This window comes from Mesoplodon mirus, assembly GCF_964341445.2.
Source record: "Mesoplodon mirus genome assembly, chromosome: 5".
Lineage (NCBI taxonomy): Eukaryota > Metazoa > Chordata > Mammalia > Artiodactyla > Ziphiidae > Mesoplodon > Mesoplodon mirus.
Window position 1 is genome coordinate 125,237,863 of NC_138980.1, and position 288,358 is coordinate 125,526,220.

The 288,358-nt window shown below is 40.9% G+C and overlaps 5 protein-coding genes across 15 annotated transcripts; 3 read left to right on the forward strand and 2 right to left on the reverse strand.

Annotated features, from left to right (window-relative positions):
* The first annotated feature begins 20,688 nt into the window (after nucleotides 1-20,688).
* FAM169A (family with sequence similarity 169 member A) lies at nucleotides 20,689-83,579 on the forward strand. 6 transcript variants are annotated; one of them, XM_082624103.1, is made up of 13 exons: nucleotides 20,689-20,843; nucleotides 40,850-40,984; nucleotides 42,261-42,360; nucleotides 42,674-42,759; nucleotides 44,862-45,033; nucleotides 63,267-63,446; nucleotides 67,953-68,081; nucleotides 68,599-68,711; nucleotides 71,155-71,194; nucleotides 71,733-71,883; nucleotides 75,666-75,822; nucleotides 79,735-79,938; nucleotides 81,321-83,579. In XM_082624103.1, the coding sequence occupies exons 2-13, from the start codon at nucleotides 40,853-40,855 to the stop codon at nucleotides 81,867-81,869; spliced, it is 2,013 nt and encodes a 670-aa protein (XP_082480229.1). In that variant the 5' UTR covers nucleotides 20,689-20,843; nucleotides 40,850-40,852; the 3' UTR covers nucleotides 81,870-83,579. The 6 variants fall into 6 exon arrangements, with proteins under 6 accessions (XP_082480229.1, XP_082480233.1, XP_082480230.1 ...); XM_082624107.1 differs by lacking the exon at nucleotides 20,689-20,843 and adding an exon at nucleotides 21,233-21,341; XM_082624104.1 differs by lacking the exon at nucleotides 20,689-20,843 and adding an exon at nucleotides 21,519-21,573.
* A 2,700-nt stretch (nucleotides 83,580-86,279) lies between these two features.
* Nucleotides 86,280-93,869, reverse strand: NSA2 (NSA2 ribosome biogenesis factor). The gene is made up of 6 exons (XM_082624138.1): nucleotides 93,734-93,869; nucleotides 91,958-92,145; nucleotides 91,717-91,867; nucleotides 89,733-89,912; nucleotides 87,726-87,918; nucleotides 86,280-86,518 (listed from the first exon to the last, which is right to left on the reverse strand). The coding sequence occupies exons 1-6, from the start codon at nucleotides 93,734-93,736 to the stop codon at nucleotides 86,451-86,453; spliced, it is 783 nt and encodes a 260-aa protein (XP_082480264.1). The 5' UTR covers nucleotides 93,737-93,869; the 3' UTR covers nucleotides 86,280-86,450.
* Nucleotides 93,870-93,990: 121 nt separating this feature from the next.
* On the forward strand, nucleotides 93,991-140,192 carry GFM2 (GTP dependent ribosome recycling factor mitochondrial 2). 3 transcript variants are annotated; one of them, XM_082624123.1, is made up of 21 exons: nucleotides 93,991-94,155; nucleotides 100,776-100,859; nucleotides 102,082-102,166; nucleotides 104,195-104,252; nucleotides 104,711-104,808; nucleotides 108,445-108,570; nucleotides 109,312-109,400; nucleotides 114,402-114,490; nucleotides 116,004-116,064; nucleotides 116,339-116,518; nucleotides 118,304-118,384; nucleotides 119,702-119,850; nucleotides 121,294-121,434; nucleotides 121,518-121,617; nucleotides 122,344-122,533; nucleotides 124,430-124,506; nucleotides 125,571-125,709; nucleotides 133,196-133,375; nucleotides 135,001-135,116; nucleotides 139,236-139,418; nucleotides 139,843-140,192. In XM_082624123.1, exons 2-21 carry the CDS (start codon nucleotides 100,800-100,802, stop codon nucleotides 139,969-139,971), a joined length of 2,331 nt encoding a protein of 776 aa, XP_082480249.1. In that variant the 5' UTR covers nucleotides 93,991-94,155; nucleotides 100,776-100,799; the 3' UTR covers nucleotides 139,972-140,192. The 3 variants fall into 3 exon arrangements, with proteins under 3 accessions (XP_082480249.1, XP_082480250.1, XP_082480251.1); XM_082624124.1 differs by lacking the exon at nucleotides 121,294-121,434; XM_082624125.1 differs by lacking the exons at nucleotides 139,236-139,418; nucleotides 139,843-140,192 and adding an exon at nucleotides 135,405-135,867.
* On the reverse strand, nucleotides 122,264-182,175 carry HEXB (hexosaminidase subunit beta). Of its 3 annotated transcripts, none has more exons than XM_082624135.1 (14): nucleotides 181,823-182,175; nucleotides 178,211-178,356; nucleotides 172,846-172,911; nucleotides 167,609-167,655; nucleotides 167,223-167,333; nucleotides 149,256-149,357; nucleotides 146,672-146,801; nucleotides 145,110-145,290; nucleotides 144,330-144,416; nucleotides 143,016-143,088; nucleotides 142,055-142,229; nucleotides 141,085-141,175; nucleotides 140,828-140,932; nucleotides 122,264-122,389 (listed from the first exon to the last, which is right to left on the reverse strand). In XM_082624135.1, the coding sequence occupies exons 1-14, from the start codon at nucleotides 182,071-182,073 to the stop codon at nucleotides 122,386-122,388; spliced, it is 1,569 nt and encodes a 522-aa protein (XP_082480261.1). In that variant the 5' UTR covers nucleotides 182,074-182,175; the 3' UTR covers nucleotides 122,264-122,385. The 3 variants fall into 3 exon arrangements, with proteins under 3 accessions (XP_082480261.1, XP_082480260.1, XP_082480259.1); XM_082624134.1 differs by lacking the exon at nucleotides 122,264-122,389 and adding an exon at nucleotides 136,692-137,805; XM_082624133.1 differs by lacking the exon at nucleotides 122,264-122,389 and adding an exon at nucleotides 140,290-140,461.
* Nucleotides 182,176-216,265: 34,090 nt separating this feature from the next.
* Nucleotides 216,266-226,860, forward strand: ENC1 (ectodermal-neural cortex 1). Of its 2 annotated transcripts, none has more exons than XM_082624128.1 (3): nucleotides 216,266-216,660; nucleotides 220,894-222,708; nucleotides 226,694-226,860. In XM_082624128.1, exon 2 carries the CDS (start codon nucleotides 220,907-220,909, stop codon nucleotides 222,674-222,676), a length of 1,770 nt encoding a protein of 589 aa, XP_082480254.1. In that variant the 5' UTR covers nucleotides 216,266-216,660; nucleotides 220,894-220,906; the 3' UTR covers nucleotides 222,677-222,708; nucleotides 226,694-226,860. The 2 variants fall into 2 exon arrangements, with proteins under 2 accessions (XP_082480254.1, XP_082480253.1); XM_082624127.1 differs by having other exon boundaries at nucleotides 216,266-216,551.
* Nucleotides 226,861-288,358: the final 61,498 nt, after the last annotated feature.

The following is a 288,358-nucleotide window of genomic DNA, read 5'->3' on the forward strand; positions in this document are numbered from 1 at the left end:
ATTTTGCAAGCCAACAGCATACAGGATAATGTCTCTTAATAAGTCAGTAAAGTAATAACATACTCCAGGAACTCCCCTGGAGGTCCAGGGGGTAAGACATGGCCTTCCAATGCAGGGGGTGCGGGTTTGATCCCTGGTTGGGGAGCTAAGATCCCACATGCCTTGTGGCCAAAAAACCAAAACATAAAACAGAAGCAATATTGTAACAAATTCAATAAAGACTTTAAAAATGGTCCACATCAAAAAAGAAAGAAAGAAAGAAAGAAAAAAGATAAGAAATAACATACTCCAAACAAATGATAGATCAAAGATACTATTGTTCCAGGCAAGGGAGATAAAAGAAATAAAGTCCAAATTTAGTTCAAGATATACCTTTATACAAGTTGGTTCTCAGGAGAGGCAGCCTAGCCAACAGTGAGCTGACATCCAGCTGCCAGCAAAACAAAAGTGAAAAGTCCCCTGTTGCTAGAACACATTGCTAGGGAACCATGGCACTGGTGTTGGCAGGCAAGATGATCTTCTTCTTTGGGCCACTGCATGGCTTTTGCCACTGTGGATAAAACAGTTACCTTTACCATGGCAGGAGCTAATGCCCTAAGATCTTCAAAGGCTATTTAGATCAGCAAAGGGTGGCCTTACCCATACCTAACACTCTTGGATAATCCTCACATACTATAGGTATTTTTAGCCTAAATGTCCCCTCATAATAGTTGCTTCTTCATATGTTCTTATTAATCAGCCTCCAGTGGGTCTCCTCAGCAGCTGAGTTACTGAGTGCTTATCAGCAGCCCCAGATGTGGATGATGACATCCTGACATATGATTTCACTTTGATATCAAAATAACAACTTCACTCTTAACAACAATTTCATTTTTGTCATAAACATGTGGATTTGAAATCATATCAAACCACTACACAATAAGATAGAAATGCCAAACTTGAAATGACTGATGTCCATCAACAGGAGAAGGGGCAAATACATCATGGCATTTTTATCCAATGGAATAGTACACAGAAATCAGACAGAAGAAGCTACTTCTACACTCAACAACATGGATGAGTCTCACACACATAATGCTGAGCAAAAAAGTCAGACAAAAAAAGTTCATACTACATTATTCCATTTACATGAATTTCAAAAACAGGCATCTATGACGTCAGGTGTCAGAATGATGGTTACCTCTGGGGAGAGGTATTGACTGGGAGGGGGAATGGGGGAGCCTGCTGACATGTTGGAAACGTTCCCTGTCTTGATTTGGGTGGTAGTTATCTAGGTGCCCACATATTAAAAATTCATTGAGGGCTTCCCTGTTGGTGCAGTGGTTGACAGTCTGCCTGCCGATGCGGGGGACACGGGTTCGTTCCCCGGTCCGGGAAGATCCCACATGCCGCGGAGCGGCTGGGCCCGTGAGCCATGGCCGCTGAGCCTGCGCGTCCGGAGCGCGTCTGTGCTCCGCAACGGGAGAGGCCACAACAGTGAGAGGCTCGCATACAAAAAAAAAAAAAAAAAATTCATTGAACTGTACGATTAACATTAGAGAACTTACGCCCTTTCCTATAAATGTGATGCCTTAGTTCAAACTTAAATATCAAAAGTTTAAATCCCTTCACTTTGTCTCATCTCAGTTTCTCTGTTGTGTGAATAATCTCACCCTCTGCAGAGTTTTAATAAAGGTGATACCCATGATACTTATTCAAAATGCAGATTCTTTGGTACCATTCTAGATGTCCTGGATTGGAATGTTTAGAGAGAAGAGACTCAGGATTCTGCATTTTAACCCTGAAGCTGGGGAGCACAGGGAGCCTGCACACTGAAGGCCTAGTTCCAGCCTAGCCCACACCCTGGTGCTAATCAGTTCCACTGTAGCATTTTCAAACTAAGGCCAAGCTGAAACATTGAGAGACACTGTGCATTGTTTAGCCTTGATGTGGGGGAAGCAGAAGACTGTCCCTCTTCTAATCCTTGGCAGGACATGCCTTTCATAGCCGGATATGCCTTTGTTTGGATTGAAAGTTCATTTCTTTTTGCTCCTTTCCAATATATAAAAGAAATCAAGAGTTTTGCCTGATCTTTTTTTTTCCTAGTCATCCTAGTTCAGAGTTTCATGGGGTTTTGTTTGTATGTTTTATTGATTGATTTTTGGTTTTGAAGTTGGGGTAAAGGAGTCTTTGCTTTATGCTTTCTTGATTACAACATGTATTGCTTCCACATGCAAATTTTTACTTTGAAAGCATTTTTTTTTTATTTTTTGCTTTATAACAAATTTAATCAGTTATACATATACATATGTTCCCATATCCCCTCCCTTTTGCGTCTCCCTCCCACCCTCCCTATCCCACCCCTCCAGGCAGTCACAAAGCACCGAGCTGATCTCCCTGTGCTATGCGGCTGCTTCCCACTAGCTATCTACCTTACGTTTGGTAGTGTATATATGTCCATGCCGCTCTTTCACTTTGTCACAGCTTACCCTTCCCCCTCCCCATATCCTCAAGTCCATTCTCTAGTAGGTCTGTGTCTTTATTCCTGTCTTACCCCTATGTTCTTCATGACATTTTTTTTTCTTAAATTCCATATATATGTGTCAGCATACAGTATTTGTCTTTCTCTTTCTGACTTACTTCACTCTGTATGACAGACTCTAGGTCCATCCACCTCATTACAAATAGCTCAATTTCATTTCTTTTTATGGCTGAGTAATATTCCATTGTATATATATGCCACATCTTCTTTACCCATTCATCCGATGATGGACACTTAGGTTGTTTCCATCTCCGGGCTATTGTAAATAGGGCTGCTATGAACATTTTGGTACATGTCTCTTTTTGAATTATGGTTTTCTCAGGGTATATGCCCAGTAGTGGGATTGCTGGGTCATATGGTAGTTCTATTTGTAGTTTTTTAAGGAACCTCCATACCGTTCTCCATAGCGGCTGTACCAATTCACATTCCCACCAGCAGTGCAAGAGTGTTCCCTTTTCTCCACACCCTCTCCAGCATTTATTGTTTCTAGATTTCTTGATGATGGCCATTCTGACTGGTGTGAGATGATATCTCATTGTAGTTTTGATTTGCATTTCTCTAATGAGTAAAGATGTTGAGCATCCTTTCATGTGTTTGTTGGCAGTCTGTATATCTTCTGTGGAGAAATGTCTATTTAGATCTTCTGCCCATTTTTGGATTGGGTTGTTTGTTTTCTTGTTATTGAGCTGCATGAGCTGCTTATAAATTTTGGAGATTAATCCTTTGTCAGTTGCTTCATTTGCAAATATTTTCTCCCATTCTGAGGGTTGTCTTTTGGTCTTGTTTATGGTTTCCTTTGCTGTGCAAAAGCTTTTAAGTTTCATTAGGTCCCATGTGTTTATTTTTGTCTTTATTTCCATTTCTCTAGGAGGTGGGTCAAAAAGGATCTTGCTGTGATTTATGTCATAGAGTGTTCTGCCTATGTTTTCCTCTAAGAGTTTGATAGTGTCTGGCCTTACATTTAGGTCTTTAATCCATTTTGAGCTTATTTTTGTGTATGGTGTTAGGGAGTGATCTAATCTCATACTTTTACATGTCCCTATCCAGTTTTCCCAGCACCACTTATTGAAGAGACTGTCCTTTCTCCACTGTACATTCCTGCCTCCTTTATCAAAGATAAGGTGACCATATGTCTGTGGGTTTATCTCTGGGCTTTCTATCCTGTTCCATTGATCTATCTTTCTGTTTTTGTGCCAGTACCATACTGTCTTGATTACTGTAGCTTTGTAGTATAGTCTGAAGTCAGGGAGCCTGATTCCTCCAGCTCCATTTTTTGTTCTCAAGATTGCTTTGGCTATTCGGGGTCTTTTGTGTTTCCATACAAATTGTGAAATTTTTTGTTCTAGTTCTGTGAAAAATGCCAGTGGTAGTTTGATAGGGATTGCATTGAATCTGTAGATTGCTTTGGGTAGTAGAGTCATTTTCACAATGTTGATTCTTCCAATCCAAGAACATGGTACATCTCTCCATCTATTTGTATCATCTTTAATTTCTTTCATCAGTGTCTTATAATTTTCTGCATACAGGTCTTTTGTCTTCTTAGGTAGGTTTATTCCTAGATATTTTATTCTTTTTGTTGCAGTGGTAAATGGGAGTGTTTCCTTGATTTCACTTTCAGATTTTTCATCATTAGTATATAGGAATGCCAGAGATTTCTGTGCATTAATTTTGTATCCTGCTACTTTACCAAATTCATTGATTAGCTCTAGTAGTTTTCTGGTAGCATCTTTAGGATTCTCTATGTATAGTATCATGTCATCTGCAAACAGTGACAGCTTTACTTCTTCTTTTTCAATTTGGATTCCTTTTCTTTCCTTTTCTTCTCTGATTGCTGTGGCTAAAACTTCCAAAACTATGTTGAATAAGAGTGGTGATGGGGCTTCCCTGGTGGCGCAGTGGTTGAGAGTCCGCCTGCCGATGCAGGGGACACGGGTTCGTGCCCCGATCCCGGAAGATCCCACATGCCGCGGAGCGGCTGGGCCCGCGAGCCATGGCCGCGGAGCCTGTGTGTCCGGAGCCTGTGCTCCGCAACGGGAGAGGCCACAGCAGTGAGAGGCCCGCGTACAGCAAAAAAAAAAAAAAAAAAAAAAAAAAGAGTGGTGAGAGTGGGCAACCTTGTCTTGTTCTTCATCTTAGTGGAAATGGTTTCAGTTTTTCACCATTGAGGACGATGCTGGCTGTGGGTTTGTCATATATGGCCTTTATTATGTTGAGGAAAGTTCCCTCTATGCCTACTTTCTGCAGGGTTTTTATCCTAAATGGGTGTTGAATTTTGTCGAAAGCTTTCTCTGCATCTATTGAGATGATCATATGGTTTTTCTCCTTCAATTTGTTAATATGGTGTATCACGTTGATTGATTTGCGTATATTGAAGAATCCTTGCATTCCTGGAATAAACCCCACTTGATCATGGTGTATGATCCTTTTAATGTGCTGTTGGACTCTGTTTGCTAGTATTTTGTTGAGGATTTTTGCATCTATGTTCATCAGTGATATTGGCCTGTAGTTTTCTTTCTTTGTGACATCCTTGTCTGGTTTTGGTATCAAGGTGATGGTGGCCTCGTAGAATGAGTTTGGGAGTGTTCCTCCCTCTGCTATATTTTGAAAGAGTTTGAGAAGGATAGGTGTTAGCTCTTCTCTAAATGCTTGATAGAATTTGCCTGTGAAGCCATCTGGTCCTGGGCTTTTGTTTGTTGGAAGATTTTTTATCACAGTTTCAATTTCAGTGCTTGTGATTGGTCTGTTCATATTTTCTATTTCTTCCTGATTCAGTCTTGGCAGGTTGTGCATTTCTAAGAATTTGTCCATTTCTTCCAGGTTGTCCATTTTATTGGCATAGAGTTGCTTGTAGTAATCTCTCATGATCTTTTGTATTTCTGCAGTGTCAGTTGTTACTTCTCCTTTTTCATTTCTAATTCTATTGATTTGAGTCTTCTCCCTTTTTTTCTTGATGAGTCTGGCTAATGGTTTATCAATTTTGTTTATCTTCTCAAAGAACCAGCTTTTAGTTTTATTGATCTTTGCTATCGTTTCCTTCATTTCTTTGTCATTTATTTCTGATCTTATTTTTATGATTTCTTTCCTTCTGCTAACTTTGGGATGTTTTTGTTCTTCTTTCTCTAATTGCTTTAGGTGCAAGGTTAGGTTGTTTATTCGAGATGTTTCCTGTTTCTTAAGGTGGGATTGTATTGCTATAAACTTCCCTCTTAAAACTGCTTTTGCTGCATCCCATAGGTTTTGGGTCGTCGTGTCTCCATTGTCATTTGTTTCTAGGTATTTTTAAATTTCCTCTTTGATTTCTTCAGTGATCACTTCGTTATTAAGTAGTGTATTGTTTAGCCTCCATGTGTTTGTATTTCTTTGAAAGCATTTTTAGTTCCAGCATTACTTGTAGGACAGAATTTAGCTGTTGAGCAAATTCCTCGTTCTGGTAATTAAGCTGACATGAAAAAAGCCAATTGGTAATATTGCTGCCTTCTGCTCTGCAATATTTTAAAAAATCAGTAAATGAAGCTGGCAGCGGTGTTAGCGAAAAAAAAACTTGGGTCCGCTTGCCCACGTGTAGTAAAGCCAATCCACTGACACTGGGTTGTGGTGAGGGAATGTGCAGCATTTATTGTAAGGCACCATATAAGGAGTTCGGACAGCTAAATACTCAAGAAGGCTGAACTCCCCAGTGGGTTTCAGGAAAGCATTTTTAAAGGCAAGGGGAGGGAGGTCGGTCCCATGGTGTGTGGTCAGCTTCTGCACAATCCTCTGATTGGTTGATGGTGAGGTAAAGTAAAAGGCGATAAATTGTTGCACATATTTCCTGGTTCCAGAGGGGATGTGTTAATTTCTTCCAACTGGTGGGGGTTTTAGCACCTGTAAAACATCTTGGGAAATGTGCATAAGATACTATTATCTAGGTACTTCAGAGAGGAGCTAAAGCAGAGGACATGGGGGAGGAGGTCTGTCCTGGGAAGGCCCTATAGGGTCTTGCTTGGTTACAATGGGGCTGGGGGGTATTGGAGAGGTGGGGAGGAGGGTGAATGGCAGGGTGGGATTGTAATGCCTCTCCATCTTTAGTAAACACAAGTGTAGGTACTTTATACATTTTCGTTAGTAGAGTGTTTGCACAACAGTGTACTCAGATTGTGGAATGTTCCACCAAAACCCAAAATAATGTGCTGTAATTCATTTTCATTTAAAATGAGTTATGTCTTTCTCAAAACGGATTAAAGACCTAAATGTAAGGCCAGACACTATAAAACTCTTAGAGGAAAACATAGGCAGAACACTCTATGACATAAATCACAACAAGATCCTTTTTGACCCACCTCCTAGAGAAATGGAAATAAAAACAAAAATAAACAAATGGGACCTAATGAAACTTAAAAGCTTTTGCACAGCAAAGCAAACCATAAACAAGAAGAAAAGACAACCCTCAGAATGGGAGAAAATATTTGCAAATGAAGCAACTGACAAAGGATTAAACTCCAAAATTTATAAGCAGCTCATACAGCTCAATATCAAAAAAACAAACCACCCAATACAAAAATGGGCAGAAGACCTCAATAGACATTTCTCCAAAGAAGATATACAGATTGCCAACAAACACATGAAAGGATGCTCAACATCACTAATCATTAGAGAAATGCAAATCAAAACTACAGTGAGGTATCACCTCACACTGGTCAGAATGGCCATCATCAAAAAATCTACAAACAATAAATGCTGGAGAGGGTGTGGAGAAAAGGGAACCCTCCTATACTGTTGATGGGAATGTAAATTGATACAACCACTATGGAGAGCAGTATGGAGTTTCCTTAAAAAATTAAAAATAGGGCTTCCCTGGTGGCTCAGTGGTTGAGAGTCTGCCTGCCGATGCAGGGGACACGGGTTTGTGCCCCGGTCCAGGAAGATCCCACATGCCGCAGAGCGGCTGGGCCCGTGAGCCTTGGCCGCTGAGCCTGCGCGTCCAGAGCCTGTGCTCCGCAACGGGAGAGGCCACAACACTGAGAGGCCCACATACCGCAAAAAAATAAAAATAAAAAAAATAAAAAATAAAAAATAGAAGTACCATATGATCCAGCTACCGGAGAGATACCCTGAGAAAACCATAATTCAAAAAAGAGTCATGTACCACAATGTTCATTGAAGCTCTTTTTACAATAGCCAGGACATGGAAGCAACCTAAGTGTCCATTGACAGAAGAATGTATAAGGAAGATGTGGCACATATATACAATGGAATATTACTCAGCTGTAAAAAGAAACGAAATTGAGTTATTTGTAGTGAGGTGGATGGACCTAGAGTCTGTCATACAGAGTGAAGTAAGTCAGAAAGAGAAAAACAAATATCATATCTTAACACATATATATGGAATCTAAAAAAATAAAAATAAAATGGTTCTGAAGAACCTTAGGGCAGGACAGGAATAAATCGCAGACATAGAGAATGGACTTGAGGACATGGGGAGTGGGAAGGGTAAGCTGGGACAAAGTGAGAGAGTGGCATGGACATATATACACTACCAAACGTAAAATAGATAGCTAGTGGGAAGCAGCTGCATGGCACAGGGAGATCAGCTCGGTGCTTTGTGACCACCTAGAGGGGTGGGATAGGGAGGGTGTGAGGGAGACACAAGAGGGAAGAGATATGGGGATATATGTATATGTATAGCTGATTCACTTTGTTTTAAAGCAGAAACTAACACATCATTGTAAAGCAATTATACTCCAACAAAGATGTTAAAAAAAAAAAAATATATATATATATATATATATATATATGTTTAATGAAAGGTACTTAGTGATTATTCACTAATTTTATGTCCATCGTTTAATCCATGGAGCATACATAGGTATACAGATTATGGAAAATTTCATGGACATCTTCGACATAATTATCAAGTCGCTTCTTTTGTATATTTTTACACATTATAGTTTTAGTAAAAATATCTAATTTAAAGGTCAAAACAATATAAAATTTTCATTTTTATATGTGCTCCTTATATCTTTGTATGAAGTGGGCTTTCAGTTACAGCATCCAGAAACTATAATACAACATAGGTATTAACTTATTCAATAAATAAATCCTAGTTCATTTCCACAAACAAAAACAAATAAACAAAAAATAAAATGAGTTATGTCTTTTTATAAGGTCCCATAAAGGGTGATCCCAAATTATCTTTTTTTTTTTTTTTTTGGCTGCACTGTGCAGCTTGTGGGATCTTAGTTCCTGGACCAGGGATTCAGGGATTGAACCCAGGCCCCCGGCAGTGAGAGCATGCAGTCCTAACCACTGGACTGCCAGGGAATTCCCAATCCCAAATTATCTGAGATCTGCTTTCCAGTATCAAAGATCCTTCACCTAATACAGTTAGGATCACCTTAGTGTAGAGGAACACTTTGTTTGGTTAAAAAAAGGTTAATTATTTCCAGAATAGACAAATTAGAAAAAGACACCCCAGAAAACCTAAATAGACATTTCTCCAAAGAAGACATACAGATGGTCAACAAACACATGAAAAGATGCTCAACATTGCTAACCATTAGAGAAATGCAAATCAAAACTACAATGAGGTATCACCTCACATGGGTCAGAATGGCCATCATCAAAAAATCTACAAACAATAATGCTGGAGTGGGTGTGGAGTAAAGGGAACCCTCTTGCACTGTTTGTGGGAATGTAAATTGATACAGCCACTATGGAGAACCGTATGGAGGTTCCTTAAAAAACTAAAAATAGAACTACCATACGACCCAGCAATCCCACTACTGAGCATATACCGAGAGAAAACTCTTGATTTGAAAAGATATGTACACCCCAATGTTCATAGCAGCACTATTTACAATAGCCAGGACATGGAAGCAACCTAAATGTCCATCACCAGAGGAATGGATAAAGAAGATGTGGTACATATATGCAATGGAATATTACTCAGCCCTAAAAAGGAATGAAATTGGGCCATTTGTAGAGACGTGGATGGACCTAGAGTCTGTCATACAGATGAAGTAAGTCAGAAAGAGAAAAAGAAATATAGTATATTAACGCATATATGTGGAATCTAGAAAAATGGTATAGATGACCTTAATTGCCAAGCAGAAATAGAGACACAGAAGTAGAGAACAAATGTATGGAAACCAAGGGGGAAAGGGGTGGGGTGGGAGGAATTGGGAGATTGGGATTGACACATATACGCTACTGATACTATGTATAAAACAGACAACTGACAGTGATTTGGGCTGCAGGTAGCAGTAAGTGTCAGCTTGCAGCCATCTGCAGGGAGCAGTAGCTGCAAGCAAGATCTTAGTTCCCGGGCCGGGAGTTGTAACCACTGGACCACAGGGGCCAGCAGCTAGGGCCTGGATCCCTAGTTCTTGCCCACCTTGTCAAAAAAGAATTCAGGCAAGGAGGCAGAAGGAAAAGAGAAAAGTAGAAAAGTTTATTGGGAAAGCAAAGTACCTGTGGAAAGACCCACGGGCGAACTCAGGGAGAGAGAGTCCCCAGAGTCGCCCTTCTGGGGAGTTTAAATCCTTTATAAGGGGGCAGTCTTCTGGGTCTTTGTCTTCTTTTTGACCAGTCGTATTGTTTTGAACCCATGGCTAATTTGCCTCTGGACCCTCTCCTGGGTGTGCACACACCCTCGGTTAAGATGGATCCCACTGCAAAAGCCTCTGGGAGGAGTTAGTAGGACTTACTGTGGTCTGGCATCTCCTGCCTTTTTGACCCCGTGAAGGCTTTTGCACATGTGTAGTGCCTCCCTTGCTCCAAGGATGGGAAATGGGTGAACTCTTGATCTTTTAACAGGGTTTAGTCCCACTCTATCCCTGCCATAAAAATGCCCAATGTCCGGTTATTTACCCTATTCCTGTTGCTGGTTTTTATATCAAGGTACAGAAATATAGACAGGAGTCCGGTCATAAATATGTAGTCCTGGAGCCCATTTGTCTCCTGCTTCAGGAAATGTAAACAGGGGGCTGGTAATGAGCCTGGAGCTCATCTTCTTCTCACCGCAGGAGGTGTGAACAGGAGGCCAGTTGTAAATGCCTAGCCTGGAGCCCATCTATCTCCTGCCTCAGTGGGAACACACTGTATAGCACAGGGAACTCTGCTTAATGCACTGTAGTGTCCTAAATGGGGGGGGATATATGTACATGTATGGCTGATTCACTTTGCTGTGAAGTAGAAGCTAATACAATATTGTAAAGCAACTATACTCCAATAAAAATTAATTAAAAAAAAAAGAGAAAAGAAAAAGGCGCCCCATCCTCTGGCTGATGGAGTTAGGGCACTTGGTATGGCACACAGAGCCCAGGTAGGATTTCAGCCTTTTCTCGTGCCCTCTGGCGTGTGGCCTTGCGCCAGGTCTAGCATGTATAAAGACCATGGAGCAAGGACACTATAGTGTGTATTCTCAGGGTCCCTCTTCAGCTAGGAATCGACTCTGCTGGGGAGTGGGCAAGGATTAAAGTACAGGACTCATTTACTACGAGACTGATGGAGCAGGGGCCTTTACCCAGTTGTGTAGGAAGAGGACCTACACAGCCTCTCCGTGATCTGTCACCTCCTTTTTTTTTTTTTGTCCCCTCTTTTTGATCTTGGACACGTTGGTCCTGAAAACTGCAAAAACTCTGGGTATGAGTAACTCCATCCAAACCCTCGTCCTAAGAGACTTGACCAAACTCTAGCCAGCTTCTAGCAGCCTAAGGCCCTGGCATGACCCACCGTCCACCCCCCCTTAAGTTCCTGTCTGGAAAAGCTCTCAGCTGACAAAAGAATTACTGTTTGTTCCAGCCAACACCGGACCATAGGCCCTTGACCTCCCATTCTCAGAGCATTTATTGAAAAAACTTACAGTTGTAAATTCTTCTTCTGTCCCTTTGAGATATATGTGAGTCTCCTACAACCCAAGAATGTCTTTTTCAAAGACCTGAAAGCCATTTCTTTGAAGCTTAATCATCAGGATGATAGGGCCTCTGCCTCCCAGTCTCTGGGGGACACCAGATGCCTAACTTGGATGAATTCCACATAGCAGACACAGAAGGCCTAATCACATTCACATTCACGTTAACCAACCCCCTTACCAGCTTTTTGTAACTTTTCCCTTTTCTAATTTTGCTTGCCCCTCCCTCCCTGCTTTGCTCCCCCCTCCCTAATCCCCAATTCTCCTTTTAAAATGCCCCTTCACTTCTGCGCAAATCAGAATTGAGTTCAGCTCTTTCCCCTGCGGCAGTAGTTACTGAATAAAATCTGTCTTTATCCCCTTTAACTAGTGTGTGGCTTTGTTTGTCTTTGATGGTTCTACCAATTCTTATCCTGCTCCTTTCTATAAAAGTAATTTAACTTGCCGTCCCTTAATGTTCTAGCACACATATTTTTCCATGTTGATATCTAGTTTCTATAAATATAATATTTAATCACTGCATGTTATGGGTTACGTACCACACATTTCTTAACCAAAACCCCACTAAATTTGTTCTTATTATAAAAAGACTATATGTTTATCATGAAAAAATAATATTAAAAAATATAAATTACCTATTCAGTAATGCCACTACCCAGTTTTTCCCCTTTTGAATTCATTTTCCAACTTTTGGTGTTAACGTTTCAACATATATCCTTATGGTTTATACATTCTCTGAATATATCTGTATAATTGAGCATAGTTTTAAAAGCAAAAGTGGTATCATACTCTTTAGACAGTTGTCTTTGCTACTCAACATTTTCCTATTGTCCATAAATATTGTTCAGAAAGGCGGTGTAAAGACTACAGCGCGTTCCACTGTATGGGGGTACCAACACTTTCAGTAACAACTCTTTGGTGGGCTTTCCCACCACCAGTATTTTCTTGTTACAAACAATATCGAAATCATCTTGTTTGCAACTCTTTGTGCTCACCCTTAACTAGTTCCTTTGGATAAATTCTGAAGGGAGCGTTTAACTCCACTGATGACTCAACTCCTTTCTTTGGGCCTCAATACCCCACATTCACCCTTTCCTCTCTGGCTACGTCTCTGCTTCCCATGTAGGACCTTCTTCTGGTCTCTGTTAGGTTCTGCCTGTGCCTGTGCTTTTTCCTCCCAGTCTCCCACAGTAAGCTCACTCATCCCATGGCTCCTCCAACCTCCATCCCTATGCAATGACTCCCCATCTATACCTTCAGTCTAGATGTCTCCCCTGTTGGGGCCCAGGGCAGGCCGCCTCAATAATCAAGAAGGCTCAGTGGCATATTGATTATTTTGAATGAAAGTTACCTAAGGGAATTCCCTGGCAGTCTAGGGGTTGGGACTCCACGCTTTCACTGCCAGGGGCCCGGGTTCAATCTCTCCCTGGCTGGGGAGCAAGCTGCGAGGCACAGCCAAAAAAAAAAAAAAAAAATTAAAAAATAACCAATGCAGTAGAGACACTTTGACCCTCCTCTCTGTCTCCCTGAAAGGAGGAAATAAATCTCCCATGTGAAAGGTGCCTTCCCTGTGCCAGGAGGTAGAAAGATATCCTTATCACCAGAGGTAGGGAATTCGGGGCTGAGAAGCCTGTATAAATAAACCTTGTTCCTCCTTTACTAATTTACTATCCAAGCCCAAACTTTGCTTAAATTCCTTACTAATTAAGCATCCAAACTTAAGGTTCTTTGTCCTGTCAAATCCTCACAAATTTATTGTTTCTTTGTGTGAAAAAATATAAAAGCTACCCGCCTTTGGTCACTTTCTGAGCATCATTTTATGATCTCCTATGTGCATGAAATTTAATTGGTTTTTCTCTTGTTCATCTGTCTTGTATATTAGTACAGCCACTGTTACTGATCCAGACATGGGTCCGCTTGCCTGTGCCCAGTAAAGCCAGTCTACTGACACTGAAACTCTGCAGGGCCCTCCCAGGTACAAAAGACTTTCCATGTACTGTACCGTGGCCCGTGGCCCGTGGCCCGCTTCTTATTTACAGGATAAAGGCTTCAGCCTCCTAGACCTCCCTGAGCTCCAAAGAGCAGATTCAAACAGTTGCTAATCAGGGAAGTAAGGAAATGCAGAAACAAAGGAGTAACAATCAAGAAACTATAGTGCAGGATCCTGGTGCCTCCTCAAGGAATATAGGTAACAATATCTTTGAGTTTTCTGCAGGAACTAAGGCCTCCACCCAGGTGGAGGATGGTAACTTCAGGCTGAGCACAAGAGTCCTGCCTGGGGCACCGCCCCTTTACCTCAACCACCAACCAATTAGAAGAAAGTCACACACCCTCCTCACCCCAAATTTTGCCTGTAAAAACTTTTCCCAAAAGTTATCGAGGAGCTCGGGGTTTTGAGCACAAGCCACTCATTCTCCTTTCTTGGCCCTGCAATAAACCTTTCTCTGCTCCAAACTCCCCAATTTTGGTTTGTTTGGCCTCACTGTGCATGGGGCACATGAACTTGTGTCCAGTAACAACACTGGGTTGTGGTAAAGGAAAGTTCAGCATTTATTGCAGGGTGCCAAGCAAAAAGTCCAGGGCAGCTAGTGCTCAAAATACCCAACCTCCCTGATGGGTTTCAGGGAGGCATTTTTATTTTTTTATTCTTTATTTTTTAAAATCAATTATTTATTTATTTTTGGCTGCATTGGGTTTTCGTCGCTGAGCGTGGGCTTTTCTCTAGTTGTGGAGAGTGGGGTCTACTCTTTGTTGCGGTGAGCGGTCTTCTCATTGCAGTGGCTTCTCTTGTGAAGCACGGGCTTTAGGCATGCGGGCTCAGTAGTTGTAGCTCGCAGGCTCTAGAGCACAGGCTCAGTTAGTTGTGGTGCACATGCTTAGTTGCTCCACGGTATGTGGAATCTTCCCGGACCAGGGCTTGAACCTGTGTCCCCTGCATTGGCAGGTGGATTCTTAACCACTGTACCACCAGGGAAGTCCAGGGAGGCATTTTTAAAGGCAAGATATGGAGGGGAGTTGCAGGGTATGTGATCAGCTCATGAACAGTTCTCTGATTGGTGGATGATGAGTTAACCGGCTGATGTCACAGGGGTTAACATTATCAATCCTCAGGCTCCAGTAGGTCGGGTCATCAAATAGTCAACTTCTTCCATTTGGTGGGGGTTTTAGAATCTCAGTAAAACAACTGAGGAAATGTGCATCAGGTACTGTTATCTAGGTACTTCAGGGGGAACTAAAGCAGAGGGAATGGAGGGCGCAGTCTGTTCTGGGAAGACCCCATAGGATCCTGCTTTGTTATACCACAAGAACTCAAGAGGGGTAGAGAGGGAAATTGCCCCCCTGTCCCCGACAACCCTGAGCTCCAGTTCCTAAAGGTCCGTTTCAGATGTTCCCACTTGAATGTCTCACAGCACAGAAAACTCAACAGAGCCAAAATGGAATTCATGATTTTACCTCCTAAATTCTCCTTCTCTAGTGATGCCTATTTTAGTAAGCAGCACCAACATCTACCCTGGTTGAAGCCAGAAGCCTGGTGGTCTTGCTTCTCTTCTCTATTACTTTGCACATTTTGCCAAGACCTCTTGATTCCGCTTCCCACCTTTGAGCTTTAGAATTCATTTACTTCTCTTCATCCTCACTGGGACCTCTAGACCAGACTGCCCTCTCTCACCCAGATTAATTAATCAGCTCCATAACTGGTTCCCTGCTTCAGTCATGTTTTCTTCAATTCATTTTCCCCATTGCAGCCTGAGAAAATTTGCTAACATGTGTCACTCTGAAACGTAAACTTTTTAAACAGCTCTCCCTTGCCTTTGGGAGGGAGTCCATACTGACCATGGCTGACCAGGGCTTTTTAGAGGAATAACTGGTCCTGCCTGTTTCTCTGGTCTCGTTTCTTGACACCCTGCACTCTGCTAAAAGCACTAGTTGTCTTCTCAGTTCTGCCAGCAAACCATTGTTCTGCAGGCACATCCACATTTCTTGTTGGCTCTGCCTGTCCCATTTGTCACTTTGTCCCATCACAGGGTCTATACAGCACAGTGCCTGGCATAACAGACTTTTCAAAAGACACATGTTCAGTTAATAAATATATAATATTGGGTGAGAGGGTGTTAATATAAATATTTTCTAGAAGCTTGGATATATACTAATGGAGAAGCAGTATGGTTAAGTCTAAAGTCTAGTATAATTCAGGACAACGGTCAAATCCCTGCTCTACCACCGTGGGTCAATTTCTTCACCTCCCTAAACCTCAGTTTCCTCATCCTTGAAATAAGGATATAGTATCTACCTGAAATAGTGTGAGGATTAAACAAGACAACTTAAGTAAAACATTTAGTACAATGTTTGGTACATAAGTGTTTAATAAACGTAACCCAGCAACAGTGATAACGGTGACCATGATACTTTGCCTCCAGATGGGCGGGGTCCATTTGCATGCCAACCTATTATAGAGTGAGTAGCTGTTTCAATAAGCTTTGTGGTTGCTATGAGTGATGAAAAATAATACCTCTTATTGCCTGCAATAAGATAGGCAAACTTTTTTGTATATCTTTGATTAATAGTAATATACCTCTTTAGACATTCATGGTATTATTTATACATTTTGGCTTTAAAAAAATGCTTTAGTGACATCTTCATGCACATAACTTTTTTTTTCACTGTTTTGAAATTTTTACTTATTTTCTTGTCATTGATTCAACAGCCACTTTAGGAAATAGACTCAATAAAAAACATTAGATTGTAGTTAATTTTTTCTTCTTTTTCAAAGTTTCCTTAAGTATTAAGGGGAACATTCACACTTTCATCACTTTTGATACGTATTGTCAGGTGGCTTTCTATGAAGTATAGACTACTTATACTCATTTTAGGATTCCTCTTGATGCCTTGATTCTTCTACTTGTTTTTAATTAAAAATGAAAAACATAATTATACTTTTCTGTATATTCCTTATACACTTGGCATGGCGATTACTCTGGCCAGTAACTTGTTTCTAGACTACTACAGCCACTTCTTATCCTTCCTCACAGTGATATTCGAGACTTACTGAGGTCATGTGTGCAATGTTTAAAATCAAATGCACTAAATGATCAAGTATAAGATATTCTTTTCATGGTCAGGGAGTAGTGTGTTTTCTTCATCAAACACCAGGTAGGTAAGTCACAGAGAGCACTGATTTCTGCAAAATGCAGTTTCTTAAGACAGCAGCAAAATGATAGAAGAGCATCTATAAAGTATAGTATACATATTATAGAAGAGTGTTCTTTTTTCCTAGCCATAGCAAGGAGACAGTGTTTAACTTTGAATTTTAGTGAGGACTGCATTTGTTGGCAAGTGACCAAGAAGACTGGGGGTAGGCAGTCTGGAATTGGTGTGGTAGCTCTATCACGTCATGATTGTTCCATGTTACTATATCTTGACTCTGGCATAGTTAATACATGGGTTTCATTCTCATGGTCAGCTCATGGTTACAAGACAGCTGCTCTGATCCTAGAGGTCAGGCCTTCATCCAGGCAGGAAGGAGAAAAAAGCACAAATGGCAAAAGGCAAAGGGATAGCTCAGCGTGTCTTTTATCAGGAAAAAAAAAAAAAAGCTTTCTTGGAAAGCCATACCAAATAATCTTCTGCTTACATTTCATTGACCAAAATGATCATAAGCTGCCAGAGGAGTCTGGGAAGGAAAATAGTTTGGGTTGGACACATTGCCACCCTGAACAAAATTGGGTCTGTCAGAGAGAAGGGGAAAATGGATATTAACTAGGCATCTTGCTATATATGGATGTAAATATGTAACTTTTCTTTAGTAATATGAAAAATACCACATCTTCTTTCTCTTAAGCTGAGCCTAAACTTACCAAATACTCTGTGCTTAAACTTGTATCTCATATTAGATCAAACCAAACCGGAAAAACAAATGTAACTGGTCTTCTCAAACCTGTTATTTCTCTTGTTCTTCAGGTTCTTTTTTCTTCTTTTTCTCAGTGCATAGTACCATTCAGGAATTTGAAATCCTCAGATAGCAGTAGTGTTTGACAAAGAAAACCCCAACAAAATACTGCTTTTAATAATTAAAGCATTCCTGTGACATACTTTATATACCTGAGGAAAAAATAAAGCATTCTTCTAGGGTGAGTAGGAAAGATTACCTTCTCGCTTCCCATTTTCCATGGCTGACACTATTAGCTAACTAGTTAACTAACTGGCTAATATTTTAGATCTAGAAGTCCCTTGGCTACCTCAGTCATGAAAACCTTTTCATTGTAATTTTATGAATTTAAAACATGTGTATTGTATACATTGGACCCTAATGCTACCCATCTAAGTCTAATGGAGGGTCAAAGATGGTGATGAATCTTTTCTCAGGAAATGTGTTTCTTCCATTCACTAAATAAATGTGTAAGTAAAACTTATAACTGTTCTCTGGAACCTGAAAAAAAAAAAAAAAACTTGGAGAGCAATTAACCTTAAAAGTTTGTGGGTTTTTTTGTTGTTTTGTTGTTTTCTGCTTTTCAAAAACTAACAGATAATATAATTTTGCTTAATATATATGTGAGGAAGTCTTAAAGTTTTCTTTCTAACTAAGGGTTTAATTCCCTCTTCATGTCCAGGAAAATACTACTGGATCTAAGAAATCATTTAAACATGAAGGCACTGGTATTTGGTATGTTTTAGGGCTTCAAAAGGGAAATTCAATCATATGGCATAAGATTTTGTGTCCATGAAAGGTGGTAGAGAACACTGGTTGAGTGTGCTCTTGAGCCAGATTGCCAGGATTATTAGCTGTGTGACCCTGAGCAAATTACTTAGCTTCTCTGTGTGCCTCAATTTCCTTGTAGGTAAACCAGGGATAACATTGGTATGTACCTCGAAGGATGTTTATTAGAATTAAATGAGTTAATTTCCACAAAGAAGTTAGTAGAGTGCTTTGCAATTTGTTAACAATCAAAAACATTAGCCATTATTTTAGCCATTAGGAATTTCTCTTTTCCAGTACAGTTTAAGGGCTCTTTTCTGGGTCATTTGTATCAGCAATCTCCAAAGTCCAGTGTTGTAACAAGTCTCTCTTAACATGGTTTCATTCCACTTTTGACATATACTAACAATGCAGTAAGAACTCAACATGTTTCTTTCCGCTTATAACTTAACAAAATAATAATTAAAGCAAGCATATGCAACAACAAAAATCAAAGCAATAATCCTTTTACTTGCTATAAAACTTTTTAGACAAAAGCGTCAAAGCATATTTCAGATTATTTGGTAGTGATTTACAGCATGTATTAATCTGATAAAGACTTGTTTTTTTAATTCTTTGCGCACTAAAAGCACATGGATCTTCAGAATATGGGTAAACACAGAAGCAAGATTTCATGTATCTCAGCCAAAGAGGAACGTAAACGGTGATTTTTTTTTTCTTAAAACACTCAAAGCCTTATCATGTTGCAGGTAAAGAGAACGAAGCCAGAGCTTCCTCACAGGACACTCCTCATAGGTAGGAGACAGCACTTCTTTAGCAGGTCTCTGCAGTAAAGATCCTTGCTGCAGGAAGAGAGCTGGGTTTAGCTGCTTGAATGAGGGGCCACTGGACCCTCTCTTTTATGGGGTTAGGTGAGTGTGGCTTTGATTCCTAACAGAGTGGCCAGACATTTGAAAGACAGGCTTTCCAGGCACAAGTAGCCACTGACTACAATAACAGCTAAAAGCCAATCACACTCACGCATTTCAAACATAAAAAGTTGCATTGGCTAGCTTTACTCTATGGCCCAAGGCTTCAACACCTGTAGTGTGGTAGCCAAAAGAACATCTTCCCAAGTGGCAATTGTTTGGAATTGCCCTGGGGACTCCGACTTACATACAGCCCTACAAATATAAATTCCAGAGTTATATAACTTCATTCATTCAAGATTTGCTGTGGATAAAATACATGCATCCCACTGTTCATTGCAGCACTATTTACAATAGCAAGGATGTGGAAGCAACCTAAGTGTCCATCAACAGATGAATGAATAAAGAAGATGTGGTACATATATACAATGGAATATTATTCAGCCATAAAAGGAACGAAATTGGGTCATTTGTAGAGACGTGGATGAATCTAGAGACTGTCATACAGAGTGAAGTAAGTCAGAAAGAGAAAAACAAATATCGCATATTAACGCATATATGTGGAAACTAGAAAAATGGTACAGATGAACCGGTTTGCAGGGCAGAAATTGAGACACAGATGTAGAGAACAAACGTATGGACACTAAGTGGGGAAAGCCGCAGCGGGTGGGGATGGTGGTGTGATGAATTGGGAGATTGGGATTGACATGTATACACTGATGTGTATAAAATGGATGACTAGTAAGAACCTGTTGTATAAAAAAATAAATAAAATAAAATTCAAAAATTAAAAAAAAACCCAACTATTCAAAATTCCTGCTCAATTAAATCTAGTTCATTGTTAAGGTCCACAAAAAATGGTAACTACTTTATGTATAACATTTAAGATTTCTGCTAATTAAATATTACAAATTAAAAAAACATTACAGATGTGAGGTTGATTCTTACGAGCAACTGAAGGTAGAAAAGTCTATTTGATGAAAAAAATCTGAGCCAAATATCTCTGCATCAACAAGTATTCTTTGAAGTATTTATTGATCTCATTGATCGTTAGTAACTTCATGAAAGGTCGGTACTATGATTGCTAAATATTTCTGGGGAATTAAAGAAGCAATTTCAAAGGCACTGGATGAGCTAAAAACAGTGCCACGGCTCTTGAATGATGAGTTTATTTTCCAGAGTTTATGGCTAATAGGAAGTCTTAAAATTACTCAAATGCAATACTATTCCTCAGTACATTTATTAAACATATTTAAACCATGGCATGCATTACTTTAAAGAAATCTACCAGGCTTTAAATACTTGAGAGTTTATCTTTCTTCCGTGGGAGTGTAATTAGCAAAAGGGCCCTGGGCGCTAAGGCAAGGGAAATGAATTGGAAGAGGAAGCGGAGGAAAGGAGGGTGGAGCACGGTCCTTCTGGGTTAGGGATAGTTTTGCGTGTGTTAGTTTCTGAAAGAGAAAGGCTCAACGCAGGAATCTGGTGGTTCCTTGTAATCTCAAGATGGAAGTCTGGGCACTTGGGCTTGTCCAAATTGTGAAGGGGCCTCTCGACTTCCTTTCGCCTTCCATCCTCCAGTGTGGCAGTGGGTTTCGGAGGGAGGTGGCTGGCGGAGGCCTCTGGACCTCGTCCGCACTCTCCGTATCCCTGTCCGAGGCCGGCAGGCCTCGCCCACCCTGGGTAAATTCCCGGAGGTCCCGCCCCTCGCTAGAAGAGAACTCCTTGGGGCGTGCAAACGGGATCCTGCGAATGTTGACATTAAAGGAATACGCAAATTCAGCGTCGTGGTCCCCGCAGCTTACCCGCACCTATTTTTATACCTAAGCCAAGGTCACTCTTTAATACCCGGCCATTGCCTGAGCTGGGGCGTCGCGCTCTGACTAGCTACGGTGGCGGGAGCGGGGAGAGGGGGCGCGGGTGGCGGGGCGGCGGCCGCGTGGCGCCCTCCGGCCGGCCGAGCCCGCACCTGCCCGGCGCCCGCCTAACCAGCGAGCCCGGCGGGAGGCAGGGCGGCGTCCCGGGCGTTGAGGAGGGGCCGCGCGGCGCGGGCGGGCGGGGGGATTCGCGGTGGGCGCGGACGCCGCGCGGCTGCTAAGGCTGGAGGCGCTGCGGCGCGAGTGCGTCACGCTGGCGGAGGGCACGGTGGGCTGCGGCCGACACGCCGACCAGGAGCCGGGCGTCCCGGGCGAGGGGCAGGCGGCTGTACCGGCCCCGGCAGCCGCGAGCGGCGCGGCCCGGGCCCGGCCGGAGGTCGCCAGCGAGCCGCCGCCGGCTTCATTCATTCCCGCGGCTCCGCCTCCTTTCCCGGGCTCCGGCGGCGCGTCCGAGGTGAGTGCGCGGCCCGTCCCGGGCGGGGGCCGCGGGCCCAGGCCGAGGCTGCCCGGTCCGGCCTCGCGCCCCGCCGGCCCCGGCCCCGCACCCCCGCGCGCGGACCACGAGCTGCGGGCTGCCCCGAGAACTCGGGCGCGGCGCAGGCCCACGCCGGTCACCCGGGCGCGGGGCGCGCGTCTAGCTGTGTGCGATTGGCCTGCTCCCCCGAGGGGCGTGTGGCGCGCCCCAGGTGCGTCGGCCTCCGCGCCAGCGCCACCATTTTGTGTGAGGGAATGCCTCCTTCTCCTTCCTTCGCCCGCCGCGGCCCGCTCCCCAGCTGCTGCTTGCTGTGCCCCCTCTACTCCCCTCCCGTCCCACCTCTCCCACCTGGAGCCTGTCCGCCCGGTCGGTCGCCTCAGCGTGGGGGAAGCGGACCTGGTGGCTGGTGGGGCGGAAGCATTTGGACTCGGGTTTAGCCACGGATGCTCTGCCGGCCTCTCTTACCTTTAACCACTTTTGGAATAGGTATTGTATAGATTCCGTTCTAGAATGTAGGTCATTACAATTTTGTTCTAATTCATAGCTGCCCATTATGCAATTTTTCGAGGCCTGTGCCCTAGGAAATCAGTGGGTGAAGCTTTGGTTTGTTTAAGGCTCAGGGATCTGGATTACATTTACTCCCATTATCGCCCTTTGGGAGAGGAGGTGAAGTATCTCCCTGGCTTTTCAGCTTCTGGAAAGTGGTATGAGTGTCTTACCTGGAGTAGATTCTAAAATAACCACTACCCCTTCCTCCTTTGGGATATCGTTTCAAAACCTGAATGAAAACGCTCTCGTGTGAGGATTTTGAGGGGGGTAGGGACAGGTTGCTAAAAGACTACCCAAAGGAAAAGTTGTGATTTAGAACTGTTACACCTTCCGTCGTTTTCACGGTTCCAGAGAATTTGGTAATTCTTGTTTTAACTTGTCTCCTTGCAAATATACGTACGTACCTAGTAGATTATACTCCGGTCATCTGTATTTTATCACTGCATCACAGACAGGGATTAAAGTCTGGAATGGTGGCAGTTGCATAATACACACATTTGGGCCCTGGAGGGAATTCACTAAAATGGATCCGGGTTTGATGTGCCTTGTATCGTCTGCTTACATTTATGTATGTATGTACAAAAGATGTATAGGTTATTTTTGCAAACTGTATTGCTTTTCTCCTTCAAGAGGAACGATTTTTAGTGACTAACATGGACAAGATTAAGTTTTTGGTATGTGGATGAGACTAAGTTTTTGGTTTTTAAAAACCTTTGCTTGTTTGTTGTTGTTTGGTTTTTCTGGTGGGGGGAGCCCAGGGAATGTGGTGGTGAGAGGAACCTGGGAAAAGTCCATTTGTGATAAGACTTCCAGTACAAATAAAGGTAAACTATCACAGCCTTTCACGGAAAGCTTGTAGCTGTCACAGTGAACTCCTCTCTTTGAATTTATGATGAGGATTGGCTTAGGGAACTTAGCTTATATGAGTAGCAACATTGGTCTGCTGCTTGAGTGATTATAACCTAAGATGCTTTACCTGTGGATTTTAGGTTCTAACAAGTTCCAAATGAGACTGACCTTTGAAATAGTATTCGAATCATTACAGCTGGTATCATTTCTCTAATAAAGATACAATATGCGTCAAACAAAAGGCTTAACTTTGATTTGGAGAAAACAAAATATTTTATAGTTAGATGCTTTTGAGAGTCATCCTTTTTATTAAATTACTCTAAACTTTTTTCTGATTAGTTGAAGACTCTTTCACTTAGTATCTCTGCAAACACATGATTCCATATCATGTACCATCCCTAGCAGAAGTGTCATGCCACTCCTTAATGACATGTTCTGTGGGAAGAATTATGGATGTGAAAGGGACCTTGGACGTCAAGAGATGAGCTGAGAGATGTCTTGTTTCAGAGAACTTAAGGAAGTAAAGATTGCCTGCTAAGGGTTGCCTGTGCCCTGACTGGACCTGTACTAGTTTCCAAGAGATTGAGATTGTTCCTGCCGGCAAGTTCAGCACATAGTCAAACACAATCCCTATATCTTTACACTGATTCTCTTAATACACGTGTCAGGGAGGTTCACTGAATTGGTACTATTGTATTTAATTAACCTGAGTTTGGAAGTGATCTTGGTGTGCTTTTTTATCTTTAATGTGGCTTGAGATTTTGAGCATTATTATACCAATGGTTGAGAAATTGAAAAGAGAAAGAAAAACCTCTAACATTTTTCTGCTTATCTCCTACCTAACTAACCCTTTTTAAGCCTTCTGTGTGTGTTAGGTTCAGTCATATGCCTAAGATTTACTTTTTAGAGTTAATTAGAATACAAAAGGATTGAGTATTCGGGCAGGTTTTCAAAAAATATCAAGGATTCTGTAGAAAGGATCATTGGTTGAGTAGGAAGTTAAACAAAACTTTCATGTTTATTCCCATTTCTAAGATTTTATGATTCTAAATTGAAAAACAGAATTGCACGATTATTGTGTTTACAGTGATTTTCTTTTCACACACCATTAAGCTTCTGATCCTTTGTATGTTTAACCCTGAAATTTACTAAATTTGGCATGCTTCATTGGTAGTAGGGGTATTTCACAATTCTTTAGTACAACAACAACAAAATTACTCAAGGTTGTATTTATTAAGGAAGAGGTGTGATGACTTAAAGATAATCTGGGAACAGCTGATAATTATTAGACTCACTGAATTTTAGAGCTGGTATATGAAACCTTAAGGTTTATCTGCTCTGTGGGAGGGATCTACTCATCTAGTCCAACCTATTTTTGGGGCCAGAACGTTTGTGACTCGCACATACTTTAAAAAAAAAAGCATGATTTTAGTTACCAGCTGCTCCAATGAGATGTTAGTTTTAGCTTACACCAAAGGTAGCTTTCATGTATTCAGCAAACACTGAGTGTCTTATGTTATGGACCACAAAACCAAATAGACCCCACCCTCATGGTGTTTATAGTTTAGTGAAGTATTGTGGATTAAAATGTTAAAAATTCCTTAAACTCTAAATGCACAAAGATTTTTGCAAATATGTATAGGGAACAAATCAACTTAGTAAATTGTATTCTTTAAGAAAGTGCCAAACTGCATGTTGGGGGACCCCTGCATTTATGGATTGTGCAGAGGAGAGAGAGTGTTCAGTTGCTGAAAGAAACTGAGGGAAAGAAGCTAAAAAATAGAATTGAGAGAGAGTGTTGTCCAAGGAAGGAGGGAAACTTTTAAGTGGCAGAAAATAGTCAGTTGGGTCTGGTCTGTCATAAGGACAAGAGGGGTGAGAATGAAAATAATCCCTTGAATTTGGGAATTGAGAGGTTATTGGAGGCCTTAAGAGAAGTAATATAAGTATAGCGATAAGGGGAGATGCCAATTTAAGAATGAATAGCTGTGGAGAAAAAAATCAATGAGCTTGACTCTTTGTTGTACAATGATTGATAAAGTAATAAATTACTGATAAGGAACTTCTTAGTCTGAAGTCTTTTTTTTTTTTTTTTACTTTTTGGCCACATGGCAAGGCATGTAGAATCTTAGTTCCCCCACCAGGGATCAATCCTGAGCCCCCTGCAGTGGAAGCACGGAGTCTTAACCGCTGGACCACCAGGGAAGTCCCTCTAAAGTCTTATACGTATTAACAATGCTTTCAGGTTTAGATCAGCCAGCCCCTGACATATCAGATGAAGTTATTCTGATTCTTACGTTAACAGTAGTTATTATTCAGAGGCAGTATAATTACACAATTTAAACCAAATAGACATAAGTTTGAACCCTGGCTTTATAAAAGAGTAGTTATAACAGAGCTTATCTCAAAATGTTGACAGAGGTAAATGTGATAATGTTCCTAAAGGTGAGCTACAACTAATGTTATCAATGAGATTAGGATAGGTTTTTTGTGTGTGTGTGTATCTAGTTCAGTGTTGCTAATCTTTTTCTCCCTTTTATTATCTTCTCCCCACATCTCGCCATGTACAGCACTTTTTTGAGGTACATTTCAAAGCACTGATTTACTTTTTCATTTTTAAAATTGTGATTTCTCTACCACTTGTCAGAGCTTTTGCTTTACCTGAGATAAAGTATAACCAAAATGAGTTGAGATGGTAGAATTCCAGTTAAAACCAAGAAAATCTTTGGTTTTCATTATTTTGTGTATTATGTAGGGGAAATATGTGTTTTTTGAAAAATTGAAAGTAATTCATGTAGTCCCCTTTATAGCTTTTGTGGATCCCAGACTAAGAATCTGTTTTCTATTAATTACTTAATCCATATGAATGGAAAATAGAGCTATATTTAGCAAAAAACAACCACATGTTGGAAGTCTTGATATTTAGCTTTGTATGTTAATGCATATCTAAAAGTCCTTGAAATTAATTTCAAGGCTGAGGAGATTTCTTGATAAAATTTTCTAAACTGTGAAAAAAAATTGAAGTGATTCTGAGTAAATTTTGTTTGGAGAATACTAACTTTTTGTATCTGAGTAGCTTCTCAGAATGGCGACAACAACAACAAAAAGCATAGTTTTATTTTATAAAATGATTTACATGATTTTACAATTTCATACACAAATAACCACTCAACTGCAGTCTAGAAGATGTTCTTGTGCCTTTATTTACAACAGGGTAAAGAGATGTTACTCCAACCAGCGTTGGAATGTATCAGCTGTCACTAACAGTACTCTTTGATCAGCTAATTGGTTGGTCTGTGTTTTCATGCGGCGTGATACATTTGTGGGTAGAATTTATTGTTGGGAAGGCCCGTTTCTTTGACTCTTTAGAGATATGTTGAAAAAGTCTTAAGTTTTCATCTGTGTATTGACTCTTCAAATATTTGAAGGGAACTTTCTTGCCTCCCTTCCAAGACTTCCCCAGCAAGACGTGCCCTCACTGATTTCTCCCAATTCCTGTTCCTCATCTACTGTACCGTGGATTCCAGATCCTTTGCCATCCTGGTTGTTTTCCACTGGAGGCATTCCAGTTTTTCAGTGTGGTTTTCTTAAAATGTGGATGTTCATCGTCTGATGCATGAAGAGGGCAGGGATTCTTTTCCATCTCTGCATCTGGACAGTCAGAACCCTAATAATGATGCCCTATTCTGGGGTCATTTTGCTTTAACTTAAAAAAAAAAAAAACTTGCTCATAATTCATATTGAGTCTAGTACCAACTGAATCTCAAGCAATGGATAATAAAAAAAACTGTAATTTCAGTTTTTTCCCTTAGCTCTATTTTGTAGTAATTTGTTAAAGAAATATTTGGTAAGCATTTTACTTTGTCAGCTTTTAAGTTTTCCTTTTATTTTAGAACAGTTGGCTTTCTATTTATTATGTAGTAAACATTTAAAAATTCTGATGAAGATGGATCATAGTGATTAGAACAAGTATCTAAAGTCTGAAGAGAGGATACTGCAAGACTTAAAAAAAATCTAACACTTAAAGAGTGACTGAACAATATGCTTGATATATTCTATGATAATTGTATGATTAGATACTATGGGTTATACTGACCTTTTGTCTTGATCTGGGAACCTGGTTAAATCCAGGTTCTGGAGAGAGATTGCCTAGGTTTAGAGACTGACTCTCCCGCTTACTAGCTGTGTGAACTTGGGCAACTTACTTAACCTTTTCACACCTGAGGCTCCTCGTTGGAAGAATGTATGAATACCTGCCTCATAGGGTCATTTTGAGGAATAAGTGATATAATACGTGTAGAGTGTTGAACATAATGCCTCGTGCAAGGTAAGCAAGCAATGAATGATCTTTCATCATCAGAAAACATTTTGAATTATAAAAACTGGTTATAAATGAATTTGATGATATTACCCCTTTGTAAATTATTTCCTATCTATCTTCGTTATCTAAGTAATCAAACATAGACACCTAAGTTACTAGTTAGAAAGGACATCAGAAATCATTTGATTCATCCCTACTTTATATGTTTGGAAAAATGGATTATGCTTCTCTGGAGTTCTGAGCCTGGTAGAATAGACAAAGAAAAGTAAATCACACTCTCATGTGATAAGTATGTTAAAAGAAGTATGCACAAGGAACTTACGAGAAACTCATGAGTTTCTCAACTTGTGTGCTTTCATTTCTACCTATTAATCCATCCTACACACAGCTGCTAGATAAATTGTCTTAAAGCATAGCCTTGGATGTCTCTCTTTTGCTCAGGATCTTTAAATTGCCTCCTTCTGTGTGCCAGATAAAGTCCAAACTCTTTAGTCTGGTATTCTTGGCCTGTTATGTTCTATCCTCAATTTATTTTCCTAGTGTACCTACCACTACTTCTTTTTATATACCTTAACTCTGTTGGTGAATCCAACTACTTGTCATTCTCAGCATGCTTTCTGGCTTCCATTTAGCATTCCCATCTTCTTAGAGGGTCTTCCTTTCTTATTTTCTTTTTAATTAATTTTTATTGGAGTATAGTTGCATTACTAGAGGGTCTTCACTTCTATCTCTGCCTGTTGAGAGACTATCTCTTGCTCTTCCTTTAGCAGCAGAACTTCACGTGTTTCATCTGTGGCAGCTCTTGCTCCTAGCACCAGTGTGTGGTTTATTTATACAAGCCTTTGTTCAGTCATTCATTTATGTAGTAAATATGTATTGAAGCCAGAGAGGAAGGCTACTACTATCTCTTTTTTTCCCCAGGACTGCTGCCAGTGAAAGGTAAGAAAACAATTTCACTTGACCTGGGTAAGCATACACACCTGAGTTTGCACGAGGATTGCAAGAGCAGGTGTATGGGACCATGAGTCTTACGTGCAGAGTTGGAGAAGCCTGGAAGGGAGAGCGGAATGGTTAGCCTGTGGGTTGGAGGCTGCTGCTTTTCCAAGTTGGGGTGATACTCTGCAGATAGCAGCAGCCCTTGGTTACATTTATTTGTTGTGCAGTGAAAATACTAGGGGATGGGGTGGGGTGGTTTTTGGTGGTGGTGATTGTGACTCAGCAGAATATTTCATAAATCATATGCCCAAATTAAGCACCAAGTTTTGTTTTGTTTTTGCTTTTTGTTCTGAGTATTTCCTTTAAAATGAAAATATCCATCTTCGTGGTTCTGGATGAGACAAACCTGTGATATTTTATGTGAAAGGTATCTACAACAATATGCATGTTGTTTGGACTCCTGTTTTTAAAAATTGCCTGTGTCCTTGAGGTTTCCTACCAAACCCCTGTTAACTTTAAGCACCATAAAATCAGACCTGTTACATGGTAAAGAAACCAAGTTTAAAAAAATAATAAATTTAGATTGTCTGATGTTGAAATGAAGGACAAAACTTTATGGTGTATTCATTTAAGTAGTTCTTATTTTGCCCTTCCTGATGTTTGTAGACCGCTGGGTTCAGTAAGCTGTTCAGTAAGCTGGGTCATGAAGGGCTAGAGTAGCCGACATGTTCTAGAGGCGCGTGTATTCTGCAGTACTATATGTAGTCAGTCAAGTGGAAGCTTCAGTTATAAGCAAATTTTTTTTTATTTTGTATAACTTAAAAAAAATTTTTTTAACATCTTTATTGGAGTATAATTGCTTTACAATGGTGTGTTAGTTTCTGCGTTATAACAAAGTGAATCAGCTGTACATATACATATATCCCCATATCTCCTCCCTCTTGCGTCTCCCTCCCATCCTCCCTATCCCACCCCTCTGGGTGGTCACAAAGCACGGAACTGATCTCCCTGTGCTATGTGGCTGCTTCCCACTAGCTATCTGTTTTACATTTGGTAGTGTATATATGTCCACGACACTCTCTCACTTTGTCCCAGCTTACCCTTCCCCCTCCCCGTGTCCTCAAGTCCATTCTCTACATCTGCATCTTTATTCCTGTCCTGCCCCTAGGTTCATCAGAACCTTTTTTTTTTTAGATTCCATATTATGTGTTAGCATATGGTATTTGTTTTTCTCTTTCTGACTTCACTCTGTATGACAGTCTCTAGGTCCCTCCACCTCACAACAAATAACTCAGTTTTGTTTCTTTTTATGGCTGAGTAATATTCCATTGTATATATGTGTGCCACATCTTTTTATCCATTCATATGTTGATGGACACTTAGGTTGCTTCCATGTCCTGGTTATTGTAGAGCCGCAGTGAACATTGTGGTACATGACCCTCTTTGAATTATGGTTTTCTCAGGGTATGTGCCCAGTGGTGGAAACACCACTTATTAATTTATTGTTAGGCTTTTGCATATGTATCTGAGGAGTGTAAGTAGCTCTCTATATCTTGCTGTAAGTGTATATCTAGTTAGAAAAGGATTTAGCATCCATTCCTGGGTGTGGTCATTTAGTATTTGTGTTCTGACTCATTTTGCTTAGGAGTCTCATTTCAGCCCTATGAGCCCTGTTTTGCCTCCCCAAGGTAGAACCCCCATATCATATTCTGTCTCGCTTGGAGGTTGGATGCAGGCATGTAACCTAAATTTTGTCAATCGGATGCATCCAAGAGAGGCTGCACTACAAAAGCGATTGAGGAAGAGACTCTATATGGAATCTTCTTTCTTCCCCGCATGTCTCTTCCCTTGGGTCCCTCCTTCCTCCTTCATCAAGAATAACTACTGTTAACAATAGCAATATAATGTATGCCTTTCCACATCATCTTCTGTGTAAACATGTAAGTATATACCAATATTTTTCATAAATTAGTTTTAAAAGTACATGCAATAGGCTTTTTAAAAAGAAATTAAGAGTTGAGCATTTTTGGTGTTTGTCCTGTTTTATGAATTGTCCATGCCACTTGCTTGTTTATTTGCATCTTAGTTTAAAAACCATTGTATTTGTATTAAGCAACCTAACTCTTGCGGGTCATATTGGTTATATAACGTTTGTCTCTGAATTTTTTGTTTTTATATGTAAAAATTTTAATATGTATTCAAAGTTATTAGTTTTACCCTTGCAATTTATTCCTTCCTCAGAGTCCCTTTTTCTCTCTCTGTTCAAGTAATTTGCCTATGGTCACACAGCTAGTAATCCTGGCAGTTTGGCTCAAGAACACACTCCCTTAACTAGTATTCTACATATTCCTCCTTTCATGTGTACAAAATTCTATGACATATGACTGGATTTTTCTTTTGTAAGCCCTAAAACATACCAGATACCCAATACCTTCATCTTTAAATGATTTCTTAGATCTAGGACCATTTCTGGATATGGAGAGGAATTAAACCTTTAGAAAGAAAACTGGTAAGATTTCTCTTGATATGTATAAGCAATCTTATACCATCTTAGGGTCCTAAGGCGCTGTGCTTTCAGATATAGCGTGGTAACTAAAAGGATAGGCCTCATAGCTAGACTGCCTGGGTTTAAATTCTAGCTTTGCCACTTACTATAGTGTGCCTTGAACAAGTTACTCTGCTGCTATGTGTTTTAATTTCCTCATCTGACAAATAAGATAATTAAATTATCCACTTCATGGGTTTGGGATAAAAACTCTATCAGGGATACATGTGAAATGTTTCAAATAGAACCAGGTGTGTAGTCCACTGTTGGCTTCAAAAGATGATTTTGTTTTCTACTTGAAATAAAAAGAGGTAACAGGTATGAACTGCATTTAACTTCCTGCCCCATTACCCATAAACTTATAGGTAGTCTTTACCTATATGTAATCAAATCTTTTTCCTCTCTCAGAAGATAGAAAAGGATTTCTGAGCAGTGTTGAGCCCACCTGAGAGTTGATAGTTGTAGCAGTCTGTTCAGTGGTTTCATTTTTGTCATACTTAAAAACTGAGCTCTAAGAGCAGAGAAGGATTAACCTAGGAACTAGGGTCTTGTGTGGGTAGGAGGGATAGAAGGATAAAAGGTGAGTTGGGGAGAGAGTTCAGTTGAGCTGATGTAGTACATAGGCTAGGTTCGTTAGGGAAGGTTATGATGTTCGAAAGAGACAAGGGAAGAATCAAGAGGAGAATCATAATAAGGTCCAGAAACAGGCCTTCTGTGTAAAAGGTTGAGAGCTTTGCGGATTATGTTGCTGGGACACCTAAGCTATTTTCGGTGTTGGGGGAACAGTGAGGAGAGGTAGGATCATGCCTTGGACTGGTTGAGATAATTATTTTTTCTCTAAGAACTCTTTCAGCTCTAAAATTTCCGTAATTTTTTGGATCTTCTCCTCCTCCTAAAGCCCCCAGATAATAGCAATAATCTATAAGAATCTTGAAATTATTTAGGAACTAGTGTTAAAAAAATATATTTCCCTGTTTTAAGAGTATAGTTGATATCCAGTAATTAACCTTAAATAGGGAAAAAAATCACAATAATAGGAATATGTTTTTTAACTCTTATATTTTCTTTCTTGTTAAGAGCATTCATTCTTGCAAATAGATACTTTTTCAGGAAAAAGGGATGAAATTATTAAAAGATGGGTGTAAAATAGCTGGTGGGCATCTTAGAGTTCTTATGTAAGAGGTATAAGCATTAATTTTTTTTTACAGGTTATCCAGGATTAATGAGCATGCCATTTGCTTAATTTATAAATTAATTTGGACACTTTTTACACTTCATTGTCCATTCTGCGTAAATTTTTTGATGAGTTAGTTCGCTCAAGGCGACATTAAGCTTTCTCATTCATGTAGAATCTAGTTAGGCCTTTTGGTTCATCTCATGGGCAGAGCATAAAGTACTTGACAGAATTTGATCTGACAGCTTTACAGTTATGTAACATAGAACAGAAGCTTAAAAACAACAAAAAGGAGAGAGAAGTGACTGATTTTTTTCACAGCAACCTATATTTCTCTCCAGAACCTTATTACCCTTCTCTTGCCTCCCTGAACTAGCGGAACCAGCTTAAGGCTAGTAGTTTACACAGTCTTAAGTAACCACTATTTTTTAAAATAAACAGTTAGAAACATTTAGAGGTGAAAGGTCCTTAGGATTATCCTGTCCAGTTGCATCACATTACCAATGAGAATACAGAAGCCTAAAGACGGTAAGAAACTCGCCTAGGGTCACAGAGCTGGTTAGCACAGCTGACCCGGGAATCAAGGTCACAGGATTCCAATGCGAGTACTTTTTCTGGTGTAATATGTGAATAGAATATTTAATAACAAGGTAATTATTGTGATATTTTGCAAAAGGGAGTTTCTTGTAACCATGACAAAGACTATGATATTTGATTTTGCATATTGAGTACAAATAATTATATTGGAATGTATATTTGATTGTCTGGATTCATATTCTTCTAGCTCCACTATGGTATGACGTTGATCAAATCTTAATCTCTAAAGCTCCATTTCTTTATCTGTAGAATGGGGCTGATAGAAGTGCCTCATTACGTATTACATGCCACAGTCCCTTTAAAGTATGGTGTGTGGTCATTTCTCAGTAAATGTTACCTGCTATTACCGATTTATAATAATTTCTAGTTCTTTCATCTTCTTTAAATACTAATTGGTGATTGTTTAGCCAATAAAATTTAGTACTGAGAATGACCAGTAATAAACGTAACAGATTTAAGGACAGATTTGAAAACACAAAAATATTTTAGAGGAGGTGTGTGTCTGGGCTTTTGGAATTGGGGAAACATTTTCTCATTTTTTTCATATTAAAAACTGATGCCGTAGTTTTTAAACTATATTCAGAAATCACAACTTAAAAAAAATAAATTTATTTATTTTATTTACTTATTTTTGGCTGCATTGGGTCTTTGCTGCTGCACACGGGCTCTCTCTAGTTGTGGTGAGCAGGGGCTACTCTTCGTTGCAGTGCATGGGCTTCTCACTGTGGTGGCTTCTCTTGTTGCGGAGCACGGGCTCTAGGTGCGTGGGCTCAGTAGTTGTGGCTCGCAGGCTCTAGGGCGCAGACTCAGTAGTAGTGGTGCACGGGCTTAGTTGCTCCGCGGCATGTGGGATCTTCCCGGACCGGGGCTCAAACCCGTGTCCCCTGCATTGGCAGGTGAATTCTTAACCACTGTGCCACCAGGGAAACCCCAGAAATCACAACTTTTAAGTTTGTTGGGAGATGTCCTGGAGGTGAGACGAGAGAGAAGAGAGTGAAATAATTCCTTCTATAGTGAAGAAGAAATACATTCATTTTAAACTAGCTTTGCTGCCACAAAAATGATGGATTTAAGGATTTGTTTAGTTATGCTTCCAAATCTCAAAAAAAAAGATTTAAAAAAAGTCCTTTAGATCAACAATATTAAAATCAAGTCAGATGTATCTGGAAATTGCCAGATTTCTAGTGCTCCAAGTCTAAAGTTTTTCACTATAAAATGTGCTCTTAAAGGGCCTTGAATGTGATGCAGTACCCAGTATTTAACTCCGTCTGTAGGATGGGCTTGGGTGTCAGATCCATGTCTGGATCTCAGGTTTGCCACCCGCTCTCCATGTGACTTTGGGGAAATGATTAACCTCTCCAAGGTGGTTTACTTTTCTATAAAATAAGAATATTAGTCGGGTCCACCACATATCTTTGCTACAAGGCTTGAATGAGAGTGAATGGCATTCTTCTAGCACAGTTCTGACACATTCTGGCACTTAATAAAAGTTAGTTGTTAAAAATCACAACCTCTAACTAAGTGAAGTTTTTTCCCTCCAGTAACGCTCTTTATGTAAATTTCAGAGTATTTAAATGATTGGATTTCAGGAAAATAGGATTGTTTCATTTTGTGTTTGTATATATAATTTTTAAAAACATTTTATTTATTATTTTTAGCTGTGTTGGGTCTTCGTTTCTGTGTGAGGGCTTTCTCCAGTTGCAGTGAGCGGGGGCTACTCCTCATCGCGGTGCGCTGGCCTCTCACTGTCGCGGCCTCTCCCGTTGCAGAGCACACGCTCCAGACGTGCAGGCTCAGCAGTTGTGGCTCACGGGCTTAGTTGCTCTGTGGCATGTGGGATCCTCCCAGACCAGGGCTCGAACCCGCGTCTCCTGCATTGGCAGGCAGCCACCAGGGAAGCCCTGTATAATCTTTAATAATAAAAATTAGCCCAGAAGAGATTATTTTTCTATTTAAAAACCTCAATCTAAAAAGGTTTAAGAATGAAGGATAATGACTTTCTCTTTTTACACTTGAGTTTAGTCATGTTATACTTGCCTTTGATCTGTAGCAGTGTCTTCTTTTTTAATTTTTATTTATTATTTATTTATTTATATTTTTGGCTGCGATGGGTCTTTGTTGTTGCGTGCAGGCTTTCTCTAGTGGCGAGTGGGGGCTACTCTTCCTTGTGGTGCACGGGCTTCTCACTGCGGTGGATTCTCTTGTTGCGGAGCACGGGCTCTAGGTGCGCGGGCTTCAGTAATTGTGGCACATGGGCTCAGTAGTTGTGGCTTGCAGGCTCTAGAGCACAGGCTCAGTAGTTGTGGCGCACAGGCTTAGTTGCTCTGTGGCATGTGGGATCTTCCTGGGCCAGGACTCAAACCCACGTCCCCTGCATTGGCAGGCGGATTCTTAACCACTCCACCACCAGGGAAGTCCCTAAGAAAGTTAATTTAGTAATAGATTAAAAAAAAAATCCCTGATAAACTTGCTATTCTGCCAGTCTCTTCCTTGTGGGTCCATTTTGTATTCTTTGTCTAGAATACTGTATTTTTATTTTTATTTTTTGTGTGGTACACGGGCCCCCCACTGCCGTGGCCTCCCCCCATCGCGGAGCACAGGCTCCGGACGCGCAGGCTCAGCGGCCATGGCTCACGGGCCCAGCCGCTCCGCGGCATGTGGAATCCTCCCGGACCGGGGCACGAACCCCCGTCCCCTGCATCGGCAGGCGGACTCTAAACCACCGCGCCACCAGGGAAGCCCTACTGTATTATTTTTATGTGATTGTAATCAACTATGCTTTTGTAGATCAAGTTTTTGGCAGCAATCTTCAAATATTAATTTACATTTTATCCTTTAAATCGTGATTACTCTTAGCAAGTGAAAATTTTAAATGTTTCATTCATACCTTGTTTTGGTAGCTAATATTCTAGAGTCTTTTGAGTTGGTTTGAGAGGAATACTTTTTTTGGTGGGGGGGCCGCGGCATGCGGGATATTAGTCCCCTGCCCCCCCCACAGGGATTGAACCTGCGCCTCCTGCAGTGGTAGCCCACTGGACCGCCAGGGAAGTCCCAGGAATGCTTTTATACTAATACTTTTTGAGCTTCTATAGTATATTAAATGTTTTTTGAATGTTTTACCTGGATACAAAGCTGGGAGCTTGTCTACAAAAGAGCAAAAACAGTTACATTCTTTTAACTAGCGTCCTCATTATGCTTCTTTCACCCACTACTGACCATTTGTTTCATGTTTAGTTTTGTCTGAATTTTAATCTTCACTACAATTGTTAGATCTGACTATAGAACACAATGTTGTATTTCCTTAGTTTGCTTTTGCATATTGACTTTGATAGAGTTATAGAGATTTGCCACACTAACAAATAAGCGTCCTTCAATGCAGAGCTATTGTTTTACTTTATGATCCTTTTCTAAGTATAACCTCTTTTTTAGATAAGCTCCTGATGGTTCTCTCTTGAAATTCAGTCCTTTTTTTCCTCCTTTTTGTAAGTTGGCTGGAAGTTCGGTGGTATTGCTTTTCATAAATCGTTCACAAATTTTTCTTGCTTTCTCCTTTTATTTAGACATTTACATTTACTAACAGATGGGCTGAATTTATGTGTTCTATTTCTAGGTTTTGATTTTTAAAAATTAAAAATCAATGTAATTAAAAAATACATATTTGTATGTATATAAATTTATATGTACAAATCAGGGCCCCAGTCATATGTATATCAAGTTTTAAAGTTCTTAGCACCAAGATTTCAGATTACGGCAAAAAAGTAACTTCCTCTCATTATCATATCTTCGAAATTCATAAAAATATGTTTAACTATGTATATCTGTTACAGTATATGTCTGTCCTGTCTTTTTTGTGTTTATCTCATATTTCCATTAGATTTTCAGTTTCCTGTCTACTAATACTTTTGTTGTGTTAAAATAGATTTGATGAAGGTCACCTTCGAGAAAAGTAACTTTTATTTTTTCAATTTATTTTCTCCTGCCTTTCCATTTATAAATTTTTTTTAAAATTAAAATTGAGGTTTTTGACAGATATTCGGCTGTGCAGTTTTTATTGTGGGTAAATACAAAGCAGGTAACTTTTAAGACAGTATAATCTTTACCAGCTTTATTTATACCTCCTTTAAGAACTAGATCAGTAGTTGACATAGCTCATAAGTTGGGTTTTTTTTTTAACTTTTTCTCATGGAAATTTTCAAGAATACACAAATCAGGATGCTCTCCACAATGCATTTGATCAATATGTCTCTTTAGTTTCAATTTACATTAGTTTCCACTTTTTTCTTGAAACTCTATTCTGTATATATATTGAAGAAACTGAGTTATTCTAAATTTGGCCGGCTGCATACTTTATTTATTTATTTATTTATTTATTTATTTATTTATTTATTTATTCTTTTTGCGGTATGCGGGCCTCTCACTGTCGTGGCCTCTCCCGTTGCGGAGCACAGGCTCCGGACGCGCAGGCCCAGCGGCCATGGCTCACGGGCCCAGCCGCTCCGCGGCATATGGGATCCTCCCAGACCGGGGCACGAACCCGTATCCCCTGCATCGGCAGGCGGACTCTCAACCACTGCGCCACCAGGGAGGCCCCCCGGCTGCATACTTTAAACAGCATTTCACATGTTTGTCTAATGGCTTAGGTAGATTTGGATCCAATTTTCTTGTTGCATTACATCAAACTACATACAATATCTGCTTGTCTTTTAGTAAGATTGATAAGTCTGGGTATGCAGGCCTGTCACAGAGGAGTGCATTTAAAGAAAACATAAATCAACAAAGCATTATTAAATATTTTATACCTTGGAAAAAAAACAGAAGTGAGTGCGTATATCTACCGAAATATTCCTGCAGCAATGCTCATGGCAGCCCAAATGCCCATCAGCAGTAGATTGGTAAATAAACTGTATATGTGTATTGTGGAATACTACATAGCAATAAAAGGGAACAAATTAAATGATAGATGCAGCACCACTTATGTTTCTCACAGAAATAATGTTGAGTGAAAAGAGTTGATGCAATAGAGAGCATACTAGATGATTTCAGATATAAGAAGTTAAAAAATGGGCAAAATTAATTTCTCATTTAAACATATTGTAAGGCCAGTGAAACAATGCTACCTATTAAAAAGTGCTTCTTTCTCCGATTGATTGAAATAGCTCTGTAATCATATACGCAATTTCTATAGGCATTAGGGTGTATTTATCTTTCTCCATTGGTCTGTCTATTTATATGCCTGTATCACATAGAAGTTTTATATATGCTTGTATCATATAAGGTTTTTTTGGGGGTTTTTTGGTTTTTTTTTTTTGCAGTACGCGGGCCTCTCACTGTTGTGGCCTCTCCCGTTGCGGAGCACAGGCTCTGGATGTGCAGGCTCAGCGGCCATGGCTCACGGGCCTAGCCGCTCCGTGGCATGTGGGATCTTCTTGGGCCGGGGCACAAACCCGTGTCCCCTGCATTGGCAGGCGGACTCTCAACCACTGCGCCACCAGGGAAGCCCCATAGAAGTTTTATAACATGCTTTAGTATCTTAGAGGGTTTGAACTTTTCTCCAGTCATTGCTCTGCCTTTTTAGGATTTTTCTAGCTATTCTTATTTATTCTTTCAAATTCACTTTATAATCAACTTGTCTTGCTTCAGGAAACAATAATCCTGAAGATGTTTTCATTAGGATTGCATTAAATTAACAGATTATTTTAGAGGAAACTGCTACCTTAATGATGCAGAATCTTCCTTTTCAAGAACGTGGTTTGTCTTCCCTATTGTTCACTTTGCTTCCTTCAGGCATGCTGTTTTATAGTTTTCCTTATATAAGTTTTATATTGTTTATTAAATTTAAGTCTATTTTTATCTTTGCCATTGTTAATGGGGTTGTCTTTTCTATTTTTACTTCATTTTTTTCCATTTATTATTTCTCCTTACTGATTATTATTATATATATGAGGGCTTGATTTCTGTATGTAATTTTATATCCTACCATTTTACTACATTTTCTTATTGTTTGGAATAATTTTTCCATTGATTCTTTTGGGTTTTTCAATTAAATTTATTATTTGCGAAGTAAGGTTGAGATAGTCTCCCCTCGCCCCAAGCCATGCACATCCCCAATTGTTATACCTCTAATTGCTTTCTCTCGTCTAATTGCATTGGCAAGTACCTATTTAATGTTATTTATTAGTTAAGTCCTTATTTTTCTTGACTTTAGTGAAAAAGTCTATAGAGTTTTCCCCATTAAGGTGCTGGCTTTTTTTTTTTTTAACAGCTGTATACATGAGAGATACAGTTTACATGCTGTAACATTTACCGATAACAGCTGTACAGTTCTGTGGGGTTTTTTTAGTAAATTTATAGGGTTGTGCAGCCATCACTATATGTAGTTGTAAACATTTCTGTCATTCTGAAAAGTTCCCTTGTGTCCTTTTACAGTGACTTTTATGTTGGGAGGTATATGAGGATATATTTGTATGTATGTGTGTTTATATCCTATACCTTATAAATATTTATTTTTATAATTTAAGGAATTATTCATTTTTTTAATTGAAGTATAGTGGATTTACAATATTAGTTTCAGGTGTACAACATAGTGATTCAATGTTTTATAGATTATATGCTATTTAAAGTTATAAAATAATGGTTATATTTCCCTGTGCTGAACAATATATCCTTGTAGCTTATTTTATACATAGTAGTTTGTACTTCTTAATCCCCTACCCTTGTCTTGCCCCTCTCTGTTTCTCTCTCCCCACTGGTAACGAACAGTTTGTTCTCTATATCTGTGAGTTTGTTTTGTTATGTTCATTTATTTGTTTTATTTTTTAGATTCCATATAAAAGTAATAACATACAGTGTTTGTCTGACTTCTTTCACTAAGCATAATACCTTCGAGGTCTATCCATGTTGTTCTTTTTCTTTTATTCTTTTTTTTTTTTTTTGCGGTACGCGGGCCTCTCACTGTTGTGGCCTCTCCCGTTGCGGAGCACAGGCTCCGGACATGCAGGCTCAGCAGCCATGGCTCATGGGCCCAGCCGCTCTGTGGCATGTGGGATCTTCCCACACCGGGGCACAAACCTGTGTCCCCTGCATCGGCAGGCAGACTCTCAACCACTGCACCACCAGGGAAGCCCTCTTTTATTCTTTAAAAGAAAAAATTTCATTCTTTTTTTAATGGCTGAGTAGTATTCCATGGTATATATATTAACACATCTTCTTTATCCATTCATTTGTTGATGGACACTTAGTTTACTTCTGTATCTTAGCTATTGTAAATAGTGCTGCTATGAACAGTGGGGTGCATGAATCTTTTTGAATTACTGTTTTTGTTTTCTTTGGATATATACCCAGGAGTGGAATTGCTGGATCATATGTTACTCCTATTTTTACTTTTTAATTAAAAAAAAATTTTTTTTTTGGCTGTGCCGCAAGGCGTGTGGGATCCTAGTTCCCCGACCAGGGATTGAACCCAGGTCCACAGCAGTGAAAGTGCCAAGTCCTAACCAGTGGACCACTAGGAAATTGCCTATTTTTCGTTTTTTGAGAAACTTCCATACTTTTTTCCACATTGGCTGCACCAATTTACATTCCCACCAACAGTGTTCAAGGGTTCCCTTTTTTCCACACCCTCTCCAACATTTGTTATTTGTGGTTTTTGTTGATGATAACCATTCTGACATGTGAGGTAATACCTCATTGTGGTTTTGACTTGCATTTCTCTGATGATTAACGATGTGGAGCATCTTTTCATGTGCCTGTTGGCCATCTGTATGTCTTCTTTGGAAAAATGACTATTCAGGTCTTCCGCCCATGTTTTAATTGGTTGTTTTTTTTTTGATATTGAGTTGTATGAGCTGTTTATATATTTTGGATATTAACCCCTTATCAGTCATATCATTTGCAAATATTTTCTTGCATTCAGTAGGTTGTCTTTGAATTTTGTTGATGGTTTCCTTTGCAGTGAAAAAACTTTTCAGTTTAATTAGGTCCCATTTGTTTATTTTTGCTTTTGTTTCCTTTGCCCTAGTAGACAGATCCAAGAAAATATTTCTACAGTTTATGTCAAAGAGTATTCTGTCTATGTTTTCTTCTAGGACTTTTATGGTTTGCGGTTTTACATTTAGGTCTTTAATCCATTTGGAGTTTATTTTTGTAAATGGTGTGAGAAAAATGTTCTAATTTCATTCTTTTACATATAGTTGTTCGGTTTTCCCAGCACTACTTACTGAAGAGACTGTCTTTTGTCCATTGTATATTCTTGTCTCCTTTGTCATAGACTAATTGACCATTGGTGCATGGGCATTAATTCTTATTTCATTGCTTGTTTTTAATACAAGTGAGTGTTTAAGTTTTCTTTCTGACATATATTTAGATTAGCAGGCTTACGTTGTAGTCTGTCTTGGCATAGTGAAAAAGAAGTCTCCTTACAACAAAATGCTGCGCTATTACAATAAAAAGTTTTTTCTCAGTACAGGAAGATAGCCTTTCATGTTCTGAAACATTTTGTCCCATGTTGTTTGTTAAAGAGGATGGCATTCCCTGTGGATATGCTGGATAATTGCAGTCATGAGGAAATGGAAAATTCTGCTGAAGATTACATGTCAGATCTCAGGTGTGGGGACCCTGAAAATCCTGAATGTTTTTCTCTTCTCAATATTACGGTAAGGCATCCTGCAGTGATTTATCAATCTTTTCAGTTGAGTTTATACATGAAATCAGTATCCTTTTATTATCTTTTAAAGTGTTAACTAATCACTTTTGAAAATTTTATCAGAAGACTTTTCAGTAAAATGCATAAATATTGATTAGTTAGTACAGCAGCATGATCAAGTTTTAAAAGGACTAACTTTACAGGCAGTTGCTTATTATTTGTATTGTGCCTTTAAAATTATATGTAAGTAGTTTACTAGTTTTGCTGAGATTGATTACCATATTTGAGCTAACCCAATTAAGTCTACTTTAGATTTGGAAATTGTTGTTTTAGAAATTTTTTTAATAAAAAAAATCAGCAAAACACTACATTACACATTTTTGTGTCACAAATCTTCCTTTTCCCAAAATATTAAAATAAAATTTCTAATTAGTAAACTGAGATATATTTTCATAGATCATTAGACATGAAATTATTAGAATTCTAGTGTGAATTTGATGATAGGCAAATAATTCTCTAACCTCTTTAGGCCTCAGGGTTTTCTTCTGGAAGATGATGTTTATTTAAAGAATTCTTTTTTTTTTTTTTGCGATACACGGGCCTCTCACTGTTGTGGCCTCTCCTGTTGCGGAGCACAGGCTCCAGACGCGCAGGCCCAGCGGCCATGGCTCACGGGCGCAGCCGCTCCGCGGCATGTGGGATCCTCCCAGACCGGGGCACGAACCCATGTCCCCTGCATCGGCAGGCGGACTCTCAACCACTGAGCCACCAGGGAAGCCCAAGAATTCTTTAAAGTTTCTTCCAACATCAATATTTTGTAATTTTCTGAATGGCAATATTGTGTGTAAGTAGGGAATTAACATTGGATTAATGAAAGCAGAAAAAATTTAAAGTATTGCATATATCTCACTGGAAAAATGAATTTACCCTAGTGGTTTTTACTAGAAAATGGAATTCTTTCCTCCTCAAGTGGTCTAAATAACAGATGATAAAGTTTAACAACTTTATGGATCATATCATGCTTTTGTTTTTATTCATATGCATAGCTAGAGCGCAGTAATATTTATTGAAATAGACTTTCATTTTTCCCCCAAGTTAATAAAATTCCTGCAAAAGCGAAGTCTATCTGATTTGCTCTTTTTTTTTTAAGACTAGAAATATCTCCTATGAAATGAAATTATATAATTAGCGTTAACATACGTTTGAAATTTTGGTAGAAGCATGGTGTTTTTGTCTGATGTTTTCTTACCGACTCTTCACTAATCTTTAATAAATTGTCATTTCAGATTCCTATTAGCCTGTCAAATGTAGGCTTTGTACCTCTTTATGGTGGAGATCAGACCCAGAAAGTTCTTGCTCTTTTTGCACCCGAGGACTCACTCACAGGTCTCTGTTTTGTTTAATATTTGTAAATTGAGGAATTTGTTTTTCAAGCAATTAGAAATTTATTGAAAGATAGCTACATGAAGGAATTTTTAAAAAGAAACTTATTTCAAACTGTAAATTCAAGAAAATAAAATCCTTAGTTGCTTATAATTAAATGTTTAGTGAGTGAAATACAATAAAAATGGTATAAATGGGGCTGCCACACTGTATTGTAAACTATGGGTATATTTAAGGGTATCCTTGAAAACCTTACCAAATAGTAATATCATGTACTTTAAGACTTAAATGTTAACAATCATTTATTTTCTTTTAGCTGTGGCACTTTACCTTGCCGATCAGTGGTGGGCTATTGATGATATTGTGAAAACATCTGTCCCTTCTAGAGAGGGACTTAAGCAGGTAACAAGATCCTGGAATTTTAAAAGTGTTTAGGAGGCCATTTCACAATATGTTTCCCATAAACAGTGATAGTTTTTGAAGTTATTGAGCTTTTCTCCATTTTAGTATACCAGGTTATATTAAACCCTTAGAGTTCCATTGTTAACGGTGAAACTGGCACTTAGATTGGGCTTCCTTGATTTTATGTGAAAGTGTCTGAGAATTGGGGGAGGAGAAATGAGTACCTGTGGTTTAGTTAAGCTGTAGTTACCCATATCAACTTTAGCTTCTGATTTTTCTTTTTGGGTGGGAAAAAGCTTATTACCTCTGTGTGGTTGCTTAAGTTCTCTGTCTCTAGGAGAGAATGACCAGTAAACTTGCTTATCAGTAGGGCCATTTTGAGTGGTCTATTCAGTGTTCCAAACAGTGTAGTGGAAGGGAGGTCCTCAGCAGCATGCTGTAAAACTGGGTCCTTTATTCTGTCTTAGTCACCATTTTATCAGTTACTTAGAAGAAGACATAGTTGGCATACTTACCAGTTCTGCATGCCACAGTGCTGAATGGGAGAACTAATCCATAAAGGCAGAATTAAGAAACAAAGAGAAAGATCTAACATGATGAAAATAAATTAGTGAGAAAGGTAAAGTAGTATCTATGGGTTCAAAAATTTAACTGTACTGTATACCATGAAGACCATACTAAAACAGCAGCACATATGAAAAAGATTGGACTTCAGTTAATTAGAAGTAAAATCAAGGAAAGCAAAAAAGCTAATAAAAACCTTAAGTTTATACAGAAAAGCCCCATTATCTTATCAATATCTTTGATGTTTATACCTGTAATATCTGCATGCCCAACATGAAGAGAAAAAAAAATGTTAGGGATCTGAAGCAATTTGAAGGGAGAAGACTGAAATGGCAAGAGTACCCCAAATCATTTTAGATTCGTCTTTTCCTCTGTTTAGCTTTGATAGGAAACTTAAGAGAATATCATGGCTGTCTTCAAATATTTGTAGACTATGTGATCCAGAATATCAAAGTATAGTCTTTGGGAAAGAGATTTCAGCTCAGTATCAGAAAGAACTTCATTCTGGTCAGAGCTGTTCAAGGAAGGCATGGGGTACCCTGTAAGCTGGAGAGCTTTGTCATTTCATGTGATGTTTGGTATTGGAAGTTCCTTACCGGGGAGGTTTTTGAGAGTAGTGTGTGTATGCCTAATGCTTTTTCTCTCCTCTCGCCTAATTAGAGGACATTCTTGTTTTTCTTTAGGGAGACTTGGGATGGGGTGGGGGGGATAGATTTCATGGATAGACTCTTGTTTTTAGCAGTGACAGATGTCTATGGGGAAAACCCCACTGTTCAATGTCAGGCAATTGGTGAAGGTGTCCCTGGGACCGTGCAGCCCTGCCTGTAGGAGGTGAGGTTCTGTTTCCATTCTGTGATTGCCGCAAGTTTTGTTTTCATCAGACTGCCCTGGTGCCCCTGTCATTGCCCATCTGGTCTGGCAGAGGGGTATGTGTGTATGTGTGTAGGGGGAGACAGGTATTCCTATAGTTAGACAACAAAGACATGACTGTTAAATGACCATTTTACCTAGAAAAGATGAGAGAGATTCCTTTCCCAAGAGCATAATTATGGCTTTGCTCATCAAATGAGATAATCATTGTTTTTAAAGTCTTCAGGGCGTAACACTAAGCTTTTTTCACTTTCTTTTCCTTCTTTCTTTTTTTTTTTTAATGTGTAGGCTGGAATGGGGTGAAAAGAAGCATTAGAAATGGTGGGGGGCAGCAATTAGAGTTGGGGAGACCTGGGATCTGGGCAGCTGGAAGCAGAAAGAGAGCACTGACGGCTAACGTGGAGATGCTGGGGATTGGTATATTGGAAACCTGTTTTAGAATTTTGCTGAGAGGCATTATTTCATGCATAATCTGTGTCCATAGAAATGGATTGTTATTGGTATGAATGACTGGTCTCATCTTTGTGATAATAAAATGGTTTACAAATCATTCTGAATGTATTCAAAGTGCTTTGAATGTCAGTACAAGGTATGGAAGCAGGGAGCAAGGTAAATTGCATCTCCGAGTTGATGCTAACTGTTGTGCCTGGTGTCTCATCTCTTTGTAGGTGAGAACTCTTGGGGAGAGAGTGGTTCTGTATGTTCTGAATCGAATTATTTATAGAAAGCAGGAAATGGAGAGAAATGAGATCCCATTCCTGTGTCATAGCAGTACTGATTATGCTAAGATTCTGTGGAAGAAAGGAGAGGCCATTGGGTTTTATTCAGTTAAGCCTACAGGTGAGTCTTTAAAAGTTATTTAAAATATATATTATGTAAACCCACTTTTTGGACCCCAACTGTATCAATGTCCCTTTTAAATTAGTATCTAGAGTATGAATTGAGATGATTTTACTCAGTATTTCTTGGGAGTACTTTGAATCTATATAAGTGAGGATTGTTAGGAAAGTCTTTTGAAAAAAAAAAGTAAACCTTTGACAGAGTGGAAAATTTCTCCACGTATGTGGACAGAGAGTTGTATGTTGAGCCTCAGATTTGTCTTCTTTCCCTCCCATTTCCTTCCCTTTATTTAAAGGTCCTTGTTTTACTTTGATTCCTGCTGCTATCACTATTACTGGCTCGTTTTAAATCCCCTGTCTACCTGTGGACCAAATGCGTAGCCTTTTTCTTCTAGTATAGCTGATTCAGCCTGATATAGTAAAGCAGCTAAAGCAAAGTACTTTAATATATTTAGAGAATCCAAACAGCTTTGAAATAGTCAATCTTGTAAAGTTTGGATTTCTGATCCTAAGACCCAACTATACCCTTTTCCTGAAAGACTAGTGCAGCTTCATCTTGCTTTACCTGTTTTCCTGTTCATTCAGTTCCCTAGAGCTACTGGAGTCAGAAAAATCAAACCTGCTTACTCCATGTACACATATACCCCACACCTTACAACCACTACACAACAAAGGCAGCCTTGTTTTGTACCTTGGCCAAAAGACCTTTCACAGAGAATACTCACATTATTTTCCTGTCTTTTTTATATTTCACACTTGCCAAATTTAGCTCTTGTGGTCAGATGCAGTCTAAAGATAATACCAAATTTCCTGCTAATTTGAAGGACAGTTGTGACTAATACCTTAATTGTATAATTAGTACACATTTATGATGAGAACATCAGTCATGATGAGTATGATGAGTACATATAGTCAGTAAAAGGAAGGTCACTTTTTCTCAATAAAAAAACCTGTGATCTATAGTTTTAAATGTTTTTGCTGTTTAGTAAATACTTCAACTCTCCCTTAATATGCTGTTTTATTCTTGTATAAATTTGAAGTAGAACCAATAATTTACGCAGCTCCAGAAAGATATCATCATACAGAGGTAGAATAATAATGTTTGTTAAATGGAAGCTTAGTGCTGCATTGCATAAAAGGCATCACTTTATCGTTTTTAAAATGTTTTCATAAGTTTGGGGCTGGAATATGGTTTAATTACTTTATACAAGTAATTCCTATGGAATTGGAGGCTTTTTGCTGCTCACGCTGGCTGCAGCGGGATTTCCTACTTGAAACTAGCTCATAGACATTTGAAGTACATAAGAGTTATGCTTTCTCATTTAGAGCATCTGTAGATGAAAGACATACAGTTAAGAAAGGGCATAGCATTCCCCCCTCAGTATTTCTGATCAATATTTGATTCCAGGCATTGGCTCCTCTTTGTTTTCTGTGTTTTTGGGGCTCCTCCACTCCTTTGGGACCCGGCTTCTATTTTTACTTTTTCTGGTAGTCAACTCAGTTTTATATGCTGGAGCTTCCAAGTACTACTTGTCTACCCCTTTTAGCACCTTCCATACTTCTCTACTAATTGCCTTACTTCCTTACTATTTATTTCAGTGTTTTCCTGCTTTAAGTTCTGGCTCTCATCTGCCAGAGAACAGTGGAATTAGATGTGCTTATGCTAGCCTTTGGATCAGTAACCATCTAATTCAGTCTGGAAGTGTTTTTTCTACAAAGGAAACCCAAACATAAAATAATTTGAAAAATATTGTCCAAAACAAATACCGAAACACTTTGTGATAGAAGTATTCCTAATGTACATATCAGGAAAAAAACTGTACCAGTAGCAAAAAGATAAAATCTTTATTAAATACATTTGTAGTTGAATAAAAGCCTTATGATATCACTTATTATTTATGATTTTTAAAAATAAAATAGCAAATCAGTATATAGGGATATTAGTTGGAACATAAAAATAGCCTTGATATATAAGAGGGGACTTTGTTTATGAGGTCAAATCCTATTACAGTATAATGAAATTCAAGAAAGTATAAATTTTTTTTTTGCCTGAAATAAAGAGATTACTATGAAGGATGTATAGTTTGTTTCTTGGGTTAGGTAGATGTCAGATCACTAAAAATAGTTTTTAACAGTAGGTCATTGTGTAATATCTGATACATAACTCTAAAGGGAACTTGCAGAATTGAGTAACATCACTATAATAAGATTTTCTGGTCCCTTCTATGGTTATTAAGCATTTTAATCTATAAAAATAAAAAATAGGAACAGGATTAATGCTGAACCTTGTCACATTCTGGTAGTAAGTAATATTTGTTCATGGACTCATAAACTGAAAAAAAAAAAGGTAAGCTCCATGTATTTCGTTGAGATGTATTTTCAATAAAACTTTATTTTTTGTTGAATAATTAGTTTTCCCAATGTATAATAGTTTTCCAAATGTATAATATACTTGTGTTTTGATCCATCATATACTAATATTAATTATAATGATAACTCAGAATTTCTTTTGAATTGATACTTAGAATCTTATGGTCACAAGAAACTTAAAAATGTATATTTTTATATACAGATATGTTTTTGCAGAGAAGAATGATTAGATAATCAATATATAATCCAAATATAAAAATATATTACATTAGGGTAATAGTCTAGTATAAATATAATAGAAATAGAAGGTCAGGGGTGGGGAAGGAACAATGTAAGCTTTTTGAGTGTTAAGAGTGGTTAGTTCAATAGTAGAGGAACAGTTTGTTCAATGGATGATGACAGTTATCAAATCAAATTGATAATAGTTTTTAGGGTCCATTTGATACATTTAAAATAGTAGTGATACAGTTTTTTTTCTTTAATCGATATTGTTTAATTGAAAAGGGAAACATAGTAAATTTACATAGCAAATCCTGGCAGACACCGTGTTAACTAATAGATCATGGTTAACATCACCAGCAATGAGACACATCACCATCAGAGACCCCAATTTATGATGTAGTGAGAAGGACATAACGTCATTTCTGAGGTATTTTTGCCCAAAATGCATAACCTCAATTTTATCATGAGAAAACATTAGACAAAGCCAAATTGAAGGTTATTTTACAAAATAACTGATCAGTAACCTCCAAAAGTATCAAGATCATGAAAGACAGGGAAGGGTGGAGGAATTATCAAAGATCAGAGTTGGGACATTAAACTAAATACCATATGGAATCTTTGATTGGATTCTGAAACAGAAAAATTAGTAGAAAAACTGGCAGAATTTGAATAAGGCCTGTAGTTTAGCTAATAGTATTTTATCAATGTTGATTTTCTGGTTTTGATAATAGTACTCTGGCTATGTAAGATGTTAACATTAGGGGAATCTGGGTGAAGGGTATGTGGGAACTCTTTGTATATTTTTGCAACTTTTCTGTAAGTCTGAAGTTATCTTTATGATAAATAGTTGTTAAAAAGTTAATGTTATGTTAGAAATTACATTCTTTGTAATTATTGAAACTTAAGATGGAAATTTTAGATGTTACCAAAATGTGTGAATACATGCCATCTATTTCAATATTATTTAATGGTTACGTGAGCAAAAAAGTTCCCTTTGAGGAATTTGACTGGGCCAAGAGAAAAAATATTCTAAAAATACCAGTATAAATGGTTCCCCTGGGAAAGGTCCCAGTCATTGTCAGCAATCCCCACCTTGCACACTGATCAACTTTTTAATGTCTCGTTCTTTTTTTTTTTTAATATTCATTTATTTATTTGGCTGAGTCAGGTCTTAGTTGCAGCACATGGGATCTTTGTTGCAGCACGTGGGATCTTTTGTTGCGGTGCACGGGCTTCTCTAGTTGCAGCATGCAGGCTCTCTAGTTGTGGCGTGCAGGCTTAGTAGTTGCACACAGGCTCTCTACTTGTGGTGCGTGGTCTCAGTAGTTGTGGCTTGCGGGCTCAGTTGCGGCTTGTGGGCTCAGTAGTTGTGGTGCACGGGCTCTCTAGTTGTGCACAGGCTCAGCAGTTGTGGTGCATGGGCTCAGTAGTTGCGGCACTTGGGCTGTCTAGTATGGTGCGCAGGCTCAGTAGTTGCAGCACATGGGCTCTCTAGTTGTGGTGCGTGGGCTCAGTAGTTGTGGTGTGCGGACTTAGTTGCCCTGTAGTATGTGGGATCTTAGCTCCCCAACTGGGGATCGAACCCGTATCGCCTGCATTGGAAGGCAGATTCTTAACCACTGGACCATCAGGGAAGTCTCTAATGTCTCATTCTTAACTATGAACAAATAGCTTAGTTAGGAAAAGTCACTGATATGAAAGATGGAGATCAAAACCAAAAAAGAATAAAAGCAATTTGGAAGAGACAGACAATGCAAAAACAAACAAAACAATTCAATATTTGTGGAACGTATGAGTAGTTAGTACATTCATAAATGGGAACAAGATATATTAAAAGAATGTCCATAGAGCTCTTGGAAATTAAAAACGCAGTATAAGGGAGATAAAGTTGATGTTGATTAGAAAGGAAAGCAACCATAACAACAACAAACCCTAAATGATGGAAAATAGGAAAGAAAAGATAAAATTAGAGGAACAGTCTGCATAATAGATGTTTCAGAAGGAGAGAACAGAGAAACTGGAGGGGAAGAAATCACCAATGAAGTAGTTCAAGAAAAGTCTCAGAATTATAGAACATGTATTTCCAAGTTAAAAAGGCCCATTGAACATCCATCGCAATGAATGAATTAAAATAGGCCCATGCTGAGGTAGATTATTGCAAAATTTCAGAACATCTGGGATAGAGAAAAGATTCTGTAAGCCTCTACAGAGTGAGAGGGGGAATTTATACAAAGGATCAAGAATCATAATGATTAGATTTCTCAAAAGCAGCACTGCACTGAACACTAGAAGTGGAACAATGCCTTTAAGATACTGGGAGAAAGTGATTTCCAATATAATTCTGTGCCCAAATTATGAATGAAGTATGAGAGTAACAGAAGGAAATTTCTACATGGTTAATTTTTAAAAAAAAATTTTTTTTTTTTTTTTACCTTTCATGCATCATTTTTCAGGAAGCTAACAGAATTTATGCTCTACTAAAATAAGGAAGTAAATCAGGAAAGAATGATACCAGATCAGGAAACTAAGGAGAGAAATATCCCCACATCACAGCTATTTGATAGTTCTGAGGCTGCTCTGTCCAGATTGGCAGCCACTAGCTTTATGTGACTATTTAAATGAAAATTAATTAAAATGAAATAAAGTTTAAAATTCAGTTTCACAGTCATACTAGCCACTGTGTAAGTAAGTGTTCAGTAGCCTCATGTGGCTAGTGGCTACCACATTGAACAGAGAGATATAGAACATTTCCATCATTGCAGAAAGTTCTTTTGGACAGCACTTTTCTAGAGATTGACTAATCTAGATTGTGGTAAGTCAGAAAGCTCTGGGTCATTGATCCAAGAATATGGAGGGCTTCCCTGGTGGCACAGTGGTTGAGAGTCTGCCTGCCGATGCAGGGGACACGGGTTCGTGCCCTGGTCCAGGAAGATCCTACATACCGCGGAGTGGCTAGGCCCGTGAGCCATGGCCGCTGAGCTTGCGTGTCCGGAGCCTGTGCTCCGCAATGGGAGAGGCCACAACAGTGAGAGGCCCACGTACCGCAAAAAAAAAAAAAAAAAAAAAAAAGAATATGGAATACCTGATGTGTTTGCACTTATCAAGATAAGTGTTACAGTTGTGGGAGACTTTGGGGGGTAAGTTAGAGGTAAATACTAAATAATGAGTGATCAACCATTATTAAGGCAAATCAAAAAGCAGTGCAGGAAAAAAAAAAGCAGTGCAGGAAAAGGAAAACAATCATGATATACTACATGGCTCAGTTATCAAAAGTGTGTGTGTGTGTGTGTGTGTATAATGTAAATGCTGAAAATTGACCTAGCCAAAATTATAAATTACTGTATTGGGGTAATAGGGCAGGGCATGTATAGGCAGTATGGTGATGGTGTATTGGGAGTAGGGTATGTGCATGTATATAAAAGCTAAATTCTCATCTTCCATACTGGGAAGCCAGTTGATTATGCCTAAAATGGAAAAAGCAAGTAGTACGTTACTTAGAGATAATGGGGGTAAATACCGAAAAAGACCCAAGTGTGTGTTTCTGGGGGATGGAAAGTGTGTTTGTATGTGTGGATCAGGGAAGCAGTCACAGGACGGTTTTTTTCCCAACAAATCTTAGAGGACTGTTGTACGCGAACAATGTACATGTAAAACTTTGATTAAAAGTAAGAAGTGAACATGATCAGAGAAGGAACTATTCCCAGAGTCTAATCAGTGTCTACCACAAAACTAGATGAAGCTTATAAATCCTTACAGGGCCTATGATGATCAGGACCCCCTGGTAAAAGGGCTGTGCTAACTAGAAAACTGCTAAGGAAAAAAATCTCATACAGGTATGAAAAATAAGACAAAACCACTTGTTAAATCAGTGGAAGTTCTGTTAACTGTTTGTCCTATGTCAAGAAATACAAAAGATATAAATGTGTATAAATCAGATGTCACATTTTAGTGTAGACAAGCTGAGAAAAAAAACAAAATGGAGGACACTATCATTAGGTGCTATTTTGGAAATACTATTTGGCCTCAACTGTGAATCACCTTGATCCAGTTTGAAGACTCATGTTTTGGAAAAGCGCAAGAACCATATGGGAGAAGCAGAATCTAATCAACAACTACTTTAAAATCAGTTTGTTGATTCACTTCTAAAGGGAATTATGATCAATACCAGGAGACATAGTTTTGGTTTTTGTAATTTCCACTTAAAATAATTTATAGTGGAAGCATTCTTTCCTCTCTTCATTTGCTAGTTAGCTTTCCTTATGACTTTCCAACCTTTTTACTGAGAGCTATAGCTGTGATCTTACCTCCTCTTTTGGGCAGGTCACTCTCTTTCTGTTGACTGAAATTCAGATATCTGGCCCTTCTGTTTTAAGATTATTTAAGGAATAACAAAACTGTGATATAAAATGATAAGTATTGATAATACATATAGCTAAAGGCAAAACATAGTGGAAGTTTGTGTTTGAGAAGGGTTGAGGTTATATTTTAGGGCTTTGAGACTGTCTAGGCTTAATCCTTTTCTTAAGGTGGTGAGCAGAGGCATGGGGGAGTCCCACTGTACTCTGTGGCTGCCTGAAATGCATCATTGGGAAACGAGGTGGGTACTTTGTTTTCAGGTCAAGTTTTAGCCATCTTAAAAAGTATATACTTCCCAATAGGGTTTCTGTTTATTGGGGAGGTAGGGCTGATTCCATTCTCAGTAGAGACACAAAGATGTTTGGTCATGGGGTGAGCCTTCAAAGCACCAAAAAATCTAGTGGATGAGACAGAAAACTAGTTACCTAATCAAAATTCAGTTTGGTAAGTACTGTATCTGAGGTATCAACAGTAGTAGTCGTGGAAGAATGGAGCAGTTAATTTTGCCTGGAGGAAGGTGTCACTGAGAAAGAGATATTTAAAAGTGGCTTTGAAGGATAAGTAGGATGTCAGTAGGCAGAGAAGGGGAAAGAAAAGGAAAATTCTTAGTAAACAGATGAATGGAATATAAATGTGAAAGAAGGAACAGAATCATGAAAGTTCAAAGTGTATTTATAATACCACCTTGAGCAAGCTGGTGGGACTAAAAGGATTGTAGGGTGGGGAGAGGTGAAGATGGAGGTCCCCTTGTGAAGGTTCTTAAATGCCATACTAAACATTGGAACTTCATTTTATTGGCATGAAGTGATCAAAGAATTTTATTTAGGGGCGTCATGGTTAAATAGGGAGTTAATTTTTGTAGCACTTGGTGATGGATAAAGAAATTGTGTTCTGAAGTCAGGGACTTCGATTAAAAGAGCTATTTCAGTCATCCAGGTAAAGGAAGGACCAATGCTAGGAAAGAGGCAATAGGGATAAAGAAGGAAACAGATTTGAGGGAGATTTCTGGATGGACAGAGTGAGGTGACTGCAGTGCGTGTGTGTGGGAAGGGGAGGGGAGGAACCAGTGATGAAGCTTGAGGGTTTTGACTCGGGTGCCTAGGTGGGAAGCTGTTAACTAAAATTGGGAATATACGAGGAGTGGATTTGGTAATACTTGAGTTCAGTTTTGATATGTAAAGTTCAGGGTTCCTATGGGACATATAAGTAGAGATACATAGTTAGAAATGTAAGGTGGGCCACATGGGGGAGATGTGGATATTTGTGTGGGCCACAGAAGTTAGTGTAATCTTAAAATGTGAATGAGATCAGTCAAAACTATTGTATAACGTGAGTATGTGTATTTGTGAATATAGGTGTTAGGCTATAAGTTACTGAAAATAGCCTGAGATAAGCAAACATAACTGTGAAAGGAGTCTGCCAGCAAAAGGTACTATCTGCTGAGATGCAAAGTTGATTTCCTGAAAGTTGAAAAGGAAATGTTAATCTACTGGGAGATAAGAGAAAGCAGAAAGTTAGCTGAGGCTGCTAGCTGTCTACCAAATATTTGTGCTTCCTCTTCTGTATTCTTGTCATTAGCCAGCAACTGTCCATTCAGGGATTATGTTTTTCAGTTGCTTTCACAAGTAGGTGGGGCTGTGTGACTAATTCTCCCCATGGTAATGAGAGAAATGATATGTATGACATCAGAGCAGAGTGGTTAAGATGCATTCCTTTTCCTCATCTGTCTGCTAAATGCAAAAGATTCTGAAGAGCTAGGGGATGGAGAAGCCACAAGATAGAAGGAACGTGAGTTCCTGTGTTACTGTGAGGGCCCCAGTGAACCGTGCTTCCAGTATCTATGTCCTTGTGTAGCCTGCTTGAATCTGTTGGCCCTGTGACTTGCTTTAACCAGTAGACTGCAGCACAAGTGACACTCTCCTAAACCTTAAGAAGCCTGGTAGTTTCCCTTTGGTACTCTTAGAGACTAGTCACCATGTAAGAAACACACCTACCTCAAGACTGCCATGTGGTGAGGAAGCTCAAGCAACTACATTGAACTGAGGTGCCCAGCTGGCAAGGCCAGCTGCAATTCCAGTCAGCAGCCGGCTAGCTACTGCTGTGGGAGTGAAGCCATTTGGACCTTTAGCTGTGCCAGTGGCCCATCTGATACCATATGAGAGTTGTGATAAATAATGAAATAATAAATTTTGTTTTAAGCCAGTACATTTTGGGCTGGTTTGTTAGGCAACAATAGGGAACTGAAAAAGTTCTTGGATGATTGTGAGTCAGAAAGCCGTCCACTACCCAGCAACAACTATGTGTGGGACTGTTACTTAAACAAAAATGAAACTTTTTAATGTTAAGCTTTCCAGATTTGGTTTGTTATAACAGCTAACGTTACGTTAACCAATTTATAAAGCATGAAGACTGTAATGAGAGTACTTGCCTAGTGGTGTATGACAAGATCTCTCCTATAAAGATAATCACATTATTTGTTTAGAATTCACTTTATGTTGTGTTCTGTGGAGACAGTCACACATTGATGGCTTTATGAAGGTTTTATGAAGGTCAGGAAAGACACATTCCTGGTTGGACAAAGAAGAAATGGTAATTCCATGAAAAGAGAGAGTCATTCAGTTGCGGCAGAATAGCTGTTCTTGAATGTGATGCATAGATCCTGAATGGTACTGTTGAAATTTATTCATTTATTCAAAAGTTATTTTTTGTGCCATATTGATAGGGAAGGAGAGGGAAAGGGGAGGAGGGTGAATAGGAAAAAGAGCAAGAGGGAGAAATTGAGAGATAGTAATACAATTTTTGTAAGTAAACTGTCATCACAGAACCTACATTTGAGAGGAGGAGATAGCAATGAATAGACAAATAGGCGATATGCTCTCAGGTCTGTGAAGAAAAAGTAGATTAAAAGAATAGAGAGTGTGTGTTGGGGGGTACTATCTTAAATAGAGCGGTCGGGGAAGCACCTCTGAAGGAAGTGAGGGAATGATGAGATATGTGAAGTTTCAAGAGAAAAGGTATTCAGGCAAAGAACTGAAAGGCAAAGGCCATGAGGCAGAAGAAAGTTCAGGGTGTTTCAGAAAGAACAAGAAGGCCAGTGTGGCCAGAGTAGAGGGAGTGAGTGATATGGGGATGGAGAGAGACCGGCACATATCCTGACACATCCAGTAAGCCAAGGAAAGAGTCTAAATTTCACTCTGTGGGTTCACTCTGTGGGTGATAGGAATCCGGCGGAGGATTTTAAGCATGGGCGTGACACAGTCTGATTGGCCTTTTAAAAAAGGTAGCTCTGTTGTGTAGAAAACCAGAAAGAGAGGTGGCAGGGTTAGGAGCTATGCTTGTTAAGAGGCTATTATTGCAGAAAACCCTGGTGAGAGGTGATGGTGGCTCGGGCAAGGAAGAAGGGGGTAGAAGTCATCATAATGGAGATAAATTATGAAGTTATTGCTGCAGTGTTTCTGATGGATTGTACATGGCCTATGAAGGAAGAGTCAAGGATGAGATCTCATGGTTTGCTCTGAGCCACTGGTAGAATGATGATGAGATTTACTGAAAAATTAGTAAACAGGAGGAGAAGCAGGTTTGGGGAGTATATGAAAAATCTAATTATAAATGGTTTATTGGAGTCACATGTATAAATTATGTTGTTTATTTACATTTTTACAGCTTTATTAAGGTTTATTTATATAGCATACAGTTCACAGATGTAAAGTATACAATTCAATTTTTTTTAGTATAGTCACAGAATTGTACAACTTTCACCATAACCAATTTTCGATCACTTTCATCACCACAAAAAAAACCCTGCCCCGTACTCGTTAACAGTCACTCTCCATTCCCTCCCCACCCTTGGTACCTGGCCCTAGGTGACCACTAATCTGCTTATAGATTTCTGTCCCTGTAGATTTGCCTTTTCTGGACATTTCATGTAAATGAAATCATACAATCAGAATAGTTTTTTGCATCTGACTTCTTTAGCATACTGTTTTCAGGTTTCATCCATTCTTGAATCAGCACTTCATTCCTTTTTATGGCCAAATAATATTCCCTTGTATGGATATTCTAATATTGTCTTTTATCATTTGATGGACTTTTGAGTTGTTTTTATGACTTTGCCATTATGAATAATGCTGCTATGAAGATTTGTGTACAGGTTTTTATTTCTCGTGGTTATATACCTAAGAGTGGAATTCCAGGTTCATATGGTAACTCTAAATTTAGCCTTTTGAGGAACTGTCAGACTGTTTTCTAAAGCAACCGCATCGTTTTACATTCCCACCAGCGATGTACCAGGACTGCAGTTTCTCCACATCCTTGCCGATACTTTTTTAAAATGCTTTCAGAGAATATTTAATGACATGGGAAAATAGACTATTTAAGAAAAAGTAAACATGATATAAAGCAATGATTCTTTTTGTTCAGCAAAAATATATAGATGCACAGAAAATAGTGAAAAAATAAACATTTCATTTAAGCGTTGCATTGTGAGCCAACACTTATTTTTATCTATGTTTTTGACTATAGCCAACCTGGTAGGTGTGAAGTGGCATGGCATTGTCATTTTGATTTGCATTTCCTAAATGGCTAAGGATGTTGAGCATCTTTTCATGTGCAAATTTGCTGTTTATATGTCTTCTTTGGGATGTCTATTCAAATCCTTTGCCCATTTTTAAATCGAGTTGGCCTTTTTTTAAAAAATCTTACCCCCCCCAGCTTTATTGTGGTATATGTGACATACAAAAACTTGACCATATTTAAAGTTTCCAATTTGTTGTATTTTTACTTATTTATACAGCTGTGATACTATCACCACAATCAAGATAATGAACATATCTGTTACCCCCAGAAGTTTCTTTGTGCCTATTTGTAACCATCCTTCCTTCCCCCGTTTGACCCCAAGCAAACAGTTATCTGCTGTCTATTATTATATATTAGCCTGCTTTTTCTGGAATTTTATAAAATGGAATCATACAGTATATACAGTTTTTTTTAGTGTGGGTTCTTTCAGAATAGTTATTTTGAGATCCATCCTACTATAATTCATATATCATCAAATTCACCCTGAAGTGATTCTTAGTATACTCACAGAGTTGTACAACCATCACTACTGTCTAATTTGAGAACATTTTCATCACCTCAGGAATTTCTGTACCCATTAGCTATCACTCCTCATTTCCTTTACCCTGAAATTCCTGGAAACCACTAATCTCCTTTCTGTCTAGATTATTTATCTTAAAAAATATTTTGTAATCTTTATTGTGGTAGGAACACTTAACGTAAGATCTACTCTCAACAGATTTTTTTTTTTTTTCTGAGTATGCGGGCCTCTCACTGTTGTGGCCTCTCCCATTGCGGAGCACAGGCTCCGTGGCCATGGCTCACGGGCCCAGCCGCTCCGCGGCATGTGGGATCTTCCTGAACCGGGGCATGAACCCGTGTCCCCTGCATCGGCAGGTGGACTCTCAACCACTGCGCCACCAGGGAAGCCCTCAACAGATTTTTAACTGTAGATTACAACACTGTTGACTATAGGTGTAATGTTATACAGCAGGTCTCTAGAACTTGCCTTACTGAAGCTTTAAACCCATTGATTATCAGCTCCGCAATTCCCCCTCACCCTGCCCTTGGCAACCGTTGTTCTGCTCTCTGCTTCTGTGAGTTTGACTATTTTAAATGTCTCATATAATTGGAATCATGCAGTATTTGTCCTGTGACTGACTTATTGCACTTAGCATAATGTCTTCAAGGTTGATCCATGTTGTATATTGCAGGATTTACTTTTTTTTTTTTGAGGCTGAATATTATTCTGTTGTACACACACACACACACATATATATATATATATATATATATATATATATATATACCATATTTTTTTTAATCCATCATCCATCAGTGGACATTTAGGTTGTTACCACATCTTGGCTATTGTGAATAGTTCTTCAGTGAACACTGGATTGTTAATATCTCTTTGAGATCCTGATTTCAATTATTTTGGATATATACCCAGAAGTGGGCTGGATCATGTGGTAGTTCTATTTTTAATATTTTGAGGAACCTCTATACTGTTTTTCATAGTGACTGCACCATTTTGCATTCCCATTAACAGTATACAAGGGTTCCAGTTTTCCGTATCTTTGTCAGCATTTGTTGTCTTTGTTGGTTTTGTTTTTTTGATAATAGCAATCCTGACAGGTATGAGGTGATACCTCATTTGATTTGCCATTTCCCTGATGATTAGTGACATTGAACTTTTTTTTTTTTTTTTTTTTTTTTGTGGTACGCAGGCCTTTCACTCTTGTGGTCTCTCCCGTTGCGAAGCACAGGTTCTGGGCGCGCAGGCTCAGCGGCCATGGCTCATGGGCCTAGCCGCTCCGTGGCATGTGGGATCTTCCCGGACCAGGACACGAACCCGTGTCCCTAGCATCGGCAGGCGGACTCTCAACCACTGTGCCACCAGGGAAACCCAACCCATTTTTATTTTTTTTTTATTATTATTATTTTTTTGCGGTACGCGGGCCTCTCACTGTTGTGGCCTCTCCCGTTGTGGAGCACAGGCTCCAGACGCGCAGGCTCAGCGGCCATGGCTCACGGGCCCAGCTGCTCCGCGGCATGTGGGATCTTCCCGGACCGGGGCACGAACCCATGTCCCCTGCATCGGCAGGCGGACTCTCAACCACTGCGCCACCAGGGAAGCCCCAACCCATTTTTAAATTGGGTTTTATTTGTGTCTTTGTTACTGAGTTGTAAGCATTTTCATACATTCTAGATACAAGTCCCTTATCAGATACATAAGTTGAAAGTATTTTCTCTCATTTTTTGGGTTGTCTTTTTCCTTTCTTGATGGTATCCTTCGGAACACTAGTTTTGATAAAAGCCAATTATCTTCTTTTTATCATGTGTCTGTCACTTTTGCTTTTGGTGGTGTAGCGCTTTTGGTGTTGTAGCTAAGAAGGCGTTTCCTACCCCAAGGTGGTGAAGATTTACTTCTGTGTTTTCTTCTAAGATTTTATAGTTTTAGCACTTAAAGTTATGTTTATGATCCATTTGCAGTTAATTTCTGTATATGGTCTGAGGAAAGGGGGAGGGGTCCAACATCATTTTTTTGCATATAGGGATATCCAGTTGTCCCAGCACCATTCATTTAAAAAGACTATTCTGTTCCCATAGAAATGCCTTGGGACTCCTGTTGAAAATCAGTTGACCATAAATAAGAGGTTTTGTTTCTGGAACTTCTATTCTGTTTGTCTCTGTTTATTCTTGTGCCAATATCACACTGGCTTGATTCCTGTATGTAGCTTTGTAAGTTTTAAAATGGGAAGTGTGAGTCTTCCAACTTTGTTCTTCTTTGTTAAGATTGTTTTGGCTGTTTGTGGTTCTTTTGCGTTTCCATATGATTTTTAGGATTACTTTGTCAATTTCTGCAAAAAATCCAGCTGGGATTTTGAACCTGTAGGTCCGTTTGGGGAGTATTGACATCTTAACAATGTTGTCTTCTGAACCATGAACATGGGATGTCTTTCCATTTATTTAAGTGTTCTTTTTTTTTTTTAATTTTATTTGTTTTTGGCTGCGTTGGGTCTTTGTTGCTGTGCCTGAGGTTTCTCTAGTTGGCGGTGAGTGGGGGCTACTCTTCTTTGCGGTGCACGGGCTCTAGGCGCATGGGCTTCAGTAGTTGTGGCACACAGGCTCTAGAGCGCAGGCTTCAGTAGTTGTGGCGCACAGGCTTAGTTGCTCTGCGGCATGTGGGATCTTCCCGGACCAGGGCTCGAACCCGTGTCCCTTGAATTGGCAGGTGGATTCTTAACCACTGTGCCACCAGGGAAGCCCTATTTAAGTGTTCTTTAATTTCTTTTAAATGTTTGTAGTTTTCAGTATACAAGTTTTGTACTTTTGTTAAATTTATTCCTAAGAATTTTATTATTTGTTGATGCTATTGTAAGTGGAATTGTTTTCTTAATTTCATTTTCAGATTGTTCATTGCTGGTGTATATAAATACAATTGATTTTTCTTTTTCGGCTGTCCTGCGTGGCATGTGGGTTCCTAGTTCCCTGACAAGGGTTCGAACCTGTGCCCCCTGCAGTGGAAGTCTTAACCACTGGACTGCCAGGGAGGTCCCCAACTGATTTTTGTATATTGATCTTATATCCTGTGACCTTGCCGAACTTGAAAAAAAATCAGTTTTGATAATTTTTTAGTGGATTTCTGGGACTTCGCTGGTGATCCAGTGGTTAAGACTTCGTGCTCCCAATGCAGTGGGCCTAGGTTTGATCCCTGGTCAGGGAACTAGATCCTGTATGCCTCAACTAAAAGATCCTGCACTTGGCAACAAAGATCCCATGTGCCAACTAAGACCCAGTGCAGCCAAATAAATAAATAAATATTTTTTAAAAAAATAATAATTTTTTAGTGGTTTTCTTAAGATGAAAATCTTAAGGTCTGTATACAAGATCATGTCATCTGTGAATGTGGTTTTACTTCTTTCTTTCCAATCTGGGTGCCTCTAATTTCCCTTTCTTGCCTGATTGCCCTGGCTAGAACCTCCTTACCATGTTGAGTAGAAGTGGTGAGGATAAACATTTTTATCTTGTTCCTGATCTTAGGGAGAAACATCCAGTCTTTCACCATTAAGTGTGATGTTTGTTAGCCATAGATCCCTTATCAGGTTGAGGGTGTTGAGTATTTTTATCATGAATGTACTGAATTTTGCTTTGTCTTTGGAGATGATCATGTGTTTTTTGTTGTATTTACATTTATATGAGCTCTTCCATTCATCTTGTAGTAAGTCTCATGTATTACAGAAATAAAAGTTTAGTGGTGGGCTTCCCTGGTGGCGCAGTGGTTGAGAGTCCGCCTGCCAATGCAGGGGACACGGGTTCATGCCCCGGTCTGGGAAGATCCCACATACCGCGGAGCGGCTGGGCCCGTGAGCCATGGCCGTTGAGCCTGCGCGTCCGGAGCCTGTGCTCCGCAATGGGAGAGGCCACAACAGTGAGAGGCCCACGTACAGCAAAAAAAAAAAAAAAAAAAAAAAAAAAGTTTAGTGGTCATGAGCATTTGGATAAATGGTAGAAGGCTTTAGAGTAGGTGAGATTACCCAGAGAGAACATGTAGAAAAAGAAGGTGGCCAAAGATGGTACTCTGAGGAACATAAATATTCAAGCTGCCATATGCAATGCTAAATTTAATTTTATTTCAATTAGTAGATTTATTTTAATGAAAACTTCATCTAAGGAGGTTGTGGTTTTTACTAAGTAATTGTGCTATTGTCTGCAGCTGTTGATGTGTCTGAAGAAACTCTGGTAACAGGGCAGAGGTTTTCTGCCCTTTATTTGATTGCTTTTGTATCAGGGTAGAACCTGATACAAATACAGAAATAAGTATTGAGGTGTAGGCAAAAGAGAATTAGCATGATTTTTTGAAATGAATATGTACATGGTGAGTAAATGGTAGAACTTTAAACTTTGTGAACATTATTAGTTCCATAAATTGACCATTTGAACACTATTAGATGCTGGACTTTACCTTTTCTCTGCTTAAAGGAATGTTTGTGTGAAAACAGAAAAAAAAATTAATTTGTGGGAAATTTACTTCATATAATTGGTATTCTGAGGCACGCACGATAGTAAGTAGCAACAGATCCTCAGATGGTATTGAGAACTAGATAGTGCTTTCTCTTCTCATTTTTGCTTTGTCCTTTGAATTACTGCTACTTATAAAGTAATGTCTCCTTTGATTTCATTATCACTTCTAGCAGTTACTATGAGAAAACCCTGATTTTAAGGCATTAAAAACTGATAATGGTCACAGTAGCTTGTTGGTGAGACTACCTGTTAGATTCTTTAAAAATTTATTTAGGCTTTATTGAATATAATTGATAATTTGAAGTTGTATATGTTTAATATGTGCAATTTGATGATCTGATGTACATTGTGAAATATTCACCAAAATCAAGATAATTAATATATTTATGGTTACCATTTTCTTTCTTTTTTTTTTCTTGAGGTGCTAATGCTTAAGATCTACCTTTTTAGTAAATTTAAAGTATATAATACAATATTGTTAACTAAATCACTATATAAGACATTTTGACCCTTAGCAGTATCCAAACTGAATGTCAGCCGTGAAGATCTAAGTACGTAGCAATGTGCGTTAACTATTCTGAATTTAAATTAGTTGATAGTCTTAGAGTCTATTGCAAAAAGTTATTGGAGTTCTCCAATTTAATCATATGTAATTCATTATTTGGTTGAACTAAAAAAAGCCTTGTTACACTGACCAACTCATCAAATGATATGATTGGTAAAAGTTAATTTGTGAGGTGTTTGTTACCTGAAATTTTGTTTCTTTCTTGAACTACGTTATTATAATTATCCAAAATCATGTGAATAATGTAACTGAGAATAATAGATTGTTTTACTTGAGGCACAAAAAAGTAGAATGTTGACTGATAGCTAACTATGAATTAATATTAAAATTAATAGAAAGTGGGCCGCCCCACCATGATGCCCTCAACTTATAAACTATCTTAAGATACATTACAGGAGCTTACACATCTATTTGGAGGGTCAAAACCCAAATCAGAGTTCTTAAAAGACAAATCAGAATAGCTGTGTAATGTAACAAGGAGAGACATTTAATTACTACTACAAACATTTCTCCTGTTAAACCTTAAACGTACAAGATATTTTAAAATGTATATTCACAGCAGAAAGATTGCTGACTTAGCCATTTCTAAAACAGATGTTTCCATTTAGTCCTAATCCATAGTCCTTAAAAATTTGGAGAACTAATTCACTTCTTTGCCATCATTAAATAGATACAAATGAGACTGTAATCACTAGGCAAAAAGTAAAGGGAAAAGATGAATATTCACATAATAAGGTTGGAATTAGATACTTCATGTATTATAATATAAACTATATACAATCACCAAATACTCTTTAAATTTGAAAATTTAATAGTTGATGAGTTTTAAAGCTGTGCAAGTCTATGGACAGTGATATATATTCTAGTATATAGTTCATCAAATGGTAATAGTTGTTTATCTTGTATGAGATACTGTTGACAAACGTAAAATAAATAGCTCTTCTCATCATCTTGTATACATTATGATATGTAATAGCTGGAAAGCATTTTATATTATAAAACTTGTGTGTGTCTTTAACATTTTTCTTCATGTAAGAAAAACTAACCAATTTTAGATTTAACTCATGTTCTCTAAATGTATATACATATATGGCCTTTTAAATGTGAAAAATTGTTGGATTTCTGTTTTATGACTGCAGGAAGCATATGTGCCTCGTTTCTTACCCAAAGCTACCAACTGCCAGTTCTTGATACAATGTTCGTAAGAAAGAAATATAGAGGCAAAGACTTTGGGCTTCATATGCTGGAGGACTTTGTTGATTCCTTTACAGAAGATGCACTTGGCTTGCGGTATCCACTGACCTCTCTCATGTACACAGGTAATTGGATTAAATTTTTAGGAAGTTAAACTTGTCTCAGTGTCACTTCTGACTTGTTTCTGCAGGATATTTTAAATGTGCATGTATCAATATTAAGTAAATTATATTCCTTGGCTCTCTAGGGCTTAATTTTGCAAATGTGCCCTTACCTCCACATAAATGGCATTTTGGGGGTGTGGTAACTTTTTTAAAAAGTTGAAATATAATTCACATACCATAAAATTTACCCTCTTAAAGTGTACAATTCAGTGGTTCTTTATTATATTCACAGTATGCAACCATAACTACTGTCTAATTCCAGGACATTCTCATCACGCCAAAAAGAAAACCTGTACCAATTAGCAGCCACTCTTCTATTCCCCCATTCCTTTATCCCCTAGCAATCAACCACTAATCTATTTTCTGTGTTTATGGATTTACCTGTTCTGGACATTTCATATGAATGGAATTGTATGATATAATTCTATTGTAAGCCCTTTGTGTCTAGCTTCTTTCATTTTGCATAAATGTTTTCAAGGTTCATCCATGTTGTAGCATGAATCAGTGCTTCATTTTTTTCTTTTAATGGCTGAAGAATATTCCCTTGTGTGGATATGCCACATTTTGTTTATCCACCATCGGTTGATGGACTTGAGGATTGTTTCCACTTTTTAGATATTACGAATAGTTGTTACTTTGAACATTTGTGTAGTTTTTGTGTGGACATTACTCTGGTGTGTATACCTAGGTGTGGATGAAGTTGGTCATAACCTTTTGAGGAACTGCCAAACTGTTTCCCAAAGCAACTGCACCATTTTACGTTCTCATAAACATTGTATGAGAGTTGCAGTTTCTCCATATCCTCGCCAACACTCATTATTATTTGTCTTTTTTATTAGAGCCATCTCAGTGGATGTGGAGTGGCATCTCATTGTAGTTTTGATTTGCATTTGATGTTGAGCATCTTTTCATGTGCTTATTGGTCATTTATGTCTCTCCTTTGGAAAAATGTCTATTTAGATCCTTTAACCATTCTTTCTTTGGGTTATTTGTCTGTGGTGGCTTTTTAAATTAAAAAAAAAGAAATTTCAGATATACAAAAAAATATAAAGAATAAGGTATCAAATACTCATGTATCATCCAGCATGTACCATCCATGAGAAGCGGATCATTGCCAATATAAGTTGAACTTCTGTCCTATCCAATTAGCTTACTCCCTTCCCTGAAATAAGCACTATCCTCAATTTGGCATTTATTTTCCCCATGCATTTCTTAGACTTTTAATACATATGTATACATCCTCTAACAATGTCATATTGTTTTACATATTTAAAAAGTTTAGGGGATTCCCTGGCAGTCCAGTAGTTAGGACTTTGTGCTTTCACTGCCAAGGGCCCGGGGTTCAATCCCTGGTTGGGGAACTAAGATCACACAAGCTGTGCAGTGCAGCAAAAAAAAATAAAAAACTTTATATAAATAATATGTACTGTATGAATTCTTCTGTAGTTTGCTTTTTCTATTCATCTTTATCATGAGATTCATTCCTGTGGATTTATGTAGCTCTATTCTTTTTTAATGCTGTTTAGTATTTCATTGTGTGGATATATTGTGTTGTGGTGTTTTAAAAGCAATTAGTGGATTTATATTTGCATTTGTGTAAAGTCCTTAGCACTATTCTTTTCTTAATGAAGTAATATTTAACCTGGAAAGTAATTTATTAGAAAACTTTTATAAAATATAATTTACCATTGATTTTAACCTAACATCAGATATTTATTTCCACTGAAAAAATATTTTTGTTCTAAGTTTCTTTCCCCCATTTTAATACCAAAAATCCATAAAACAAGAGCCAAGTGTTGCATGTCCATCTTGAATCACAATTTCTCTCTAGACCCATACATGAGAATGGAATGAACCCTGTATACCCTTGGATAATATGAAAATGGATTTTCCCCTTGAAGTCTAATTATTGGTTTACTAAATTTGGGGAGGAATGCAAACACATCTACTGCAGGCAGACTCTCTTATTACCCTTTTTTAGGATTCTCATGATAAATAAATTGAATACCAAATGAATTATAGGTGCTTATGTATTATGTAAGGCATCCTCTGCTATTTTAGTTATTTTAATTCAGGCAAAGGACTAGATGTGGCTTGTTGGTTTTCTCCAGCTTTTCCCTTCCTAATAAGTATAGGAACTACAACCAGAAAACATGAGAAATATTGTCAAATATGTGGGGGAAAAGTGAGCAAATGGTATCCTTGTGTCTACATATCCAGTGTCCAGATTAACAAATGTTAAGATTTTGCCACATTTGTTTTCATTTATTTTTTGGGAGACCTGAACAAAACGTAGGTACAGTTGATGTTCTCTTTGGACCCCTCCCTAATCCCATTCCCCTTTCTTCTTTCCTCCCCAGAGATAATTGTGTTCCTCAAGTTGGTGTATATCCTTCCTGCCCATGTTTTCACACATAAGTCTATGTCTATAAACACTATAAAGCATTATTTCTTGTGCTTTTTTATTTTAAGAAATTTAAAGTTTTTAAAAATAATAATTTTAGATTTATTTTGTATATATTCTTATTTAAACAGTTACTTTAGACTTTCACACGTCCCAAAATATAATTTAAATAGCATTGAAGTTCCCCTCATTTGCCCTATTAGAGGTGTTGCCTGGAAACTGGGTTCGCCTCTTGGTGGTTGTTGAGCCAGAAGACATACCAAGCCAAAGAGTGGGAGAACTTACCACTTGCAGTAAGTAAGGAGAACACCGGGGATCTTTCCCAGAGCAGTGTCTCCTCAACAGTTTTTGGTCATAAAATATACATAACATAATATTTATCACTTTAACCATTTGTAGGGGTACAATTCAGCGGCATTAACCACATTCCCAATACTGTGTCCCCATCATCACTGTCTATACCCAAAACTTTTTCATCATCCCCAGTCTAAACTCTGTCCCCTTCAAACAATAATCCCCCTTCTCCTCTCCCCTCATTCTCTAACTTCTTTTCTGCTGTCTGTCATGAATTTGCTTATTCTAGGTACCTCACATAAGTGGATTCATACAATATTTGCCCTTCTGTGCCTTATTTCACATAGCATAATGTTTAAGTTCCATCCTTTTTGTAGCATATATCAAAATTTCATTCCTTCTTATGGCTGAGTAGATTTTTATTGTGTGAATATGTGACATTTCGTTTATCCATTTATCTATTGATGGATGCTTGGGTTGTTTCTACTTTTCCATGTTTCTATGAATAATGGTGCTGTGGACATGGGTGTGCAGATATCTGAGTCCCTGCTTCCAGTTCTTTTGGATATAAACCTAAGAGTGGAATTGCTGGGTTATAATTCTATGTTTAACTTTTTGAAGAATTGTCAAACCATTTTCCACAGAGGCTGTATCACTTTTTAAATTATTTTATTATTTTTTAAATTAATTTTTATTGGAGTATAGTTGATTTACAATGTTGTGTTCATTTCTGCTGTACAGCAAAGTGAGTCAGTTATACATATACCCACTCTTTTTTAGATTGTTTTCCCCATTTAGGTCATTACAGAGTACTGAGTAGAGTTCCCTGTGCTATACAGTATGTTCTTATTATCTATTTTATATATAGTAGTGTACACTACCCAGTCTCCCAGTTTATCTGACCCCCCACCCCTTTCCCCCTTGGTAACCATAAGTTTGTTATCTACATCTGAGACTCTATTTCTGTTCTGTAAATAAGTTCATTTGTACCCTTTTTTAGATTCCACATATAAGCGGTATCATATGATGTCTTTCTCTGTCTTACTTCACTCAGTATAACAGTCTCTAGGTCCATCCATGTCACTGCAAATGGCATTATTTTGTTTTTTTTAGATGCTGCATCATTTTGTTTAATGTGTTTTTAAACTTATAAAATGGCATCCTTTTGTAGGTAATATTGACTTGTTTTTTTACTGGCTGTTTTTTTAGATTTATCAACGTTGATTATATGTAGCTGTAGTTTATTGGTTGTAGTTGCTGTATATTATTTTATTGTATACATAATTTATTCATATATCCCCTAATGATGGGCACCGAGGTTGTACTCCCTAAAACAGTCCTGTAATGATCATTATAGATGCCATCTTCTGCACGTGTATAAGTCATTACAGTATATACCTAGAAGTAGAATTGGATCATAAAATATTTTTCTTCAACTTGCCTAAGCACTTTAAAATTGTTTTCACACCAGCAGTGTGGGAGTTTCCATTTCCCTTATTTTTCTGATGCTTGTTATTATCTGATGGGTGTGAAAATGGAATCTTGCTGTTTCATCTTATATTTCCTTCACAACTGGTGAGGTTTATCGTCTTTATCTTTGTTTATTCATAAATGAGACTGCTGTATAATTTTCTTGAGTTTCCTTGGTGTTTTTGGTATCAAAGTTATGCTAGCCCCATTAAGTGACTTGGGCAGCTTACTTTCCATCTTCTGTTTGCCCAAACACTTGATTTTGGGGATTTCTAGAAAACTTTCAATGTGTTTTTCAGCTTGCAACCAGTACTTTGAAAAATATCCAGGAGACCATGAACTGCTTTGGGAAGTTGAAGGTGTTGGACACTGGTACCAGAGAATACCAATCACCAGAGCATTACAAAGAGAAGCGTTTAAAATTACGGGTAAGAATGTTTTCAATTTGAACACAAGTCCAGCTTAAAAAAGCAGTGCCTAATGATGGTTGTGTCTTATAGTCCAGAGTAGTGGTGTATTGTAATGTGATCTCTCTAGTAGCAGACCTCCTTGTCTAAACTTTGAATTTTTGTTATATGTAAACATTTGAGTCACTAATAGTCAGAGGACCTAGAGTAGTCCAGTAGAATGTAGCCCAGTAGTCCAGTAGGAATTGGTGGGTAAGAAATAAACACAGTTTACTCAAACAGCATAGAATAGGCATCAGTGGATCAAAGGTGTAGTACCCAGTTTCATGCATCTCCCCTTGAAGTCACTAAATACAGATAACTGTTTAAGACTCTTTACAATTGCAAGGCTTCATCATAAGATATTGGTGAAGGGGATATCCCACACTTGGATTTTCAACACCCTTCTTTAGGGCTTTGTAAAAATCAGTACAAAGAGTGTTACAATTAAAAGCAGATACTAACTGGTTTACAATTTAAAAAATTCTTTTACACACAGCAGTTTCTCAAAATGAAGCTAAAAGACCTGTGTCTGGAGAATACGGTCTTGCATCTGTTCCAGACTGTGAAGCAGGAGCTGAAGACAGTCTGTCTAGTGAGATGCAGCTAACTGTAGGTACACTGTTGTTTGCTGTAGGAAATAATAATTTTGCTGTTTTTTAAAAAGAGGTTCAGCTAATACTAATATTTAACTTTTTTAATGTTATTGTTCATTCAACAGACTTATGTAACTTCTGTTGTGTTAGTTACTTGGCATTTTCTGTTAGTTGGTTTCTAAGATTTAATTTTCTTTGAAAAATAATTGGGAATACAGAAAATAATATAGAAGAAAATAAAAATCTATAATTCCATTACCTAGATGTAGCAACTAACATTTTTGTATATGTACTTAATATATATTATGAAACATGTATCTGCATATGTTTCATTTTTGTTTTTATTCTTTTATGCTGCTTCTAACTGCTTTTCTCCATTAACATAATATTGTAAGCATTTTCTATGTCATTACTGTTTTAAATCGTTGTTAAATAGTACACTATTCTATTATATATAAATATCAGCATTTGTTTCCTTAACATTTATACTTAAGTTTTTTATATTTATAAGTGACCCAACCATGAATGCATTTATACATGAATCTTTGTGCAAATGTAATTATTTCCTTGCACAGATAAATTTCTAGAAGTGGAATTAGTAGTAGGTCAAAGGTTATGAAGTTATTTTGGGAAGTCTTGAGGCTATATGTGTTAGGTCTTTGTAGAATGTAATATACTTTGCAAATACTAGGTAACCTGAAAGTAGAAGGGCAGGTCCCATTACTGAATTCCAGAGGACTTACCAGGTACTTTTCTAGAAACTACTTGATATTATTTAAAATACAGGTTCATTGATGGGATCCTAGAGGTCTATTTTTATGCAGTGTTTTGTTGTGGTGGCATTTAATACAGTCATATTTGTTTTGTACACGGGTATCTAAATGTATTTTTAGTGAGTGTTGAATATGTCTATGTAAATGCATGTACATTTCAGAGACACAGTGCTTTGGGGAATTATTTGTGCCCTTTTTTTTTTTGCGGTATGCGGGCCTCTCACTGTTGTGGCCTCTCCCGTTGCGGAGCACAGGCTCCGGATGCGCAGGCTCAGCAGCCATGGCTCACGGGCCTAGCCGCTCCGTGGCATGTGGGGTCCTCCCGGACCGGGGCACGAACCCGTGTCCCCTGCATCGGCAGGCGGACTCTCAACGACTGCGCCACCAGGGAAGCCGTATTTGTGCCTCTTTTCTCCTGTCTTAGTTAGCATGAGCGTTGACTATTTGAGTAAAAGTTTTTTAAAACATTTTTAAGGATAATATAAATAATATTGATACAGTAACTATATATAAGGAGTTCAGTTTTTTTGTTTTTTTTTCTACTTTGGAATTTCAGACTTCAGAATAAGCCCCAGTTCTATTACACTGCATTCCAAATTCCTCAGATATATTCAAATTCATTTTAGTCCTGGTCAGATATCATAAGACTAGGGAAAGTAGAAAAATCTACTCTTCTCATACATGTGGTGAGAGCAATGATCTACTTTTATATTAAGCCATATCATTTAAAATGTGTTATTTTAATGAGAACATATTAAAATTTCACCATAAGGTTGGCAATATAAATTAGACTTTTTTCATTTTAGAAATTCATATTCCTTATATTACTTTAATATTTTAATTAATTCAAGGAAAATATTTCTCATATTAAACTATTTTATCTTTTTTTAATCAGTAACCACATGGGGAAGTGGTTTTGTTTGTTTATTTTAAGTACATAATTTTTTTTTAGCTTTATTGAGGTATAATTGACAAAAATTGTACATATATAAGGTGTACATCTTCATGATAAAGATGATAAATGCTTGAATTAAAGCATTGGTAGTACAAAAGAGGGGGCAGTTTTGAGAGATTCTTCAGAGTCAAAATTGACAGGCTTTGTGGTTGATTGAATGAGGGACAAGAAGAAGGCATTACTGCCTCACAGGAGTTTGGTTGGAATGGCATACTGAATTGTTATTGCCATTAACCAAGATAGAGGATAATACTGGGAAAATATAAGATTTCAGTTTGGGACAGGTTGGATGTGAAATTGGTGGAGTATCCGCTGCAGAGAGATTTCACTGGAAATAGAGCTTTGAAAATCGGGAAAAAATTTGGGGAGATTAAATTGTATATTTGGATTCATCAGCAAATAGCTCTTGAAGTAAAGGTGGTAGATACAGTTACATAGAAGGAGGATGTGGACTGAGAAGAGAAGGGAGCCAAGAACAGAACATTCAGAAACCCCGTGTACATCACTATAGCATATTAGATGGCTTCCGAAGTTCTTAAGCTCTTAATAAACTGAAGCTGTAATATAGCTTTTTTACTTCCTAAGTGAGTTTCTTAGTTGATGAATAGTGAGTACAAAAGGTGCTCTTTGAAAAACTTTTTAAAAGATTTTCTTTGTAACTGTATGAAGTAGATCCATAGGGAGAAGAAAGGATCTAAAACTTGTGGTTTTAATCTGTATCTCTGTTTTAGATTGATTCTCTAAAAGATGCCTTTGCAAGTACTTCTGAAGGTAAGAAATTCAGCTGGTCTATTAGTAAGTGTTTGAGACAGTTAGAATTAAGTGTGTGTGTCTGTGTCTGTGTGTGTGTGTCCCTTAGAGCAAAGTGAAGACTTCTCCAGCCCTAAAATCTAGATCTGGGTTCTTTTACCACTGATTTTGCTGTGTGAACAGTTATGTACGCTATTTTGCCCTTTTTGTTTTCATTTCCTTACCTGTAAAATAGGGACAGTAATGTCTACCTTGTTTATTTCCCAAGATTATTGGAAGAGAGTCTAACTGAAAATGCAGAAACACTTTGCAAAAAGCTCAAGGTAACACAGAAATGTGAGGAATGAATACTGACAAGGTTATTTCGTAATTTAGAAAAAGACACTGACATGGTTTCTTAACCTGAAGTGACGGAGAGGAAGTGTGTAATGTTGGGGATTTAGGTAAACTAGCGTAGTTTTTGCATTTCTGTGTTTTTTTTTTTCATTTCTGTGTATTTTAATAGGTAATCCTTTGAATACATAATCAATCAATTATAGTTTTGCCATTTTTTCCTCAGGTCACGGTAAAACACCTGTTTCCACTCGTACTCGAAGTAGTCATCTAAAGCGGCCAAAGATTGGAAAACGGTTTCAGGATTCTGAATTTAGTAGTTCTCAAGGGGAAGAAGAAAAGACTCCCCAGACTTCACCTACAGCTTCAGTGAACAAGTGAAGTATTGTTTATTTTACTCTCATTATTTTGTTTATTCTTATTTTCATATTTTTAGTATTTAGTTTTTAAGGTGAAGTTTATTATATTGTTTGTGTAGTAAATGACCTTGGTGTAGAACTTTGTATTTGAGTTCTTCCACAAAATTATTGATTACACTTGGTAAGTGTCCCTTTGACAGTGGTATAGGGAGAAGTTGCTAGTAAGAGAGTGGAATAAACTCATGATTTAGTCTCTTGTGTGAAAATCCAGGAGAATATTTTAGTGATTATATTATCCCAAATGAGTCATTATTGTCAACTTTGCATTTGACAGTAGCTATGGTTTTTAGACATGCTGAGGTTTAGTCAATTTTAAAAACCCTCAATTTTACTTTATAACTAATTCATTTTACTGGGTTATAGAATATAACCAATTAGTGATAGCCATAAATGGTATTGTCAACTCCTCCAGAAACTTAATAGCCAGCTGAATCAACAGAACACTTGGATCAAAACCTTATTCTCTATCTTCCTTTGAATCTTAAAGAAAGCAAGATTTTCAGTGTTATAGTTAAATTAGGCTTTTGCTCTGATAGTCCTGCTAACTGTTCCTGAGTCAACCATTCATAGTGTTGCCATTTTAGTTGTGAAATTATTCTACTCAGGTAGAGAATTCTGTAGCTCTGCTAATTTCATTATGTATGTAACTTTAAATTTGGATAATTATGTAAATGTTATATTTTAATGAAAAATTCATCACTTTAAAGTCAAATTTAAGTAAATATTTAATTTGTGAAAAGAGTAATGAGTTTAGATAATTATAGTTTTTTTCACTGAGCAACATTTTGTTGTAATACCCTTTCTAGAAGGGAATGTAACAGTAAATTTTAAATTGAACACCTCAGAATTATTGTGGAATTTTTTTTGCTTTTTATAAAATAGTAACAGTGAGACTAACTGCTTAAGTGCTCAGACGCTATGAAGAACAAAACTTCATCTTTGCCCTTGAAGAATCTATTAGTTTCTAATGCACATATCTGTACCTGTGACACAGGTTAAGAGCACTGCAAGGTGGATTGTGATATAATAATAGAAGTGCAAAGTGCTGTGGATGCAAAGGAGGGTGTGATTGATTCTAATTGAGGGGATAGAGAAATTTGACATTTGCTAGGGCTTCAGAGATAAGTAGAAACTCAACAAGCAGAGTTGGGAAAGAAGACTTTCTTTTCTAGTTCGAGGGTCTACAAACCATGGTCTATAGGCCAAATCTGGCCCACCACCTATTGTTGGAAATAAAATTTTATTGTAACACATCTGTGCTTATTAGTTCACATTTTTATTATGGTTGCTTTTGCTTTACCCTGGTGGAGTTCAGTAGTTGTTCAGAGACCATATGGCTCACAAAACCTAAAGGAAAAGTTTGCTGACCCCTGGTATACACCAGGGCTGTTCAAAGAACCTGTCATGGTGGACACGTTCTTTGTCTGCCCTTCCCTGTCCAGCATGGCAGCCACTACTCAGTTTGCTCATCACCGAGCACTTGAAGTATGGCTGGTGCAACTGAGGAGCTGAGTTTTTAATTTCACTCAGTTTTAATTACTGTAAATAATGACAAGTGTCTCGTGGCTACTGTATTGCACTGTGCAGTTCTAGACTGCAGGAGTAACATGAGCAAAGGCACAAAGCTAGGAGGAGTGTTCAGCAGTTCAGTCACATCTTCAGGCTCCACTTCTCATTCTGATTCTCTTGCTATTTCTACCACATCTTCAGTGACCTCCTCCACTGAAGTCTTGAACCCCTCAAAGTCATCTATGAGGGTTTGAATCAGCTTCTTCCAAACTCCTGGTAATGTTGATATTTGACCTCTTCCCATGAATCATGAATGTTCATAGTGGCATCTAGAATGGTTAATCTTTTTCAGAAGGTTTTCAATTGACTTTGCCCAGATCCATCAGAGGAATCTCTGTCTGTGGCAACTATTGCCTTATGAACTGTAATTCTTTTTTTTTTTTGCGGTACACGGGCCTCTCACTGTTGTGGCCTCTCCCGTTGCAGAGCACAGGCTCCGGACACGCAGGCTCAGCAGCCATGGCTCACGGGCCCAGCCGCTCTGCAGCATGTGGGATCTTCCTGGACCGGGGCACGAACCCGTGTCCCCTGCATCGGCAGGTGGACTCTCAACCACTGCGCCACCAGGGAAGCCCCATTCTGCCCATTTTTTGATTGGGTTGTTTGTTTTTTTTAATATTGAGCTTCATGAGCTGTTTATATATTTTGGATGTCCTTTGAAAGTTTAAGCAAGGAATTGGCTTCTCTTCTCTAGCTCTGAAAGTCCTAGATGACATCTTGTTCCAGTAGGGTTTTTTGTCTGCATTGAAAATCTGTTGTTTAGTGTAGCTACCTTCATTCATTATCTTAGCTATATCTTCTGGATAAGTTGATACAGCTTCTACATCAGCACTAGCTACTTCACCTGGCACTGTTATGGAGAGAGCTTCTTTCCTTAAACCTCATGAACCAACCTCTGCTAGTTTCAGACTCTTTTTCTGTAGCATCCTTACCTCTTTCAGCCTTCAAAAAATTGAAGAGAGTTAGGGCCTTGTTCAAGATTAGGCTTTGGCTTAAGGGAATGTTGTGGCTGGTTTGATCTTCTAGCCAGACCACTAAAACTTTTTCTCCATATCGGCAATAAGGCTGTTTTGCTTTCTTATCACTGGTGTGTTCACTTAGAGTAGCTCCATTAATTTTTTTCAAGAACTTTTGCTTTGTATTCACAGCTTGGCTAACTATTTGGCACAAGAGACATAGCTTTCTACCTATCTCAGCTTTCAACGTGCCTTTCTCACTAAGTTTAATCATCTCTAGCTTTTGATTTAAAGTGAGAGATGTGTGGCTCTTCCTTTCATTTGAACACTTAGAGCCATTGCAGGGTTATTAATTGGCCTAATTTCAATATTGTTGTGTCTCAGGGAATAGGGAGGCCCAAAGAGAGGGAGAGAGATGGGGAATGGCCAATCAGTTGCAATAGTCAGAACACACAACATTTATCAGTTAAGTTTGCTATCTTAAGAGTGGACATAGGTATATGTATAACCAACTCACTTTTCTGTACAGCAGAAACTAACGCTACATTGTAAGTAAACTATACTCCAATAAAAAAATTCATTACAAAAAAAGTTTGTCATCTTATATGAGTGTGGCACCTGGAAACAATTAAAATTGTAACATCAACCATCACTAATCACAGATCACTGTAACAAATATAATAATAACAAAAAAAGTTCAAAGTATTGTGGGAGTTACCAAAACGTGACACAGACATGAAGTGAGCAAATACTGTTGGAAAAATGGCTTCAATCGACTTGCTTAGCACAGGATTGCCACAAACCTTCAATTAGCAAAAACATAGTATCTTCAAAATGCAGTAAAACAAAGTGCAATAAAATGAGGGATGCCCATAATTATGCCAGTGCTGGGACAAAAGTTGTAAACTGGACTGTCCCAGGTAAGCTGAGATGTATGCTCATTCTAGGAGAATAAGATCCAATCAATATAGATAGAGTAAAAGAAAGGTCTAGTTTACATAATTGAAAAGATGGTGATAGAACTGGAGAACAAGGTAGGAAAGAGAACAAACCTGTAAGAAGATGAAGAGGTTGGTTTGGGATCTGTAAAATTTGAAGTTGTTGTCTGAACAACACTTAGTTGATTCTCTAAAGTGTTACTTTATTAACGGATTCCTGAAATTTTATATTCATCTTTAATAAAACATGTAAGAATATTTTTCTTTGGTTTTGTAGATTGGAGTCTACTGCACGAACATCAGAGAGCTCAGAAGAATTCTTGGAAGAAGAACCTGAACAGAGTGTGATTGAATTTGAGGATGAAAGTAGTGATAAAAATGTTCGACCAGCACCAGAAACCCAGCCGGGCCTGGAAAAGCAAGAAGGTGAAAAGGTAGGAGATTCACTTATTAAATAAAATGAATGGAAGTAAAATTTAACTTTCTTAGTCATATATTGTTAGAAAAGCATAACATGTATTTTAGACTCTTAGTAGAAATTGTATTTAATGTTAAAAAGCATATATGTCGGGACTTTCCTGGTGGCGCAGTGGTTAAGAATCCGCCTGCCAATGCAGGGAACACGGGTTCGAGCCCTGGTCCAGGAATATCCCACATGCCGCGGAGCAGCTAAGCCCGTGCACCCACACTACTGAGCCTGTGCTCTAGAGCCCGTGAGCCACAACTACAGAGCCCATGTGCCGCAACTACTGAAGCCCGTGAGCCTAGAGCCCATGCTCTGCAACAAGAGAAGCCATTGCAATGAGAAGCCTGCTCATAGCAATGAAGAGTAGCCCCTGCTTGCTGCAACTAGAGAAAGCCTGCGTGCAGCAACAAAGGCCCAACACAGCCAAAATAAATTTAAAAAAATATATATATATATATATGTCTAAAGCAAGGTCAGGTAGTAGAGGATAAAGTTACAAGTATTTTATATTTCAAACTGAGTTTATAAAGTTTTACATATTGCAAAGATAAAATAGAGGATGTTTAGTTAGTAATGTCCCTCAGTGTATTTAAAGTACAAATTAATTTGTAGAATTAAACATACTTAAGAAGTGACACAAATGATGTGACTGTAAGAGGTCTACCTTATAAAAACAGTTAGAATGCCTTAATGTCCAACAAGCCCTAAATTGCACCCCTATTTTGGTTAGAAGGATAGAATTCGTTGTCCAGAAAAAACATATGTATTTGACTACAGTTGATTTACAAATTCCTAGTAAAATAACTAAATTCATTTTTTTTTACCACTGGAAAACAAGGAGGAAAATCCTTTGTGACTGAGTAAAAAACTCTTTATCTGGCTTCATTTCTTTTTTCATCTTTTCTATTTCCTATCCTTCTTTTTCTTTAATATCTTCAGTCTTTTCCTCTCTTACAGATTCCTTATTTCTTCTTTCAAACATACTTAGGTTCTTTTTTTTTTTTTTTGCGGTACACGGGCCTGTCACTGCTGTGGCCTCTCCTGCTGCGGAGCACAGGCTCCGGACGTGCAGGCCCCGCGGCCATGGCTCACGGGCCCAGCCGCTCCGCGCCATGTGGAATCCTCCCAGACCAGGGCACGAACCTGCGTCCCCTGCATCGGCAGGCAGACTCTCAACCACTGTGCCACTAGGGAAGCCCCCATACTTAAGTTTCTTTAAAAATCTTTTACCTGTTTGTCAAGTCCAGCCAGGAGCTAAGCAAGTGAAACTGCATTACTGATTTTATTTCCTTAACTTGCTCCAATTTAGCTCCTGTTTCCTCTACTTCATGAAATTGTATTTTTAAATGGCATTTTTTTCTCTTCTTGTAAAAATTAGGGAAGCAAACACATTTTTTTTTTTTTTTTTTTTTTTTTTGCGGTACGCGGGCCTCTCACTGTTGTGGCCTCTCCCATTGTGGAGCACAGGCTCTGGACGCGCAGGCTCAGTGGCCATGGCTCACGGGCCCAGCCGCTCCGCGGCATGTGGGATCTTCCCGGACCGGGGCACGAACCCGTGTCCCCTGCATCGGCAGGCGGACTCTCAACCACTGCACCACCAGGGAAGCCCGACATATTTTAAAAAGGGATTTATATGCTTCTAGATGTCTACGGGAATGTATATTTTTGTGGTTGTTTTTTTTAAAAAACTTAAGATTATACTGTACATACTTCATGTAACCTGTTTCTTTTGTCCAATAATACATGTGAGTACCTACTCTTGTAGGTCACCAGTGACACTTTCACTCAATTCTGGTGGCTTTCCTTACCTAGGTTGACTACTCTCTCTTCCTCCAGATCCTCTAGTCCCCTGGCTTGTTGTGTTCTGGTTTCTTGGTGTTCTTCTCTGAAGTTTTGTTTGGTTTTATTTATTTGCTTTTTGACTCTTCTGCTTCCTGTTTTTTCCCCTGTATTTGTGGACATTCTAGAAGACTCAGTTCTTGACTTTCTGCCCTTTTGTTCATGTTTCTCATTTGAAAATACATCTAGTCTAATGGCTGAATGGTCATCTCTGTGGGGGTGACCAGTAACTCCAGACTTTTAGTATTGATCCAGACTTCAGTATTACTTGCCTTCTGAATATATCTGTTTAGACAGATGTCTTTTATCATCTTAAATTTTAACATCTCTGTTCTTTCCTATCACTTCTCTATTGAGCCTTTTTTCCTATTTCTTATTTTTCATTCTGTTCCCAAACCTAGAACTTGAAGGACTGAGTTTTTCTCTTCTGTTGCTTCTCACTTGTAGTTACTCACCAAAATTCTGTTTTTTTATAAAAACGTTTGCTATATCTTTCTCATTTTCTTCCTTTTAACATTTCTCATACTGTAGTTGGCCCTTTTGTGAGTTTTATTATAATTACCTTCTGTGTGCAGTTTATTCTTTTTTTTTCGGTACGCGGGCCTCTCACTGTTGTGGCCTCTCCCGTTGTGGAGCACAGGCTCCGTGGCCATGGCTCACGGGCCTAGCCGCTCCGCAGCATGTGGGATCTTCCCGGAGCGGGGCACGAACCCGTGTTCCCTGCATCGGCAGGCGGACTCTCAACCACTGCGCCACCAGGGAAGCCCAGCAGTTTATTCTTTATACTCTCTGGCCAGATTAATTTTTCTAAGTCTCTGATTTCAGTATCCCTTAGGAAAACATTCATTATATGATTTCAGGGGTTCTATATAATCCAGCCAAGTCTATTTCTTAAAATTTGAGTGCATCAGTGTTCTAATTTTTATTTTATTTTTAATTAATTTATTTTAAATTTATTTATTTTATTTTTGGCTGCATTGGGTCTTTGTTGCTGTTAGTGGACTTTCTCTAGTTGCGATGAGCAGGGGCTACTCTTCGTTGTGGTGCATGGGCTTCTCATTACAGCGGCTTCTCTTGCTGCGGAGCATGGGCTCTAAGCATGCGGGCTCAGTAGTTGTGGCACACAGGCTCAGGAGTTGTGGCTTGTGGGCTCTAGAGCGCAGTCTCAGAGTTGTGGCACATGGGCCTAGCCGCTCAGCAGCATGTGGGATCCTCCTGGACCAGGGCTCAAACCCATGTCCCTTGCATTGGCAGGCGGATTCTTCACCCCTGTGCCACCAGGGAAGCCCAGTGTTCTAATTTTTAAAATGATAATTAAATAAAATAATCTCTAATTATTAGAATGTCATTAGGATTCATTAGAAATATTAGCTGTCAATGAAAGTCTTGTAAATTGATAAACCTTGCAGGAGGTGTTTCAGAAATTGGAGACTTAGTGTTATCAAATCGCTTTTCCATATTTTAATGTGATTGAAGGAGCAGCATTGTTCAAAGATGACCCTTTGTTGACTGGAGAATGAGCTCACTAAGACTGAGGGCTCTCTCCCCCCAGCAAGAAGCTGTACCCAAACTCAGCTTCCCACAAGACTGCTAGTGCTTCCTCCCCCTGGCATGCTAAACTGTGACTTCCCGGGGGCCCCAAGGATTCCGAGTGCTGAACAGCTGATGTTCTGTAAGGAGATGGCACCAAATCTAGACTTTCTCTGGTGGCTTTTTACTGAAAAGGTTCTTCCTGTCACTGCCCTATATGGAGGAAGAGCAAGAAGGAGGCAGGGTCTCTTCACTGAATCTCAGACCCACACTGGGTCCATAGAGCATCCTGGTCATGTCTTTTCTCCATGAGAACAGAGGGAAATTGGGGTACTTATGGATTCTTTTCTCTTACTGACTCTGCTGTTCCTTAACCTGTGTCCTATAACGTGGTAGAATGTATCTTGAGTCCTGGTGCATGACAGGGTGACTGAGAATGGACCCACCTTGTATGACAAGTAAATTAATCTGTAATTTTGTCCTGACTTTTTTTTTGCCCTCGATGGTGTAGGAATCTGAATCAGAGCCTATGAATGGTGAGATAATGGATGATACTCTTAAGACTTCACTTATAACAGAAGAGGAGGACTCCACTAGCGAAGTTTTAGGTGAAGAATTAAAATTGCAGTCTTTTAATTCCAGTGAAGACTCTACGAACCTTGTTCCACTGGTGGTAGAATCTTCAAAATCTCCTGAGGCTGTTGCACAGGATAAGGTAATGGAGAAATATCCTAATTTTTTATAGTTATAGCGTCCAGTGTTGGTGACTTGGCTAGGGCAGTGCGGGATATATATCTTCCTCTACTTTAACATGTACAGTCCTTCAGGAAAAATAAATTTTACTACATTGGGTGTTTTAAGAAGATGCAATCAGTAATGTTTTTTTAAATTCAAATCTTTGTAACTTCATTCGTCTGACTTATGGTAACAAAATGAGTTTCACTTTGTAGATTTAGGAAATGCTTAGAAAAATGGGTAAAGCATTATTTACCAAATATTTGAATACCTATTACTTACATAGTCTGTGACCAGTACTTTCATTTTAATTTGTTTTAATTAGGGAGACAGATTAGATTAGTGGGGAAAACTTGATGGAATATTTTAAAAGAAATTTAATTATTTATTTTTATTGAAATATAGTTGATGTACAATATTAGTTTCATGTGTACTACCTAGTGATTTGATTTTGCATACATTATGAAATGATCACCACTGTAAGTCCAGTAACCATCTGTTCCCCATATAAAGTTATTACAATATTGTTGACCATATTCCTTATGCTATATATTACATCCCCGTGGTTTATTTTGTAACTGGAAGTTTGTACGTCTTAATCCCCTACCTCTTTCAGTCCCCTCACTCCCTCCCTTCTGGCAACCACCCATTTGTTCTTTTTATCTGAGTCTGTTTTCATTTTGTTTTGTTTTTTAGATTCCACATATAAATGAGATCATATGGTTTTTGTCTTTCTCTGACTTATTTCACTAAGCATAATCCCCTCTAAGTTCATCCATGTTGTTGCAAATGGCAAGATTTCATTCTTTTTTTATGACTGAGTAATATTCCATTGTATATATAGGTGCCACGTCAAAAAGGAAATTTAATTTCTACTTTTGAATATTCCAATTTAAGGGTAAAAAAGTCTTGTATAGCATTATTTTATTAGTGTCTCACATAATTACATGAATAAAATTTTCACTGCCCTCACCTTTCACCTAATAGTCAAACTCAGTGGGGTAGCACAGTGTCAAGTCCCAGGATTCTTGGTTCTGGCTCCAGTAACACCAGGAAACTAAAAACTGAGTTGATTCATGGTTTTGAAGAATCTTGACATAAAGTTTGTGCCTTAAGTGCTTTTTGAGGTAAAATCATTACTTTTATTGCATCTTTAAAGCAAGAACTTAATAAATCCAAATTATCATGTAAGCCAGTTTCGAAGAAATAGAGCTGTATTCAGAACATGTGCACATGATTAACAAAAGTAGTGAGTACTGAATTCTTTAAAATGTGGTTCAGGCTCATTGCATATTAGTGTCTGAGAATAATTTATGTAAGAACAATATTGCAAAAGTTGTTCACCGGGTTTTTTGTTTTTAGACTTCACATGTAACTGACTCAGAAATGTTGCTAGATGAAGGCCCATCTGATGACAAGGGGCACACTGAAGAGAGGCTGCCTCTAGTTTCAAGAAAGAAAGCACATTTCGGGAGTTCAGACAATGTGGCCACTCTCCCAAATGAAGAACGGTCCGACAGTGGTTTTCCAAACTCCGTGATAACTGAATTTTCTGAAGAATCGATTCCTGAAAATGTATCACCCAACACTACTGCCTCATTGGAAGACCAGGGTGAGGAGGGGGTAGCTGAGCCCCAGGAAACATCTCCAGCTCTTCCTCAGAGCTCTTTAATAGAGGTTGAACTTGAAGATGTGCCATTTTCACAGAATGCAGGACAGAAGAACCAGTCAGAGGAGCAGTCTGAAGCATCTTCTGAGCAACTGGATCAGTTGACACAATCAACAGAGAAGACTGTGGATAGCAGCTCAGAGGAGATAGAAGTGGAAGTGCCTGTGGTCGACAGGCGGAATTTAAGAAGAAAGGCCAAAGGGCACAAAGGACCTGCGAAGAAGAAAGCCAAGCTGACCTGAATGAGGAAGAAATGCGGATGATAAATCCTCTTCTTTGTAACATAATTGTTGTTTTTAAAATATGGCAGTTAATAAATAGCATGGGGCACAGGACAAAAACTCCAAATTTTCAATTTGAACTTATTTATGATGCCGCTTTTCCCTCACCCGTAGGACCTAGGATTCACAGTTCTTTTAAATTTTTTCAGGCTATTTTGTGTAAGTACAATTTTTTTTATTTTTATTAACCATGTTTCGATTTTGGGAAACCAGATCCTACTATATTTTCTTTAGCAGTTGGGGATATCTGACCATTAATATTTCAGAAAATATAAAGTAAAAATGTGAAAGTAGTAGGGCTTCCATCAGTTGTAAGGATCACAGAAATCTTTTATACTAAGGGTTTTAATAGTAATCTTGGTGAAGGTTCTAGGAGTTTTACCTTAAATTTCAAAACTAATCACCATTTTTTAAAATGTAGGCATGCTTAAACAAAAATGTCAGTAAATTAGGATAAATGCAACTTCAACTAAATGAGAGCACAAATTTGGAAATTTATGGTCAAAGGTTTATGAAGGTGGTATTTTGGCCTCTTAGTTCTTAGTTGTAGGTGCAATTTCTTCCTTTGACTTCAATGTCTGTGGAAAGGCACAAACAAAATGTTTCCAGTTCACTCTTGATAACATCTGATATTAACAGTACTGCTAGGGATTTAACCCTGGCCTGTAGGCACTTGTATAATTATTTAAAATTTCATTTGAATCTGGGGACTGTACTTTTGTCCTCACCCAGTTAACATGTATACTTTAGAAATGTGAGAACCCTTCCTAAGGCTTCACCTTAATCCTGCCACCGTCTTTATTCTAGAATCTTCATTATATTCCCCTCACTTTCATCCACTTCCCTGAGTGATTCCTGTCAAAAGATCTTCTTGCCTGCCTGCCAGCTTATGCCCTTGGCTTCCATTTTTGGTAGGTTTGGAACTGCGCCCCACAATCTTAGACCTAGATGGCAGGAATAAGCTGCCCTAGGAGCCATAGTTACAAGAGCTTAAATCACATTGGAGGCTTCATTTGTCCCTTTTGGCTTGCTCACTTTTGATTTATTCCGTGCAGACAGGTTACAATCTAGCCTGTGTGTACACTGTGGTTGCCTTTGCCTGGGTAAACTAAAAACAACATCCTCAATTGTTTATTTTTGTATAATAATTTATTTAAAAATGAACAAAATGGTTATTCTTAGAATCCAAAGAGAATCTTAAAACAGTCCTACTCTTTGGAAGTATTATGTGTACTCAAATTTTCATGTAAGTTTGAGAATGCTTTGAGGCCATTTAGATTGTTTTTAAAACTGCTTGGTCCTTACATGAAAAAAAATGTTATGACTTTGTGTCATTATTTGAGGTGCTAAGGATTGATGCTGAAGGTTTATTCAGTCTACAGTCAGGTGATACTAAATTTTATTTTGGGATGTTGGCATTTTAGGAAGATTTAAAGTTGAGGTAAAAACCTTTAGCAGACAAAATAGCAAACCCTCCTTATTCCTATAAAACTTTGAATACTTGTATCCTCTACTATTTTCTTTAATTATTGGTCAGTTAGGCCAGATTATTCCATTCTAAATGAAAATTAAGCACTTTGGCCATTTGTTTTCCCAACAAATGCTAATCAAGTGAAAGAATAAGTATGACTAATATTAGTGTATCTATCGAATGTTTATGCTGTTTTATACATTTTGTGAGAAATTTTTGTTATTAGTAAATTCTTTAACCTTTCCATTTTTAATTTCTTAAAAATAGATTTAAAAACCTAACACTTACTTTTTTACTTGGATTCTTCATTGTTCTCTTTAAAATACTTTCTTTAAAAAGGTGTAGTTTAAGACTGAGCTCACTGACAACTCTTGATGTGTGAATATAGTTGCTGAGGTTTACAAAAAAGAAATGTTTATTCATATATGACCACTAAGGACTCGCAGTATAAATTTAAACTTGTTTGGTTTAAACAGTAGGTGCATTCTAAGCAGTTTCAAAACCTTCTGTTCAGCCACAATTTTTGTCCGTATTATCTCTGACAGAATATGTTATTTTGGAGTTTATAGTTGGTAGAGGAAAAAAAGTTAGGTCACATGAAAAAAACCTAACTTTCATGTTCAGTAACAATGAGTTCTATGCTCAGTGAGTGTAGAATTTATAACAAAATTTATCCTCAATAAGGAATCTAAATAAAACTTAATCACATTACTTGTACTTTTTGCAAAAGGCATTAGAAAAACTCTGAGAATGACAGAGGACTGAAATCTGATTTCAACCAGGTAGTCTAGTTGTTAAGTGTCCAGTCACATTCTATAGTCCTTTATGAACTTTTTTCTGTTTAAAAGTCTTATTTGTGGAGAAGGGAGTTCAGTTTGTGTAAATACATATATATTTCCTTGTGTAATATAAAGCAGACAGTTATTAGCAAAATTTTAGTTTTACTTTCAAGTTTATTCAATTGCTAGACATCACAGAAATATATTTAAGAATTTATTATAAAGTTCCTCTACAACTTTTAACAGTGAGAGGGTCTATTATGATTTTTTATAAAATCAAATAGCATGACAGAATGTCAGTCTTCTACTACTTAAAATGTGTCTCTATTCATGGTGTTTCCATTCAGTGCAGAAAATTATCATGGCAAGGATAAAAACTACTAGTGATTAATGGTTCACTTTTAGCTGACCACCAGAACACCACCTAAAATGGTTTCAGTGACTTTAGAAAAATGTCTTGAAGGTTTATGATTGCATCGAATTGAGCCTTTACCTGGTATCTAAATATCTGCTCTTACATTCTGATTTACCCTTAGGGATTACCTTCTAAGGTTTGGTCACACCAGCAAACTGAAACAGATTTTAATGTAAATAAAGAATTTATACTAACATTACTCATCTGTGTAACAGTATTTTAGAAATTTCTGCTTGTATGTCCACTAGTAGCAATACTGTGTTTGAAGTGTTAACCCAGTCTTTCATGGGTGTGATTAGTTACAAATGTTTATGCTTCTGTTTGAATACTAAGTATCAAGCTTTATTTGTACAGATAGTTTAACTTGCTTATTTTTGGTTGTGAAAAATAAGCAAACCTCAGTTCTGTACCCAGTGCTTACCTTCAGTAGATTTTTTTTCTTTCACCCTCCAAAACTTGTCATTCACACATTCCCCATTTCTATTAGCGGCAAAATCATTTGTTAAAATCTAATTGTAAGGAAGGTTCTGCTTCTGTTATCCTGAAGTAATTGTATCATACTGGATAGTAATTCCCAAGGAACTAGCCTTTCTTTTCCTTAGTGTCTGTGTGTTCTAAAACTTCTACTGTGTTTATACAATTTAGAAAAGATGTTACATTATTCAGAATAGCAAGACTTATTCAAGTACTTACGTTTGTTTTCTTGTTAGTTTCTTTTTTCTATTTTTTTTTAACAGTAGTAATTAAACCTATATTTTGTGATTGTTTCCTGGTCTGTGTTTTGAAATTCCTTCCCTTTTCCCTAAGTTCATTGGTGAAGATGTGTTTAGATACTGAATTTGTTTAGATACTGATTTCATTTAAGGCACAATTAATCACATTGGTTGTACTTTCAAGACAGACTTAAAAAAATAAACAGAATTGAAAACAATGTGATTATAATTAATATAATATATAGACACCCTAAAGCTCAGTCACAAACATAACTCAAATCACAAATGTGCTTTTGACTAAAACATGACCTTTTTAATATTATCTAAGTAACTGCAAATAAATTTCTCTTTAAGGGCATCAGTGCAGCCTTTTTCTTTTTAAAACTATTTTACCTGGAATTACTTAAATTTTTACCACTCTAAAAATATAAATACACTACCCTAAGTTTAGAATACAGGAAATGCTAAAAGTATAAATATTTTGGTTGGTATTTTTTTCATGTATCTTGAGTAGAAAATACAGTTCCAAGTATATGGCATTATATATGATGAGTGAGGGGAGAAATGTTTAAAATACTAATTCCCTGACTTACTATAGGAATAAGTTAAGGATTAATTAGAGGTAAAAAGTTTTATCTAAGTTCTTTTGAACTTTATAGTGTAGTATGCCTTCTCATATAAAGTATTTTCATTAAAATGCTGTGTTAATGCTACATTTCTTAGGATTAATAATCTACAGTGAGGAGGAGGAGACCTCAGGTAAGGTCTTAGATGTGACAAAAAGTTTCGTGGCCCATTCCTCACAGTTAAGTGTGCACAAACCTTTGATAAAATGTGTTTTCGACTGCACTGGCTTTTCTAATAATGACGGATCTACACTGCTTCGTACCACTTATTAATGCAGACACTGATGAAGTAGGATATTTCTATAATTGATTTTTTAATCATGCAATTTTATGAACATCTAAACGCTAAACAGACGCAAAAGCCCAATTTGTAAAACTAGGCCATTTTAATCTTTTTTAAACAATAGAATAAATAGTTTTCTCGATGACTGCAGACATGTAAGGCTGATTGGTAGTATTCAGAAATATCAGAGTAATGGTTTCCTGATTGGTGTGTAGTCTTCAATAATTATAAGGAGCTATTTGTATGTATCTGCTGTCAAACCAGTAAGACTGCATTTATGCATCCGTCATTTTCAGGATTGTTGGTAACCTGGGCATATTTTCCTAAGGAAAACAAAACAAAAAGGAGGGATGTTAGCTAATAAAAATTACCTTTGAAGAATACATATAATCTTTGCCCAAATTATTTACAATTACCACTTTTAAGAAAGAAAAAATGGACGACAGTGGTATAAATGAGATTTTATAAAATGAAATCACTCAAGACCAAGCTTGAGTTCTTCATACAATTTTTATATAAATATTGTTTTTATAAATGGTGGCTAGCTCCATTCTGTTACTATGTTATATTAACAAGCCTTTATGGATTGACCTGAGCATTGCTCCTTTTCCACAGAATCCTTACTGGAAAAAGCATCAAGTATTAACTAAGTTTCAAATCAATTTAACCTATTTTAAAACCGAGGTCAAGGGACTTACCTGATGGCGCAGTGGTTGAGATTCGCCTACCAATGCAGGGGACACGGGTTTGAGCCCTGGTCCAGGAAGATCCCACATGCCGCAGAGCAACTAAGCCTGTGCGCCACAACTGCTGATCCCGCGTGCCCCAACTACCGAAGCCCACACGCCTGGAGCCCGTGCTCCGCAACAGGAGAAGCCACCACAGTGAGTAGCCCCGGCTAACCACAACTAGAGAAAGCCCGCCCACAGCATCAAAGACCCAACGCAGCCCAAAAATAAATAAATTTATTTTTTAAAAAAACTAACAACCGAGGTCAACTAACATGAAGTATGTGCCAATGACTCATTGAAGATTCAATCAAGAAACTATACAGTTTCAAACAATGTTTCAAAGAACATTAAAGTTTAGAAATATCTGGGTACTGAAAGCAGAAAACTAAGAAAATGAAGAAAAGAATTTAAAATTGTTGCATGACATATTTCAGGTTTTAATTATTACTGAAATAGTGTGGCTACAATGTTTGCTGTCTGCCTCCCTTCCCCCATTTGTGGTCAATTTATTTTCTTCCAATATTTTTCAGTTACAATTTCCCATCTGCTTTTCTCATATCTTTTTAAATAAAAAGCATCAAAAAAATATCTAGCGATGTAGTAAACCTTATGTAACTGAAACCAGTAAACTAAAGAAGAACTGCATTCATAACTCTCTACAGTGTTCTTCCTAAAGATTTAAATCTGATTCACATAAAGTTTAACTGCATTAAAATTTGCTCTGCACTTTATGTCAACTTAAAGACTTCTTTCTATCTTAGGATAACATTAGCAGACCCATATTCAAAACTGTACTTACCCCAAATGACCTTGCCTCCTTGTGTCACTAGGCCCAACTCGCTCACGTTCACCTCAATAACAGTACCTTTGGTAATAACACCCAAAGTTGTATATAGTGGGGATGAGGGATTCTTCTTCACACCAAGTATTGGCAGGCAGAAGGTGGCTTTCAGTTCAGGATGTGTTACGTGGGCCTTCTTAAAACGTAATCCCTAGTAAGTCAAACACAAGAATGTTGAGTCGAAAATGTTAGTGATGAATATTGATCCTTCTTGCTTATCTTTTCCAATTGTCTCCCCACCCCGCCCCAAAAGGATTGAACGTCTAATCTTAAGGCATCGAAGAAAATACTTAGAATTAATTCTACAAGACTAAAAACCTGATAGGTAACAAGAAAAGTATGTGGGGGAAAAACCCAAACACATACTTCTGAAAAGTTTTCACCACGGAACAGCTACCTAGCGTCATATTCAGATTTTCTCCTGTCCAGTTATCTATACTTCCTGAGGACTTGCTACATGCCAGGCACTATGCTAGAGCTCACAAACAGCACCATTTAAACATGATAGCCTTACAACTCTCCCTATTTTTTTTTAAACGATAAAAACAAGGATCAGCAGGTTAAATAACTTGTTCCCAGGCTACATAGTGTGAGGATGGAATCAAACTTAAGTATCTTGATTCCAAGTCTGTATACTTCAGCCACCTTCCATGATGAAAGATTGTCAGCTTTCTTTGAGTTGATGGTTACTACTGGTCAAAAACTGGAGAGAGCCCAGAGAGATCTCTGTTACAGAGACCAGGTTCACCTAGTCACCTAGATACGGTCTTCTGGGGTGAAGGCACTTTAGAAGCCACAACACTTTGCAATCTCTTAAATTTGATTTTTCCCTGTATGGGGAGAAGGGGGCAAATGACAGTAAATCAAATTCTTAGTAACAGACTCATTAGTCAAGCTTACATAACATTCAGAATGCCATATGATTAATTCACAATAAGAAATGTACCTGCCAAACTACAGAAAGCCTAGAACCGCTTGACTAGTATATTCTCTCCCTGTAGGACTTGTTAAGATTACCAAAATATATTTAGAAGATTATGAATATACAATCAAAATAAGGGGAGTCCATGATGGAATCCAGGGATGGGTGAACATTTTCTGTAAATAACCATATAGTGAAGCTCTTATTTTAGACTTTGCAGGCCACATGGTCTCTGTTACAAATACTGTACTCAAACTCTGTAGAAAAAAATAGCCATAGACAATATGTAAATGAACAGGCACAGCTGTGTTCCAGTAGAACTTTTTTTTTTTTAAATAGAAGCAGGCTGTTTGACAACATTTTAATTCATTGAAAATTATTCAGGTTGACAGCTAGAGTAACACTGCCAACTTTCCCCTCTTTGTTTTTGTAAGCAGGCTGGTATCCAGTGGGCAGATTAATTCATTCTGTTTAAAGGGATTCTGCAGAAATATATCTTCAATTGTATTTGGGGAGGTGGAGAGGAGACTGGTTTTGGCCATCACTGCTGGCAACAGAAATTAAAGTCCCATTTTAATATTCTCTTTTGTCAATGACTGCATACTAAGTATTTTCAAAAGCATTAAGATACTTCCCTTACTAAACTGGAATTAACTCTTGAAAAAAACAATTGTACTCATTTTCTAACTGTTCTCAAAGACAAGCGTCAGGCACACAGTAGATCACTTGCTCAATGAGTAAAATGACTGGAAAATGAAGATTCTAATATGTCATATTTAAAAGTCAAGATTCACTGACAATCCCTGTAATGAAAATTCTTTTTCATCTCAAATCTCCTATGAAGCTGAAGACAAGATTCTTGACAGTAGTGGAAGAGTGCTAACCAATTCCATCAATAACTTAAAATAACAAAAATAGCCTAAAAACATCTTTCAACCTGTTCTTTTCTATCAGTTTTAGGAATTTCAGGAAACTGTCAAGTACTTTATCCAGTTTAACATAGGAACTGATATTTAAGCCACTGCACTCTAGCAGGGTCTTACCATTGGCCTAATGAATCTTTCATATTTAGGTGGTTTTCGAGTAAAGCCATCTCCAACAAAGCAAACTTTAGTAACCATCCTCTTCCAGGCTTTCTTCTTTCTCTTTCCCGTTCGAATAACTTTTAATACTTCTGTTTCTCCCTGGGCACGAACTTTGGGCAGAGGGACTTCCCATTTTCCCTAAAACAGACCACAGTTAAAATTTATATTGTTAGTAAAAGACAATGAGAATAAAAAGTCAAATATTTTTTAGTTGTACAAAGTAGTAGATTCACTTTTTTGTTTAACCAACAACATTTTGGCTCAATTTTTTTCTAGAGATCTGCACTGTCTCCTCACAAGCCTGAAATTAATTGGAACTAGTTAAGTTTACTACTAAATAGTTAATAGGGTAAAACTGGAAGACTGTCTCCACCTTTTTCTTGTTTTTAACATCTTTATTGGAGTATAATTGCTCTACAATGGTGCATTAGCTTCTGCTATATAACAAAGTGAATCAGCCATAGGTATATACACATATCCCCATATCCCCCCCCTGTTGCGTCTCCCTCCCTACCCTACCCCTCTAGGTGGTCACAAAGCACTGAGCTGATCTCCCTGTGCTATGCGGCTGCTTCCTACCAGCCAGCCATTCTACGTTTGGTAGCGTATATATGTCCATGCCACTCTCTCACTTCATCCCAGCTTACCCTTCCCCCATCCTGTGTCCTCAAGTCCACTCTCCACGTCTGCATCTTTATTCCTGTCCTGTCCCTAGGTTCTTCAGAACCATTTTTTTTTTAGATTGCATATATATGTGTTAGCATACGGTATTTGTTTTTCTCCTTCTGACTTACTTCACTCTGTATGACAGTCTCTATGTCCATCCACCTCACTACAAATAACTCAATTTCATTTCTTTTTATGGCTGAGTAATATTCCATTGTATATATGTGCCACATCTTCTTTATCCATTCATCGGTCGATGGACACTTAGGTTGCTTCCATGTCCTGACTATTGTAAACTGTCTCCACCTCTTAACATATCTTTATATTTCTACCTTGAATGGATTTTTAGATTACTAGTAAGACGAAATCATCACCCCATATTTTGTACCTCCCTAGAATGCAGATTCTATGAAAAAATGGAAGCAGTGCAAGGCAGCAGAAAGAATTCTGGACCTATCACTAAGGGCACAGGTTCTAGAAGCAACTCTACCATTTCACAGATAAGCTCCTGTGAAGAGTGATTTACAACCTCCTAGGTTCCAGTCTCTTCATCTGTAAAATGAAGAGGGGTTAAGTAGATAATCTCTAAAGTTTCTTTTGGTGCTAAAGTTCTACCATTCTAATTTTGATACTTACATATCAAAAAATAAGCAATAAGATTTAAAAAATCCAATCTGGAGACTAAGTTCTTTAAATGCAGACACTGCATATTCTGCTGATACCCAGATTTCTGTCAATCTATCCACAGGTGTTTAAAAATAGTATCTATGTCTTTTTCTCTGCTTTTAGCAGAATTTAACTTAATTTGACACCAAGTGCAACCCAGAAGTATTTATTTTTTTTAATTGCTCAATTTTTATCTAAGTCAAATCACTTAGGATGCTTTCCACTATTCTACTTTTTAACCAGTTTTGGCACTGCAGGGCAGCAAAAACAAGAAGCAGTTGTATCCTTCTCCACAACAGCACAACATTAGGAGTTGTCAAGTATAAGAAGCTGTTTTAAATAATTTTTTAAAACTAAAGACGCATGGCATTCTAAAAAAAAATTTTAAATCCTGTTGAATGTTCTCATGGTGAGAAAGCACATTTTTTATTACTTAAACATTTTATATAAAGTGAAATTTACAAAGACTTCAACATCTAAATAATGGGAATAGTTGGACTTCATTTTTCCATTTAACTGAAGAAACAAAACTAAGAACCTCAAATATGTATTTAAGTAATTCTCCTGAACAACGGCAACAAAAATAAAGACTTCAATTTTTATTGCTTACCGCTTTCTCTTTTCGTTTTTGTTTGATCATATTGGAAAGTACTTTAGCTCGAGACTGTCCCTCTCTGTCCAGTAGATATGCAGGTACTGCTCCTTGCGGAGTCTTTTCATCATTCTTCTGTTTGGTGTTTCTTTTTTCATGCATCTTAATACTACCAAAAATGAAAAAGATTCAGGATTATTGGTTTTAATAATTATTACTCAAAAGACTAACTTGGTACAACAAATAAATGATCACTTACGTCTTTTTCATTTGTATTTTCTCAGCATGGCGCTGTTTATGGTAGAGCTTAGCTTTCAGACCAATCATTTTTTTTGCCTTCTTTGAACGTTCATGAGCCTCTCGACCTTCCTTCTTTCTCTTTTTCTCATGGTAATCCAAACGATATCCATAGCGCTTACGGTGTAACTCGATGTATTCATTTTGTGGCTATAACGATGCAAGAAGTGTTACTTTAATTTAAAAAAAATCACTGACAGAATTATTCTAAAATGCTTTCTTTTGAGTAGCATATAAAGTATAGAAGGTCCTAGGTCATCCACTGCTCACTTGATTAAATAACTCTTGCACTATTAAGCCTAATCACATGATGTAAGTTAAATAAATTTTGATCCTGAATGATATGAGGCATCAGGATTTACATCTGTGATAAACTCAGTGAAAGTTACTGTTCATTGAAGAGAACTGTCCAAAATCCACTGGACCACAAAAGGGACGATCTGATTCTAGGATCTCTCTCTTCTGAACATCGATAATCTGGTCTTTCAATATCATCATCATACTTTTTAAAAATTTAACATTTTACTCAGTTTTATTGAAGTATAATTTACATACATACAATGAAATGTGCCCTTCTTAGGTGTAAATATAGTTGTAAGTTTTGACAAGCTACACAGCTCTGTAACCACAATCAAAATTGAGAATATTTCCAACACCCCAGAAAGTTCCCCTTTGAAGTCAATCCTCTTTTTCCATCTCCAATCTGGTATCTATTGTTCTACTTTTGCCTTTCCCAGAATGAAATGTAAATGGAATCTACAGTATGTAGCCTTTTGCATTTAGCTTCTTTCACTTAGCATAAGGCTTCTGAGATTCTCCTATGTTGTTGCACGTATCCATACTTCATTTCTTTTGACAAGTAGTAATTTTATGGATATACCACCGTTTGTTTATTCGTTTACCAGTTGATGGATATTTGGGTTGTTTCCAGTTCTTAGTGAATAAACATTTGCATATAAGTCTTTGTGTGGACATATGCCCAACTGTTTTCAAGGTGGCTATACTATTTTGCGTTTCATGAGCAATGTATGGGATTCCCTTTTGCTTTTTAAGTGCCTGTTTTATCTTACACGCCAGTATTGTTTTATTTTAAACACTCGGCCCCAGTCTATTTGTACTTTAAGACTACAAAAATAAAACAACGGTGTAAAGCCAACTCCAGCACGAAGAATAACGCTATGTAACAATCAACAAGGTACTAGGTATCATGTGTGGTGTTTTCAACTGCTATCACATACACCTGGCAGCAACCATGAAAAAGGTATGTGGAATGCCACTTTGCAGAGAAACAGAGATTAGACATGTAGTAGAAAGACAAAGGGTCTGGCAGTCAGATCTGGGCTATAAGCCCGGCTCTGCAATTCATTAGCTGCTTGGCCGGTGGCAGGGCATACCTTCGGTTTCCTCGGCAGAGATGAGGACTGATGCGGGATTAAAGCCTACGGTATGGAGTTACCACTAGGCTCTGGCACTGACAGTCACACAACTTTGGGCGAAGCCAGGAATCCAACAGAGTGAAACCTGTCTGGCTCCAAAAGCCTGTGCTCGGGCAAATACCCCACTCTATGGCCCAAGACTGAAGTTGTTTTCACTCCTCGAAGCGCACCCCACTCTCATTCCCTCAACTGCACCTCACTTCCGCCTACCACCCCTCACCGCTAACCCCAGCGCCCCTGGGCCCCCAGGCCCCGCCACCTCTGACGCCCTAAGTGGCGAGCTCCCGAGGCGACCTCCTCACCATGGTGACGGCCGCCGAGCCACCGGGTGCAGCCGCCGGGGCGTGAAGAAGCTCTCAATTTTCCGGTCTTAGAGACCCACGAGCCGACTCCGCGCCGCCAGCGACAGGAAAGGGACGCTTGTAACTCGACCGACTCCAGAGAAACCGCCACACAGCCGTTCCGAGCCTCCGTTCTCCACTTTCAGCTAGAAGGACAGACGTTGCCGGCCGGCGGCTTTTGAGTGGGGCACCGCCGGAAGTGGTGAAAAGCGGCGTCGCCGGAGGCAGAGGGAAGAAAACGTAAGTTCTGCTCACGGGTAGGGCGTTCTCCGAGGTAGGGCGTCGCGACGTGAGGCCTTTGCACTGTAGGGTGCAGCCCGCACCTCGGCTCTCACCAGCCCGGCGGAGAAAAAGCCGGCCTCCGGAATGCGACCAAGTGCCAGGTGGGTACGGGGCCGCGCCGTGTGACTCCCGCGTGCCTAGGCCCACGATGGCCACTGGCGACCTTCCAGGATGCTACAGCCAGGCAAGCACGAGGACTGCAGGGCCTCCCGCCCCCTCACCTCGGTGTCCGCCCACGTGTGGGCCTTTCTCTCTCGCCTTTGGCGAGAGCGACTGGTCTTGGTTCCTGTCACCGTGTGTTACGTGTGCACGATTGAGAAGGATGCAGAGGAATGAAAACTTACTGTAGAGGAAAGTAAATTACTGGGCCTTCATAGCTGTCAGAAAAGAAAGACAACGTCCTGTTTTTCCGGACTAATTCCTGAAACTCCTGAGGCCTTTTGGTGCCCAGGACGGTGCCGAGTGGATTTGCATCTAGTGGTCCTCTAGTGGTACTGAGGAAAGCTGTTGGTTTTACATTCTAATGTACGGTCGTTGAAGTTCCCTTAATTACCCTCACGGTCTGGAACGTCATTGTTATTCGTCTCCCTAAGTCTTAGAGCTTGGATTTGAGGCAGTTGTTTTTTAAGGCTTCATCTTCTAATGGGACTTACTTCCTTTAAAACCGGAACTAATTCTAACTAGCGTTTGTATATTTTCAAGTACAGTAAATTATGGGATACACTTCCCCCTGGTATTGCCTTCCTCACCTGATTCAGGTCACTGTTTTATTGAGACCTTCATGAGCTCCTTTTTTATAGTTACTACTGCCCCAGTTCCCCTTCCCTGCTTAATTCTTCTCTGTAGCACCTGTCACCATAGCAGATGCTATGTATTTTATTTATTTATTTTGTTTATTGTTTGTATCCACTGATTAGGATAGGGACAGGATGAGGGAAGGGATTGTTGGATTGTTTTTTGTTCACTACTTTTAACCCCATTACTTAGAAGGTAGTGGTAGACACAATAAATTCTTGTTGATGATTGAATTTACTTCTCATGTGGATCCTGTGATGTGATAGATGAAAAGACAGGCTCATATTTGAAGTGACTTGTCAGAGATCACAGAAGACTTGGGGCTCCAGCAAGTCCTCTGACTGTAAAGCCTAGTCTGGCGTTTTCCACCACAAGTAAAGGGCCCACTTGACATTTCTGGTATAATTAAATGTTTATGGAGAGTTTTAAAAAGACTTTATTGATGTGTTATAATTATGACAGGCAGACAAATGCATATTGTAGATGAACGTTCATAGTGGATTCTTCAAAACCTGAATATACCTGTATAAGCAGCACCCAAATCAAGAAATTACCTGCACCTGAGAAGCCCTCCTCGTGCCTTTTTCTAGTAACTGTCATTCCCAAGGGTACACACTGTCCTGACTTCTAACAGAATGGATTAGTTTTGCCTGTTTTAAGCTTGACATAATTGGAATCATATAGTATGAACTTTTTTGTGTTGGTTTCTTTTGCTTAACATTGTGAGATTTACCCTGTTTCCTGTCAGTTTGTAGAATTTAATAGGTTTGTTTACATTGTGAACTCATGTTTTTTCATTTACAACTCTCAAAGCCATAATGCCCTTTTCCCTTCTGAATCAGAAATAGAAAATAAATGTTTTAGAGGTTAAGCAATAGTCACATTTTGATTTGTGTGAAATAGACGAGGCAAAGTCATTGCTATGTTGGTTATCATTTGTTCTTTCAGCTGTGATTGTGGGATAAAAATGGCCTAAACTGATCAATGTCAGCAAAAAGGTCTCTTAAAAAATTTCTTCCTATGTGACTGGCAGTAGCCAAGTTGGGTATCATCACTACTTTAGTGCATCTACAAGTATATACTAGATACTCAGTCTTTGCATTTTGGCAGTCAGAATCATAAAAATGTATTCCTTTGATCTGTATGAAACTTTGACAGTATTTATTGGTATAGTTTAGAAGAATAAGCCAGGAGATGTGAGAGCTGCTTTATAAATTGCATGGTGTTAAAAAATTAAGCTTATTTGTGTTAAAGAGGAAGAACAGGTACAGTAGTAAGAGCCATGCAGAAAGTATTATGAATGAAATGTTTGTTATTGTGATATGCAGGATTGTTAAACCTAATGTTTTTCTTGAGGATAGGGATCATGTGTTACTCATTTTCATGTTTCCAATAATCAACTCCTTGTGTTGCTCCAATGAATGTTAGATGAACAGGGAATTGGAAGGGGCTTTTTCAGTCCAGTTGACCTCAATTTAAGAGTATCTTTACTGAGCATTTGTTTTTAGCAAGTAAAAGTTGATTTGCGGGCTTCCTTGGTGGCGCAGTGGTTGAGAGTCCGCCTGCCAATGCAGGGGACACGGGTTTGTGCCCCGGTCTCGGAGGATCCCACGTGCCGCGGAGCGGCTGGGCCCGTGAGCCATGGCCGCTGGGCCTGCGCGTCCGGAGCCTGTGCTTTGCAACGGGAGAGGCCACAGCGGTGAGAGGCCCGCGTGCCACCAAAAAAAAAAAAAAAAAAAAGTTGATTTGCCAAGCTTTTTCCTTGAATGAAGTTAAAGGCTAGGACTAATTTCTAAAATTTAGATAAATAGCTTGTTTTAGAACTTGTGACATAAATTCTGTAGTGAAAATGAATGTTTACATAGATAGCTTGAGATGATCTATTCAATATAAAGAGAAAAAGAGCAAAGATGACATTAGGGATTGACATTAATCAATAATGAACATATTGGCTTAATTCATATTTGATACTTTTTTAAGAAACAGTGAATATGACACAAATCTAAATTGAAGTTTCTAATTTAGGAAAAATTACTAAGTACGGTAACAAATACCATATGCAAACAGACTATTTTAACCTGATGCTTTAGAATCTCTTTTCCTACATTACTTTATCCTCAGCAACATCATCTTCATTTGTGCTTTTATGCTAATGTATGTTGTGATTGTACTTTAGTGTCCCGTGATTCCTGTTTTTGTGTATTAAGCCTTACAGGCGTGATAGTCTACTGATTTTTTTTAAATAGTCCATGGATTCTTTTATTTGTTGTGTAACTTGTTGATAAGGTAGAATGGGTATTTACCTGTTTTTTCTCATTACTTGCCATTTTTATACCATCAGGTGTCACAGTTTTTAGTGAGTACTTATGTTACCAAACCAGGCTTGGGTCCACTTGCCTGAGCGCAATAAAGCCAGTCTACTGACACCAGGTTGTGGTGAAGGAAACTGCAGTGCTTATTGCAGGGCACCAAGCAAGGAGCCTAGTGCTTAAAAGACCCAAACTCCCCAAAGGCTTTCAGGGAAAGGTTTTAAAGATAGGGAGAGGGAGGGGGATTGTGGGGTGTGTGATCATCTCATGGACACTCTTCTGACTGGTTGGTGGTGAGATAGTCGGGAGTCAACATCATCAACCTTTTGGTTCCAACGGTTCTGGGGTCTACATGCTTGCGGGCAGCATATAGTTAACTTCTTCCACCTGGTGGGGGTTTCAGTATCTGCAAAATAACTCAAAGGACATGGCTTAGAATATTATCTGTAGCCCTTTAGGAGGAACTAAAGGTCCTTGACTTTGTTTAATGGCTAAACTATTATTATTTTGTCTTGTTTGACTGTTTTATTTCTGCACTTTCTCACTTCTCTTATTAAATTTATTCTTTGGAACTTGGGGAAGCCCTAGGAGACTAAAGTTTTTCTACAGACAAGAGGCAAACAGAGGACATGGGAGAGGAGTCTGTTCTGGGACGGGCCCATAGGGCCCTGCTTGGTTATGCTTATGTGTTGTCCAAGGCCTAAGGAGGTCTGGGCCTTGTAGAATAACTCACTTGATAGTACCAGTAGGAAACCATTTTTGTTGAAAATCATTGAGCCATGGGGAAGAAGAAAATCAGTGGCGGGCCCTAAATGACTTTATAGGTCAAAAGGATGTTTGAGGAATTGTGCTAGGCTGCTGGTAGAAAATCCCACCTTTTGGGGAGCTCCCAGTAGTGGTGATAATGTGGAAATACCATATTTGTCATGAGTAAATATAAGTTCCAAGTGTTATGAAAACACAGACAAGGTAGTATTAAAACTTTGTAGGAGATTAGGAAAAGCTTCCAAGTTGGGGCTTGAATACTGAATAGAAATTTGCCAGGTGTGTGGCTTTGGGAATTTGAGGACTGCTTTCAGACAGTGGCACCATTACATGCAAAGGTGTTAGAGTGCAGTGTTTTAGAGGAATTTTGGCTAGAGCTCCTGGAATAGAGTAGGGAGTAGGAGAGCACAAGGCTGTGAAGGTAGTTAGGGACAGAATTTGTTGTATTAAGAACTTTTACAGGTTTTTAAGTAGGGAATTGACAAGATGAGGTTGTTTACTTGAAAGGTATGTGTTAAGAATGGATTCAAGCAGTGTTTCCCACTTAAGTGATCTGAGTACTACTTTTTTAAGACTGACAACTGAATTACCTGAGCTATTAATTACTTAATATTTTTCCTTAAATTCACATTTTTATGTAAATAATTTCATCATAAGCAACACTACAAGATCACAGATTTTGTTGGCTATTGTTTCTAACATTTGTTTAGTTTTTGTTTTTCGTTTTTTTACTTATAACGTAAAATAATCATGGGCAGTCACCTAAGAAACACAGTGCTGGAATAAGTTTAAAAAATTTTTGGTCTAGGGCTTCCCTGGTGGTGCAGTGGTTGAGAGTCCGCCTGCCGATGCAGGGGACACGGGTTCGTGCCCCAGTCCGGGAAGATCCCACATGCCGTGGAGCGGCTGGGCCCGTGAGCCATGGCCGCTGGGCCTGCGCATCCGGAGCCTGTGCTCCGCAACGGGAGAGGCCACAACAGTGAGGGGCCGGCGTACTGCCAAAAAAAAAATTGTTTTGGTCTGTAGGAACCCTTCACACTCTTAAAAACGAGTCAGAATGAGCAGTTTTGTTTGTATGGGTTGTAATTGATATTCAAATACCAGAAATGAAAACAAATCTTTAAAATGTTTTAATAATTCATTAAAAATAATAAACCATTAAATATCAATGTAATAATATACTTTTATGAAAAATATCTATATTTTCAAAAACAAAAATGATTTTGTTTGAAGAGTGTTTTATATTGCTTTATAATTTTGCAAGTCTTTTTAATGCCTGGCTTAACAGAAAACAGTTTACATCTGCTTCTGTATTTATTATGTTACTGTATATATATTTGTAAAATGTTTGGTTGAAGTGTCTGAAGAATATCTAGCAGCATACATATATGTGGTTGGGAAAAGGAGGAGTATTTTAATAGTCTTTTCAGAAAATTGTGGACCGTCTTAGATGTTATACCAGGTTTTGACAAGTGATGGTTTCTCAAAGGTTAGTTGCAGTGTGGGATCAAACCATATTAGTGAGCTTTTTGTATTCTGTTATGGTAGAATCCATTGTTCTGTTTTAGAATGGATCTAACATGCATGATTTTGCAAACATTCTGAACTTTGGCATTGGAAATGAAGAAGGGGGAATGGATTCAAGATATATTTAGGAAATAAAATCAAAAGGACTTGGTGACTTCCTAAATAAGGGTAGTGTTGTCTTAAGATACAGAAAGGAGCAGATTTAGGAGGAATAATAATAAGTTTTGACATGCCTTCTTACATAACATGGTGCACAGTGGTTTAACCTTTTCTGTTTACTTGTTGCCCACCCCCCTGTCTCATATACCTCCATGCATTTCTCATAGCTTTGAGAGTGTCCTTGATGCATCGTGAATATTTAGTAAACGTTTTTAAACTAAAGATGCTTAGTTTCCGTGATTATAGAAGAAGAGGATTTACTTCTGTATATTTTTTACATGGTAGAAATACATATTTACATATTTATGGTAAATCAATATACAAATATGGTAAATCAATATATTAGGAAAATCAATATACAAATAAACCAAAAACTTATACTATCAGTGAGAAATTACCAAGTTAACATGTAGATGCTTACCTTTCTATACTTAATTCTGTTTTTTATTTTTACATAAAAGTGCTTTTTGGTTGGTATGATATATTTTTGTAATTTCAGTGTATCTTTTTCTACAGTATCTTCATATCTTTCTTTTTTCTTTTTTTTTTTTAAGATTTTTTTGATGTGGACCTTTTTTTTTTTTCTTTTCTGGCGGTACGTGGTCTTTCCCGTTGTGGAGCACAGGCTCCGGACGCGCAGGCTCAGGGGCCTAGCCGCTTCGCGGCATGTGGGATCTTCCCGGACCGGGGCACAAACCCGTGTCCCCTGCATCGGCAGGTGGACTCTCAACCACTGTGCCACCAGGGAAGCCCTGATGTGGGCCATTTTTAAAGTCTTTATTGAATTTGTTAAGATGTTGCTTCTGTTTTATGTTTGGTTTTTTGGCCTCCAGACATGTGGGATCTTAGCTCCCCCAACCAGGGATTGAACCTGCACCCCCTGCATTGGAAGGCGAAGTCTTAACCACTGGATCGCCAGGGAAGTCCCTCTTCATATCCTTCTTGAAGAGTTAAAGGATATTGAAAAAATAAGGGACCATATTCTCATGTTTAGTTTGAGCTTTCATTTTCTGAATTACGCATTTTCTTTTTGATAGCTACAAATATTATTCCTACTTTTTAAAAGTAATACATTTTTACCTAATATATTACATTTGCCTTACTTACATATGTCTTACATGTAATACATAAATTTAGTTTTGTAATTTTGTATATTTCTTTTTCAGAGAATAACAGTTTAGAGGTCCAAGATGTCCAATCTGAGGATATTTGCAGTGAATCGTAAGAAAATATCCAGCTTGCACATTAACGTAAGTTTTTCTTGTAAAATTAAATGTACTTCAACAACTTCAGTTACTTGACTTCCCCAAAGGTCTAGTGTATCTCATAGACTAGTATATCAACAGTTTCTTAACAGGAGGTATGGGGGAACCTGTAATCAACAAGAAGTATGCCTTACCATTAGCCTATAAATTCATTTTGCTACTTTAAAATCACCTGTGCAGCATTTTGAGACTATCTGTATTCCATTTTTGAGGTCATTAGCAGCCCAAGGAGTTGCACAGTTTTTCTTCAGCGTTTTCATTTCTGATGCTTTCAGACTGTACACCCTGTGACAGGTGATGCTGTCTTACCCTGGCCATTATGAAGTAGAAATTTAAATAGTTTGAGTCTCTTCTCTACTTTTAATATATTTGCTTAGAATAATAGTGTTTTATTGCCAGAAACTTGGTAACTAATGTAGAAATAATACAGAAGGCCCAGGTATGCATTCTGTGACATCATGAAAGGCAGATTGTGGCAGCCCAAAATCACTACATACACTAACTACAATTCCAAATATATTGACAGCCATTAAATGTGTATTTAGCGGTCCAGGGATAAATCGATGGAGAACATTCAACCTCTATGTGGGAATATTAGGAGAAGATACCTGGGGAGCTTTTAAAAATGCTATAGTTCCTCCAACTTCCCTTCCTTTTTAAAAGCTCTCCAGGTGATTCTGATATGTAGCCGCTGTTATAAATCTAGGTGAAAACACCTAATGGTTTCAGAGTTCATGACTCCCACCAGCTCTTAATAGGCTTAAAGGAGAACCAAGGGGTATCCAGGGTTAGCAACCTTATTTAACCTTTCTGGCTCTCTGGAAACTTTAGGGTCGTTCTCAAACTGCAGCTATCAGAATCACCTGGAGGGCTTGTTAAAACACATTGTTGGACGCTATCCCTAGAGTTTCTGATTCTCTTCTCTGGAGTGGGTCCTGAGAACTTGTCTTTCAAATAAGATCCCTGTGATGCTAATGCTGCACGTCTAGGAGAGCCATCATCTAAGGTCAGCTCAAGAGAGCAAGCAGTATTAATTTTATCCTTATTTTGTATTGTAGTGTAATTTTGTGTTGTCACTTTTTAAAAGAATTGGAGTTAATAAATTGAGACTACTATATGGAGATTCAAAGCATAATTATGATGTTAAAACTACAGTAGTAAGTTATGCTCAAATAAAATTAACGTTGTTTCTTTTTCTCCTCACTAGAATATGTGTTCCTCGAAAATAAGAACAAGTCTAAAAAGATTAAGGCTACATGTGCTTCTTGGAAGAAATTACAGTTCCCTACCAGGTACAAATGTTAGATTCTTCTTATTTTACTTAAACTGCTTGCTTGCTTTCTCCCTTTTCTCTCTGTCTCTCTCTCTCTCTCTCTCTCTGTCTCTCATTTGCAAGCTTCTCCCTTATTAGGGGTCTCCAACCATTTTGGAAACAGTGGCTCCCTTTTACTTCTTGGCTCTTTCCTTGAGATGATTAGGAGTTGGAGTATTCTGATAGATGCTAGGAGGTAGTACCAGTAGACTTATGTTCCTCATCTGCTGTCCATCCTCATGAGCTGAGCAAAGGGAAGGGTCGGCTCAGAGGTTTAGCAGGTGAGTCTGCTTGTAGGGTGCTCTTGCTGTAAAATGTTGATTTTCCTAGTTCATTTCTGGTTTTTATACAAAAGTATTTTCTGTTAATAGAGGTTTAACAGGATAATTTATTTTGAGGGTTCTTAAGAGTAGTTTGGTTTAATATTTATCTGGGATAGATTAGGTTAGGTAATATGGCTATTAAAAGCCTGAAGGCTGAGGAACTGGCTACAGTTGCCCCTTGAACACAGATTTGAACTTCGATATAAGTTCAACCATGTAAGAGTCCACTTATATTTTTTCACTAAATGGGTACTGCAGTACTACGTGATCCACGGTTGCTTGAATCTGCCCGTGTGGAACTGAGGATACAGAGGAACGATGTATGCACAGGGCAGGCTGTGAAGTTATACTTGGATTTTTGACTGCACAGGTGTTGGCACTTCTAACCTTCGGATTGTTCAAAGGTCAATTGTGCTGTAATTCTGAATGTGCTTCTTGTGTTTGAAGTAAGCAAGCATGTGGGAGACTTAGTGAAACTACAGTTGACCCTTGAACAATGAGGGGGTTACAGGTGCTGACCCCTCAAACAGTTGAAAATCTCATATAACTGCAGTCAGCCCACCGCATCTGCAGTTCCATGTGCAGATTCAACCAGCTGCAAATCGTGTACTGTAGCATGCATGTATTGAAAAAGATCCTTGGATAAGTGGGCCCACACACTTCACACCTGTGTTGTTCAAGGGTCACCTGTAGCTTCATTCTGTAGCTGTTCTCATTACCATCTTTGTCATGTGAGAATAATGGAGTAAAAATACCAGTTGTCTGTGTGACTTGTAAAGGCATGTGAATTTAATGTTCTGCATTATTGGTGTATATCTGGGTTTCTATATTTTGCCTGTACAAATTTATCTATAGCAGTACAGATTATCTTTCAGTCTTCAAACTGCCATCAGGTTTTCAAAATGTAACAGAAGTCATCATAATTTATTATAGAAATTTGGGAGAACTGGTTTAAATAGCAGGAAGGTATAAATTAAATTTATAAATGTAACTTAATTGTTTCTTTAGTATTAATAGAATAAACGGTAAGCATGGATTAAGTCATTATGGACTTTTTTTTTCCAGAAGTACTGTTAGTTTTTACAAGTTGGCCTTTTACAAGTATTAGATTATTGTAGCTTCTATTCAGTGATACCTCCCAGGCTGTCTTTATAGGTATCATGTCCTTGGAATTGCTGAGGGAAGGTAGGTCTCAAGCTGTACAAAAACTCATTCTCAGCTGATATGAGTATCACTCTTTGCTCTTCAAGCCTTGACAATGTAGGTTTACAGGACTGTGCTTTTTTTTTTTTTTTTTTTGATTCAAGATCTACTAGTGCCTGAAGATGATTGTTCTGAACATTAATTGTACTTTTAAAATTCTATTTATTATAGACTTCTATTATAGAATTGTAGCAGGTGGCAGAGATTGGGGTAAATCTATATTTTTCTAAGGATATAGTCTAGAAATTGATGTTTAAAAATTTTATCTTGTTTTATTGTCATCCACAGGTTTTTTTTAGAGATGGCAAGAAAATAAATTTTAGGTAAATGAGTGTTATATTTAGCTTGAATTTTACTTTAATTGGATTTACTTTAATAGTAATTTTACTATTTGCTTAAAATTCTTTTAATTCCTTTCATTTATAAATTAAAGGAAATTTTCTTTAAATTTAACAGTTCAATTTTAACACTCTTTCCATTAGGTTTAATAGGAAATGATATCAAGTCCCTTCATTCCATCATCAATCCTCCTATTGCTAAGTAAGTACTGTCATTGATATTGTCTTTTCCATAGGCTGCCATGAAAAGTTACAGGTTTTTCACACAGGCTTAATTCAGCATTTAGTGAATGCTCTAATTTCTGTAACTTCCTGCCCTAGCTAATTAACTATAAATAGATATTGGTATGTATCTTAAAAGCTATTTTCTTGTCTCAATTCAATGCTAAAAAATTTTAATGTAGCAACAGCACACTTTTCATAGAAATAAATATAAGATAGTCACAAAATTGTAGTTAGCTCTTCTGTTACTTAGCTGTTTTGTCAGAGTAATGTGATAGTGATATGTTTTCCATTTTTCTAGTTTTTACACCATTATATAAATTGTTGAAATACCAACCAGCTTTGAAATTTGTGCAGCATAGATATTTTGGTTTTACAATTTTAGTAATGTCCACCTTATAATACACGTCTTTTTTTAATTTTTCCCCTTTTAAACAGAATCCGTAATATTGGAATTATGGCTCATATTGATGCAGGAAAAACTACCACCACAGAAAGAATATTGTATTATTCTGGATACACAAGATCACTGGGAGGTTAGAATGGATTCCTCCTCTCACCCTGCCCCCCCCATTAGAAAAAGCATCAATGGAAAATATTTTGATTAAGAAGTCAACCTAGAGACCTTGAGTATGGCATGGAGGCACTGCTGTCTAAACCACAGCATAAAGTTAAGGTAGTTACAGTACTCACCAAAGGGTCTTTTTAGGTTCAATTAAACAATCAGACTCACAAGACTATCTTGGGCTATGGTTGGCACTGGTCTACTCAGAAGGCTGTGAGACAGGAAACATAGCTTACCAGCAGACCAGCAATAGATGTTTCTTTCTATAGAAGTTCTTAGAGCAGTCCATATAGCTATGTGGGAACTGTCTTCTTTGGCCACCCAAAAGCGATAGCTTAGTTGCAAGGTAACAAGATTCACAGGAGCCACCCTAGCTTAGAAGACTCATGCCCCGTAGGAACGAGCATCTCTTGTTACAGCTCCATGGGTCATCTTCCTGGTTTCCCACAAGGGGCATGCCATACCCCACTCAGGGAAGCCTAAAGCTATGTATCTTCAGTAGGTATTTATAATTCATTATTAATTCTTCCCAGGTCAGATGTAGTTTACCAGTCAGAAATTATTTTTTCTATAAGTGTGTTGCCTAGCAATGCAGTTGGCATACTTGTTTTCTGGGCTGTAGGAGAAGAGAGACAGAAAGTTAAACAGAAGTCAAATTCCCATGCAGAACAAGAAAGAATTTCATTAATCCTTAACCCCCAGTAATAGTATAATTTACCTAAGTTTTGAATTTACTTTTTTATTATAGTGTGGTTCTTCTTTTTTTAAATTTTATTTATTTTATTATTTATTTGGTTGTGCTGGGTCTTAGTTGCGGTAGGCGGGCTCTTTAGTTGAAGCTTGAGGGCTCCTTAGTTGCGGCTCACCGGCTCCTTTAGTTGTGGCATGCAAACTCTTAGTTGCAGCATGCATGTGGGATCTAGTTCCCTGACCAGGGTTTGAACCCGGGCCCCCTGCATTGGGAGCATGGAGTCTTAACCACTGCACCACCAGGGAAGTCCCAAAACTGTGGTTCTTGACCAGGCCTGCACATTTAATGCCCATGTATCTTTTAAAGATTTTGTTTTGTTTTGTTTTGTTTTGTTTTTAAATAACAGTGCCCTAGCTCCACTTTGAAAATTAAGATTCAGCATGTCTGGGTATGGCCTGGATGTCTGTATTTTTGCATCACGTATTTTGAAACTTGTATTTGACTCACATACACTTATGATTGTTATATTTCTCTGATGAATCAACCCTTTATTCATTATGAAGTGCCTTTCTTTATCTCTGGTGAAACAGTTTGTTTTGAAATGTGACATGGAGGTCATCAGGTCCATAATACCAGAAGTAGAAATTACTGTCTTTTTCAAAAGCTCCACAGTGATTTTGAAATGCACTCTATTGAGACCCATTTCTCTAGACCCTTGGAATTGGCTGAGACTTAATATTTATAGAGGAGAAAACCACTCACGATTAGAATCTTCATGATGATAGTTTCCTAAATGTATACGCACATGAATTTCTCATAGAATTTATTGCTGTGTAAATGGGGAAATAACAGACAGCAAAACACTGAACATTGTTAGGCTTCCTCTTTTGTATCACGAATCTGATTAGAATCCTTCCCTCAAATCCCCTGAGTGTATCCTTGAGTCGAGGGTCCAGATGAGGTGGACGCAGGCAATTTTCAAGTAAACAGTTATTTTTTAATTGTGGTAAAAAAACACATAACATAAAATTTACCATCTTAACTGTCCCTAAGTGTACAGTTCAATAGTGTTGAGTATATTCACATTGTTTGCAACTATTCTATAGAACTTTTTCATCTTGCAAAGCCCAAACTATATGCCCATCGAACAACAATTCCCCATTGCCCCCTCTGCCCAGCCCCTGGAAACCACCCTTATACTTTCTTTTCCTATGAATCTGACTAGTCTAGGAATATATATATATATTAGATACATATATACACACACACACACACACACACACACACACACACACACATATAAACTAGATATGTTTTGAGGTTCTTTTTCTGGTTCAGGCCAGAGGCCTAGAAACTATCCAAATTGTGGCAGAATTTGTTGATTCAAGGTTGACTTTATTAGCCATATGTGTAATCATAAAGAAATAATAGGACTTCCCTGGTGGCACAGTGGTTGGGAATCTGCCTGCCAATGCAGGGAACACGGGTTCGAGCCCTGGTCCGGGAAGATCCCACATGCCGCAGGGAACTATGCCTTTATGCTGCAACAACTGAGCCTGTGCTCTAGAGCCCGCAAGCCACAACTACTGAGCCCGCATGACCAGAGCCCATTCTCCACAACAAAGAGAAGCCACTGCAGTGAGAAGCCCGTGCACCACAACGAAGAGTAGCCCCCGCTCACCGCAACTAGAGAAAGCCCGTGCGCAGCTACGAAGACCCAACAGAGCCAATAAATAAATAAATAATTTATATTTTAAAATAATAGTAATAGGAAATAAAGTTCTTTATCTTTGTGCAAATTTTTATTTTTTGAGTGTCTTAGAAACTTACTGCCTTATGTAGAACCTGTGGTTAGTTATTTGGTCTTTGTCTTCTTAATGATGCTTGTTTTCTCGGTTAGTTATATTGTGAATAACTGGCAATACTGCTACAATTCTTTAACATTGATATTTGGAGTTGCTGACAGATACATTTTTCTTGCTATTTTACCCTCTGTTGGTGCATTTGTCTGTGTATGTATATTTATACACGTATACACACAAAAAAATGATATGGAGTAACTAGTTAGCATTTTAGAGGTTTAATGCTGACATAAGCAGTGGTAGTATAAGGCCATGATAACTTGAATTTTGATTGGTAAATATCAGCTCTTTGTCATTTCTTTTACTGAATAAGAGTAAGAGTAAAATGCATAATTCAAGAATTTTACTGCAGAATAATTTGAGTGACCTTTTTGGTAGTCAGGATAAATTTTATCCATGACTTTATACTATAGAAGACTTTATATTTGTATAAATAAATCCTAAAAGGAAAATTTAGTAATGAGAAAAGTTTGTAAAAGATGATTTAACTTTGGAGGAATTTTTTCTCTACCTTATTCCATGTAGCTACCATTTACTGAGCTAGGTACTTTATATATATAGTCTCATTTCATTCTTATAACAATCCAGCAAGGTTGGCTTTATTAGCCATATTTTAAAAACTAGGTTAAGTAACTTGCTCAAGATCGTAGAGAAGTGATAAAGTTGGGATTTAAATTTGGTCTGTCTGCTCTGACGGCATTACTCTGCCTCCTGTCAAGGGATCAGGTGTGAGGAACGTCAGATAAGGACAGGATAATGAAAGCTAAACTAGGAAAAAAATGGAAGAAGTATATGGTTCAGTAAAATTAAAATATTAAAAGAGTTTAATCTTAGTTATTACAGAAAAATTATTTTTATGGAAAAATTACTCATCTGCTGAAAAATCTTTTTCTAGAATGATGATTTATTTAGAGAATGATTACAGGCTCTAAATATTAAACCAAATATTTTATGAACAGTTTTTCTTAAAGCAAATTAAACTATGTCAGGTAGATATCAAAGACCTATAAAATATACTTTTAAGCCTAACTATGTCATTTTTTTTCCTGGTTAGATGTTGATGATGGAGACACGGTGACAGATTTCATGGCTCAAGAGCGAGAACGAGGCATAACTATTCAATCAGCTGCTGTTACATTCGATTGGAAGGGGTATAGAATCAATCTGATTGATACACCAGGTATAGTGCTGTTTCAGCAATGCAGAGGTGCTGCATTATTTTGAGGCTTTTCTGTTTGTGTATGTGTGGGGTTTTTTTAATTGTGGTAAAAAATATATATATATCATAAAATTTACTGTCTTAACCATTTTTAAGTGTACTGTTCAGTAGTGTTAAGTATGTTCACATTATTGTGAAATAGATCTCCAGAACTTTTTCATTTTGTTGAACTGAAACTCTACACCCATAAAATGACTTTTCTTCTTTGTCCTCTCCCCTAAATCCTGGTAACCACCATTCTACTTTGTAGATCTATGAGACTGACTACTTTAGATACCTCTTATAAGTAGAGTCGTACTCTATTTGTCCTTTTGTGACTGGCTTATTTCACTTAGCAAAATTTTTCAGGGTTCATCCATGTTGTAGCCTGTGACAGGATTTCCTTCCTTTTTAAGGCTGCATAGTATTCCATTGCCCATAAGTAACACATTTTGTATATATACAAAATTTTACACACACACACACACACACACACACACACCCCATTCATCCATTGATGGATATTTGGGTTGCTTCTGCCTCTTGGCTATTGTGAATAGTGCTGTTCTGAACATGGGGGCGTAAATATCTCTTTGAGATTATCCTTTCATTTATTCTGGGTATGTACCCAAACTGGGATTGCTAGATCACATGGTGGTGGTGGTGGTGATGGTGGTGATGGTTTAAAGATTTTAGGTGTTACATTTCTCATCCTTTTCTTAGGTCATGTGGACTTTACCTTGGAAGTTGAGCGCTGCCTAAGAGTGTTAGATGGTGCAGTGGCTGTGTTTGATGCCTCTGCTGGTGTAGAGGTAAAAAATATTGTCAAAGTAAAGTGAAGATAGAACAGCATGATTTTTTTTAAAAAGTAGAATGCATCAGATTGATTTAACTATAACCCTTTATTTGGTAAGCTTATATAAATCCAATTATGGTTAAAGGAATTTGGAATTTAATATTGAGATGTGATTTATATATGATCTCATATACTTCATAGTAAAAGGGAAGGTAAAGTTTGCTTTTCTGTAGGAAATATGAAAGTTTTGAGAACTCTGAAGAGTCTGAGATTCTTACTTTAAAGCTAACAAGTTCGTCTGCCATAGTTTTATGGATTCTGGCAGAAGACACAAGGTTTCTGAGTCAGGGATGAAGGACTTTATTAATCACCAAAATAGCAATATCCAGAGTATCAGCATTTCCTTGTGTTGGTTCCTCAAGCCCTAATTCCCATAGGGTGACAAAGGGAAGTCAGGTGACAGCTGCAGTGGAACCCTGTGCTTAGAGAATGCAAGTATTTTATAATGGGCAGTAAACATGCCTGCTTCTTGTAAGCCAACCTACCTTTTGCTCTGAAGGGAGATACAATATCTTTCTAAACTGTTCGCTATACAAACATTTTTGAAAAGATAGTCCAGAATAAAGGCAGTCAGTGCCTCTCCTGACAAAACATGCAGAAATGTGAGTGACCCATGAAGGATTTTCTCCCAAAACTTAATATAAAACTCCTTGAATAAATCCTGCAAGTGGGTTTATAATAAAATTGTTGCTACTGGGGTCAGTTATGCTCTCTTTAGCTGGTACTCCATTTGTTTTATAATCTCAAGATTGGCTTTATCTTGAATATAGAACCCACATTAGTTCTTCTAATCTTAAAATTACTAAAAACGATACCTTAATTAAGGGATCAAAATCAATATCCCCCCAAATTTGACAGATTGATACCATGGGCCTCCTGATATGATGTACTAAGAAGGATACAACATTACCTATGTTGTATTCCTGGCAAAAATGTTTGGCCCACATCATGAGAAAACAAACAAATCTAAATTGAAAGACATTGTGCAAAACAACTGGCCAAGACTTTTCAGAAATTCAAAAAAAATGTTTTAACATAAGGAAAATGAACAATTGGGGTTGGGGGGAAGCTGTGGAATTGTTCTAGATTAAAGGATTCTAAAGAGACAAGAAAACTAAATGTAATATATCCTCTTTGGCTGAATCCTAGATCAAAAAGAAAAAGTTACGGGGCCTCCCTGGTGGCGCAGTGGTTGAGAGTCCGCCTGCCGATGCAGGGGATACGGGTTCGTGCCCCGGTCTGGGAGGATCCCATATGCCGCGGAGCGGCTGGGCCCGTGAGCCATGGCCGCTGAGCCTGTGCGTCTGGAGCCTGTGCTCCGCAACGGGAGAGGCCACAACAGTGAGAGGCCCGCGTACAGCAAAAAAAAAAAAAAGAAAAAGAAAAAGTTACAAAGGACATCACTGGGAAAATCAGAAATTTGAATATGTAATATATAAAAGTATTGTGTCAACTTAAATTTTCCTGAATGTGGTCTTTGTAATTGATTATGTAGGAAAATGTCCTTATTCTTAGGAAATGCATGCTGAAGTATTTAGGATTAAAGTCTCATGGTGTCTGCAACTTGCTCTCATGGTTCAGCTCCCATCCACCCACACATACACACATGGTGTTAGTTTGGGTACTTTGATCAGTAGATGCCAAGATGGGATTAGATGTATAGGAGATTTATCAGGGGGGAAATGCCTGCGAAGAATAAGGGAGAAAAGAGGGAAGTGGGGGAGGGCGTTCAGACCACAGGGCAGGCTGACACCTGTGAAGGAGAGGGGGAAGGATGGGGGGTTAGGCAGGAAGAGTCTCAGGCTATAGTACAGTTCCAAAAGGGTTTGGCTACGCTCATGGGGAGTCCCCAAGCTAATGTTACCTGTTAGAGGAGCCCATGTCTTGTGGGAATAGGCCTCCATTAGTCCTCTGCTGAGCTCAGTCATTAGCTGGAAATAGCCCCCAAGAAGGTGCGCCTTGAGAATACGTGGTGGTAGATCTAGAAGGGTAACAGTTGGAACCATCAGTTAATCATGCTCTTTATAGTAGTTCCAAGTGGCACATTTTCCCAGCCACCAGACACATAATGTTTTATATATAGAGAAAAAAGGCAAGTGTAACATGTTAATATTTGGTGAATCTAGGTGAAGAGTACGTGGATACTTAATTGTACTAGTTCGAGGGGAAATAATACAGTTATTGAAAGCCCCACCTGAGGACCCCTGACAGACAGTTATATTTGCTGGATATAAAGCCTGACACTGATGTCTGAGGTTGATTATACACCTATTATTTCTATTTCTTTGAGTCATTTCATTTCCTAATGGTTGCATCCTTCCTGTCATTATAACTTCTTTACATAAATTTGACACTTAATCATTCAGATTGCATTATTTACAAGATTGAAATATGCTGTAATAGGAAGTTTCTGAATTTGTGATACAGGAGGCTGTTGTTTGCTAAAACAGTAGATGGACTTTTAGCCGGCAGGTGGGGTGATGGGAATTTTTGTTTTATTTTTTAATATGTTTAGTTCTTGGGAAATTTATAGTATATATCCCCCCACCCCCACATAAAAATTAGTTTGGAGTGGATCATAGTGTTAAGCTAAATCCGTATACCTTCTAGAGGGAAAATAAAGTATTATCTTAACAACTTTGGTGTGGGTGGAGGGGGTGGTAGGTAACAATTTCTTGGAGAAGACACAAGAAGCATAAAACAAAAACAAGTTGATTAATTGGACCTCTTCAAAATTATGTGCTTGAAACTTAAAAACAAAAAGGCAAGCCTTAGACTGTGGGAAAATTTATAATGTTAGATAAAATATTATATGAATGTTGAACTTCCAGAGTGCAATAACAGTTGATTATGTAGAGAATATTATTGTCTTAGGTAGTATGTACTGAAATTTTCACAGTACATGTGTATGACCAAAGACTTGTATCCAGAATATATGAAGAACTGCATATCAATAATAAAAACTAACAACCCAATTTAAAAAAAAGACAAAGGACTTGAATGGGTACTTTACCAAAGAAGACATGTGAATGACCAGTAAGCACATGAAAAGATGCTCAGTCTCATTGGTCGTTAGGGAAATGCAAATTAAAATTACAAAGAGACCATTTCATACCCACAAGAATGGCTACAATTAAAAAGAATGATAGCAAATCGTGGTTGAGGATGTGGAGTAACTGGAACTCTTATACATTGTTGGTGGGACTATAAAATATTATAACCATTTTGGAAGACTATTTGGCAGTTTCTTATAAAGGTAAATATACACTTGTCCTATAACCCAGCAGTTCTACTCCTCCATCTTTATCCAAGGGAATGAAAACATTTGTTCACCAAAGATTTGTTCAGAATGTTTATAGCAGCTAAATTCATAATAGTCCCAAATTAGAAACAACACAAGTGCACATCCACATGTGGATAGAAAAACTGGTACATTTATACAAAGGAATTTAGCAGTAAAACTGAACCAGTATGCCCAACAACATGAAGGAATGTCAAAAACATTATTTTGGGTGAAAGAAGCCATGCTATTTATATGAGGTTCAATAATAGGCAGAATGAATCCATGGTGGCAGAAATCAGAACAGATTGCTATGGGGGGAGGGACATAAAAATCTCTAATGTTCTATATGTTCTTTCTCTTTATTGGGGTAATAGTTATACAAGTATATGCATTTATTAAAATTCATTGAACTATAAACTGAAAATCTATATTGACCCTCAAACAACATGGGTTTAAACTTCATGGGTTCACTTATATGTGGATTTTTTCCACTAAATACGGGCTTCAGAACTATATAATCCATGGTTGGTTGAATCCGCAGTTGCGGAACAGCACATAGGGAGGACCAACTGTAAAGTTATAAGTGGTTTTTGACTTTGCAGAGGTTGGCGCCCCTAATCCCTATATTGTTCAAGGGTCAACTGTATTTTATTGTATATCAATTTTACCTAATAAATGACAAACTGGCTTCTGTTTTAACAGTGTCAGCACATTAGGCTTTTAATGCTCTGCTTCAGGGCTATTAGACTCTACTAGGCAAACTGTTTATATTTAACATGTACAGAAAGTGGAATTAAAAGAAGCCAAATATTAAAAATTACTTGTTTAACAACAACAAAAAAGCCAAGTAGAAAAGCATATGAGAATTGTAACTTAGAAATACAGGTATTGGCTTCCTTTTCCCCCCTTAAATCCTCTTCAGTTTATATGAACGTTCAAACATTCACAGTAAAAATACACGATTTTTATCATAGTAGTGTTTTTTTTTGTTTTTTTTTTTTTCTTTTGGCGGTATGCGGGCCTCTCACTGTTGTGGCCTCCCCCGTTGCGGAGCACAGGCTCCGGATGCGCAGGCCCAGCGGCCATGGCTCACGGGCCCAGCCGCTCCGCGGCATATGGGATCCTCCCAGACCGGGGCACGAACCCGTATCCCCTGCATCGGCAGGCGGACTCTCAACCACTGCGCCACCAGGGAGGCCCCTATCATAGTAGTGTTTTATAGTACGTTCCTATTCTTTTTACATCACAACTGTCTGAATTAATTAAGGCAAAAGTCCATATTTCACAGATCAGAAAACTGATGAGTTCAGTATTGTGTGACGTTACTAAGTAAGGTGAAGGCAAACAAAAAGTAGGTCTTGTAATTCTTGGTTAAGTCCTCTTTCTGTGACTCCCAGTACTTCCCAGTTGTTAATTCCCTTTGTGTTGCAACCTAGTTCACCCGAAGTATTCTCAGTTTGAAGCATAATCTTCAGTCATGCTTGATCATTTTCTTAACTGTTTTAACCTGATAGCATAAGAGTGGGTCTAGAGGTATGTGTGCAACGGCGCTAATTCTATGCTAGAATAGGGCCCAATTCTATGTTATAATAGAGTCTTAGGTCTGCTTATTCCATGTGTAGTAACATAGTTATTTTTGTCAAATATGGGGTTTTTTTCTTATCTTTGCTCTAGGCACAAACTCTTACAGTATGGAGGCAAGCTGATAAACACAAGATACCTCGAATCTGTTTTTTAAACAAGATGGACAAAATTGGAGCAAGGTATTTAATGTGTGTTTCTTTGGCTTATCAAAGTAAGAATATGATTTGAGCTTTTAATGCACTAAAATTTATAAACAGCTGTTCCCTATAAAGTATAAATATTCCATGGAATCCCAATTCAATCCCATTTTTAAAAAATTTCAGAGCAGTTGATTCATAGGTAAAGTAACAATGTGGGATTAATAGAGAGCTGATAGATGATGAATCATTCTGATTCTAATGTAGAGAGGCTTTATCCTGTTTTCTAGGCTCCTGACAGAGTGATGTCTTGCTGATTCCATTGCTTCTATTTAGAGCTGTATGGTCAAGTCCTTGTATTGCTGAATGTTACGGTGCTCCGTCATTGCTAATGGGGGAGGGAAGAGAATTGTTTCTTGTAGTTGCTTCACAGAATGATGTTCTTCCTTGTCCCCAATTTTCTTTAATGGGTAAAATGCTCTCAATGAAAGGAAACTAGGAGAGGAGAATGTAGATGTTTTGAGACCTGCATATAGGGCAAAAGAGTTAATGCTGAGATGTAGTGGTAATACGGCAGACTTACAGAGTGGTAATCCAAAATGGATACGTTGTTCTGAGAACAGAATTCAGACAATCAAGAATATATGAAGGATTTGGAGAAAATGTGAAAGGGCAAGAATTAAGAATCAAAGGATACTGGGGAAATGTGAAAGGGAGAGATCCTGATCTGTGGTATGAGAGTGGCAATAAGAAAACATAAACCGTGTCTCTCCTGATATCACACAGTATGCTTTGTATTTCTGTAACTCTACAGTAATTCTAAGGCTGCTGGTTTAGAGGACTTTTGTCTTGATTAGTAAAAGCACAGCAACCTTCAAAATGTGCTAGGCTTAGGTTCTGACCCTTTTCTGTTTGGAGTTCCTTGAGGCTGAGGGAAATACTGCCTATACTGACTGACAGCACCTGTGATGATGGGGAGGGAGATGACTGGATACTAGGCTGCTTCTTAAAGACATGGGGACCAGAATGATCTGCATGTATGAATCAGCCCGCGTGCCAAAGATGTGTCATGTGTTCCATAGGTAGCCAACCCTAGTGTTAGCACAGAAATGAACAGCATAGCATATGATACGAACAATGCCTAAGATAAAAGTGTAGAAAAATTAGTCAGGCTGGCTCTTGGAAGAAAGTGGGTAGTTGTGTGATAACAAATATAGTTGTTAGAAGAAAGAATCTTTGACTTGTAATCACAAATCTTGCATTTGAATCTTAACTCCAGTTTATTATGTGTGACCTTGATCAAGTCACTTAACCTCAAACTTCAGTTAAATGAAGCTCACAATAATAATAATACCCTAAATACGTGTGTGGCAGAATTATGGTAGATACTCAATCACTATTATCTGAAATTAATGTTAAAAGATTACAAGATGTTGTCCTGTGGAAAACTGTTAAATGGTAAACGTTAGGAACAATTCAGGGTTATAATTTGAGAGTACATTCTTAAATCCTGTTTTAAGTATCTTAACATTTTAAATGATTTTACTTTCTACAGTTTTAACTATGCTGTTGAAAGCATCAGAGAGAAGTTGAAGGCAAAGCCTTTGCTTTTACAGGTTGGTTGATTAGTATTTGGTTTATTAATATAAACAGATCCTTCTCAGTTTCCTCATCAACATATTTTATTGTAGCATATTATATACATTTTTGAAGCTATCGCAAATCCTTTTGGAAGAAGTTAGGATATGAATAAAAATAGGTATAGATTATGGCAATAATGATAAGAGACATTTGGGGGGGAGTGGGGAGAGATAAATTCTATCACCAGTGCAGTTCTAATTGAGTTCTAAGGATCATTTAATAAAATGTTAATCTCACTCTGACTTACAGTTACCAATTGGTGAAGGCAAAACTTTCAAAGGAGTGGTGGATGTAGTAAGTAAAGAAAAACTTCTTTGGAATCCCAATTCAGATGATGGAAAAGACTTTGAGAGAAAACCCCTCTTGGAAATGAGTGATCCTGAATTGCTGAAGGAGATAACGGAAGCAAGGAATGCCTTAATTGAACAAGTAAAATAAATACTTTGAGCTTAAAATTGTGTAAATATTTAGAAACTTTAAAAAATATTTATTGTGAAATTTCATCTAAAATTACATATGGAATATGTAAAGTATAATACAGTGCACACCCGTGTAATCACCACCCAGCTTAAGAAATAGAATATTAGCAATACTCTTGAATCTCCCTGTGCTACTCCCTGCTCTTCTCTCTCCCTTCCACTAATCATCTACCCCACCCATCACCACTGTCTTGATTGCAGTGTTTATCTTTCATTTGCTTTACTTTATAGTTTACAGATATATGAAGTATTTAGGTCCTCAACTTTATAGAGACAGGAAGTAGAATGGTAGTTACCAGGAGCTGTGGGGAGGGGAGAATGAGGAAGAGTTGCTTCATGGGTATAGAGTTGTAGTTTTGTGACATGAAGAAGTTCTAGAGATTAGTTTTACAACAGTGTGGAATATACTTAGCACTTCCTAACTATTCACTTAGAAATGGTTAAGGAGGTACTTTTATGTTTGTTATATTTTATCAAAGTTAAACATTTTTTTTTCAATTAGAGAATAAGATTAGTGTGGGCTAGAATCGACTTCCTGTGTTCTAAAGGTGAACAGCGATGAAAACAACGCTTATTATATACTTACTATATATTCTGGAAGCATAATTGGAATTGGTTATTTAAACTTCACAGTAGCACCATAGGATAAGTACTAGTATTATCTCCATGAGTAACCAAGACAAAGAGAGGTGATGTAACCTGACCAAAGTTTTTTTGAACAAGTTTGTAAGTAGTGGAGCCGTTTCCAGACAGTTTGATTCCAGAAGCTATGCTTAACCATCATATTTGCTGCTTTTTGGAAAGATGGTTGGGTACATTTCTGCTATAGTTAGCTGTTAAAAATATGTTTTTCTGGGGCTTCCCTGGTGGCGCAGTGGTTGAGAGTCCGCCTGCCGATGCAGGGGACACGGGTTCGTGCCCCGATCCCGGAAGATCCCACATGCCGCGGAGCGGCTGGGCCCGCGAGCCATGGCCGCGGAGCCTGTGTGTCCGGAGCCTGTGCTCCGCGACGGGAGAGGCCACAGCAGTGAGAGGCCCGCGTACAGCAAAAAAAAAAAAAAAAAAAAATATGTTTTTCTCACCAAGTTTGAATGTTTTGCTCCCTTTTACTATTATAAACTTTTGAAACTCTTTTGTTAATTTTATTGTCTGTTGAATTCTCCTGTCATATATAAGCAGATGATTATGAAATGAACATAAATTAGATAATTACATTTTTATTATTGAAATTATACCACTACCCCCCTCAACTTAAATTTATTCCCTCAGTGAAGGATTATAAACAAGTTCAGTCATTTTACTTTGTCTTGGAGATCTGGTGAACATTCAAAATATTAGAGGATTACCAAATGAAACTTTTTTTTATGAACTAAGACCCCCCCCAAATCTATTTAAAAACAGCAATTCATTGTATATATTATCATTGGCTATCAGCTGTGGATTTTTTTATTTCTTTTGAGCACTCTGAGTAGGTAGCACACCTTATTGAGGTGCTCTGTCTGGATCTGGCTTCCCATGAGTTTAGGAAACTCATGAGAGCGTATCTTCAATTTTCAATCTCCTTTCCTTTGAAAGAAAAACTCTTTCTCTTTAAAAGATGTGAAGAGTTCCTTGGCCTGGATAAGTTAGATCATGTAGCTGTCTTGAAATATTTGGGTAATGAATACTTATGGTGTATAGACTTAATAGTTGTGATGATGAATGCAAGTTACAGAACTAAAGCCTTTCTTTACAGGTTGCAGATTTGGATGATGAATTTGCTGGCTTAGTTTTAGGAGAATTTAGTGAGAATTTTGATTTACTACCAGCTGAAAAGGTAAATTTTATTATTCATTTACTTTGACCAAGTTTTACTAATTGGATGTGGTTTGATTACTCTATTGTAGGTGGGTTTTTTTTCAACTTTGCATATCATTAGAAAATGCGGACTTAAAAATTAGGAGAACGCTGTTAAAAATTAGAAGCCATTGTTCATTTACTGAGCCTTTTCCCTTCATTGTGATCATTTCACTAAGTATTAGGGAAATCACAGAATTTTTTTTTTGATCTACTGGTCTTTCGGACTACTGTAATGGTCATTTTTCTCAGAACATTTTTTCTGAACCTGTTTTAATTGTTAGTGGAAACTTATTCCAGGTCTTCCCTTTTTTTGGTTTTCTTTTGAAATATATTAAACCAGAGAATAGGCCAGTAAAATACTGGTAGTATTTGAATTATGACAGGTTTATTCAAGGCATTTTTTATTTTTTCTGCCAGGAACCTTCCCCCATGAAAAGTGTTTTTAAGTGGTAGTGTTTTAAGTGGGCTCCAAGATGAGCCCAGCAAATTCACACTTGGTTGTTTTTCATGAAAAGAAGTAAAGAAAAACACAAGATCTGTAGATTAATTTTGAGCCATTTGAAGTTAGAGGTGGAAAAAATTATTTCTTTTCTTTTGAATGAAATGCTGTAAGTTTGAATTTTTTTCTTGTTTAGTATTCGAATGCTTAAATGTGATGTTTATTGTGCCCTATAGTCACATAACATGATTTCTGTTTTCAAAGAGCTTACAATCTAAAATTAAATTGACCCACCGTTTCTCTTATCAATAGCTTGCAAGCACACCTAAGCTTTTCTTGGTTTTTGAGGTCTTCTAAAAATTGTTTCTACTTTGATACCTCATTTTCCTTTGGATTTTATTTAATGTGGATTTAATTTATTTGAAGAAATTGTAACTCATTTATATTTCTAATTTCTAACCAGTTCCTCTAGTAGACTATCGAGGTTAAATCACAAGTATATTAATTCACTTATTCAAGAAATATTTTTATGCATCTACTTTATTTTAAGCACTTTTCCAGTTTCTTGTGATTTACAGTATCTTTATGGGACTTACTATAATGCTTATATAGATTTTACATTCTTGTGACTGGGGAGACAGATAACAAAGTAATAAATATATATCTAATATACCAGGTAGTGATTTATGTTATTTACAATGAAAAATAAAGAAGAATGAGGCCATAAAGAATGATGGAAGTGTGCTGAGGAGTGATATTTTACATGTTTGGTTAGGGAAGGCACCTAATTCTGGGATATTTGGGTCGAGACCAGAATACTACACATAAAACATGTATATCTCCTCTGCTTTACAGATACAAGCTGCGGTACACAGAGTAACACTGGCTCAGACAGCAGTGCCTGTGCTTTGTGGAAGTGCCCTGAAAAACAAAGGGGTCCAGCCCTTGTTAGATGCTATTACTATGTACTTGCCTTCACCTGAAGAACGCAACTATGAATTTCTGTAAGTATTCAAGTGCATAGATTAAAATCGCATAGCCTTGAAAAGACAGGTAGACAGGTAGGTCATGTTTCACAGAGAGTAGTTGAATCACAGTTTTTGAATAACATTGGTGAAGAATATTATTCTAAATAATATAATATAGAGCCATAGTAATTTTTACTTGAAAGGGATATTTGTCATCATCTCTTGTAACCTGCTGTGTTTACAGGTGGAGCTAAATAAGAATTTATGGCTTTTTTGCTGTGTAAAAGTATAAGTGTTGACCCTGCCATCTTAGTTAAAAAAAGTAGTATACTGGAGGTGTTTGATAAATATTCTATAGATACATTTATATTTATTCTGGATTTCAAGATTTTTCATAATGTTTTGTGACTGTAAGGAAAGGTCCATTGTTTTATTCCTCTTGTCACTAACAGCTTTGTCCTTCGTAATAAATCCTCTAAAATCTGAGTGAGTTTTGTGCCAAATGGCAGACAGAGGTGAACTTTGATCCTGTTAACTAGGACCTGAGTCACTTTTCATATCTCTCAACTGGAGAGGCATTATGGTGATGTGATGATGAGCATAGACTGTGTACTGCCTGGATTTAAATCTCCGATCTTCCAAGTTGCTTTAACCCCTCATCTATAAGATGCAGAGAATAGGACTTATCTCATAGGATTGTTACAAGAATCAAATGAGCTAATATTTATAAAGCACATAAAACAGTGCCTAGTATATGATCAACTCTCTATATAAGAATTTGTTAAATAAATTAAAATTTGGAGGGAACAGGAATAAGATTAGAGAAATTCAATAATAGAAGTGTCTAACCTACTTTGAATCATGGACTCCTTTGAAACTAATGAAAATATGGAGAAATATTTCCATATTTCCTCAGAAAAAAGTACCTATGTGCAAAGTTTGGCAATTTGAGAGGGATTCAAACTTTCTGAAACCTAGTAATGAACCCCAATTTAAGGACATCATTCTGTAAGTGTTCGCTGTGTAAACAAGTTCAAGTTTATGGTGTAGATTTATATGGCTGTGCAGCTGAAGACAAGTGGGAGGAGAGAGTGAAAGCAGTAATTGGAAAGTACCTATTTGTTTACCCTGTATGGGGTTTTAAGAAGTGGTGTGATGTTCCTAGGTATATTTTTTGAGGAGGGAAATCTAGACAAGAATTATTTGCTAATAGAGGTAATATTTGGAAGAGAATCCATTGTTTTTGGTTTTGAGGAATTAATGGTAAGATCTCCAGTGAATAATTTAGTCCGGTGGAGGAAGAGAGGTACATAATACATTATTTAATTGGCCTTGGTAGCTAAACTAGAAGATATGAGGAATCTTTGGAGGACATCAAGGTTAGGCTTATGCAGTGATTCTGATCTGATCCGATCTGTATAGATATATAGGAAGTACATTTTAAAGTGGCTTTTCTGGAACTTCTCCTTAATTTTATAGGCAGTGGTATAAGGGTGACTTATGTGCCCTGGCATTTAAAGTTCTCCATGACAAGCAGCGAGGCCCACTGGTATTTTTGCGCATTTACTCAGGCATGATAAAACGCCAATTGGCCATCCATAATATTAATGGAAACTGCACGTAAGTAGAAGCCTAGGTTATTTTCTAAAACTTCACTCATTTCTTTAAATATACTTTTACTAATATAAATCATGGTTTTACAGGGAGAGAATAAGTCGTCTGCTTTTGCCATTTGCTGACCAGCATGTAGAAATACCTTCACTGACTGCTGGTAACATTGCTTTGACTGTTGGGCTTAAACACGTAAGTGACCAAATCGTTTCTCTAGGAAATAACAGCTTAAATGTTTAATTAAAAGTAGGTATTTTGTAATAGCAAAAGCCCATAGACAGTCCAAAAGCTATCAGTAGTGGAATAATGAATATTGTAGTATATTCATCAACATGGTTGAATCTCAAACATTTAATAGAAAGAAAAGTAAATTACAAAAGACTGTGAACAGTATGGATTGTATTCATATAAAGTTCAAATCCAAGTAAAATAAATACACTATGGATATATACTTATGTATTAAGTTTATGTAAAATAATGTTATTTGCATTGTTTTTTTTCCTATCTTGATCATTGCAGACAATTAAATCTAACTTTATAACTGATCAGGTTAAAAAGTGAAGATATTTTGCCAATGAAGGCTCTGTAAGAGCAAGGATTTTTGTCTCTTTCGTTCTTTTGTCTCTTGTTCAAAGATAAATTTGTTTTACCAAATGAGTTTTAAATGTATTTTTTGTATGTATGAATGTTTTATTGTTAGAATTTATTACAGCAATATTTTGGACAGAATTCTTCTACAACTTAAATTAGCTTTACCAATGCAGAGTTATAATGAGCTTAATGAATTTGTCTCTCTTTTAAGTTCTGATGAAGAGGAAGTGCTACCTTAAAATTTTTCTTTGGTTTTTGTGGTCCTTGGTGGAAGCTGAGTGCTTGCCAATAGCCTGTTTTGTCCCAAGGCATCTTCTTTGCTCGCAGACTGCCACTGGTGACACCATTGTCTCATCCAAGTCCAGCGCATTAGCTGCATGTCGTCGAGCAGAAAGGGAGGGAGAAAAGAAGCATAGACAAAACAATGAAGCAGAGAGGCTTTTGTTGGCTGGGGTGGAGATTCCAGAACCTGTTTTCTTCTGTACCATAGAACCTCCATCAGTGGCTAAGCAGCCAGGTACATATAATCTTGGTGCATCAATTAATTAGTGCTCTGATAATTTAGATAAAATAGTTACATTTTAACCTCAGAAGGTTTCTTATGTCACTGAGTTCAATTTTATGAGCATTTATTGGTAAGTATTTCTTATGATTGGTCTAGTTTTTTAATTTGTTTTGATTTTTACAAACTCTTTTCATTTTTTTTCTTTCAGCTTTGCCATTTTTCTCTTACCATATTCTTCCTTATTCTTGTTCTTGTGGTGCTATCTATGGGATTCTAAGTAATGACCTCAGGACTGCCCTTCCAGTATATTAGATTAGATGGTAACCAATTCATAACCGATTCAGTTTCCCATCACCATTTATAAAAATCAACTTTTCCTTGTTTTCTGGCTTAACTTTTAGAACTCAGTGAAGATATTTATATACTATGTTTAATGTCATTTGACCTTTTTGAGTGATAAATAGTTTGTTCTTTAGCATATTGGCTTAGAATACTTCAGTGGCTTCTCATTACTTATAGCAGAAACCCAAACTCCTTAGTCAGTATATAGTAAAGCTCATGGTTCCAGCTATAACATTTCTTGTTAAATTTGGTTACATAGAGCATAAAACCCCCAAATAGCAGTTGCTTTAATGACAAAAGTTCACTTCTTTCTCTTGTAAAATATGCCTTGAATTGGTAGCCCAGGGGTTCAAGGATGACTCCACACGTCATCAGGCACCCAAGCTCCAGTCTTTCCATCCCGCTTCTTAAAATTTCCTTATAGCTACATTTAAAGAAAGTTAAAATGGCAAAATTAATTTAGTAATATATTTTACTTAACTCAGTATATCAAAATATTATCATTTCAACATAATCAATATAAAAATTATTGAGATACTTTACTTTCTTTTTTCTTTTCCATGTGAAATCTTTGAAACCTGGTATGAATTTTACACTTACAGCTAACGTTAATTCAGACTAGTAATATCTTGTACAGATGGGTTGTGGCTACCATTTGGACAATGCAGGTCTAAAGAGGGAGCATGTGCATATCAGTTAATTGATTGTATCAAAGTATCTCTTTACTTTAGATGGCATATTTAATGCAAATAACATACAGTTGACCCTTGAACAACAGGGGGGTTGGGGCCCCAGCCCTCCACACAGTTGAAAATCCCAGTATAACTTACAGTCAGCCCTCCCTATGCTTGGGTCCTCCGATTCTGCATCCGCGTGTAAGCAGACCTGCATCAGACCGATGTTGTGCAAGGGTCAGCTGTATTCTTACTTCCTCCTTGGTGTGATAATTCATCAGAGTAATCACATTAGTATCTCTTTATTCATGATGTAATTTAGCTTCCTTTTGCCAGTTTCTTATTGTATGTGTTTCTAAAGTCTTTTTTGCCAGTTCCTTAACCTTTGCAGAACATAATCAGATGATGTTACTGTCCCATTTAAACCCTTCAGTGGCTTCCCAGTGCACATCCAAACTCTTCACCATGGCCTTCAATACCTTACATGGTGTGCTCCCTGTCACACATCTCCCGCCTCATCTGATGCTACTCTTCCTTTTGTCCACCAATATCCAGCTACAGTAGCCTTCTTGTTTCTCCAATAGAAGCCATTCCTTGCACAGCCATTTCCTCTACCTGGAATTCTTTTTCTTCAGGATTCTACTTGCGATGTCATTCTTTTTGGTTTGTGTCTTTATCTGAATCATCCTGGACAGGTCTTCCCAGGTCACTCAATCTCAAGTAACCTCCCATCACTATCTCATCACCTTGTTTTATTCTCTACAGAACATTTCTGGCTGTTTGAAATTTTCTTTTTCAAAATTTGCTTGTTCATCTGTTTTCCCACTAGAATGTATAGTACCTTATCAAAAAAAATGAAACATAAAGATAACAGTTATTGTTTATCCTCTAGATTTGGATCATGCATTGAAATGCCTTCAGCGTGAAGATCCCAGTTTGAAAGTGAAGCTAGATCCTGACTCTGGACAAGTATGCATATTATTATTTAATCCCAAGAATCTTTCAATAAAAACATTTGTGTGTGTGAGAGAGAGTGTTTAAGTGCATATATCCAAAACATTGATTGGTCTATGCCCCTGAAAGAAAAAGCCTTCTTTTTTGGTTCTCTCATAATATAAATTTCTGATTATATTTTGACTGTCAAGCTAAATTCTCCTAATTCCTCAGTATGATTATACCTTACTTACATAAACTACTTTCCAACATTTCTACCTTCCAGAAGACAGCCTTTTGTGAAATTTTGAAATAAGGTTCAACCCCAAGACAAAACCTTGAGCCTCTTATGCTAAAACTTATAGAAGCAGCTTTCTAAAGGAAGGATGCATAGGTATACTTTTAATGATGATAACACACCTAAAATGGGTGAGAAGGAATAACCACTGTTGCTTTCTAAAAACAAAAACATGTTTTGATTGGTTTTGATGCAAATTTGACTGTTCTAACAAGGACCCAAAATAACATTGGTTCAAAGAAGATAAAAGTCAGTTTCTCTGTCACGTAAAGTTCCAAGCTACTTTGGAAGTTTCAGCTGCCCACAAGACTGTAAGGTGCCCAGGATGGTTGGAAATAGCCATGTGGTTGGGAGTGTTTGGGGGAGGGATTATTCCCCCCATTCACAAGATGTTACCCTCGTTCACATGTCAAGATGGTTGTCTATATCTTCATTAAGAGAAGGGCTTTACTTACCCTTAAAGACGTAACCCAGAAGTTACCAACATCATTTATGCTTATATTTCACTGGCCAGAACTTACCTTTGTGGTTGGGAAGTATAGTTCTAGTTAGATACCACTTACCCAACTGATAATTCAGCTATCAAAGAATAAGAGATTGGCCTAGTGATTCACTCTTAATTGATTTATTATTTCAATCAGAAAAGTTAAAAGCAGTGTTTTGATGTAAGAGCCAAAAAAAATTACAGAAGAAATTCATTTTGTAAGTAATGAAAAATAAAATATATTGATATACCTTTATTAGTATTTTGTGATAAACTTAATTTTTTCCTTGATCTTTGTTTTCTTCCTCTTTTAACCAGACTATCCTTTGTGGCATGGGGGAGTTACATATTGAGATAATTCATGACCGAATCAAGAGGGAATATGGACTGGAAACCTATCTAGGGCCCCTCCAGGTGGCATACCGAGAGACCATCCTAAATTCAGTTCGTGCCACAGGTAAAAAATACAACATTTCGAATTCACAACATTTAGAATTCGCTGGTTCTGTTGCTCTCTTTTTCTCCATGACCTGTTTTCTGAATCTCTTAGTTTAGTTGCATAAGGCAGGGTTCATAGTCACTAGTGTCTTCCATCAGTGGGGACAGGTTTTATGTGTGTGTGTTTTCTTGTTTTTTAGCATTTGTTTGTTTTAGACACAGCTCTATTTCATTACAACTCATTTATTATATATATTGGCTGAGCCACTCATCAAGCAAATGTGCAGTGGGATCAGCCATTGAAGTAGACAGCTCATCCCAGTCCTCACTACCAGAAGGAGTATAACAATTTGAAGTTGGTGTGTCAGTTTTACTCCCTAAATTGAGTGGAAATGGGGGGTGGGGAAGGTAGAATTAGATGAAGGTAGTCAAAGGGTACAAACTTCCAGTTATAAGATAAATAAGTACTAGTGATATATGACGTGATAAAGATGATTAATACTGCTGTACGTTATAAATGGAAGTTAAGAGAGTAAATCCTAAGAGTTTTCATCACAAAGAAAAAATTTTTTTTCTATTTCTTTAATGTTGTGTCTATATGAGATGATGGATGTTCACTAAACTTTCTGTGGTAATCATTTCATGATCTGTGTAACTTAAATCATGTTGTATACCTTAAACTCCTGCAGTGCTGTATGTCAATTATATCTCAATAAAATAAGACATAAAATTTTAAAATTTAAAAAGAAAAAACAGGGCTTCCCTGGTGGTGCAGTGGTTGAAAGTCCGCCTGCCAATGCAGGGGACACGAGTTCGTGCCCTGGTCTGGGAAGATCCCACATGCCACTGAACGACTGGGCCCGTGAGCCATGGCCACTGAGCCTGCGTGTCTGGAGCCTGTGCTCCACAATGGGAGAGGCCACAACAGTGAGAGGCCCACGTGCTGCAAAAAAAAAAAAACCAACCAAACAAAAATAGAGTGGAAAATAATTTCCACTATTTAATAAGTATGGTAATCCTGTGCTGATGGTACTCTTAAGAAAGTGCACTTTTTATATTTCTGTCCCAAAATGTAAGAATTCATGATTTTTCTACATGTGATAATTTCAATTTGGTTCCCTTAAACAAAAGAACATGACAATCATTCCTGTCCCCCCCGCAAGGAGAAAACATGGGCAGGTTTGTGAAAAAATACAGAAGAGGTATCTTCAGGATAACTAGGAACTTTTAAGCAACTCAGTGATTTGTAAAAAGGCCAGGTGGTTATTTTTCATTGAAACTTGAAAAATTAAGCAGGATATAGGGGCAAATGACATGATGATTTCTCTTTCTGGACTTTATATCTGGAAAACCCAAAAATTCTGGGAAAATATAAATAACATCTTTTAAATTGATGTCTGAGATGGTTAGAATGTAATGGAAATTTCCAGAGGCCAAAAAGGAAACCAGAGCAGGAATCTTGGAAAATAAGCCAGCACCTAAGCCACTAGCTACCCTGGAGAAATCTGTGGTCATGTCTAACCTAGAACTTGAGGGCCACATCCTCATGGAAGTAATGAGGAAAATCTTCTCCATAAAAGAAGAGGACAGGGCTTCCCTGGTGGCGCAGTGGTTGAGAATCTGCCTGCTAATGCAGGGGACACGGGTTCAAGCCCTGGTCTGGGAGGATCCCACATGCCGCGGAGCAACTGGGCCCATGAGCCACAACTACTGAGCCTGCGCGTCTGGAGCCTGTGCTCCGCAACAAGAGAGGCTGTGATAGTGAGAGGCCCGCGCACCGCAATGAAGAGTGGCCCCTGCTTGCCACAACTAGAGAAAGCCCTTGCACAGAAACGAAGACCCAACACAGCAATAATTAATTAATTAATTAACTCCTACCCCCAACATCTAAAAAAAAAGAAGAGGACAAGGAAACTTGTCTGACTGACTGTGGGGCAAAAAGGAAAAATTTCTGAGAATTTGTAACTGTAGGCTTCTGATAGCATTTTCAGCCTAAATTCATAGAACCAGTGTGACCTGAAAAACTCCAAACAGTAGAATTTAGTGTAAAGTGCTCATGGATTGGTAATATACCAAGGAACCTGGAGAAAACAAATGTAGGGCTTCTTTAGATAAATGTATCCTCAGTCCAGGCTTCAAAGAAAATCCCACAAAGGAATATGAACTCACAATTTAAAAAAACTTTTTAAAATAAATTTACCTACCTATTTATTTATTTATTTTTGGCTCTGTTGGGTCTTCGTTGCTGCGCGCAGGCTTTCTCTAGTTGCGGCAAGTGGGGGCTACTCTTCGTTGTGGTGCGCGGGCTTCTCATTGCTGTGGCTTCTCTTTGTTGCAGAGCACGGGCTCTAGGTGCATGAGCTTCAGTAGTTGTGGCATGCGGGCTCAGTAGTTGTGGCTCGAGCGCTCAGTAGTTGTGGCACACGGGCATAGTTGCTCCGCGGCATGTGGGATCTTCCCTGACCAGGGCTCGAACCCGTGTCCCCTGCATTGGCAAGCGGATTCTTAACCACTGTGCCACCCGGGAAGCCCCCCCCCACAAAAAAAATTTTTTTTTAATCATAAAACCTTGAGCAAAGGCACAGGGAGCAAAAAAGGCAGCAGAAACAATAAACATCACAGGCAGACCAGCAAAGGCTTCTGATACTAGAATTATCATATGCTGAGTATAAAATAAGTATTATTTTTGAAGAAATAAGAAAGGGGATAGAAAGTATTAGTAAGAAATAGGAGACTATCAAAAATAAGCAAGCAACAGAACATCATGTTTTCTGAGAAAGAAAGGAAATGCTCAAAAAAATGATGGGGATGCGTCATAAGGACACAGGAACCAACCCGAAGAGGCTCCACTGGCTAAATCTGGGTTGATTTTAACTCCAAAATAATTACGAACAATAATCATAGACCACTGAGAAAAAGTTGGAATTCATGAGTCCATACTGATGATAGATCAACAAGAAGAAGAGACTCTTCTTCCTTACACTGAAGTGCCAAATGCTGACTGTTAGATGTTGAGGAGGAGGGCTGGAATAAGAAATCGTCATCTTGTAATATGGTGAATGCTTAATATTGAGTACGTTGTTGAGCAGCATATTTGCGTGGTCTCCAAGCGTCTCGCTCTAGATTGCTTATTAGTTACAAGGTGAAAACTAGTAACCAGATGCTGCAGCAATCAGACCACACCCTGACTGGACAGTCAGATCACTAATGATCACATCACTGATGAGGAGCAGATTACATTTGTGTACATCTAGAAAATTATCAAAATGTACAGACATTAAAGAAGACCTAAGTTAAATGGAAAACCATACTATTCATAGATAAGAAGACTAAATATCATGAAGATACCAGTTCTACCCAAAGAAGTGTATCAGACATTAATACTTATTATAAAGCCATAGTCATTATGACACAAATCAAGCTAAGAATAGACAAATATACCAGTGGAACAAACCAGAAAGCCTAGAAACAGACTCATATCTATGTGGAAATTGGATTTACATCAGTGATATTGCAGCTCAGTGAGAAAGGGTGGACTGATATTCAATTAAGGGGCCTGGGATAATTATTCATATGGAAAAAGGTTTAGATTCCTACCTCATACTGTGTACAAAAGTCAATTCCAGGTGAATTTAAAAGCCTAAATATGAAAGAAGAGTTGGAAATCTCCCTTTGAGCACAAAAGAATAAAGAGAATAAATGCTAATATATGCAAAAAAGAAAAAAAAGCAAGAAAACCCCAAAACTTTATGAAAGGAAAACCTTCGAATTTTTGGAAGACAATATAGGAGAATTGTTTTACTAACCAGATAAGGTTGAAACTATGAACTAAAAGATTACTAAAGTTGATATTATTGAACTTAAGAACTTATTCAAATACACTATAAAGAAAGCAAAAAGACAAGCCAAAAGCTGAGAGAAGATATTTGCCTCATATAAAACTGACAGCTTAGTATCCAGAATATATATAAAGAACTTCAAAAGATCATCAAAAACATGACAACCAACCAAGTAGAAAAGTGAGCAAAAAAGATTGAACAGACATTTCACAAAAGAGGATACCCCAAAGGCCCGTGAACATATTAAAAGATTCTCAATCTCAGTAATGATTAGGATCATGCAAGTTAAAAGGACAAGATGGCATTTTACACCAACAAAATTGGCAAGAATGCAAATCTGACAATGCCAAGTGTTGGTGAGATGTTGAGCAATGGAAAGTTATACAGAAACTTCTGGTGGGAGTGTAAATTATAACCACTGTGAAAACAGTTCGGCAACTTTCTTATGAAGTTGACTATGTGCAGACCTTACTACTCAGCAGTTCCACTAGTAGGTATATGCCCTAGAGAAAATCTTACACATGTACATTGAGAGACAGATACAAGAACCTTCATAATAGCATTGTAATAAAACTTGAGGTGAAAAAAATCCAAATATTTGTGGACATAGTGGATAAATTGTACTCTGTTCATGTAATAGAATACTGTATAACAGTGAAAAAGAATGTACTACATCACCAGGTGTCAGCCCAGATGACCCACAAATGTGAAGCAGAAAAAAGCAAGTTGCTGAATACATGCAGTATAATAACATATTCAAAACAAAGCAGAAGTAAACTATATTGTTTAGGGATACCTGCATCTGTGATACAACTCTAAAGAAAATCATATGAATGTTTAAATACAACATCATGATAGTGGTTGTTTCTTCAGAAGGCTTCTAGGTTACTGGTAATGTTCTGTTTCTTTAGTAATATTAGGTTTCATGAATGTTCATTTTGTTTTTAGGTTATAAATGTTCATTTTGGTTTTAGGTTATGCATGTATTTTAAGTATAAAATATTTCATAATATAAAAGTAAGTTTTATATTTCATAATATAAAAGGAATTATGAAGAGGAATTACCGAGCATAATTAGTTCTCAGTTTTGAATTTGGGCCATGAGTCACTGTGTTCCATGGTCACTCACATAAATACAGCATAGTTTTGTCTTAGTAAAATCTTGGAGATTGGTGATGTTGCTGAAAGCTCAACTTCTCTGTATACTGGTGCCAAATCAAATCTCAGAGACAAAATAGAAAAGGATAGCCTTATTACATTGCCAGGCAAAGGGGGACACAGCAGGCTCCTGCCTCGAAAAACTATGTGTCCCAACCTGGGAGGATTTGATGAGGGTTTTATAACAGTGGTTCAAAGGTGGGGTCTCTGACAACATCAGGGTGTACACAGGGCTTTCACTCCCTTCATCTCGTCTCAGGTGGTCTCCTAATCTTGAGGAGCTTCCCTGGTCCCTTTAATTTTGCCTCAGGTGGTTTCTTGGCTGCTTCCTCCCTTGATTAGCAACTGTTCGAATCTGCCCTTTGGAACTCAGGGAAGGTCATGGAGGCTGGAGTCTTGCCTTCAAGAAATGGGGGACAAAAGGGCCTCCATGCCTCGGAGCCCCACAGGGCCTCACTCGGTTTCACTGAAAGCTATTGGTTGTTAGCTAATGAGGGAGTCTATTTTCATTTTTACAAATAGATCACTAGTTTTTGGGGAAGAATCATAAACATTAAATATTGGGTTGGCCAAAAAGTTCATTCGGGGGACTTCCCTGGTGGTGCAAGTGGATAAGACTGCACTCCCAATGCAGGGGACCCAGGTTTGATCCCTGGTCAGGGAGCTAGATCCCACATGCATTGCACAGCTAAGAGTTTGCATGCCACAACTAAGGAGCCGGTGAGCCACAGCTAAGGAGCCTGCCTGCCACAACTAAGGCCCAGTGCAACCAAATAAATAAATTTTTTTTTTTAAGTTCGTTGGGTTTTTCCGTACCAGCTTATGGAAAAACCCAAACGAACTTTTTGGCCAAACCCAATACATAAAATATTGCTGGAAGAGTGTATGAAATTTAAGTTTGTTGGATGGCAGGGTGAAGCCTTTTAATTTTCATTAGATAACGGTTTGTACTCTGTTTTACTTTTAAATAAAAATTTTGTATTTAGAAGAATATCAGTCACATAAGAAATGTTTAAAAGTGTAATCTGCATAACAAAATTTGTGCGATCACCTGCCTCAACACACCCTAACACTGAAGTAATTTTTTTTTTTAATTTTTTGGCTGCACTAGGTCTTTGTTGCTGCACGCAGGCTTTCTCTAGTTGTGGCGAGCAGGGGCTACTCTTCGTTGTGGTGCACGGGCTTCTCATTGCGGTGGCTTCTCTTGTTGTAGAGCACGGGCTCTAGGCATGCAGGCTTCAGTAGTTGCAGCACGTGGGCTCAGTAGTTGAGGCACATGGGCCCTAGAATGCAAGGGCTTCAGTAGTTGTGGAGCATGGGCTCAGTAGTTATGGCTCACGGGCTCTAGAGCACAGGCTCAGTAGTTGTGGCACACAGGCTTAGTTGCTCTGCGGCATGTGGGATCTTCCCAGACTGTGGATCGAACCCATGTCCCTTGTGTTAGCAGGTGGATTCTTTTTTTTTTTTAACATCTTTATTGGAGTATAATTGCTTTACAATGGCATGTTAGTTTCTGCTTTAAAACAAAGTGAGTCAGCTATACATATACATATATCCCCATATCTCCTCCCTCTTGCATCTCCCTCCCACTCTCCCTATCCCACCCCTGTAGGTGGTCACAAAGCACCAAGCTGATCTCCCTGTGCCATGCGACTGCTTCCCACTAGCTAGCTGTTTTACATTTGGTAGTGTATATATGTCAGTGCTACTCTCTCCCTTTGTCCCACCTTATCCTTCCCCCTCACCATGTCCTCAAGTCCATTCTCTATGTCTGCGTCTTTATTCCTCTCCTGCCCCTAGGTTCTTCAGAACCCTTTTTTTTTGTTTAGATTCCATATATATGTGTTAGCATACAGTATTTGTTTTTCTTTCTGACTTACTTCACTTTGTATGACAGTCTCTAGGTCCATCCACCTCACTACAAATAACTCAATTTTGTTTCTTTTTATGGCTGAGTAATATTCCATTGTATATATGTGGGCAGGCAGATTCTTAACCACTGCACCACCAGGGAAGTCCTAAAGCAATATTAATAGGTGATTCAGAGCAGGTTTTTAATGTTGGTAAACACAGAAGCAGATGCTTTCTTTTTTTTTTTTTTAATTACTTTTTGCTGCATCTGGTCTTAGTTGCGGCACACTGGGATATTTTGTTGTGGCATGCGGGCTCCAGAGTGCATGGGCTCTGTAGTTGCAGCACATGGGCTTGGGTTTTGTTGCCCCACCACACGTGGGATCTTAGTTCCCCAACCAAGGATCGAGCACGCATCCCCTGCATTGGAAGGTGGATTCTTAACCACTGGACAACCAGGAAAGTCCCAGCAGATGCTTTCTTGGTAGAACTGTTTACTCTGATATTTTTACACTGTATTTAGTGTCATTGTTGATATTTTCTTCCGCTTTACCTTCCATGAGACCTTGAACTTGCTGATTGTAATTTTGCCAGTTGTGGTACCTTGACATCTTTCTGGAACAAATCTTTGAGGTACTATATTCGATTTGTTTACAGATACCTTAGATAGAACTTTAGGAGACAGACGGCATCTTGTGACTGTAGAACTGGAAGCAAAATCACTGGAAACATCATCTCTTCTGCCAGTCATCGAGTATGCAGCAAGTGTTGCCGAAGACCTTTCTCAGGCCTCACGAGAGGCCATTGAAAATGGCCTTCACAGCGCGTGCCTCCAAGGTAAGGTACTCCAATCAGAGTGCACATTAGTATCATACTCAACCATTTAATCCCTCCTAATGTTAGAAACTGTTTCATTCTTCTAACTTTGGTGGTGTTTTCTCCATATCTCTTCCCATCACGCATATGTCATACCTTTATAGTTGTTCCACAGCCTTGGATATTGTTTTGGGTTTTTTTCAGTCTTCTGTTCACTTTGCTTTTCAGTTTTGGAGGTTTCTACTGATATATTTTCTAACTCAGACTGTTTCCTCAGCTGTTTCCCATCTAAGACTATCAGTGGGCTTCTTCCTTTCTGTTACAGTGTTTTTCATCTGAAGCATTTCTTTTTGGTTCTTTCTTAGGACTTCTGTCTCTCTGCTGTCATGCCCATCTGTTCTTGCATGCCCTTTACTTTACCTATTAAGCCCTTAGCATATTAGTCATAGTTGTTTATATTCTCAGTCTGATCATTCAGCGTCCCTGCCACATCTGGTTCTGATGCTTGCTCTCTATTCAAATTCAAATTGTGCTTTTTGCCTTTCAATATGCCTTATAAGTTTTTCCTTTTTTTCTTTTATTTATTTTTTATATAGCATGTTCTTTTTTTTTTTTTTTTTTTTGCGGTACGCGGGCCTCTCACTGTTGTGGCCTCTCCCGTTGCGGAGCACAGGCTCCGGACACGCAGGCCCAGCGGCCATGGCTCACGGGCCCAGCCGCTCCGCGGCATGTGAGATCTTCCCGGACCGGGGCACGAACCCGTGTCCCCTGCATCAGCAGGCGGACTCTCAACCACTGTGCCACCAGGGAAGCCCTATAGCAGGTTCTTATTAGTTGTCTATTTTATACATATTTAGTGCATATATGTCAATCCCAATCTCCCAATTCATTCCATAATTTTTTCTTGATAGCCAGATGTGATGTACTGGGTAAGGGACTGCTATAAACCGGCCTTTAGTAATGTGGTGGTGAAGTAAAGGGGAGGGGAAGCATCTGTAGTCCCAGGATTAGGTCTCAGTCTTCTAGTCAGCCTGTGCCTTTGGACTCTGAGCTGCACAAGTGTTTCTCAGTTTTTTTCACCCGCCTTAGGTGGGACAGGATGGCTAGAGTAGATTGGAATTGGGTACTTCCCTCAAGTCAGTTAGTCTCTGATAATATCCCTGCAGGTTTTGCTCTAATTAACTAGTTTCCCCTGAGGGCAGGCCTTGTTAAGAATGGAGTGCCTTGGAGTATTTCAGGATGGATTCTTTCCCCCTCCCCCTGAATCTCTGATATTTACTGTGAGAACCTGCTTGAGCTCACAAAATTATGCCCCTCTCCACCCCCAAGACTGGGTCCCCCTGGAGTTTTTAACTCTGACTTGGCCACACCGAGCCTCAAGCAGTTCAATTACAGTTCAGGTGTGACTGCCTGCACTCATCTGTCTCTCCAGTCTTGGAGACAGTGGTTTGCCCTTTGTCCTCCCATCTCTTACCAATTCAATAAGAATTGTTGCTTTTTACTTATTATTTACAACAAAGTGATGACTTCAGAGCTCCTTTACATGCAGAACTGGAAACTAGAAGTTCTCTGCCTATCTCTTTACACATTTCATTTACCCCTCACTGTATACTGAGTCCTAATAAAATCTTTTCCCCCTTACCTAGGACCACTGCTTGGATCGCCAATTCAAGATATAGCAATTACTTTACATTCATTGGTAATTCATCCCGGTACCTCCACAGCTATGATTTCTGCCTGTGCCTCAAGATGCCTACAAAAGGTATGGAAGTGTCCTAATCCTTTTTGCTTTAAGGTGACCCTCCGGACAGTAGTGAACCACTAGCCCACAGACAGCTGTGCTCGCAGTGCCTGACCTTGTGTCTTTGTATCCTGAGCCTTACAGTCAAGAGTGTTTACCATGGAGAATCTTTGATTTCTTAATCACCAGGGTTTTATTCAAAAGAGGATCTAAGAAATTACTGTTTGACACAGATAGTTATTAAATATCCTCTGATTTTGGCAAAGAGGCAAGTTTTTTTAAGTGGTGTCTCTGCTTTCCCCATCCCAGATACACAGCCATAAGAGGCAAGCTTGGTAGATTTGAGTAAAAGACATATCTGGGGTCAGCTTGGCCCAAAATGGATTATAATCTAAAGGACATTGAAGGTCTAATAGTGGTTCCAATGTTGGAGTTCATGTTTGTTCTAATAAAATTAATTAAGGATCACTGAAATCAGGTAAGTCCTGTTGAATAACAGATCAAATAAGCATTTTTCCTTCTCAGAGCATAAAGCAGTCTGGTCTTCTCTGGTTACCTGAAGGTATGTCCTTGAGTGTCTTGCCCCAGTAATCTACCAGAGCTGGATTAACCCCCCAGGGCCTTAGTGTGCTGAATGCTGATTCCATGCATTCTTCTCAGTATGGGAATACTATAGTTTTGTTGGTGACTGATTTTGCATTAAAATGCTTGCTTTTATAATCATTTTCTAATGTTTTGGACTGTGGTTGAGACCTGATTTTCTGTAGTCTTATTTGAATCCATAATTATAAAGTTAAATACCCTAAGCCCCTGACTTAGGAAGGCTGAACTTTAACGGCTCTTTCATATAAGTTCAAATTCATACTTCTTAAAAAGTTTTTGGGAAAAAAAAAAAGTTTTTGATTACAAAGAAAAAACACTACACTTTCAAAAATAAAATTGTTTAAATATTGTTTGCCTAAGCATATAGTTAGAAATATTACCTGTAAAGTGGTCATGATTAAATTGTTGAGAACATTTACCTTCCAGTAATTCTTAGTTTTTCCTGACATTGGTTTTAGTTTTGAAATAATGGTAACCTGAAAGATACAATGTTTCTAAATTAACCCCAAGCCCCAGTATATAGGCCAGTCCTTCAAAATCTAATATGCCTTGGTTAGCCTTTTTATTAAGATCATAGTAGAGAATAAGAATTAACTTTATGGTGCTTACACTTAATCTTTTGTTTTAATTCATTACTGTAAATACTACTAATGGAAATACTCTGGCCCTTGTTAAACTTCATCTAGTGGGGAAGCTCCTCCTCTCTGCTATGAGAAGTTAATGACGCTTCATATATTTATTGAGCCATTGGTGGTGTGCTTATAGTATAGTGCCCTGGGCACTGAGAGGGGCACAAATAGGATGCATACGTTTTTCTTGACCTAAAGGAGCTTATGATTTAAAAGGGAAAGAAATAACCAAATAGCCAGAATATCAGATAGAATGGACTGAGATCCATAAAAGCTGAGACGTGGGGAATTGGGGCAGGGTTCTCGGAAAGTTTATGTTGCCAAAACTCGGCCTCTTCACCGGTGCCAAACAGAAACGCGGAGACAGAGTTTTGGGTGAAGTAGAAGAGAGTAGCTTTTATTGCTTTGCCAGGCAAAGGGGGCCACAGAGGGCTAATGCCCTCAAGACTGTGTGATCCACCCTGGAGGGGTTATGAGGAGTTTTATAGTGTTCAAAGAGCAGGGTGTGATCAGCTTGTGGACAATTCTGGGATTGGCTGGCATCAAGGTGAAGTTTCAAGCATCATCAATCAGCCTTCTGGTTTCAACCAGTCTAGGGTCTATGTGCTTGTGGTCAGCAGTTTTCCTCTGGCAGGCGGTCTGCTTCCTGTACAAACAACTTAGGAGTGTGTGTCAGGCCTTTATACCTTTCAGGGAACTGGGAGTTCGGTGATTCTGCCATGTGGCAGCATTATAGTCTAAATTGTTACCAGTTCCCTAGCCCAACAGCTGTTCTTTGTTTCTGCATCTTCACATTTCCCAATCATTAACTCTTGAGTCAGCATTTTATTTCAAAACACAACAGGGGCTTGTACATGGTTTCATTAATTGTTGAGCTGTGATGTTTTGGAAGATTTGGGCACAGTGGGCAGCATTCCAGACAAGGGGAGATTAAAGAAGGCAGGGGAGTAGTGAAATTAGGGTTGGAAAAGTAAAATAGAGTCAGACTGTAGAGAAACCTTTAAAAACTACATCTAGAAGTTTGAGATTTGTTTTGAGAACAGTGGTGAATAATTGAAAGTTTTTTGAAGAGAGCAGTATAATCATTAGAATACAGAAGGGACTGGAGTAGGGAAAAGAGTCTAGGACAGGGAATGGACTAGGTCTGAACCAGGATACCAGCAACAGGAGTGGAAATCTTACAGCTTACTTGTGGAAAAAGGGAAATCAAAGATGCATGTCCCGGTGAACTGAAGAGTAGTGATGCGATCAACAGAAAGAGGAAAAAGCAGACAGGAGTGTTTGGAAAGGAAAATGATGAGTTCCGTTTGGGGCATATTGGGTTGCTATAAGATATTTAGACAGTATCCCAGAGCAGACCAGTGGAGTACAAGGCTGGAGCACTCAGAGACCGTGGCTTGGATAAAGTTTAGAATTTTTGAGGAAGCTAATGTAGAAGCTGTTCTTGATGCTCTGTAACTATGTTGCCAAGGACAAGGCTGTGAACAGCAGACTCAGGACAGACCCACAAGCATAGTCCTTCCTGTTCAGTGACACAGAACTCAGTCCTTTCCTTAGTTGTAGCAGTGTTTCTCTTTAATGTTGAACCTTCTCCCACTCCATTACGTTGTTCTAAAAGACACTGCGTGAAGTGGCACAAAGCTTTTGGTAAGAATTGCAGAAATACAGAGGATGTATTTAGTTGTTGACTGTCAGTCATTATGTTTTAGTAATGTTTTCATTCAAGGACTATGACTTTTTCTATAGTTGTTTCAGTTGATAGTGATTTTAAAGGCTTAATCTGCTATGAAGAACTGAGATGATGTTTTTACTATATATGTGTGCTACGTTTTTTGAAATTTCTATGATAAAGAATTATACTGCTGGCCATTTTTCATGGTCGTGAAAGTAGGAGGCGGGGGTCGGGGGGAGGGAGGAGGTGGTGAGGTATCGGGGACAGAAGAGCATTACTTGACAATATAGGCGAAGATACTGCCTGGTCCAAAGTGAGTGGTGGCAGGTGAGCAGAGAGATGATCAGCCATAGCCAAATAAAGGTGAGGGGTACATTCCAGAGCCCTAGCTCTTTTATCTGGTTTCTGCTGCTAAGTCTAAGTTTATTACATCCCACCTGACAGCCAGAGGCTTAGAATTTATAGAAATTGTTTTGTTATTTTTTTTTTTAACTCTGGCAGGCTGGAGAAGTAAGTTAGCTTTTAAAATCAAACCCATCAGTAGTTATGGTGCTCCTAAACGCCCTCCAAAATCCGTTTACCAATTTGCCTGATGAATGATGCTCTAAAGACAGCGTCTGACTAGGACCCCAGTAAGTCTTTATACCTCTGCTTTCATCCACTTCCTATTTGCCCTATGCTGTTTTAGCTTTTTGTAGTTTCCATGCTCTTTTTTTTCCATGTGCTTGTTCTTCTTGGCCTTTGTTATCTGTTCAGAATTTTAGATTTCAGTCTGTTTCAAATAGAGAATGTGTTTCTATTAACTTACTGTGTTTTTAGCTCTCTCCTTTATTTCCCTCCTTGATTGCCCTGACTTGTAGTATGCACTATAACTATAGGTATCAAAAACAAAAGAAGAGGTTTAAATATGAAGAAGTCTTTGAAGGGGGAAAACCATTTTCTTTCCCTCTGTCTCTGGGCACATGTTCACAGGTGCTCTACATAATGAGACTTTGCCAAGCATTCCCTTGCAACACACCATACAAGAGGTCTTAGACATGCTACTGTCAGTCATGTACAAGCAAGTATTGAAGTTTTGGACTTCTTATAGAGTGTTAAAGCAGGCTTATGTCTTTTTGCTAGAGGCTCTAGGCTAAGAGTATGGACCGTATTTAAAATTTTATGAGTCTTCCCTTCAAAACAGAAATTTGATCTGCAGTTTAAGGAAGAGGAGTTAATATTCTTTAATTTCTTTAGGCTCTGAAGAAAGCTGATAAGCAAATTTTGGAGCCCCTGATGAATCTTGAGGTTACAGTGACTAGAGATTACCTCAGTCCTGTCCTAGCAGATCTGGCACAAAGAAGAGGGAACGTTCAGGAAATCCAGACTCGTCAGGACAACAAAGTTGTTATTGGATTTGTTCCCTTAGCAGAAATTATGGTAGGTACTTTGTGACTAAATGTACATACTTTTTTACGTAAATTGCTGGAGAAATCCAGGGGATTATGGCAGCCTGGGGGGGGTGGGTGTCCCTTTCCATTCCTCTACAGAGGCTGAGGTGTGCTGTACCAAAATGCATCACCAGCCTAAATAAGCACTTATCTTACTTCTTCTGTTGCCGGCTTTGAGGCAAGTTTCATTCTCCTCCCCACCAGCCTGTCCTGCTAGGACAGGCACCTGAGTGCCAGCAGACTTTTTTTTACCAAATGTTGGGACCAAGGAATACTTCTGAAGCATACCCACACTGGTTTTCTGTCATCCACAATACTTACCAAATTTTTCCTAATAATGGTCAAAGGTTCTGCAGGAAGAGACTTGAGGCTTAACTTTGCAGAGATAACTGACTTAAAATTATTTTAACTAGGGTTATTCAACTGTGCTTCGAACGTTAACATCGGGCTCAGCTACCTTTGCCTTAGAGCTCTCTAATTATCAAGCCATGAATCCTCAAGACCAAAGTACACTGCTCAACCAGAGAAGTGGCTTGTCCTAAGTCCTTGGAGAGAAACTCAGGAGCACCTACCTACTTCATTTTCAGTAAGAACAACTGAAAAGGTAGAACTTGAAACAGACAGTGGCACTTGGTGCTGCCCATTCTATTTTATAGAATGAGAAACGTGCTTTGATGTTGAAGGTTAATGTACCTGAACTGTATTGTGTATCTAGGATGTTATTACTGTCGGTAGTCAAGGTTCAGTCTTTTGCAATATACTGAGTGATAGATATCACGAGGTTTTTGGTTGGTTGATTTTAAGCTGCTCTCACAGGAAAGATGTCAGTCTTCTATGTATAACGTATAATAAGATGGAGGTTCAATCAATAAAAAGATTTTATTCAAAAACATGATTTTTAAAATCAAGCTGATCGTGGTACAGATGATTGTGGGCATTTTCCCCTATTTTTCTTTTGTTTCAGCTCATTTTTACATTCTGTCCTCGTGGTCACAATATCCCGTAAAGACAGGTTCTGCAGCTATTCCTCGTCTGTACGACAGGTAAAGTACAAACAAAAGATGTTTTAGATTGATATAACTCATCTCCATCTTAAGGAACTTAATAGCTCAAATCAGAATCACTAAACCATCACTAATTATTGAAAAAAGAGAGATTCATAATGGAGTTCTAAGTTACAGCAAAATTTATCTATAAAACAGTTTAAAGTCCAAGATATCTTCTCCTTATAGGTACTGGAAATAGTTCCCAATTTCTCCTAATTAAATCACAACCTCTTAGGTGACATACATTTCTATTTATAGGAAAAAAACCCCAATAAGCCATCTAACACTAAATAAGGTTAAAACTCACCCTGTACTTAATAGTATCCTAGCTTGAAAAATAAATCTGTCTTACCTGAGCATTCTGCAGCGGTGAATTGTTAGTCTCCTGTAGGCATCCTCTAGGCTTCTGACATCTTTGTGACTCCAGAGTCTCTCACCAACAGCACTTGCCCGAGGCCTAAAATTTAAACCACATGTGCCCCAATGTAGTTTTCTATTTTCTTAAATAAGCAAACCACATGCTTGGGGAAGTTCCTAGTGGTTTCCTACTTGGGTACAGAAGGAAAACTCAGGAACCTTAATTCAAATGTTATCACTTAAATTCCATACCATAATCTTGGAGTAAGGTTAGTTGCATCCACATACTCTCCCCATAGACAAGCTTCTCCACCAATGACAAGTTTTTTCTGTTCCTGAGAACCTAGATTAAAATCATTGATGTAAGTTAGGTAGTTGCAACTGGAGGCCTATATACAGAGGCAATGCTGATTTCTATTGTTATCTTAGGGCAACATTTCTCTCCTGTTAAGCAGGACCTTGGGAGATGTTCGTGGCTGTGGCACAAGGTGGCCAACTTTATTGCCATGGCTGACCCCATGGTTCACATAGTATTTGTTAGCATATGTTAACTAATGTGGCAGTCTGGTAGTAAAGATACCATTTTATTAAAGAGACTATCTCTAGTAATTATGACTTTTTGATTCTCAGAAAATGCTTTTTAGATTAACAGTTATGTCAATTCCTAATAGACCTACAGTTTTGAAACTCTTTTAAACAGCAAAATACTTTTCCTCAAAGGAAATTTTATATTAAAGTCTGGTATACAAAAATGGACAAAGTAGAACTGTTCTTAATGAAGGGGGTTTGAGAGTCTGGAGCCCCACCACTTGACATGCCCACCCCCAAGGATGCCTCCTCCTCAGAACCCGGAAGCCACTGAACAGGACGGGATCCCTGCTTAGGTGGCTTGCACTGGAGAGGCAGCTCAGAGTAGGAGATACAAGGTTAATGCAGTCAGGCATCTTTAAATGCATAGTGATAACAAGTCTTATCAGTGAAAATGGAGAGAAAAATCTAAGGGAATCTACTTTTGAAGTTCTTTCATTTAGGGAAGAATGTGGTTTCTTTCACAGAGTTTAAAATGATATTGTAGTTGGTCTGTTTAAGTACACACAAACAAAATCAAGGGTCAAACATAAAAGGGAGGATAGTTGGTAGATGCTACCTAGGTAAGGATTCCCTGGAGGGAGGGTAGGGAAAAAAACCTAACAAATCAAGTAATGATGGTTGCTTCACTTACCCTCAAAACTAAGAGGGTCCACAGCATAGTATTTTTTCCAGTCTTGTCCATAACTGATCCAGTCTAAGTACCAAGGAGCAGAAAGGATCACAGGGAAGCCAGCTTCTGTAACTTTACTTTGTTCCTGAGTATAGTCCTCCATTTTCCACACTTGAATTACTGTGCCTGGCATGAGCTATTCAAGTCACAAATCACAATATATATTATTAGGTCTCGCAACTACAGTAGATGAAACTAAAAGTCCAAGGCATTGTAGCTAAGAAAATAACTTTTAAGATCCTTGAAAAAAGCAACATTTCCTTTTTTCCCTTTCTCCTTAGAATATCAAATACTATTTGTTGTAGGGACTTCGAAGTTTCATCAACCTTAAGGTTGGATATTTAACCTTTGTCTACATATGATACCATATAGGTGTAATGAATTAAAGGTTTTCATCCCATTGCTACCACACTATTGCACTTACTTTGGAACTCTGAGGATGCCACCAACCCTTCTGGAAAGATAATACTAGTAGCTGGACTTGCAAATTCTCAGTTGCCCCCAAAGGAAAATAAAGAATTCTGAGTATGTCAGAGAAATGCCATTTAAAATAAAAAGTGTACATTGACAGTTTTACTTAAAACTATCTTAACAGCAATAGACTTATTTATCTGTTTGTTCTGCCCTTCTGAAAAAAGGAACGGTCTTCAAAGTACTTCAATTTGTGATTAAAAATGAGATGGCGGGGGAAGAGGGGAGATGGGGGAGGAGGGGAGATGAGGAGGAGGTGGCGCTGAAGAATGAAGTAAATGGAAGAAATCAGATCAATACCATTATCATTGGTCTCAGTGTTACAGCTCAAATGGCAAGGTAAACTCATTTCCCCAGCATTACAGGGAAGCTTCATTAGGGTTCCTTCCATCCAAGGATTTATTAAGTCTCTCATATTATCAAAACCAAATGCAGTCTTAATACTTCTCACCTTGCTTGCATCATCAAAAACTTCTTGCCAGACTATGGAGTTCTTGTTCATGGCTGAAATCATATCCAAAACCCTACCATTGAAAAAATTACAAAGTTATTTCAGATCACAAGCTTACCAATATGTGTACAAAATGCACATTTTTATCCCAAGAACTCCAACACTGAGAGGTGCCTCTCAGTTTACAGCAGAACTAGCTAAAGCTGGGTGGCGACCCATGTGGTTCCTTATTTCTAACGCATGGCTCAGAATCTGACACAGCAGAGGGGTTCAACAGTCAATTGCAGAATGAATGAGCTAAGCATACCCCAAAGATAGGAAGATGGGGCAACTCATAGGGAAGTGTATAAACAGCAATCTTTGTACTTTCATGGGTATCAACTAGCCTGTGACATCACCTAAATAACTTCCAACAGTGTTGACAATCAATCCACAAATATTTCCTGATGTTCAGAAAATGGCAGGTGCTCTGCAGGATAAAAAATTAGACTGTATCACACAAAAAGTTGAACAGGAAAAGGCTAGAATCTGGGCTTGCTCAATGCAGGAGTTGGCAAGCTATAGCCTGCAGCCTATTTTTGTATGGCTCTTGAGCTGAGAATGGTTTTTACATTTGTAAAGCATTGTTTAAAAAATAAGAGTATGCAAAAAAAAAGTGTGCAACCATATGTGCCCCACGAAGTCTCCCATGTTTATTGTCTGGCCCTTCAGAGAACAAGTTTACTGCTCCCTAGCATGGAGCAGCACTGTCTACTAGAACTTTATGCAGTGATGGAAATGTTCTATGTATGCACTTTCCAGTATGGTAGCCACTAGCCTCATCTAGCTGTTGAACACCTGAAATGTGGCTAATGTGACTGAGGAACTGAATTTTTAATTTTCTTCAATTCTGATTTAAATACAAACAGCCACATATGGCTGTGGCTACCACACGAGACAGCACAGATATAAAGTAAAAGAAATGCTCCAGCGTTGACAAAAGGGACTGAATTCCAGGGGATGGATGGTGACAAAGACTTCGCAGGGCAGCCAGGGCTCTGAGCTGAGTTCTCAGAACAGATGACTGTTATCCTGTGTTTCAACAGTTACTGCAAAAGGATCAGAGTCACTATGTTATTGATTTAAAGAAAATAGTGGCTATTGCTCCCTCCTTTATGATTTTCATCTATACTTTGTGTAACAAAGAATATAACACCTATACTTTGGCAAGGAGTGGAGAGAAAATGAAAAATAAAGTAGTACTAAATAACAGCTTAAGCTTTTACAAAAGGCATTGATGAAATAAAAACAGAAGTAGGCTTTAAAGTAACTTACGCTTGCATATAGAAAGATTCTAGTTCCTTAAAATTTCTGCCGAAGCCTTTGTCCCTCATGAAATCCTGGATTTCTGGATTGGATGCCCTTAAACAAAAAGTGATCAAAATTTTATTAAAAGTTCAATATGCCCAATCTTTTTTTTTTTTTTTTTGGCTGCGTGGCACATGGAATCTTAGTTCCCCGACCAGAGATTGAGCCCACGCCGCTTGCAGTGGAAGTGCAGAGTCTTAACCCCTGGATTGCCAGGGAAGTCCCTGCCCAATCTTTTTAAAGCAGCATATATCCCTAACATCTTATAGACATGTAAAACTATTAAATTTTGTAGAGTAAAGTAAACCTAAAAACTTAATTATGAGTTATCTTAGCTTTCCACTGCAAATAATTTTTTTCTAGAAGCTGATTTCCTATAAAAATGGTTTTCCCTAACCTCCCACCTCTCTCCTCCATCTGAGGCTATTTGCAAAGAGGACTTTTACTTGAAAAATCTCTCCCACTTAATCATTACCCTCTTTCACTAAAGCTCTTCTTGTTCACTCTTTAGTCTTTTTTTTTAATTCCCATTTCCTTCTGCATCTCAATTCTCCTTCCTAAAAGCTTTTACTTTGTCATACCACCCATATGGACATTCTACCGAAATCCACCATCTCACGAGTTGTGTTGCCAAGTTAAAACCGTATAGAGATGTTACCCCAAATCTTCCCTTTTCATGTGGAGACCTCTACACCTACTTCAGATGAAAGTTTTTAGAAATAGGGGGTTTTAAACAAATTTTCATACCAACAATCAAAATCTACTTCATCTCCTCCCAAATGAATGAATTCATCCGGAAACACGGTACTAATTTCTTTGAAAAATTTAGACAGGAAGCTGTAAGTTGTATTCCAAATAGGGTTTATAGGTCCAAAAGCCCCAGATGGCTCTTTTCCATTATAACATGGAGTCAGGAGGTCTTTCTGGCCTGGAAGGAAACATGGAGAATCTTTTCTAAAGTATTTCAGTCACAAAGACACGGCTTTGCACATGATTATATTACTTTATTTTGTTGAAGCCAAAGGAGATTTTATACAGAAAAAGATAAATGTGTTTACTAAGAGTTACTATGATAATTTCTTCCAAATAAGAAAAGAATTGTTTCCTGAATACTATCCCTGTACACCTCTTTTGTTTCCCTTTCCATCAGCCTCTGAAATTTTACCCATTTCAAATATCTCAAATATTAATGACTCCCAAATCTAAACCTTGCCTCAATCCTTTTGTCTCGAGCTTCAAACCATATTTCAAAGTCTCTGCTGAACACAATTAGATATCCTAGCTTCACTTCAAATATAATCAAACAGAAACCAAATGGTCTTCCCCAAACTCCTTGTGTAGCTTCTCCTGATTTTCACATTCTGGTAAGCGAGACACCATCCTCCTAAGTCTCTTGTCCCTCTCCTGGAGTCAGTCAGTTGCCCAAGTTCTATGGGTTGTATTTCCAGGATGTCTCTCAGTTCTATATATTATTTTCCATCCCTGCTATCACCATTCTGGTCTAGGACCTTCAATCTCCTCCTGCTTCCAATCTGTCACTCTCACATAGGATTCCCTGAAGTGTGGCTCCCATCCTGTCACTCTTCTACTCTGTAACTTTCACTGGCTTCCATGTGTCCTGCTGAATCCCACACCCTCACCCAAGGCCCTCTACACTGCTTCTTCAGACTCAGTTCCCTCTGTGCTCCATGTCTGTTCCAATGATACTTATTGCACAAGTATAAATGCTAGGTGTGGGGCTGTGCTTTACATTCATTCTGTAATCTTCAAAAAAAAACCACATGATAGCTACTGCTAATACTCCCATTTTAGAGATGGGGAAACTGAGGATGAGATGTTCTGACTCGCCCAAGGTCACTCAGTTTATAAACGTCAGAAGCAGGATTCAAATCCAGGCAGTCTAGCTCCAGAGCCAGTTCTTAAGCACCCGACAGTACAACGACTCTCTGCTGCACTGTACTCCAGCTAAATTGCCTTTCTTGTTATTCCCTCTACCAGAAACATGAATATATTCTTTGATCTCTCAAAAGCATTTTAAGTGTTACTTCATTCATGTAATGTTTAATTCACTTATGCATTCTACTTGTTGTAATCATTTCTTGTTTTCCTTTATCCCTTGTGTTTATACTTTAGGCAATGCCTAGATAGTGACTTGCTCACAAAAGACACATAATAGTTACTGAATTACAACTATCAATAGTTTGCACAACCTTTGTGCAAATCACAAGAACAAAATGAGCAAACACCAAGTCAGGAGATGCAGGACCTCAAATGTTCATTTTCTGCAACTCATAAAACACACTCCTTACCTTCTCCCCAAGACTGCGTATGTCCAGGGCTATCAAATTCTGGCAGGATCCGAATCCCTCGTAATCGGGCATATTCAGTCACCATACGGACATCGTTTGGAGTATAAACATGAGACGAAGAATAGCTTCCCTGTAAAAGCCATATTTCTTAAAATGTATGAACTGTTTACAGCTCTGTACTTCAGTATCTGCTGGCAGATTATTCAAGTATTACAAAGTATAAAATAGTCTTATGTGATGTTGGATGACTCATTTAAATTATTTGTTTACTGTATCTTATCAATAAGCTCTCAGCACACTTTGGGTTAATTCCAGATTTACTGATAGGACTGTCTATCTCTACCAGCACCTCGTTTCAGCAATGTCTACCGTCAGGCTGTTTCAACCTCATGTAACTGTACGACAAAACAGAAATGTTTGACTCCGAAGTGAAAATTCTGAATACACTGCCCTTGTCAGTTTTAGAATAAAAATTCACACATTATTACAAAGCATAGCTGTTGTCTTTTAAAGTCACTTTAATTAGTGTCAGCTTTAAAAATTCCCGAGGGGCTTTCCTGGTGGCGCAGTGGTTGGGAGTCCACCTGCCGATGCAGGGGATGCGGGTTCGTGCCCCGGTCCGGGAAGATCCCACATGCCGCAGAGCGGCTGGGCCCGTGAGCCATGGCCGCTGAGCCTGCGCGTGCAGAGCCTGTGCTCCGCAACGGGAGAAGCCACAACAGTGAGAGGCCCGCATACTGCAAAAAAAAAAAAAAAAAATCCCTGAGATGCTCTGATAAGTGACCTGTTTTTGTTTTTCGTCTTTTTTTAAAGATTACCCTTGGTCCTGCTGTAGGTCCTTGAAAAATGAGAACTCAATATTGGTGGTAACTAAAGATAAAGGTCCATTAAAGGTGTTACCATGGCACATTTCTCAAGGTATAAATATATAAATATAAATAAATGCTCAACCTCTAAAAAGTAGTCTTGCCCTACCCCCATCCTCAACATCAAATCTGTACTGAATCAAGACTAGATCTAACCACCAGTTTACAGTAAATATAGGAGACAGAAGAACATATTGACACTGGGAATGCAACCAGCAAAACCCAGACTGTGGGAAACTATAAGACAAACTGAGCTTAGTTTCCTCAATGAAAATAATAAATTATAAGAAAAAAAAAAGAGATGGGCAGGGATGGGCAGCTACATATAAAAGAGAACAGACATATTAACTGACCACAATGTATGGACCTTATTTGCATCCGAATGCAAATACATTTTTTTTAAAAAGAAAAAGGCACTTGGGGAAACATGAATAATGACTGGCTATCTGGATTATTGCTATTTTTTTTTAGCTGTGATAACGAACTATAACTTTTTAAACAGGCCTTTTTACCAATAAGATATGATGTCTGGGAAACCTTCAAAATAATGGAGGGGGGGCTTCCCTGGTGGCGCAGTGGTTGAGAGTCCGCCTGCCGATGCAGGGGACGCGGGTTCGTGCCCCGGTCCGGGAAGATCCCACATGCTGCGGAGCGGCTGGGCCCGTGAGCCATGGCCGCTGAGCCTGCGCGTCCGGGGCCTGTGCTCCGTAACGGGAGAGGCCACAGCAGTGAGAGGCCCACATACCGCAAAAAAAAAAAAAAAAAAAAAAAAATAATGGAGTGGGTATAGGTGATACAAGACTGGCTATTACTTGATCACTGAGGCTGACTGATAAGGAAATGGGAATGCATTAAATTCTACTTCTGTATATGTTTGAAGTTTTCCATATTAAAAGCACACAACAGGAGTGCTGCTAGGATTTCAACCCAAACTACATCAACACCTTGGAGAGAGTTCTGGAATTGTGGCCAGAGGACAAAATGTAGGGTCTTGGCTCTGCCTCTTGCTAACTACAACTCTGGATGAGACATGCAGCTTCTCCTGGCTGTCAGTGACTGGCCTTGTACTAGAGGGGGAGTCAACTAGATGGTATCGAGGCTCACTCCCAGCTTCACTGGTCTATAATACAGTGAATCTGAACACTCCTAAGACCACCATTATTTTCCAAGAAGGAGCCGTTATCTGTAAGATTCCCTGTTTCATATAGTTTATCAGAGAGAAAAGAAGTTGTCATTTATAGAATTCAAAACAATTCTGTTTAAAACAACTATACAGTTGGACTACTTGGTTAATATAATTACTTGACCTTATGTTAATCACGAATGCTTCAGGTCTCCTACATTCATTAAGGTTTTAAAATTTTTATTTGTATAGCCCCTAGAGATTGTTTACATTTACGATAACATAACAATTACAAACCACAAGTTTTGTGGATCTAAAATGCTCAGCTGCAGCCTATTAAAAACATTTAAAACCACAAATCCACAAATATCTTTTTTTTTTTTTTTTTGGCCGCACTGACCAGGAATCTAACCCACACCCCCTGCAGTGGAAGCATGGAGTCTTAACCACTGGACCGCCAGGGAGGTCCCACAAATATCTAACTCTTATACTTCAATTCTATCCATAAGAAGAAACATTTAAGCTGCAAACTTCTAATGAAACTATACCAAAAATTTTTTTTTGTATACGAACAACAATAACATGAATTACTCACTTTTTTGCTTAATCCAGGAAAAGTGACACTCTGATAAGGGAAAGACGGGTCATCTACTATGTGCCAGTGGAGAACATTAAACTTATTAAAAGCCATAGCATCCTGCAAGCAAACATGTTAAAAATTTATATACCTTAAAACCATAATGAGATTATCAGCTCACGCTGTCAGAATGGCTGTCATCAAAAAGGACACAACAAATGTTGGTGAGGGTGTGGAGAAAAGGGAACCCTTGTACACTGTTAGTGGGAATATAAATTGCTGTAGCCACTGTGGAAAACAGCCTGGAGGTTTCTCAAAAAACTAAAAATAAAGCTACCATATGACCCAGCAATCCCCACTCACTCCTGGGTATACATACCTGAAAAAAACACTAATTTGAAAAGATACATGCACCCCAATGTTCATAGCAGCATGATTTACAATTGCCAAGATATGGAAGCAAGCTACGTATCCATCAACAGATGAATGGATAAAGATGTGGTGTATATATATATATAATAGAATACTACTCAGCAATAAAAAAAAAGAAATTTTGCTGTGTGCAACAAGATGGATGGACTTGGAGGGCATTATGCTAAGTAAAGTAAGTCAGACAGAAATGTATGATATCACTTATATGTGGAATCTAAAAAATACAACTAGTGAATATAACAAAAAAGGAAGCAGATTCACAGATAAAGAGAACAAACCCAGTGGGGAGAGAGAAGGAAAAAAAAAATTACATACCACAGATATATTATACAATCCAATTTACTTACCTACATGCAGGATTGTTTCCAATGTGTCTTGTTTCCTTTTAAAATTTACTTTTTCAACAAGGGAAGAATGTGAAGAAGTATAAATTCCTTATATTCTTTACATGGCATGTTGCTTTTCAAAAAGCCTATACAGAATTCTTATTTATTCTAAACAGTAAGCTATAACTTTGCCCTATGGGAAGGGAGCAAGCTTATAAATTTCTAGTAAGTATTTAGGGGTTAGCCAAGAATGGAAAATAGTTCTTGGCTACCACTACTACTGTGTTTGGGAATGCAGCAGAGGAAAAATGGGACTTGTAATTCCCACAATTCTGAGATTTGAGTGCCAACCCTTCCTTACAGATGAAAGAAACTCAGTACAAACACAGTACAATTCTAATTAAAATTCTCAAATTTGGGGGGAAATTGACATTGATTTTATGTACACTCTGGATGAATAAACAATATGTATATAAAATATAAAAGACTATATGAAGATGAAAAATGGTAAGAGGAGAGATTTGCCCTATCAGAGAATCAAAACTTACAGCCTCCCTCCTCCTTATGATGTGGCCAAGATGGCAGAGCAGGAAGACCCTCCTGCTCACCTCCTGCCACAGACACACCAAAATTACAACTATTAACAGAGCAATTATTGATGAGAATGACCTGAAAACTAGCAGAAAAGATTCTTCCACAACTAACAGTATAAAGAAGAAACCACAAGGAGACAGGTAGGTGGGTCAAGACCCACACCCTAGACTACGTGACCCACAAATGGGAGGATATCACAGTTGCAGAGGTTCTCGCCAAGGGGTGAGGAATCCGAGCCCACATCAGGCTCTGTAGCCTGGGGTCCAACACCGGGAAAACAAGCCCCCCAAATATCTGGCTTTGAAGGCCAGCAGGGCTTACATATGGATGAGCTGGCAGGCTGTAGGAAACAGACTGTGCTCTTAAAAAGCATATGTAGATTCCTCCTCCAGTGTGGGAGGGCAGGAGTTCGCACCTCCCCACAACTAGGGCACCTGGCAGATGTTGGTGGGGGACCTCGATACCCAAGGAGATGGGAGGAACCCCTGAGCAACCGGGTAGGACATGTGGGGGAGTGAGGGGGGAAGAGAAGTGGAGGCCGGACAGGACAGGCACCCTTGAGGGGTGGGTGGGAGAGGGGAGGGGTCCCCACACCTGAAGGGACCCTCGGGGTCTTGGAGGATCAGTAGGGAGCACGCCTAGTGTTTCCCTGCCCAATCAGGCCTGGGGAAGCCTGCTGGGCTCCCGGGCCAGGGCCTCCACTCTCTGAGGCCCCCTCCAGGCCGCGTGGTTCCTAGGGGTGTAGGACAGAGGCGGGGAGGGGCCCTCTGGGATCGGAGGATCAGGGGAGATGCAGAAGGCGTTTCCCCCGCCCACTCAGGCCCCGGGAAGCCTGCTGGGCTCCTGGGCCTGGTCCTCTGTTCTCCAGGGCCCCCTCGGGCCTCGCAGGTCCTAGGGATGTGGGAGGGAGGGAGGAGCGGGGAAGAGGAGGCAGATGGTGGCGGGGGAACCCCCAGGACCGGAGGCCTGGCAGGCATTTCCCTGCCCACTCAGGCCCAGGGAGCCTGCTGGAGTCCCAGACCTGGTCCTCCGCCCTCAAGGCCAGAGGCACTCCTGGGCCTCTCCTGCTGCATTGAACCTAAGCCCCACCCCTGAAGGGGCTTTTCAGCCCCGTGGGTCCTAAGCATAGGCCCTGCCCACCACCTAAACCCCACCTCCCACAGCCAAGGCCTTTTACAGCTATTTTTCCCTCCTCTTTTTTTGCTTTTTTACCTTCCAGTCGTTGTTTCATCTATATATTTTTTTCTAACATATCTGTTAGTTTTCTAATCTTATTTTCTTTTTTACTCTTCGTTATTCTTCAGATCTTTTTTTTTTTTTTTTTTTTTTTGCCGCCCTGCATGGCTTGCAGGATCTTGGTTCATGAGCTGGGGGTCGTGCCTGAGCTCCCGTGGTGGGAGCTCCAAGTCTGAACCACTGGACTAACAGAGGACCTCAGACACCCCAGGGAATAACTCACTGGAGTGAGGTCTCTCAGAGGTCCTCATCTTGACACCAGGACTCAGCTCTACCCAACAGCCTACAAACTCCAGTGCTGGAAGCCTCAGGCTAAACAACCAGTAACACAGGAACACAATCCCACCCCAGAAAAGAAAAATGAGATGACAAAAAAATATGTCACAGATGAAGAAGCAAGGTAAAAACCTACAAGACCAAATAAATGAAGAGGAAATAGGCAAACGACCTAAAAAAGAATTCAGAGTAATGACAGTAAAGATGATCCAGAATCTCGGAAACAGAATGGAGGCATGGATTGAGAAAGTACAAGAAATGTTTAACAAAGATCTAGAAAAACTAAAGAACAAATAAACAGAGATGAACAACACAATAACTGAAATGAAAAATACATTAGAAGGCATCAATAACAATATAACTGAGGCAAAAGACCGAATAAGTGAACTGGAAGATAGAATGTGGAAATAACTGCCAAGGAGCAGAATAAAGAAAAAGGAATGAAAAGAATTGAAGACAATCTCAGAGACCTCTGGAACAACACTGAACACACCAACATTTGAATTATAGGGGTCTCAGAAAAAGAAGAGAAAAAGAAAGGGTCTGAGAAAATATTCTAAGAGATTATAGTGGAAAAGTTTCCTAACATGGGAAAGGAAATAATCATCCAAGTCCAGGAAGCACAGAGAGTCCCATACAGGATAAACACTAGGAAAAACACACCAAGACACACATTATCAAATAAACAAAAATTAAATTCAAAGAAAAAATATTAAAAGCAGCAACGGAAAAACAAAAAATAACGTACAAAGGAATCCCCATAAAGTTATCAGCTGATTTTTCAGGAGAAACTCTGCAGGCCTGAAGGGAGTGGCAGGATATACTTAAAGTGATGAAAGACAAAAACCTACAGCAAAGATTACCTAGCAAGGATCTCATTCAAATTTGACGGAGAAATCAAAAGCTTTACAGACAAGCAAAAACTAAGAGAATTCAGCACCACCAAACCAGTTTTACAACAAATGCTAAAGGAACTTCTCCAGGCAAGAAACACAAGAGAAGAAAAAGACCCAGAAAACAAACCCAAAACAGTTAAGAAAATGGTAATAGGAACATACATATTGATAATAACCTTGAATATAAATGGATTAAATGCTCCAACCAAAAGACACAGACTGGCTGAATGGATACAAAAACAAGACCCGTATATATGCTGTCTACAAGAGACCCACTTCAGACCTAGGGACACATACAGACTGAAAGTGAGGGGATGGAAATAGATATTCCACGCAAATGGAAATCAAAAGAAAGCTAGAGTAGTATTAATCTTATCAGATAAAACAGACTTTAAAATAAAGACTGTTACAAAAGATAAGGAAGGATACTATATAATGATCAAGGGATCAATCCAAGAAGAAGATATAACAATTATAAATATTTACGCACCCAACACAGGAGCACCTCAATACATAAGGCAAATGCTAACAAGCATAAAAGGGGAAATAGTAACACAATATGAGTAGGGAACTTTAACACCCCACTTACACCAATGGACAGATCGTCCAAACAAAATATATAAGGAGGCACAAGCTTTAAATGACACAATAGACCAGATAGATTTAACTGATATTTATAGGACCTTCCACCTGAAAGTGGCAGAATACACTTTCTTCTCAAGTGCACAGGGAACATTCTCCAGGATAGATCACATCTTGGGTCACAAATCAAGCCTCAGGAAATTTAAGAAAATTGAAATCGTATGAAGCATCTTTTCTGACCACAATGCTATGAAACTGGAAAACAATTACAGGAAAAAAAACTGTAAAAAACACAAACACATGGAGGCTAAAGAGTGCACTACTAAATAACCAAGAGATCACTGAAGAAATCAAAGGAGAAATTTAAAAATACATAGAAACAAATAACAATGAAAACATGACGACCCAAAACCTATGGGACACAGCAAAAGCAGTTTTAAGAGGGAACTTTATAGCAATTCAATCTCACCTCAAGAAACAAGAAAAATCCCAAATAAACCATCTAAACTTACACCTAAAGCAACTAGAGAAAGAACAAAGAAAACCCAAAATCAGGAAAAGGAAAGAAATCATAAAGATCAGTGCAGAAATAAATGAAATACAAACAAAACAATAGCACAGAAAAATAAAACTAAGAGTTGGTTCTTTGAGAAGAAAAACAAAATTGATAAACCTTTAGCCAGACTCATCAAGAAAAAAAAGGAGAGGATGCAAATCAATAAAACTAAAAATGAGAAGGTTCAGGGGAAGATGGTGGAAGAGTAAGACACGGAGATCACCTTCCTCCCCACAGATACACCAGAAATTCATCTACACGTAGAACAACTTCTACAGAACACCTACTGAATGCTGGCAGAAGACCTGACACCCCCCAAAAGGCAAGAAACTCCCCCACGTACCTGGGTAGGGCAAAAGAAAAAAGAATAAAGAGAGACAAAAGGATAGGGACGGGACCTGCACCCGTGGGAGCAAGCCATGAAGGAGGAAAGGTTTCCACGCACTAGGAAGCCCCTTCGAGGGCGGAGACTGCGGGTAGCGGAGGGGGAAGCTTCAGAGCAGCGGAGGAGAGCGCAGCAACAGGGGTGCTGAGGGCAAAGCAGAGAGATTCCCACACAGAGGATCGGTGCCGACCGGCACTCACCAGCCCGAGAGGCTTGTCTGCTCGGCCGCCGGGGCGGGCAGGACTGGGAGCTGAGGCTCGGGCTTCGGTCAGAGCGCAGGGAGAGGACTGGGGTTGGCAGCGTGAACACAGCCTGAAGGGGTTAGTGCACCACAGCTGGCCGGGAGGGAGTCCGGGAAAAAGTCTGGACCTGGCGGAAGAGGCAAGAGACTTTTTCTTCCCTTTGTTTCCTGGTGCGCAAGGAGAGAGGATTAAGAGCGCTGCTTAAAGGAGCTCCAGAGACGGCGCGAACCGCGGCTAAAGGCGCGGACCCCAGAGACGGGTGTGGGACGCTGGGGCTGCTGCTGCCACCGCCAAGAGGCCTGTGTGCGAGCACAGGTCACTGTCCACGCCGCCTTTCCGGGGAGCCTGTGCAGCCCGCCACTGCCGGGGTCCCAGGATCCAGGGACAACTTCCCCAGGAGAACACACGGCGCGCCTCAGGCTGGTGCAACGTCATGCTGGCCTCTGCTGCCGCAGTCTCGCCCCGCAATCTGTACCCCTCCCTCCCCCCAGCCTGAGTGAGCCAGAGTCCCCAAAGCAGCTGCTCCTTTAACCCCGTCCTGTCTGAGCGAAGAACAGACGCCCTCCGGCGACCTACACGCAGAGGCGGGGTCAAATCCAAAGCTGAGACTCAGGAGCTGTGAGAATAAAGAAGAGAAAGGGAAATCTCTCCCAGCAGCCTCAGAAACAGCGGATTAAAGCTCCACAATCAACTTGATGTACTCTGCATCTGTGGAATACATGAATAGACAACGAATCATCCCAAATTGAGGAGGTGGACTTTGAGAACAAGATTTATGATTTTTTCCCTGTTTCCTCTTTTTGTGAGTGTGTATCTGTATGCGTATGCTTCTGCGTGAGATTTTGTCTGTACAGCTTTGCTTCCACCATTTCTCCTAGGGATCTACCCGTCCATTGTTTTTTTTTTTTTTTTAATTTTTTAAATAATTATCTATTTTAATAACTTTATTATATTTTATCATACTTTATTCTATTTTACTTTATCTTCTTTTTTTCTTACCTTCCCTCCTTCCTCCCTCCCTCCTTTCTTTCCTTCCTTCCTTTCTTTCTTCTTCTTCTACTAATGCTTTCTTTCTACTTTTTCTCCCTTTTATTCTGAGCCATGTGGGGGAAAGGCTCTTGGTGCTGCAGCCAGGAGTCGGTGCTGTGCCTCTGAGGTGGGAGAGCCAACTTCAGGACACTGGTCCACAAGAGACCTCCCAGCTCCACATAATATCAAATAGCGAAAATCTCCCAGAGATCTCCATCTCAACACCAGCACCCAGCTTCACTCAACGACCAGCAAGCTACAGTGCTGGACACCCTATGCCAAACAACTAGCAAGACAGGAACACGAACACACACATTAGCAGAGAGGCCGCCTAAAATCATAATAAGGTCACAGACACCCCAAAATGCACCACCAGATGCGGTTCTGCCCATCAGAAAGGCAAGATCCAGCCTCATGCACCAGAACACAGGCACTAGTCCCCTCCACCAGGAAGTCAACGCAACCCACTGAACCAACAATAGCCTCTGGGGACAGACACCAAAAACAAAAGGAACTATGAATCTGCAGCCTGCGGAAAGGAGACCCCCCAAACACAGTAAGTTAAGCAAAATGAGAAGACAAAGAAACACACAGCAGGTGAAGGAGCAAAATAAAAACCCACCAGACCTAACAAATGAAGAGGAAATAGGCAGTCTACCTGAAAAAGAATGCAGAATAATGATAGTAAAGATGATCCAAAATCTTGGAAATAGAATAGACAAAATGCAAGGAACAGTTAACAAGGACCTAGAAGAACTAAAGATGAATCAAGCAACAATGAGCAACACAATAAATGAAATTAAAAATTCTCTAGATGGGATCAATAGCAGAATAACAGGCAGAAGAACGGATAAGTGAGGTGGAAGATAAAATAGTGGAAATAACTACTGCAGAGCAGAAGAAAGAAAAAAGAATGAAAAGAACAGAGGACAGTCTCAGAGACCTCTGGGACAACATTAAATGCACCAACATTCGAATTATAGGGGTTCCAGAAGAAGAGAAAAAGAAAGGGACTAAGAAAATATTTGAAGAGATTATAGTTGAAAACTTCCCTAATATGGGAAAGGAAATAGTTAATCAAGTCCAGGAGGCACAGAGAGTCCCATACAGAATAAACCCAAGGAGAAATACACCAAGACACATATTAATCAAACTGTCACAAATTAAACGCAAAGAAATCATATTAAAAGCAGAAAGGGAAAAACAACAAATAACACACAAGGGAATCCCCATAAGGTTAACAGCTGATCTCTCAGCAGAAACTCTACAAGCCAGAAGGGACTGGCAGGACATATTTAAAGAGATGAAGGAGAAAAACCTGCAACCAAGGTTACTCTACCCAGCAAGGATCTCATTCAGATTTGATGGAGAAACTAAAACCTTTACAGACAAGCAAAAGCTGAGAGAGTTCAGCACCACCAAACCAGCTTTACAACAAATGCTAAAGGAACTTCTCTAGGCAAGAAACACAACAGAAGGAAAAGACCTACAATAACGAACCCAAAACCATTAAGAAAATGGGAATAGGAACATACATATCGATAATTACCTTAAATGTAAATGGACTAAATGCTCCCACCAAAAGACACAGATTGACTGAATGGATACAAAAACAAGACCCATATATATGCTGTCTACAAGAGACCCACTTCAGACCTAGAGACACATACAGACTGAAAGTAAGGGGATGGAAAAAGATATTCCATGCAAATGGAAATCAAAAGAAACCTGGAGTAGCAATTCTCATATCAGACAAAATAGACTTTAAAATAAAGACTACTAGAAGAGACAAAGCAGGACACTACATAATGATCAAGGGATCGATCCAACAAGAAGATATAACAGTTGTAAATATTTATGCACCCAACATAGGAGCACCTCAATACATAAGGCAAATACTAACAGCCATAAAAGGGGAAATAGACAGTAACACACTCACAGTAGGGGACTTCAACACCCCACTTTTTCACCAATGGACAGATCATCCAAAATGAAAATAAATAAGGAAACACAAACTTTAAATGACACATTAAACAAGATGGACTTATTTGATATTTATAGGACATCCAAAAACAACAGATACACATTTTTCTCAAGTACTCATGGAACATTCTCCAGGATAGATCATATCTTGGTCACAAATCAAGCCTTGGTAAATTTAAGAAAATTGAAATTGTATCAAGTATCTTTTCCAACCACAATGCTATGAGACTAGATATCAATGACAGGAAAAGATCTGTAAAAAATACAAACACATGGAGGCTAAACAATACACTACTTAATAATGAAGTGATCACTGAAGAAATCAAAGAGGAAATTAAAAAATACCTAGCAACAAATGACAATGGAGACACGACGACCCAAAACCTATGGGATGCAGCAAAAGCAGTTCTAAGAGGGAAGTTTATAGCAATACAATCCCACCTTAAGAAACAGGAAACATCTCGAGTAAACAACCTGACCTTGCAACTAAAGCAATTAGAGAAAGAAGAACAAAAAAACCCCAAAGTTAGCAGAAGGAAAGAAATCATAAAAATAAGATCAGAAATAAATGAAAAAGAAATGAAGGAAACGATAGCAAAGATCAATAAAACTAAAAGCTGGTTCTTGGGCTTCCCTGGTGGCGCAGTGGTTGAGAGTCCGCCTGCTGATGCAGGGGACGTGGGTTCATGCCCCGGTTCGGGAGGATCCCACATGCTGCAGAGTGGCTGGGCCCGTGAGCCATGGCCGCTGAGCCTGCGCGTCCGGAGGCTGTGCTCCTGCAACGGGAGAGGCCACAACAGTAAGAGGCCCATGTACTAAAAAAAAAAAAAAAAAAAAAAAAAAAAAAAAAAAAGCTGGTTCTTTGAGAAGATAAACAAAATTGATAAACCATTAGCCTGACTCATCAAGAAAAAAAGGAAGAGGACACAAATCAATAGAATTAGAAATGATAAAGGAGAAGTAACAACTGACACTGCAGAAATACAAAAGATCATGAGAGATTACTACAAGCAACTCTATGCCAATAAAATGGACAACCTGGAAGAAATGGACAAATTCTTAGGCACAACCTGCCAAGACTGAATCAGGAAGAAATAGAAAATATGAACAGACCAATCACAAGCACTGAAATTGAAACTGTGATTAAAAATCTTCCAACAAACAAAAGCCCAGGACCAGATGGCTTCAGAGGCGAATTCTATCAAACATTTACAGAAGAGCTAACACCTATCCTTCTCAAACTCCTCCAAAATATAGCAAGGGGAGGAACACTGCTAAACTCATTCTACGAGGCCACCATCACCTTGATACCAAAACCAGACAAGGATGTCACAAAGAAAGAAAACTACAGGCCAATATCACTGGTGAACATAGACGCAAAAATCCTCAACAAAATACTAGCAAACAGATTCCAACAGCACATTAAAAGGATCATACACCATGATCAAGTGGGGTTTATTCCAGGAATGTAAGGATTCTTCAATATACGCAAATCAATCAACGTGATACACCATATTAACAAATTGAAGGAGAAAAACCATATGATCATCTCAACAGATGCAGAGAAAGCTTTCGACAAAATTCAACACCCATTTATGATAAAAACCCTGCAGAAAGCAGGCATAGAGGGAACTTTCCTCAACATAATAAAGGCCATATATGACAAACCCACAGCCAACATTGTCCTCAATGGTGAAAAACTGAAACCATTTCCACTAAGATCAGGAACAAGACAAGGTTGCCCACTCTCACCACTCTTATTCAACATAGTTTTGGAAGTTTTAGCCACAGCAATCAGAGAAGAAAAGGAAATAAAAGGAATCCAAATCGGAAAAGAAGTAAAGCTGTCACTGTTTGCAGATGACATGGTACTATACCAAGAGAATCCTAAAGATGCTACCAGAAAACTACTAGAGCTAATCAATGAATTTGGTAAAGTAGCAGGATACAAAATTAATGCACAGAAATCTCTGGCATTCCAATGATGAAAAATCTGAAAGTGAAATCAAGAAAACACTCCCGTTTACCATTGCAACAAAAAGAATAAAGTATCTAGGAATAAACCTACCTAAGGAGACAAAAGATCTGTATGCAGAAAATTATAAGACACTGATGAAAGAAATTAAAGATGATACAAATAGATGGAGAGATATACCATACAACATGGATGAACCCTGAAAACATTCTGCTGAGCGCAAGAAGCCATACACCAAAGGCCACATATTATATGATTCCATTTATATGAAATGTCCAGAAGAGGAAACAGAAAGCAGATTAATAGTTGTCAGGGGCTGGATGTGAGGGAGGAATGAGGAATGATTGATAACGGGTATGGGGTCTCCTTTTTGGAGTGACAGAAATGTTCTGGAACTAGATAGTGGTGATGGTTGCACAACACTGTGAATGTACTAAATGCCACTAGATTGCACACTTTTATTATTTTTTTTATTGAAGTATAGTTGCTTTACAATATTGTGTTAGTTTCAGATACACAGCAAAGTGATTCAGTTATACATAGATATGTATATATCTATATTCTTTTTTTAATTCTTTTCCATTAAAGGTTATTACAAGTTATTGAATATAGTTCCCTGAGTTATACAGTAAGTCCTTGTTGTTTATCTAGATTGTACACTTTTTAAATGTACACATTTTTTTAAATGGCAAATATGTTAAATTATGTTGTGTGTATTTTACCACAATAAAAACCCCATAATCAAAAAAAAAACTAAACTAAATATGAAAAAGGAGAAATCACAACTGACACCGCAGAAATACAAAGGGTTATAAGAGATTACTACAAACAACTACATGCTAATAAAATGGACAACCACGAAGAAATGGACAAATTCTTGGAAAGGTACAATTTTCCAAGACTAAACCAGGAAGAATTAGAAAATGTAAACAGACCTATCACAAGTAATGAAATTGAAACTGTAATTAAAAATCTTCCAACAAAGTCCAGGACCAGATGGATTCACATGTGAATTCTATCAAACATTTACAGAAGAGCTAACACCTATCCTACTCGAAGTCTTCAAAAAACTGCAGAGGGAGGATTCTTCAATATACACAAACCAATCCACGTGACAGACCATATTAGTAAATTAAAGAATAAAAACCATATGATCATCTCAATACAGAAAAAGCTTTTGACAAAATTTAACACCCATTTATGATAAAAACTCTCCAGAAAATGGGCATAGAGGCAACCTACCTCAACATAATAAAAGCCATATATGACAAACCCACAGCAAACATCTTTCTTAATGGTGGAAAACTGAAAGCATTTCCACTACAATCAGGAACAAGACAAGGATGTCCACTCTCGCCACTCTTATTCAATGTAGTTTTGGAAGTCCTAGCCATGGCACTCAGAGAAGAAAAGAAATTAAAGGGATAGAAATTGGAAAAGAAGTAAAACTCTCACTGTTTGCAGATGACATGATACTATACATAGAAAATCCTAAAGATGCCATCAGAAAACTACTAGAACTAATCAATGATTTTGGTAAGGGTGCAGGATACAAAATTAATGCACAGAAACCTCTTGCATTCCTATACACTAACAACAAAAAAATCAGAAAAAGAAATTACGGAAACAATCCCATTTAGCATCATGACAAAAAGAACAAAATACCTAGGAATAAACCTACCTAAGGAGGCAAAAGACTTATACTCAGAAAATGATAAAACACTGATGAAAGAAATCAAAGATGACATAAACAGATAGAGAAACATACCATGTTCTTGGATTGGAAGAATCAATATTATGAAAATGACTATACTACCCAAAGAAATCTGCAGGTTCAATTCATTCCCCATCAAACAACCAATGGCATTCTTCATAGAATTAGAACAAAATTTTACAATCTGTATGTAAACACAAAAGACACCAAATAGCCAGAGCAATCTTTTTTTTTTTTTTTTTTTTTTTTTGGTGGTACGCGGGCCTCTCACTGTTGTGGCCTGTCTCCTTGTGGAGCACAGGCTCCGGACGCGCACGTTCAGCGGCTATGGCTCACGGGCCTAGCCGCTCCGTGGCATGTGGGATCTTCCCAGACTTGGGCACGAACCCGTGTCCCCTGCATCGGCAGGCGGACTCTCAACCACTGCGCCACCAGGGAAGCCCCAGAGCAATCTTGAGAAAGAAAAATGGAGTTGGAGGAATCAGGCTCCCCGATTTCAAAGTATACTACAAAGCTACAGTAATCAAGACAGTGTGGTACCGGCACAAAATCAGACATACAGATCAATGGAACAGGATAGAAAGCCCAGAGATAAACCCATGGACATACGGCCACCTTATTTATGACAAAGGAGGCAAGAACATATATGATGGAGAAAAGACAGCCTCTTGAATAAGTGGTGCTGGGAATGGACAGCTACATGTAAAAGAATGAAATTAAAACTCCAGCTAACACCATACACAAAAATAAACTCAAAACGGATTAAAGGGCTTCCCTGGTGGCGCAGTGGTTGAGAGTCCGCCTGCCGATGCAGGGGACACGGGTTCGTGCCCCGATCCGGGAAGATCCCACATTCTGTGGAGCGGCTAGGCCCGTGAGCCATGGCCGCTGAGCCTGCATGTCCGGAGCCTGTGCTCCACAACGAGAGGCCACAACAGTGAGAGGCCCGTGTACCGCAAAAAAAAAAAAAACTCTTAGAGGACAACATAGGAAAAACACTCTTTGACATAAATCATAGCAAGATCTTTTTTGACCCACCTCCTAAAGTAATGAAAGTAAAAACAAAAATAAACAAATGGTACATAATGAAACTTAAAAGCTTTTACACAGCAAAGGAAACCATAAAAAAGACGAAAAGACAACCCTCAGAATGGGAGAAAATATTTGCAAATGAAGCAACTGACAAAGGATTAATCTCCAAAATATACAAACAGCTCATGGAGCTCAACAGCAAAAAAACAAACAACCCAATTAAAAAATGGGCACAAGACCTAAATAGACATTTCTCCAAAGAAGATATACAGATGGCCAAGAGGCACATGAAAAGATGCTCAACATCACTAATTATTAGAGAAATGCAAATCAAACCTACAATGAGGTATCACCTCATACCAGTCAGAATGGCCATCATCAAATGCTGGAGAGGGTGTGGAGAAAAGGGAACCCTTTTGCACACTGGTGGGAATGCAAATTGATATAGCCACTATGGAGAAGATTATGGAGGTTCCATAAAAAACTAAAAATAGAACTACCATATGACCCAGCAATCCCACTACTGGGCATATACCCTGAGAAAACCATAATTCAAAAGGACACATGTACCCCAATGTTCACTGCAGCACTATTTACAATAGCCAGGACATGGAAACAACCTAAATGTCTAACAACAGATGAACAGATAAAGAAAATGTGGTACATATATACAATGGAGTATTACTCAGCCATTAAAAGTAACGAAATTGGGTCATCTGTAGAGACGTGAATGGACCTAGAGTCTGTGAAACAGTGAAGTAAGCCAGAAAGAGAAAACCAAATATCATATATTAACACATATATGTGGAATCTAGAAAAAGTGGTACAGATGAACCTATTTGTAGGGCAGGAATAAGAGTCGTAGACGTAGAGAACAGACATGTGGACATAGGAAGGAGAAAGGGAGGGTGCGACAAATTGGGAGATTAGATTTCACATAAATACACTACCATGTGTAAAATAGATAGCTAGTGGGAACCTGCTGTATAGCATAGGGAGCTCAGCTCAGTGCTCTGTGATGTCCTAGATGGGTGGGATGGGGAGGGCAGGAGGGAGATCCAAGGGGAAGGGGATATGGGTATATATGTGGCTGATTTGCTTCCTTGCACAGCAGAAGCTAACACAACACTGTAAAATAATTATCCTCCAATTAAAAAACAAAACAAAACAAAACACATTTAAAATCTTACAGGCTCTGAGTCCCAAGTCAGAGGCAGTAGTTTCTAAGGAGCCTGGGTCAGACCCACTTGCTGATCTTAGCCTCTCAGAGAGGCAGGAGACAACTGGGACTCCCCCTGGGAACAAACACATTGGAGGGAACCACTTCAGGGAGCTGTTGTACCACGAGGATAGTGGTGCTGTCAAGTGCTATTTTGGAGTCCTCCCTCTAGACTATCAGCACCAGGGGCTTACTTGCCCACCAACAGGCCAGCACCATTCCAGGAACCCTGGTCCCCAGAGCCAGCTGCCCCAAGACCCAGCTCTGCCCACCCACAGGGCAGCAGCCACCATAGGAGGCGGGGCCTGGCAGCCAGCTGGTCCAGGGGCCAGCCCTGCCTACCAGTGTACTCACAGTAGTCAGCCATACCACAACACAAGGGCCCACACAGCCCACATAGGGGACACCCCTAGAGGTGGCTCTGGTGACCACAGAGGAGTGCACTGCTGGGCCCCATAGGACATCTCCTACATAAGACCACTTCTGCAATATTGAGAAATGTAGCTGACCTACCTAATACATAGAAATAAACAGAGAATTAGGCAAAATGTGAACACAGAGGAATATGTTCTAAACAAAGGAACAAGACAAAACTCCAGAAAAGGAACTAAACAAAGTAGACATAAGCAATCTACCCAAAAAAGAGTTCAAGGTAATGATCATAAAGATGCTCACCGGGGCTTCCCTGGTGGCGCAGTGGCTGAGAGTCCGCCAGCCGATGCAGGGGACATGGGTTCGTGCCGCGGAGCGGCTAGGCCCGTGAGCCATGGCCGCTGAGTCTGTGCGTCCGGAGCCTGTGCTCCACAGCGGGAGAGGCCACAACAGTGAGAGGCCTGCGTACCGCAAAAAAAAAAAAAAAAAGATGCTCACTGAACCTAAGAATGGATGAACACAGAATTTTAATAGACAGTTGGAAAATATAAAGATGAACCAAAAAGCTGCAGAATATAGTAAATGAAATTTAAAATACACTCGAAGGAATCAATAATAGATTTGTAGATAGAAAGGAACAGATCAGCAAACTAGAAGACAGAGTAGAGGAAATCGGCCAAGTTGAACAGAAAAAATTTTTAAATGAGGATAGTGTAAAAGACCTCTGAGACAACATCAAGGACAATAACATACACACTATAGGGGTCCCAGAAGGAGAAAACAGACAGGGGCAGAGAATGTATTTCAAGAAATAATAGCTGAAAACTTCCCTAATCTGGAAAAAAAAACAGACATCCAGTCCAGGAAGACAGAGAATCTCAAACAGGGTCACCCAAAGACAACCACACCGAGATACACTGCAATTAAAATGGCAAAAATTAAAGACAGAGAATCTGAAAAACAGCCAGAGAAAAGCAACTAGTACTTCCCAGGGAATTCCCATAAGACTGTCAGCTGACTTTTCAGCAGAAGTTGTGCAGGCCAGAAGGAGTGGCATAACATATTCAAAGTGATGAAAGGTAAAAAACTTACATCCAAGAATATTCTACCCAGCAAGACTATCATTCAGAGTTGAAGGAGAGATAGAGTTCTACAGACAAGTGAAAACTAAGAGTTCAGCACCACAAAACCAACTTTACAAGAAATGTTAAAAAGATTTTTCTAAGCAGAAAAGACCACAACTAGAAATATGAAAATTACAAAAGGAAAAATATCATTGCTGAAGGCAAACATACAGTAAAGGTAGTAGGTCAATCATCTAAAAAGCTAGTAGGAAGGTTAAAAAACAAAAGTAATAAAAATCATCTATATCCACAATAAGTAGCATAGGGATACAGAAAACAAAAAGATGTAAAATATGATGTCAAAAACATTAAATGTGAGAGGTGGAGTAAAAACGTAGGGTTGTTAGAATGTTTGAACTTAAGAGATCGTCAACTTACAATAATCATGTATATATAACCTAATCATGTATATAAAACTATACATATATATATATGTATGTATGTGTGTGTATCTATCTATATAGATACACACACACACACACAGTTAACTACAAACCAAAAACCTATTAATATGTACACACACAAAGAAAGGAATCTGAACGTAACACTAAAGATAGTCATCACATGGCAAGGGAAGAGAGCAAAAGATGATGAAAGGAACAAAAAAGAACTATGTAAACAACCCCAAACAATTAACAAAATGGCAGTAAGTACATATCCATCAATAATTACTTTAAATGTAATTGGACTAAATTCTCCAATCAAAACACACAGAGAAGACTCAGCCATAAAAAAAATGAAATCTTGCCTTTGTGACAACATGGATAAATCTAGAGGATATTATGTTAAATGAAATACATCAGACAGAGAAAGACAAATATCAATGATCTCACTTATATGTGTAATCTAAAAAACAAAACAAAACGAAACAAAAGTAGACTCATAAATACAGAGAGTGGTTGACAGGAGGGAGGAGGGTAAGGGGGTGGGTGAAAATAGGTGAAGGGGATTAAAAGGAACAAACCTCCAGCTATACAATAAATAAGTCATGGGGATGTAATAATATTGTAATAACTCTGTATGGGGAGAGATGGATACTAGACTTATCATGATGATCGTTTCATAATGTATGCTAATGTCAAATCATGATTTAGTACACCTGAAACTAACATAATGTTGTATGTCAACTATATTTTAGTAAAAAACAAGTCATATTATACGTTAAGATATTCATGTTTTAAGTTTAAAATGAGATAAATGGGACATAAAAATTTATGTCAATCTTTGGTAAATGAAATTATGGGATCACTACTTATTTTATGCATATCTATGTTCAAACTTTTTACACTAAGCATATATTTCTTTCAGGAAAATTACAATAATGTCTTTTGGAGAAAGAAATTCAGGGTTTTAATGTAAACATAAAAATAATTTTTTTATAACATAGTGTGTTCATAAATGATCAGGTGAAGGTGCAGAAAAACATGTCAAGAAAACCTCCCGATCCCTACAAACTGGCAGTGATGGTGGGGATGAACCAATGAAAAGGGAAAATAGTTAATGTCCACCTTGCCCCCAAGCTCCCACCACCTGAAGTTCCATATTCCTTTGGAACACTTCCTTAGGTATGAAGCTGCTCTCAGATTCCTTTCTAGGCCACTTTAAAAAAAGTAAGTGGAGATCACAAAACTAAAGCCAACTAGAGGTACAATGACCATATATTCCTAATCAGAAGTCTAGACCCATGATTTGACAAATGATTCACGGAGGGCCAGTGGGCACTATTAAAACTGAGTCTTTCTCTTAACAATGCTGACTGAATACTGGCTAAGCCCCTCTCCCACCCCAATGAAAACAAGAGAGTGATTCCCTAAGGGAGCCTCCACTTCTCAGCAGAGGAAATATACTTCCCAGGGGAGGGAGGGAAGAAAGCCCAGTGCTTATACTTAGTATATGGAAAATGAATCCCCTGTTCCAACCTGCACAACAGCATATGTAACCAATGTAAAGTAACAACATTAAAGAACACATCTTCAGAATAGACAGTGGATTAAAATAAAATAATTACCTACCAGAGTTTTAAAAATACTCTTAATGGACAGAAAGTGTCTGGATGTATCAATTAAAATTCCTCTGTGAGGAAACCTTGGAGAATCTACAATGTTGGATTCATTGACAGTGAACTAAAAGACAAAAGAAAATTTTTATTTATTTTGTCTTAGATAAAATGTGTATTCATTTTATTTATATAATAAATAAATTATACCTATCTATGCAAGTATTGGATAAAAGATTAATTTAAAACAAAAAAAAAGTGTGAAATATACATTTACCAGATAAGATACGCACTTGGGGAGAAAAAACATTCAAGAAGCAATAAATAACTAAAAAGTTTATATTTTTCCTATAGTATTATATCTACCCAATAATGTTAGTAACATATAATAATCATACTTACGGTCCCATAAAAATCTTGATAAATTAACTGGCTAAAGGTCTCTAAACCTAGGGAAAGTAAAATTTATAATTTATTGCATTAATTTATAAAAGAGACAATAAAAGATGTATTATCCATACACAGAACCATAACCAGAAAAGGCAAATAAAATTAAATATGTTATACATATACCCTGTAACATATTTTTTAAAATCAAAGCTCAATTTTAAAAAATCCCTGTGCCATCTAATAAAACTGCTTTACTTCATTGTACACCCTTAGCCTTGGTTTTGTCTGAATGATAAACACAAAATAGTGATTTAATAAAACAAAATCCAGTTCCTTAATAAATTTATAGCACTGTAAGAAAGAATTTATATCATAAAATATTATAGGCACTTTAGAAGGTACCTAAACTTAACAGAGGGCAAAGAGGTTCAGAAAACACCATGAAACTATAGATAAAGGCCCAACTTACAGTGTTTTATTTATACCTGCAAAGACTATCTCCTGACCATTTTTTATTCAAGTGGATTGTTCTCTATATTACAGGTCAACTCCTCTATCTGGCCTTGACTTTACCAAAATTCATCATTCTAGTTGACAACTATATTGCCAAGGAAAATTTTAACCTAAGAATACAGGCATAGGGACTTGCCCGGTGGTCCAGTGGTAAAGAATCCACTGGACCAATGCAGGGGATGCAGGTTCAATGCCTGGTCAGAGAACTAAGATCCCACATGCTGCAGGACAACTAAGCCTGTGCACCACAACTACTGAGCCCGCGTGCCTCAACTAGAGACAGAAAACCTGCAAGCCACAACTAGAGAGAAACCCATGCACCTCAACGAAAGATCCCGCATGCTGCAACGAAGATCCCGTGTGCCATAACTAAGACCCGATGCAGCCATAAATTTAAAAATATATAAATAAATTTTAAAAAAAGGCATACCTCATTTTATTGCACTTCACAGATACTGCATTTTTTACAAATCAAACATTTGTGGCAACTCTGCATTGTCAGATGATGATCAATATTTTTTAGCATAAAGTATTCTTAAATTAAGGTATGTACCTTGTTTTTTTTAGACAAAATACTATTGCACACTTAAAAGCCTACAGTATAGTGTAAACATAACCTCGATATCCACTGGGAAACCAAAAAATTTGTGTGACTCCCTTTATTGAGACAGACACTTTACTGCAGTGGTCTGGAACCAAACCCACAATATCTCCAAGATTTGCCTGTAGTTCAAAGTCAAATAAAAGAGAGGATGTGACAACATACCACAGAAATATGAAAGATCACAGGAGACTACTATGACAAACTATATGCCAACAAATCTGACAACTTAGAAGAAACGAATATATTCTGAGAGAGAGAAAACTTACCAAGACTGAATTATGAAGAAACAGAAAATCTGAGCAAACTGACTACTAGGAGATTGTATCAGTAATCAAAAATCTCCCAACAAACAAAAGTCTAGGACCAGAAGCCTTCACTGGTGAATTCTACCAAACATTTAAAAAAGATTTGGGCTTCCCTGGTGGTGCAGTGGTTGAGAGTCTGCCCGCCGATGCAGGAGACACGGGTTCATGCCCCGGTCTGGGAAGATACCACATGCCGCGGAGTGCCTGGGCCCGAGAGCCATGGCCACTGAGCCTGTGTGTCCGAAAAAGATTTAATTTTTTGGATGTGACACCAAAAGCAAAGGAAACAAAAGCAAAAATAAACAAGTGGGACTACACCAACGTAAAAAGCTTCTGCACAGCAAAGGAAATCATCAACAAAATGAAAAGGCAATCTGGGACTTCCCTAGTAGTCCAGTGGGTAACACTCCACGCTCCCAATGCAGAGGGCCCAGGTTCAATCCCTGGTCGGGGAACTAGATCCCACAAGCATGCCACAACTAAGAGTTTGCATGCCGCAACTAAGGATCCCACGTGCTGCAACTAAGACCCAGTGCAGACTGAATGAATGAATGAATGAATGACAGCCCTTTATCTCCCCCCCCAAGAAAAATAAAAAGGCAATCTACCAAAGGATGAGGATACCTGCAAATTATATACCTGTTAAGGGGTTCCTATATAAAAAACTCATACAACTCAAACAATCCAATTAAAAAATAGGTAGAAGATGTGAACAGATATTTTTTCAAGGAAGACCTATAAATAGCCAACACATACATGAAAAGGTGTTGCACATCACTAACCATCAGGGAAATGCAAATCAAAACCACAGTAGGGCTTCCCTGGTGGCGCAGTGGTTGAGAGTCCGCCTGCCAATGCAGGGGACACAGGTTCGTGTCCCGGTCCGGGAAGATCCCACATGCCACGGAGTGCCTGGGCCCGAGAGCCACGGCCACTGAGCCTGCGCATCCGGAGCCTGTGCTCTGCAACGGGAGAGGCCACAACAGTAAGAGGCCCGCGTACCACAAAAAAAAAAAAAAAAAAAAAAACACAGTAACATATCACCTCACACCTGTTAGAATGACTGTTCTCAAACACACAAGAAATAACAAGGGTGGTGAGGACATGGAGTAAAAGGATCCCTCATGCACTGTTCATGGGAATGTAAATTGGTGCAGCCACTACAGAAAACAGTATGGAGGTTCCTCAAAAAACTAAAAATAGAACTACCACATGATCCAGCAATCCTACTTCTGGGTATTTATCCAAAGAAAACAAAACACTAACCCCCCAAATATATGCACCTCTATGTTCACTGCCACATTACCATAGCCGAGATATGGAAACAACCTGTCCATCAATGGATGTATGGATAAAGATGTGGTATATATATACAATGGAATATTATTCAGCCATAGAAAGAAGGAAATCCTGCTATTTGGGACAACATGGATGGAACTTGAGGACATTATGCTAAATGAAATTAAGTCAGAGAAAGACAAATACTGAATAATCTCACTTAGATGTGGAATCTTAAACAAAAACCAAGCTCATAAATATAAAGAACAGATTTGTGGTTACTAGAGATGGGGGTAGGGGGTAGGCAAAATGGGTGATGGGGGTTAAAAAGTACAATCTTTCGCTTATAAATAAGTCCTAAGGATGTAAGGTACAGCATGGTGACTATAGTTAATACATACTGTGTTGCCTATTTGCAAGTTGCTAAAAAGAGTAAAATCTTAGAAGTTCTCATCATAAGAAAAACAATATTTTTCTAACTATGTGTGGTGACGATGTTAACTTACTGTGGTGATAATTTTGCATTATATACAAATATCAAATCATTGTGTTGTATACCTGAAATTAATATGTTATGTCAATTATACATCAAAAAAAACAGGAAATAGGAAAGAATAAAAAGTTCAAAGTCATTTTTGCTACGCCTCCCTCCCACCCCCAATACAGGCCCATACCAGGAGGAATAACTTTGAAATTTTCTGTTAAGTGGCAATACACTCAATTATCATTTAGAGCACGTTTGTTACTTTCAAAGTCTGACAGTAAGCAGAAAATAAGGTCTTCCTGGACTAGATTCACAAAATGCTCTCAAAAGTTCTATTATTTTGATGTGGATCAGGGCAAACATCAATAAAGCTCTGTTTTCCCTAACAGGCCCCAGACAAGACAGGCACATCAGACCGACAAAAGCTTAAAATCACATAACATTACATGTAAATGATCTACATGATAATGTTTGTAGTTACATTTGCGGTAAACATCTATAGCTGTTTTCATGTCATATTTTGAAATAAGATCATAATCATACCATTATTATTATGACTATAATACATATAGCAGTAACACGGATCATTTTATTCTAGGTAACACTCAACCTGAGTCAAATCCAAAGCCGCCTTTATTTTTAACAACTTTGGTTGGCTTGCTCACATTAAAGAAAATTACTCCTTTCTCAAAACTATACTAATTGGGAAGCCAGTACAACAAAATCTTATCTACTTAAAAGAAGAGGTGATAGCAGCTTCTGAACAGCAAAAGTAAATTTCCCAATGCCCGAACTTTGAAGTTCAGACTGAAAGTCACAGGAAAAGCTTTTAAGGTTCCTCTCTGCCCACGACCTCCAATCACTCTAGAGTATATTTTTATCTTTTCATGCTATTCCTGCAAACTTTGTTATATTTCTAAATCCACAGGAATTTAAAATGGGAGAAGGGTTCTCTTCTTTTCTTGGCCATCATGGTGTGTATGGTTGACTCTGTTCCTGACCTTGTCTTCCCACAAGACTCCCAGGATCAAATGATTCCTGGCCAAGAAACAGAAGCAGAAGTGTCCCATTCCCCAGTGGATTCAGATGAAAGCTGGTGATGAGATCAAGTACAATTCCCATGAGGAGACGGTGGAGAAGAATCAAGTTGAGCTGATACGGACTCTCACATGCAATGGCACATGCATTTACGCTGCATCTACATCACTAGCATCTTACCATATCACGCTGACAACATCACCACTACATGGACAGTTGGACATGTTTTATTGGGAAAATGATTATTCTCTTTGTTTTTATGCTTCTGCACTAATACGTTGGTTCAGAAAAAAATATGTGGGTATACTTGTTTGAATGTATAAACAAATGCAGAAGGGAAATGCTTGCTACTGAAGGCAGCAAGAAGTGATGATAAAACAAAATTCCTTAATCAGAGCAGGTCAGAGCCATTTATAACTCTATAAACATTATGGTCCCGGGGCTTCCCTGGTGGCACAGTGGTTAAGAATCCACCTACCAGCCCTGGTCCAGGAAGATCCCACATGCCGTGGAGCAACTAAGCCCATGTGCCACAACTACGGAGCCTGCACTCTAGAGCCCACGAGCCACAACTACTGAGCCTAAGTGCCACAACTACTGAAGCCTGCGCACCTAGAGCCCGTGGTCTGCAACAAGAGAAGCCACCACAATGAGAAGCCCACGTACCGCAATGAAGAATAGCCCCCGCTCACCGCAACTAGAGAAAGCCCACACACAGCAACGAAGACCCAATGCATCCAAAAATAAATGAATAAAATAAATAAATTTAAAAAAATTATAGTCCCAAGAACATCAATGAATTACAGCATTATGAATTTAATAACCTTCAAGCATCTTTAAAAAGTCAAATGATCTTTCTCCCATCCTTTAAGTGGTATATATTTAATGGAAATTGTTTTGGAAATACCCAACAAATCATTCTGTAAAGGGTCGAAGGAAGCAAAGTTTTGCTGTGCTTCATTTCCCAAAGTGGCAACTGAAAATATTTCCTTACTAGAAAATAACAATGAAACCACATAGAACTTACCTCGTAATACTCCCCAAACTCTGTTGGCAGTGAGCGAGGCCACTGGTCCTTTCACAAGTAAAGTATCTGTATTGGAAAAAAAAAAATGTTTCTTGTATGCTGACAGATGGTAACTAGACTTATCATGGTGATCATTTCGAAGTGTGTAGAAATATCGAATTACCATGTTGTGTGACAGGAGCTAACATGGTGTTGTAAGTCAATTATACTTCAAAAGCAAACAAACTCATAGAAAAAGAGATCAGGTTTGTGGTTAAAAGAGGCGGGTTGTAGGGCCTCCCTGGTGGCGCAGTGGTTGAGAGTCCGCCTGCCGATGCAGGGGATACGGGTTCGTGCCCCGGTCTGGGAGGATCCCATATGCCGCGGAGCGGCTGGGCCCGTGAGCCATGGCCGCTGGGCCTGCGCATCCGGAGCCTGTGCTCCGCAACGGGGGAGGCCACAACAGTGAGAGGCCCGCATACCGCAAAAAAAAAAAAAAAAAAAAAAGAGGCGGGTTGTAGGGGGAGAGGGAATTGGATGAAGGCGGTCAAAAGGTTCAAACTCCCAGTTATAAGATAAATAAGTACTAGGGCTGTAATGCACAACATGATGAATATAGTAAACAGAGCTGGATGCAGTATATGACAGCTGTTAAGAGAGTAAATCCTAAGAGTTCTCATCACAAGGAAAACAATTTTTTTTTCTTTAACTTTGTATCTATATGAGGTGACAGATGCTCACTAAATTTACTGTGATAATCATTTCATGATGTGTGTAAGTCAAATCATGATGCTGTACACCTTAAACAGTGCTGTCGATTATATCTCAATAAAACTGGAAGAAAAAAATGTTTGTTTTTAATCCCTCAATAACACACATCTCCCTAAACATATAATTGGTATTTCTGGATCATTCTTTTCTCCTGAGCTCCAGACCTGTTTCTCCAACTGCCTCCTGTACATCCTCACTTAGAAGTCCTATAGGTTCCTTTAACTCCACATGTCCCACTCTGAACTCTTCCCTCTTTCACCTGTCGGGCTCTGGGCTCATCGCGCACCACACTCCGACCAGCTGATTTGCTCAAGTCAGGAACTTGGGTGTCACCTCCATGATTCCTCATTTTCCCCTGCAGGAGAGTTATTCTATCCAACTACCCCTCTACAGAGTAGGGTCCTACTTAAGCTAAGAATTTAAGTCAAAAGTGCAAACTCCTGGGCTTCCCTGGTGGGGCAGTGGTTGAGAGTCCGCCTGCCGATGCAGGGGACATGGGTTCGTGCCCTGGTCCGGGAAGATCCCACATGCCGTGGAGCGGCTGGGCCCTGAGCCATGGCCGCTGAGCCTGCGCGTTCGGAGCCTGTGCTCCGCAACGGGAGAGGCCACAACAGTGAGAGGCCCGTGTACCGCAAAAAAAAAAAAAGTGCAAATTCCTCAGTGCCCATAATTCCTTGGTGAAGCCTCCAGTATCACTCAATCTTCCACTCCGTCTAAGGCCAGAGAGTCTTCTCTACTCTGTCCCTTATCTCCCTGTGCTCCCCTACTTGCCCTGTACCTACCTTCCCCCAACATTATCCTAAATCTTCCTTAAGACTCACTTCTTTTTTTTTCAAATATTTATGTTTTAATTTAATTTTATTTTATTTTATTTATTTTTGGCTGCTTTGGGTCTTCGTTGCTGCGCGTGGGCTTTCTCTAGTTGCAGGGAGCGGGGTCTACTCTTCCGCTGTGGTGCGCGGGCTCCTCATTGTGGTGGCTTCTCTTGTTGCAGAGCACGGGCTCTAGGCACAAGGCTCAGTAGTTGTGGCTCGCGGGCTCTAGAGCACAGGTTCAGCAGTTGTGACGCACGGGCTTAGCTGCTCTGAGGCATGTAGGGTCTTCCTGCACCAGGGCTCAAACCCGCATCCCCTGCATTGGCAGGCGGATTCTTAACCACTGCGCCACCAGGGAAGCCCCAAGACTCACTTCTTAACTCACTATAGCTTAATTCAGCTTTGTCCCACTCAGTAAGAAGTTCACAGCCATCTAAAATGGGGCTCCAGTTGGCTGCTTCTGGGCAAAGGGGGCACTAATCTCTCAATCCTTGAAATCATACTCTGCCTGAGGTTGCCCCAATAGTCATCTTAGTCTTTGGAGAGGTCTGGGATGGAATCATCCACAGATAAAGGAAAGCACCAGAAAGCACAGAGAGATCTAAAGGGGTGTGACAGATGCAGACTTTGCCACAGTAAAGACACTCAAGGGCTGCAGGTTAATGATTTAGTAGTGTATCTGGGTTGCATCCTCCTCCTCCACCACCCTGACCGCCCCAGGCTGTCCCACGGTAGTTGGCTACAGGTAGGGAAAACCGTTCTATCAACAGCCAGTAATCAGGTGACAGTCTTCTGACAAGGTAGCCTTTGCCAACAGCAGAACAGAGTCATGAGTTAGCTAAGGGCCAGGCTAAGAATGCTATAGCTGTTATGACCACAATCTAACCACGATTCTCCCCCTCTATACCCAATTCTTAGTTAGCTACCTAGATAGAGCTCACCGTTCCACTGGTCACTGTTTAAAGGCCAGTTTTTGCCACATTACAGTTTTGAGATCTCCTGGAATTAGTCAGCCTGAAGGGTTATCTAAAAACATTAACATGTGGCATGTACCTGATGCCAATTATTTTCCAATAGCTGAGGACAGGCTGATATTAAAAAAGGATTCTGATTCAACTCAACGCAAAAACCACAGATATAAAGTGGTGAGAAGAAGATTTTGGTTTCTAAATATATGGACAAATAAGTTATAGAATTTCAATTTTTATTTCAAAGCCAAATTCTTAGCGTTAACAGTGATTACCTCCCTGACGGGGGGATAGGAGGCATCTTTTTTTTTTCAGTTATCCCTTTCTGTACTTTTTGCGCCACACTGTGGTTTTGAAGGGTATACATACAAATAACAGTAATGGATTCCTCTTTTTAAAATAATAAAATGTGGGCTTCCCTGGTGGCGCAGTGGTTGAGAGTCCGCCTGCTGATGCAGGGGACATGGGTTCGTGCCCCAGTCCGGGAGGATCCCACATGCCGCGGAGCGGCTGGGCCCGTGAGCCATGGCCACTGAGCCTGCGCGTCCGGAGCCTGTGCTCCACAATGGGAGAGGCCACAACAGTGACAGGCCCGCATATCGCAAAAAAATAAAAATAAAAATAAAATGTTATAGATAAGGCTAAAATCCCCTTTGAGATGCCCACTCAACTCCCCCTATTTTCCTCAGAGGAAATATCAGGACTTTTCTTAGGCATTTTCATACACATACGTGTAACAAGAAAATACACTATTGCTTTATGTGTGCCTTCTTTTGTATGTTGGTATATAAACGGTATCCTCCTGTACACATTATATAAATTTCTTTGTCCAACTCAGCAATTTATCTTCGCTAGTTCTCCACATCTGTTCTTTATAACTCCACTTCTTTATTCTTAATTGTTGTATAGTATTCTCTAGTGTCAACTGACAAGATATATTTAGCCATTCTTCTAGTGATGAACATTTAGTTTTGCTTATAAATCTTCATCATTGCAGGCAAACTGCATGGAACATTCTTGATGTATGTAATTATTGCTCTACGGTAGAAATTAGTCTATTTCTGGTTCTGAGGGTATGCATATTTTTATTTTAATTGATGATGATGCTGTAACACTTGTCACTTTCTCCAAGATTTCCTCACACTCTTGGACAATATCTTGTTGATATCTTGTTATTTCCATTTGTGTGTGTTACTTTTATCATCATCATCATCAACTAGTTTAAAACTAGTTTATCCTTTAACCAGAAAATTTCACAGGCAACTTGTCTCCAGAAGCTTCCCTTTCAGAATAAAGAGGGTTTGCAAAGCTGAATGGAAGATAGGCTATAACTCCCCAGCCTTGATATGTTCCATTTTTTGGAATTTACAATATGTCACTGTATTGCCTGTCAGCAAAGATTCCTTGGTAATTTAATGACCATTTCTCAATTTTGCAAAACCTAATTAATAAAGTGTCTGAGTGCTGTCAAGTAAAATCACATGGCTGATGTTGGCAAATCATCCTGTTTCTCTTCTAATAACAGCTACAGAATTGAAGAGAAATTAAGTTATTTTTCAGAGATGTATTAAGAAATCTCACCTCTATTGAGAGGATGAAGAGATGTACTTAATTGTCTGTGAGGCAGTCTGAGAACAAAGGAGTCACTCTCTTCTCTGATATGCATTTTCCTTTCTATTTTTACCCCTGACTCACCAGTCTGCTCTTTCTGCAGACTTATATCACCCATTGCTCTTTGATTCCTTGATACAATTCCACATTATTCCCAGTCAGTACACTCTGGAAAAGGGCTGCCCATTTGTTTATTCCTTCTAGAACAATTTAGGAAAAGCCTTAGAGAATAATGTTTTAGGCAAACAAAAAGAATCATGTAGCTAAATGTTGATTACATTGTCAATCAATATAAATGAAGATGAAACATATATAATACAACATAAATATAAAAGAAAATGAAACGCTTCACCCCTCCCAGTTCTGCATTATCTTTGTGTCAAATTAAATTATAAATAGAGATCATGCCAGGACTTCCCTGGCGGTCCAGTGGTTAAGACTCTGTGCTTCCACTACAGGGGGCAGGGGTTCAGCTCCTGGTCAGGGAACTAAGATCCCGCATGCCACACAGCAAAGACCAAAAAAAAAAAGAGAGCATGCCTATCAGCACAGACTTGTCTTCAAAATAAACTACCTAGATGCCCAAAAATCAGGGATAAGCCAAGTAAGTTTTGACACATCCATACAGTTGGTAGAACATTATTCAGATGCTAAAAATGCTGTCATAGAAAAATATTTAGTGAAATACATGTTTATAATGGATTGTTATGCAAAACAGAAAAACCACAGGTACAGAACTACACCTTTTTCATGCCATTGTTTATCATATGCTTCTATTTATATCTATGTAAAATATTTAACTGTATCACTCTGCAAAAAAAAAAATCTGAAATAACAGTGGTTAACTCTGAGTGCTGGGGGTTATGAGTAATTTATTTCCTCCTCTTCACTTACCATACTTAAAGATTTCCTACAACAATTATGTATTCATTTTGCCATCAGACTTTAATGGTAATTTTCTCTTTTTTTTTGCGCCACACCTCACGGCATGTGGGATCTTAGTTCGCCTGTGCCCCCTGCAGTGGAGGCACGGAGTCTTAACCACTGGACCTTAACCACTGGACCGCCAGGGATGTCCCCTAATGGTAATTTTAAAAATAGGAATTATAAACTCACTGGTCAAGAGCTCACAATAGTTCATGGCATGGAGCCAGCTTCTAGCACTCGAGTCTGTAACAGGCAGCTTTGTTTACAATACATTCACATGACATAGGTACTCACAGGACTCATCCGAAGAGATCTTGGGGAAAGTGTCACACTCTGGGTCCATGACAACTGAGACTTGAAGTTGCTGCAACTCCACTTCAACACGAAGATCAGCATAGCCATGATGCCACTTGTAGAAACCAAAAATATAGTCATAATATCTGTGTGAGAGAGAAATTCAAACAAAATTTTAAAGCACTGTAGCCAAGTTTTAAATACATATGTGGTAGCAGACACTGTCGTTGACTCCGCAAATCCCTGCTACCCCGTATCAGTCTAACTAGAGGCTCTCACCCCAAGCTGCACATTAGAATCACATGGAGGGTTTTTTGCAAACAAGTACTGATGTCCAGACCTTCAGAATCAGAATCTCTGAGAGCATGATCCAGGCACAAAGATTTTAAAAGTCCCCCTGCCACAATCCCAAGTGACTCTTATGAAGTCCCCATTAAGAACCAATAATCATAAATCAAAAGAACAAATAATCAAACTAATAATCCTGGGTGTGCAAGTCCATTCTGACCAGTGATGGGGCAGGGGTGGGAGGACGGGGGGAGGGATGCTTCCTCTCCTAAGGGAGCCACAAGAAGAAAACTTTCTCTGTACGTGGTACCTAGACCAGTTGCAGCCACACCAAAGATGGCAGAGCAGAGGTGGAAAGAACCCGGATTTCCTAATTACATTGTTGAGCCACTTGGCCAACTAGCCCTGAAATTCTGCCTGCTTTTATAGTTCCATAATGCATGAGATAATAGGTTTTCTTTTTGCTCAAGCCAGATTGAGTCAGGGTTCCTGTTACCTTCCAACAAAAGTATCCTAGCTAATACACAAACACCACAGAATTCTCACGAGGGCCTTGAAAATTTACCTTCTGCTGGTACCCGAATAGCAGAAAAAGAGGATATTAAATAAACATTTGAAGGTGCTAGAAGATAAAAGATCACACAGGCTTCAAAGCCTATGATATTTAATAGATTTTGATAAGCCAGAAGGTTGTGCATGCTACTTATATGTAAGACCATCTTGTGTTTTTCCAGGGATGTAAGGAGAGCTGGGAGAGTTCTGATGAACTTGGAAGTGAGCGTATGGAAGTTAACCAGTGAGACAGTGGAACAGATGAAGGTGCTGAGGACCTTTTTCGTAGGAAAACCTTGACAGATTCAAAAGGAAATGAAGATCGCTAAACTGTATACTTAAAAATGGTTAAGGGAGTGATCTTACGTATATTTTACCACAATTTAAAAAAAAATTTTTAAGGGAAATTAAAGCTGCCAGCGGCTTTGAGATTTGAGTTAGGTGCTGGCTTGTCCCAAATAAGGAAAATCTTGGCTCTGGATATTAACACTCTAACAGAAAACTCAAAGGGTTCTGGCCCAGTGGTGTGCAAGGTCTGTGGGTTAATTTAGCTTTTCAGGAACTGAGGGAGCAAAGCTATTTGTTCTTTAAAAAAAATGAGTAACGAGCATGTGATCGATCTTGTTCTAGAAGCTGAGGAAGCAGCCATGTACCAACCTGCCTGCGAAATGCACAGTGTTTCAAAGCAGGGTTTGAGATAGAAATTGGGCTCTTCAGGAGACAGGAGCCACAAGAATCTGAACAAACTTGTGTGTTCCCCACGGCCTAGAGCTTCTGGAACAACCCCATCATGCTTTTACCCTGAAGTAGATACCGCCCCTCCTGAGTTCCTAGAATGCTCACCTGAATGCTTTCAAGTCTTAGCCATAAGGGCTAATGTTTTATTTTTTTTAACATCTTTATTGGAGTATAATTGCTTTACAATGGTGTGTTAGTTTCTGCTTTATAACATAGTGAATCAGCTATACATATACATATATCCCCCTATAGGGTTAATGTTTTATAACCTGCTTCCTAACAATGCAGGGTATAATTAATAGCTGCCTCACACACATGGCATGAATTAGTTAGGCAATCCTCAGATAATTACCTGCACTGCCTTGAGATGCCAAGATTTGTTTTTAAACCATCTCACAGCTGATTCAAGTTCTGGTTATCTAACCATGGTTAACTTAAGTCTTCCAAACTTTCTTGCCATACTCATATCACTTCAGCTTATTACCGAGTCCTTATTTTACTAGCAGGATGGCACAGAAGGAAAATCCAATTTTATGAACTAAGTCCCGAAGCAAATATGGTGTGTTTGTTTTTAAAAGATTTCCTAGTCATGGTCTTCCATTAGATGGCCTGCAGGTACTTTTTCCTTCTCAATATCCCAAGGCAACCAACCACGCTGATTTTACTTCTTCATCCAGACTCTAGCCATTCTGACCTGTTAGCAGATTCAACACAAAAGGCTCATTGAAGTATGCATCTAAACTGAGGGTAACAATGTCCCTTTAACTGTACACAACCGAAGGAGAAGAAAACATTTCTGCCATCAACTTCTTGAGCCTCTTCAGCCTAAGCCTAAGCTCCAGGCCTACCTGGGGCCAGGCCAGCAGGTGTTATTAAACTAGTTTTGCATCTTTCCACCAGCTGCTTGGTGTCCTGCAGGCACAATTAAACTATAATTACCTCTAGGAACAGACCAAAATCTGAGGGAGAAAAGGGGTAGTACTGTCAGAACCAAATTACAGTCCTTCGGGGCACTGAACACCTTCAGGACAGTCCTGCCCACACAGGTCGCAGAGTGAGTCTTACTGAAACATCTCCCCAAGTGCAATCTGTCTTGTACATGGTGCAGTTAGCAAAGCTAGCGTTGTGACACTACACTGTAAATCAACTTTACATCAATTTAAAAATCAAAAAAACCCCAAAAAGCCAGCACTGTGGGCTCCCTCCTCACTACACAATTCACCCTGTGGCCAACGGGTTTACAGACATGAGGGCTGTGGAAACGTGAGGTGCTAAAGATCTAAAGAAGCTGGAAGAGCAAGCACATAAGTGTTTCTGGGAAACAAAAGGAGAAGCAGATACTGCGGCGCAGCGACCATATCAAAGCAGTTAAGGTGAAAATATCCAGCATTTTGCATGGAATAGAGATTTGGGAAGGGAAGGGGCGGTTTGGGCAGTGCTCCAACCTACGGACTTTCTGCCATCTGAATTGTAACCAGACTTGGGGAGGGGGAGAGATGGCCTATAAATGACAAGCGACTTTGGGGAACCCCTGGTCCCCAAGCTTTAAGCACTCATCTTCCTCTCAGAACTCCCGTCAAATAAGCTGCCATTTCCCTCAGCCTCCTCTTCGTCTACCCCATTCTCCCCTCCGAGGCGAACACGGCCACTGACCCTGAGCAACGTACTCCGTCCACTCAGTATCCCGCACTCAAAGCAGGGTTCCAGAGCACCCAGGAAGTTCCTTAGGAGGCAGGAGGGGAAGGGGAAGAGCTTGGGTTTCAGTTCGTGTTGGTTCGAGCCGGCTCTGCCATCTTCTAGACCTGTGACTTTGGTGGGGTCACTGGCCGACTCGGAGACTGTTTCCTCCCCTGTCGAGTGGAGATTAGAGCACCGGCACGGCTGGATAGCTGTGCAGGTGGTAAGAAGCGCTCAGGTGTTCCTCCTCTCGCCCCCCACCGCCGCGCCTGCACTGCGTCCCACGGTGGTCTGTACCTCCCAGTCCCGGCGTCTCCGGGTCCCCTTCCCGCCCGGCCGCCCGTCGGGAGCACTCACCGCCGAAACGCCTCCTGCAGCAGTGAGCAGGAGGGGCCGGCCTTGGAAGTGGAGCTGTGGCCGAAGGAGAAGTTGTCGGGAGAGAGGTGCAGCACGCGCGGGGTGGTCTGCACGGAGAGAGGCATGGGCCAGAGACGCAGGTCCGGCGAGGCGGCGGCGACGGCGGAGGCGCGCACTGCCTGCACCGCCAGCGCCGCCAGCAGCTCCAGCAGCCTGGGGAGCCTCGGCCACCCCAGCCCGCGATGTTCCATGGCTGCTCAGCTGCTCTCTTCCGCGGTCGGCCGGGTATTGCCCGAGCCGCCGCCCCGGTACCAGACTTCTCTTCCCCCGCCGAGTAGCAGGGAGCGCGGCGCGCGCGCAAGTCACAGAGTCAGCTGACTGTGTGTTCCGCCCCGGCTCCGCCTCCAGAGCGACCACCGCCCCGCCCCGCCCCAGCTGCCTTCCCCGCCCAGCCCAACCCCGGACTCTTCCAGCCGCTGAGAGGGACGCTGGCTTAGTGCTCACAGCGCTCGCGGTCTCCTCCCGGCCTCTGGACTTAGAGAAACTGCACAACGCACGCCACGAACACCTAACTTCCCCCACCCCTAACACCAGATAACCGGGTGCTTATTTGCCTCTCAGTCTGGACTTTTATATAACTGCAGTAAAGCTTTAATTATTAAAGCCTGCCATCAGAACCCCTCAGGACAGAGTTTTGAACAGATGGGAGGTTAAAAGTTAGGCAGAGGATAGGGACTTCCCTGGTGGTCCAGTGGTTAGGACTCCCCGCCCCCAATGCAGGGGGCCCGGTTATATCCCTTGTAGGGGAACTAGATCGCACACCCGGCAACTAAGATCGCGCACGCCGCAACTTAAGACCTGGCGCAGCCAAATAAATAAATATTAAAAAAAAAAAAAAAGTTAGGCCGAAGATATTCCGTGAGAGAATGTGCAATATTGAATCTTTCCACTTAGACATAATCTCTGAATTTATAAAGTTGTTTTATACCTGTCGCCAAAGTCCCATAGTCTACCTGGGCTTTCTTATTTCTCGTTAGGCATGTTCCTAGACCTTTCATTCCTTTGTTGTTGGTGTTAATATTATCCCTCCTGACCCCTAGTTTCCCCCCAGAAATTAAAAAAGAATGAGGTAGACCTTTAGATATTGGCCTGGAAAGATCTTTCCACCTGCTGCTTATACCACTGATCTCACCCCTACCTCAACCAGTGTGGAAACACAGCTAGCTGCCAAAGTCTTCCTTGTAAAAGGTAAACTAAGTCATGTCACGTCCTTACTCAATACATGTCAATGGCTTGTTTCCCATTGTCCTTAGAATAAAATTTATCTCCTACCCCTCTTTTTTTTTTTTTTTTTTGCAGTACGCGGGCCTCTCACTGTTGTGGCCTCTCCCGTTGCGGAGCACAGGCTCCGGACGCGCAGGCTCAGCGGCCACGGCTCACGGGCCCAGCCGCTCCGCGACATGTGAGATCTTCCCGGACCGGGACGCGAACCCGTGTCCCCTGCATCGGCAGGCGGACTCTCAACCACTGTGCCACCAGGGAAGCCCACCTACCCCTCCTTCTTACCCTCCTCCCACCATCCCCGATTTGTCATGGAATGTGAGATGTTATGATGGAGGAATCTGAACTGGGGGGAAATGAGAAATGTAATGACCAAAGGACTTGATTTGATGTGTGGAGATGAACCAGGGCCTGTCAGAGAACATCTCTTACGTGAGAAGAGATGGCACTAGCTACCCAGGGCAGGGTTTACTAGGAGGGCACTGCCGCCAGACCTGAATGTTAACCTGCCCTGCTCTCCACATGAAGAGGTCTAGAGAGAGGTAAGGAGTTTGTTTCCTAGGGAAGAGCCACGTTCTTGGGAGTTACGGACTAGCATTTGGTTTGTTCCCTGCCAGAGTCATCCAGTCTGGTCTGCAGCTTCGGAGGCTGAGAGATTGCAAGAGAACCACACATGAAATGTGAAGTTGACACTGAGTGAGGCTTCACTTCTCACTAGGACTTGCAGGCAGCTGGCGCTCATGGAAATGCTCTGGGAAGTGTGGTGTGGTGTGTGGAGGACCAGAAAATTCAGCTAGAAGCCTTCAGAAGAGCGCTAAACAGGAATTGCTTCCTTTTGTTGAAAATGTGCTGGTTAGAAGAAGGAACCATGGGCTGCCCTGGAGAACTGCCCCATCTGAGCAAGGGGGCACATACCTGAAATGGCCTGCACAGGCATGGGGATGAGGGGAGACATGGTGACCCCTTTTGACACTTCATCGTGTCATGGGACCAGAGTGGGTTGGGGTAGAGTATACGGCCTGAGAACAAGCATCACATACGTTGGGACAGCAGAAGGAACTCAGACAGGAACCTCCAGGAGAACAAACCACATAGATCTCATCAGCCCCGAGTCCCAGCATGTGAAGAGAGGCAGGAGTAACCAGCAGCAAAGGAGGGGTTCCTTCCTGGTTTTACCAAGGTGCCAGACTCCACACGGGCAAGAAAATACTTTCCTAGTATCCACCAAGGAATTCTCCCATTCCAAAGAGACAGAATCTGAGAACCAGGAAGCAGCTCAGATATCCAGCGGGCCTGAACCTCACTACGCCTCAGGCTCACCTAGGAGCTTAGGAAAAACACTGATGCTGGAGTTCAGGCCCAGATCTATTAATTAAGAATCAGCAGGTAGAAGATCAGGGTGATTCTTTTTCTTTTTTTTTCTTCTACAACTTTCTTGAGTATAATTGACATCCAATAGACTGCATATATTCAAAGTGTACAGTTTGGTAAGTTTTATGTATGTAACAGTGGAGCCATCACCACAATCAAGATAATGGACATATCCATCACCCCCGAAAGTTTCTTCATGCCTTCCGCAGTCCCTGCCCCCTGCCCCTGACCTCTCTACCCTCACCCCACTCCCACCTCACCTCCTGTCCAGACAACTGCGGATCTGCTTTTGTAAACAAAAATTAGTTTGCATTCTCTAAAATTTTAAAGAAATAGAACCATACAGTATGTTCTCTTCTTTGGTCCTGTTTTTTCACTCAGCATAATTTTTTTAAGATTCATACATGTTATAGTATTGTTACCAAACCAAATGTGGGTTCACTCGCCCTCACACAGTAAAGCCAATCTACTGACACTGGACTGTGGTAAAGAAAAGTGCAGCATTTATTGCAGGGCACCAAGCAAGGAGTTCAGGACAGCTAGTGCTCAAAAAACCCAAGCTCCCCAAAGGGTTTCAGCAAAGCATTTTTAAAGGCAAGCTGAGGTAGGGTCGCAGGGTATGTGATCGACTCTTGCACAGTTCTCTGATTGGATGATGGGGAGGTAACAGGGCAGTGTCACAGGGGTTCACATGATGAATCCTCAGGCTCCAGTAGGTCTAGGGGCTACGTGCTCACGGTCATTAAATAGTTAACATCTTCCATTTGGTGGGGGGTTTCGTATCTGTAAAACAACTCAGGAAATGTGCATCAGATACTATTATCTAGGTAATTCAGAGAGGAGCTAAAGCAGAGGATGTGAGGGGGAAGGCCCCATAGGGTCCTGCTTCATTTCAGTATTTCTCACAGCAGGAGGCTCCTGGGGGCTCAGAGAAGCTATCATTTTAAAAGCCCCCCTTGGGCTTCCCTGGTGGCACAATGGTTAAGAATCCACCTGCCAGTGCAGGCGACACGGGATCGAGCCCTGGTCCAGGAAGATCCCACATGCCACGGAGCAACTAAGCCCATGTGCCACAACTACTGAGCCTGCACTCTAGAGCCCGCGAGCGACAACTACTGAAGCCCACGCGCCTAGAGCCTGTGCTCTGCAACAATAGAAGCCACCACAATGAGAAGTCCCTACACCACAACGAAGAGTAGCCCCCGCTCGCCACAACCAGAGAAAAGCCTGCACGCAGCAACGAAGACTCAATGCAGCCAAAAATAAACATAAATTAATTAATTTTTTTTAAAAAGAAGCTCATGGGCAAGGATGTTAAAAAAAAATGGATTAAAGATCTAAATGTAAGACTGGACACTATAAAACTCTTAGAGAAAAACATAGGAAGAACACTCTTGGACATAAATCGCAGCAAGATCTTTTTTGACCCACCTACTACAGTAATGGAAATAAAAACAAAATAACAAATGGGACCTAATGAAACTTAAAAGCTTTTGCACAGCAAAAGAAACCATAAACAAGACAAAAAGACAACCCTCAGAATGGGAGAAAATATTTGCAAACGAATCAATGGACAAAGGATTAATCTCCAAAATATACAAACAGCCCATGCAGCTCAATATCAAAAAAACAAACAACCCAATCCAAAAATGGGCATAAGACCTAAATAGACATTTCTCCATAGAAGACATACAGATGGCCAAGAGGCACATGAAAAAGATGCTCAACATCACTAATTATTAGAGAAGTGCAAATCAAAACTACAATGAGGTATCCCTCACACTGGTTAGAATGGGCATCATCAGAAAATTTACAAACAATAAATGCTGGAGAGGGTGTGGAGAAAAGGGAACCCTCTTGCACGGTTGGTGGGAATGTAAACTGATACAGCCACTATGGAGAACAGTATGGAGGTTCCTTAAAAAACTAAAAATAGAACTACCCTATGACCCAGCAATCCCACTACTGGGCATATACCCAGAGAAAGCCATAATTCAAAAAGACACATGCACCCCAATGTTCACTGCAGCACTATTTACAATAGCCAGGATGTGGAAGCAACCTAAATGTCCATCAACAGATGAATGGATAAAGAAGATGTGATACATATATACAATGGAATATTACTCAGCCATAAAAAGGAATGAAATTGGGTCATTCGTAGAGATGTGGATGGACCTAGAGACTGTTATACAGAGTGAAATGAGTCAGAAACAGAAAACCAAATATCATGTATTAACGCATATTTGTGGAATCTAGAAAAATAGTAGAGATGAACCGGTTTGCAATGCAGAAATAGAGACACAGATGTAGAGAACAAATGTATGGACACCAAGGGGGGAAGCGGGGGTGGGATGAGCTGGGAGATTGGGATTAACATATATACACTAATATGTATCAAATAGATAACTAATAAGAACCTGCTGTATAGCACAGGGAACTCAACTTAGCTGTACAGTAGAAACTAGCACAACATTGTAAAACAACAATACCCCAATTTAAAAAAAAAGATACACCATGTAAAAAGTAAAAACAAAACAAAAACAACAAAAAACAAACAAACAAAAAAGACAAGCTGCTGGATGAGGCACACTGCTACAGCTCTTGGGATTTCCCTTCCCCCACCCCTGCACCTGTTTCCTATCTCCATCAGGTAACCCTGCCTGGGCTGGGTCCAGCCTCCGAACAGATCACAATCAAGGCATTTTATGGCTGAATATCAAAGAGCCAGGCTCCATCCCTTTGTGAAGCAACAGAACAAGTTGTCCATTCTCTGGGAGCTTTTGTCCCTTCCCAACCCACTCCTTATGGATTGTGGATGTCATATAACCTGAGATCATTTAGTTTAATGTTATCTACTGTAAACAGTGTGATGCATGAGGGGCCAGTTAGCATTTGAGGCCCCCTAATCAGGAATCCACACTTCAGGGATGATTAGTGAGCATCTAAAGCACCCTAATCAAGAAGATATACTCCAGAATTATGGATTTGAATATTGCTTTTGAAATCTAACGATAGAGCGTTGGTTAACTAGTGGAAGTAATGACTGGAATGATTCCCCAGTGAAATGCAGAGTTGAAATCGGTGGCTGACTAGGAAGACTGTCCTGGGCCCTACTGCCCTCACCTGAGCAAGTATGAGTGTAACAGGAAAGAGCCAGTTCTGACTCCATGTTGGATCTGTTTCTTTGACTTTAACCTTTGCTTTTGTTGCTTTTGTTATTATAATCATACATAATGGCCTGCCTCGGGGAACCCTGCCCACCTGTGAATAGCTGCAGAAAAGAAGAAAATAACACATCCCCTCCCTGATGCAGGCCATGTGTGAGGAGATGTTTTGCAAGATAAATGGCCTTTTCACTTTACTTCCTCACCTCCTCCCCCTCTCTGTTCTATAAAAGAAACTGGCATCCAGACCCCATAAGATGTTTTTTTGGAGACATTAGTATGCCATCGTCTCAGTCTGCTGGCTTAAAGCCAAATAAAGTCGTATTCTTTGCCTCAACACCTTGTCTCCCGATTTATTGGCCTGCCATGCGGCAAGCAGAGCGAGCTTGGACTCGGTAACATGAGGATCTGGCCAGCCCAGCCCAAGCCTTTGGAGCGGTACTTGACCCTCAGATGTTTGCTTGACTCTGCTCTTTTCCTCATCCCTGTGACCTCATCCCCTGACCCAACCAGTAAATTGGCTAATCCTGCTCTAAAAAATATCGTTCCTCCTTGAACTGAATCTCTCAAGCAAAGAGCCAGTGGGAATGCCTGAAGAGAGAGGGGACATTTCCCCCACTCACAAGAGAGCACAATATGATCATTTTTATACCTGCTTGTTAATAAACACTGACATACTTAGCAGAATTTGGTCTCAGATTCCATTTCACTGCAATAAACAACCTGGTAGCAAAATTGTCAAGAAGACGTACAGTCTCCACTCTCTCGAATGCCAGAGGTGACCGGCATTTACAAGAATACCAAAAACAACAACAAATAAATTGCCCAATACTTACTTGCTCGTGAATGCTTTGGCTTAGGGCAATTTGCAACAAGGCCCTTTTAGCCTGAAAACATACCTACAAGAGGCCCTGAGATCTCCTACATCTGTATGTGAAGCAAAGACACAGAGTGACTGTGTCTGGCTGTGACTTCAGAGATACAAAGCTAAAAAAGATTTTGCTCCCTGCTCAGATCCCTACTTTGATAGACATGTGGAGAGAATTGACCATAGTGAGATGCCTTCTAATTAGCTGCAATGACTGTGGCTGCCAGGACCAGCTCCACTGATGTCCCAAGGCTAGTGCTCTGAAGGTTCTGATTGTGTGGGGTGTTGGGGAGGGATGGGGGAGGCGCAAGCAGGGACACCCGGCTGCTGAAGGGCTGGGGGAAGCCACACCTGCTCCGTGGGACCTGATCCTGTTGTCTTTATGAGGACAAGACTTCCAACTGGTCCGAGTGAGTATTTTGCTGCTCGTAGACAATGAGAACCAGGCCTCCAATCACAGCTAAACTGTCACAGCCAACTTGACCTACTATTATGGAAATTGCTCCAATTATGTGCATCACATTTGCATGTGAAATGACAACTAAGTGCTGGCCTAAGAGGCAAATTTTGCAAATGAAGCTGGGTGTTAACAAAATAGGGTAGTTTGTCCTTTGTTGGGATTATTTGTGACCCAGTGAGACGACAGCAGCCCTCCTCAAGCATTGCCTTGTGGCCTGTCATAAATTACTTGCCCCTCAAGCGCTTCCTATGGCTTGCAGACCAACCCCTTGAAATAAATGGGCTTCAATAACCAGTTTCAACCATTGTCCTGTGTCCAAGTAGTAAAACATCTGGAAAATTGGGCTAAATGGATAAAACAGTTCTCTGTAATAAGTATCTGGCATCCTTGCAACTCTGTATAATGCATTTTTTTTTAATGACCAGATGTGGTACTTTTGTGTTATGAAGAACAGAGGCATGTTTAGTCATGCTTTTTATTACCTTTAAATGCAAGGTATCTTTTCATAGCTCCCTGGGGAAATGCTATCCCACTGATTGGGAATTGTTGATGTGTTGGTTTACAAACTTGAAAAGTAAGTGAATCGCTAAGAAAATTGCAGATATAATTTAAACCATCATTAAACTGGACACTCACAGGGAACTGGCTTAAGAAGAAGAATTCAGTCTATAAATTTTACCTTCTCTCCTAGTGGATTTGTTCCAGAGGGTCTTTGATCTTGCCGTCGTTTATGTTCTTATCTGTATTCTGGAATATTTACAGCTTTATGAAAAAAATGATTTCATCAAACTTGCTGTTCACTTCTTTCCAGTTTCTCATTAAGAAAGCTTATCTGGTAACCCACCTGTGTAGTCTCCATTTTATAGGCCTTTGTGGGGTTCCAACAAGATGTTTTTAACATGTGTGTGGGGGGGGGGAGGGAAACGAAGATATTTAGAGCACTGTCCACTGGGCTACTATTCCAAAAATCTTCTTTACACCACACCACCAAAGACACACACAGACAGAAACACACACACAAACTTATTTTAGACAGTTGGGAAAACACAGAAAAGTACAAGAAGACATTTTGCTGTACACCTGAAACTAACACAACATTGTAAATCAACTACACCTCAATTTAAAAAAATAAAAAATTTTTAAAAGTATAAGAAAACTAAAAAATCATCTGTAACCATATCCAGTTATCACCACAGTGTAGATACGTAGTATTTTTCATTTTATAAAATTACAGTGATGCTCTATATACTGTTTTGTCACTTCAAATACCACAAACATTTTTCCTTGTATTAAATGTTCTTTTAAAATATGAGTCTTGTTGGAAAGACCATTCTTATCAAACTAGTTTACTTGGGGACATTTAGAATTTTTAGAAATGTTCACTACTATAAACAGTCTATGATATTGTGGTTGCCAAGGAGGAGGGGGAGAGGGAGAGGGATGGACGGGGAGTCTGGCGTTGGTAGATGCAAACTATTACATGTAAAATGGATAAACAACAAGTCCTAATATACAGCACAGGGAACTATATTCAGTATCCTGTGATAAGCCATCATGGAAAAGAATATGAAAAAAGAATGTCTCTATGTGTATAACTGAGTTACTCTGCTGTACAGCAGAGATTGCCACAGCATTGTAAATCAACTAGACTTCAATTTTTAAAAAAGTCTATGATAGGGCTTCCCTGGTGGCGCAGTGGTTGAGAGTCCGCCTGCCGATGCAGGGGACACGGGTTTGTGCCCCGGTATGGAAAGATCCCACATACTGCGGAGCGGCTAGGCCCGTGAGCCATGGCCACTGAGCCTGCACGTCCAGAGCCTGTGCTCCACAACGGGAGAGGCCACAACAGTGAAAGGCCCACATACCGCAAAAAAAAAAAAAGTCTATGATAAATATCTTTATATAAAAATCTTTTCACAGATCTCTGATTCCTTCCTAGAAGTAGAATTGCTGGATCAAAGGGTATGAGCTTTTCTTTTTAAGACTTTATTTGAGACATACTGTCCCAAGTGTTCTTCAGAAAGGGTGTAATGACGTGTGTCATACACGCCCACTATGAGAATAAGGGTGTTCTACTTTCCATGCTCTCTGGGTCCTCCCGTTAGTAACAGTTCCACAGTAAAGATATTAACCCTGTGTCTGCTGTTTAAGTTGCTACTGTTTCCCTAGTTTGATATTTGCCTTTTAACTTGGATGGTGAGCTGGAAAATTTTTGTTTTGCCAAGTCTTCTTCCCTCCCTCTCCCTTGTTGAGAAGTTTGAAACTTCTTTCCTCTGTCTCTTCCTTTCTGGAGGCTTCCTTGGCTTTTAAGCTTTCCCACCTTGAAATCAGAACCTAGATTTAGGCTTTTCTTAAATTTGCACTTTTCTAGTTCTTTAATGGCTTCATTTTTATATGTAACACCAATCTATCCAGAACTAATGGGCATATTACATGAAGTAGGGAATAATTTATTCTTTTCTAAGTGGTTAACGGATTGTATCAGCACCACTGATTCAATATTCCATTTAAAAACAATCCATTTTTAAAAAACTAAAAGCAGAATTTGTGTTATTTCTCTATCTGGGTCTTTCTTAAATGTATTTACTCTCACAGATAATTCACCAATATTTAATTTTTTCCTTAGGCAATCGCTCTGCCTGAAAATAGGATTTACCTATTTTCACTATTTTACCTATTAAACCACAACTCTCTGCCTGACTTTGAAACCCTTGACTCCTAAGAGTTTTGTTTAGAAATGAATTCTTCTCAGTTTTGCTCCTAGCTTGCCCATTACATTTCACCATAATATATACATCTCTGTTGTGTAAGCATCTAAAGCCTTAAGCCTAAGAGAAGTCACACAGCACACAACTAGAAACAGGTCCTCTTTCCAGTTGAAGAGCCGACTCTAGGTCTGCAACAGATGCCCACGTGAGTCTGTGGGCTTCAGGTTACTCAGTGTTAAACCTGCAGAGACGCTACGAGCTTGAAGTGTGTGCTTTAAAGGAACTAATTTTTTAAAAATATATTTATTTATTTTTGGCTGCGTTGGGTCTTCGTTGCTGCGCGTGGGCTTTTCTCTAGTTGTGGCCAGCGGGGGCTACTCTTTTGTCTGTGTGTGTGTGGTACGTGGGCCTCTCACTCTTGTGGCCTCTCCCATTGCAGAGCACAGGCTCCGGACGCGCAGGCTCAACGGCCATGGCTCACGGGCCCAGCTGCTCTGCGGCATGTGGGATCTTCCCGGACCGGGACACGAACCCGTGTCCCCTGCATCGGCAGGCGGACTCTCAACCACTGCGCCACCAGGGAAGCCCTGGGGGCTACTCTTCGTTGCAGTGCACGGGCTTCTCACTGCAGCGGCTTCTCTTGTTGTGGAGCACAGGCTCTAGGCGCGCGGGCTTCATTAGTTGCGGCTCGTGGGCTCAATAGTGCTCAATAGTTGTGCTCGCGGGCTCTAGAGTGTAGACTCAGTAGTTGTGGCGCATGGGCTTAGTTGCTCCGCGGCATGTGGGATCTTCCCGGACCAGGGCTCGAACCCGTGTTCCCTCCACTGATAGGCGGATTCTTAACCACTGCGCCACCAGGGAAGTCCCGAAGTGTGTGCTTTAAAATGTACTTATCTTGCTAATATTTGCAAGCAGGTTTGAGGTATTAAAAAAAACCTCGTGGTGGTGGGAGGGGCAATTACTTAAGCAGGCGTCTAAATGCTTGAACTGGATCCCTCACTTAATCATTTTATTAACTGTGTAGTCTTGGGGAAATGGTTTAACTTCTGCTAGCTTTTTTTCCCCGTTTCTGACCTAGGACCAAATCCTTCACAAAAGAGAAAATAGAGCTAGTTAATAAATTTCTGGAAAGATGTACCAACTTCAGTGGTAATTAAAGATAAGGTAAATTAATATAATAATGAGATATGATTTTTTACTGATAAAGAATTTTTTTTAAAACACCTGCTTAGTGCTGTGAGGGTGTGGTTAAATGGAAACTTTGGCGTATAGATGGCTATAATACTTTTGGGAAGCAATTTTTACAATCAAGCTCCTTAAAACATCTTTTTCCTTTGGGACCAGTAGTTCCATCTCTAGTAATTTAGCCTAAAAGAAATTCATCTAAGATATCTAAAAAGATTTGCACATAATGATGTTCGTCAGAGAGCGAGTGAAACCAGGAAAATCTCAATAGTAGGGAGAATTATTAGTTTGGAAGATCTTATAATGACATAATTCATTTAGATTTTTGCTTAAATGACACTGACGGGGTAATTCAAAACAAAGCAAGTATTTATTTTAGTAAAGTATTTCATTATCAGAAATACGTAAGTAAATTATAGTGTGCAATCATTAAAAAATGATATTTAGTAAGAGTAACAGTATTCTGAGAAAATGTTCATGTTATAATGTTAGGTGAAAAAAAAGCAGAAAATAAAATTGTCTAATCAATATTATTATGCCTATGGAAAAATACCACGCACAGCACAAAGACTAAAAGAAAAACTTATGGGGATATAGTGTGCAGCATGGTGACAGTGGTTAACAATGCTGTATTGTATATTTGAAAGTTGCTAAGAGAGTAGACCTTAAAAGTTTCCATCACAAGGAAAAAAATTGTAACAATGTATGGCGATGGAGTTTAACTAGACTTAGTGTGGCGATCATTTTGCAATACATACAAGTACTGAATCATTATGTTGTACACCTGAAACTAATATGATGTTATCTGTCTATAATATTTTAATTAAAAAATTATTTAAAAAGAAAGAAAAGTTTAAAATCATGGAGGTTTTCTTTGGGGTATGGTAAATTTTTCCCCTTCTACTTTTCTGTATTTTCCAATTTCATGCAATGAACACATATAAATTTTATACTCAGCTAAAAGTAAACCCACTTTTAAAATGAATATGTCTTCTTTGAACAAAAACATAATTATGAAAGGAAAAAATATGTTCCTTTCATAATCATAGGGTTATCATAAGTTTTAAATGGAATTGTCATGAGGGCAAAAAAGTTGTGGACACGTTTTGTAAAGTATGAAGTGCTTTACACACAGGTAAGATGTTATCATTGTACATGGACACGATACTGAAGAATTCTGCTGAATTCAGATCTTGGAGTAAAGGTATTATGAGAGTGCATTTTATGAACCACCTCTGCAGTATGTACAATGAACTCTCCATCCACAATGTGAATGATCTTGTTTCACCATGTTTTAATGTATTGAATTTCCTTTAAGTAGAACTCAGTTTCAACATATAGTCAGAACTAAAAAAGAAAAGCCTTCTTAAACTAGAGGAAGACATGAGCCCTCAGCTGGTTTGTCTAGCATCTGCTCCTTTTCTGGCTTTTCTTTTCCACCCCTCTGTCTCCCTGTTGGTTTTCCCCCTATTCTCATGCTCCTTCAGAGGATAACTCTTGGGGGTCAAGGACTGTAAACTTCACTTTATGTTCAGCTTCCAGAATGCTCTGGGGATCTAATGAATGCTCGGTACAAGCGCAATTGGCCTCTGCTCCAGCTCTGGGCTTGTCGTGCTGGGAGACAGAGGGGGGCTGTTTGCTCCTCAACCCCCAATCAACACCAACAGACAAGGCTCCCTGGCTCCTGGCGGTTCAGTCCACTGCTGTCTGGCCTGAAGGGTAGAGGCCGAGCCAAAAGGGATTTCTTACTGTCATTTTCCTTCTGCCAGAGGGATGGTGGGCTGGCCCATGTTCCAGTTCCCATGTTCTCACTTTCCTGAGCTGACCCTTTTCTTCCAGTCAATGCCCTTTCTTACCCTCGCTGTAATGGCATCTCTGGCCTAGTTCGGTTCTCAAACTGGAGTGTGTGAAGCCCTGAGAATCAGAGGCCTCTTTGATGGATTCCATGAGCTCCAAAACAAATTTCTTTTTTCCTTTTTTTTCTTTTGCAGGATTTCTCCTGTGATCATCTAAACTGTGGTTTTACCAGTTATAAAGGCTATCAAGATTGAAAGATGTTTTCTTGGAGTAAGACTTTTGTATTGAGGCTGCACTCAGCGGCTGCTGGGAAGAGCAGACACAACCAAGGGTAGCTTAAGCAAACAAGTTCTGGTTTTTCTTACCTCCCATGACGGTCCGCAGGTGGGCAACTGCTGGCTCAATTCAGTGGCTTAACGTCGTCAGGGCTGGTGTCTCTGTGACTCTCCTGTCCCGTCCCTTGCGGCTGCACGTTGGCTACTGCAGCTTCCATATTGCATATCCAACCAGCCATATTGATTTGCTTTAACAAAAAAGCAAAACATTTCCCAGAAACTTTGTAGCAGGCTTCCTTTTATATTTTATTGGCACCAACTGAGTCACACAGCTACCCTAGCTAAAGAGGGAAGCTAGGCAACCAGCACTTGGTAAGAGGAAGAGGGTTGCTATGATTGGCTTAGACCCATCACCATTCATTACTTAGGGCTGGGCACACTGTATGGCATAACATCCGTGTTTGGGGTTGCTGTCGGGCCTGATAGTGGGCTCTGCCAGGCTGAGGGTCTCTGTACCACACATGCCCTATCCTCTTGCTTCTTTCCCAAATGACCCTTTGCTCCTTGACAAAGGTCAGAGCCTCTCTTCTCCCTTTGCTTCTTGCTCAGGTAATGTGGCGACTGCCTCTCTGCCTTTGGGCTCCTCCCCTTCTCCACTCCATCAGTTATAGACGGGGTGGAGAGAGGGTTATTCCCCTCTCGCCCTTCACCCTCAGGGTGGAAAAGCATGTGATTTCTAAGGCAAGAGCCTTCTTTGACTTCTGAGGTATGGCACTAAATTCCAGCTATTTGTCAAGATTTTAAGGTTTGAATTCCATTTATTCTCATGAAAATGCGATTTCCTGGGTTGAGGAAGAACACTCATGTTCAGCTGACAATAAGGCAATGCTAGGTTCTGCTCAAAGCCCCTAGTGTTACATGTTGGCTGACTGAAAAGATAAAGGGAGAAAGCATTGAGCGCAATCCTTGCTTTTTCCTAGAACAGGGATGAGCTGGGCTTATTCCCCAGCACTATGATCTCCTCCCCACTTTCTGTGTTCACATCTACCAAGTGCCTCTGGGTCTTTCTTCACCCCCTCCTTTTTTCCTTCTGCTTTCTTATCGCCTGCTGGTGGGAACTTCCTGTATCACCTTGTGATCTCTGAGTTCAGAACTGCCTGCGGCTCCCCCTTCAGCATTTCTGTGTTTTTCCCTCATCTCTTGCTGGCTCGGCCCCTTCACCTGCTCTGCACTGGGGCTCGTGTCCTTTCCAGTGTGTTCTAAGGTTAGTGTGTCCCTGGTCTTGACCATGGTCTGCTGGGCAGAGGGACATCAGGCATTTCATGTTCCATTCTCAGTTTTGCTCTGAGTGTTATGAGGCCTTAGGCAGGTGATTGAATTATGCTGAAAAATGAATACTGTGCTGGGAAATCATTTTGAAATTTTATATTTTTAGAGTATCTTGGGACTTACTGATGCGAATATTACATAAAGACCAGACATGTTTCTCTCCTGTTTTAGAAGTCCCTTTCCTCTATGAAAGCTTTGAAACATGATATAAAGAAATATAAAAGTTACAGCTAAATGGAAAAAGAGAGGATGCATGTTGTATTGAATTGAAACACCTTGGAGCAGAAGCATCAGTCTCCTTATGGCACGGAGACGGACCCACAGTTAGCCAAATTGCAAGGTTTGGAGGCACAGTCCTCAAGACTGCCCTCTCTTTTGACACCAACTGCCGTTTGTGGGAGGAGGTTCCCCAAACCACCCTCAGTTTTGGTAATTCACTAGAAGGAAGGACTTACAGAATCCACTGAAAGCTATTATACTCACAGTTATGGAACACCACAGGAAAAGGATACAGATTAAAATTAGCTGAAGAAAAAAAATAATAAATAAAATAAAATTAGCTGAAGGAAGAGACACGTAAAGCAGAGTCTGAGAGGGTGCCGAGAGGAAAGTCTCTGTCTTTACGACACATTACCACCCTGACATCGATGTGCAACAAAACACAAGGAATAATACAACCAGGGAAGCTCCCCTGAGCCTCGATGTTTGGAGGTTTTATGGAGGCCCTATTCTGTAGGCATGTTTGACTGACCAACTGCCCAAGAGTTGATCCCAGCTTCCAGGTCCACGGATACCGTGTGACCTAAAGCTCCTATCCTACGTCACAAGGTTGGTCTTTCCGGCCTGGCCAGCTCCCACCCTAAAACTATGGGGTGTGGCTGCCCACCCTCAACCCCTCAAGATCTGCTGTGTCCAGGCTCTGCCCTAAACAAAGACACTTCTATCAGGAATGACACAGACTGCCTTCCAGAAGCGGGGGCACGGGCCAGACCTCTCTTTGGGCGAAGCCAGATTCTTCACTAGCAGGATGCTTTGCTCCTTGCTGGTCTGACATCATGGTGCTGTCTCCAGGACAGTGTGCAGTGAGAGACGCGTGGGGCCATCCTGCAGGCAGCAGTTTGTCAGTGGTCCTGGTGATCACACACAGCTGCTTTGAGCCATTTTCTTTCTCACCAGAAACGCCCTAACGTCGCTGGGGGCCACACATACCAGAGCCCCCAGCTACCACTCCCCGCGGCTCTCAGACATCAGAGATGCTGAGAAGCCAGGGCTCCGCAGTCTTCTGTGTTTCAAGACACCAGTGCCCTGGGGACTCACAGATAGTTGACGCTTCTGGAGGCAAATGACCAGCTCTAACTAGTTCAGAGTCTGTGAACACCTGAACTGGAGATCTGGGGGCACGAAGGCTTCGGGGATTCAACGAGACCAAGCAGCTTGACTTGGAAACTGGACAGGAAAACTTGGACCTTATATACAACAGGTGGGAGGGGCAGGCTGGGGGTGGAGGGCACCTCACAACACGTGAGGCACAGCATCAGGAACTAAAGAAGCCAAAGGGGGCAAATAGAACACACAGATTCATTAGGAAACTTGTGACTACACAATTAGTGTCAAGTTTCAGAAGGAAAATATATTCTTCCTTAAGTGAAGGATTTATTAGCCTTCTCATAAGATCTTGATGAATAAGTGCCATCTATTCATTTAACAAATATTTATTGAGCATTTACTATTTCCACGCAACATTCTAGGTGCTGAGGATTCAGCAGAGAACAAAACAAAGTCCCTTCCCTCACAGAGCTTGCTTTCTAGTGGGAGATACAAATAATAAATAAATATACACCCTGAAGTGGAGATAAGTGTGCTGAAGAAAAATAAAGCAGGGCGAAGAGATGGAGAGACAGGAGCTTGTTATCTTTGATCAGGAGCCTATGGACAGCCCCACTAATCAGGAGAGATCTGAGCAGAGATTTGAGTAAAGGGAGGTACCTGGTCATGTGGGTATCTGTGGAAAACTGTTCAGGGCAGGACAGTAAAGTGCAAAGGTCCTGAGGCTGGAGAGTGGCTGGTGATGAACTATGAAGTAGCAGTGTGAACATGAAGCAGCAGTGTGGCTGGAGCAGAGATGAAGCCAGATAAACTGGGCCTTGTGGTTGTAGAAAGGAGATGGGAACCACTGAAGGATGTAAACTGTAAGTTTGTGTGACAGGGACAACAAAGGTTCACATCACACACACACACACACACACACACACACACACACACACACACACACGGCCATCTCTGCGTCTCCATCCTCAGCCTGAGTTCTGTGTTGCCTTCTGGTCCCATGGTCATCATCTTGACCAGAGGTAACTGCGGAAGAGCCTTAGAGGGAGCCAAAGTGTTAAACTGATTTATATTAGAAAGGCTGTGGAATGACCATGGAAAGAAATGAACTCGGGAAGCCATGAGAGATAAGGGTGGCCGGCAAAGGGGCAGCACAGCGGCAGAGAGGGTGTATGGAGGTTGGTATTTTGGGGAAGAGCCATTTTAGGGGGAGCAGATACCAAGATGAGGGAAACTTTAGAAAAAAGATTTTGGGATGTTCCCCAGTGTGTCATGCTGCTTCTCCAAGAGACTCCTTACATTACGTTGCAAGGCTTTTTTGCAGCTGGATTCATGTTTCTTCTGGACACGACCCTCTGTGGCTGTGTTTGCCTTGCAGGCACTCACCCCTCCATGGCTGTCCCTCCTCTCCACCCGCTGAACTCCTATCTTTACACACCCAGCTCAGAAATCACCTCCTCCCAGAAGCCTTCCCTCACCTCCCCAGAGAGTCCGTCATTCTCCTTACATTCTATGTAATGTATTTATTTATGTGTCGGATCCCCTTGACTAAGGAATGAAGGCTAACCTCATCTCCAAGGAGTCATAGTCCCAGGGGATTGAAGAGCTGTCTGTAAAACTTACAGGAATGTCTTTGTGTGATTCTGTGGTTACAGATGGCTTCCATGATGCTGTATCTTGTGAGGCCTCCCTACTCAGGTGTGGCCTGCAGCCCAGCATCATGGGCATCACCTGGGAGCTTGTTAGAAAAGCAGAATCTCTGCACCTACCCCAGAACTTCTGAATCAGAATCTGCCGATGAACAAGATCCAGAGTGATTTGTACATACATTAAAGTTTGAGAAGCGCTGGTGTGAGGATTAAATAGAAGGTGTACAGTACCTGCTAATTCCTGGGCGCGGATGTTTTAAGTTGGCCAGATTCCAAAGATGTGTTGGCTCTTCACACTGGGCACTAGCATGGCTGGCCACACCTGGCTCCAGAGGTACGCGTCTGAGTGGGGAAAAGGGAGCAAAGGTAGCAAAAGCCGCTTCACCAGGAGAGAGCTGGGTGGGCTCACCATCTACACCCTGGAGCCGCCCAGGCGGGCTTCCACAGGATATGCGACATCTTTATCTTTTGTTGCATAGGACACTGAGGTATTTGGCACGAGGTGGCCTTATGGCTGATTTAGAACACTTAGGCTAGTCTCTGAGCTCCCTGGAGGTGTATCCTCCGACCCCCCAGAACCAGACACATAGTGGGGGCTCCATAAATGCTGATGGGTGGATTTTGGCTTAAGTGATGCACATTGTGTCTGCTCATGCCTCTCAGGCCACCACAGTGCACAGTCCCACTGATTTGAACAGAAATGAGTCAATCATGACAGAATTCCAGGGACTTTATCAGGGTTTAAAGGTATCACTTTTAGCCAAAACTATCTACATCGACACCACCACCAACCTCACCACAATTCCTGTGGAAGCTTCACTTAGTAAACTGTAAATGTGTGTCTGTTCATTCAAGCAAAGAGAGAGGAGGTACTTAGAGGTCCTGTGGCCTTCATTGCCTGATGACCCGATGTCTTGAAGGCCCTTGTTTTGTATGCTTTGTCTGGTTTTACTTGTTTCAAGTGGGAAGGTAAATCTGGTCCCTGTGATTCCATTTTGGCCAGAAGTGGATGTTACCTACTTTACTTATAAACACACAGTACTTTTGCAGTGCCTTAATACCCACCAAATTATTCAGGAGGGGGACTGCTGTGAAAACTGAGAGACAGCTCTTTGTTCTCTTTGGGACTTTAGCAAGAGCTGATCATCATTTTGTTAAATCATGTTGCTGATGTGAGCCACGGTACTTGAATGGCCAATATAAGGCCCAGTTTCAGGCTACATCTGGAGACCCATATTCACAATGATTCTGCATGCATGTTCGGCCATCTGACTTCTTTTGATGTCTTTTAGTGTAGTCATGCTAAGGCACTTACATATTTAAGTATATATGATTTTATTGTAATTTTCCATTTGTTTCTCCTCTACATTACAGTTAAGGAATTTTATTGAGTTTTTGCGAAATTATATTTGATAGATTATATTGTCTAAAAATTCTGTTTTAGGAAGGCAAAGGGGGCATTAAAAATAATTGACATAAAAAGAGACTGTCTCTGGTGTAGATGTGGGTACTTCCCTTAGAAGGAGGCATTTCCCCCTTACTCCTGATGGGCTAGGCCTGGGGCTGTGACATGACCTCAGAGGAAGCGAGCTGTGTGGTGTGTTTGGGCTGAAAGGGCCTTAGACAACCTAGCAGAGTTTCCAGTGTGAACAGGGCAGCAAAATGACACAGGGTCAGGGAAGCTGGGGTGACCCAGTGACCACCTAATGAAGATCAAAAGGGGGGATGGTTGTTCTGGCAGTGGTGCCATGGACAGATGGTGGAGGGCACCAGATGGGCCTCTATCCTTGACCTTCTGGCTCTTAAAGAGCACTTTGGAACTGGGACACAGCCCTAGAGGAAAAGTGGGAGGGTGGGTGGTGAGGGAGGGAATCCCTTAAATGACTCAGATTAAGTTTTCACCAAACCAGCAGATTAGGGGCTTATGATAAAAATCAAGTTCTGGGCTTCCCTGGTGGCGCAGTGGTTGAGAGTCTGCCTGCCGATGCAGGGGACACGGGTTCGTGCCCCGGTCCGGGAAGATCCCACATGCCGCGGAGCAGCTGGGCCCGTGAGCCATGGCCGCTGAGCTTGCACGTCCGGAGCCTGTGCTCCAAAACGGGAGAGGCCACAACAGTGAGAGGCCCGCGTACCGCGCAAAAAAAAAAAAAAAAAAAAAAAATTTAAAAATCAAGTTCTATTCTAGAAAGAGAAAAATATATTCCTTATACTTCTAAGTTTTTGTCCTAAGATTCATAATTACTACCCAAGTATAAGGACCCCTTTCAACATAAAAAATTTTGCAGAATGTCCCCAAGTATGAGAGCTGCTGTGATTTTTGTATCCACCGATTGAGAAAATACAGGAAGGTAAGAAACCACTCTGCATTCATGAGCTGCCTGCTGGTTGCATGAGCGGGTTCACTGACCAGTAGACACACAGATTAGGAAGAACACAGGTTCTGAGTAAAAAAGTCTGGGGTTTGGTGTTTGCCATTTACTAATTGTGGGCTCTTGGGCAAATTAAAATACATTGTTACCCCTGTTTCCTCATTAACAAAACAGGGATAATGATAGTACCTACCTCACAGGATGACTAAGCTTTCAAAACACTCTGTAAGCCATGGTGTGACTATAAGTGGACCTGAATTATTATTTATAGGTGATTCATGTGTATTGTATTACCTGTGGACTTCAAACTAATTTCTGTGTAGGCTCCTCACTCCAGACTTAACTAGTAGACCCAGCAAAAAGATTTAGGGTTAGACTTTTAAGGGAATTCCTAGTTTGTCTGACGTAAAGGTACTGTTACATAGAGCTGGTGAATAGACTTACCTACCAGACCACAGGCCAGGAGGACTTGCGCTGGCATGTTAGAATTAACAACCCACGACTTACTGTGAGGCTTTCCCACCGGGAGATATGCTCTGGTTTTCCATTACCTAAGTCTTATCATTTCTTGCACCAAGGAGTACAGACCAATTAATCACCAAGGAGCAGAAATAAATTACCTCTCCTTTGGGTGGCTTGCTCTTTGGGTGATTTAACACTTCTTATCTCGAGAGGAAAAGCACAGAGATGTTGGTTAGTTTACAGTTGGAATGGTCCATGCTTCCAAGGAAACCCAAGTTGTTTGCAAAGGTTCATTCATCACATGCTGATGACGGTTCTTCTTTGGAGGTTTGGGGGAACTTTCCTCTAATTCATGGCTCTGAATGTGGTCCTATTTCTTGAGGCATCCAGTGAAACTCTGATTAGGCAAAATATTCTGGAAATGGGGTTTTCCAGATCATGTCAGACAAATCATCTGGGCTTAGCCCAAGTTGAACATCTATTTTATTTTATTTTATTTTATTTATTTATTTTTTTTTATTTTTTATTTTTTGCAGTACGCGGGCCTCTCACTGCTGTGGCCTCTCCCACTGCGGAGCACAGGCTCCAGACGCGCAGGCTCAGCGGCCATGGCTCACGGGCCCAGCCGCTCTGCGGCATGTGGGATCTTCCCGGACTGGGGCACGAACCTGTGTCCCCTGCATCGGCAGGCGGACTCTCAACCACTGCGCCACCAGGGAAGCCCAAACATCTATTTTAAATGCTTTGTTAGATTTCTTGACTTAGCAAGTACAGAGCAATGAGCATACTTTGGTTATTTCTTTGTGAGATAGTTGGGAGAGCCATTCATTTGTTAAACCATTCATTTGTTCATTCCACAAATGTTTATTGTTTTACTACTGTGTGCTGGGCTAGGGGCTAGACACATGGTAGAAAAAAGACAAAGGTAGTCTAACGGAGGTCAAAAGAACCCATGTGCAGGCTGTAACACCATCACTTCAGAACTATGTAATCCTGGGCTAGGTATATATTCTCTCGGACTCAGTTTCTCATCAGGAAAATGGGCCCCAATAACCATAATGTCTAGTTGCCAAGGACATTTGAGGATTATAAAGCACAAAACACTCTAAAAATTGCAGTTCTCTATGAATGGTCATATTATTTGATGCCTGAGAATCTTGCATTGCTCTATGAAAATCATTCTAAATGGTCCAAACATTAGGACATTTAAAAAGAAAAGCCAGCTTCCCTGGTGGCGCAGTGGTTGAGAGTCCGCCTGCCGATGCAGGAGACACGGGTTTGTGCCCCGGTCCGGGAAGATCCCACATGCCGCGGAGCGGCTGGGCCCGTGAGCCATGGCCGCTGAGTTTGCGCGTCCGGAGCCTGTGCTCTGCAATGGGAGAGGCCACAACAGTGAGAGGCCCGCGTACCGCAAAAAAAAAAAAAAGCCATTTCTATTTTGACTCTATATTTTATTAAAAATAGCATTTCTTTGGAAGAAACTATCTGGTTCAATTCCTTCCTTTTACAAATTAGGAAACCAGGACCTCAAGAGATGGACTGACTTGCTCAGGGACGCTGTTAAAAGATAAACTGAGGCATATTTAAAAATTTAAGAGTTTATTTGAGTGAAAATCTATTTGAATTGAGCAGCATCCAAGTTAGCAGATAGAAAGGAGCTCTAAGGAGCTGTACAGAATGGAAGACCCTTACAGGCAGAAGGCAGCAAGGACAAGCAAGTTATAGTAGGCAAAAAGCAGGTTGGTTATAGCAACCTTTAGGGGATGACAGGGCTATCAGGCAGGCGACCTAACTAGTGCTGATCGGGCCATTCCTGATTGACTGGTTTAAAATTCCATTTCTGGGAGAGCCAAAACAGTAATTAAGACTAGGTTTGGTGATGTGGGGCTTAGCATAAGTGATTCCATTTTGCGCCTGTTGTCTTGTATTTAACAACCCACAGGGCTGGGCCTACAGCTCAGGCCACTCTTGCTCTGATCCAGTTCCCATCACTTACAGTTACGTGCCAGACCTACAAAGCATCTGATGATACTAGCTGACAAAGAACAGTAGCCTGTTACCTGATATTGGGCTATAACTTCTCTCCACTTGCATCTGTCTTCAAGGAAGAAGAATATAATTATTGTTCCTTCATCCATTTCCAAGAACTGTTGATTTTATCTCAATATTTAAGCTTCTGTAGTAGCTTGGCCCCCATGGTCTCTGCCCTCCATTGTCATGCCTGTGGTTATGTTGTATTATGTAGCAAAAGGGACACTGTGGATATAATCAAGGTTACTAATCAACTGGCCTTGAGATAGGTAGATTATCTTGTATTATCCATGTGGACCCAATGTAATTACATGAGCCCTTAAAAGCAGAAAAGGCAGACAGAAAAGGAAAACAGATAGATGCAGGAGAAGGATTCAATGCACCATCATTGGCTTGAAGATGAAGGGGTATGTGAGTCAAAGAAATGGAGACCACAGTCCTACAACCTCAAGGAACTGAATTCTGTCAACAACCTGAAATAAGTTTGGAAGGAGAATCTTCCTCAGAGCCTCTAGATAAGAGCTCAGGCTGGCTGAACCACAGCTTCAGCCATGGGAGGCTCTGAGCAGAGGAAACAGTTGAGCCACTCTGTGCTGGCACTTTTGACCCACTGTGAGATAATAAACGGGTATTTTTTTGAATAACATTTTAATTTTTGTTGTTGACTTTTAAAAATTCCGAACATTAACCAAACTAGTGGATGCATAATCAGCACAGAAGGACAACAGGAAAGGCAGCAGTCTCCGGTCCCCACCCCACAAGCTCCAGCCCACTCTGCAGAGGCAGCCATGTGGGATGGTTTCTGTTTTCTGCTCTTCAGCTGTTTCCCACATCTGTCAATATTGCCTTCATACAGTTCATTTTTATTTCTCAATCTGAGATATTTCTTACTGATTTGTTGCTTGGGTTATTTATTTATTTATTTATTTATTTATCTATTTATCTATTTATCTATCTATCTATTTATTTATTTATTTATGGCTGTGTTGGGTCCTCATTTCTGCACGCGGGCCCTCTCCAGCTGCGGCAAGCGGGGCCCACTCCTCATCGCGGTGCGCAGACCTCTCACTATCGCGGCCTCTGCTGTTGCGGAGCACAGGCTCCAGACGCGCAGGCTCAGTAATTGTGGCTCACGGGCCCAGTTGCTCTGTGGCATGTGGGATCTTCCCAGACCAGGGCTCGAACCCGCGTCCCGTGCATTGGCAGGCAGACTCTCAACCACTGCGCCACCAGGGAAGACCTACTTGCTTTTTAAAAAAAAAAAAAAAAAAAAAAAAAAAACTCCAACAGGGACTTCCCTGGTGGTCCAGTGGTTAAGACTCCACACTCCCAATGCAGAGGGCGCAGGTTTGATCCCTGGTGGGGGGAACTAAGATCCCACATGCTGCACGGTGTGGCCAAAAAAAAAAATAAGAAGAAAATTTTAAAAGCTCCTCCCCCACCCCCAAAAATAAATAAATAATAAAAAAAGCTCCAACAGGGACATATTTTCTTGTGTTTAGCATCTTTCCTCTAAAAGTTCAGTATAGGAAAATGTTTTATTAATCATTCTAGATGTTTTATTAGTCATCTAGTTTTATTAATGTCTAGTTGGCTTCTAGACAATTGAGGTTTATTGTGTTTGGCTTCTTCAGGGAGTGAAAAGCACTGTGGCTTTCTCAAGGAGGACCCATGTCTCCTCACTGACAACATCCTTCCCATCTGTAAACCACTGTCCAATCTAAGGATTTCAAACTTTAGCATAATCTGTATATCTTAGGGGTTTTTTAAAAATTAATTAATTAATTATCTTTGGCTGCGTTGGGTCTTTGCTGCTGCGCGTGGCTTTCTCTAGTTGCATCGAGCGGGAGCTATTCTTTGTTGCGGTGCATGGGCTTCTCGTTGCGGTGGCTTCTCTTGTTGTGGAGCTCAGGCTCTAGGTGCGCAGGCTTCAGTAGTTGCGGCTCCTGGGCTCCAGAGCACAGGCTCAGTAGTTGTGGCGCACGGGTTTAGTCGCTCTGCAGCATGTGGGATCTTCTTAGACCAGGGCTCGAACCCGTGTCCCCTGCATTGGCAGGAGGATTCTTAACCACTGCGCCACCAGGGAAGCCCCATATCTTAGGTTTTTAACTATAATCTCACAGTTGTTGGATATAGCCAAGAAGTTCAGTGCTTCCTTCATTTTCCATTGCATGTTCTCTCCAAATCCTTCCAGGAACACACACAGAGCTTCCCCAGATGTTTGGACTGCAGACACTGAAGTGGGCAGAGGTGTGACTCTCAATATTAGGTGTTTAATCATAGCTGGGGAAATAGTGCTTCGTTCCATAGTTAAGAAACTATGTCTGAACTACATTTTTAAAAGCAACTTGATTAGGACATTATCTTGCTTGTGAATTGATGTACCCATTTCTAGTGGGTACAGCGTGCCAGAATGAAAGAATGATCTGGTAAGACGTTTAATCAACTATGGTTAAAGGGTAAAAATGAATTTTAAAAAAACATGTAATTTTAGTCAGTTGATTCCAGCTTCTCATTTGTCACATCCTTATCAGACCTGTCAACGTGAAGCAAAGAAAATGAAACAAGTCACTTTTTCTTCTCCTCTTGTAAATTCTCTGCATATGTGCCAGGGGTCCAAACCTGGCCTTCCAGGGGATGGAAAAGCAGGGGCCCTAGCTAATCAGGTAAGTAGAGGAGACAGGATAGGTCAGTGGTTAGGAGCACAACTCTAGTGGGATAAAACCCACCTTCAGTTCTGGCTTCACCCACTGAGACTTTCAGTCTTTTTGGGTTGCTGCAGGGATTAAGTGAGACAGGCATGTGTAGTGTTTAGCACACGATAAGACAAAAATAAATGCTAGGCATTCTCGTCATTCTTATTAGCTCCAAGACCATCCCCGTGGACAAATGGGTCCCTGTCCAGTAGTCTTGAGGACAACTTATATTAGCATTGTGTGCAGAAGGGGCAATGGCACTGGACTGGACTGTGGGAATTGCCCAGTCTGTGCTGGGGAGACAGATGGCCCAGCTGTGCCCTCTGTTTGCCAGTCTGTTGAGCACAAGAGTGGCATCACATTGTTGCAGACAGACTGGCCTCCAGATTACACTTGGCCGTGCTCACTTGAGTCATAACCTTCAGGGCTATGCAGCTGCTCAAAAGGCTCCACACTGTGTTCACTCTTTCTTTTCCAATATCTTGGTGGGGTTTTGTTTTTTTTTTACTTAAAAAAGCACTTTATTGAGGTATGATTGACGTACAAAAAGCTGTACAGTTTTACTATATACAACTTGTTGAGTTTGGGAGTAAGTATATATCCATGAAACCATCACTGCAATCTAGGCCATGGACATATCCATCACTTCCAAGTTTCCTCCCACCCTCTTTTTTTTTTTCCGCCCTCTTTATTTATTACTATAATCTTGTGATACGAACACTTAACGTAAGACCTACCCCCCTGGCAAAATTTCAAGAACACAATACAGTATTGTTACCTAAGGGCACTATGCCATACGGTAGAATCGCTAAGCCTTAATCGTCTTGAATTTTGCCTGATTCTTCATTGTAGCCAGAAGAGGGCACTGTTGCTTCACCCAAATTCTGCACTGTGGCCCTGCATCTTTGTCCTGCACTCGTGTCGCATTCCTGGCTTTGTCCGGGATGATAGTTTCCTTTCTCATGTAACCAGCAAAAAAAAAACCCAACCTTTTGTCTGCAGCAGGAAAATATATATATAAAAAATATTGAGACCCTTTTTAAAGTTTTAACTTGTTTTAAGTTACGTAACATTGTATACGGCATTTTAAAAATACACAAGTGAGGGCCTTCCTGGTGGCGCAGTGGTTGAGAGTCCGCCTGCCGATGCAGGGGACACAGGTTCGTGCCCCGGTCTGGGAGGATCCCATATGCCGCGGAGCGGCTGGGCCCGTAAGCCATGGCCGCTGGGCCTGCGCATCCGGAGCCTGTGCTCCGCAACGGGGGAGGCCACAACAGTGAGAGGCCCGCATACCGCAAAAAGAAAAAAAAATAAAAATAAAAATACACAAGTGAGACAGAGAAAAGGCATGCAGCTGAAACTGATCAAGGATCTGCCTGGAACCCCACCACCATCAGAAAAATCACAGTGTAACTTGCTGTTCCTGCTCATTGGGGGCATCACAAGTGACCCAGAAAAGGTGCAGAAGAAATTGATGCACAGTTTGGGGAACCCCTGGGATGCTTCCTCACACTGTGGCAAAACTCGGAGCCTCTCGAAAACAAAAGCCTTTGTGAAAAGCAAGGAGGTGCAAGGTGGACTCTCACCTCCTGCCTATGAGGTTTCGCTTTTCCTTTCCTGGCTGGTGCCATTCTGAGCCACTTTACCATTTTTAACAGGCCAGGTTTTAATGAGGCAATAACGGCTTTATTTATAATCCTTGGGTGAAAAATGGCAACTGAAGACCACCATTTCACAACCCAGGCACTCTGCATTCTTCTGGTTCTCTTCTAGACTAACGGTCTAATAAGGGTGACAGAAATTGAGCTCCTTTTCTGCCTGTGCTTTTCTTCTTTTCCCCCTCATTCCTCTCAAGTTTCCCTATATGACTCCTTTCCGGGGTTTCAGAGTTGGGAGGAGACATTCAAAATGCAAATATGAGTACACTGATGGCAAGCCAAGCCTACACGATGTAAAATCACAGTGGAAGGCTGGAAAAACCCTAATGGAACTGGGGAATACCCCAGCCTTAAGTATTAATACGATGCCTGTAAATAAATATTTGCTGGATGAATGACAGATTGAATGAATCAATGAACAAATGAATGAATGAAACCATAACTTCTCAGATAATTGTGGGTATGCAAATGGATTTAGTACTATGTGAATATACATGATTTTTTAAAGTTATCATTTCCTCCTGATAGTTCAGTATTTCCAAATAGCCTCAGATAAAGAAATAGCAAGTCTTCCAACTTTATTTGGGATCTTATAGCAACTGCTGTCAAAAGTGACTTACGTGGCTAAGGGAAACTTAAGACCACAAAATGCACGTGACTTCATATCCTTGCTCAGGTTGTATTTTCAAAATCACAAGGAGGAACAGTTATGAGAACTTAAAGACAATACCCTCGCCAGCATGTCTCTCCTTTTACATTCTTTCTTCATTCTCATAACATTGACTTGCAGCTTCCTGATTCCAGACTCCTGTCTGAGTGAAGTGTGTGCTCACAGAGTGCCATAAAATCCTCTGAATATTCATTCATTCAGAGGTACGAGCTCTTGGGCCACAAAGGTCCCTCCTTCTGGTCCCTTCTTCATGCCCAGACATGCTCAGACTTGGCATCTTGCCCTGGAAGCAAAGCCTATAGGCCAAACAAAACCTTCATTTTCACTGCTCGGAACAATGGTCAATTCTTCAATGTAATTACTGAGAACAAATTAAGAGTTTAGATCCAGGGGCTTGGTGCACTCAAAAATTATGGAAAAGAGAAGGAAAATGGTTCAGATGCCCCTGGGCTGTGAAAGGCCACACCCCGCAGAGACCTGGTATGATTCTGACAGATATGAGTAACCTTTTACCCAGTGCCCTCTACCAGATCTTCAGGGCAGGAAAAAGCAGGGACCTGTATTTCACGTATGCTCTGTTTGGGCCTGCTGCCTTCCAAATACAGCTAGCTGCTTTTAAAAAATGTGCTTTCCTAAATACTTTTACCTTTCAGCAGCTTAGTTTTTAAGGTAATGGAGAATTAAGAATTGTTTCTCCAGCATCAGCTGAAGAACAATGGTCCCAGGACAAAAAGAAGACAGTGTCCGTAAGAGGTGGAGGGAAGCAAAGGTGATTCCCATGAATATGAGCTTTCACTGCACAAGCTAGGTTTGAGAGAAGCAGAGCCTCAGATAAACACTCCAAAAGAGTATGTAAATTCATTCAAGACCAGAAGTGTCCTTTAATCCAGTGCTATTGGGCAGACTGCGGAAACAGCAACTTTAACAAGGATTCAAGTCACTTTTATTTAGGAGAGTTCCTAGGAAATAGCTCTGGGGTTGCAGGAATATCATTCTCCTTAAACAGTCTACCACAATCATAAAAGGAGCCATTACATAGCACTTACCACTAGCTGGGCTCTGGTCTACATGCTTTACATATGCTTGTTAAGGAGCCAAACAACCCTCTGAGCCACGCACTGTTATTAGCTCATACTGCAACCTAGGAAGCTGAGGCACCCAGATATTATAATACTTGCCCCCCAAACACCTTGCTAGTGAATGTCAAAGCAGGAATTCCAGCTTGGTTCTAGAGTCTCTGTCCTTAACCACTTAACTGCTAAAAATAAAATACTATGTGGATACAGAAAGGCTAGAATTTATTTATTTATTTGTTTGTTTTTTAAAGGAACATTTATTTATTTATTGGCTGCATTGGGTCTTCGTTGCTGTGTGCGGTCTTTCTCTAGTTGTGGCGAGTGGGGGCTACCCTTCGTTGTGGTGCGTAGGCTTCCCATTGCAGTGGCTTCCCTTGTTGCGAAGCACGGGCTCTAGGTGCGCAGGCTTCAGTAGTTGTGGCACGTGGGCTCCAGTAGTTGTGGCACATGGGCTCAGTAGTTGTGGCTCACGGGCTCTAGAGTGCAGGCTCAGTAGTTGTGGTACATGGGCTTAGTTGCTCCGTGGCATGTGGGATCTTCCCGGGCCAGGGATCGAACCCTTGTCCCCTGCGTTGGCAGGCAGATTCTTAACCACTGCACCACCAAGGAAGTCCCAGAAAGACTAGAATTTAAATGCTAGGTGTCGTTATCTCTATGTGGTAGGTTTATGGTTAATTTTTTCTTTTATTTTTCTGTTTTTTCCAATCTTCTACCATGCAGTGCTTTTGTGATCAGAGAGAAAATAATAAATGCAATCTTAAAAGCCTGACCCTAAAATATATAACCAGCCACAGGCTGTGAAGATCACTGTTTTGAAGGGCCCTGCAATAGAAATAGCACAAGCATCCTAAATGGTTTGATTTACTAATGACTGGACCTTGGCGAGGAATACCAAGGAAAAGTGCCTCAAATGTGTCCCTCTGCAGTCCTGTAAGCAGCCAATAAACTATCTACCACTTGCAATGTCACTTGGGGGTGTGGAAAGTGATGGTGTCTCAAAGGAAGAATGAATTCCCCAGCTCTAACCCCGAATAAAGGAGCTCAGCCCGATGGTGGCTCAGCACTGAAAGGACACAAATACACTGTCACAGAAAACTTTCCATTAAACATCATTATACAAAAGTCCCCTGTATTCCTATATATCAGAAATGAGCAACTGGAATTGGAAATTAAAAAGTCACACTATAATCCAGCTTAATTCACAAAATACACGTAAAGTGGTAGCACATATAATGGATTTGGAAATTAAAAAGTCACACTATAATCCAACTTAATTCACAAAATACACATAAAGTGGTAGCACATATAATGGATTTAGGAAGCAACTAAAATTTTAAAATATGACCATGCCAATTTGGATCCAATTCTAAGAATACTCTCAAAGTTTATCATGACGTGTTTAACACAAATACAGTTAAAAAGACATAAATGCAGCAGGTGGTAAACCTAAATTTAGACAACTACCAGTTTAGACCTCTTGTTTGTCCCCAGAGAGACAAATAACTGACTTAGACAATGCTGATGACTTCTTGTACTGATTACCTTACCTTTTTTTTTTTTTTTTTTTGCGGTACGCGGGCCTCTCACTGTTGTGGCCTCTCCCGTTGCGGAGCACAGGCTCCGGACGCGCAGGCTCAGCGGCCATGGCTCACGGGCCCAGCCACTCCACGGCATGTGGGATCTTCCCGGACCGGGGCACGAACCCGTGTCCCCTGCATTGGCAGGTGGACTCTCAACCACTGTGCCACCAGGGAAGCCCCTTTACTTTTTTCTTATCCTTGTCTTTTTAATAAACAGCCAGAGTAAAAAAAAAAAAAAATCTCCCTCTTTTTGAAAGAGGATTGCTGGCAGGAACTGAGGCCTCATTTTCCTAGGTTTGTATCTCTGTGTTAGGGTGAAGGGTCAAAGAGGGCATTGCACTGAGCGCCTCAGAATCTCCTTGGAGAATGAAGGACTTCTTGCCTGGCCCCGGGGGGTGCTGGCAGCAGAAGGCACACAGCTCTCTGCCCTCCTCAGAACTGCGTCTGAGGAACACTACCGTGGCCATGGCCCCCTTCCTGGGCAGCCTGCATCCAGCAATTGGTAATGCAGCAGCTCTCTATAAGCCTGGCCTTCTCGCCTTACCTGAGGACAACTCCGCAGGGTCACCCGCTCTTGAGCTCCACCTGGGGTCGGCCAAGGCCTTGACTGAGAGCACACCCCAGCTCAACTTCTTCCCCTGCCTATCCTACTTCCCTCCCTTTCCTTCCACAGGTGTTGCGCCCAAGATGTAAGCACGCATGCGCGCGTGTGCGCCACGGCGGGCTGAGGGGCGGGGTGGAAGATGAGGCGTGTCGTCCCTGGCTGGGTATCCACTTGCAGCACGAACTTGACATTAGGGGAGGAAGAGCCCAAGTCTTTGTCAGGCTGTTAGGCTCTCGGCCACACTGACTACAGGCCACAGTCTTGAGGCCCATTTCGAAAATCACAGGAGGAAGGAAAGCTGAGCCACCTTCGTCACACATTCAGGAAGAGGAGCAAAGAACAGGACGCTTTTGGAAGACTGGCAGGGAATGTGTCTGAAATATGGGTGGGGCTTCGGGTGCGGGGAACCACAGGAAGCAGGATGGCAGCTGCTTAGCCACTGTTTGGTCTAATCCCCTGAGCTGTCCTGTCCCTGGTACTATGGTCACACGGTGTTAATTAAATCATTCTCATTAATTCAGCCAGAGTGTAAATTAGGATGGAATGAAGATAAATTACGTTTGAAGGCAGCTAATACATTTAACCCCATGCTGCTTATTTTTCAGCCTAACAAAATAACATGGTTAAGGGAGATAACAAGGCCAAAGCCTTGGGCACAGCTTCTTAATAGCATTAAAAACAAGACCTTGGTTTGGTGTCACAAGGCAGAGGCGCAGACCAGCTCCCAGGGGCCCAGGGGACCGGCCTAACATCTTGAGGGAGGTGGTGGCCATTGTACAACAGGGATGTCCGTAGTATTTCCCAAAATGTTTATGACTTCATATCTACAATGTCTATCATCATCCATTTTGATCACAAGTCTGTCTAGAGTTCTTCCTGTACAGATACAAGACTTGCTCACCTTTTCTTCCTGTAAGTGAAGTGATAAGAATTACCTTTAGTATTGGCTGAGAGACGCTGGAGGAGTAACAGTTTTAGTTGCTGTGATTGTAATATGCTAACTAGCAAATCACTTTCAGCTGTGGAATAAACATTAGAAACTGCCCATAGGCCTGAAAACTTTTCATACATCGGTTCAAGCAAACCAGTGTATGGTTTGCAGCAGGTCATTTGTCTTCCAGTTTTCATAACCCATATAATAAGTAATTTCTTTTCCCTTCATCCATGTTGCTTATCTCCCTAAGGCAGATGAAGCAAATGTATGTGGTCACTGAATACTTTCAAGATTTTCCAGGCCACAACTTTTTTTTCCTTCTCTTTTCTTGAAGCGTAGAAAGGTGGCAATGTTAGGTAGAACAGACACAGGAAATTAGCATCGGTGGATGATGACACAATGGCCAGACGAGTTCACTCTTTTCTCAGCCCTGCCTGCTTAGCAAAGCTATTTGCAAAGACATGTAAACTTTGTTCTCCCCTCCGGCCCCTCGGTTAAGGACACTGCAGTTTCCGGGTGGTAAAGATACAACCAAAATAGATGGCCTGTTCCTAGCTCAGTGACTTTCTGTGGCAAAATCCCCAGCCAACCAGCTGAACTGAGGACATGTTTTATTCCTAGGCAGGGTCATCTAGGTACAGTTCCCAGTAGATTTGTTAGGTAATTTAAGTAAGAAGGAAATACTCCTTAATGAGAAAAAAATGTTAATCTCTTAATTTAAACAGAACACCCCACCCCACCCAGTCCCACTCCCCACGGAAGACATTAACATTTGGTCTTCATAACCAACCTGCTTGTTTTTGACCCACAACCGAGACAGACAAAGCGCTTGGACGAGGTGCCTTTGGGGGCTGCACTGATCACCTTCCCCCCACTCCTTGCTGAAGGCTACAGAAGCATGTTTTTTAAAAGACATATGTGCAATAGCTTCACGTTTCCCTCTCCCGGCTTTTCAGCACCTATCTCTGACGTCTACGGTGTTTCTATCCGTCTGGTCTTCGCTGATTTTATCCACATCTTTAGCAACTGGGTCGGCTTGCGGCGCTCCCCCTGTCTTTACCTCGCAGCAGGCAGACCCCTGCACGTGGGTCTGACCGGGAATTGATCTGGCCTCTCCGGCTTTGTGAAGCAGTCTCGAGCCGAGACTCTGCATAATACGTTAAAATATGAAGCAGATTTGTAAAGGCTCGTGGTGAGGCTGACGAGCTAATGCTAACAAAGGACTTCAGAGGGCACTGTCTTTCTTTGTTTGCAAGGAGCGAAATTTCTCAGCGCGAATACCAGAAGGGACCGCGTGTAAAGGAAAGTGGGATTAAAGGACCGACAGAGCCTTGGGCTCTGGGCGCGCCAGGCAGAGCCTCTTCTGCCTGTTAAACCATTTCTGCATCTAATTTTTTTTTTTTTTTTTTTTTTTTTTTTTTTTTTTTTTTTTTTTTGCGGTATGTGGGCCTCTCACTGTTGTGGCCTCTCCCATTGCGGAGCTCAGGCTCCGGACGCGCAGGCTCAGCAGCCATGGCTCATGGGCCTAGTTGCTCCGCGGCATGTGGGATCTTCCCGGACCGGGGCACGAACCCGTGTCCCCTGCATCGGCAGGCGGACCCTCAACCACTGCGCCACCAGGGAAGCCCTCTGCATCTAATATTTAAAAGAAAGCTGGGAGGTGGAGTGGGGAGAGAAAACTCCGTCGTGGGTCCCCACTCCAGCTATAGGGCTGGGCCACTGCAAGTAGCTGTGTGCCCTCTAGCTGGACAATTCACATCTCCCTGGGCCTCAGTTTCCTAACCTGTAAAACGAGGGAGCCGGATCAGTAATCTCTACAGTTCATTCATATACTTTATTCCAAATACCCAATAAAAAGAAAAACAGGCATTTCAGCTCCCAGTGGAAAGACAAGCCCTTGGTACAAATATCAAAAGTGGGCTTCAAAAATAGTGATCGCCCTTCGAGATTAGTTTTCTAATCGCCTTCTCTTCTTGTGGCACAAGGGCGCTTCAAACGTGTGTGTGCTGAACCATTTCTTTGCTGAACTCCTAACTAACACGACCCGGCGATAAAAGACAGGAAAGGGCCCAGTCTGAGAAGGCGATTGAGACTTTATCGCTACGAAGAGGCGGCGGCTGGGCCGCTCCTAGGAGCGGGTCGCTTTGAATAAAGCGGCGGCGGCGATTGGCTGCAAAGCACGTGGTGCACGCCTCGCCGGAGAGCGCCGGGCTACTGCTGCCCCGGGCGGCGTGGGGCAGAGTCCAGCCGCGGGTGCAGCACCCGCGGGGGGTGGGGAGGGAGGACTGGGGGGCGGGAAGCGCCTGGGGCTCGAGTCTTTCTGGTCCACTGCCACCGAGAAACCCTACGGCCCGGCTTTGCCCAACCTGCGGTGTCCCCGGAGTGTCCAAAATTGTGTCCAAACCTCGCCACCATCCTCCATCCAGATATCCCACCCAGCGCGCGGGCTGTGCGCGCCCACGGCGCGTGCCGCGGACACCCGGCTCGCCCCTCGCCGCCCTGTCCTGAGCATCAGGCGGGCTCCCGCAGCTCGGAGCGCACAGTGAGGGGCTGCGCACCCTGGCCGAGGATCCCTCAGCACCCGGCTGGGCTAGAGACGCAGACACACCGACGCAGGAAAACTTGTTTTATTCGCGATCCCCGAGGGTTGCAGCTGCTCTTGGCTGAGATTCCGCGTGCGCTTTGTCTCTCTCCACTCGCCACAGCCCCCTCCCCCGCTTCCTCTCACGACTAACTCCCCCGACACACTCTCCTCCGACTCTTGTCCTCCTTCCCTTCCTCCTCCTCCTCCTTCTCCGCTGGCCGCATTCACGCGCTTCCTCCCTCCCTCCCCTGGTGTCACTTTTTGCCTACGCGCCCTCTCCCCTCCCTCCCCTTCCCTCCCCTCCCCTCCCCGCCGCTCCGCTTATAGCCGGGCGCTGGGCGGCCGGGCGCAGACTGCTCGGGAAGCCGGAGAGGAGGCGGCGCGGCGGTGGCGCTGCAGAGGCCGAGTCGAGACGCCAGGCGGCCGCCGGCGCACAAGGCGCTTTCCAGCTCCCTCCCGCGAGGGTACAGCCCGCCTCCTTCAGCGGCGCCTGCAGCTGCGGGCTCGCTCTCGCCTCCAGAGCTCACTCCGGGAGCTGCTCCGCGGGTGGCGGGCGCAGAGTCCGCGACGTGGGGGTCGTGAGGCCGCGGCGATCCGCCCGCGGTAACCAGCCCGCGAGCCAGAGTTCCATGCGCGCTCCTTTCGCCCGGTCAGTCGCTGTTGCTTCCTGGGGCTGAGACGTCCGCTCCGTCCCCTCCCTACCCGGTGACCGAGGCAAGAACCCAGCCGGTCGTGCACTGTGGCCGGTCGCCACTGTTGTAAGTCTCCCCTACCGCCGCGGACCTGTTGCGGGCGCCGCGGGTTTCAGGGGCTGCCTGGCCTGCGGGGTGTGATCGCGAGGGGGTGTGTGTGCGCCCCGGAGCCTGGGGCTCCGACTTAGGCGGCGGTGGGGAGCTGTTCTCGGGGCGGAGACCTGGTGTCCACCGCTGCCCTCCCACAGCAAGAAGAGACGGGCATTGCTGGAGGGGGCTCCTCTCGGTGGCGCGCCGCCCGGGCGAGCTGCTGGAGAGCTAGGAGCTGAGCCGGAATACGATCAATCCCCCCCTCCCCCCCCCCAGCGGAAAGAGCATTGTCGAGCGCGCGGGATTGTTGGTCCACGTTGCACCCTACCCGGCACGGTGAGCAATAGGGCCACGCGCAGACACCCCTAGTGAGGGCACGTTCACTGTGGCCAGACGTCTGTAGGGAATGAATGAAAACTGGTTTCTGAAAAATTAGTTTCTTCTCATGGAAGTATTTAGTCTTAACATGCTTAGTTTCGAAGGATAGGAATTGGTGGGCAGGGTGGAGATGAACCGTTGAACTTGGCGTGTGTGTGGTGTCGCCCTCACAGGCATGGCCAGAGTGTTAAAGAGCGTTACAGGTGTTATAGAGGGCTGTATAGTAAAATGCTTTTCTTGTTAACAATCTCTTTATAATGTTCCGTTGTTATCAATAATATGAATGTCCGAGAAAATCTGCCTAGTTTCTCCTTTGATTGCATTGAGATCAGGTTTAAAACCCAAAGAAATGTGACACGCCGCTGAGTATTGGAGGCCCACAGCCTGGTTAAAGGGCATTAAGTGAACTGAAGTTACTGTAGCTAGAATCCCTTTTGATGTTCACTGGTAATAGCAGCCCTTTTCCCCTTCTTTGTAGAGGCAGGTTAAGTATATGTGTGCGTTTTTTTTGCCACTTAACTTGGCATGCAAATATTGTTTCTCTGGGGGCTTAAAAAAATGCCAGAAGGATGATTCATTTCATGTTGAAGGTGCGTTTAGTGGCTGTATACGTGGTTTCTGCAGATGTTCTCACATTTGCATAATTTTAAAATACAAGGCAAGTCGTTTCCCTTGGGTCTTCAAGTTTACCTTTTATTTTAATCAAATATTGCTGCAAGATTGTTGGATTTTGACTGACACACTTCTCCATCTGGGTGGCATCCAAGGTGACAGGCTAGGCTCTTTCTGCTGGCTTTATGAACCTACCTGGGAAATACAGGAGCATAAACACAGGATGCAAAGAGATGCAGATCCTATATCCCAAGATCTTCTAAACTGTTTTGTTAAGTGTAAGCCTCGTTGTGAGTGTTGTTTTACACTGCTTAGGGAAACGCCTTCCGGGCCGGGTGGGTGTAATTCCAGCTCAATCTGCAGGCACTTTGGTGCTTATGTACCTTGTGCAGCCTCATTCTTCTGTCAGAGCTGCATTCACTCTTAGCTGGAAAGAAGGCAACTTTTTTAAAAAATTAATTTATTTATTTTTGGCTGCGTTGGGTCTTCATTGCTGTGCACAGGCTTTCTCTGGTTGCTGCGAGCGGGGGCTACTCTTCGTTGTGATGCGCGGGCTTCTCATTGCGGTGGCTTCTCTTGTTGCGGAGCACGGGCTTCAGTAGTTGTGGCTCATGGGCTCTAGAGCGCAGGCTCAGTAGTTGTGGCGCACAGGCTTATTAGCTGCTCCGTGGCATGTGGGATCTTCCCGGACCAGGGCTTGAACCCGTGTCCCCTGCATTGGCAGGCTGATTCTTAACCACTGCACTACCAGGGAAGCCCTTTTTTGTTTGTTTGTTAATTGAAGTATAGTTGGTTTACAGTGTTGTTAGTTTCAGGTGTACAGCAAAGTGATTCATTATATGTATATTATATATATATATAATATATATATATACTTTTTAAGATTCTTTTCCATTATAGGTTATTACAAGACATTGAGTATATTTCCCTGTGCTATACAGTAGATCCTTGTTGGTTATCTACTTTATATATAGTAGTGTGTATATTTCAATCCCAAACTCCTAATTTATCCCTCCTCCCCCTTTCCCCTTTGGTAACCATACGTTTGTTTTCTTTGTCTGTGAGTCTATTTCTGTTTTGTAAATAAGTTCATTTGTATCTTTTTTTAGGTTCCACATATAAGCAATGTCATATGATATTTGTCGTTCCCTGTCTGACTTACTTTGTATGATAATCTCTAGGTCCATCCACAGGAGGCAGCTTTTGAGGTTGCTTTGGAAGCATTAGCTTAAAAAAAAAAAGCATAGCTACTCATTTGGAGTTCTTGCACCTTTCTGTATGAGGCATAGGAATATTTATAGCATCTTTTGAGGTTTAGGCTTAAAATCTTCCTCAAAGAATTTCAGCTTGAATGTACAGATGCAAATGATGACTACCAGCAGTAGGACAGCAGGGATGCTAATACTGTTTTAACACATTGGAGAACCTAGTGTATTCACATAGGGTCCTGTCACTTGCTCTTAGGAGCATTGGGCATTGGGTAAAATGGACTAGACCATAGAGGCTTAGCTTGAGGGTTGCGGTGATGCTTGCCTTCTCACCATTTGTCAAAGCCCAAGTCACTGTGGAGACTGATGGGTGCTTCGTAAAGGCTTCTTAATACCAGAGCCCTAGGACTCTGTTGTTTATTTTATTCCACTAAGTCACGTTTACTCACAGTGAAAAGTTACATGCCCAAAATGAAAGAAAACAAGTTGCAACTCCTAATAGTATGAGGCCTGTGTGTCAAAGGCAAGTTAGGTACCTGCCTCTGTTGTTTTCTGTGCCTGCCTTGCCTCTGCTGGTCAGGTTGAAGGAAACAAGCAGGCCTTGGGTTTCAGCTCTGCCATAAGGACTGGCTGTTCCGTGTTTGGAACAGATACCGTAACCACGCAGTTTACCCTCCTGGGATAAACAGTTTCCCTAGGAATCCTTTGACAGGCAGGTTCTTGAAGCTATTATTTCTTTGAAGTAACAGAAGGGTAGGGTGAAAAAGGAAAAAGATGGTTCAATTTTTGAAGATAGGTGATAGGCATGTCCTGTATCTTTAGCCTACAGTTTGATTACTGAGGAAAGCCAAAGAGAGCATTCGGTTCTGCTGTAATTTCCATTTAGATACTGAGGAAAACACTCTAGTCAGCAAATAAATTCTAGAGTGGCCCTAAATTAACAATGGCAGGCAACACACATACACACACACACGTGTGTGTTTTGATTTAGATAAAGCGACATTTGCATTTTGGACTCCCTAGATGCAGGTGCCAGCGTTTGCAGGTACACAAGGATGGTCCTGGTGATGCCCTGTTTAATCAAGAGAGATGGGTGGTTACATCCTTTGTTCTTGCAACTGGTTTTCTAAGATTTGATTTAAAGCAGGGAGAACAGAACAACAAAATATTCTTCCCTTTCTGTGCCCAAATCGCCACTTTGGAAGCTGTCTGGAGCAGGAAAGGGGAGTGGTGACTGTGGCCAGAATCTATCCTGTTTCCAGGATAGCTTGCTGATCCGTATATGGTTGTGTTTATATTGGGGCTCTTTCAGGACGCTGTAGTGGTAGAGGTGTCTGGTTACAAATTATTTGTAATGATAAATAAAGGTTTGGTCATTTTAGAAGTTGGCCTAAGCCTGTGGTTTTAATGTTACATTTCCCATTTACTGCACTTACACTTTGGTAAGACACTGGGTCTTACCAAAGGAATTCTTAATGGAATTAATTAGTAGGTATTTGTTTTACACATGGCTTTACGTTGCTTGCATAGGACATTAACGCCTGTGCCCATCCCGGCGTTACAAGAGCTGGAGGCCTGGCCTTTCAAGTGGCCAGCAGTGAATCAGCTGGACTAGGGCAGGGAGCTGTGAGAATGAGACCTTGCTCCTCTTGGCTTTTGCTGACTTACCTTCTCAAGGACTTCAATATCCTGCAAGTTGGCAATCAGGTTTTCCAAGATGAACCTGCTCTTAAGCAGTGATTGTTTTTTCTTTTTTTTAAACAGTGTATAGTTTAAATAGCTCAACGGTATTATAATAAGTGTCTTTCCTTATAGGTAGGTAGCCGTCTCTGACTTTGTATAGGCCTGACTGTCCATTATTGGTCTCTGACTTTGTATAGGCCTGACTGTCCCTGGCGGCAGGGCCAACAGCAAAGTGTTCTGTTTCCTCTGTCCAAAACAGTTGCTGGTTTGGTTCGGCCGTTCTGAACACTGAGAGCATCAGGTTCAATAGTTGTGTTTTGTTTTTCAGGAGTGGAAACAAAATGTCCGTCAGCGTGCACGAGAACCGCAAGTCCAGGGCCAGCAGTGGCTCCATTAACATCTATCTGTTTCACAAGTCCTCCTACGCGGACAGTGTCCTCACTCACCTGAACCTGTTACGCCAGCAGCGTCTCTTCACCGACGTCCTTCTCCATGCCGGAAATAGGACCTTCCCGTGTCACCGGGCGGTGCTGGCCGCGTGCAGCCGCTACTTCGAAGCCATGTTCAGCGGCGGCCTGAAGGAGAGCCAGGACAGCGAAGTCAACTTCGACAACTCCATCCACCCGGAAGTCTTGGAGCTGCTCCTCGACTACGCTTACTCCTCCCGGGTCATCATCAATGAAGAAAACGCGGAATCGCTCCTGGAAGCTGGTGACATGCTGGAGTTTCAAGACATCCGGGATGCCTGCGCCGAGTTCCTAGAGAAGAACCTGCACCCCACCAACTGCCTGGGCATGCTGCTGCTGTCCGACGCACACCAGTGCACCAAGCTGTACGAGCTCTCTTGGAGGATGTGTCTCAGCAATTTCCAGACCATCAGGAAGAACGAAGATTTCCTCCAGCTGCCCCAGGACATGGTAGTGCAGCTCCTGTCCAGTGAAGAGCTGGAGACGGAAGACGAAAGACTTGTGTACGAGTCTGCAATTAACTGGATCAGCTACGACCTGAAGAAGCGCTACTGCTATCTCCCGGAGCTGTTGCAGACGGTGAGGCTGGCTCTGCTGCCGGCCATCTATCTCATGGAGAATGTGGCCATGGAGGAGCTCATCACCAAGCAGAGGAAGAGCAAGGAGATCGTGGAAGAGGCCATCAGGTGCAAGCTGAAAATCCTGCAGAACGACGGCGTGGTGACCAGCCTCTGTGCCCGGCCCCGGAAAACCGGCCATGCCCTCTTCCTCTTGGGAGGACAGACTTTCATGTGTGACAAGCTGTATCTGGTCGACCAGAAGGCCAAAGAGATCATTCCCAAGGCCGACATCCCCAGCCCGAGAAAAGAGTTCAGCGCCTGTGCAATTGGCTGCAAAGTATACATTACTGGGGGGCGAGGGTCTGAGAACGGAGTCTCGAAAGATGTCTGGGTTTATGATACCCTGCATGAGGAGTGGTCCAAGGCGGCCCCCATGCTGGTGGCCAGGTTTGGCCATGGCTCTGCTGAACTGAAGCACTGCCTGTATGTGGTCGGGGGGCACACTGCCGCCACTGGCTGCCTCCCGGCCTCCCCCTCAGTCTCTCTAAAGCAAGTAGAACATTATGACCCCACAACCAACAAATGGACCATGGTGGCCCCTCTCCGAGAAGGGGTCAGCAATGCCGCAGTGGTGAGTGCCAAGCTCAAGCTGTTTGCTTTCGGAGGTACCAGCGTCAGTCATGACAAGCTCCCCAAGGTTCAGTGTTACGATCAGTGTGAAAACAGGTGGACGGTCCCGGCCACCTGTCCCCAGCCCTGGCGTTACACGGCGGCAGCTGTGCTGGGTAACCAGATTTTTATTATGGGGGGAGATACCGAGTTCTCCGCCTGCTCTGCTTATAAATTCAATAGCGAGACTTACCAGTGGACCAAGGTGGGAGACGTGACAGCAAAGCGGATGAGCTGCCACGCTGTGGCCTCCGGAAACAAACTCTACGTGGTTGGAGGGTACTTTGGCATTCAGCGATGCAAAACTCTGGACTGCTACGATCCAACGTTGGACGCGTGGAACAGCATAACCACGGTCCCGTACTCGCTGATCCCTACTGCGTTTGTCAGCACCTGGAAACATCTGCCCTCTTAAACACAATGCATCCTAAAGAGAGTGAGCGTAAGGTAAGAGTCAGTTTAGCTGTAAGTATCCGTATAGTTGAGCTAGCTGTGTAAGCCCGTACGTGAGTGAAACAGGCTCCATATAGCCCATCCTATAGAGGTTCTACATGAAGAACTACAAATAAAAGCACTTGTACCCCGAAACTTAAACACTTGTGTTGACCACAGCTGCAACCCCCCAAAACATAAGCCAGTGGTTCTCAGCCTTTATTGGGCCTCAGAATCTCCCAAAGAGCTTTTTGAAACCTGCCCACGCCAGAGGCTGGGTTTCATTAGGTCTGGGTGGGACCCAGGCATTAGCATTTTTAGAAAGTTCTTCAGTGATTCTAATTACGGCCAGGTTGGGAACCTTGTCTCCTGAGCCCTCCCTGTGTGCCGGCAGCTAGGCTGTGTGTTGCCCATGGATCATTTCATTTGGTCCCTACAACAACCCTGTGGGATATTATTATGAGAGCACTTCGTAGATGAAAACACCTGATGTACACAGGGGTTAAGTAAGTTGCCCAAGGTCATAGGGCTTCGCAGCCGGAAGGGTTGGTCAAGACATCAACCCGGGCAGTCTGGCTCCAGAGCATAAGCACTTGAGCTCACGCCGAATGGCTACTTAATAAACTTCACGTTGTTATCACCCCAGGAAATAATTGTAGATTTTTAAATTTAACTTCCTCAAACCCTTTTTAGAATGAAGTGGAGTTTAAAAAATTGAATGCTGAAAATGATTCCCATTGTATTCTGTCCAGAATTATTCATTAGCTTATTTTAAAGGTTTTTCCTTCTCCCCCCCCGCCCCAAAAAAACAGCCCCCTTTAGGGCATTTATTAACTTTTGAGAAGTCTAGGTCTGTCCTTAGAAAAGGTTGCGCCTGCACTGTATAAGCTTGTCTGATGTATGGACACACTGAGCCATCTAAACTACCCTTCCTTTAGCTTTTCAGAGTTAATCAGTCAAGCTGACCCCATTGTCAGGGCGAACAAAAGTTGTGTTTCTGTGTCATATATCTGGGTACATAATGGTTGTCTTGTGTACTTAAGAGTATATAATACTCTTGGCTCAAATAATTAATAGGCCTACACAGTTCAGGGTTCGGGAAGCTAATGGCCGCTTTGCTGCTGTTAAAGCATTCTCAGGATTGGCCCCGGAATCACTTAAGCGTATCTAAGTGTAGCACAGAACACACGGAGTGGATTGATTTGTTTTGGTGACTAATGGGCTCATTACTAATAATAAGAGAATAAAATTTAAAAATCTGCTTTGGAGGAACTGCTGGGAAAATGAACTCATTCCTTGGAAAGGTTTGGTTCTGTGTTCCCTAGTATGTTTCACACCTTTGAAGGGGACCTTCTAGCAAAGAGGGGTTTGGACTCATTTGTCTTTTCTTTGCTCATTTCTTACAGCTCATTTAGAAACACCAGTAAAACTGGCCTCCCTTTCACATGTAATCGTTCTGTGTCTTTCATTGCTTCAGTTATCTCCTCCAGCCTATTACAGTTAGTACAGTTCTTAGTAATGTAATGTTTTCCTGGACTGAGACTCCTTCAAAGGAGCAGGAACTGTCAGAACCGTCCTCTGGGGAGCGAATGGGGCTAACAGTGTCCCACGCCAAACTGGTTTTTGCAGCCTTGCTGGCATCTCAATAATCCTGAATAAACAAATGCTCTGAAAGGGGTTATTTCATTTGCGATATGAATGCATTACTCAACTCTAAAGAAGGTTTAAAGAACCTTCTAGGCAAAAGCATCAATTAACAGTGCACTAAATTGGGTGTTAGTCCAAAACTGACTATATTTGCATAGGAGAGCCTTAAAAATTGCCAGTGATGGTGGCAGTACATCCAAATGGTAACTGGCTGGCATCCTTGGAAGTGGCTGGCATCCTATATGTCATATAGGTAGAAAAGAGAGAGACCACATGTACATTCTGTTTCTAGCTGTGGAGTCTGGACCTCTCTGCACTTCAGAGATCTCCTTTGTCAAATGAGTGATTCGAATTATGCTTTCCTTAAGATCTGTCCCAGTTCAGACTTGGGTGAATTGATAAATGAGGAAAAAGAAAAGAAAGGCGTGAAAATACCTAGCCAGTGCCTGGTACATATTAAGTGTTCAATACTCGTATTAGTTTTCTTTCCTCCCTTCAATTTAGACCTTAGCTCTCAGTGGAATTAGCTTTGTGTGTCATGTGAAAATGAGGTTTCTTTGACTATTATCAGCTTGTTATCTTTATACTTCATTTTTGGTACCTCCTTTCTCAGTCCAGAGTGAGTATGTTGGCAAACACTCGAATTCACCCTCTCCTGGGTATTTGAACCTAATCACACATGTCCGGTCCCTGGGAAATGGAACAAATAAAGTGTTCGGTTATATTCGAAACAACATCCCCTCTGCCCTTGGTGCTCTTAGCCAGAGAGTCAAGCACAGAATAAGGAAATTCGACAGGGCCAGGTTCGCCTTTTTAAAGGGTGGCGTGGGGCTGATCAAAGCCACGGTTGGAGTTTCCGACAGAGAGAATGTTGGTTTAAATTTCTAAAGTTTACTACACACAAGATAGTGTTAAAACACTTAAGCCGGATGGAGTGACTTAAAAGAGGTGCTGTGTAGGTATCAGTCCTAAGCTGCAAACGCTTCCGGGACCTGGCTTTGCCCTCCACATGTAGGTGCTACCTGAATTAATAGTGTTAACAAAAAGTTTCCCTAGGTCTAAAAGCTTATCCACCAAGGAGATTTTAACTCTCTCCAGCTGCTCCCAGCTACTGGGAGGGACAAAGAGGAAATTACTTTTGATTTTGCTCCATTTTCATGGTGCTGTGTGGCCCCCAACTTAACGGTGTTTGGATTTTGGTTTACTTTGTTCCCGGCCCCCCTTTTTAGTGGTGTTTTTTGTTTTGGGGTTTTTTGTTTTTCTGTTTGAGTGTGCAACATCTTGACATTTCATATTATTATAAGATACATTCTTTAGGCCTAATGTTGATGTATAGGTTTCAAGGAGGTGAGGGTGGGCGATGACACCCGTAGTCTAAGGAATGTCTTGAAAGCTTGAATCACTGTTACGAAACTGCCAAAAGAAACAACTAATGAAATGAATCAGACTTCCGAACACACAAGAGCAAGAAGAAGTCAGTGCAAGTGATGAGCGCCCCTCCTGAATTCCCTCTGTCTGTACTTCGAGTTTCAGCACTGGGGCTGCAGACTCTTATGCTAGGTAGGGCTGGAAATGGGCTCCAAGAACAGATAGGGTGAGCATTTGAAAGACAAAAGCCCTCTGCAAACTCTCCTTCTGTAAAATTAGACTTAACTAAATGGGAAGGATGGGTGGTGTGGGGAAACACCAGCTCCCATGAAATGTGCAGGCTTCATGATTATGGCACCTTGAATTTATATTCACATTTGATGGCGGTTGATTCTGTAGATAATAACACACTGCATACCACAGCCCGAGTCTCCTCCGTGTGGACTGATGAACTTGGAGAATAAACTCCAGCCCTGGGCTGGTGAGGCCTGGTATGCTGTCATGTGAAAGAAAGCGAGACTGATTTCTGCCGTAATGAATAGCAGAGCTGCATTTAAATAAGAGGATTAATATGTCTGCCTTCTATATGGTGAATAAATTTAATTTGGAATCCTTTATGGTAAATGGGCCCAAGGCGGGGGGCGCGGGGAGGGGATTGGCAAAGGAATCTCTTGAGACCCTCTGGTGATCACTACAGTGGCTCTGTTTAACTGTGGAGAGGAATTATGAATGTCGGGAGCAGAAGAAGGCAACTCGTAACAGCACCTAGATGTATAGGTTTGAACTTTAAGCGTATACATATTTAGGAAAGAAGCAGAGATCTTTCTTCGGATACCACGGTTTTTGTTGGGCCGTCTGCATGCATGCATGCACCTACCGAATGTGTAATTAAGACCTCTGGAAGCCATATTGACCTACTCTGTCCCAAGTTTAATTTTTTTTTTTCAGATTTTGAGACTAACGAAAAATTTTCCTTTTCCTCTAGTTTAGCTGACTCCGTCCCTCAATGAGACAAGATGGGATTTCTACTTTGGAGAGGCCAAGTTGAATGAAGAGAAAGAAAAGGAAAAAAGGAAAGGAAGTTGCTACAGTCCAATCCACCACACCTTGTAAATGCTTCTAACTGGACTTGAAGGAAGGGGGGAGGGGGAGGGGGGAGGGGGTGGGATTTTCTGTGCAAGAGGCACATGGTTTAAATATGAATGAACGAACCTGTGATCTAGTCCTTGTCTTGTAATTGTGGATTAATGTCAGCATTAATCAGCCCCTCAAAGGGAGAGAAAAGCCGGCCTTTTTCCCTTGCTGTACCATATTCAGCATTTGATTTCCATGGGTTCCACCATTTATGTGTAAAATTTGAAATGGTTGTCACCTCTCTCTGAGGAGCAAGCTTGAAGCCTCCACACCAGCTGCTGTTGGAGATTGAAAGCCCAACTGGGGGGCCTGGAGGGACGCTTGCTGGGCTGGCTGCAGGGTGAGGACCACTGGACTCCACGATAATCTCCGAGGGGCTGTTCTCCCCAGGAACGTTTCTGAACAATGGGGACATTGTTGGTAGCTGTTTGGTAGATGTTCTTTTCTATTTATAAGTGACTTTAAACTTTCCCTTGGCTGGTAAGAAATTTGTTGTAGATTTAGCTATTTATTGTTTGAGGCCTGCATGCTGAAACAATGCTTACAGTTGTCTTCACGTGTATGGACGCGTGTGAATGGTTGTACGTTTTGCACAATTTTGTGGCTGTTATGATGTGCTCTGCTGCACAAAAGTGAAAACTTTGGAGTTACAATTAGGAATATAACTGGAGGGTGGGTTGGGAAGGGTGGGGGTGGGATTTTGTAAATGTCAAGACAGGGAAGGATTACAAGACAGAAACTTAAGTTACATCCTAGAGGTAGAGAAAGCATGAAGGTCATTTTTCTCAGACTCATCAACTTTGACTGGGGTTTTGTGGGCTGTGGTCCTGCCAATGGCTCCTGGGGCAAGGGAAGGCTTCTTTCTGCCCTTCCTCCTGTCCAATTCACTCGCTTCAATCTCAGCTACTGAAATTTGGAAAGGACCAAATCGCTTGGCAGTTGTCTTTGTTGTTGTTTTCTCCTCTGTGTAATATCCTGAAATCCTGGAAAATGCTATGGACTAGTTCTGTATATAGGGCACAGGTAAAGGCATTGTCCAAAGTTTATTTATTTATCTATTTATTACCCTGTGAGAATGCTTGGCCATAACCACAGTTAACAGGAGAAAACGAAACGCTCACCGATGGAAATTAATTCACTCACCAGATTTACTTGACCTGGACGGGTCCTTCTCTCTTCCTGCTGTAGGGTTTAGCAAGTGCTAAAAGTTCTCCAAGGCAATATTCACATGGGTACAGTGTATACTTTAGTGCTCCCTCTTAGGTAAGTCTCTAAAAGAACTCTTTGGTGCACAAAAGTGACACATATGGCCCCCAAACACCAAAGAATTGTAAGCAGTGGCCCTTGCCGAGAGGCTTTCTGGGAGAGTTGGGAATCAGTTGTGAATACGTTCTTTGCTAGTTCAAGTGCTTGTTTCCTAAACACGTGCCGTGATAGTTATTAGTGGTAGACTCATAGGCGCTTCCTCACAGGTGTCCGGGGAAGCTCAGAATTTGCAATTCGCACTGCTTTCATTGCTGTTTCTCTCATTGCTGTATTTTAGAAAATAGGGTTTAAGACCAATAACCTTTGACATCGTGTGTTTGCATTGTCTAATGACAGATGAATCCTTCACATTTCTCTCCACCTGAATATATTAGACTAATTGTACATGTCTGTTTGTGCCGTGAATAAGTGGGCTATAGTTGGACCAAAATAAATGAACGGTTGGAATCAAAGAGTCTCAATACTTGGCGGTAGTCAGCCCCTCGCTCCTAGATGTGTTCTAATCCAGCGGTCCCCAACCTTTTTGGCACCAGGGACCGGTTTCGTGGAAGACAATTTTTCCACGGACCGGGGTGGGAGGCGTGGGGAGCAGTTCAGGAGGTAATGCGAGGGATGGGGAGCGGCAGATGAAGCTTCGCTCGCTTGCCCTCCACTCACCTCCTGCTGTGCGGCCCGGTTCCTAATGGGCCTAGGAGGGATACCAGTCCACGGTCCGGGGGTTGGGGACCCCTGTTCTAAACAATGCAAACGTCTGATTGTACCCTGGTAGTATACTGTAGCAGTTACAGCTCCGCAGTTTATGATGCAAGTCTGCCAACACGTGGGTGTCACTGCGTGGCTTTTGAAAGCAGGGTGAATTTTTTGCAGTTGTTTCAAAGTTGTGGTCTGTCCTTGAATTCTCTATTAATTGCTGTGTGTGAGCCAGAAGGAGCTCTGGTCAGGGTGGGCCCCCAGCCTGCAGGGAACTTTCTGGACTCCCCGCTCTTTGAATTGATGGAGGCATTTGGGCTCACTACTTGACCATTCTCACCCTGTGAAACGTCCTACACTTTGAAGCAAATACAATTCACAGCACAGTGCACACAAAAACCTTGGCATAAGACAGAGAAGGTTCTTCTTATTCTGTGGACTGGTTGCTGTGGAAACGGATAACAAAGGGCAGCCTTCCACTTCTGGTATAATTGTGTAGCCCCCTTTTCTCTGGGCTTGACACCTGTCTGAATAAGAATGATTAGAGCTGAATAATATCCCTCTCTTGACTATTGAATATGTGGTTCACATACAAAACTGTGTAAGTTGAAGAAGTAAAGTGTTCGTGTTCATATGTACTTGTTTGCTACTACATTTTTGAGGTTTTGTAAAACTGTTATTTTTTTTTTCACAATGTGAAACTGAAGGTCAAATAAATTATTAGAGATTTTCTCTTCATCGTGTGTATGGGTCTTTATTTGAATACAACATAATTTTAGGCATTGAAAACTTGTGCTTTTTCTAGTTTAATCCAAGAGAGGATCATTTCAAATTTTTTTGTATGTCTTCTGTTTCACCATTTAGTTACGTCCATTTATGAAAGCAATTTTAATTAAAAATTTGACCTTTTAGAATATTTAAGCAAACCAAAACTACCTCAGTTAGGGTTATTGATAGCTTAGAATATAAAGTCATGTACTATGCAATGATGAGACAGCATGCTTAGTATATAGAAAGGATTTAGTTTCTATACTCATCATGCGGGATATATTTTGATAGGAAAGCTGTGAGAGAAGGGGCTATAGTTCCATCCTCTTTTCATCTGACATGACCTTAGAATCATTTAAAGTGAGTGGAAATATGTGCATATTATTTCTCTGAAATGGCACAGAAAACCACAAGTTTAACCCCTCTGGTATACTTAGCTTCTTCCAAGTGGAAAGCCGCCATCCCAGCTGGCTCATTGTAAAGCCAGAGGAAGCCTCTTGCTTCCACCTCATGACTGCTTCGTTTCACAATGAGATGCTCCTTTATCACTTAGGGTGGACCCCTTGTTGTTTTAATGGGCAGAGCAACATTGGGCATAATCTTTTTTGGAGAGAACATAAATACTACCTAATTAGAAATCTAGGAGATCTCACAAGTAGGCAGAATGCAATTACCACCCTTGGACTTTGACCAAGATGCCAGAGCAGATGCCTCAGATTTTACAGAAGCATCATTCAATTCTGTGCTGGGTGAGGCTGGTCTAGAGCCAAGCTTTGAGAATAAATGACTCTGACAAGAGTCCTCAGACACCTTGGTGCACGGTGCTGATGACCCATGGAAACCCTGTTGATGACACCATATATGACACCAGTCCTCAGAAGGGTTGAGAATAATTCACGTAGAGATGACTGGGAACCGACTTTTCATTCTCGGGAGTTTTTTTTCTTTATCATCTCAGTTGGGATGTGTAAACAGATTAAAAGAAGATACTTCAAATTCCTAATTTTCAGTTGTTTGGAAATTTCAGTTCATTCAGAGATTCATATCACCCCAAGCAGCGACTTATTAGTTTGGATTGCCTTCAGCTGCATGTAATAGAAATCTGGCCATGGTGGTTTAACCACAGTGGTGAAACCCTTATGGAGGCTGGCAGTCCACAGCTGGGAGAGTATCCCTACAAGGCCATCGGGGTCTACAGCTCTTCTTTCTGCCTTGGCATCCTGGGCATGGGCCTTTAGTCCTCGTACCTCATGGCATTACATGTGCTTTCTAGGCAGCAAAGATGGGGACAAAGGGGGAAGAAGTATGTGTCAGATGAAACTTCCTCTTTCTTGGGACAATAATCGTTTTCCCAAAAGGCCCACCTAGGAGACTTTACACTTATCTCTCATTGGCCAGAATTGGGTCTCATGAACTTCCGAAGAAGCAAGGGAGCCTGATAAGAGGAGTACTTCTATGGAGGCATGACGCCACCTCACACAAAAGGTGATTTTTGTTGGTAAGGGTGAAAGGGAGAACAGACGTTGGCTAGGTAATTAGTTGCTGCCTAGGGTCTGTCACAGTGAATAATCCAAGGGTCAGCTTAAGCAACAGCCCCGGTGACTGAGTGATTACGATGTGCTGGGACTGCACTAAGGACATGTTTCCTTCATCTCTTTTAATTCTCACAAAAAATGCAGGTAAGTACAGAGAGGTTTCTTTTTTTCTTTTTTTTTTTTTTGCGGTACACGGGCCTGTCACTGCTGTGGCCTCTCCTGTTGCGGAGCACAGGCTCCGGACGCGCAGGCTCAGCGGCCGTGGCTCACGGGCCCAGCCACTCCACGGCATGTGGGATCTTCCCGGACCGGGGCACGAACCCATATTCCCTGCATCGGCAGGAGGACTCTCAACCACTGTGCCACCAGGGAAGCCCCAGAGAGGTTTCTTAACATCTGTAAGCCTCAGCTCCTTCCTCTATAAAATAAGGATGATTAATATTCTCTAATAGAAACATTTAATAATATACATTTAAGTACCAAGCCCAATGCCTGGCACATAGTAGTTTCTCACTAATTTTCAGCTGTCATTTTTAGACATGCGAAACATCCAATAAATCAAAATCTGAGTGCTTATTCCGTGTGAGGACTTGTGTTAAAAGTTTGTATGTCCATCGCCTTAATTGATCCTTACAGCAATCCAATGAGAACAGGCACTTTTTTTTTTTGGCCACACTGTGCAGGATATTAATTCCCCCACCGGGGGTCGAACTCATGCCCCCTGCAGTGGGAGCACGGAGTCTTAACCACTAGACTTCTAGGGAGGTCTTGAGAACAGGCACAGTTATTACCCCTATTTGGTAGATTAAGAAACAGGTTTGGAGAGATTAACTTGCCCAAGGGAGTGGTGAAGCCTGGATTTCAAGGCACACTCTCTGACCTGTCCAGGAATGTGGAGAATGGTGATTCATGGGGCTGAGCCTGATTGTGGGAAATCCAGGGCTGCCCGTGTCTGTTGTGTCTGGGAAGACTTGACTTTGTGACATGGGCCGAGAAGGTTGCAGCTGGTGAGTCCCACCACTGGACACCAGGACTAAAGAAGCACAGGGAAAGAATCTGCTCTCCAACTCACAGTGTTCCTTGACAACAGGCTTCTAAGATTCTGATTGAGGAGAGTTTTAAAATAAATGGGGGCCCTGGGTGGTTGTTACACTTGATAATTCATTAAGCTGTACACTTAGGCTCAGTGTACTTTTTTGTTCATACAATGTTTATTGCCTGAGAGATTGAATATACAAATGGACAATGGCCAGAGCATAATAAAAATAGAACTCTGACCCACAATCTGCAGCAACCAGTGCAGGAAACCAACCCCATTATCTGCAGTAACCAGCCCAGGATGTCAGCCTGCAATCTGCAAATCAGACTTGCAGGAAGTCATATTACTATCTCTAGCAACTGGTCCCGGAAGCCAAACAATAACCGTGTTAACAATTGGCCCCAAACAGCCAGGACTTGATTAATAACTTGCAGCTTCCTTAATTTTTGTTACTGCTTCCAACTTGGGACCAAACAGAAAAAAATCAAATATGGCCCCCTAACTATCACATAGGGTACCTACTTCTAGTTAGCCTGCTTCCAGCTTCCCTAGGCCACCAGCCTTCAATCAGGGCATATCTGAAACCTTCCTTTTTTTCCACTTATACAGCTTTCCCACTTCTGAGCCTGCCTTTGAGTCTCTGCCAAAACCAAGTGACAGTGGCTGACTCCCCTGCTATAGCAAGCTCTAAATAAATAGGCTTTGCCTGTTCTCATTTGGTCGGTTTTTGTTTATTTTGACAGACAAATGTTTGTTCAATAAAAAAATTAAATATTTCAACAAAAAGGTTCATAAAAATGAGGTGGGAACCAACATTTGGGGTTCTGGGCAAGCTGGGCTTTCAAAGGGATGTTATTTTCATCCTGAATGTCAGGGTAAGATGAAATGTACACAATACATATAGTATGAGAAAAATGGATTTTGAGTTAATGGGGTTGAGATTAGGGCATCTGGTTTGCCAAATGGAGAGTAGTTGCTTGTTTGGGAATATTTTGAATAAAGTGAGAACACTAAAGTGAGTTTTATAGTTGTAATCATGGTGCACATGAATGTATGAATAAGTGCAAAAACTTAGCAGTTAATTCCTGGTCTTGCCTGTCACAAATCTTAAGTGCTTTGCCCGTCTGACACATACTTAGACAAGCCATCTGTCCTGTATTTGAGTTTAATCATAGACAATGAATTTTAAAGCTCTGTTATTTGTCAGGCCTTGGACCACTAAGTGCAAGACCTAACTTTCAGAGGGAAAAAAAAGCGTACATTAAGGCATGACTAGGAATTAAAAGCAATTTGACTAAGTAAATTACAAATCTACCATAATCTCATCCAGCTCTGCTTACAACCCAGCCTGCTTTGTGAATCCGGGGAAAACCAAATGAGACAAAGTTTCTTTCTCTCTCTGGTCCTGTTTCCTTGGCAACCATAATCTTTATCTGCGCAAAGATGGAGGACTGCGTCAAGGAAAGGCAGTTGGAGGTGCAGCCAAGTCTCTCACTAATCCTTTTCTTCGGTTATCAGATAGTTTGTCTTGTTACGAAAAGTGATTTTACACCCAGTTTTTAGATGCTGCTGGGAGCGTTTATTGGACATCCTAGAGGGGCTGAGGGTACTTGCTACTATTGTAGCTACAAAGAAGATGAAATCCGTAGACACAAATTGGGCACCTGCAAAGTGAAGGACTAAAATGTCTCTGTCTGAGGATCTAACTAATCTAGGCGCAAACTCTAAATTGCAAACACCGGTGTCCCACTCAGCCCTCTCCACACATTCCAGCCCAGGCGTTGCTGCCATGAGAACCATTTTGAGAGAACAGATCTAGGAATTGTACTCGCATGTGTCTGCTCTGAAGGGAAGGAAGGGAGAAAGAGGAAGAAGCAGAAGAAACCCCGGGGAGACGTGTCTGGTGAGTGGTGGTCCACCTCACGTCCCTTTCTGGTACCTTCTGAGAGTGTAGCTATTCAAGAGGTGGAGGGGGTCAGTCAGCACCCTTTCTCAAAACGGAAATACCTCAGCTCCACTGGGGGGCTGTTAGTCATTCATCCCTTCCTGTGAATCAGGCCACTCGGAGGGTGGCCGGGGGTTGGGAACCCTGGGGGGAGTGCCTGCCCGAGGGGGGCTTGAACAGGAAGACGCACCCAGAGGAACACTGGGTGTCAGGAGGCCTGTTGGTGAGGCCGTAGCAGGTGGGAGAAGAATGAGAAAGGCAATATTTTACTTCAAAATGTTACAGTTAAGGGGGAGGGAGGGATGAACAGGCAGAGCATGGGAGATTTTTAGGACCCTGAAACTATTCTGTATGATACTATAATCATTGATACATGCCATTCTATATTTGCCCAAACCCATAAAATGTACACCAAGAGTGAACCCTAACAAACTCTGGACTGTGGGTGATAATGATGTGTCCTTGTAGGTTCCTAACAGATACAGGCTCTAACAAATGGACCGCTTTGGTGGCGAGGTTGCTAGAGGGGAAGGTTGTGTGCTGTGCTGGCCAGGGGAGCGGGTAAGGGGGTGTGTGGGAACTCTGTACTTTGGCCTCAATTTTGCTGTGCACCTAAAACTGCTCTAAAAAAAGAAAGTCTATTAAATGCCAAAAAGTAAAAAGAAACAAAAGGAGTCTTTTAAGGATGTCAAATAAATTGTTAAATCTAATAAAGTATACAGTATATATATATATATATATTTTTTTTTTTTTTTTTTTTTTTTAACTGTTACCATGGGTGGACTCCATGCACTGGAAAGAGAGAAAAACCCTCCTCCCATCCCTGCATTCATTGTCCCGGGACCCAGGATCAGCCCACCTAGCGGAGGCTTAGGATGTGGAGTCATGATGGGTGACCGGGGAACCAGCCACCAATTATAACATCGCCGCTAGGAGGATTTGTCCCACATTCCAAATGGCGAACTTAGAATTCACACTGCCAGAATCGACTGACTCACAGGTTAATGACAGTCAGTATTTTAGCAAATACCTTGAAGTGAATATCTGCACTCACAGTGTAAATGCTGATTCAGAGATTTTTATTTCTGCACATTTTTTTCCTCCACAAGACTTTGTGTTTGAAATTTAATTACTGTAATATATTCTTATTTCCACGTTCAGGTATTTCTCTGGAGCAGAAAGCTAACTTCATAGTGTGGTGTGTGGTATGAGTGTCCAAACGCCCATATAACTAGAAATTCATTTCGTCATTCATTGGTTCATTGGCTAGGAAAAAAATTTAAAAACAATCAGAGAAGGAAGGGATAATAATCTCAGGTGGAAATGTAGAAATGTTCAGAGATAAACCAAACCATTTGGGGAAAACAATGGGTCTTTCAGAAAGCTCTGGTGGAGCTGATTAAAGTTAGCTGGGGGGAAGCAGAACGTTTCTCTCTCGGATGACATAGGTGGGCCTTGCTGGCCCGGGCTAGGGCAGGCTCCTTGAACTTTCTGTGAAGAGGCACCTTTCCGCCTGGGCATCGCTGGGGGTGGAGAACGGGATGGGGTACAGAGGCACCATGGAGGCAGGTAACACTGCCGGGTGCCCTTTGCTTCCAGCAGACCAGAGAGAAGGCTGTGAGGAGAATGGGTCTAGGGGGGTGACTGCCTGTACAACCTCTGAATGCACTCAGAGCTTTCCTTGCCATCCAAGAAGCATGTCCAAGGGCAGAGAACCACGGAGTCCTGGGGCCTCTGGGTCAGCACTGCTCGTGTTCTGACACTCAACATTCAGTGAGTTACTCAGGCTGGGCGGAGGTCCCTTCCTCCTTCCGAGAGCAAGGGATGTGCAGGAACCCTCCTTTTGCATCTCTGAGAAAGCTTGTAGGGGCTCTTTCAGAACCAGAGAGGAAAGGAGCCACCCTCGAGGTGGGAAGGGGAAGTGGTAATTGCACCTGGAGACTAGGGGCCAGGCAGCAGCCCTCTGTGGGGAGCAGAAAGGGGGAAAGCAGAGACAGAGAGTGGAGAAGAGCTGCCCACTTCTCTCCGGGGCTTGGCTCACGCACGAACACCCGCGTTCACAGGTGGACCTGGAGAGGTATCAGAGCCTGTGACGGGCATAGCATCGGTCTCGGTAACCTACGACACTGGATAGGATCTGCACGACAGGGAAGTGGGATGAGTAGACAGGGCAGCTGGTGCCTGACACGCGGCCCCTCTACCCACTACCAACAGGAAACGTTAGTGTTCAGAAAAGTGCTTTCCCTCCTTCCTGCCTTGCTTCCCAGGGGTCTGACCTGGGATGCAGTCTGAATGCCATCCCTGCCTTCTCTGGTTGTCTCCCCTTATTCTTTTTTTTTTTTTTTTTGCGGTACGCGGGCCTCTCCCGTTGCGGAGCACAGGCTCCAGACACGCAGGCTCAGCGGCCATGGCTCATGGGCCCAGCAGCTCCACGGCATGTGGGATCCTCCCGGACCGGGGCGCGAAGCCGTGTCCCCTGCATCGGCAGGCGGACTCTCAACCACTGCGCCACCGGGGAAGCCCTCGCCCCCACGCCCCCTTATTCTTCACAGGACTTTCTCCTGAACGTCTCTTGCTGGGCTCCTCCTGTCTTGATGTCTGCTTCTCGGAGGACCCGACTAACTCAGGAGGGTTACAGCTGAAGGCTAAGATTGAAATCACCCCCTACCTGCTATCTCACCCCGTGGCCCTGTGATTTCATGTGGGCCAGGCAGGTGTAGGAGCAGGTGAGGGAAAGTTTGGAATAGGGATGAGATCATCCCAGTGGCCCAGCTTTCAGTATCTCACTTTCAGAGGGATAGTTTCTTCATTTTCCTTTTTATATTTGGGGGGATGACTAAATGGTTTTGAAAACTTCCTAGCATTTGGCAACAATCTGCCTGAACAGAGTGATATGATTGCTCTGCTCACAAATAAGCTGCAATTTTAGGCAGGATTTTCAGAGCATCTCAGTGTCTAACAACTCATGAAACCTTGGCGGTAGTTTCAGGATGCCTAACATCTGCTTAGTTCATTTTGTTACAAGTCACCTGGGCAAACACTCTTCCTCCCTCTGCCCCATAAATGAGCTTATATTCAATTAGAACATTCTGGTTAATAGCAGCAGCAATCATCCAGGGGCAGTCTACAACAAAGGCTTAAATGTAATGGCACTTCTCCATGTTAACAAAACCAAACCATTATTTTTCTTTTAGCTCAGATGGACTATTTGCTAATGTCTTACCAGCTCTCACAGCTTATTCTTTGAGGAAGAAGCAGCCTTGGTTTCTTTGAGAGGAAACTACTCCTTTTATCTGGGGGTTTTGAATAAAAGGATTTGGGAGGCATTTAATGTGCATTTTAAAATAACGTGGTTCCATAATAGCACCACAGCCCATCCCTTTCTGATCAGTTTTAAAAGCATGACTGTTGCATCTATTCAAGATTTTCCAGTGGAGACCTTTGAGCATGGTTATGAAATAGATGCCGAGCACGCCAAGTTCCACAGTTATTTCTCCTCCTATTTTTCCCCCCAGCTATAATGTTACTCAGGAACAGCATGATGATTGAATGCACCTGCAAAGATCTTAACAGCTTTAGAAGCAGCAGGAAGCCCACACTGGTCACCTTCAGTTTATTAAATATCCTGACCCCCTAGCAAGAGTTTTTCTTCAAGGTCAGTTTTCTGTTGTCGGGATATAGAATTGGAAGATGACCAGAGGACAGCACCTTGGAAGCTGCCACTAACGGATGCCAGTGTCTTGATGCCATCAGCCAGGCACGAGGGGAGGTGCAGGCCTTGTGCGCTGCGCTCCCATCCTGCCTTAGGGCGCCCGGGACAAACTCCACGGGGCAGGGGTGACTGAAAGTGGTCTCAACTGGGGCCACACAGAAGAGCTGAAAGTTCTCTTTCAGTGCTCATCACAGGTTTTCTCTCTCTACCCCAAAGACAAAGCTTTCGCAATATCATGGGATCAGAGCTGATTACCACTCTGCGGTTTATATTCAACCTTGGATCCTGACTCTCAGCCTGTGCTTAATTTTCTGTGGTGACAATTAAAGCTTATTAAAAAGCTGACACATAGTTTTCAGCCTTCAGGTCATCTCTGTGATTCACGTAGAAATTTTAAGAAAGGAGGAGAAGAAACCATATTAGTCACAGGAAAAAAAAAGTTTGGGGCCTCCCTTTCTACATTGTAAAGTTATTTGTAATTGGGGAGTTATCGAATGATTCCACCAAGAAGATCCCCTTCTGCTGAAATGTTAACAGCAGGAGATGAAGTTAAGCTTTGTCAGTGTGCCATCCTTCACCCACTGGAAATGGTACAAGGAGCTAAAGTAGAATCACTGACAGCCACAGGCCTTGCCTGTCACAAACTCATCCTTAGAATTTTAACTGAAGGAGAAATGACAGATGATGAAGAATAAGTTTTTTAAATCCAGAAAAAAGTTGACTGGATGGTTTTCATGTGGCAGCTTGATAAAAATAATTTCAAACTTCTTTTTACCAAAATTAAAAAATCTAAGGAACTCTGCCTGTTCCCTGTATAGTGTGATGCCTAAAACTAGATTTACTTAAATAGTACTACATACTCAACTTGTTACTTAACCTGTTAATCATAATTCCAGATAGGAATATTTTCCAGGGGATTTGAAAAAATATTTTTGGAGGTGAGGTTTGGGTCTTCATGGGCCGCCTATGTTGGGAGGGTCCACAGAAATGTACCAAAGCCCTGAATGAAAGATGATGAGGACATGTTAGCTTGCTCCTGGGAAATAATTTTTATAAACCACCCAGCTTTTGAGAAATAAGAATCAAGGTAGGGCCAAGTTAAGCCATTGTGTAACAAATTTTTGGAAGCCTTTAAGAATGACTCATGTTGAAAAGCTGATAAGCAAGAATTGTTTGATATTTGGGACATACCTTTCCACAGAGAAGGTGTCATCCTTGATGGGTGAACTTTCTGTGATGGCCTCTAAAGTGCTGTGGCCTAAATGCAGCTGATTCATAATACCGTGCTTGCTTGGATTCTGATGAATTTGGTCATGGGCTGGAGCAAGGAGGATCAAGCATACTACTGAATCTGCAACTTGCATTTTTCTTTTAATATGTCATTGACTTCTTTCCATGTGAATATTTTTCTGATCTTGCTCTCTTTTCCTCTGGAAGCAGGCTGGGCATCAGGACCTTAGGAATATAGTAGGCACTATGGCCAAGTTTTATATACCATTTAACAACAGATATACCCAACCAGAAACAGACTTTTTTCTTTTCTGTTTCATGTTCTATTGGCCCCCTTAATCCAAGCTGCCTAATAAACACTTGTATTTCTAACTGCTTTTTTTGGGTTCCTTTGCCAGTTCAGACCTGGGACTTCAAATATATTTGAATGAATGGAATCAGAAAATATCTTCGCAGTGGCTTGGCTATGGACAGAACTTATTACAACCTCTGATAAGCATCATTTTATAGAAGTACAGTCTGTTGGCCAACAGCTCAGTCCTCCAAACCACTTTTCTTGATATCATTGCAGGACATTTGATACCACCATTGTGGTCTGCAGCCTTGGCACTGCTGAGCCTCTAACAGTGATTTGCCAGGATCTATGTCAATCAACATTGTTCTGGGATGTAAGATGTTTGGCTAAGAGCTGCTGTGTGGGGCAGCAGAGTAACCGTGCCACAGCCTAGTATGCCAATTGTATATGTGAGAGAAGAAAATGAACGTGCAATGCATTTGCCTAGGTTAACTGGCAGACCTTATGTGGTCTTCCTGCCCTTAATGATTTTTTTTTTTAATTCAAGTATAGTTGATTTACAATGTTGTGTTAGTTTCTGGTGTACAGCAAAGTGATTCAGTCATATATATATATATATATACACACACACACACACACACACACACACACACACACATGTATACATTCTTTTTCATATTCTTTCCCACTATGGTTTATTATAGGATATTAAATATAGTTCCCTGTGCTATACAGTAGGACCTTGTTGTTTATCTATTTTACATATAGTAGTTTTTAAATTCTAATCCCAGACTCCTGATTTATCCCTCTCCCACCCCCTTTCCTCTCTGGTAACCTTAAGTTTGTTTTCTATGTCTGGGAGTCGGTTTCTGTTTCGTAAATGTTTGTTTGTGTCATATTTTCGATTCCACGTATAAGTGATATCATATGGTATTTGTCTTTCTCTTTCTGACTTACTTCACTCAGTATGGTAATCTCTAGGTCCATCCATGAGCAACATGAATATTTTAATAAAACCTCTCTCTGAAGTACAAATGACACGATGAACAAATAGATGGGCCGTCTATTTCTCAACTCGATTTTTAGCCTTGAACTAAGTGACTGGAATAGAATTGTACACCTTTGTTGACTGGTGAAATGGAAGTTGAGTGAATGAAAGCATTTCTTTCTCAACCTGGTGTCTTCTTTCTTGGGCACTAGGGCTTCTTATATGGAGGCAGGCCCTAAGTCATGAGAGTAAGGCAAATGGCATTGTTGCTGTAATAGGGACGCCTGGCTTAATCTTATTTTCCTAGCTTGCTGTTACATCAGTCTATGTCATTAGAAGCAGAATGTGTTCCATTATGTAGTGTCTTTAATCTGGAATGTCTCTGTACTTGAAAACTATTATTGCTTTAATCATCACCTCACCCCTAGGAGGAACCAGAGGTGGAAACTCTGACCTGCATTCTAGTATTACAGGTGAAGGAGTTAAGAAATACTGAGTGACAAGACAGCCTCTAATACGCAGCCAACCTAGAGGCAGCATGCCAGCCCTGAGGAACTGGGATCACACTTTCAGACACTGATCTGTGTTTCTGTGTGGAATGTCTGACAGCTAAGATAGTTGATGGCCCTGTGGCACGCTGAAGGATTATGTCAACAGTCAATTTGAATGGGGTCACAGAGCCAGGTAAATAACCCTCATTCTGGCTTTACTGATTATAAAGGAACACTTGCCTGGCATGAGGAAAAATTTAGTTGTTTCCAAGGACTTTGAATCATTGGTTTGAGGCAGCCTGGTCAGAAGGTTAGACCAGAGGAACAAATGTAGTGCTCACCGGTCTTGCTTTTGGACTGTCCTCCTCTGCCGCCCCTTAGGCCAGCAAGCACTCTCTCCCACACAGACACATAGAGCATCTGCAGACACACATGCACAGACACTAATGCACACACACACATACACATGCTCCAGCTCTCCTCTGGCTTTGTGAATCTTCTTCAGTTGACAGTTTAAGGAGAACACAGTCCTGCGATATTAAGAATTAAATTAAAACTGTATTTCAACTAAAAAAGTCTCACAGGGCCAAGTGCCTGATGCTATTGAGCCAGTTTACTATTTCCTTAGGCACCTTGTGTCTCTCAGAGAGCTAAAGAGGCGCCGGCCAGTTGCAGGTGAGGCTTCAGGAATGTAGGAAGGGCACGCACTCCCGGGGGTTGCTGGTTGCCTCATATAACAGCAAGAGCTTGACGAAGGATACAGGCCTGGTAGGTAGACAATCTGGAGGAAAAAGTGCTTGTGTGAAGTGATGCTGTACAGGACCACTTATTTTATTCAAGTGCGTGAGAAAGAGTTACAGAAGGTGTCATTTTGAGTCTGGGTTACTTGCAGCCCTTCTGGGGCAAGCAGTGTTCCTACCCTAAAGGAAAGGGTCTTGAGGTGGAGGGACCCTGAAGAGATCACCTAGTCCAGAGGTTCTCAGGCCCATCAGATCCAGTGCTTCTTTTTTAAAAATTACAAATGTTTTGTAATTTCCCCCTTTACTATCCTCAGTTAAAATTGCCAGATAACATACTACCCAACGTCCAAATGCCATTATAATGCTCTACTTGTGTCACGGTTCAGGTTGCCCAGGAAAGAGAACCTGAGATGGCGTTAGGTGGTAGGAAATACATGGGGCACGCTCTCAGGATCAGCACGTGGGGGAGAGAGAAGGCAGCAGGTTTGGGCGGAGGCAGAGGTTGGGCTCTGCCTTGATGCAATCCCACAAATGACTCAGCAGATCCCACAGGGAGCTCTGGAGCTGGGGTGTTCCCGCAGAACTGTGCCAAATTAGAGCTTTACTATCCCCCCAGCAACCAGTCAGTGGACGTAGGCAGCTCCTAGGGAGGAGTGATAGGGCGAGACCCTGGCAGAGACATCCGTCTGGAGATATTGCTGGGAGAGGGTGGTGGCATTCAGCTCTGGGCTGTCAGCGGTCAACACTCCAGCAGCTGAGGAAGCCCTGGAGTGGGGATTGGGGTGGGGTACATGGGGTCCAGCACAGCCTGTAATAGATAGGAGAAAATAATAGGAAAGTAACTCATATTGAATGCATATATATATATATTTTTAATAAATTTTAAAATTTATTTTTGGCTGCGTTGGGTCTTCGTTGCTGCGCGCAGGCTTTCTTTTTAGTTGCGGCAAGCGGGGGCTACTCTTCGTTGTGGCACACAGGGTTCTCACTGCAGTGGCTTCTCTTGTTGTGGAGCATGGCCTCTAGGCATGTGAGCTTCAGTAGTTGTGGCACACGGGCTTAGTTGCTCCACGGCATGTGGGATCATCCCGGACCAAGGCTCGAACCCGTGTCCCCTGCATTGGCAGGCGGATTCTTAACCACTGTGCCACCAGGGAAGCCCAACGTATGCAAAACTAAAAGGTTTTTGGAAATAGTTCAATTCTATTGGAATTAAATTCTACTGTGTAGCCACAACTACTTCTTGTGAATTGGGCTTAAGAGAAAACAACACTCAACTGAGTGTTGTCAACACTTTTTCTTTATATTTGGCATTTTGAAAGAAGGACCAAGGAAGTATATTTGCATCTATACAGAAGTTATACAGGCAGACTGATACATTGCCATCAGAGATTTACTCAAAGGGTGATCAGTCTTGGTCAAATTACAAACAAAACAGGTGTTTGCTCACAGTGGTGGCATTCTAGAAAAATTCAATGTATATTAAATCTGTGAAAAAATACATTGTGTTTCCAGGTTAAATGGAGTTAGGCCTTAGGCTCAGATAATTTTATCAAGTTTTTCACTTACATAATTGGACATTCATATGAAGTTAGGAAGGGATATGGGAAAATTCTTTGTCATGTGGACCAAATCCCATACTTAGCAAGGTGTTTACCTTCCACCCACTGAACGCTAGTGGTGTCTCCCAATCAGCAATCAAAAATACTCCCACAGATTTCCATATTTCCCCAAAGGGTACTACCCCTTCCCTTGAGAACTGAGTTGGTCAATCCTCTGCTTCTAGCCTAAACACACCTGTTTTCTCTTCTCAAGGTTTTGTAAAGCAGGAGATGTGGCAACCTCTGGTCTGTCCCTGTTTCAGCAAAGTAGTCCAAATTAAGGAGCTTCCATGGCTACGTGCACACGCGGTCAAGACCAAGGTCACACCTGGGATCCCATGGTCTTGAGGGCGGGCCTCCCTGGCCCTCCCACAAGGCCCGGAGATGTCTCCCTCAAGTGTTTGAAGCCCAAGCAGGTTGTCAAAGGTGCAATCTGGTTTATCGATTTCTAGCATCCAGGAAGGGCTGTGCGAGTCTTACTTAGCAGGGTTTTGTATTGCCCACTGTGGCTGCTCCCCTGCTTCTTGCTGTGGGAAAGCTAAATTTCAGGAGAAATAAATCTATCATACCTGCTTAAATACAAGCAAAGGAAATGGTTGTTTTCCCATGTGCTTGATTTGACTCTTAGTGGGGCAGACACCATATTCCTTTCCTCCTGCATCAAACGTCTGTCCCAGCAAACACAGTGGAAGTAGCCTGCCTGGAGGGACTGTCAGGCCAAGCATCAAGGAAATGGGATTAGAGAGAAGGGAAAATGTTTCTAGGCTGATTCAAAGTACAAGACAATAGCAACACCAATTTGGAAATTGAAAAAGAAAGCCTCTGATGTGACTTATTTCACACAGGATGTTTTACGCTAGTTTTGATGTTAGGATTTAATCTTAAAGTGCTTATGCAGCAAAACTGCTGATACCCATGATGGCTCGGGCTGCATAAAGAATTACAAGACCCTGGAACTGACTGCCTGAGCCTTAGAGTAATTTGTATCCAGAAGAGACCGTGCAAGAGATGCATGTGTTTTATCTGCACACCTGAATAACATACAGACAAGTGTTAGTCATTTGTTTATGAATATTTTCCATTACTGCTCCTCTCCCAACATATCACAAAAATTTCTGATTGTTTTGCTCTGTTTCCTCTTCGATGGGCTGCCAGAAACAGCTGGCACATATCTTTTTATGTTTTTGCTGATGACTCTTTTGATGCACTGGGTTTCTTCTTGGGATTAGAGTGAAAAATTATTGATCTACCAAAGACATTAGTTCATTGTTGCTGAGATGCCCAAGAGTGTTTTTTTAAATGAATAATTAATCACCTTGCTGATTCTACCTTAGAAAGTGAGCATCTTAGGAATTTTTGAATAAGTGTATGTTGACATAAGCCCCATTCTATATGCCAAGGATTGCAGCGTGATAATGTTCTAAATCGTGGTATTACACCTTTACAGACTTCACTAGTTCACATCTCATCAGAAAAAGCAGTGCTCAAAATTATGTGTACACAGTTAATTGTAACAAAACCTTGTTAAATCTGATATGGTGCGGCCTTAATAATTACAGTTTAATCTTGATTTTACACAACTTTTCTTAGTTTTTGAAAAAATAATAAAAGCTATTTTGAGTAGTTGAGCTTCAAGCGAGGACTCAAATGGACTTTTTTCCAAATGCACATTTGAGAAGTAGGGCCATCACACTCAGTGGAACAGGTTGTGCATGGCACACCTGCTCACGGAGACCCCAGCCAGAACCAATATATGCAGATGAACCTGGACTCCTTCATAGTAGGTGCCCTTAAAAGCATTATGCTTATTTCAAGGACATTCTCTTACCCCAAACCTCCTCCTACTTTGGTTTTCAGATTTGGACTTAGATTCTTGGGATTATGGACTAATGTAGCAATTCTCTAGTCCTGGAGATGAGAGAAACTTTATCATTGGAACCCTCCCAAAGTAGGTTAAACCAAAATAAGTGAATAAGAATTGTACCAACCTGGGTAATATCATTTGCAATAAAAATGAAGGAGGCTCAGAAACTAATTGGAAGTCAATTCCAAAAGAAGATTATAAAAAAATGTTTTTAGTGAAATTAATGCACAATTTTTCAAATAGTTATTTTTTAAAGTAAATTACATGCTTAATCTATTTTAAAAATTAAAGATTCTCAAAAAAAATTAAAGATTCTCATTAATTTTTTATATTCAATTCTCAATTTTCTATGCTTCTAAGGACAAGAATATCATATGTAATTGACCCCTATAACTTAGCCAAATATTTTATTGGACTGGTGACTAAAACAAAAAAGAGCAAATTAAAATTTATCTCCTTTTTTTGTCTCTGCCTGCACATTGTGTGTATGAGTCTGTGTGTGTGTGTGTTTATATACATTAAAGTAAGGAGGCAAGCTATAAGAACATAAGCAGGAAAAGACTTAAGCCTAGTAAAAAGATACATTGTAGCGTCAGTCTCAGAGTAGTTGAATTAATTTGAGACAAAAATGAGCTGTGTTTAAACAGTATCTCAGGACTTCCCTGGTGGTGCAGTGGTTGAGAATCTGCCTGCCAATGCAGGGGACACAGGTTCGTACCCTGGTCTGGGAAGGTCCCACATGCCGCGGAGCAACTAAGCCCGTGAGCCAAAACTACTGAGCCTGCGCGTCTGGAGCCTGTGCTCTGCAACAAGAGAGGTCACAACAGTGAGAGGCCTGCGCACCGCGATGAAGAGTGGCCCCCGTTTGCCACAACTGGAGAAAGCCCTCGCACAGAAATTAAAACCCAACACAGCCATAAATAAATAAATAATTTTAAAATAGTATCTCAAATAAAAATTGCATTATTTGTGTTATGGTCATAGTTTAGAATTATCATCACAAGAATGAAACTGTTCAATATGTTAAAAAATATTAAGGCACAAACTGGGCAATTTTTTCCCCCAAAGCATAAAAGAAGACTAATTGAAAATGAACAAAGAGCATAAATGGACAACATATCAAAGAAAAAATTCAACTAATACAAAATATGGGAAAATGATCAAGCACACAGAAATACAAATTAAGACAAGACACTGGGACTTCCCTGGTGGTGCAGCGGTTAAGACTCCACGTTCTCAATGCAGCAGACCGGGGTTCTATCCCTGGTCAGGGAACTAGATCCCACATGCTGAAACTAAGAGCCTGCATGCTGCAACTAAAAAAAAAAAAAAAAATCCAGCGTGCTGCAACTAAGACCTGGCGCAGCCAAATAACTAAATGTTAAAAAAAAAAAAAAAAGGACAGGATACCATCTGTGACTTTTTTTGCCTGACAAATTACTAAAAGTTAAGAGAGTGAAAAAGAGAGGAAAAGAGAGGAAACTGACAAGTGTGTCATAGAACAAGTGCTTGTCAATGGGAGGATAAATTGTCATTGGGAGGATACATTGTCAATGGGAGGATAAATTGACAATATTTTAAGACACAATCTGGAAATAAATTTTAGGAATCTTTAAAGGTTTATACCTTTGACCCAGTTATGCCACATCCAAGAGTCCTTGCTATGGACATAGTCCTCATTATTCAAAAAGTGTCAGGTTAAGAGGCTTATGGAAGCCCTAAATGTCCAACAGTAGAAGATTGGTGGCACCCCCACTGATGGAATATTGTGTAACCACTAAACGTAATGTTTACAAAAGTTATAACAGAGGACAATGTTTATGATAGAGTGTTAAATAAAAATTAAACAGCTCTCAGAGCCATATGTGGATTATTAAATGGTTATATTTAAAAGAAGAAAAAGTAAAACCTGAAAATGATGGATGAGAAAGAAGATTGAAAAGAAATATACCCAAATGTAGACTATGACTTTTATTTGAGTGATGATTTGAAAGATGGATCATGTATTTCCTTTTTTCCCTACATTTCTCATTTTCTTTAAAAAAACAAAAACTACTTCTAAAGATATAAATATAAAAACTATCAGTAATAACATGTTATGATTGTAGGCCAAGATAAGTGAGTGGTGAGGCTCCTATTCTGGTAGCACATGAAAAGTCCTACCATTAAGGGAAATGGGTGAATTTTCCAAAACTTCTGGATGTTTGACATGGTTTAAGCTGAGTCATTACAATCAAACATGAGGCATAACATTGACAGTTATCTAGTTATGTTTCTCATTTTGCACATGTGAACAAACCTCCAAGGAAAGGAGGTATTCTGCATTTTTCTTTTTGTTTTCCTGAAATGGTCCTGTGGACTAACTACCACCATTTACCCTGTCCTGTGTGAGCCCAGATTGACTCAGTCCCTGTCCACCAGCCCCTCCTTCTTTGGCCCACCCATGTGTCCCCTTCCTTGTCTTTACCAGGGAGGCCTGACTCCGGGATACTCCACAGAGTGGATTCTGGAAGAGGCCACTCCCAGGCCATTCTGAGTTTAATTTCTAATGATTCATTATTGCCTGTCTACAAAAAGGCCTGGCTTCATCAGATCTGATATTTCTTGTTCTTTTAGAATTATGCCTGCTGCTACCAGTAATATCAGAGGTTATAGCTAGAAAAATCTTAAAAATCTTAGCTACAACAAACAAACTGGGCTGGGGAGCTTCAAGGTTTGGAGGGAGAAAAGCTTTAAAAGATAATCATTTTGAAAACTCCTTTTGCATTACTTGGCTGGAAAAAAGACTGGTTTTGCCCTTCCCCTTTCTCCAAGCTAATAATGCCGACCTAATCTTAAGGTCTCAGATTAAGCATCGCTTCCTCATAGCTGCTTTCCTTAACTCTTAATCTAGGATAGACCCTACACTCTCCATGGTGGCCTGCCCGTTTCTTTTCCAGGACTTCTAAGTATTACTTGTAAGTATTTGTAATTGAAATGAATACTTGTAAGTATTAGTAAATCTTTCTTTCCTGCTGGACTCTAAGTCCATGAGAGCAGAGTTCTTATCTATTTTACTTATCATCATGTCCCCGGTGCCAAGAACAGGAGCTTGGTATGCACTGGGTACTGAATAAATATTTGCTTAATGAATGAATTTTCCGGTGTGACCTACTAAAGCAGAGAAAGAATGGCTGGCACAGAATCAAATAGTGGTGGAGTCAGAAACATAAATGCTAAAGGCTTTGTTATTTTTTCTTCTTCTTTCTTTAAAATTCTAATTTTATATACACACACAATCTCATATCATTGCTCTAGTACTGAGTTCAAGAAGTTTGGTTTTGGCTTTTTGTGTTTGAAAGTGATGAATGCGTGGTTAGGGTGGGTCCTCTGTCATGAGAAGGGCAGACATTCGGAACCCTCCAGAAGCTTAGGCTAAATATCCCTTAGATAGCGTTACCCACTTGAGCCGGGCTTTTACGTAAATAAAGTTTAGCACAATCTCAGAAATGCACAGGAAGGCATTCTGCGACTTGGCCTCTCTATGAATCCAGAGACCCCTAAGTCTCTCTTTCCTGAAGTTTACGATCAATTACTCCGCTTAGCACATCTGTTATTCTGCCACCTTGACTTCCTTGCCTTTTGTAAAAGCAAAATTCTTGGAATTTATTTTACAGGCACAAATCACCTTGTAATTCTTTGCACTTAGTTAGTAGCTATTGAGCATGTAACTACAGAGCTTAACAATTACCAGATAGTGTGTAATCATGCAAAGATTTTAATCTTTCAAATTGGATCTCACCTCCACACTGGGGAAGAAAAGGAAATTTACAGGATAATTAGCTCACAGGCTAGTCGGCACTTCCAGGGATTGTCAGGAAGTGTCTGCATGAATGGTCTTAAGGTATTATTTATTTTTTATTAAGTGCCTTTTATTAAAATTACCTCCATGCTTTGCACTGGAGAAACTGGAGAAAAATGTCTTTTGCAAGCTGAGGCAGACCTTCTGTAATGAATCCTGGGCAAAGGGTGGCATATTTTGGGATGCCATATTCTGCTACCCTTTCGGGTAAATAGCCTTCCATGTATAAAAAGGGAGCCAAGTCAAATTTTAAAAGTGAGATATCAAAAAAAAAAAAAAAAAAAGAAGCCAAAGTTATGCTTAATTTTTATGAGCTGAGCATTTGGAGTTGCCAAGCTACCTACCCTTCCCCCGACCTGGAGCCCGTTCCACCCTGTTCACTCGTGCAGAGGGGCACAGCTCTTTTACCTCTGCGTTCAGTGGTGTCACATTCGTAACTTGCAATTGGCCGTGGTGGCGCTAATTACACCAGGACCCTCTGCCCAGGCTACAAATCAGGGCTCCCTCCTGCAGATGGGTTGTTACACGTTTACCATCACTTCCCCACCTGTAGCAGAGGAGTCCACACCCACGCAGGCGCTCAGAGAATGCGATTTCCTCCTTCCCTTGAGCAGCAGACAAGAGGAGTGCGACCACGATAGCAGTACATGGGGCTGGGGCTGGGGGGAGCGTTCTGGCTACTGGTCTATTGTCACTGATACATAGGGCATTTTCAGGGGTTGGAATATAAAAATGAGGAGTCTGGAGAGGGATGTGGCCAGAAAATGTGAGTTGAAAAGAGAGGTGCTCCCACTCAGCATCAACTCCTGAAAGCAGGAGACAGGCTGGAGCAGGGAAATCTCTTGGGAAGTTTGGCCGCAAGTAGCAGGATTGTTGGGGACTTCGTTCAGGGCTTGGCGGGGGGGCGCTTGGAGCAACTCCTCTTCCAGAGAAATATTTTTTTAAAAGGCACTGAACTTCTCTTTCAACTTCACAATCTCATTAGAAGTCATAAGCCATCCTTTATTCACTATGATGAAGAGAATCCTCAGGATGAAATTCTATATTGCCAATCAAAAAGTGTTACTGTTTTGTAAATAAGTTCATTTGAATCATTTTTTAAAATTCTACCTATAAGTAATATCATATGGTATTCGTCTTTCTCTGTCTGATTTACTTCACTGATTACCATACTATAATCTCTACATTGTAACTATATTTCAATTGAAAAAAAGAAAGTTACTGAGAACTTACATGACCCATCCTGAAGCTGGTACTGCAGAGGTTCAGGAGAAAGCCCAAGCCTGAGCCTTATTTCCAAGTGTCTTACAAACTCATTAGGACAAAGCTAACCCACAGAAAATTATAAGATAAAAATTAATCACTGGGCAGTTTGACACATGCTAAAAAAAATTCAGTGGGGTTTAGTGAAGGGAGGGAGCACAGTGGGCAGATCATTCTTAAAGGCTGTGGTAGTAGAGGCTGTCTGAGTGAGCTTCCAGGTCTGCTGATGGATTTCTTATATTATTATGAGCTCCATTAACAACATCAGTAAAATTGTAGGACTGCTAATAGAGATCCATAATAATAAAATCTTGAGTATAGCTACAGACTCACTTATCCTTAGAGCTACGCTCCAAAATGGATGAATGCCAAGTATTTTAAATCCCTGCTTTATACTAACTGAGAGAGTCAAGTTCAGTACCTTGTCTCCAGTTTTTTGTCATGTCAGTAGCAGAACTAGGGGGAAAACAAAATAAAACACAAGTCTCCACATGGGATCACTGGCTCTAATGAAATAACTTGAAGAGCCATATCAGATTTGAAGATGACAGCTCTCCTAGAGAAGTCCCAAATGTCCCAGGAGATGAGGAAAACCAAGGAAGTGATATGTGCCCTTCTTGGATGTGGAACAGATACGGGATTTTCATCTGCAGACTGTCAGACAATAGGGAGGTATGTGGACCATGTATGGAAAAATCGGACCTGTCAAGATAAGTTGAGATTAGGTGTGCACATGGGTTTCGATCTCAGCAAGGAGCAATTCTAGGAATGTTTTAGAGATAGTGCCCGGCAGGCCAGCTGAGGAAGTGGCTGTGGAAACTCAGTGTAAGTTCAGGGGTCAAGGCCTTGGGAACAAATTATAGAAAAGAAATAAAGGAAACAAGATAGAAATTTTTTTCCAAAGGAGAGATTTAATTAGAACAATATCAGGCTGGAAAGACAGGAAGTATTGGTGTGTTCTAAAAGTGACCGAGAAGACAAATAGGGGAGAAATGCACATTTAAGGAAAGTCAAGAGCATCAGATGATACTAAATAATATTTAGTATCTGGAAAAAAGGGAGGTTAGATAATGTCAAAGCACAAAAAACTGCACCTAAGCCTAGAAAAGCTCAATATTGAATGGTCTATAAATTTTAGTCCAACTATTCAGAGAATATAGGGCAGAGCAAGTTTCTAAGACCTGGAAGTGTCAGTTGTTGCCTGTCACACTATGGTGCAGACAGGTCATGATAAACAGTTTGACCAAAAGATGCTGTTCGGATGGTTCTTAGAGTTAACACGCTGTGTCATCCAGAAGATAGGACTTCAAATCTCGAATTCCTTCCCTCCTTCATTATTCATTCATTCAACTTTCCATTTATTCACTTAACAAATATTTACTGAGTGCCCACCTTGGGTCAGTCTCTGTGCTGGCTTTGAGGTTGTGGAGATAAGTAAAGCCACACAGCACGTGCTCTTGGTCAAGCAGACAAAACAGATGGCTTGGAAAATATGTGATTACAAAATAATGTAATAATGTGTTGTGAGGAAAGAAAGTTCAGAGACAATTGCACTTTTTATTTTTAATTGAAAAATAGTTGACATCCTATTAGTTTCAGGTGTACTACACAGTGCTTTGACATTTGCATACATTATGAAATGATCACCATGGTAAGTTTAGTAACCACCTGTCCCCATACAAATTTATTACCGTTTTCTTTTTTTTTTTTTTTTTTGTGCGGGACGTGGGCCTCTCACTGTTGTGGCCTCTCCCGTTGCGGAGCACAGGCTCCAGACGCGCAGGCTCAGCGGCCATGGCTCATGGGCCCAGCCGCTCCAAGGCACGTGGGATCCTCCCGGACCGGGGCACAAACCCGCGTCCCCTGCATAGGCAGGCGGACTCCCAACCACTGCGCCACCAGGGAAGCCCTATTACCATATTCTTGACCATATTCCTTATGCCGTATATTACATCCCCTTGGCTTATTTTCTAATTGGAGGTTGAAAAAGGCCTTCATCTCATTTCTGAAATTCTATGTGTCTTGCCCTGCACTGCAGAATTATCCACGTCCTTTGCACTGTTCTTTGGGGACTCTGAGGGCAAGGGAATACTATGTCAGAATCACTCGTCATCATGCAGAGACAGCACAGATGTGACTGGGAGATATGAAGCTTGCATCTGAAGGACACTTTTTGTTGGAGAAGCTTTCATTTTCACAGCATTCAACTTAGTTTGATATTGAGCATCCCTGAGGTAAGAATGCCAGTATTCTTCCTTATCTGGCAGGGCAGCTCTTGCCAGATGGCCTTTCCATTTTGCACAATGACATATGTCATCGTCAGACACAAAGGCAAAATACTCAGTTGAAAAGTCAAAGATTCAATCAATAGGTTATCTTGTCGAATTGATATGACACAAGAGATTTTTATTAATCTCAGGATTGAAAAGACATCTTTTAACCCAGTGATTTAACTAAATTGGAGGTGTTTGGGGGCATTAGATGGATAACCAAGTACCCTTTTTTTTTTTTTTTTGCGGTACGCGGGCCTCTCACTGTTGTGGCCTCTCCCGTTGTGGAGCACAGGCTCCGGACGCGCAGGCTCAGCAGCCATGGCTCACAGGCCCAGCCGCTATGTGGGATCTTCCCGGACTGGGGCACGAACCCGCGTCCCCTGCATCGGCAGGTGGACTCTCAACCACTGCGCCACCAGGGAAGCCCAAGTACCCTTTTTGAATTTTGTTTGAGAAAAGCAAAGACAATACTTGTAAGCATTCTAAAAAGACCATGTGAAATACACATAGGGGATAAGATTTGATGTGGAGCATGAATTGATGAAATAAGAAGGTGTCCTTTATCATGGTTTGTCTCAACTGCTGGTCCATGCCTCTAGCTAACTAGTTTATTTCCACACACTTTTTGGTATGAGGAATATGCCACTAATAAGGCCCAAATCAGAAATGATCTAAGTATTCTATGAACAGAGACTGCACATATTCATACAAAATGATGTTAAGAACTGAAGCAAGTTTTCAGATAATTCAACAGAAAAATATCTGATGTGCACATCTGGATATTCTAAGGAAAGTATTGACACATAGACATTTTCGGGGGTCTGGCATTATCTTCGCAATTGCTTCAACTGTTTACTTCTCCTGCATGATGTAAATATGGTCAGGGTTGATTTGACCTACTGCTCCAGAACTTTTTTTGCCGAGCACATTTTGATTGCCAGTTATGCCCAAGTTGCTGGTATGAGCCTGTGCGAACAGGCTTCATCACACCACTGCCTGAAGCTCATGTTTATAGTAGGATATGTATTTACTTAGCTTATGTTTTATGGGGGGGAGGTTGGAGAGATGGAGATTATTGGGGCGAGGTGTAAAATGCTCTCAAGTTACCCTTTGGTGCCGCCGCTCCTCTCCTATGGTCAAAGTTTGGGAAAAACTGAAGACTATTGCTCTCTGGAGGGGATCCTAACGCTATTAGCCTATTAAAAGGTTCTGAGGCCTGTGCCACTGTAACTCAGCACCTCTCAACCTTAATTTACCACAGAGCCCAACCTCCCCTCACTTTGCTTCCCTTCCCAACTTGTACTGACATCCCAAGGAAATCGGGTTTCTTAAAACTCACTTGAAAAAAAAAAAACAACAACAACAACTCACTTGCTAGGGCACTCCCAAAAGAGTTTTTCAAAACTATGTACTCTCTTATAAACATTTAAATTAACATCTAACTGTTTTCATCCTGGATTTAAAGAAGTTCACTCTTTGTCAGGGGAGGTAGAAAGTGTTAAACACATTATAATTTGAAATGAGCACTGATTGTAATTAAAGATGAGCACTGATTGTAATTAAAATACATATTTTATGACACATTTGACAAAATAGATTTTAAGTAACTTCCTGAAATGTTGCTCTTCCCTGTTGCCGGCGGTGGGGTGGGCCTTATCTATGGAGTTTGCCATTTTGGCACCAGCCATACCTTAAGAGACCAAAGGAAGAAGGCATCTGTGCTCCCAACCTACCTTCACTGCAATGGGGGTGGTATGCAGGTGACTTGCAAACTGGCTTATATCTGTGGAACAGCTGTGAAACTTGCAGGGCTACCCTCAGATTGTACTTGTTTACAAAGGCAAATAAGTATCTCCTTTAGGTAAAAGAAAAAAAAAAAAGTCTGCATACCCAAAGTATTTTAGGTAAATGAAGACCTTAGTTTTCCTTAAAGGGACTAACAAAGAATTTCAGTCCTCCTTGTCAGTAATGTCTTTGTGGCAGGTTCCTAATCTTTTCTTTTTCAAATTTCCTTCAGAGGATGGTTAAGGAGTCTTTAATTAACTATTAAAACGGGTGTTCTAACATGGGGGACAAGATTTAGAAAATTCCTTTAATTACTGGAACCAGATTTTTCTCCTGATGTGTAAATACCAGTTTACTCCTCAACCAAAGTGGGCTTTAATTAAACTGGGGGTGGGGGGGTTGGGAGCCTGAATACTGGAAAGTGCCTTAATTTGCATCGGCCCCAGTTTCAGTGAAATTGGCTTAAGGGTGGGGAAGAGAGACTCTTATGGTTTATTGTTTAAACTGGAAAATCAAGCAAAATGGGATTTGCTTTCCATACAGGAACTCATGGAAATTAGACACACCCTTGCCACCTCCGATTTATTCAAATGCCTGCGCTATAGGATTACCACAGGGACCCTCAGTGGTATGAGTTTATGATCCAGCCATGCACTTCTTTCTCCGCGCCCCCCCCGCCCCCCTGCCCGCCCCCCGGCTCTGGATACATGAATCAGGCAAAACTAGGCTTATGGTTCTAGTGACAAGGAAAGAAAAACCAGAGCTTGCTCTACCCTTCCCTCAGTTTAATGCTTAACATTCAATATGTTGCACAGTTTGTTGAGAAAATAAGGTACATGTTTTGTCATTCCCCTTATGGATTTCAGTCAACACATGGAGGTGTCTGAAATGATCTGCTAATCCAGTTTCCTTTCCTTGAACCATCTGGTTCGAATTCTGTCTACCTGCTTGGAGTGTACCAGTCTCCTCTGCATGTACATATAAGGAAGTCACAACTCATTAACAGTTTAGGGAAAATCCCTGTGGAAATATACAACTTTACTATTGTGGTAGGTTTCCTCTCGGGAGCAAATTAGATAGGACTTTGATGTGAACCAAAGAAACTTGAGAGTTTTTGGAAGACATGAGTAGTCCTAAAAAAAAAATTCAACTTATTTAAAAGCTTTTAATTTAAGTGGGAACAAAGTTATTGCATACCATCAGTTCACTTACACCATAGCTCAACTCTAAGTGGTCAGGTGATGAGCAGAACGTGGCCTTAAGAGCCTCATGATGGGGTGGGCCTTTGATCAAATTTCAGGAATGAGCATCCAGTAATAATAGAGTTAGTGGATAATAATCTGGTGGCAGATAGTTATCATTGGTTGAGCCGATAGACCTACTCAATCTTCTTGTTGCCTCCATTTAAAAAATTTATTTATTAAAAATTTTTTTGGCATATAGTTGACTTAGCCTCCATTTTAGAGGCTGGGAAATCTCAGTGCCCCCTTTCCAGCCTTGCTTGAAGGTATGTCCCATGTTTTGGTCAATGAGTTAAAAGTCAAAGCTTGCTAGGGGCTTCTGGGAAACATTTCTCTTTCCTGATAAAAGGGAAAGACACCACCAGACCTACTTCCTTCTCCTTCTTAGTCCCTAAGAGAAAGATTGAATGTAGATGTGATGTCTAGAGCACAGGCAATCATCTTATGACCATAAAGGAAAGCCTATAAAAATTGCAGACATTACCCTTAACTGGATAAGGTACTAGACTAAAACCAACAACTTCCTCCCTCTAGGTTTCTTCCTGTTTAAGCCATCTTATTGTTTACTTGCAGCTGAGAGCAATGTAACCAAGCAGGACCCTATGGGGTCTTCCCGGGACAGACCCCTCCCCCATGTCAGGAGGTTGGCTTTACTGCATGAGGGCGAGTGGACCCAAGTCTGGTTCAGTAACAGAAATAGTAACTGACTGATATAAATCCTATACACTTGTATCTGCCTTGAGACAGTCTTCCTGAGTTGAATAACTCATTCAGCCTTCCTTCTTCCATCGTGGCACCTGGGGTCTCCCATGGGTTGGGACATCCATGCAGGCCTGGGAGGTAGCATTTGGGTCCAAGCACAGGATGGATGATAATAGTGTAGGTTGAAGGAATAAGTCAAAGACCTAAGAAAGGAAGATGAAAGATGATTTCCCAGCCTCCATTACACACATGGGGAAGTGATGCAATAAGAATATTGCAGTCTAACTATCTTATTGTTTTGAGAGAAAATGAAAAGTCAGCTTTCCATAGAGTATTTGCAACACCCCGTGCCCCATCACAGGCCCATTCTATGATTCACCCAGACACCCCTCTTTCTCTCTACTTTTCTTTTCCCACTGCTCCAGCGCCCAGAATTTCCTAATGAGGTCAGTGCAATGGTTTATTTGCTTATTTCTTTATTTTTCATGGCTGAGGTTTGATGCCAATTTACACTTCCTTCTCAATTCCCTCCATCTTCCCATTTTTCTTAAGTACTTTCTCTCAGCTCCCCTGATCTCATCTTATGTGCATTCAAATTTATAGTGTCTGACATTTTAGCCAAAAAAGAAAATCTCTCGTGATGAGGAAATAAAAAGAGAATCCTTAAGAGCAGATGCAGATGTTGTACTTCCTGATTTAAAATGGGATATAATATCTAAGAGAAAAAATGCTGTCATAAACATTTTTATTTTTCCTGACTGGATTTTTTTTTTTTAAAACAGTGCTTCCTATTGACCTAACACACAGAATAAAATAGAAGAGAAGGCTACAAAAATCTGACTATGTTCATTTTTGATTTTTCCCTCGGGGTGTGCTGCTCAAGGACAAAGGATCTTTTCTAAGAGGAGCTTTTTCCCTGTCCTGGAAAAATCCCGAAGACAGACCTCCAATTCAGCAGGTCAAAGACCCACTTCACCAAAGGGGCTGCTTGGACAGGAAATGGTGGATTTCCTCTTCAATAGGGATCCCTCCCAGAGCTGGGCAGGTTTGGGGGAGGGGAGGCAGCTGTTCTGACCACTCAAATTCAGAATTTAAATGGGGAGAGATGGCTGGAGCTGAGATCCTGTCCCCAGGTTTATGAGGATGGGAGAAGGCACTGCCCTCTTGTTACAAATCCATGTTGGTGTTGGTAGAAAGGCCGAGTGGGAAGCTTTGGTTGCTCTGCAGAGCCCAGGTTTCCTTGGTCAAATGAATCTGGGGAAACACTGACAAAATAAAGTTAAATAAGATTCTTCACTATTGTGGTTCTCTACTGGACACTGGATTTAGTGTCCAGTATTCCCTAAATTTATATGATGCAAACTGACTGTTTTTGTTTTTCTTTTTGGCGGAGTAGCAAAATGTTCCTCAAGCAGGAGCACACAATTCCTGCCATGTGGGGAAATGATACAGCAAGAAATCTGTTACTAGGACCCATCTTCCTCCTCCTCAATCGTCCTCAGCTCTGTAAGTAATAACAGCTCACTATACTTGGCCACTTGGACTTACCATGTTCCTACCCAGTTCTGCAGGTAACCGAAGTGGTTACCATCTGTTTAATATCTGAAGACTCTTCTGAAAGAACATGGTCTTAGCAGAAAGAATTTGGAGACTGCATACTTGTTCTCTCCCTACTTGGTGGCAAAGCACAGTTTACCTTTTTGAAGGGGGAAAGAGCTTCAGAGAATATGGTACTGTTTACATGGGCACAGGAAATCATTGGCAAAACTGCAGCTATGTTTTTCAGAGCTTCACGAATTACCCATTGCATTCATGTAGAAAGCCGATCGCTTCCCTATTTTTGTTTGGTATTGAAACAAACCCTTGGCTAGTTCCTTTGCTGGGAGAGAAAAGAATTTGAAAATGATTGTTCTTTTTTGAAAAAGAAATTACTTTTCTTCTTTTTTATTTATTTTTTTGCTAGCTGGGATGAAACACGGGTTTAAGATCGCTATCCTTTTTAATATCCCTAAAGTACTGCCTATGCTGACAGCTTGCGAATGGAATTCGCCAGGCCAGGACTCTCCTTTGCAGTCCAAACCAATGTTTACCACCACCCATTGCACAGCCGTTCCAGGATGTGGCAGAGACGCTGCAAATTCGTCATCGTTACTCCTGTTCTTCCCACGTCCTCACCCTGACTGACGGTACCACTGTCCGTTCACTAACACAGGCCAAAACCTGGGACTCATCCTTCTTTCTCTCTCTCTTGAGATTGACTCTCTCTTGGATGACTTTTTGCATCCAATGGTCAGGCTACTTCAGTGTCGCTTTTGCAAATATTTCCTCTTCTCCATTGTCTTTCCCTTAGTTCAGCAAAGACAACGCTGGCGTTGCTTACCATCCTTCATGACCTGACTCTTCCAACCTTTCCTGTCATCTCCTAATTACCCCTGCCTCACCCTGTGTTCTACTCACACTGATTTCTGCACAGTTCCCCAAACTCACCCTGTTGTTTCACATTGCTCTGGCTTTACCTGTTGTTTCTCTTTCTTTCAATGACCTCCTTTTCCCCCCTATTTGCCTAATGAGCTTCTACCGCATGTCTGAGGTCTGAGACCTCCATTAAGTGCTGCTCTTTTCAGAGCCTTCCCTGAGCCCCCCAGGAAGAAATGGCCGCTCCCATCTCTGTGGCACCACTGTCCCTTCATCAGGGTCCTTGATTTTTACCTGGGCATGCAGAATCGGGAGAAATAATACATGCCTGTTGCTTTAGGGTGAATTGTTATGCAGTAAAAGCAAACAGGTGCAGACTGGTATATAATAGGTGCTTAATAAGCATTCAGAATAAGCAAGTTGTGAACACTTGAGGGTATTTTATTTTCCTCTACGAGATGAAAAAAAAAGATAATGTTTTGTGATCCCGTTGCCTGACTTAGAAGTTGACAAATGGAGGAGAGGGTCATTGGAGGTGTGCCAGGGACTCAGTCATTCTCTCTTTGCCATTCTGGAACGTTCAGTGGGCAGATGGCAGTGGGCTGCTGCTCTGTCGGGGCCCTTCTGCACAGGCGTTTCTGATGCCCTGAACTCCAGTCTCACAGAACTGGGACCAGATGTCACCCCACTGGCATCTCACCTCCTATAGCCAGCTGAGCTTCTGAGATTTTTCAATGACCCAGTAAAAGTGTCAAGTTACCTAGTACCAAGTCTGACAGAGAATCCACACTTGCTGAGGGGGAGTTTTTGTTTTGCTGTTTTTTAAGAGGCAAAAAATACAAAGCGAGTTGTTTTTTTTCACGAAAATCTGTGCATGGGATGTGGGAAGAGGATAGTTACCAAGGTGCATGATGTTCTGTTGTTATATGTTCATCCATTCTAAGGCAAATGCCCCCCTCCAGCTGCACCCTCCCTCTTTCTCTGGCCTCCCAACCCATCCCACTTCACTGATCCTGCTGCTTTACCTGTGAAAAAGGTCAAGACTTTCTAATTATAAAGAACCTTTCTTGATTCTGTTCCACCCCCAGTCAGGCTACTAGCACCAAATGACCCCCAAACTGGTTTCCTCTCGGGGCCTCTGACTCTCATTGCTGTTCTGGCCACTGCAATCTGGCTTCCATCTCAGTTCTTTCACTTACTGCTCCTGCTAACGTCAACTCTGACCTCCTAACTGCCACCTTGAATGGAAAGTTCAGTCCTTATCTATTTGCTGAGCCTGCTGCCATCGAAACTCCTCTTGGCTGCTGGGACATCACTGTGTCCTGTCCTCTCCTTATCCCTCTGACGATATCTTCTCATATTTCTTCCCTCTTCTTCTGTCCACATACTGATGACTACTGTGTGTCTGGTCTGGTAAACTTTGGTTGGTTGAAGGGGTAATTCAATGGATGGCCATAGGCACACAATTTGCTGCTGAATCTTCGAGCTGACTGTGTTCTTCGTGCACGGGTGAGTTTGTCCAGGTGTGCTTTGTGTCCTGCCAGCTCCTGCTTTTTCGCAGGCGCAGGGCTTCCACCGTTGACCAGACTCCCCCAGCTCCCGCATTTACTCTCCTCGGAAGCTTGGAGAACGTGCCCCCAGATGTCTCTTTCCTAAGCAACAGAAGAGAGTTTAGACTAGGTGACCTCTGGAGTCCCTCCTGACCTTGAAACTCTGTGCTGGAATAAAGGCAGCCCAGAGCCAAAGGTCTGAGTTTCGGCAGCAGGATTCATGCTGACCTGCCTGGCTCGTTAGGGTCAATCAGGAAACAGGCTGCTAAGACAATATTTGATTCTAGTGGATTAAGGTGGAGGTGGGTAGAAGAAAGTGTACTTTGAGGAGAACAGCTGTTACAGGGACGCATAGAACAAGCCTGGAGCAAGCCCCACCTTTTCCTGGAAGCCTTTTATGTTCTATGGGCCCTCAGCTCATATAGCACACTGACCTTTAGAAAATATTCCGGTCTTAGACCATGATGAACCTCTGACCACATCGTTTCTCTCTCTCTTAAAATATGTATTTGTTTTGTAGCCCCCAAGATTAGGAGCCGAGATTAGAAGACATTTTTGGGAAATGCCCCATTTCCCATAATACCTAGTTTCACGCTGGAGACAGAGTACATGTTTCATAAGAATTTGATTGATAGCGTGAAAGTGAAAGTTTCCAAGGACTGTGAATGAAGCCTTCTGTGGTGGGCAGGCTGGAGGTACAAGTCCCTGAGAAGGACCTCAGAGGTGACCTGGGCTAGAGTTAGGTGATCACAGTGTGGCTTTCCCCAAAACTTGGGAGCCACCAAATTCATTGCTGTTCTGAGCTGAGGTCTTTCATGGTTGGTTTCCAGGAAGAATCAACCAAGTACAGAAGATGGGGTGATAGACTTTCTTTGGAGTGCAAGTGAGAGCTAGCTTCCCATTCTCCTGGGGCAACAAATACTTTATGTCCCTGACTCTGATTCCCACTTCTAGTGCAGGTCCCACTGTCCTCTTGGAGGCTGAGAATTGCTGTGGGAGTGGTGGATGCATAGCTTTCCAAAATTTCATGCAAATTTGTGAGGTATAATTTTTCTGGAGAATGAGTCCATTGCTTCAAACATCTTTATGCTCCTCAAGATGTTAAGAAACACTACTTTATCCACATTTCTGCTGCACAGACTTTCTTGAGAATGATACATATGGGAATATGCATAGATCCTACAAGAGAGGGTAGGGGTGAGCAGGCCTTTTGGCTTGGGGCCTCTAGCTCAAAGGTGAGGTTCAAATTTTGATTGTTTTTTTAAAAAAGACTTTACCTTTTAAAGCAGTTTTAGGTTCGCAGCAAAATTGAGAGGAAGGTACAGAGATTTCCCTGCCCCTGCACACATGCGTAGCTTCCTCCATTGTCAAGATCCCCCATCAGACTCTGGGAGGGCTCACTCCAGGGAGTGCTTCCCAGGGCTTCTGCTGCCAGGGTCCTTGTCCTCACAGTGGGAGACAGCCACCCCCTGCCTCTGCAGGAGACCCTCCAACACTAGCAGATCTCTTCTAGCCATGGAAGAATTGGATGGTCAGGGCTTCCCTAGTGGCACAGTGGTTAAGAATCCACCTGCCAGTGCAGGGCCCACGGGTTCGAGCCCTGGTCTGGGAAGATCCCACATGCCGGGGAGCAACTAAGCCCATGCGCCACAACTACTGAGCCTGTGCTCTAGAGCTCGCGAGTCACAACTACTGAGCCCGCGTGCCACAACTACTGAAGCCCAAGCACCTAGAGCCCGTGCTCCACAACAAGAGAAGCCACCACAATGAGAAGCCCGTCCACCCCAACGAAGAGTAGCTCCCGCTCGCTGCAACTAGAGAAAGCCCGCGCAACAAAAACCCAACGCAGCCAAAAAAAAAAAAAAATCCCCCTTCAGTGTGGCACATTCATTATGATGAGCCTACACTGACACATCATTATCACCCAAAGTCCACAGTTTACATTAAGTTCACAATTAGTGTTGCACATTCTATGGGTTTGGACACATGTATATACATCCACCATTATAGTATCCCACGGAGTCATTTCACGGCCCTAAGAGTTTTCTGTGCTCTGCCTATTCAGTCCTCCCTTCCCACTAACCCCTGTCTCCATAGGGTTTTGTTTTTGTTTTTGCTTTTTCCATAATGATGTGTATCCTAGAATAGGCAGACTTTCCAGATTGGCTTATTTCACTAAGTCACGTGCATTAAAGTTTCCTCCAATTCTTTTTGTGGCTTGAGAGCTCATTTCTTTTTAGCACTGGATAATATTCCATTGTCTGTTTGTACCACAGTTTATTTATCCATTCACTTGTTGAAAGACATCTTGGTTGCTTCCAAGTTGTGGCAGTTGTGAACAAAGCTGCTGTAAACATCCATGTGCAGGTTTTCGTGTAGACATAAATTTTCAACTTCCTTGTATAAATACCAAGGAGCATGATTGCTGGATCATCGGGTGAGAGAATGATGCGTTTTGTAATCCAAACTGTCTTCCAAAGTGGCTGTACCATTTTGCATTCTCACCAGCAGTGAATGAGAGTTCTTGTTGTTCCACATCCTTGCCAGCATTTGGTGTTGTCAGTGTTCTGGATTTTGACCATTCTAATAGATGGGTGGTGGTAGCTCATTGTCATTTTAATTTGCATTCTCCTGATGATGTGTGACGTGGAACACTTTTTCGTGTGCTTATTGCCATGTATACATCTTCCTTGGTGAGTTATCTGTTATGGTCTTTGGCCCATTTTTTTTATTAGGTTGTTTGTCTTATTGTTGAGTTTTTTTTTTTTTTTTTGGCGGTACGCGGGCCTCTCACTGTTGTGGCATCTCCTGTTGCGGCCTCTCCTGTTGCGGAGCACAGGCTCCGGACGCGCAGGCTCAGCAGCAGTGGTTCACGGGCCCAGCTGCTCCACGGCATGTGGGATCTTCCCGGACCGGGGCACAAACCCGTGTCCCCCTGCATCGGCAGGCGGACTCTCAACCACTGCGCCACCAGGGAAGCCCTTATTGTTGAGTTTTAAGAGTGCTTTGTGTATTTTGGATGAGTCCTTTATCAGATATACCTTTTGGAAATATTTTCTTCCAGCCTGTGGTTTGTCTTTTCATTCTCTTGACAATGCCTTTCGCAGAGCAGAAGTTTTAATTTTAACGAAGTCCAGATTAACAACTCTCTCATAGATTGTGCTTTTGGTTTCATATCAAGAAGTTACCACTGCACCCAAGGTCATCAAAATTTTCCCCTATGTTATCTTTCGGGAGTTTCAGAGATTTACATTTTATGTTTAGGTCTATGATCCAGATTGAGTTAATTTTTGTGAAGAGTGCGAGTCTGATTCATTGTTTTGTGTGTGGATGTCTACTTGGTCCAGCACCATTTGTTGGAAAGACTCTCTTTTCTCCATTTTATTGTGTTTACTCTTGATCTTTTTAGTTGCAAACTTGTTCATGCGTGTGGTTGACGTCTTGACACTAATATTGCTTCTAAATAAAATTAACCAATCTTCCTCTTACACCCATATTAGCTAAATCTGAGGGTGGGAAGATGGACTCAAGGTCAAGGGCCCTCATAATCGAAAACCCTGGGCTCCACAGAGGTGCCAGGACAATGAAGGTCAACGTCAGGATTCAGAGAGGGCAAAGCCAGGGCTGCATATCCTCTTTTCAGAACTCTGCCTTAACAAGGCTGATTTTTGCCTGGTTTATTTCTGCCACTCATCGTTTTAAGATCATGGCTACCATGTTGACTGTTTCTATGAGCTCAGAAATCCTGTTTTTCTCTATTATTACCTCTTTTAGTTTTAGTCTCTGGTTAGAGAGATAAGAAGAAAAGATTTTGGGGGGGCTATCATTGTTGAATAGTGTATTTTTATAATAATATTAATAATGAGAAGAAGGAGGAGGAAGGAAAGAAGAAGTAGTGATGGTTATTGAGCATTTACTATAACATAGGTACTGTTTTTTTTTAAAATAAATTTATTTTATTTATTTATTTTTGGCTGCATTGGGTCTTCGTTGCTGCACGCGGGCTTTCTCTAGTTGCGGTGAGCGGGGGCTACTCTTCATTGCAGTGCACGGGCTTCTCATTGCGGTGGCTTCTCTTGTGGAGCACGGGCTCTAGGCGCGTGGGCTTCAGTAGTTGTGGCTCACGGGCTCTAGAGCGCAGGCTCAGTGCTTGTGGCGCACGGGCTTAGTTGCTCCACGGCATGTGGGATCTTCCCGGGCCAGGGCTCAAACCCGTGTCCCCTGCATTGGCAGGCGGATTCTTAAACGCTGCGCCCCCAGGGAAGCCCCCTAGGTACTGTTTTAATTGCTTTGCATGTATTATACCAGTGGCTCCTCACAACCGCATCATAAAATACCATGATTATCCCCAATTTACAAATAGAGAAACTGAGGTACTGCGAGGTTAAGAATTTGCCTGAGGGTAATAGCTGATTAGGCAAACTAGGGTTCAAACACACAATCTGGTTCTTAGTGATGCTGTGCTTTTCCTCAAAGGGTCCAGCCTTCCAATAAGAATCTCCGAAAGGGTTGTAATGGTGACTTTGATCTTAGTGATCTCCGGGCACAGGGTCCACTCGTGTCACTGCTGGGTGAGTGGGCTTTCTCTTGCCCCCTGGTGAGTAAGGTGAGGAGGTTGAGTTGAGGGGAAGCCAAGGGCTTCCTCCAAATATATGCAAGCTTCTGTTCCATCCCGGGGCACCTCTTTTGGGCACATAATGTTGAGTGAATAATGACAGAGAATCAATGTTTAGTGATCTGACTTGTTTCCCCCTTGTTGTATACTATATATTCCCAGGCAAGATAATATTTATGGTATCAAAGCAAAATGGAAATCAGAAAATGTGAACGTGGTCAAAACTCTCACAAGAAGTGTGCTGGACCCAGAAATACAATTTAGCTAATGGCCTAGTCCTTCTAAGTGGAAGGTTCATTTTATATTAAAAATAGCTTATTTGAAATGAACCATTATTTGAAATAATCGATGGAGAGATTCCTCCCACACACATACTCTACAAACCACACCCCTCCAGCCACACAAACAAATGAACACAAAACACCAAGGCGCCCAGACACCACAACAATGAGACAACCTGAGGGGTTGACAGGGTAGGCCAGTTGCCTCCTAATCTATCTAATAAGCTTTGAGGCTCAAGTAAACATCGACTCTGTGGCAAAGCCATCCTTGTCACGTCAGAAGTAAACATGCTCTGGTGTTGATACTGCCCTCCAGGCCATGCACTGCAGCAAAATGCACCAAGTCCTATGACCCAAAGGATGGGTTTTCCAACTGAATGCTTGTCAAAGAGCAGTAGAGCTGAGGGCTGAGTTGGGGGGCCGGCTTGAGGTGACGCTGGAATCCGAGGCCCTGAGTCTTTGTGTCTTGGCCAGGGATATTTTCACAGACCTGGAAATACCCTCCCACTCTCCCTGGATTTCCTTCACTGCCACCTCTTCCGCCCAATCCTAAAACCTGCATCATTCTCACAGAGTCCTCTGTGGAACTGAAACCATGCAAGAATTTTGTTCAGCCTCCCATTGCTTCCCTAATTTACAGCTTCTACATTTGGCCCAATGGAATAACAAGATTAAAAAAAAGACTGGATGACAGCAAAATGACTAAACCATTTCTCATAAAAGACAATCCCCCCCCAAAAAAAAGATTGCATGGCCTGAAATAATTTTTACGATAAAGTGTATCTTGAATTGAATATTATCCATTGCTTAGAAAAACTGTGGTTATTAGCATGCGCTTGGGATGGAAGGTAGAATACATATGTGGATGATGCCTCTTCCCTTTGTAGACTCTGTGACCTACCCCGGTGAGCTCAGGTGCGTCACCCATGTCATCCTCACAGGTGACCGGCGAGGCAAGCAGAACAGAGGCATTATCATTTTTTCACGGAGAGGAATCTGAGAGACTGTGACTTGCTAAGGTCCCAAGCCAGTTAGGTGTGAACGGAGCCTCAATATCAGATCTATTGCCAGATCCTGCTTTCTTCCTAACACACGGCCCTGCTTCAGTACATGGTCATACAGATGGTTGCTTTTCTAGTTGTTTCCTTCACACCCCAGAGAAGTCAAAGTCTTGTCCTCTTGCAGTTGACAATGTCAGAGACTTCACTTACCACAGACTTTTCGGTGGGGGTGGAGGAGGGGGAAGAACAGGAGAGCCTTACTTGCCGCAGTGAATGCCACGCCCCCTCGCTCCCCCCATAGTCTCTGACTAGCCAAGAGTGCAGCGGTGTATAGGTCAGTCCTGACTTTTAAGCCAGGAACTTAAATAGTGGAAAAGAATTATGTGATTCAATTATACTATTCAGTTAAACGTAGGTAATTATGGTCATCTTCGTCCTTTGTAATCTTCTTAACCTTGTGGTATTTCCTGACTCTGACATACTTTGGTATGATTATCTCTATCAGCTGGATGATGACAAATTCCTCCGAGCTATTTTCTGTCTGTTCTTATTTGTGATGGGGAACTATCTCTTTGTAAATCTGCACCGAGAAGACCAATTATTAGTATTATTAGTATTACTTTTGTAGATGTAGCTTAACACTGTGCCTAGGACATGGTGCTCAATCAATAAATGGTGGGTATGATAATTAAAAATCAAGGCTTGCTCAGGACCCTGCTGGGCAGGTGATTTTTGAAGCACTCCAGTCACATAATAACTTGGGAAATCTGGAAAGCTTTTCAAGAGTGGCCACATCAGAAACCCAAGGGAAAAGAGTCAAATAAATGATATGCTGTAGCATCTTTTTATTTATCCCTTTCATTTCTTCAATTCTTCCATGAAAAAAGACAGATGAGGACTTCCCAAAATTAGCATGCACTTTGTAATTAACCACACTTTGGAATAATACCATGAACACACTTGTTTGATTGGAAGAGTTTGACTGTCTTCCTTTTATCATCTGATATTGATAAAACACCCCCTTAAGGACCATTCCAAGCTGGCTCTGCCTGGTCCAACCCCACTCAGATTTGGATCAAAGAACTTTCCCCAGATGTCCGCCCCACCCACTTGGTCCTGAGCCTTCGGGACCAAACTTAGCAGGAAATTAAACATCCAATTCTTATGAGCAGGTAAGGGGTAGAGTCAGTCTTGAGCACCTAATGAGCGCTCAAGAATCCGTCCTGACTTCCGCTGTGTCCAGTTTCTGATTTAGACTTCATTTCCCTCATCTTGGAACTACCTTGAGATTCTTGCAGCTGGGCTCCTTTCATCAAAACAGACAACATCAGGCCAGAAGGAGCCTGCACAGTTGCATATTAAGGGCAGGGAAGTGGGAGCAATTCTCCCAGGGTGCAAAAAACAAGGGGGTACATTTTCTAAGTTCTAACCAATTGACTTTTAATAATGTAGGAGTCAAATGAGCACATTTTATTATTGTCCTTTAATACACATTGTAACTTAATACAGTTGTAATATACATTTTAATACAATTGTAGTACATATTTTATCATCGTGCTTTACTACACATTCCATGAAAACATGGAATTTAATTCTGAGGCCTGCTAGTTATACAGTAGGCCTCCAACACAGGCGGAATCAGAGGTATGCTTGTTTCCTAAGTCTGTAACAATTTAGAATCATTTGAGGTAGCTCAGGGCACCAGTTAGTTCTCTAACCCCTGCAGGGCCAGATATTCCTGCGTTTAAAGAGTAGATTCAAAATAAAAATGATGGCACAGTGATTATCAACGTGATCGTGAAGAAACACGATCACTTGGAGTTTTTACTTGTGTTTAAAATTTTAAACAGTGAAACAGTGTGAACTGGGAGATTCATTACTGCAACAGACAACTATGTATGTAGGAGATTTTTCTTTTTTCAAAAACTCAGTAATGTAAACTGGAGAGCGTTAATGCATTAGCTTTCCCCTTTTATATACCTGAATGTGTTTTATTATTTACTATTTTTTTTTTTTTACAGGCAAGATTATGCACAGGCAATTCAATAAAAGCATTTTCACTGTCTTTTTTCCTTTTCCGGACATTTTTCTTCTTAGGTTTATTTCATGATTGTCACTAAGAATAATTTTGTTGTATTGAAGAGAGAGAGGGTGTTAAAAAAGGATCCACTTCACGTGTCAAATACTCCAGATACGGCACTGAGTTTGAGTTCACGGTGCTTGCTGAATACTATGATTTGGACTGTGGACCATCTTTTCCCCCAAGGGACACATTCCATCATCCATCTTAGTCCTTTTATTCTTAGCTTATTCTCTGCTGAGATACCCGCATGCCTTGCATCAAACCTACCAAGGTTTTGACACCTGAGATGTCAGTGACCACATCTTCCTCACAGAAAACATCCAGATGAAAAGAAAATTCCAGTTCATCATCTAGATCTTCTGTTTACTCAAGGGCAGACATCTGGTTGATTGAACACTTTTATCAGTGTAATGCTATGGTCAGTGTCGGTCCAGGATACTTTTATCTTTCAAGTACATCAAGGGCTAGCAGTCACGCAGGTGGCATCCTTATCAGTAGGTAAAAAAAGGTCCAGGTTGGCAAAAATAGCTTTCTGAACTGCAAGGAGCTCTAAGCAGCCATGATTATAAAGTCCTATTTGAATTCCGCTTTTACCATTGCTGGTTTCAAGGATAACTTTGTTACAAGTGGGGCCTCAGGTGGTCCAGTTTCAGGGTGGTTTAAAGAAACAATTGTTTAACAGAAAAAAACATGTAAATAACAGCGACTTTGTTTCTAACTTGTGTCTGGAGAAACCACAAAAGGACAGAAGGAAATATGCCCTTAACTCACGCCAAATTATCTCCAACATCTTGTCTTCCCGTTCCAGCCTCTCTTAGGGGACTCTGCAGAAAGGAGTGGACCTCCCCCATCTCTCTCTCTCCCATGCTTAATTCCTAACCACAAAAAAACAAAAAACAAAACGAAACAAAAAAACCCAGGCACGGACAAGCAAAAACTCTCCCACACCCAGTGGGTCCAGCCTCTCTGTTCCCCCTTTATTTCCTGTCTCCTTCATTCCTTCTCCTCTCCCTTTCTTCATCCATTTCTCTCATTCTGCATCACAAAAGCAGAGACCAGAACTGGAGGGGTAAAAACCTACTTCTTTTTAGGCTTGGAGGAGAGAAAGGAATGCTGTAAACATACACATTGGTGGCTTTGTCTCCTACTAAAGTTTCCTAGTTTTGCCGTTGTAGGAATGACACTTCTGTGACTGTTATCCTGGATATAGTGCTATGCAAACAGTATATTTATTTTTTGTCCCTTAGCATTTCTAGTGTACCCAAGGGAAAAGCTTTTATTTGGACATGTCACACTGATCAGAAACCATCAAAAGTCACAGGGAACTATAAGCCTAGAGATTGATGGTGGACCGAGAGCCTTTAACAAGTCACTTGATTCAAGCCTGACTCAGTCCCTAGTCCACCTCGCTTAATGGTTGCTTAGAGACCTATGCAAAGTTGTTTGCTGGTCTTGGTCCAGCCGTTGGTGATCAACTGTCCATGACCAATGGCCCCATTGTTTGCATGGGGAGCACTGGCTGCTGAGCTGTGTGTTTCATGTTTCTCTCCTGATTATGAGCTCAGGTATTGCACGGTGACTGAGGTGGGGGGAGAAATTTAGGAGAGAAAGGGCCATTTCAAAGTGTGAAATTACTGTGGTGCTTGCTTAGTTCTTGCCCCAGGGGACTATAAAAACAAGCTCAGCCTGTGTCAAACTCCAAGAAGCTGTGAAGCTGCATGTTAATGGCTCTGGTGGGGTGTAATCAATGACCAGGAACAGGGCTTTTCCAGGTTCTGTCAGTTCTGAGGGAAAGTGGCATTTTCACGGCCTCTTGATTGTTCTGAGCTGGAGAATGTTTCAAACATGCTAAGGAAATCTACAACTGCACTTTCCACAAGGCTAATCTTTCCAAAAGGGTGTCCAGTGTCATGTCTGGAGACGTTTAATCTTAGTGGCTGTGACGGCTTTTTGATCAGTGAACTTCTTCTTTTGTCCTTTTCTCCAATTTCACGACCCAGTTTACTAGTTCGCTTCCTATTGGACATGCCCTCTGTCAAATGCAGTTTCAGATGACTGGCATTTTGTCTTGATCAAAGCTAAGGAGAATTTTATGTTTGCTATGTTTCCTGGTTGGAAGGCAAGGGGGTAATTTTTTTTTTTTTTTTTTTTTTTTTTTTTTTTGCGGTACGCGGGCCTCTCACTGTTGTGGCCTCTCCCGTCGCGGAGCACAGGCTCCGGACGCGCAGGCTCAGCGGCCATGGCTCACGGGCCCAGCCGCTCCGCGGCGTGTGGGATCCTCCCAGACCGGGGCACGAACCCGTGTCCCCTGCATCGGCAGGCGGACCCTCAACCACTGCGCCACCAGGGAAGCCCACAAGGGGGTAATTTTTAGAAGACAACAGAGAACCAGCCAGAAGCCCATTCTTTACTTACTTGGAACCCAGGAACTGAGCTATGTGAACCTCAGGAAGTCCCAATGCAGAAATGATTAGGTACCCTTTTTTTTTTTTGGCCGCATGGCTTGTGGGATTTTTAGTTCCCCAACCAGAGATTGAACCGGGGCCCTCAGCAGTGAGAGCACGGAGTCCTAACTGCTGGACCGCCAGCGAGTTCCCCCGATGCAGAAATTATTAAAGGAATAGGAATTTGAATACAAAACTCAAAACAAACCAATACAACTTATTCTTTCTGAAAGCAGAACATTCCCTAGTAACTCCCTTCCATAAAAATCCAACGAAGTGCAGACTAGATTTTCCAATCATTTCCCCACTTTGATTTTCTCCAGAGTCAGTGACCTGCAAGCTCCTTTATGATCCCTGAGTTGGAGGAACTCAGGGGCTGCAGTTGAGGTGCCCTTCTCCACCCAAGAAAATCTCCCGGGTCAATAACCTTTTATTTCTGACCTTTGAACCGGCTCTAGTGGGCCGTGAAAACTGAAATGCCATTTCTTTCAGATTCCTGGGAAGCTTCAAGTCTCTTGAATCTAATTCTCTGGGCGAGTTTTACTCCCATATATTCAGGTCATCGATCCTGCAAAAACAGCCTCATGCTGTCTGCGCAAGTCATTCCTCCAGGGAAGGAGAGTGTCTGCTGAGTGGTGGGAAGGGTGATGTACCTAGATAACTACAGTCTTCTCCAAAGCCAGGAAGCTCTCATTTCCAAGGTCTGGGACACTTGGAGGAGCTTTACTAATGGGGATGTGGACCATGATCTTGGTGGAAAAGTTTGAAAGACTAATCAATAATGTATGTTGCTGCTTACTCTGAGCCTTGATGGACAGCCTGTAGGCAGGATAAGATGCTTTCTGATGTTTCTTTTTTTGTTGTTGTTGGCACGCGGGCCTCTCACTGCTGTGGCCTCTCCCGTTGTGGAGCACAGGCTCCGGACGCACAGGCTCAGCGGCCATGGCTCACGGGCCCAGCCGCTCCGCGGCATGTGGGATCTTCCCGGACCGGGGCACGAACCCGTGTCCTCTGCATCGGCAGGTGGACTCTCAACCACTGCGCCACCAGGGAAACCCTTTCTGATGTTTCTTAACATCAGAAAGCAGGCAGTACCCACTTTCCAATGTGCTTCTGACCCCACATGTTCTGACCTTAAAGTGATTTGGATGGAAACATCACAGGCTGTGACAATTGTTTGGTGAAAAAATTTAGAACAACTAGAAGCTGCAGTACAGGCCCGACCTGCAAAACAGCAAGAGCATGGCCTGGACTGGGGCCATTGGTCCACTCCTCTTTAAGGGGAGCTCAAGGCCTGCCCTAAGCGAAGGTCATTTCTCTAAGACTTGACTAAATGACTGGCATTTTTAGAGAATAAGTAGTCTTTGCCAACTAGGAAATTGATATTTTACTTAAGCAATATTCTAAGACCTTGGTTGGGAGTCAACATACCTGGATTCTAACCCTGGCACTGTCACTAATTAGCCATCTGATCTTGGACTCTTAAATCTATCACGATTTCTGCATCTGTGACATGGGAACACTATTTCTGCTTGCCTGTTCCATAGGGTTGTTGTATCACCTACAATAGATGTTAAAATGCTTTGGAAATAATGAAAGCAATTATGTCCACTGTGTCCCTAGAATTTATTTAAACTTTTCTTGACAGCATCCTGGGGAAATGAGTTTCAAAAGTATGCTACTCGCTATGGAAGTGATGTTTCTTCACTCCCTGCTTTCTTTATTTTTCTGCAGGGTGGCAAGGCTTGAATTAATGTCTTTCACACTTTAGTGTGGTCTTGATACAAAATGTCTCAAACATTTTACTTATCAGGAAGATTTATCTTTGAAAGTAGATGAGATTTTGCAGCTGAATGGCTGAAAAATAGGCTCATCAACATAAATGTTATAATCCAACCACAGTTAGCTCTGTGTTTACAGCTTCAATCATCCTTTTATTATATTCCACAACAGGATATTGAATGAACAGTTGACAGTTTATGAAAACCTTATGTGAATTGCTCATCTTCCCTACTGCCTGTTGGCTACCCTACTGTGTGAGATGTGACTTATGCTCTCTGCTTCCATTTTATAAACATAAGAGAACTAGAAAATTATTCTGTAAAGATACTGTTAGTGGGAGAGTAGTGATTTGGGTTGGATCACTGCTGGGCTTGGCAAATTAATCTTTGCCTGCATGGTAGGTAGATTCAAATTTAGTACATGATTTGTGGCTCTCAACAGGTGATGGGTTATCTTTACTTGACCAGATGGTTGAACCTGATTTCATTAAAATGCATGGTTCTCTGGTTCCCTTAGATCTTCGCCTCAGGCTTTTCTTCTATGCCAAACAAAATGGTCTCTTCATGGTTGAAAGGGCTGGTAAATGCCAGGAGAATTCTCCTGCTGTAAATGGCATGTGGCTCTACATCTTGTTTTCATCCGATTGAGATTAGGTATTTCATTATATTTCCTAATAATTCCTTTAAAAATCCATATGTAAACACATGACTAATGCACAAATACCTTCTTGTTGTAAAATATTCAAATAATACAGGAAAATCAAAGCCCTTCTGAATCAGACCCCCATTTCCCCTTTTCTCTATGCATTTACATTTATATGGTATAGAAAAACATATCTTGTTTTTGTTTGGTATATGTGTGTACATACTGCAACACAAATGGGATTATATTTGTTCAGTAACTTGCTTTTTTTTTTTCTTAATATGTTTTAGGCATCTTTCCAAGTCACTCCATGAAGATTTATATCATTCTTTTAAACTATAAGATGGTATTCCAAAATATGGATCTATAATAGTTTATTACAATTTACTCACACTCCTTCCAATTTTTTTAATCATTAAAAACTATTCTACAATGAATATCTTTACACATGTCAAATTTGTAAGTGGAATTTTTGGATAGAAGGGTATGAAGAATTTTGTTTTATGAGACCAAGGGAAAGGTAGTAATAAGTTACATGTTTGCCATGGTGATGACCATCTATTTTGTTTGTGATAAAAGAGATTCTGGTTTCTGTTTCTGTTTTCATAATCATTTCCTCCTGAGCCCCTTCAGGGCTATACTTGCGTTCATCTGCTCCTGAAGAATATGTCAATACTCAAAACAATTTTATCCCAGGAACGTATGGGTTACAGGGTCTTGGATACTCAACAGTAAAGACACCAAACAATGACAGAGATACCAAATGAATAGTTTCTCTGGAAACAAAGCTCCTTTGAATAAAATTACCCTGGACTTGGAGAAAGCCAGAGAATGTTTTGCTCTCCCCATCTTATTTGGCAGAGGTGGCTGAGGACGAGGCAAGGGTGGGACCAGGTCAGGTGTCGTATTCTTCTCAGGAGCCAAGCAGGCCTAGGTGATGGCAGGCAGGGTTGTGCCCCCGGCTCCCTCCTGGGAGCCTGCAGACCGAACTCAGAGGGCAGTTAAAAAATTTTTTTTCTTTATTGAGGTATAATTGACGTATAACATTATATTAGTTTTAGGTGTACAACATAGTGATTGAGAATTTGTATATATTGTGAAATAATCACCACAATAAGTCTAGTCTAGTTAACATTCATCACCACACAATAGTTACCAATTGTTTTATTCTTGTGATGAGAACTTTTAAGATCCACTCTTTTAGCAGCTTTCAAAAATATAATATAGTATTACTAACTATAGTTACCATGCTGTACATTATATCCCCGGGACTTTTTATAACTGGAAGTTTGTACCTTTACCCCTTTCGCTCACTGCTCCCCCCATCCCCCATCTCTGACACCACTCACCCATCTGTTCTCTGTATCTATGAGCTCAGTTTTTTTTGTTTTTTTTTTAAAGCTTCCACATGTAAGTGAGAGAGGACAATTTCCTATGTCCTCTTCAGTTTTCTCCATGTCACTGGGCAAGCCACCCAAGTCTCCTGGCAGCAGCCAAGTGGTGGGCAACGTGGTCATAGGTGTCTTCTCTGCGAAAAAAGGAACACTGTGCTAAGGAATGTCCCTTCTCCTTTCCAATTGACTACTAATTTATTATTTACCTTTAATAAGAAAATTTTGGACAGTGTAGTGGGTCAGGGTACCCTTCTTTTTAAATAGAGGGATCGTTGCATAATAGAGAGAAATCCAAAGCAAGGTGGAGGGTGTATAAGGTAAAAATGGCAAAATCAAGACAGTAGATGATGATAATGATTATATTAGCCCACATGTATCCTGCTTACAATGGGCCAGGCACTGTATATTGTTTTATAGCTCATTTAAACCTCCCAGCAACTTTATTATCCCATTTTATAGACAGAGAAACTTATTATCAGAGAGGATATGTAACCAGATTAAAGTCACACAGCTGGTAAGTGGTGGAGCCTGGATCTGCACTCAGAGTGTACCCTCTTAACAGTGATCAGGATTACACTTCCGTACACGCTTGCTTCACTTGGTCCTCTGAGAGAATTTTTTTTCCCCCACGTAGATTGAATGTCTGTCCCAAATCTCTGACTCTTTTCTCAGCTTGACGATCTGGGCTGTACTAACCACAGGAAAACCTGAAGTATTCCAGGCTGTAAACTCAAGGGAAGGAGAGACCAGTTCTTGTCCAAGTAGCAGATGAATTCCTTTAGAGGAAAAAGTTGATTTCTTGAGCTGTAATATCTTGATAAAAATATTTCTTGAGTCCAACTTTCTTGGCAATGATTAGACTTCCTAAGTAAGCTTCTGCTATAATTTTGATTTTCCTGCTGGGAACAGAAGGTTCTAAGAGATGGACATGAGAAGCCCAGTCCTTTTGACCATTATGTCTGTCCTTAAAGTAATAAACACAAATCTGGGATTGCTGGCCAATCTCTTGTGACCTTGGGGAATAGGCCATGGAGAGTATGCAGGGTAAGGAGAGAAGGAAGAATGACTTGTAGAGGAACATGCTTTTCTCTTTGACCTGAAACATAGGAAGCCCTGCAGCCCGAGTCTTCCTGGTCTTGAAGAGAAGAAGAGGCTGTCGGTGGGCTGGGCTGTTCTGCTCCCGTGGGGGCTGCTGGTCACTCTGATTCTATGGACTGGATGTGGAGAGAGTCTCTGCATTCACCTACCAGCTTGTGCTTTAGCGGCGTGTTTAATTTATTTCCATTTCTTTCCACCCACTATTTTGACCCCCTTTGACTCTTACTATTCTCAGAGGACCTGAATAATCACATGCGAAAACACAGTTTCTGCAAGGCTCCTGCTCGTGGGGCTGCCACACTTGGACGTGGGAGACTATGAATGCCTGATGGCTCTAGGCCATTTTGAGGGCCACGGCGTCCACTGTTCATTGGAAAAAACTTCCTCTCCTGCCAGCTCACTGCCAGAACCAATGTAAATCAATGTGTCAGTTTCTTGACTTGAAATAACCTTTTTTTTCCCTTCTGCGAAAAGAGCTTTTCAGATGGGGTTAGCCTGGCCCTCCTTGTGCCCCTGGGGAGGTGTAAGAGCACTGTGCCCGCCAACACTGCGGAAGGAGATAATTGCTCCCTCACCCAGCCACAACCCCTCCTGGATTCCGGCCCGACCGCGTGCAGGATTGAGTGGAGCAGCGATCCCCCCCCAATCCAGGGCTGACGGCCTCCGGGAGCATCCTCCCCAGACCTGCGTGGAAGTTTTGAACCTGGGCAGAAGGGCTCCAGGTGCACATATTGGAAATGGCCAGGGTCTGATGAGAATGATCCAACCTCTTACGCCTCTCCTGAGATTCCACCAACACGCACGCACACCCCCACCACACACACACACATACTTCTCTAAATAGGACTCAAGGCCACACTTAAGCTGGTGTTATTTATATAAAATAAAGCAACTTCCTTTTATTTTTGAACTTTTTAAATTGAAGTATAGTTGATTTACAATGTTGCATTAATTTCTGCAGTACAGCACAGTGATTCAGTTATACACACATATACATTCTTTTTTTTATTCTTTTTTATATTCTTTTCCATTGTGGTTTATCTCAGGATATTGAATATAGTTCCCTGTGCTACACAGTAGGACCTTGTTGTTTATCCATTCTAGATATAATAGCTTGCATCTGCTAACCCCAAACTCCCAGTCTATCTCTCCCCCACCCCTAAAGCAACTTCTTTATTTTCCTTCTATGACCTAGGTAGCCGTTTACAATCCTGACTTCTTTTAGGTGCAGGAGCAGACATAGGCTGGAGTTTATCTCCTCGGTTGAGCCATCAGATTATTAAAGATCTTCCAAGCAGCTGCTAATGTCGAGTCACAGTCACAAAAGATTGGATTGGATTGGATTGGATTAGATTGTATTTTTTTCAGGATGAGAAAGCAACTTGCTGGTTTAATTCAATTCCTCCCTGTTCCCTCATTTATCATTTAGTTTTATCACAAGTCCAGAAAAAGGGGGGCAGGACTACGTTTAATCTTTCAGTTGACCGTTTTTTTGCAATTCCTTCAAGCCTTAACCTTTTCCCATTATGCCATTCATACCAAGATAAATGAAGGTGGATAACAAGCCGACAGGGGTTGAGGTGTCCGGGGGGTGACGGGTGAGAAGAGAGAGAGTTGGAACCGAATAATGCTGAATGTGCAGACTAACCTATGGGCCTTGCCTCACTCAGATTTAGCAGCCAGTCACCATGATTTACAATCCAAGATCTCATTCCTTGTATCTTCTATCCCCAAGACATGAAGAGTGGAAGGAATGAAAGTGTCATTTATTTCTTACATCGATGACTTATAGGTTTTTAAGGAGGTTCTCTTGGACATCAGAACAAGTTGCCCTTGACAGATGGCTTTGCTACTGTATTTGATTTCAAGTTCCCACCAAGGAGTGTCAAATGAAATCTGTTATGTTTTAAATCATCATATAATTTCTGCCCCCTTCCCTCTACTCCACCACATGTCCAACCAACAAATAGATCATGCCAAAGTCTTTTAACCACATACTTTATAATGAAACAAGCATGAGGGACATTTTTCAAGCTCACATCTGGACCCATTGTTCAGGAGGAACTTTACCAGGTAATGCTCTGTTTTTATTGACAAGTCATGGCATCCAGTCCATGGGGAGAGCTTTCTAGGGTGATTTGAGGCAGCTGCAGAGCTGCCTTTGCGCTTGATAGAGACAAAGGCCTCGCTGACACAAAGGGCTTTTAAAACTATCTAGTCACCTGTTGAGTCAATTGAATCATCAAGTTGGATGCTGGCTCCATCAAATGATGTAGCTACAGAACCAGCCTTCCGAACCCAGGTGATGGAAGATGAAAAGAGAAAAAGTCAAGGTAAATTTTGAACATCAGGCTTAGTTCTTTCCTTCTTGAAGTTTTGTATTAGTCAATCTGAGGAAAGTATTTTCTGGAAAAACATTTTCATGTCTGAAAGTCACAGAAGATAGTTAATTAGGAAGTTATGTTTTTCCTCTTTCTTCTTTTCTTCCCTCCTTGCCCTTCCTCTCTTCTCTCTCCCCCTTTCCTTTCCCCTCCCCTCCCCTCCCCCTCCCTCCTTCACCCTCCTCCCTCCCTCCTTCACCCTCCTCCCTCCCTCCTTTCCTCTCTCCCTTCTTCCTTCCTCCCTTCCCTCCCTCTCCCTCTCTCCCTTTCTTCCTTCTTCCCTCCTTCCCTCCCTCCCTATCCTTCCCCCCTTCATCCCTCCCCCCTCTATTTCTATCTCTCTCTCCCCCTTTCTTTTAGGACATTGGATAGTTCCGGGGACACAGAAGTTGCTGCATTGATCATTTTTGACCTTGCTTGATTTGATTGGTGAGAACACCTGAGTCAACAGGGACAGGTGCCATACTTGAACAGTGCTCTGCAGAGGAAGGAGAAACCGTAAGGGTGGGAAGAAAATTCCAGAAGAGTGATTTCAGCTTCTTGCTGTGAAAGGAGACAAAGGGCCTGAGAATTGAGCCATTTAAGGAAACCTCCAGAGCCCTGGGCAGAGAAATCCTTAAACCCCCCATAGGGGAAGTTTTCTAGGGAGGTTGTGGATGTGGCTTCTGAAGAGATGCTATTTTGAACGTAGAATTTACAGCCAGCTCTCAGGTTTGTGCCTGTTTGATGACAGTAGTAGAATTTTAAAACCTCTTCTGGAATGAATAGGTTGGCTAACATGTGGCATGCGTGGGGCACACGTGATTAGAAGTGAGAAAAAATGTTGATGTGACACATAGTTTTACGGAATAAGAGAGGGTCTCTACCTCATATCTAGGTTTCCCTATCTCTGGAGGCAAAGAGTTCAACATACAATGTTTTAGAAACACAAAGAGCATGTGATAAAACCAACACATTTATATTGGTTTCGTGGCCTCGAGGAAGAGGTTTCTGGGTGTAAAAAGACTGGCTTTCTCAGGGGTCTCTGAGAAAGAAGAACATGCCTGCCGTATTTTAAAAACTTTTTATCATGGAAAATTTCAAACATACACACAAGGCAGCATTGTGTGCTGACCCTCATCCTCCCATCACTGCCCGTCAGCAATGATCAATACAAGGCCTATTGTGCTTCATTTATCCTCCACCCCTCCCTTCCCCACGCCAGGATTATCTTACAGAAGATCCCAGACATCCTATTTTTTCCTCTGTAAATACTTCAATATTCACCTCTGAGAGCTACGGACTCTCTCTCTTTCTCTTTCTTAAACATACCCGCACTATCATTATCACATCTAAAAAATCCCAACAATAATTCCTTAATGTCATCCACATTTCATGGGCTTTTTGATTTGACTAGTTTGGGAACTTGCAGGCTGAGGCAGAGAGAGGCTGTCTGGCAGGTCACGGGGCACCATGTTAATGCTTCTATTATGGGGTGTCCACAGGTATAATTAGGCCTGTGACCTTTTCAGACCCAGACAGCAACTCATGAAAATGCAGGGCAGGAGTAAAAAAAGGAAAAGGAAAAGAAGCCCTGACCTAGCAATTCCCCTCAGGCATCCTCTTTTCCTCCTGTTATCCCATGACTAGTTGCTATTTTGCAATTCCCCTAAACCATCCCTGTTCCTGTACCGTTTCATCATTAACAAACCATCACAGATGTTGACAGCACTGTTGTGTTTCAAAGAAAATATTTTTCCATTTCTAAGTCTGTCCCTTAGGTGAGAGCCATTGAACTCTGGGAAAGTTTCAGATTGGGCTTATAATTATGGTGCAGGGTCAGTGACAAAGATTTAGGGAGAACACTAATGTTTCTTAGAGTGAAGAGGGAGACCAGGGAGGACAAGGAAGTCTTTGTTTCTGGCATATAATTGCTTCAGCACTGAAACAAAAAAGGCAATGATTGACCCCTGAGTCTAGAACTTTCTTTAGAATCTCTGACAGAAGTTAACTCTGTTTATGGCTGGGGTGAGCTGGTTTTTTTACTTCCAGTCTTCATAAGCAATGTGGATCACAATGACTATTGTTTGGTGATTCACACTGAGTGTTCTGAGCTATAGCAATTAATCAAAACACTCTTTGGACCATTGTTTGTGGGTTCATTTGTTTATTTCCTCCAACTTTAGGCACAGATTCTGACATCTAAAGAAGTGGTCCAGGGGCTTCCCTGGTGGCACAGTGGTTAAGAATCCGCCTGCCAATGCAGGGGACACGGGTTTGAGCCCTGGTCCAGGAAGATCCCACATGCCGCAGAGCAGCTAAGCCCATGCACCACAACTGCTGAGCCTGCGCTCTAGAGCCCGTGCGCCACAACTACTGAGCCTGCGCTCTAGAGCCTTTGAACCACAATTACTGAGCCCATGTGTTGCAACTACTGAAGCCAGCGCGCCTAGAGCCCATGCTCCGCAACAGGAGAAGCCACCGCAATGAGAAGCCCGTGCACCGCAACAAAGAGTAGCCCCCACTCCCCGCAACTAGAGAAAGCCTGTGCGCAGCAACAAAGACCCAATGCAACAACTCCTCTTTGCTGTGAAATGTTAATTTGAAATAAGTCCTCAAATCTCTCTCCCTTCAATAGTTGGAGCTACATGGCTTGATAGGGGTCCAACTATCTCCCTAATCCATTAGGAAAATGAGCATATGATTCCATTTCTGCCACAGAAGGTAAAGGTTCTATGCCTGTGCCATCAGGTAGAGGTAAGGGAGAGATAGAGTTGCCTTTTGTGTCTCCATGCTGGGCCCAGGCATGCACCTCTGTGGTACCCAACTCAGTCAGTCTGCCCTCCTCAGGAACTGTCCAGCAAGGTGAGACTTGCCCCTTCTTTTTGCTTCAAAATGCACCTATTGGGTTGGATTTCCTCAAACCTTTGCTCTCTGTATGCAAATCAATTCTGCACATTTAATGACCACCTCCTACCAAATGCAAGGTCTGCAGTTAGGTATGTGGAATCAAGAAATAAGTAAGACACAGATTTTTGTCTTCAAGGAAAGAGACCAATCCACAGATAACTTAATACAATCCAATGCAACGTCCTATTGATTCTACTGTTTAAGTACCACTCGAATCCGTCCACATTTCTCCATGGCCATCATAACCCCTCTGGCCCAAGCTGCACGACCATCATTCATGAGGACACTTGCAGTAGCCTCCATCTGGTCTCTCTGTATCCACCCTTGCCTCGCTATAGTCCCACATCCTCCACACAGCAGATGAAGCTGACTTTTCAAGATGCAAACAGTGATAAATCACCCCCAGTTTTCAAGGCAAAAGATAAAAATTCTTAACAAGGCCTTCAAGGCTCCATCTGTCTCTCTGGCCCTCTTTTGTCCATCTTGAGCACACTATCACTGTGTCCTGCAGCTGCTATGCCAGCCTCCAGCCTTCCTCACCAGGCTGCCTCTCTCCACAGCTCTGCCTAGCGCAGGACGTTCCCTTCTGCCTGGAGAGCTCTTCCTGCCCATCTGCCTAATTAATTCCTGTGCAACCCTCAGCTCTCTGTTCAAACATCCAAACATTGCTCCCCAGGGACCTTCCCAGAGAACCACATAGCATCATGCTGTTCTCCTTTGCAGTGCCCATCACACTTGCCGTTTTACTCTTTTTTAAAAAAAATTTTAGGGCTTCCATGGTGGCGCAGTGGTTGAGAGTCCGCCTGCCGATGCAGGGGACACGGGTTCTTGACCAGGTCTGGGAAGATCCCTACATGCCGTGGAGTGGCTGGGCCCGTGAGCCATGGCCGCTGAGCCTGCGCGTCCGGAGCCTGTGCTCTGCAACGGGAGAAGCCACAGCGGTGAGAGGCCTGTGTACCGCAAAAAAAAAAAAAAAAAAAAAAATTATTTATGTTTTATACAGCAGGTTCTGATTTTCTATTTTATCCATATTAGTGTATATATGTCAATCCCAACACACTTGCCATTTTACTCTTACTGTTATTACTGCCCACTGGACTTTAAGCAATGCCAAGCACAAGACAAGGACCACGGCTCCTTTGCCGCTGCGGCATTCCTAGAGCCCAGCATGGTCACTGGTACACAGTTTGAGGAATGAAGCAGTAAGGCAAATGCTCTAGCTCAGGGAGATAAGTCACTCTGGGAAAGGTTGAATGGTGGCCTTAGAAATGGACGGAACTGTTAAAAGATAAACTGAGGCACAGGAAAAATTTTAAGAGTGGATTTGAGCAAAAATTGATAAAGTGGGCAGCGACAAACTGTAAGCGGTTAGGCGCAGTCTGGCCACCGGCAGGAGTGGAGGAGAGATTTCTAAAGAGAAAAGGCGGACGCAGAGTACGGACATTATTGATTGGCTACAAGGGAAAGCCTAGCTGTTTGTGATTGGTTATCCTTAGGTTTTTTTTTTTTTTTTTTTTTTTTTTTTTTTTTTGCGGTACGCGGGCTTCTCACCGCCGTGGCCTCTCCCGTTGCGGAGCACAGGCTCCGGACACGCAGGCTCCGGACGCGCAAGCTCCAGACGCGCAGGCTCAATCGCCATGGCTCACGGGCCCAGCCGCTCCGCTCGGAACGGGGCACGAACCCGCATCCCCCGCATCAGCAGGGAAGCTCTATCCTTAGGTTTTGACTTACTAACCTACAGGTGCTTACAGGCTTAGATTTTGGTTTGCTTCCGGAGGCTGTTAAGGTATTAGAACCACATTAGTCTCAGGACTTCCTTGTTGAATTAACAAGAAAGACGGGAAGGAACAGAGAGAGGACTTTTTGGAGGCAGAATCGAGGTGACTTGGAAAGCACCAAAGGTAAGAGGGACTTGACGATGTTTCTGCATTTCCAGGCTTGGTGGCTGTTCCCCCATAATACGTTGCTTAGCACGCTTATCCCTAGAGTTGTTCCATAAAAGAAGAAAAGGTTTCCACGGACAAATACATTTGAAAAGTGTTCTAAGCTCTACCTCTCTTTTGGAGCTTCACAATATAAATTGTCATATTAAGACTCCTTGAGGTTACGTAAAGAAAACGTATTGGATTTGAAATTAGGAAGTCAGAGGAAGAGCTGCTCGGTGGGTGGGGAGCAACGGGAGGATAACTGACCTTTCTGATCTGTTGAGTTAAAATGCCAGCGAATTTCCAAGTGGGGATGTTAAACCGGTCATTGCAACTGTGGGTCTGGAGATGTGAGAGTAGATATGTGAAAATGCTCTGAAAGACATACAGGAGAGTTATTATTGAGGCCTGAACATGTTAGTCTTTTATGGGAAGGAGCTTTCTGGAGACACAGCCCTTTAAGCCACAGACAGATTGTCTTGGAGGAAAGTTCAGACATGGGAGTAGACAGGATTATTTTGCAATCAGTGGGCATTTTTTTCTTCCATTTTTTATTGAGATATAATTGCCATACAGCACTGTACAAGCTTAGGGTGTACAACATCATGATTTCACTTACATACATCAGGAAATGATAATCATAATTTTAGTGAACATCTGTCCCCTCCTATAGATATAAGATTAAAGAAATAGAAAAAAAGTTTTCCTTGTGATGAGAATGCTTAGGATTTACTCTCTTAACAGCTTTTTTTTTTTTTTTTTTTTTTTTTTTGGCGGTACGCGGGCCTCTCACCGCTGTGACCTCTCCCGCTGCGGAGCACAGGCTCCGGACGCGCAGGCCCAGCGGCCATGGCTCACGGGCCCAGCCGCTCCACGGCATGTGGGATCTTCCCGGACTGGGGCACGAACCCGTGTCCCCTGCATCGGCAGGCGGACTCTCAACCACTGCGCCACCAGGGAAGCCCCCAGCTTTTCTTTTTTTTAATACATCCTTGTAGATTATTTATTTATTTATTTTTGCCTGTGTTGGGTCTTCATTGCTGTGCGCGGGCTTTCTCTAGTTACAGCGAGAGGGGGCTACTCTTCGTTGCGGTGCACGGGCTTCTCATTGTGGTGGTTTCTCTTGTTGTGGAGCACAGGCTCTAGGCTCACAGGCTTCAGTAGTTGTGGCATGCAGGCTCAGTAGTTGTGGCACACAGGCTCAGTAATTGTGGCACACGGGCTTAGTTGCTCTGTGGCATGTGAGATCTTCTGGGACCAGGGCTCAAACCCGTGACCCCTGCATTGGCAGGCAGATTCTTAACCACTGCGCCACCAGGGAAGCCCCATTGACATGAATAGATAAGCAAGCTGTGGTACATACAGACAATGAAATATTATTTAATCTTCCAAAGGATGGAGATTCTGACACATGCTACAACATGGATGGATGGACCTTGAGGACATTATGCTAAGTGAAATATGCCAGTTACAAAAGGATAGATACCGTATGATTCCACTTATATGAGGGACCTAGAGTAGTCAAATTCATAAAGAAAGTAGAATGGTGGTTGCCAGGCGCTGGGGGGAGGGGAGAATGGAGAATCAGGGTTTAAGGAATACATAGCTTCAATTTTACAAGATCGAAAGAATTCTGGAGATGGATGGGTGATGGTTGTACAACATTATGAATGGATTTAATACCACTCAAAATGGTTACCTAAAATATACCTAAAAATATACCTAAAAGTAGTTAAAACAGTAATTTTTATCATCTATATTCTTACCACAATAAAAAAGATTAAAAACTACTTAGGTTAAAAAAAAAAAAAAAAGCTCTAGGGAATTCCCTGGAGGTCCAGTGGTTAGGATTCAGAACTCTCACTGCCAGGGTCCTGGGTTCGAGCCCTGGTTGGGGAACTGAGATCCTGAAAGCTGCAGGGTGTGGCCCTCCAAAAAAAAGAGCTCTCCTTGACTAGGTGGGCTGCATTTCCCCACTTCCTTGTGCATTTCCCCACTTCCTTGTGCCTTCATCATAGACTTGATGATCTTTGATCTTGAGGCAACCTTGAGTATAGGAGGATAGGAGGATATGGCACAAAGATAAAATGAGCTGGATCCCTGGTGACTGTAGAACCCTCATATCCGCATGGTTTTCTTACCTCTCTTTTGTGTAAAAGAGAAAGAAACCTCTGTCTTGTTCAAACCTCTCATCTTGGTTTCAGTTCTGTATAGCTAAACCTAATTTTAATGACTGTAGTAGGCAAACATTCATTCTTTTATTTGTTGATTTATTATTTCATCAAACATTTAGTGAGCTCCAACTATGTCCGAGGCACTGCGGATACAAGATAAAAGGAGATGATTCCTGTGCTGCAAACCCTTAGTTTCTAAAGGGAAGAACAACAGCCAAGCAGCCATGGGCAGGCCGATGAAGTCTGGCTGCTTCCTGTTTGATAAGGAGGAGAATTACACTTTTATATAATTCTTTTTTTTTAAACATCTTTATTGGAGTATAATTGCTTTACAATGGTGTGTTAGTTTCTGCTGTATAACAAAGTGAATCAGCTATACATATACATATATCCCCATATCTCCTCCCTCTTGCATCTCCCTCCCACCCTCCCTATCCCACCCCTCTAGGTGGTCACAAAGCACCGAGCTGATCTCCCTGTGCTCTGCGGCTGCTTCCCACTAGCTATCTATTTTACGTTTGGTAGTGTATATATGTCCATGCCACTCTCTCCCTTTGTCCCAGCTTCCCCTTCCCCTTCCCCGTTATATAATTCTTTTTTAGACAAAACCTCTTTGTGAAGAATTCAACACCATAATGACTTTTAGGGGTGAGACTGCCAAGTTCTTGGCTACAACACACAGTTGAGTATTAGTTGCACTACCTATGACTGGGCTAATTCTATGTTACCAATGCCATATGTATATTTATTTAATATTAGCCCATATTTACTTGAGTCCCACTTTGTACTTGCCGTGAGCAGCAAGGAACAATAGGCACAACTGAAGCCACAGTGATGGATCTTATTGCAAACCACAAGCTTTTAAAATTCCCCATGAAATGCTGAGGGTCTTCATAGAGGGAAGAAGCAAAGATCCCTATTGATAAATACAGACACCAGATGACCTCATCGCCTCTTTCTCCCTCCACCCGCCAGAGTGACTCTCCAGGTCTCTGGGTAATTGTGACACTAACAGGCTTCTTTGTAGATCAGTCATTAATTTTAATTTAAAAAATATCTTGGGGTTACTTTTGAGCTCAAAGTTAAAAGAATGAAGCACCTGTATTGAGGGGTAAGTGGAGAGTAATGCAGAAGTGACCTTGGGCAAGTCTCTTTTCTGCAAACCTCCGTTCCTCATCTGTAAAATAAAATTGTTGCAAGAGGTTATTTCAGGAGCCTTCCAGAGCTGATATTCTGTGATGCTACTTTTTGAGCTGCCTAACTGAAATAGCTTACTGGGACTTTTGAAATTGTACCTGCCTGGAACGCTAGAGCCCTGAGTCACAGGATATTCAGTCATTCATTTACTCACTCATGCTTTCATCCAGTGAGTATTTACCAAGGGCCTACTGTGTTACTGTGTGCCTGCTCTTAGGTGCTAGCACTGTCTAGATGCATATGACACAGTTCATATGCATCTCGACAATTCATCTAGACATTCATATGCATCTTGACAATTCTAGAGAAACCCTGAGAAACTCAGGGTTTTCCTGGAGAGGCACAAATACCCTATATGAGGTGAATAGAGCTTTAATAAAGGTGAGATCACAAAGGACGCAATGCCTGCAGTAGGTGAGGAAAGCTTTCCCAAGGCAATTAAATGTGGGGATATGGTCTTGAAAAAAAGAATGATGTGTTCCAGGTTGGGAGCTAGAGAGGGGATGAAAGGGGTCAGGTTGTAAGGGATCTGTCAGGCTAAGAATTTTGGTCATTTTCTGGTTCAGAATAATCACAGGCATAATCAAATAAACGGTAATAATCAAATAAATAAGGGAGTAATCAAAAGAAGGTTCTAAAAGCATCCCCCTTTTAAGGAGAACTCAAGATAAGAAAAATCCAAGGAGTTGCTCATATCCATAATCTTGTCAAAAATGACAGCAGAAACGGGGTTGCTAAGACGGTTCCGTGAGGCTCAACAGATAATCACTCCTCCTACGTAGTAACATGATTTAACATGTCAAAATTCGGTGTCAAATTGCTCAACTTACGTCCTTCCTTTCAGCAGTGCAAGAAGGCAGAGGAGTAACTTTGAACTTCGATAAAATCCCAGTCCCAAGTAACCTTAGGCTTCACCTCTCTGAGTCCCAATTTACTCACCCATAAAATGAGGATACTACTGCCTACATTTTGGGCTATGGGAATCAAATAAGCCAACAAAAGTAAAGTCTTTAGAATTTGTTGGTGCAATTATACACTTTTATCTGTGATTTTAAAAATTAAAATCTCCTTCCCCACTAGCCTAGAAGTTCTCTGAGGGCAACAACTCTGCTCTTACTTGTCCTTATACCTAGAGTGCCTAGCACGGTGCCTGGTGATTTCTTTTTCTCTTTTTTTTTTTTTGTTTGGCCGCACGGTGCTTGCTGGATCTTAGTTACCCAACCAGGCATGGAACCCGGGCCCCGGCAGTGAAAGCACGGAGTCCTAACCACTGGACCGCCAGGGAATTCTCGAGGGTGATTTCTTGTAAAACACGGTGTAATTTTGTAAATTACAATTCTTGTAAATACACGGTGATGATGAGGGGCATCCCTTTAGGATTTCCCTCTACAATTTTTGTTAAACACAGAAATTGGATGCAGTTACTCAACCTATTTGTATAGACCTCGTTTCTGGACTCTGTTCTGCCGTGCAAGGTATTAGGCAGATTCTCAGAGACATTACATTCTTAGCGTCAGCAGGAAGAGTCCCCAGGATAGCCGGGTTCATTTCCCAATTTAAATTCGACCATCCAATACCATCCTTAGCGTCAGCCTCTGGACCTTTTTTTTTTTTTTTTTTGTGGTACGCGGGCCTCTCACCGCTGTGGCCTCTCCTGTTGTGGAGCACAGGCTCCGGACGCGCAGGCCCAGCGGCCATGGCTCACGGGCCCAGCCGCTCCGCGGCATGTGGGATCCCCCCGGACCGGGGCATGAACCCGCGTCCCCTGCATCGGCAGGCGGACACCCAACCACTGCGCCACCAGGGAAGCCCAGGACCTTTTGATTGATGTGCCCTCAATCATGACTCCGTTTTCCTCGGGGTCAGTCTCTCCAGTCATTTTCTTTTTTCTTTTCTTTTTTAATTGAAATATACTTGACATAACGTTGTATAAATTTAAGGTGTACAACATGTTTATTTGATACATTTATACATTGCAATATGATTGCCATTGTAGCAATAATTCACACCTCTATCACGTCACATAATTTTCATTTCTTTTTAGTGGTTGGTAATTAAGATCTAGTCTCTTAGCAAGCTTGACGATTATAAAACAATATTATTGTCTATATTCACTGTGTTGTGCATTAGATCTTCAGGACTTATTTACTACTTGTTGCAAGTTTGTACCTTTAAACAACATCTGTCCTACCCCCCCGGCCCCCCCCGCTCCTCCCCCAACCTTGCGCCAACCCTCCATCCCCTGGCAACACCCACTTTACTTTCTGTTTCTGAGTTTGGCTTTTATACATTCCATTTATACATTCCACATGTAAGTGATACAAAGTATTTGCTTCTCTGCATCTGACTTATCTTGCTTGGCGTAATGTCCTCAAG

Excerpts from the sequence above, each read along its gene's own strand:
- FAM169A (XM_082624103.1), top strand. The coding sequence starts at position 40,853 with ATGGCATTCCCTGTGGATATGCTGGATAATTGCAGTCATGAGGAAATG. Across the intron at positions 75,823-79,734 it reads AAAAGCAAGAAGGTGAAAAG|GAATCTGAATCAGAGCCTAT; the intron begins GTAGGAGATTCA and ends TCGATGGTGTAG. Across the intron at positions 79,939-81,320 it reads AGGCTGTTGCACAGGATAAG|ACTTCACATGTAACTGACTC; the intron begins GTAATGGAGAAA and ends TTTTGTTTTTAG.
- NSA2 (XM_082624138.1), bottom strand. Across the intron at positions 91,868-91,957 it reads AAAATACAAATGAAAAAGAC|TATTAAGATGCATGAAAAAA; the intron begins GTAAGTGATCAT and ends CATTTTTGGTAG. Across the intron at positions 89,913-91,716 it reads AAAAACGAAAAGAGAAAGCG|GGAAAATGGGAAGTCCCTCT; the intron begins GTAAGCAATAAA and ends GGTCTGTTTTAG.
- GFM2 (XM_082624123.1), top strand. The coding sequence starts at position 100,800 with ATGTCCAATCTGAGGATATTTGCAGTGAATCGTAAGAAAATATCCAGC. Across the intron at positions 104,809-108,444 it reads ATACACAAGATCACTGGGAG|ATGTTGATGATGGAGACACG; the intron begins GTTAGAATGGAT and ends TTTCCTGGTTAG. Across the intron at positions 121,618-122,343 it reads TGACTGTTGGGCTTAAACAC|ACTGCCACTGGTGACACCAT; the intron begins GTAAGTGACCAA and ends CTTTGCTCGCAG.
- HEXB (XM_082624133.1), bottom strand. The coding sequence starts at position 182,073 with ATGGAACATCGCGGGCTGGGGTGGCCGAGGCTCCCCAGGCTGCTGGAG. Across the intron at positions 146,802-149,255 it reads TTCCTGGATTAAGCAAAAAA|GGAAGCTATTCTTCGTCTCA; the intron begins GTGAGTAATTCA and ends TGGCTTTTACAG. Across the intron at positions 144,417-145,109 it reads GAAGTAGATTTTGATTGTTG|GGCATCCAATCCAGAAATCC; the intron begins GTATGAAAATTT and ends TTTTTGTTTAAG.
- ENC1 (XM_082624127.1), top strand. The coding sequence starts at position 216,532 with ATGCGCGCTCCTTTCGCCCG. Across the intron at positions 216,552-220,893 it reads ATGCGCGCTCCTTTCGCCCG|GAGTGGAAACAAAATGTCCG; the intron begins GTCAGTCGCTGT and ends TTTGTTTTTCAG.